The sequence below is a fragment of the Drosophila virilis genome, chromosome X, assembly GCF_030788295.1.
Source record: "Drosophila virilis strain 15010-1051.87 chromosome X, Dvir_AGI_RSII-ME, whole genome shotgun sequence".
Taxonomy (NCBI): Eukaryota; Metazoa; Arthropoda; class Insecta; order Diptera; family Drosophilidae; genus Drosophila; species Drosophila virilis.
In genome coordinates, this window is record NC_091543.1 from 22,335,480 (window position 1) to 22,621,197 (window position 285,718).

Genomic DNA, 285,718 nt, shown 5'->3' on the forward strand with positions numbered 1-285,718 from the left:
AGGAACTATTGTGTGAAGTTTATCGCGTGGAATGCCAAGATTATCTTACATCTTTTAAAATTGTTGTGAACTAAAACTGTAATGGATTATTGCATAGATCTTGATCTAAATTCATTTAAGGTATTTTCTCTAAGTTACCCATGTCCACCATGAGTCGAATTTATGGGGGTTTTGGAAAACGTCTCCAATTTACTGAAAAATTCAACTTCGTTTGGGCTATAGTTTGGTCATCAATCAGTCTATGAGGCAGTCAGGCAATGAATTGATCAATCAATCAGAGTGGCAGTCAGTCAGTCAATCAGTCGGTAAATCGATCAGTCAATCAGGTAGTCGAGCTGATTGGTCACTCTGTAATTTAGTTAATCAGTCGGGTAGTCAGTTAGGCATCAGTCATTAGATCAGTCAGTCAATCGAGGCAATCAATCAGTCAAACAGTCAGTCAGTCAATTAGTCCGTCAGTCAGTCCGTCAATCTTAAATATATGTATATGTAAATAGCCAGAATGTTAGTTTATATATATATGTCTAACAGTTTGTAAGCTCCATCCGATCATACAGCTATATATATTATATAGTTATTCATTCGCACAACCATCCTCTCAACAAGACTTGTGTTTACAGGGTATTATAAAGGCCGCATATAAAATTTAATAGCAACGAAAACTACAAAAAAACACAAGCAAAACAATGCCCATGAGAGTATGATTAAAATTAAATATGTTGCACATGTTGAACTTGAAAATTGTGGTGATGGCAACAGCTTTTGAATGAACAGAGTGTAAATTGGAGAGCGAAGGAGAAGGACAGAGCGACAGAGATAGGGAGAAAGGGAGAGACGGAGGGAGAGGGAGATAGAAAGAGAGAGAGAGAGTGTGGGAGAGGGAGAGGGAGAGAGAGAGAGAGAGAGGGAGGGAGAGAGAGAGGAAGGGAGAGAGAGAAAGGGAGAGAGAGAAAGGGAGAGAGATAAAGAGAGAGACAGAGAGAGAGAGAGAGAGAGAGAGCGAGAGAAAGGGAGAGATATAAAGAGAGAAAGAGAGAGAGAAAGAGATAAAGAGAGAGAGAGAGAAAGAGAGATAGAGAGAGAGACAAAGGGAGAGAGATAATGAAGGAATGGGAGCATATATTCAGACTTAACAAGAATTAAATCTTTAACCATTGAAGATGGAGAAATATTGGTGAAAATATGTGCAGGATAAGGATAAATGTGTGATAAGGATTAGGATAAGGTCGATGTCTCTCCTCACTTTTTCTGGTTCCAGGGTATTAATAAAAAAATAAATATGAAAAAATATAATATAATAAATGAAAAAATTGTCAACAAAAAGTTGAAAGTTGAAATAATTTTGTAATATGAAAAACTCATATAGCCCCTGAGATCTGATATCTGATTCGACTTGGTTTTATGCTGATCAAGCATTTTTGTTAGGGTTTCTGTTATTCTGATATATTTCAGACTTTTGACCAAAATTTATGCAAAATTCTTATCTTCGCTTTACCTATAAATCCACCAATGTTATCGAATCCTTTTATACTTTTGTAGATCAACTAGAAAGTATCTCTTGAGCACTTTGTGCATTTCCCTATGTTAGAAAGTAAAAGAAAAAATTTGTTATGCTTTTCATAAAAATGGTTTTTATAAGTTGAATACGTAACGTTCAGCCAATCCTGATATTTCTGGAATACTCTAACATGGCTGGATTAAGGCTTTTATGACTTCGCTCTGCCTTCTGTTTTTATTCTAAATTGTTTGTCATATTTATAAATATTTTATTTGCGCCCTTTTGTGGCTGCAACTTAGTTGCTCTTGACATCACATTTTCCTTTCTAGTTTTGGTGTCTAAAGGGGCAGTAAATGTGAATATAGCAGACAGGGCTGGCAAAGAGTATTAGTAAATGGACCCATTTGAAAAATAAATAATAAAAAGCGTAAAATGAAATGGTCGATTGATTCACCAAAACATACCCAAAACTGAGCAAAGCCACATGCGAGTCCTACGTCCTTATGAGTGTATGCAGAACAGGAGCTCACTTCATTGGGATTGCTTGAATGAAGCGCGCCGAGCCGGTTGTGTGTAGGTGATGCATGTGATAATGGCTATATTAGTTTTGACGGCAGGCTTGTAATTGTGCAGAAAAGTATTCATATTGCGCTATTAATTTGTCTAAAATTTCGTAAATCACATGCATCTGTAGTTTATTTCTTTTTTTCTAAGAGAATTTAAAACTATAATGAGACGATTTTTTCAAATAATAAGCATAAGCATATGCACATGTAACAGGAAATTGGCAAGTGTCACGAATATAATATAATGGAGAGAGCTATTCATACATATACTAAAAATACGATTCTATATGCCCATCTAAATCCAGTTACCGTGCTTGTTTTTCTAATCATATCAGCGCACTACGCATTCGGCTATACTAACGGGCTATATGTACAGTAGGGGACAAAAGAATCCGCACAGGAAAACACCTTATTATGTTAAAATTCTCAACAACCTAAAAGTTCACCCTTTTCTAATATAATATGTCGATCACTCTCCGTTTCAGAATGTGCAAAAGTGGTTGTCCGGGTTTTTGGTACGCTGCTATAACGTGCATATGTATATGCGTATACATATGTACATATATAGAGTAGCACATGTTGGAGTGTGTATTTGTATGTGTGGGGAGAGAATGAGCTTATCTTATAATTACCGTGCATCTTTGGCGAACAGATAAGAAAGCTAGCAAAACTATGCCAAGTACAAAACGAGTCTGAAATATTTGAGTTATTTTAAAGTACATTGAAAGTATTGAAAGTCCAGCTGTAGGGCAGCAGCGGTTCAGGTGCAAGACCGTTAGTTGCTGCGCCTGCTGTTGGCGTTGCTGCTGCTGCTGCAAAAAAAAAAAAAAAAAAACAAAAAAAAAACAATCAAACAAACACTGAACAGCTGCTTGCTTGGCATTGAAAACGTCACCGAGCGACAGAGCGCGTTAGAGAGCAAGAAGGAGAGCAAGAGATTGGCGGAGCGAACGAGGGAGGCGGAAGATTGTTGGGGCAGGCTGTCATTGCGGCATTCGTGTTTCCAGTACACGAGCAGCGCACGAAGCACGACAAGGCGCACACGAGCAAAACGAGCGCCGAAGACGATGGCGACCGGTTTTTGGGGCCGCTGGCATTCAGTGGCTCTGTCTGGCGCCTCAGTGCGAAGCGAAGCATCGAAAGTGTCAGGTGTCTAGCGGAATTTACGTTCGTTTTTGTCTCTCGTATATTTGGCGCATATTTTGACGTACGTTGCGAACTGCGGTGATTTCTTTAAAAACAAAATAATAGAAAAACAAAACAATAATAATAGTAAAAGACAATAAATAAAGAAAGTACGAATTTAGACGCGATTGTCGGCAAGATTTTTTGTTTAACGAAGTTTTTTGTGCATTTTTTTTCATCACACTTTTTTTTAATTGTGTGTTATTAATCATCTTCCAGCTAAAGTGCCAACAAAGTTTCCGCAAATAGAAAATAAATAGCAAAAAAAAAAAAATTATTAAAATACAAAAGTATACATTGTTATTGTTGTTGTTGTTGTTTTCTCGCTGAATTTATAAATTTAAGTATTTACATATTTCTATCTAGTAAATTTTCCCATTTGATTTGACTTTGAACTTGAGCGTGCGTTAGACAAGGACGGCGACGCGAGAGACACGAGCAGCATCCGATCGGCATTGATAATAATCTTTTTGGGTTTTTTTTTTTCATATTTTCGACAACCGCCTAATTAGCAATTTATTAATTGCACTTTTGTTGTTTAGCTGATTTCATTGACTGATTTCAACTTGCAATAACAAAAAGCTCAAAACCAAACGAATAATTGACAAATAGTTGTAATTGAGAAAGAACTGCGAACTTTGCTGACGCATGCAAAAGTCTCGTAATTTGCGCCAAGTATAATATGTATTGAAAACAATTTGTTGTGAATCGTCGCATGATAACCTTCTGAGATCATTGTTCCGATCAGAATTTTATTTATTTTTTTTTTTTAAATCAGCTTGCTGCTCAGCTCGAGAGGTGTTAAATATGTATGTGTGCATGTGAGCGCATGATGCGCACATTAATTAACAGACGCACACTAAAATCAAGTGTGCTGACAGTTAAATGTTCTTGTCAAATTATATGTTCGATATTCGAATTCGAAAATTCGAGTGCAGCTGTCCGCGTTGCGCTTCAACTGATTTCGTTTGCCGTTCCCGTTCAAAGCTCAGTCAAGCTTGGAGCGCTCTCTTTGGCTCTCTCTCTCGTTCAGTTGCGATCAGGCAGTAGTAAGCCGTTTATTGCGCTTCTCTCTCACTTCGCTCTCGTACGGTAATTTGAGTAACACCACATTGTTAATAATGCTTTGTCTTACGCCTCAAGTGGAGAAGTGTCTAGTTCGACGAACTATAAACATTAAATAACAATAATAAACAATAACAACAACAACAATAATAATATCAGTAAGTTGAAGCTGTTGTCTAAGTGTCTGTGCTTTGTCAAGCCACATCAAATATAATACAATAGAAAACATATACAAGCAATAACAGCAACAACAGCAACAACAACAACAGCAACAATCACATCAAAATTGTTGGCTCCAAAACACGCAACAGTCCGTCAGCCTAGACGCTGTCTTCATCGCGTGCGCCCTTACCCGCTTCACCGCTCACTCATATCACTGCCGCGCCGCTACTCAGCCAGCGGCTAGCAGTTCCGGCCGGTTCCAGTTCCAGTTCCTATCCACAGCAGGACCCAGCCCAGACTTCAAACAGTGCGCGCCGTGCGGTCGGTCGACTTTGCCTCAATAGACATACTTACTTCTGGCATACTCTGCAAACATATTGCACTCACATAGTTGTATATCTATAACCAAATTTGTTGTTGCTGTTGTTGTTTTTAGTACATTACATATATATATTTTTTTGTTTTTTTTTTTTTCTGTTTTCCATTTTATTATATATATTTTTTAACCGCCACCGCTGTGCGCCGCTGCTCCCGATCCCGTGCCACAACGTCGCGACCGTGCTGTTTTGCTTGCAACCGGAGAGTAGGTCAGGTCAGTGTGTATTACTTTACCAACTATTTAGCTATACCATGGTGGCATTATTCGCATTATTATATTATGGTCTAGCCGTGCTTCTCATACTCTTTTTCGACATACTATTGCCGTTACATGCAGAACATATTGGCTTAACAACTGTTGTTTTGCATTCGTTGTGAAAGTTCACATTGTTTTGGTTCATATTTATGGACACTTGGGTTACAGTTGTTCTGTTCGGCTGTTCGTGTGGTTCAGTGAGTGCCGTTATGAATAATGTACTCCCAAATAGATCATCAAGAGATATACAGCTGTATTTCTTTGCTAGTTGAGCTCTTGACGTTGCTTTGTTTCACATTTCTTCTGGCTTTACAAATTCGTCACACATTGGTTTTACGACTACTTGACTCACACACATATATATATATATATATATATATATATATGCATACACACACACACACACACAGCATTTTTCTCTTTTTGACAATTCTTTCGGTAGTTTTTCATATTTCGATGCCGTTTGTCATTTTTTTTCATTTGCAAATTTCACATGGGCATCATCTTTTTCATATGCCCACCTGATATAGGTAAAAACGGGTATATTCGTTTTGTGCAAATGTATGTAACAGTCAGAAAGTGGCTTCTCGGACTCGCACTTTTTTCCATGGATCTTTAAGAACATTCATTTGAAGCGAGTTTCACACATTTCGCAAATCCACCCAGGAGAAGGGGATTCGGCTAAAAGCTATTTTGGGGCATACTTTTAAGCTTTTTCCCGAACAGCTTCAAACTTATTTTTTGGCTTTCAAAGTAAGTTCGAAGCCGATCGAAAAAAAGCTTTAAACAGGGTTGAAATGTCAAAAAAGAGTATATTTGGTTCAGTTCACGCTTGGAAGCAATAAATTTCCGGCTCGAAGCCAGAGATTTCTATGAAACATTTCAATATAATTGTGCATTTATAAAAACATTAGGAATTGTCGTTAATACTCGCTTGAAGCAGTAGATTTTTATGATATTTTAGGACCGAAGAGTAAGAGTATTTAATATTCGTTTAGTTTAATCGCTGCCTAATATTAGGCTCCCTGTCTGTCCGTTTACATATATGTATATAATTGTTTTCTCTAACTGTCTGATTGATCCACGCACAGCCCGGCTAATGATGACTGGGTCGTATACTTAGGATTGGGTCTTAGACAACAATAGACAACAGACAACTGCACCAAAACCTTATTTCCATCGGGCGCATCTAGGTTCGAGCTGAAACTCAAAGATGCCAGTGCTGTTTATGTCATGTCAAATACGTTTCGTGGTTAGTTTGTAACCTAATCCTGCTAGTAGAATAATCAAGTAGAGTGCTCTAGTCGGCATTGCCTGATTAGGCGATAGTCTAAGCCCAGCGTCGAGCTGTCATTACAAATATACCAGCTACTTTATGTAGACAGATAGACATACATTTAAATATATAGACGAGCACGCGCACACGCCGCAAGCTGCGCAGTTTATGGAGCGGATGTGATTCTTCCTCTTCTACCCTCTGATACGTCCCATGTATTTATGAAAAATATATTCTTTCTTAACTTTGCTGTTTAAAGTCGAATTCTTTTAAAAATTTTGACGCTTAAATATGTCATTCAAAGGCGTCCAAATATGAGTCTTTTTCCAATTTCGGGAGGAATGGTATGATATAGTATCCAGAGAGTGAAATACTCGTTTCTTAATTTTTGAGTCATGTCTAAAAAGCAATATTATGCTTATCTTGAGGATATATGAACAATGATAAACAGCGTATCCAGAGTATATATTATTCAGATTCCGGAGCCCAAGACGAACATATATAAGAGCATCTCGCGTGGTAATCAACTGGTTTCTAGCCCATTTACTTTCGTTGGTTGAAGTCAAGCGATCAATAATCCATCTGAGGCTCACCCAGACCAAATATGGAACTAATTTATATGCCATTAAGTGCCATGAGTAGTTTGCTAGATTGGAGAATCGTCGTTCGTATTGAAATTCATGGATTACAGAACACGCCCACTTTATGTCCCTGGTAAGACAGAGTCTGGAGGATGAGGAGGGTGAGAGGGGGGGATGAGCACGCAAATAATTTGCAAGTTGCTTGGGTAAAAGTTGATTTGGTTTATGGGTTTTCAATGATGGAAGGGGGGAAGGAGGATTGGGGGCTGTTAACTGTTCTGTTGTGGAGGCGCCACAAAACAAAGAAACTATGCAAAAGTTTGTGACTCAAACAATTAACTCCGATTGAAAGTTATGCGCAACAAGATAATTGTGGCCGATAATTTATTGTGGCCCCAGCAACGCCTCCAGCCATCCATGCGACCACTCGAGTGGCGCCCAAGTGGCTCGACGGGATTTCGCCACGCCGTATTTTAATATAGCCAGTCTAGAAAAATGCTTCAAAGTGCTCCCAAGGCACGGGCCAAGGCTGAGCGACTGACTGACAGAATTGCGGAGGGGGGGGGGGGGGGGGGGGGGGGGATAACTACTGAGATACAGATAGAAATCAGCAGAGCGCAACAAAAACAAAGGTACAAAGCGAACTTTTGGTAACTGCGACTGCGACTGCGACTGCGACTGTCAAGCCAAATGCATTCAGACAAAAGGGGGGCGAAAGGAGGCGCAAGGACGCAGGACAAATGTTTCCAGGCCATGTTGCACGTTTGTTGTCCAGCAGCAGCTTGCAACTAGCCCATCTCGACTTGCCGGATACCCTACAATTTGTGGCATACAAATATCCTTTATCCTTTATTCAAGGATAAATCAAACTGGCCTTGAAGTAGAAAATATGCAATATAATTTAATATAATCTCTATTTTGATTGTCTTATTTGGAGTAATTGTTTATTAGCTGAAAATGAATCTATTCTCTGAGTTTTGAAAGCCTCCAAGTTGAGCTCTGCGCAGAGCAATACGCCCTGCTGCCAGCGCAGGGTATATCAAAATGCTCCACATCTTCAGCCGGACGCCTCTGTGGCGCATTTGCGTTGCGGTTTATGCAACAAAAAATACAAAATAAAAAACATCAAACAATAGTTATATTAGGCAGGCCGACCATTGAATACCCTATAACTTGGACGTAATTAGAAGAAACAACTTTATATTCTTCTATAAACTAAAGAATGTTGAAATCTGACTTCAAAACCCAATGACTTCTTGATGTGCGTTACGTTTTCTGTGACAAATTTTGAATACCCTCTGGCAGAGTATGAGCAAAAGATGAAACAAAAAACTGGCGGCAAACAATGCGCTGCAATATTTTCAAGGATCCCAAACTGCGGCAGAGCTAAATCATAAGCACACACAAAGACAGAGATGGAGACAACGAGAGAGAGAGCGAGAGAGCGAGAGAGAGAGAGAGAGGGAGAGCGAGAGAGAGACACTGTGTTGAGTGCAAAAGTAAAGGAAAATCTTGAGGTCTACTTGGCTTTTAGCCTCCGGACAGCTGTCCAAGTAAATTTGAAGCTAAGCCGACTAACTAAATCAAAGAAAAAGTCTGGCAAATTAAATAATCAAAAACAATCCTTTGGCCCTCGAAACCCCAAATTCAACCCCAATCCCCCTCCCCCTGCAGCATGCTGTGGCGCAAAATGATGACAAAGCTGGCGATAAAAGCAAATTGGATTACGTGTAGATTGGTTAACCTCATCAACAGGCGCACACGTACATCTACGTATATATATATATATATATGTACTTATGTATAAACTCGTTTAGTATATGTACTCAAATACTCATGTACTCATTTATATAGAATGTTCTCTTCGACTTGACCCCGTAGCTTTGGCAGTGAAAGGTTATCAATGGTCGCGGGCATAATCTCAAAATGTTTTGATATGAATTCAGAAATTAACGACAAATATGTGTTTCAATTTTAAATTTCAAAACAATTTAATTTGAATTCGTATTTTTCGCTCCTCTCGGCCGAGAGGCCCTCAGATTGTGTGTGTGTGTTTGAATTGTATAACAATTCTATTAGAAGTCTCGTCGCATTTGTGTGTGAAAACACGATTCGGGCTGAGAGTACATTGTATGGTAATATGCACTGGCAATTGAGTTGGGTTTGTTGAGAAACAATTCAATTGTAAATATAATCCTTGAGGCATTTGCAATTTTGTATAATTTATTGGGCATTGCGATGCTCGATATGCATTTTGTTTATAATTATTATCATTGATTTGTTTAATTCAATTCAATTTATTACTCATACGCACATTGGGCCAATCACTTAGCTCTCTCACTCTCAATTGATTCGATGTCGAATTCAATTTGCATTTGGCTTCATTTATGCACACATTTATGTGTATCTGGATCCTTTTCCTAATGCTTTGCATGTACATTTCTCCCCTTTTTGTTTTTGTTTTTTATTTTTTTTTTTGCTTTTATTTTCATTCAGCCCCCTGCTTGCCATTGTCACGCCTCGTTGCATACGTCGGCGTCGTCGCCAGTCTCAAGGGCGCCACAAAAACCGCGACATACGAGACATTTTTAAGTTGCGACTGGGGGCCGGTACGGTGGGCGGGGCCCAGCACTGACATGAGCATTGCAATGAGAATTGAATTGAAGCTAAAGTCAAAATATTTACAAAAGCGTTTCAACAATTTCTCTGAGGTATCGCGCAGTCGATTTATTTTCGGGTATCAAACAAATTTTCAATTGAATGCGCACCTTTATTATTATTATTATACATATACATATATATATATAGCTGGTAATATCTGGAAAAACAGAAAACACATTACTTAGCCGATTCTTTTTATAGAACAAATTAGAATAATATGTCGATGTAGATGAGATGGATGTTTTAAGGCGAAAGTGCCCTGCACGGTCGAAATATCGTGCGAATGCTAGAAATGTTTGATAATCCACACAGCTGGATGTAAGTTGAATCTAGAGGGAGAATAGGTTGTATTACATTTTCTATGGGCTGCACGACAAAGCCGGGCAATATCCACTAGTCAAACTATGAAAGTAATATGTACTAGGTGTATAAAAAAGCATTCGACTGGTTTAGCTTGTGAATACGAGCGTGTAGTATATATACATATAGTACTCACAGCTGTATGTATACCTACATTAACCTGTATCATTACGAAAGGCGGGAAATTTTCGCGCTTACGAGTGAATTTCATTTAAGTGAAGTCATCAATTGTTTGATAAGAGTTTTAAAAGTTTTTCGTTTTTGCATTATTTTGATTCGATTCAAATTGCTTCGATTCCATTCGATTGTTTTGATAATTCGCTGCGGTCAGGCAAAAAAGTAAAAACTGAGAACATTTTGAATTGAAAGCAAATACCTTTTGCATTGCTTTTCAATTTTGACTGGCCTCAACTTCTGTGAAATTGTCACTGAGCTTAAATTAAAAAGGGGGAGGGGAGGGAAGCTGTAACTGCTGCCAGCGCGCTTCTCTGCTCGCTTCTCTCTACGCCGTCAGCTTGCTGCAACCATTAAGTGGCATGGCTTGGCGACTGGCTTGAAGCTGATGGCCGCGTCTGTGGCGCCACAGATGTAGATGGCTAAAGCTAACCTTGAAATGCAGCCATGTCTGCCAACTTTATAAACGGATGTGACAATTCAATTGTCGTCGTTGCCACTGCAACTGTGACTGTGACTGTGACTGTGACTGCGACTGCAAATGTAACTGCAACCATGCAACGCCTTGCAGCAGCGAAATTTGTCATGTCATGGCACGAGTGTGCATCCAGTTCTGCTCCGGATTGCCGCTTAAAGACCGACCACGAACCAACCACCGAACCATCCCGAGGCTACGCAAGCCCAGTCGCATTGCTTTTCAATTTGATGCGCTTGCAGATACGAATGTGAATAGTCGAAAATGCAATGACTTTAGGCTACTTACAGATCCCCCTCTAACTCTACACCCATGTGTGTGTGTGTGTGTAAGCCTTCAGATAACATGCGATTTGTGTGTGGCACAACTAAAAGGAACAGGAGCTGCCGCTGTAGCTGCCACACGGCAAGTGGCTGCTGGAACAAACAAATTGTGCTCCACACAATGAGCATACATTTATAATACACTTAAGGAAATGAATTCAACTCTATATAAAAAGTCCTGTTACAATAATTTACAATAGTCGTAATATCATAATTGCAATGGGGATTACGTGATGCGACTTTTATATTTGAAGTTAGAATCTGAAAAGTCATTTGCTTTTGGGGTTTTTAAATTTCCTACTGGGGTCTCCTTGTTAACACACTTGTGATTTTAACATCCCTCTGTTACTACAACAGCTGTGTACAAATGTTACGCTGTTAATAACATTATGTTATGGTTCAAGATCTGTAAAACCTGTTGGTATGTTTAGAAAAACTGAACTGTTTGTCCTGATTGATTGTCTGACCGATTGCCCGTCTGTTTGTCTGACTGCCTCAGTTATAGAACTTTTGACTGATTGACTAACTGAATAATTGACTGACCAACTGCCCTTCTGCTTGGCTGATTGATTGTCTGTCTCACAGATTATCTAACTGACTGATTGACGAAACGACTGCCTATCTATCTGACTTTAACAGTGATAGGCTGTTTAACTGACTGATAGATTGCCTGACCTCCTTAATGATTGAGGCCCGATTGACGATTTGCTGATTGATTGCTTGATTGACTGAATGATTGCCTTACTATTTCACTAACTGATTGGTTGATTGATTGACTGGCTGATTTACTGAAAGATTGCCTGACTTTCTCGCTGATTGATTTTCTGACAGATGGATGGATTGACTGATTGACTGTCTGTCTCTTTAATTCATTAATTGACTGCCCGAGAAGAAACTTTATAAAGTTTAGAATATTAACATTCCAGCTTATGTTAACGACCGTGATCAAACGGTAATACTGTATACAGTCTGTAAGAGAAGAACAAATAAATTATTCTGAACAGCTGTAGATTAAAATCGTGTCTGGTTATCGGATTTAATACTTTCATGTGCGAAAAAAAACTTACCACGGAGATAATATTTTAGGCAGTCTTTTAAAAAAATATATATATATATATCTTTGTTAACAACATCCCTATTGTGTATGAGAATGTGTATATTATATTTGTAATAAATTGGTTTCATAAATTTATGAGGATAATATATGTATGCAAGCATTTTGCTGATCAAGCAAAACGTTTGGCTGCCCCCCATTAAATCGCTTGAGTAATTTTTGCTTGAATTCAATCGATTTAATACAATTTGAAATAAAAGTGCCCATAATTCAGCGCTACCTCGTGGTATATATGTATGTATGCATATATACTTGGGATAGATTCAAGGCTGGGCGACTTTCTATGCTTATTCAATCTTGGCTTTTTATACTCAAAATTCCATGGCTGTCCGGTGGAAAGTCGAGTCGATGAAATTCTATTGAGCCGCGTTCCATGTGCGGCCATAATTTATGATTTAATTATAAAAATGTGCGCCGTGCGGCCCAAGGAATCCAATTGAAAAGCCCATGTTGATTTATGAAAATTACGAGCTAAGTTTACCCTACCCTACTCTCAATTGCCAGAGTCACGAGCTGTAGGTGATTGGATGGGTCTGGTTGGCTCACACCTTTTGGTCCCAAATGGTTGAATGGGATTCGAATATTTTGTGCTTTCTTATTTTTTGTTCTTTCCTTTTTTTTTATATTTTTTATAGAACTTTTTAAGTGGCCCTCCTCTCGTGCTCCCCTTCAACGCGCTCTCCAGTTATTGTTAATCGTCATCATAAATAAATCTATACAAAAAAATATTTTTCATGCACAATTTGTCGAGTTTTACTCGCGGACGGACGCCCTCTGCCCTCGGGCCACAGGGCAAATGTTCAGTTGAAACGATATATAAATTATATTTATATACATATACAACACATATTTTTATGTTTTGTCGCCTTGGAAATGATGGTGGGCGATGGAAGGGGATGAGGGGATGAGGGTTGGTTGCCTTCGGCTTCTCAGTTCCATTTGGCCCCATTTTCACGTCATTTACACTTAAACAGCTTAGCGCCTATGGATACAGAGCATTTATGGGTGGAGGTATGTTTGGGCTGGTGTTGGGGCAGTGCTGGTGGAAGGGTAGGCGGGAGGGGGGGTGGAAGAGAGGCAGTGAGTTGGGAAAACAGGCAAAGGCAAATTATGTACACGATGATGCCGCTGATGATGCTGATTAAACGCGTTCCGTTCCTTAAGGTTATTAAACTTTATTGCCGTTTGGCATTATGCTCCGTTGCGACTAATATTCAGCATTAAACATCAAAAGCACTTAAGCCCATTTATTTAGGGCCGTTCCGCTCATGTTACTGTCAACGCTGACAATCACTTTAACATGCTGTCGAACATTTGCTTTATACTGCCTTCTTCTTTTATCTCGATATTCAAATTCAAGTTAAATATTAAATAATTGCAACAATCGCTTGTCGAATTCTTGTCACTTTTTACTGGGAACTGCTCATGGTTAAGTTGGGTTTTTGGTTTCCTGTATCTTTATAAACATTTTAATACAACTTTCTACGTACTTTTGCGTGTTTCAATAACATAAATATGCGTAAACAGCATGTTAAAGTTGTGCATATTCTACCATGAATATGGAATAGCAAGCATATTATAAATGTACTGATGTATTTAACAATTTTACTAAAATAACATGAGATTGATAACATAAATATAAAACGAAGCATGTTAAAAGTCATGTCAAATTTACAATGCACATGAATTCAATTACAATTTTTTTTAGTTACAATTTGAAGGGGAGTTTGTTGCCTGGCTCATTTGCTAATTTGATTGTCGGTTGTTTTTTTTTTATTTAACATAATATGAGACAGATAACATAAATTTACGAAAAAAAAAACCGCTTGTTAAAAGCCATGACAAATTTACAATGCACATGCATTAGCTGCAGAAATAAACGTGTAAACGTATCGCTTTATTTGTGAATATGTTTTGACATTCATAGAATATATGTTTAACCGAGTATTGCAATATTTTTAAATGCTTTCAATTAAAATTCTTTATTTACTGCGACTGTCTAATTACCCAGTGCAAGGGGAATTTGTTGCCTGGCTCATTTGCGGGGTTTTTATTTAATTTGTATTTAAGTTTATTTTTGTTTTGTTTTGTAACTTCTGCCAAATTGAATACAACATTTATGTGGCGTAATTGCTTTGTATTTTTGTATGGCTAAAAATTATATCAAAAACCGGCTTAGCAATTAAAATAAAATTAAAGTTTATTTGATGTGCAATTAAATGGTGCCTGTGTCGGGAATGGCCAAATGTCCAAATACGCAAAAGCTTAATATCAATGCTGAGTCAGTTAGTGACCCCCCCAGACCCCCCTCTGAACCAATACAGCCGCCACCCATGCAGATCCGCTGCCCCGCGGCGTCTGAGCCAACTGTTTATTGTTTGTGCGGCATCATAAATAAATTTTGCAGTGCATTTAACGAATTGTGAATTGTCCGGGCCAAAAGTCTGCCTGACCAAAGCCTGACTTCCCCGTAACTATGTATGTGTGTGTGCGTGTGTGTATGTGTGTGTGTGTGTGTGTGTGTGTGTGCGTGTATTTCGTTTATCTGTTGATTTACAGCACGCGTGCGGCGTTGACTATTATTATTGTTGTTGTTGTTGTTGTTGCTGTTGCTCTTGATGAGTTGAAAATATGAAATTTAATGCGCTTGCAAAATTTATTCATAATTAAATATAAATTTATGCTCAGTTGTGGCTTAACACTGCATACACACACACACACACACACACACACACACACACACACAGCTGTGACTGCAATTTCTTGCTGCAGCAGCAAAAATCATTTGTCAACCAAATTTCCCACACACACACACACATCCATCCACCCATACCCACACACACACACACACACACACATCCATCCATCCACCCATACCCACACACACACACACACACACACACACACACACACACACACACACACACACACACACACACACACACACACACACACACACACACACACACACACACACACACACACACACACACACACACGCACTCACATTTATAGAATTTTATACAATTCAATTCCATTAAAATCTTCATCATTAGCCGAAATCGTTTTCCATCATTTCGACTTGACTTTACGTAGCATAAATATTTATACACTATATTTAAACGGAGCACATTTACTCGTAATTTGAATTTAATTACCCAACAAATAATGCATTTTTAATGGAGTTATGTATGTGAATAAATGTATAGATGCTGAAAGAAATTACCCGGGCAATGCCCAGATCCAACCTGCCGCTTGACACCTGACACCTGAGCCTAAGACAATGCTCACATACATGACTCAGAAGTGAAGCCTGAACACAGTTCTGTAAGCCTTTCAGCTTGGTAGCTCTCAACTACTCAGCATACATTCAATTTTGTAGATCTTATGCTTATATTTAACTTGTCATGGATATGAACAAATTGGGTGCACAAAACGTTTCGAATTATGAATCGAACCAGCGAACATTTGTGTTGCGTTTCGTTTATAACAAATTAAACGTTTGTTGCTAATGCGAGCATGCTCTAGTATTTTATTGAATTTATAATAGATGGCCTTCATTTAACATGAACATTTGATGGCAATCAACGGAAACGCTGCATAATACTATTCACACGTTTCATAGATTAAATCATTGCAAATTTTCGCGCCGAATAGCAATCCCAGATCCATACCGCAGGCTGGCCAGTTAGCCAGTTGGCCAGTTAGCTCCGGCAAACTGCCCATTGCAATTACGTATGCAAAAAATGAAATGCTCCAATTCCAAATAAAAAGGAAGTGGTTAAGCTAGTGAGAGACAGAGAGACAGCGAGAGAGAGAGAGAGAGAGAGAGAGAGAGAGAGAGTGTGCGAAACATATTTGCATTGCAATGTTGTTGTCAGTGCTTTTAAACAATTTTGGAGGCCGCTTTCGGGCTGCCTGGCTGGCTGGGCGACTAGCCGGCCGGCTGTTTGCTCTGGCCACATGACACATGGCGGGCATAAATCTTGCATGCGGCGTATGGCAAATGAATGCGCCAATAACTCAATAAAAAACAACAAAAATCAAGAAAAAAAAAACCACAATCGTTGCTGTCTGTGTGTGTGTGTGTGTGTGTGTGTGCGTGTGTGACGTCGTTATGACCAAAATGGCGTCCAATGGCAGCGCCGCAGCTGCTGCTTCCGGCTCGACAGCGGCGTCGTCCATTGCGCTGGCTGTCTGACAATTGACTTCCGTTTTAAATTTTGCACAAGTTCCGGTTGCGTCAACATCAACGTCATCAGCCGCAGCCGCCACGATTTCGATTCGACCGCAAAACGCAAGCAGCAAACGGCAAAAGTGTCAAATTAGTTGCCAACATTTTGGCCTCGCGTCCTTGACAGAGGTGCCAGCTGACATAAATATATATACGCCAGCCAGTTCGACAGCAATCAAGTAAGCGCTTACCAACACTGCCAACTGACAGTTATCTTTGTGCTGTTAATTATTCAATACCCTTTCCGAGCTAGCTAATTATCTGCTCTAATAGTTTAGTTTTAATGAATCTTCTTTATTATTAGAGAATTTCTTTTATTTGTTTACGATTGCGATGCGAATTGAAACGGAGTCAAGCAAGCGCTTACCAACACTGCCAAGTGTTTGTTGGTTTTAGAGTCTTGTCAAAAGGTAATTTGTTTTCCAAAGTACTGACTCAGTACTCGAGTCGAACCTTGAAAGACTGAGCATCATGATAGTCCTTACGCCCTATGGTAAATTGATGAGGCATATTCAAAGTGCATATTAAAAATGGCGATTATCAGGTGAACAAGTGAGTGTTTGTGTTCAATGTGTCTGTTTTGTTCTTTGTGCTGTTGAAGCAGTTCGCGTTGGCCAACAGCCTGCTTCATTTAAGATGACAGGCGTCTGAGCTGTTTAGATGTGCTTCACCTGACTTCTGGCTGCTGGGCAACTCGTAGTCCATCTTTTTTGACTGCAGCATTTTCAGCTTGATTCAGATTGCCCGCTGTTTTTGTTGGTGGGCATAAAACAAAAGCGCGCACCGAATGCAAACAATGACAAAATGGCAACGCCAGCAGCAGAGGTCGCCAAGTGTTGGCAGCGGCAGACAGACATCGTCCAAAAGTGGAAAAACAAGTCGCGCCATTTGGAACTTTCGCCGTCCCTCGGCTCGTTTACCCATCCATTGTGGCCAGACCGAAACGAGGTCGGCGCCGCAGCGTTGCCATATTTTTGTTTTGCGCGTCTTGTTTTTAATTTTATTTGCGCTCGCTCCACTTGAAATACATTGTGCTGCAGCCGCTGCAGCCGCCGCCCCCCCCTCTGTGACCTGGCCAAAACCAAAACCAAAGCCAGCACCAAAACCAAAACCCAATGCCCAAACCAACTCCAACAACAACCCATGCCGACGCGGCCAGGCTGCGAAATTGTGTCACACGGCAGCGCTCGGCCTGGACCCAGGCCAGGGCCAGTCAAAGACAGTGGCAGCGTTGACTAATATGCGCTTAGATCTAGTTTGCCGGCGCACCGCACAGCCTCCCGCTACCATCACACTCGCACACACACACACACACACACACACACACACACACAAAAATGCTGCTAAAGAATAAATAAATAAATAAATAAAAACAACAACAACAGCAAATTTATTGTGGCACACTCCGTGGCATGCCTTAATAGCAAGCCACGCCACCCGCTACCCACAGTTGCAGTTCGCCTTTGCGAGCGCGTCATGATTTACGCTTTGACCTTTTCCGCAGGCAGCACTTTTTCTATTTATAAGCTTAATTAGCGCTCTTAACTGGAAATGACATTAGCGGAATTGTAGAGTTCCACGAATTAGAATGCTTAATATCGAAACAAAAAGTCACCCAGCTAAGAGCAACAATTATATAAAATATATATTTATACTATTTTCGCTGAAGCGGTTGAGTGGGTCCTTCCAGAGAAGAGTTATGACAGCGCAGTTGACAAATCAAGCAAAACAATTTAACAATTCTAATTATAGTCGTTAGCTTCCATTAGTCTCGATGTCTTTGGTTGAATTTAATAATATGATTTTCTTCAACAATCGAAAAATGCTGCTTGATTTGAGCCGGCGACCTCTCGCTAGTTGGTCCAACGCTTAAACATCGATCCTACGATGATGTTTGTTAAGCACAACAATACGATTTAATTGCTTGTAATATCTTTTATACAAACCTTAACCACAATTTTCTTCTACTTGGCGTTCGAGTTTTACAAAAGCCCGATTTAGAGCTCGACCAAAGTGACAGGGCGGTCAGTCAGAACAATCTATTATATATTAAGACAACATATATAAAGATGGCAAAAGTACACACCCACATTCACCCACATGCGCAGATACGCCCAGCTATCAATGTGTGTCAATGTGCATCGCTGCCATTTCGACTAATGAGCCAAGGGCTCTGCCTTTTTGCTAATGTGACTCATCCCGCCACTTCTATTCCAAGTGTTTGTCCATCACGTTAATTGGATATGGTTCCAATTAATTAATTCTCGTCTCATGCAATTTGATATCAAAGCTGTATTTGAGAGCAGGTGGCAGGGCCAACAGTACGTATGAGTAATAATGTGCAATAAATGCTGAGCATTGCATACTTATTGGGGCATACGCTCAGCTGAAATTCTGAAAAACTTAAGGTTGAGGTAAATAAATAAAAAATTAGATTTCTTGACGCACTTGCAGGGTACAGTCGAGTGGTATCAGATATCCGACAACCCTCTGCTTGGTAACCGCAATCGTTCGAGATTTATTTCTGTAATCATAATTAATATGCTGTATGTGTCGGAATGCTGTCAAGATTTATAAATATTCAGTGTGCTCTTTTGTTGTTTTTTATTTAATCAATTAATATTTCAAGATATAAATATCAACAAGGCTAACTTAATAGATTGTAATTAAGGATAAATCATTTGTAAAAATACTTAAAGAGCAATCTTTACTTAAGATATCTAATTACTGAGAAATAACTATTTAGTGGATTTTCGTGTATATATATTAATATATATGTTATTATTAGCTTACATTAAAGCACACTAACATAGCACAGCGATTTCAAAAGGAGAGAAAAAGTTGTAGTAGGTGCAGAAAAGAGAAGCTTCAAAAAAAATGAGACAGAGAGAAAGCGTAAAATACTGCCAGAAAGAAAGTTTATAGATAAACTCTCTTGTTTGCCTATGTCCTATTTGAATTAATGAGAATCGCAAAGTAAGGCGATATTTAAGTGGAAGCAGTTCAAAAAGAGCTGCTCTGCGTTTGTTAAAATATAACTTAGTGTATATTACGAGGTCATGTGCCGCCTGATATCTTTTTGTTATAAGCAATCGGGGTTCGATTTAATGAGAATCGCAAAGAAAGGCGATATATAATCAATGGTATTTTAAGCTTGCTGTGCAGTGGAAAGACGTTTGCTAAAACCTCAAGGCCAAGTGTATACCTTCAAGTTTTAAACATATCGATTTCAACCGTCCCAAATGTAAACACGTCTTCATGAAGAGCTTCAGACTTTTCGAATTGTAAGCAAACCCGCTTATTATAGCCGCATTCCACCAACTTTCCACAGTTGCGGGTGGAACTCTTCTTCGAGTCTGTCGGGTTTCAGTCCTCCTTCTCTTAAGCTCGTTTCCAATGTACTTCTCTACTGCCAAAATATGATATTATTTATGTGCGTAGCAATTTCGGCTATGGTTTTAATTTATTTATTGGGTTTTCTGTAACAAGTAAGTAAGTGAGTAATGAAAGAGGCTTAGGTCGCAACCCCAATGTATATATTAGCAGGACGCTCGCTTGATCTGTGCTGGAAATTCACTTTGACCACAGAAATGCTTATTTGGTGCTTAGTTCTGTGATAACATAAACTGTTGGGAGTGGCATTGGCAAATGCAAATTACGAGACTGACGCAAATATTTGCCAAAAAGTCAGCTCAGGCTGTCGTTTGTGCTGAAAAAGGCTGCTGAAATTTTCCAAAAATACAGCAAGAGAGATTTTTCCAATAATGCAGCAGCAGCCAGGTGCATATAGGCAAACAGAGCTGGCCCGTTTGGGATGGCAAATATTTGTTTGGGCTTTGCTCTTGCTGTTGTTGGCCCTGGCCCACCTGGCAATTGCCGGGGCCCTTCAAATGCATTGGCAATAAAATGAAAATAAGCACTTTGGACATAAATCAAACTTGAAACTGGGCCAAGCGAAACCAAATGAGTTGACAATACTTGCACCAATGCCAAGCATTTCACATATTTGCCTACCCGCTCGCTCTTCCTCCACGCTGACTTGTTGTGCAGGAAAAGCACACACACACACACACAATAAAAACAATAAAAACAAATGTATAAAGGTCAAATTTCATTGTTTCGACATGTTGATTTGACTATTGTCCAATACCCTCCATACCCTGTCTCATTCCCCCTGAATCTGGCACTTGACAGGCGCCGGGTTCAATGCTGGCGATTGGAAATTGATATGGTAACGCTCTGGCCTCTTTGTGTTAGCCCTTATCGCGGCGTCTGTGTCGCGTGTCTCAAAAACATTACCCTGCACTTACGGCTGAAGCACTAAACGAGCGCAAATAATAATGACAATGCCAGCTGCCAGCTCTGCCAGCTGCGGCACAGTGGTAGCAGGTCCATCAAAACCATGTGCATTTAAATGCGCCAATCATATGATCGGCATTCAACTAGACATTAGATCGTCAACTAGTTTTCAAGTGCAAGTGCATCGACAGACATCATATTTTCCTCTTAGTTGCGCTCATCTTCGAAACTCCCGAAGTAACTGAACCTGAGTAAACGGGGTTTTTGTGAATGTGCATGTAACAGGCAGACGAGCTGAGTTGTTGATCTAGCTAGGTGTCTGTCTATACGTCGCTTAGGCTGTCTATATGTCTGGAATATCTTGTCGGTCTCGTGTTTTACAAAAAATATTTGAGTTTTGGATGCCTTCTAGCTTTTAGTCAATAGTTTAAAGGGTAAACAAACTACATCCTTCGGCAAGTAGTGCAGCCTTTTAGGCTTCTTGTGTCTAAGAAAGCGTTTTACACGAGAGCAAAAATAAATCGGATGACATTTTTAAGATATCAGCAGGAAAGCAACCATATTGTGTTCTTAGTAGCTCGTTATCAGGGCTGGAAAACTGAAATAATGTTGTCGTTTGTTCGGCTTTGCGAACCTCGTTCCACACCATGAACGTAGGTTCTAAACTTGATAGCTATACAAAATTGGGTTTTTTTCTTGCGGCTGCTTTTAGGAAACTGGTAAGGATTACGTTTCGGTAGATGGTAAATAAAAGCACTGGCATTTCGGGCTTGAACCGGTTCGACAAGAAACCAATTTGCAGCCTGAATATATCTGGAGATCATCAGGTACTTTGGTCCCACTGTGCAGTCTCCGTCTGATGTCGGCGGCAGTGTTGTACAACTCTTTTCGTTTCCTTTCAACATGTGATTGTTCGCGTTGCTGTTGCCCATTGCTCGTTGCTCGTTGCCGCCCATTGTGCCGCTTCGTTTATTTATTTATTTTTTTTTTTGTTTCATCAGCCCCATCTGCATTCTCAGCTGCATGTGTGTGTCTGCGTGTGTGTGTGTGTGTGTGTGTGCGTTGCCATTTATTCGCGCTCTCTGGTTTGCCTATAACAGCCGTGGTGCTCTTTTTTTTGTTTTCCCTACCCTGTATCCATTTGGAAAGGGGGTTATCAGGTTGTTTAAAGCGACGGCTTGTATAGGAATGTGTTCGTCCTTAAACTTTAGTTTGTACAGTCACGGCTACCTGTTTGTTTATCAGCCTCTTTCGTTGCAAGTCTTTCAGCATGAAGTTTATTTTCAGGATGAAAATAAGGGATTCTGGAAGCCATAAATCAATATATCGTTAAAATCTACCAACAGTTCATTAACATAAACACAAGTCAGGGTGCTCTAGTCTAGAGTGGAGATACCCTGTTTTCTTGCGTGTGAAAAGCTCTATGAAACGCGAATTCCAAGCGCTTTTAAAGTCGATTAGCAGCTGCAATAGTTAAGGAGTATCTGCTAGTCGTGCAGTCAGATTGCCCACAACGATTTAGCAGTTGGAATGTCAGAAAGCATCATGGCTTATATTTGTTCACAGGGTATCTGCTAGTCGTGCCACAGCTGGGCTATGTTTTTTCTGTGACCAAAGCCGTGCCGCTGCTGCTGCTGCTGCTGCTTCATCTGACATGATTTCCGCATGTCGTTTGAGCCTTATTCTGGTTTTTTGTTCTGCTTGGTTTTTCTAGCTTTTGGCTTATTTTTGCCATTCGTGTGCTCAATTTTGTACCAAAAGGAAAAATAAAAGTAAACTTGTAGAAGAAGCAAAAAATGTCAGTTTATTTTGATGTCTCTGCATGGTTTTCCTGTGGCGTGAGCAGACAGCGCGGGCTCCGACTATGACTCCTGCTCCTGCGACAGCTACTGCTACTGCGCCTGCTACTGCGCCTGCTACTGCGCCTGCTACTGCCATTGATATCGCTGACAAAATTGAGAATTATTATGTTTAAACGTGTGCCGTCAACGGCATTTTGTTTGGCTTCTTAAAACGTATGCCATATGCCCCATCGCAACACCGCACTACCCCACCACCCGCTGGGCCATGTGAGCGACACATGCCAGCTGACAGCGGCAACAACAAGCAATTTTGAATGCCTGAATCCAGTTGCCTGGGTCCTATTGCCGGAATCCTGATGCCTGCCATCCGCAGTTGCCGCCACGCAGCCAGCAGATGCACCAAAATTAGATTGCCCGCTGTTGTTGCTGCAGCTGCAGCTGCAGTTCTCTCACTTTAATATGAAAGCCTCAGGCATGTCTACGCATCTATATATATGTATATATAAATATATAAGTGAATGTCCCGACTGACTGAATGACTGACTGGCTGATTGATGATTAACGCACAGTCTTTAGAACTAGAAGCTAACATTGTTACTGTAGGCAGCTTATGGGATCTGAGTGTAAAAACGTGCCATACGATTAGCTTGAAAATCTTTCGAACATTTCACGCTTTTCGTAAAAACCACGCGGCGCAAGTGGAAATCGAATGTAAACGATTATTAAGTACGCGACGCGGGCAAAATATCAAATAACTATGTTAAATAAATTAATTTTCACGCTGACACGAAATGGTTAGCAAATGGTCCGACAAAGACGGGTAATATGTGTTAATATACATAAAGATAAAGATAGACATATGTGGATACACAAGCTACATGTGGCAAGTGACAGTTATTAAAATAATGCGCTGTCTGGAGCTGCATTTGCTATTTGGGACAATCAATACGAGAACGAGTACGGGCAGTAGAGACTGCCAGGAAGGGGGCTGTGCTGCATGCAGAGAGGCTAAAGTCAATGCCATATGGCCTGCTGGTGCTGTTTCTTCTTCTGCTTCTTCTTTGCGCTACATAAGTGCACACATATAAAAGGCTCTTTGTTTGGCACACACAACACACAACACACAGCACACACGCACACACAGGCTCAGTGACTCTGACATACTGCCAAAGGCTAATGAAGGCAAATCAAGGGCTGGGCACAGTACCAGGCTCTGGCTAAGGCCCAGGCTCAGATTCAGGCATGCTGCATGAAGGAGGGTCGGAAAGGGAGGGGGGGGGGCTAGCGTCTCACATTTGGTTGCACTTCAGTCAGCTGCTCATATGCCTAGCATGTTGACATTTAACAAACAGACTAACAAACAAATATACAAAGCAGCCGGCAAAAGTGCACAGTGCAATAACAACAACAACAACAACAACAACAACAACAACAACAACAACAACAACAACAACAACAACAACAACAACAACAACAACAACAACAAAACAACAACAACAACAACAACAACAACAACAACAACAACAACAACAACAACAACAACAACAACAACAACAACAACAACAACAACAACAACAACAAATGCAATTGCAACTGCAACAACAACAACCCAAAACTTTACAAACAGGCAGCAGAGACGCTGCGCTGTTTGGGCCAAATGCAAAACTCATGAACTCGAATGTCCAAATTTGAGTACATTTTGCTTTAATCTTGTTTTGTCCACAATTTTATTTTGTCTTTCTTAAATTTAGCATATTTAAACATTCACAACAAATGCTACAAAAGTCCGCTACTGAAAATTGTTTACTTAAGCTCTTGTTCAGCTTGGTCAATACTCATATCTATAATATAATTTTATTTTAATTAAAAAGTTAATTGTTTAAAATTAATATTAAAATGTTAATTGATATTTATTGACAAGGAATTAAATAATTATATTGTTTTAATTTTAATCAACGATAAATTAAATAATTCCGATAAACTTCGGTGCTTATTGTCCGATCTATATAAATATTTGATGTCATTGGAAAGTGTCTTAATATCATGGGCCAAGATGAGGGATCCCATATTAAAGGGATGCAGTAGAGGCATTCAAAAGGCAAATATTCAGGATCTATATGTATACTATATGAGATCTAAGCCCATTTGGCGTCTCTCTTATACGCTTCAGGATATCCTCAAAAAGTTGACTTTGATATCGATTCTTAGCGATTTGGGAAATAAACTATTTCAGCACTCGCTGAACTTAAACTCATAGCTTTTTTTTTAATAGACTAGGAGATCGTTTTCGCATACAGACAGATGCGTAGACAATCAGACGAGATGGACTCGTATTCGGACTCATGCTGAGCAGGAATATGTGTACTCTACGGGGTAGGAGATGCTTTCCTCTCCTTTAGAACATAACTTCTTACAAAATAAGAATATCTTCTCCACGCATTTGAAATGTGTGCAGGGTGCGATCAAGGCGTGTTTTGATATAGCTTCCTGAGCTGTACGACTCCGAAACATATACGCAGCAAAAAGAGGGTATTTTTTGTGATATACGCATAATCTGCATCGATATATTTAATTTAAGCCGGCATTTATACTGAAAATATTCGCATTAAAGAAACGAGGGAATTTCATTTAGACTGTTTTTCCGGGGGTTCCTTTCCTGAACATTTGCATTGAAATAAAAAAGTTGTGAATAAACTTTTTTGCTATGTGCATTAATTGTCAACTCACGTTTTATTGCGTATTTCTCTTTAAATAAAAATCCTCTGCATTTTTAAAATGTTGTAAATCCAAATATTTGGACAAGAATTGCAATGTCGAATACTAAGAGTATGTAACGACAATAAACATGCGTACATATATATATATATTCAACTACGACCCTCCCTCGATACTGTCTTACTCGCGAGTACAAATGTATGCTGACGATGTAAGGTTGTGCCTTGCATCATGTAATCTTGTACAAGCCGAAAATAGTTGGTCTCCAGTTAACCGGTCGTAGATCGTAACTGTAATGAGTTTCTATGGCAGCCCTCCTCAAATGGTTTCTTACGCCCATTTGAAGCTATTTAGGTTAATGCATCAAGCTATTATTCTTGATCGTAAACTTAAATTCGGCTCACATGAGACGATCGTGGTCAATTAGGCCTGAAATGCTTTGGATGCCATTAAGCGATGGTCAAAGGACAAAGGACTCAACTATGTTAGAGTATGCCTCATGTCGCCAGAAGAGTCCATTCTCCAAGGCAAGGCTTGGCCTTTGGGCTTAAACTGGAATCCTCGTGCGCGGTTACCTTTAGTGGACTTGAGATGATTAATCTTCCTTCTTGAATTAATCTTGATAGAACTATGCTTGGTGTAATATTTATTCATTCTCTTCTAGCTTAGGCAAATATTTTAAATATTATTTGTCATTTAATGCAAGGTTATAAGAACTCATATGTTCAGTTTCAGTTCAGTTAGGAAAAGGTAAAATATGGAAATATATATTTAAACAATTTGATGAATATGTTTTGACTCTGTCCAAAATTGTGGCCACAAATTGTATGCAGAACTCATGCATTATTTAGAAGTATTTGCTTTTACTTGCAGCATTCGAAAGCTATTTGGACTTATTTCTCCGTGATAGTCACAGCGTATTACAAAAATACACTTATTCTATTTCCAGAAAATATAAATCTGTACAATAATAATGTATATTATGTTACTTGTTTATGAATTGCATTAATATATTTGTGCATGTGAGAAAAATTGTGTATTGCATTACGTATACGACATGTCAAACAGCAGGAACTTTTAATTCTTCTTAGCTGTATGTGTGTGCGTGTGTGTGTGTATGTATGCACACACTAAACAACACAATCGAATTTATTTTGCCATATGATGCGATATGATTTATTTATTTATAATACTGTTTGAGCAACAGAAGCAGGATTTCAATTTAAACGCAATGCAGGCAGATTTAATAAAGTGCAGCCGACGCCGCGGGGCACACAAACTGAGAGATGCGGGCGATAGACTAAAAGGTTTGGGTTGGGTGGAGGGAGGGGAGTGTTGGTTGACGAGGACGTCAAGCAAAATAACTTTAAATTAATTAAAAAGCGCATGCAAAAATGTTTTTAAGCGCGCTCGTGGGATGAGTGGGACTTGCTGTGTACACGTACATATATACAGAAGGAGAGAGATAGATAGCGGGAGACGGTGGGGGGGGGGGAGAGAGGGGTCTTTGCCTGTCTGTAGAAGCTGAAGACGGCAACGACAACGACAACGACAACGACGACAGGACGCATCAATGTCGCGGAAATTAATTGAAATGAAGGCAGAAATGTTGCCAGACTTACGCTGTAAAGTCTTATTTGAGCCTGGGTTTTGGTTGCCAAAGGATGAAATAATATTGCATAGATGAAAAAGTAAGCTCCTTAATATGTTATATGCTATAAGTATGCTGTGGCTGGCGTGGCGCAGTCGAAAGCAAGGGCCAAGCTGGGAATTGTAATGAATGCGATTTATGATTTGCCGATTGTGTCCAGTCGCAGTTGCAGTTGCAATTGCAGTTGCAGTTGCAGCAATTGCCAAAGGATGTGGAAAATGTCGAGAGCTTATTGCAAGCATTATCGCACGCCCACAAAACCCTACGAGTTTTGGAAGTACTCAACTCCCTTTCAGCGCTGTCCCTTTCGTCTGGTAGCCAACAAATGAAATTAAGCAAATAAATTTTCAAGTCGGATTAGTTGGCCCCAGCGACGAGCGAGTGTGCGAGTGTGGAACGCTTTTTGCAGCTTAGCAAGGCTATCTGGCAACTTCTTTGTGTGTGAGTGTCTGTTTGTGTGTATGTGTCTGTGGCTCCAACTGTGGCTGTGGCTGTGGCTGGCTTAGTGGCTGCACGGCCCGCCTCCGTGTGGCCTGTATAGAAATACGAGTCCAAGCAACTGGCAGACGAGCCCAAAGAACAGCAGTTCAGTTCGGAGTTCGAGCTGGAGTTGGATATCAAGGCTAGGGCAATTAAATGGTGGCGCCACCTCAATCTACCGCTATGTTGCACTCGGTGCTTGCCGCCGCAACACATGCAAAAAGCCGCAGACAAGCAAACAATATACAGATATATTCAAGCAACAAAAAAAAATAAAAACATAAATATATAAATGTATAAAAGCAAAAACAATAAAAAAAGGCAGGGGGCGGGAGAAAAGAAAACAAAGAAATGCAATTGCAGGCTTTTGAAAAATTAAATTTTAAATGACATTTTGCGAATGGATTTGGCGCAAAAAGGAATTTCGCCAGATGAGATTTATAAATATTTACAGCCAGGCTGGCAAAAACGGAACCCAAAGGTGTCCATGCCTGACATAAATAAACATGCCCACGCCAAACCAAATGTTCATACATTTATTAAATTAAATTTTGATGTGCATCGAGCCGAGAGTGAAGCTGGCCCAGGCCAAGAGAACTGATTTTTGATTGATTTTAATCAAAAGCAATAAACAAAATTGCACTTTACTCATTAAATGTGATTTACCAGAAGCATTATATTGATTGATTTATGTACATTGCATTTCGTTCTTTCCATTATTTTGCCCTGCATTACGGCCAAAGCAACTAGTCGAGCCTCAATCCTCAAGACTTTGAAGACTCACCTTGGCACGGACTGCCCACAGCTGGGGCTCAGACTGTGGTGCACTTATTCTATGGTTACGCTAAAAGTTACACGTTCATGGCGCGCAGCTTTCCTCTTTGGCAAATTTCAAACAAAATCACATTGCCAAAGTTCATGTCAAAGTTGAAGTTTATTAACAGACTTTATCTGAAAGAGCTTGTTTTAAATTATTTAAATATTAAGACAGCAAACGCTGAAAACAGAGATCAGAACTTATCCCAAGGGTTTTTCTTACGGTTTTCACATTTATTTCAGATCTAAATCATTTGAAAATCAGCAACAAAAAAAAGTCAATTGAAGACTTTTCTGCAAATCAGCTGCATTTAACAGCTGTTATCTTAACAGCATTGTATTCTGTTAACAATTTCCGCATGTTAAATTGAGAGTTGACGTGCTTCCTGTGCGCTTAAGCGAAACGTTTCTTATCTTAAGCACTTTTTGGATAATGAGTTTTGGCCTCAAAAGGATTAAATTTCCCTTAGTGCAATGCGACATCAGTAGAGGCACATGTTCCGGGTCACTCAGGAGTGTGTTAACTCTGCGCTTTAAGCAGTTGAGAATTATAAGCACAAACATACAAACATCTTCTTTGTGAATGTGTGGTTGCACAAAATAAGCAGTGATGACCCTGTTGGAAAAGCTATTAATGTGTTCAAGGCATAAAATTATCCGAATGGACTACGAATTGGTTTTGGATATTGTTATATCTGAATACAGTAAAAATAATCACTTCTTTGAGAAGATCTCAAGAAATATACAGTCTAAATAGTGGGAAATAAATAAGCTGTCTTAAGTATAAGCTGTAAATGAATTCGTGAAAGTGTGTGTGGCTTAGTGTGCGTGTATGAGTGTGTGTGTGTGTGTGTGTGTGTGTTAGTGTTAATGTGTTCGTGTGCCTGCAAGGCTTTTGCCAAACTCAAAGGCTTAGCCCTTGTTTTTCCGTTGTGCTGCAAAGAAGTCGAACAGCCCAACTGAGAACGAACAAAAACCGTAATACGTCGCAAGCAAGAGTGCTCTGGTCGGGAGTGACCGACTAGTAGATACCCTGTACTCAGCTAGGCAATATATATACAGTGTATAGCCATGGCAAATAGAAAAAGAAACACACGCACCATAGGGCACATTTTTTTTTAGTTAACTTTTAGATTTATAGTCCAGTTGTCAATCCACTTTTTGGGCTCAAAGTGGTCTTTCCGTGGCTTTTATGTGTATTTGAAGAAGTCCATTAGGTACATTTTTCGGACTTCTGTGCAATGGACTAGTTTTTTGAACTAGTTTTAATTTTATAAGCATTTCGTTTCCATCTGTAAAATGTGTGTTTTTCATTTTTCCATTCTGTTTCTATTTTCATTGCAGGTGAGTGCTGTCCTCCCGGCTTGTTGACTAAGAAAAAGTTTTGAAGTTCGTTTTATTTGTTTTTTTTTCCTGGTAAGAGCGAATTTTGATGCGTTTTCCCCCGCAGCAACAGAAACAACAACAAATATGTCAATGATAAATGGGATCATCTTGAGAGTGTACTTTTTCTGGGGCTTCCTTTATGTGTCTGTCTGTGTGTGTGTGTGTGTGTGTGTGTGTGTGTAGAAATTGTGTGTGTGTAGAAATTGTGTTTTGCTGCTCGTTGTCGTAATGATAATGCACAAAAATTATGCTAATAGCTTAATGCCGGCCCATTTAAACGTTAAGACAGCGGCGGCTACCAACAAGAAGAAGAAAAGTAGAAGGGGATCAGAGAAGGGGGATAAGGGGAACTGGCCAAACGATGCCTGTGATTATACTTTAGTTCTTTTTTTGCTGTCGTTGAGCTGCTGTTGAAGTTGGCTGCCATTTGGTGGCCGTTGACAGGCGCCACTGGGCACTTGGACTAAGATAGAGACTTGGACTTGGACTTTTCTCGCACTCTTGGCAGCTGTGGCCAACAGCAGCAACACAAACAACAACAGCGAGCACAACAAGGACAACAATATAACGCAGTGGGCGCAAGTGTTTTGCTTTTAACTTGGCCAAGATTAATATTCCGACACAGGGACACTGGTCAAACGCGAGAGAGAGAGAGAGAGGGAGAGCGAGCAAGAGAGCAAGCCGGAAAGAGCCTCCTCAAACTTGGCATTATGTTAGCAGCTGGGCGGTAGGCGTGGCTCAAACTTATGGCTTTAAGTTTTTTGCCAGCCATGTACTCGCATTGTACTTGAAAACGCTCGAGGACAATTGCAGTGGAATATGTGATGCTAGACAAGAAGAAGAAGAAGAACAGAACACAGCTAAAGGAGGCAACAATATAGAAAAACTTGCTGAATACAAAATTTTGGAATTCTTAAAAGAGGAAATCAATTTGAGCAAAGTCTTGTCAGTTTGAAAGAAGTTCGTCTACGAAGCAGACAAGATAAATGCAAGGATATGCTAAATGAATTATAAAAGTAGAACAGAGTAAAAAGCCAGCGAGAGAGAGAGAGAGAGAAAAGATTCAGTATTATTATAATAAAGGTCATAGACATATTTCGATCGAGTCAAAGTAAAAAACTAAACATATACTAACAGAAAATACTAAAAAAGATGAGGTATTTTTACAAATACTTGGAAAATATCATATTGAGCAGTGGGTATTTCAGATGTTTAAGTAAACCTAGAATATGTATCTGGGGTAGATTGAGGACTTAGAAATAAATATTCTATATGTGGAGCCTGGTAGCATCGAGGATAAGCAAAGGGCTGTAAAAAGAAATAAAACAAAGACGGAAAGAAAGTGGCAAAATAAAGATAAGTTTCAAAATGAAATGAGTATGATAATAAAAGGCATCCGTGAACTCCTAAGTATTCCTTACGGAATGAAAAAAAAAAGAAGATGCGCCAGAATAAAGATAAAGATGGGGAGGGCAAACAACGATAATCAGTTGGATTGGATATGATAACAGAAAATTACAGTAAAGCATAATGAATGACAATAAAAAAATTACTAAAACAAACTAAAGGAAAGTGGAATAATAAAAGAGAGGGTCGGAGAGAGGAGCGTTGAAGTGGAAAAATTATATAAATGAAAAGAAAGTCAAAGGAAATCACAAATATTTCACGCAATTCCTTAAAAAGTTAAACAATAAAAGAGACGAACGCAACAGCAACAATAGGGAGAAACCATTTAAGCGCTATGTCAGCGTAAGAAATGATATTTTAAGTACAGCGTCAAGAAAAGCAACAACTGCAGCAGCAGCAGCAGCAGCAGCAGCAGCAGCAGCAGCAGCAGCAATAGGGGGTTGATTGTGGGCGGGGCAGGGCGGGTTGGGTGGCTGACGGGGTATAGTCACAATAACGACCAAATATCCATCAGCAATAACGACAGGCGCGCCCCCTATTCTGGCAGTGGGAGTGGCGCTGGGAGTGGCCGTTGACGGCAGCACCCAAAAATGCATTAGCCAAAAAAAAAAAAGGAGGAAGAAGCGAAGAAAAAAGATGAACGGAAAAGCGGGCAAAAACTTGCGCTTGAAATGCAACAAGACGATGACGCGAACGATAAAGGAGAGCCAGAGACAGACCCAGAGCCAGAGCAAGAAACGCAGCAAGAAAGCGGATGCCAAAGCCAAAGGCAAAGGCAAAGAAAGGGTTCACGCAAGGAGAGAGAATATGTTGAAGTAAATGATTTTGAAAATCACTCGCAATGCCAAATGAAAAGTGCAAAATCAGCAAAAGACGAAATATTAAATGATTTGCAGTCAGATGCATATGTGAGTGTGAGTGTTTCTGTGTGTGTGTGTGTGCGGTAGGGTCGAAGCTACAACCATAGAGAAAAGTGCAGCCAAAGTGCAAGTCAAGAACAAACAAACTGCTGTCGCACAGTGGGACAAAAGTGACGAACATTTTTAAAAGTAGACTTCACTTTGCAAGAGAAGGCGCGAATTAGGTTAAAAGAGCTATTAGCGAAACTCTAAATCCAATAGAGTTTATTTTGATTTATATTAATTATGAGAATTCTGTGTAGGTTCCAAGAAGCCGAGTTTCAGTACAGTTCTGAAACATACGCAACTGCTATCGAAAAGCAAAATAAATTGCAGTTGATCTTCAATTGATTTTGTAGAAAGACTTTAAGAAATAGTTAGTTTTATCACCTAGAAAGTTACCACGAATCTTGTGATAGTTAGCCTCGTATTGGGTTCGTTTCAAATGCATTGCAATGGCTAATTGAGAAGCAAATTTATAACAAGTATTTAAATGGAGATTATTCAAATTTCAAGGATATATGAAATATTTAAAAAAAAAATAAAACATGTAAAGGTTACGAATTTCGATTCTGATATTGAAAAATTCGCTTATTAGCAGATCGTTGGCATAGGACTTGCCATTATATGTTAAATTGGTATCTAAGCAAATGTTAAAATTTTAAGCAGTAGCTTACACAGTTAGTCGGAACTAATATCAAATGCAACCAGCAGTCAGGATAGTAAGTAGGGTCTGTTCATTTGATAGCCAGCTTTTGAGATTTTATTACTCGCTGAGAATTTGTGCGCAGTGTTAAACACACATGCACTTAAGTCACAGAAATATCGTGTTTATTGGTGCGGGGGCCATTCGAATGGGCGGGCCAACTGAATGCATACGAAACGGAATCAGGGCCGGAGAAGGTTCATTTCATTGGCATTATGATGGTAGCGTCAGCGTCGACAAGTGTATTCAAAAGGTGCTGCAGCTTTCAGTTCATCCGATGCAGCTAACGTGGATAGCCCAAATTTTGCAACGGAAATGACCAAAAAAAGGGGGCTGGGGGAGGGGGGTGGGGGGCGGCGAATGGCAGCAGATGCCCAATCCTCAACGCACACACACGCTTCAAGCTCGAATGCTGTTGACCACATGGCTACGAGGATATTCACATCTTTTTTGGTTCGGTTTTACAGCCGGCGATGAAATGAAGTGAATTTGAGTTCTATTACGAGGTGCACACATACGCGCAAACACACACACACACACACACACACGCGCGCGCGCGTCTCGCACACATTTGCCACATCAGCAAATGATGTGAAAATGTCATTTCCAGGCAACGGTCCGGGACACAGAAGGTACGATTCGTGCCGCACTTGGAGTTAAAATTGGAGCCCAACTGAGCTGTCGATGGGCGGCTGCTTTTGGTTATCAACTCGCTTACACACACACACACACACACACACACACACATGTATATACTCTCACACACATTCTTGGACAACTATGGCCGTGCAGTAAATTTGCGGCCAGCGACGAGCAAAAAGCGCACAAAGTACGAAACTAATGATGGGGAAAGGCCAGAGGGAAGAGGGACCTGAATGACGAGAAACGGCGATTGAGCTTATCAAATTGCCCATGCATGTCACAGTAGTGTAAGTGTGAGTGTGTGTGTGTGTGTGTATGTGTGTGTGTTAGGTGGGTGTGTTTGAGTGTGTGTGCGGTGAGGAACAAATCAAATTTAATTGAAGCATTTGCCAATTCGCAAAACACGTAGAAAACAAGTGGTATATGCCATGAGACATTTACAGCGCTGCTAAATAATTAGATACCCTACATTTGCCATATACCAGATATATCCTATATCCATTTGAGAATCCAAATCTGCCCATATTCCTTAAGCTGGCGTGAAAAACAAATAATAATAATAGCATCGATAATTGATCGATAATTATCAAAGCTATCGATTTACTGAATAAAAGATATCTAAATGAGCTTGAAAACTCGAAGAAGAAGAAAACGAATTAGGTTTTGCACAAAAAAGTCTCAAACTAGCTCAAATAATTGTTAAAGTACAATAATATTAATTGTCACTTGTGAAATGTACACATATCATCCTAACAGCCCGTGTCTCCAGGGTATTTAACAACTATTGCTATTGCTTATTTGGGGGCAACGGATTTTAGGCCAAAGTTCTGTAAATGCTGCCACTTAAGCACATAAAAACTACAATTTATGGTTAAGTACAAGCTGTGAGCTTGGCCAATGTGCGGAGGAGGGCGAGCACATCAATTGAGTTAACAAGTCACCGAAATGCGGCTAATTCCCAAACAAAACAAGCTCGACAAGAGAAAAAGAAAAAAGCATTTCCAACACTTAAATTTCGACGACTTTGTTTAGTCTGGCAACGCTGGGCAAATGTTTGATTGAATGGGGGCTTAAAACTGGGCTGAGACGTAGACGTGCTGGCTGTGAAGGCAACGAATCGGAAGTGAACACGAAGGCAAAGGCAGTTAGTTGTCATTGAGTTTTATGCCTTCATTTGTGGCCCAGAGGCTGACTATGTGTGTGTAGAGTGTGATTATGTGTGTGTTTTCTAATACAGCTTATTGACTTCTGTTTCTTTTCATTTGACATTGCTTTGCTGTGATTTTTCCGTACATTGCATTCTCCTTTACTTGCCGCTTGCTGCCCCTTGTTGTTTTCTACTTCTCACTCGCCACTCGCCACTCGCTACTCGCAACTCGCAACTCGTTACTCGCTTTCCAGTCTTTTATTCCTGCCACATTCACGTTCTGCTCTGTGCTGTCCATTGACCTGCAATTGTGTGCTCGATTGCTGCTGTTGTTTGGTTGAACAATTAATTTGGTGATTTACTTAATTTCTTTTCGTTTTGTAAAGATTTTGCGGCCAACTGAGAACCAACAAGGCAAAAAAACGAAAAGAAAAGCACACAGAAAAACAAATCCGCACATGCTGGCAATTAAATATGGGGCGTTTGGCTGCCTGTGTGTATCGTTTAGGTGCCCTGATCGATGCCCCCGATTGTTGCTCAAGTTACACAGATTCCCTCTAAATGCGTTACGTGCACGGACTGCAGTCAGTTGCCCAGTGCGGGAGCTGCTCGTTCTCTGACCAACACGTGCTCGTAGCCCCATGTCAATGCAGCTATAGAAAAATAATTGAACTTTGAATACTACAACTTTTAGTAATTACTACGTTAGACATACGACTTTGCTGGCTAGTATATAGCTGGTATTTACTTTGTGTACCTTGATGCCTAAAACAACAAAAATGTTTGTCCAAATCATGTAACCTCCCTGTTGCCAAAACACACACCATTAAAATGGTATCCAAGTGTCAGTTCTTATACCCAGTATATTGCATCCTGTTTAAGGACTAGAACTGAGTGAAAATTCTGATAACCGGAGCCAGTACACACATTCAGACACACACTAACAGGACCTCACACACGCACACACACACCCACACTCAAATCTCTTGCAACTGTATTACTCATACGTCATGTTAGCCCAGAAATGTGCTTTGGACAGCATTCGCCTCGGCATCAGCAGCCAGCCAAAGACTAATTGCTACTCCTATTTGGAGAATCATTGGCCACTTGACCGTCTTGAGCCAAAGTGCATCTTTTAAGCTGTTTGAAAGTTAGTCTTGCTTTTAAGCTCTTTGCTAACAAATTTCCAAAGAAAAAAAAAAAAACAAGTGTATTTAGTTTTTATATGCTAAGAAAAACATAAGACATTTTTTGTTTTAGTAAATATTGCGCGTGTTTACATTTAAAAGAAGGCAAGTCGGTATTTTGTAGTATATCTATTCATTTTTCTAGCTATCTATTTATCTATCTATCTATCTATCTATCTATATATCATCTATCTATATATCTCTCCATATCTCTCTATATCTATTTATATAACTAGCTTAGATATATATGTGCACTTATTCATCTTTCTATACATCTATTTGTATATCTATGCATGTACTAATATATCTATTTTTTTACGAGTATCTAAATATGTTCGCTTTTATATCGATGTGCCTAGACTCAGCCAATCAAATGACAATACTGTTATTGGTCACATTGCGATCAACACTATTTCAGTTATTTTTCTCACATTGAGATGTTTTTTTTTTCATTATTATTTTATAATGTAGAGCTATAAAAATGCACAGTTAACCGTTCTCCCACATATTCCACCTAGGAATGTGGAACGTTCGGAATATGCGAAAGCTGGCATACAATTTATCGCACGAAATACAAACTTGGACTCACATTTTCTATGGAATGCGTAGGTTTTCCAAAAATTGGAAATACGCCCCCCGTGAAAACGTTCTGTTAATAAACAGATGAGTTTCATAGAGTTGACTTCCATCAATTTTCCACAGTTGATGGTGGAATTCTCCAAAACTCCGTTTACATTACATAAGGTAAGGTTTCGTAAATATTTCAGCTTTTAAGCTCTTTGCACTCAGAATTGTGGCATGAAATGCTTTATAACTTTTGTGAGAGTACCAAATTGTCGGTTCGCCGAAAACAATGAAGCTTTTTCTGTTGCCTTCAATTTGCCAACTTGTAATTTGGAACTCTATTGCAAGTGGAATGCAAAAAGGAGACTGGCAACTGGCAACTGGCAACTGGAAATGGGCAACTGAAATTTGGAAATGGAAAACAGACAACTTTCATTTGCGTCCAAGTTGTGGCTGCGTTTTCATTATGTTTGGCTCAAAGCGGGCCCAAAGCGAAGCGACTTGGTTCAACTTGATTTGCATTCGTTTCTTGCATCCCTGTGTCCTGTTTGCCACGCTGCTCTTTTCTATTTTTTTTTTGCTAGTTGAGATTGCGGACTGGGACTCGAACGCGGATCGGCAGAGCAACAAATGATGCGTAAGAAATGCTTTAATAAACATGGGCGCCTTTTTTATGAAGAGATGGGAGCGAGGGGACTATGCGTCATTTTCATTTCCGGACCATTTGGTTTGGGCCCAGACCGAATAAATCGGATCAGCTTAAGTCTTTAACTTGCAGTTGGTGAAAAAGTATTTTGGTTTTAAGGCTAATAAATATTTTAGGCTGCAACAGGAAGAGCAACTCAGCAGCATGGAGAAGAAAAAAAAAAAAATATCGTGGAATAGCAACTGCAGCAAAATATGTGCAGTCGGAAATAAACGAGCGAGCAAACGAGTTGAGTAAATCAAGCCGCACTTCCGCTTCAAGCTTCACTTGAACACACACACACACACACACACACACACACACACACGCATGCAGACAGAGAAATGCTCGTACATATACTCACACATGTGCAGCTGCTGCCACTGTAATATTTTCTATTGCCTGCTTTTTGGCGCTTGGCTCGCTGCACAAATGAAGCCACAGCCAGGGCACCCATCAGCCCCGCATACCCCACCCCTGAACCCGGCTGCCTGATGCCCTTGCCCATCGTTTTTGGCTCCTTTCTGTTGTTGTTGCTGTTGTCTACTGTCTGGCGGGCCTTCTAACTGAATGAAAGCCTTGGCGCGTTGACTGATTTCGAATGGATTTTCATGTTTTGCATGTACGAGGGACACAAAATCCCCATAGGTGCAAAATAGCGCACTTCAAGCAGCGAAGCATGTGCACATTTCTGTTCTCTTCTTTGGTTTTTGTTGTGTTTGTTGCCTTTGCTTTTGTTTTTGCTTTTGTTTATGTTTTTGTTGTTACTTCTGTTCCCTTTGGCTCTTTAGCCGCTTGGCTTTGGTGAGTCGCTGTTGTACTCTCGACAATGCAGCCTCAACTGAGGTTTGTTTTACATACCCTATTAATTGCAAAGCGTATACATATTTCTTCACCTTCAAACTATTTGGTATATATTTTTGTTTGATCTTAAAACTGGAACAACAACTCGAAACTGTATTTAAATGTGGGCACTTCGCTTTTCTATATTATTAAGTGGAAATTATTATACAGCCGATCTCTATCTCGGTGTGGTTCGGGCATTGTAATATTTACATGCTGCATGTCCAGGGTATATAAAAGTTGTGCATTTCCTGCACATGTCTCATTCCCACTCGTGTTGCTTTGTGCCTGTTGTTATTTCAGGAAAAATTGTGTGCGGCAAATACAACACAAACTAACATAGTGAAACGTAGCTTTGCCCGGCTGCCGGCTGCCGGCTGCTGGCTGCCTTGGCCCCATGAGTCGCCTGACTGGGGAGTCGGAAGTTGGGCGGGTGGTCGCGAGTCGCGAGTAGATGGAAGTCGGAGTCGTCGCAATCTTAACGATGCGCTTAAGCGGAAAACAACGTTTTGTTGTTGGTATTGTTGCCATTGCCACTGCAGCCGCTGTTGCCGCTGCTGTCTCTGTTGATGTTGTTGCTTCTAGTTGGCGTTGGAATTGTTTGCCGATTCTTGAAAAAATATTTTCACAGTTATTGTAGCCGCAGCGCGTGCAGACACTCGCCCCATATGCTTGTGTGTGTTGCCTTTGTCTCTGGCTGTGTGGTTTCTATTTGGCTTAGACGGACAGCGTGCCAGAAGCGAGCAAGTGCAGCAGCAGCTCAGACGGCCGCACAAATCGTGGTTAGCTTAATGCCAGCCGATTGGCCAACGTCTTGGCAGCCGTTGCAGTTGCATGTGTATGCCGTGTGTATGCAACCCATTACCTTTCCCAAGCCCGATACCGAGCCGGGCAATGATTGCGTTCACCTGCCTGTCTAGTCGTAGATTGTGGCTGTCTTCAGGCTTACAACTTATTGAGGTGTTGAGCCGGCTGGCCACTGGGCCGGTTTATGTTTTGGCCAATGCACCAAATACAACATTTACGTACTTATGTGATATATGTGTATGCACCCGTATTCATGGACTGCACAGGGGGAGGATATTAATCGTTCGACTTGGCTCAACAAGTACTAAAGCTGCTTGTCACGACACTCATGCCAAGGCTGAGCAGTTGTCGGTCGCAAAAGCTGCCTGCTGTGTCCATTTTTATTGGACACGAGTATGCATGACTCTCTTGACGACCTGTCTTCCAAGTCGTCTTGGAGAGCCAGCTTTTTTCCAGTCTGTTAGCTTTATACAGTTATCAAACTGTTTATAATCCTTGGTGTTCTATTATGTACACATAGAGAAACAAGTAAGGGGCTTTAGTTGGGAGTTCCCGACAGGGGATACCCAGAACCCTCTTCTACCAGCATCAAATTTGAATGATATAAAATTAAAGAAAAGTTACATGTGACAAATTCGGTGACTCTAGCTCTTATAACCTACGAGATTTGCTTAAATTATCGTTATCGAATTCGATTTTTATCGATTGCTTGGAAACGGGGCAAGTTTCGATTATCGATGCTCTTAAAATAGCAACAATGCAAGGACCAATGGGCTAATCAGCTATAACTTATATTATTATCGGCTTAGAAAGTAAATATGTATTAAAAATGTGAATGACATTTAATTAATATAAAAGCAGTTCTCCAATGAATCAACATATATGCATGTAATATAAGTGGTGTATCCAAATACCTGTGTGTATATGTAGTATGTGAGTATTTGGCGTGACAAAATAAATTCCCAATTAGACCGCAACTGGAATGCAATTATTTTACATTCATGAATTGTTCAGTAACAATGTCAACATAATTAAACATGCTTTTGACTTGTGGCACTCGCACACACACACACATACACACACTCGAATGCATATGAATAGACCTATAGGCATTTACATAAACATCTGCACACTCAACGACTCATTCAGACACTCGTGCAGTGCCCTTGACTGAGGGCAGTATGGAAATTGTTTTTGGCAAAGTGCACAATGCACTTGACGACTGTCACATTGGACAAGGGACACGGAACATGGGACATGAAGGGGTTTCTACTTGTTCTTTTTTTTTTCCATTTTTTTTTTTTTTTTTACATTTATGGGTTGGAAAACAAAAAGAAGGACTGCTGGGGCGGTAGCTGGCCACTGTTGCCCATGGCCCGGCAATGTGAAAACAACAACAATAAAAATTGTTCTTAAATGAAAGAAAATGAGGACAATTGCAACAACTTTCCGGCAATTTTATGTGTACGTATATATTTGTATATATAAACATAGTATTTGGCATGCATGTGTGCGTATATTAAAACAATGCCATATTGTTGTTGCTGCCGCTGTTGCTTGGGTCAGTGCAGGCGGCAATAAAAATTTGTCCTGCGGTAAATGAAATGGATACCAATTGCGATAGCGATAACCGACGAGTTTCAGCTCGCAACTCTGCACACACTGACACACACCCACATGATACGAAAACAACAACAGAAAATACATATACAAGAAAGTTATAGCCGTTTCACACTGGGTCGAGGTTAGCTTTGGGGCAGTTGCGAACCCATTGGACATGGATAAAGAGCATATCGCAGCCTCTTCGATGCGACAAAGTGGATATATTGTTGATCAGAAAGAAGAGCCGGTGTTTTTTTGGGGCATGTATTTAAGCTGGGCGCCTTTTACTTTGTGGACACCTGCCCCAAAGAGCTTTCCGTTTGTATGCCTCATCTAAGGATCAGACTTTTAAATGGCTTAGGGCATCTGCTAGTCAGTCATTCCCGGCTAGAGCACTCTTATTTGTTTTCTTTCACTTGGCTTGATTATGTGTGGCTTTTATTTCTTGCTCTCTTTTTTTTTTTTTTTTTTTGTTGTGTTTGATTTTTCTCCGCTGGCATTGCTTTTCGATTTTGTACTTGTGCGGCAAGTGGTCCATTAATTTTTTTAATATCATAGTTTTTTGGGACCAAAGTTGATCTGGGCGCATTATGTGGGTCAATTGGTCGGATATGCAGCATCGTATACAGCTGTGCCTAATTAACAAAAGTCCTGCGATTGCCTGAAAAAGAAGAAGAGAAGCCAGAGCCAGAGCCAGAGCCAGAGAAGGGAAAGTTGTTCCCGTGAACTTTGACACGATTTTGCGTTACGTTACGTTGGCATCGTTTTTGCGTGCATTAAACTGTGTCAGGTAATTGCGTTCAATAAGCAGGTCAAATTGCGACACACACACACACACACACACACACACACACACAAATGCACGCACACACGCACGAGTGTCACTTGTGGTGCATAATTGGTATATCAATTGGCTGTGGCTCCTTCAGCTATCTGTTGGTGGTGCATTCGTGCATATAGCTCCAACTTTCTCCCCTTGGTCTAAGCATGCCCCAGCCATTTGCCATTGCATGCATAATTAAGTTTCCTCTACCACTGGCCACTCACAAATCCTGGCGGCCAAGTCTTATGCATCGTAGTATAAACGGATTCATCGCTTCGGCGTTGCCAATTGGTTTCAGCCGGCGACGGCAACGACGCAAACGACGCCAACGACCGCAAATTTTGAGAATCGGCCAATGCTTAATTTATGCAAGACTCGAAATGAAATCGTGCGAAAACCAAATTTGCACACCACGTAGTTTAAATGTGCAGACGGCAGACGGCAGCCGGCTGCCGGTTGCCGGCAGGGCCCAATGGATGGGCCCAATGGTAGCCGGCAACGGTCATCGTCGGCATTGCTCAACCAGGCGGAAGGTGGCACCCACCGACAACCACCCTTCACCCACCATCCACCATCCACCACCCGGTGCCTAGTTCTGCTTAAAAATGACAACCAAAGCTAAATAAAATAAAAAGTTATTCAACTCTTGCACAACCGACGAAGTTTGTATGCTCTTTAGTCACAGTGCCATGGGGCGTATACGTAATATGAATTTCTCAGCCCTTCCAGCTTAAATATTTGATTGCTGATTGAGAAGTTATGAATAATACCTAACGCGATGCATAAGACTCAACTGAGCTCAACTAGCTTTCCTGGAAAAATTGATATTTCTGCTGCCGGAAATATTGATTGGGCTTTCGATTTTTTAGCTTTGGTTCCTAGGCATGTCACGAAGATTATAAGAGATGGTTTCTGGACTGTAGCCCCTTAACGATCGAACCATAAACACAAAAATTATTGGAGAATAAAATTACCACTGAGCAGGTCGCATGTGTGTATGCCCTTTGCCTATATGTATGCATATGTATCTGTATATATGTATATATATCGTACTTATATTTTTCGTACTTGGGCAATTCCCAGAGCGATGCTCTTTCGCAAACCCATTGCATGTCGCAGAGGTAAACGCACAAGAGTAGGCTTTGGTTTTGCCAACTTTGTCGCCCTTTTCGTTGCTGAGAATTCCCATGTGGTTATTTCTTCGGACTGAGGACAAGGCCTTTTGATAGAACCGGCAGCTTTTTGAAATAGCTAGCCTTTAGGCCGGCCAGCTTTAAATTTCGTTTTTGAATTTAAATACAGGAATCTGTCTTCAGATTGAGTTGAGGTGCTCGTCTTTAAGGAAACAAGCTAATTTTTCAAAGATTATTTGCAGTTTAATGACAATTTCCTATTTTTCTTTGCTCTTTTATTTTCTTTCATTTTTAAAAAAACAATTGTTGTCAATGGAGGTCAGCTATTTTATATATATCGTAGCCTAGATGAATTTTTCATGGCCTTAGTAGACGCCTTGTAAGAGACTTGAAGTGGGCTTATTATAATAATCTAAATACACTCCACGTGCACATTGTGCGATCTGTATAAACAGAACCTAACCTAATTTGAGCCATCTGAGTCTGACCTCACTTGACCTTACCTAAACTAAACTCACCCAACCGCACAGATATAATCCACTTGCCCTGGGAGTCGTCAGTATACCATATTAGGGTAACTTTACTGGATATAATGGGTAATGAGATTGGATAGCACCCAATATCATCCTACCCACTGATGAGGGCTTTTACATCCACTCAACTTTATTGCTGAACTTTGCAATCCAATGCTATTTCAGACAGACTTCGACTGCTCTTAAACTGTGCGCTCCGCATTCGCCCACTGGCCTCCTCTCTCTGTCGCTCTGTTGCTCTCTTTTGGCCAACTTTAAGGCAATCAAAGTATTTCTGGGCAAGAAGTGCACTTGGTCGTTCCACTGGCTGTCGCCGGGGTCCGCCATTGCGACTGCCACCGTCACAGCCACAGCCACTCGATTATAAGGCTTGGAGCATAAATATTAGCAAGGCGTTGCCGTTGACGGAGTCGCAGTCATTTAAATGTTGCTGACGCTCCAATGTTGTTGGTTGGTTCTGCTCCTGCTTCTGATTCAGCTGCAGCTTCTGCTCCTTCTTCTGCTCGTTGACTGGTCCTGCTGCTGCGGCTGATTATGCCATGGCCCAAATGCTGTCAACGAAGCGTCGTCGGCAAGCGCATAACCCTTTGCCCCTCGTCTGGCGCACAATGAATTAAATGAATCTCAATTTCCGTTTGGTTTGTGGTTAAAAGCCGCAATCGTCGTCGCCGTCGCCGTCGCCGTCGTCATCGTTGCTGACTAACCCCCAAATGCAAATTCTCCGACAGCAGCGAAAATGAAAACAAGCCGAAAAAGTCTCTCGAGCAAAAAACAACAAATTCATGCCGCATTCCTTGGCGCGTTGCTTCAATTGCCAGCGTCTCCATCGCCGTCTCCATCTCTGTCTCCGTCTCCAACTCCATCTGCATTTGAAGTTGTTAGCCAGGCCGAACGAAAAGCCGTAAATTGCTGCAAGATGCCCGTGCGCCAAGCTGCGATTCTGCAGCCAAACTTTTCTCCCGGCAAAGCGGCAAAAGTTTTAAACACACCACATAGCATTAGGGCAGGGTAGGCCAGGGTAGGCCAGGCCAGGCGAGGCCAGGGCCAGGGCCATGTCACGGCAGTCGTCGGGGCCAGTACCAGATCAGGCAAGAGCCATTCCGTTCCGTTAAGTTCTGTTCCAGTGCAAGTCAAGTCGTTGGGTCGACGGCTCGACGGCTCTACGTCTGCGAAACTTTTGCGATTTGTTTGCGCGAAATAAACGCGACGCAGATAATTTGCGCAAAAGTTTTTTTGCTTCGGTTTGCCTTCATATTACCACATTTTCTAAAGGCTTTCGGCGCTCTCACTCTCTCTTCCTCTATTCTGCGCTCACTCTCTCTCTCTCTCCCTTTCTCCCTCTCTCTGTTTCGTGCACTCAGCTGGCTAATTTGTTTTTTTCAAATAAGATCAGAAAATAATAATCAAGACAATTGTAGTGGCTGCCGCCTATTCGTTATTGGCTACTCGTTATATTCTACTGGTTACTTTCCAACTATCACTCGCTAATGTGATTCGTTTTTATTTTGTAGCATCCATTTGCTTTCTAACTTTCTATTCGTTTGTTCTTCTTCTCTTGGCTACTTGTCACTCGCACCTAGTTATGGCTACTCGCTATTTGATCTTGACCAATCGTTACTTCCTATTTACAGTTTTGATCTCACTGCTGGGTTTTCTTTGCTTCGCTATTAGTTGCTGTTGTCATATTCTATTGATTAATGGCTGATTATCATTTGCCATTGGCACTCGTTGTTTTCTTTTGCTGTTTGCGAGCTTAAAGCACTTGCTACTCGTTACTAATCGACTAATCGTTGTTTCCAATCGCGAGTGCATGCTTAACGCCGAGTTGTCTTTGTAGAAAAAGGACCATTGACAGCTTGTTACCATTCGCTTTTGACTATTTATTACTGTCTACTCGTTACTCGTCACACTCCTTGGACTGAGCGTTGTTTGCATTTCTTTTCGACTTCTACAAATTTGATCTAATAAGAAAGAATATGGTAGCCCGAGCTTGCTATTCGAAGCTGGTGGTGTATTTAAAAGGGTTACCCAAAAATTTTGGTACAGAACATAAAATGTACGTAAAGTAGCACAAAAAAAAAAAAAAAAAAAAAAAAACATGAGCGTGCATTAAAAGCCGCATCCGTTTGCTCCCTATCGTTAAAAGTTTTTCGCCGTTTGCCTATCGCCGAACCTGCCCTCCGTGGTAAATCGTTTTTTTTTCTTCAACCTGGAGGCACGCAGGCGCTCAAATTCATCCGTCGAAATGAAGTCAATGATGGGCAGCCGGTTGGTCAGCGGCACATCAAGCTCTGCGTTCTTGTGGGTTGGCCTTAATGGTGCGGCACCCTTGTAGGCAAAGTTGCCATATGCCTCCTTCTGGATGCCACCACCCACATGTGGGAGCAGGCTTTGAGCTGGCAGCACGGCCATCTGCCGCCTCGGCACGCTCTGCTGCCCCTTTTTGTAGAAGGCACCAATGTCGGGCGGCGTGCGCACTGGCACCTGCTTTCGCATATGGATATTGGCTGGCGGCGTCGTCTCTTGCTGCTGCGCCAATTTGAGCAGTTTCTTGGCGCGCTGGAATCGTTGCACCGAGCCCTTGATTATTAGTAGCGTTGTGTTCGCCGCGGATATGGCCTTTGCCTGCCTGTGCCTGGCCACGCCCATTTTGCCTTTGGTCTGTTTTGATTTAGCCTTCGGCGGCAGTTGTGGCTGTAACGCCTTACGCACTAGCAGAGACCGGCGCTTTGGCTGCTGATGGGGCTTCTTCAATCTTGGCATCGGCTTCGGCTTAGGCGCATTTGTGGCGGATCTCCGAAATGGGCACTTTGGCTTTGGCGGCTTCGACTTGAAACTCTTGGCGAGTTGGGTGCGTTGCTTAATTCGAATCGGTCGTAGCTTTGCATTTGCCATGTTACTGTCTTATTTGTACTCCAAAATTTTGCCTATCTATCTGGCTGAATCAAATATGTTGACTGACGTTCAATGCTTCGTATGGCTTCACAGGCGGCCTACTTTAATCATCTGGATGGGGCTCCTGCAGCTCTCGGCGCCAACTGACTGACTGACTGACTGTCTTGGCATATGAACTTGAACACGTTTTAGCATTCGCCGCTGTCGCTGTCGCTGTCGCTGTCACTGTCCCTGTCACCATTGCTGCCAGTCCGCCCGTCCGCCCGATGGCCCAACAGCCCTTCAAGGTTTGCTTCCTTTCACCTTTTGACTTGCTGAGGTTACAAGTTCAAATGTTACAGCAACTGCACGTCCGTCGCAGGCCATCTCTTCCGCCTCGGAAAACATATATCTATATATATATATTTTTTATGCCTAGTGCCTGCTGCTTGATTTTGTCTTCCTGTTGTTTGTCAGGGCCTTTGCCTTATGCGCTTGTTTGTTTTACTTTTGCCTTTGCTGCCATCTTCTGATGTTGCCTGGTTGCACTTGACTGCCACTTCACTTCCTATGCTCAATCCTGCGCCCATTCCCATTCCCATTTCAAATCCCGTTCCCGTGCTTGTTCCCATGCCCATGCCCATTCCCCGCTATCCAACTTCAAATAAACTTCCGTTTGGTTTCTTAGATTTTTCGTTGCGGACTAGCATATTTGCATATGCTTCGTCATCCATCTGTGTGTGTGTGTGTGTGTGTTTGGAACTACCCCTTACATTTTGTACACACTCGCTAAACGAACCAGCCCACATCCACGCCTTGCTTCTATTGCTTTGCTTTTCGCAGTTGACTGAGTCGCCCTCTCCCTAAAGCTCTCTCTCTCTCTCTCTTTCTCTTTCTATCACATTGCGTATACGCAACGCGTGGCGGCATCATTTAAATTCATTTGCCCAATTTCATTGCATACTTTGCGGCAACAGCTGCCTTTCTATTGATTTTTCTTGTGACCCCTCAGCGCCAATCCCAACCCCATCGCTGCTAAATGCAACTTCAACATCAACTTAGACAACAACAACAACAACAACAACAACAACAACAACAACATATATAGCTAACGACTCATTAATAAGGCACATACATTTATTTCTAAAGAAATTTTGTTGCCTACTTTAGTGCGTTGCTTGAGTTCTTCCTCCTTTCCACTTCTCCCTTTTGCTGATATTGTTCTGTGCGTGTATGTGTGTGTGTGTGAGTGTGTGTGTATTGGGCTGCCACAACTTTTGGTTTGGTTTCAGCTTTCTTATGTCGTTGCCGTTGCCCCATTTTAGTGTCAAGTGTTGCGTATCATTTAATGTGACACACTCCCCACATACACATACACACACACACACACACACACGCACACACACACACCGAACACCGACACAACACATGCACACCGGGAGACGTTCGAGTGACAGCAACACATGTTTGTGCCTGCATGCTAATTTGCTGCTCTCAGCAGTTGGACATAATGACGCAATCTGATAGTCGCAGCAGAGAAGAAAAAAACAACAAAGGCAAATAAAACCAAAACCCAAAACAGAGTTAGGGACGAGAAGCTTTCTCTAAGGATGCCAACGTTCTAATGCTCTTGCAAGCAACGCTGACTTTATGATATATCTTGAAATTAATCCAATAGCTGCTTCACGAAGTTTCTCCATAGTCTCGCTAGGACTCTAAGTTTTCTACATGCTCATAGTCAGCCATGGCTGTTTATGGGCTGAAGCTGTCTATGATATGTATCTAAGATTTGCGTAGCTCCCTAGGACGAGATGTTGCTTAGTTTTTAGGTTTCTAGGTCGCGAATTGCGTCTATCGTGATCTTGGCTCCTTTTTCCTATAACTTTTCCAGACTCAAATGAACTCTTGAGGTTCCTGGTAATCTATATTGTCTTTTTGTATTTCCTCAATCAAAGAAAACCCCTAAGTCCTTACGCAAATCACGGAACTGAGTTGGCCATACTGAATAAAACGTATAAAATAATATTATGATATAAGAATGCCCTATGGACGAGTATTAAATGCTTCGGGGTGAGAAAATGAAGGCATTCATTGCATGGAGAGCTAAATATATTTAGAGAGCGTCTGCCGGGCATTACTCAACAGTAACGGGAATAGACAAACAAGCACGCACACAGTGACACAGGGATATCAGCATATTTATGTTTAACATGTGCATACACACACACGCACACACACACACACACACACACATTCACTCCATACAAATAAGTTGCGGCTTGCCTAGAGTCTGTCTAATATATTGCCTGGTTGGCGCACATAAACTTAAACGTATTTCGGGAATGTGAGCTCCCAAAATCGTGACCACTGAAGTGATGAAGCGATCAGCGCAAACTTCTAATAAAAATGACAAATATTTAACATCAGTATTAGCTCTAGTAAATGTAATTATATTAAAACACAATTTGCTGATGCATTCAATAATTTGCCAGTATTACTTGAATGCTAAAAGAAAACTGAACTCCAATTAATTGACTGATGAAAGAATGGGAATTCTTGGTCGAATCCCCGCAAATTTTTCTTGTGCGAAAAAATGTTATCCGAAGGTTTCTGCCAAAGGAAAGGTTTTGCTAACTATAATTGTCAGAGCTTTAATACAGAAAATAATAATAATATTAAAACATTAATGATTAATGCTCATCACAATTATTAACAATATTTTATATGCTTTATTAGTTATGCAAAGAATCGGCCATCAATAACACGGCAGGTAGGGTAAATATAGAAGCCACGCCTTGTCGAATGGGCAAAGATTAAGTCAAAGATTAATTATAATAATTACAAAAAGTATTAATAATAACTAATCGAATGATCATTGAAAAAGAAATAGTTATGGCTATAATTAAGGTATTAAAAAATAAAAAAGCACGACACAAACGCCATCTCTAGCATCTGGTCTGCAGTCGAATGCGAGTGTGCGTGGGTTCAAGAGTTAAGTTTGGGGCTTATTGCTTGAGCCAAAACATATAGCCATAGATAAACATTAAGCAGTTGAGCTGCTCCCCACTTATCAAGTGCCCGAACCGGGGGCACCCAATAGGAGCTGTTGGTGACCCGCGTGAGCACGTAATACAATTCATTGCAATTTGAGCCCGTTGGCTGATTTCAATTGTTTCACAGACAATGAATGTCATGTGAGGCGATTAGCATTTGCACTGCATTCGGAGTGGACGTACGCCACGTACTGCAAATTGTTCAAGTAGCTGACAGTGTGGCATACGGCATACGGCATACGGCATGCGGCATGCGGCATGCAGCATGTGGCATGAGTTTGTCGCTGACAATTTGCTGGTTTTGGGCGTAATTTGAATGCAGACTTGAGATTGTCAGTGCCAACGAACGTTTGTGACTCGGCTGGCGCTTGACTTTATTGTTGTCACATCAAATGTTGAGTGAAATTTATGCTGACATTGCGAAACAACAACACACACTCCCATTTCTACTCCCATGTGTGTACGTGGGCGTGCGCACTTAATTTGATAACATAATATTTAACTCATTTATTTGATTTAGTATATACTCCTGATAAATTACTTTGAATAGTTTCTGCTGTCTGCGTGCCTGCGAGTGTGCCTATCTGTGCGTGTGTGTGCGTGTGTGTGTTAGTGCGAAATGCATTTAAATGCAAATGCAGCTGCATTGCAATTTATGTCAAAAGGCATTTCGGGCCATGTCAGACATGTGCCAAATGAAATTGTTGCAAATTGAATGCATTCCGAACAGGCAAATTGACCAATCGACCAATCGGTCAATTAAATTGTGCCAAATCTCACGCGAACGCCATATATTTGCGAATAATAATATTAAGAAATTACCAAAGATCAAATTTTACCAATCAAAATAATGATATATATAATCAAAAATTATTTACATATAAATAAAGCAATTAAATTCGATTTGATGTTTATATATTACAAGAATAAAACATTTGTTAAAATAAACTTCATAGCATCATTGACAGATCGATTCAGAGAGCTGGAATCCAAGTTTGATAAATCCGAAATATAACTATTAAATATATCTACTTATTTCTATGTGGGACGGACCTGGCCTAAAGCCAAGAAATTCTTTAACTTTTAAGCGCATTTAGACAATAAAAATGGTTTTATTTACAAACCTGTTTAGACTGTTCTGCGGCTTCAGTCTTTAGGACATACCCAATAAAATATAACATTTGATTTTTAGTTTAAAGATACAATTACAGAAAACAAACATCGCGGAATAATAATAGTTGAATTTTAGAGTAACTGGCTTGTCGGTAGGTGTCTAATATATAGTTTAGACTCTAGCCCGTTCGATTGGTCTCGTAAATACGATGCTAGGTTCACCTTAGCCTCAGACCCTACAATTTAGACGTTTTAGACTTAGTCGGCATGTACTGCTGCTCAGCTCAGAGGCAAAAGAATTTGTCTGTTGTTATAGGAACAGGAATTCCCCATTGATGTGGCACAGACTGGCGATCCATCCACATGCAAGGGAGCACACATTGAAACGACTGAAGCCGTTGGAGAGTGGCGCGCGCCTCAGAATGCGATACTCCAAGTCTAAGCTGGCATCAATATAGCTTTAAATATTAATATATTGCATTCTGGGGAAAAAGCACTGTGTTCTCTAGGAGCCAGCGAACCTTGCGTGCCTCTGCTCCTGATATAGCGGCGGCACTTGACAAGGCAAACCAAATATAAATAGAAAATGAAATAATTTAAAGCAAACTCTTGTGTATTTCGTTAACAAATTTATCAACTGGATAATGTGCAATCTTTTGTAGTATAACAACTAATAGGTCATATTGAGGGCACCGTTTGAGAATTTGTGGTTGTTATGGATATATAGCTAAAGCGACTCCACAGCGCAATTCATTAGCCGAAGGCTTCGAACTCATTTGCTGTGCACACTGAATTCATAATGAATTGAATGGGCTACACACACCTATATATATTTACATGTGTATGTGTGAGTGTGCGAGTGTGTGTGAATTCATATACTCAAATCCAAATTATGATTGATATATTGGCCAATGTGCGTGGGTGGCTTAATTCAGGAGCCGGCGAATTGTTAAGAGAGCCGGTTGAAGCAAAATTGTGTGACTGGCCGTAAACCCAACGTTTAATAATAGTCGGTTAGCTAAGCTGCTAATCAGTTAAGCAGTTAAGCAGCTAGGCAGCTAGGCAGCTAGGCATCTAAGCAGTTAAGCAGCAATGAGCCAGACCTCAATTACTTGGACGATGAAACTCGTTCAGAGCCTCATCAAAGTCAAATGCTGTTGCGGCTAATTGGAAAATCAGCTGCACTACTTGGCCAAGAGAGTGCCCGCAACGGAATGTCTTCGTTAGGCCAATGTGTCAATTAATGAGTCCCATGGAGTGGGTGAAGCCAAAATGGGTCACGGGGCAGACAGACGAACGGAGAGACGGTTTGCCTTTAACTCTGGCAATTTATGCGCAACGCCCTGTCTCATTAGCAGCAACAGCTATACGATTGTGCCAGCGCCTGTGTCAATATAGGGTATATATAGTCTCTATATAGACTATCATTCTGACCATGTAACCGTGTGACAGCAAACACAATAAACAGCAGCTCAATTCATTCAATTTGTTTGTTTTGATGCACGTTTAAGTGTCGTAAGTGGCTCGTTGAACTCACTCGCAATTGCCGCAATTGATTTGAATAAGTGCCAGCGTATGTATGAGTACCCGAACTGTATCTATTCGGGTGCGGGGTGTGGCTGGCATCTAAAACAGTTCTCTAGATTGTCTCAAGTGAATAATTGCACTGCATTTCACTGATCGGCGCAATAATGAACTGAGGTAAGCTCTCTTAAGTAAATGCTTTAAACGGGAAAAGAATATGGCGTGCTTGGCAAACATTGTATATGTAATCCGAAAGAATATTCGGAATCTCTTTATTCTCATATAAATGGTCTTGAAGTCATCATATTGAGTAAACCTTTATCGCACTATATATGATATAGATTCATAAGACAGAGAAAATCTTTTTGGCATTTTTCTCACATCGCAAAGTTGTCTATCTGATAGACTGAATAAAAATGTTGTATTTTAAATGTAATAGTGTTGGAAAATATAAGCCACAAATGCTTTAATTCACACGCGTGCACATTGTCGGTATAATTAAGACAGAATATACCAAAATACTTATGTATATGCAGAGCAGTTGCCTTAAATAATAATGTTTATTCGTTTATCAATCCGATTATTCACAATTACAGGGATATTCATTCATTTGTAATGCACAAAGCCGCTAAACTGTGTTTGAGTGCTTCCATTCGCGGTGTTAATTAATTGCTTGAGCTCTGTTCAATGCGTTGAGGCGCTTAAGCAATTTAACTGGCCAAAGCGCACAAAAGCAACAATCGCATTAACGACAAATCCGCTAAATCGCCACCCACCGCCCTTCAGCACCACTTTTCACACCCAAACGCCCATCACTCATCTACTGTTACCCAACACACAGTCAATTGAAGCACCTCGACAAGCAGTGCAAAGCGTATCCAGTGCTGAACAATGGCAGCGGCCATGAAATTGCTATGACTGATACTCAGACAGATTGATGGACTGACTGACTCACTGACTGTCTGTCTGAATGCTAGAATAACAGAGGATTGTAGCGTGCACAGTTACATGGATTGAAAGAGAAAATCGCATTACAACAATTAAAGGCACAGAAAGTGGGCGAGCAACACTTTAAATACCCAGTTAAACAGGACGTGACAGATATTCACTTTCGGATCTGATCCGACTTTCAATTATTTTATTTTACCTATATTTATATTTATATTTATGTTTATGTTTATGTTTAGAATATTGTTTAGTTGTGGCTAGGGTATAAAAGAGTCATTCAAAAAGTTATTCGTTATTTATTCTGCGGGCCATTTGGCTGCAAATTGTCTAACAAAGACTTAAAGGCTTAAAGCACAAAAATCTCCCTCGTCAATTGTGTGGATGGCGGCGCATCTGCCGCCTTGTCCATGCAACCTCTTTGAAAGCCCCTGCCATAAAATACCCCAGCCCCTCCTAGCTGCGGCTTTGGAACGTAACAGCTCGCACATTCAATCAACGAAAATGAAAACGAGATGAGCGGTTGTGCTGCCAGTTGGATGGTTCTTGGTCTGTCTATGTGTGTGTGTGTGTGTGTGTGTGTGCTTTGGCGCGTGTTTGGGTGGTGTGTGTGCGCACTTATTCATTCATTTGTATACTAATAGGCGCACAATCAGACAAAATGACAGACAATCAGTCAAACAAACAAACAAACAAACACACAGAAAACACACGCGGCATGCAGCAAGCGGCAGTGGCAACGGCAACGGCAACGGCAACGGCAACGGCAACAAACGACATTATCCAAAGTCAACAGCACACGCACACACGCGCACGCACACATGAGTCGACTGGCTTGGCTGCGGGCACTCCCACCCACACACACACACGCACAGCCACACGCACATACACGCATTAGGTGCGCTTTATGTTTATCTCAAAATGCGATGCTTGGCTGCTGATGAGTTCTCTGTGCCACACAGTACGGCAGCTTTTACCCATTTCTTCTTCTTCTTCTTGCAACATAAGATGATGGCAATTCGTTGGCTCCCAACTTTGTTGTTGTTGTTGTTGCTGCTGTTGTTGCATAAACCGCTTAGCGGCGTAATTTAAATCCCTTTTGTGTTCAAAAACTCGTGAAAAGCCTTTCAAAATAATTATCATAATAGCAAATGGCTGTTGTTGTTGTTATTGTTGCTTTTAATTGTTGTTATTGCTCATTGTTCTTGTTGTTGTTGATAGGACATAATAGGGCGGCACTTGGGCATGTTGTTACTTGGCCAACTTGTTGGCCACATGCTCATCTTGTTAACGTCCTTCTGCCAGCGGCAATTCGAGAATTTTCGTTTTGATTTATTTGATTGAATTGCAAGCAATTAATTAATATGCTTCAATTAGTATATGTAATTAGCAATTTAAATAAGTACTCGGGCATTAGGTAACGGATCTGTCAATTTACCAATTTGTGACCACTTGCATATCCCGGATTCTATGCTCTATCCAAAACTAAGAATGTATCTGTGTATATATAGTATAAAACACATCTCTTATATGTATAGTATAAAAGAGTTTATACTGATTGACTGACTGATTGAAAATGATTGGAAAAATATAGAAGCTAGAAGTACAAGAAGTACTACCACAGCTTCCTTTCGATTCAAGGTTTCTATGAAAAAAACATTTGCTTTGTGCTTTGTTTCAATATGGTTCTCCCAAGAGGACGGTAGACATGTGACACTGTGCTATTGAAGTGTCCTTTTTATTAAAACACTTATAACAGCTGCAATTCCTTAAATTAATAGCTGCTAATTTCATTTGAATTACTTAATTTAAGCAAAAGGCATTCACGCTTTTTTGCGGTATTCAGACAACAACTAAAATGTTCCCTTGCCTTGCTTTAAGATGGCGCTTAATTACACTTGATTGCAAATGATTCCATTGTGAAACAGAGAGCACTTGTGCGCACCTTTAGCTTCATTGTGCTGCTGTTCTGTAATGCCTCACATTGTTCACGATGTTGATGGCTTTGATGGGTTAATTAGCATTCAGATTCATTTGACGGCATTCCTGACACTTCTATAGTTTGGCAAACTAAGAGCGCAACTTTTGAGGCCGTCATGACAACGTCACCCGCCCAGAGCCACCAGCTGCCTGCCTATATGCTTATCTCTATTGGTCTCTTTCTCTTCCCTCTCTCTCGCTCTCCGCCTGTCTCTATCTTGCTGTCAAATGAAGGCGCCAAGCGAACAAATCACAATTAAAATGTCTGCTGGCGTTTTCATAAAGTTGCAATGCCAATTCTCAGATTGCCTTAAACATATTCCCACTTCGAATAGGAGCTGGGAAATGCTAAGAAAATGCTGCGCCTGTTACGTGTATCGTCTGGTCCGAGCATGGGAGAAAGGGGCCACGTGCAAGGAGCGAGTTCCGCTGAACCCTAACAACCATAGCACCATGCCCACCGCCCGCAGCTCATAGACATGTCAGTTGATTTTTATATATGGCTTGCTTGTAGTTTCTTGTTTGCCTCAGTTGCGACAGGGGCGAAGGGGGCAGAGGTAGTGGTTGGGGGTTGGTGGTGGGGGGAGAGGTGTTTCTGGTACCCCGACAAGAAGTCTCTGCGCCAATTTCATGTGCAGCGCAATTTTGCCTGTCTGTGACTTTTTTCCTCGCCCAGAAACAGCCAAAACACGACTTTCTGCTGTGGCAGCGGGTGTGGCGGGACATGGGGCGTGGCTACGCCCAATGTCTGCCTGGCAGGGCTGTCTGCACGCGATGTTTAACGTCTGGCGGCTGCTACTTAGGAGCCGCAGGCTCAGAGGACCTCAGCACATGCCACACGACCAGAGCACCAGACGGGTCCGCCGGATGGACGCTCAGACGGCATCCACTGCCAGACGATAGACGATAGGCAAATGCAAACATGAAACTTTTTCGGCTAAAGCCAACGGACCAAGCCCCATCGACGGACTTGGGGAATTCCCGCCACTCCCCTTTCACTTCCATGCTGTATATACCTAAGCAGCAAAACCCGCCAACCGGCACCGCCAATCATCGGCGTAAATTGAGCTCATTGTGGCCTAACACCATTACACGCTCTTATAAAAGTATGTGTGTATGTCTGTGTGGGTGTGTGTGTGTGTGTGTGAGGCTGGAGCCAATGCAAGCAGCGCCTGCCAATTGCAGCAGCTCCTGTTGCAGCTCCTCCAGCGCCTGTGTGAAGTCGTTAAATGCGGCAAAGTAAAATAAATTGACCCAAGTCGTGTTTCGAGCATGAAATGCATTTTTATTGCACTTGCTGCTCCAGAATTTCGTCATGAACTATTGAAATGCACAAAGATATTGACTGCGGCCGACTCTCAATGTGTTTCGCTGCCGATACTTGCTGCCCGGTCCTCGTTTCTCGTCCTCACTAGCCGGTCCTTGATTGCCGGCTATCTGTGGGAGCCACGTAACCTAAACAATTTAAAGTATACCGCTGAAATCTACAAATCTACCTCAGAGTTCTTTTTGCCACCGTTTGTCGAAATATAGTTTAAGGACGAGCGTGCTTGGAACGAGTTGCTTATAAGGTGAAGGTGCGGCATAGGTTTCAATGGACCTCAATAAATTAAAGATCTACACGAAGATGAGAGAATACTCCTAGCATCACGATGCATGATCTTTTCAACGATTTATTTCTTTAGTTAGGTTATTTTGACAGGGGCTTGCTTGTCTTTAAATATATCAAGTGAATAAACCAATACATATTGGTTTGAGCCAATTTTAGCCGCAAATTTAATGCAATTGACTTTTTGAGAATATACAAATATTCTATAGTAAAATAAGTCATCAAGAACGGTTAAGAAACACAAAAGTTGTTGGCTTAAGAATTCCTGCACAATTTTATCAACATTATTACAATTGCGATTTTAATGTTTTCTGTGCTAATATTTTAATTCGTTTTTTTCTTCATAAAGACTCCGGACCAGAGCTAGTTACTTGTGTCTAGTAAAAATTGAAGCGAAAAAATGCATGTGATGGAAAATTAATTTGAGCAACGAGAGTTGTAATTAGTTGCTTAGCTAGCGTAGTTTACTTAGTTTGTTTAATGGGCTGCAACAAAGGCAATGAATGAGGCTGTTGAATGTGTTTGGACCGAACGATGTGAAGAGCAGCGGTAACAACTTACATATATAATATATATGCATATATGCAAATATATATAACACATTATATAATTATATGTCTCGCGAATTGTTACTATACAATATGTAAAATTCTTTACTTTCTCAAGTGTGATATTTGTTGAATCTCCTAATCAACAATCCATATGAAAACAAACTTGCACTTATTCAATCTGTTTATTCTATTCTAATTTCTTAGTCTGCATAAAGATGTCTCATGACAATGTAGTATAATTGTTTGATGATTTGTTGTGGTGTGAAATATTTTATGTTAAGTTTATGTACTGTGAAATAGATATGCTGTCTTATATTCTGTGGGAAAAAAACTTAAAAGTAAAGTACAATTTTTCTTTTACATTGTTTGTGGTAAATTGTATATGTATATTTTAAGTAAATATATTCTAATTATTATTCTAAAATTTATTCTTGACTAATATCTGTATTTAATGCTTTAATCTACTTGCAGGTAGGCTCAATGAAATCTTGAAAAATCACATCAAAAACTGGACGCTAATTGCCCCTGCCATAATCCTGGCGCTGTCGTCTTCCTAGACCAACTGCGGCGCGAGTGCGCAATGTTTTGTTGTTTTGTTGTTTTGTTGTTTTGTTGTTTTGTGTTTGTTGCCGACACGCGGCTTCATAAATTTTAATGTAATATTTTCGTGTTGTACATTTTGATGGCGCCAAAACGCTTACAACGCCGAAAATTATGCCATAAAAATGCACAGTACTAATTAAGCCAACAAACATGGCCAACTAACTGGCCGGCCAAACAACCCACCAGCAGACAGCTAGCGAAATTCTTTTTTAGAAATGTTTTGCTGCTTCTCTTTCTCCCCTTCTCTCCCTCTCTATCTCTTAGTATGTCTCTCTCTCTCTCTCTCTCTGTCTGTCTCGTTTACTCTTTCTAGTTCTTTCAGTCCATGTTGTTGCTTTCTCCGTTCCGGGACTTCAATCGCCGCCTTCTTAACGGCCGTTTTTTGCCTTCTCTTTCTTATATACCCTTACTGAGCAGGGTATTCTAGTTAACATCATGACGCTAAGCCAAAAAAAAAGTTATTAGAGTTCGGCTTACGGTTCAATCCAATGTCTCGACTTACAAATTTCCACATTCGGTTCCAGGCTCGATTCAACTTATACAAAAATTGGAATTCCGGGTGTAGTTAATATGAGTTTATCAATGATATATATTTCATAATTTCAAAATAATAATACATAACAATAATATCTAATATTACAATCATACATTTCATATTAATGTTATAATCATATACTCAGAACAATATATATATTCCTTTGCATGGACCTGAGGGTCTGTTTCTATTTGAAGTAACTTTTGAAGATTTCTGCATAAAATAATGCTCGTATCAATCAATCAATCGAGCTTCTTATGGTTATTCAATTTCTTATGGAGCGGAAAAAGTAACTTTCTTAATTTCAAATGAAAGTATATATATGTATATAGTATATATAAATGTTTGTGGAGAGACTTTGGGCTCTTGAAAAAGATATTTCAATCACATTTATATTGCATTGATTGCGCATCTCTGTTAGTAATGCAAGTGTAGTACAATTTCGGCATTCCGAAAGATTCTCAGCTCAGCTGGTGTTTTTTTTTTTGTTAGCTTTTTTCAAAATGTTTTCTGGACACAGACCCATCCTCCTCTTGTCGTGCGCCATTTCAGCTGTAAGTGTAATCATCGCACGATGAAAGCCGCTTACAATAATTGCCCCGCGTTGTCCGACATTGCGTCCGGCTGCTGCGCCCTTCGTCGCCCGCCTTCCGCCTTGTGTCGCCCAGCCGCCAGCCGCCAGTCGTGGCAGCCATTGAGAGCATCCATTTTGCCTTGGCACTACGTTCGCTACGGTCGCTGCAAATGTAACCGGATCAGGATACGGGGAGCAGGAGCCCTGAACTTTTTTTTTTGATACCGCTTTTGGTTAATTCATTAAAGGCGCTGCACAAAGCGCAACGTTTTGTGTCGATTTCCGAACAACGAGCACAGGTTGCAACCTGCGGCCTGCGGGCTGCGGGCTGCGGACAACACAAAAATCGTAAACGAAATCGCAATCATAAGTAGGTTGTGGGTTAGCACAAAACCCAGTCCATATGCTGCCCGGAATGCAAAAGCAAGAGAAAGCAGCGCCTGGCTGTACGTAAATACGAGGCAGTCATTAGAGAGTTTCCACGTGATTTAATCTCAGCCAGCTACTTGGCATACCTGGCTGAAAGGCGAAAAATGCATAGCAGAACAGCCAATAGAAAGCTAAATAAAGTGTACTTAAGAATGCTTAATCAGCTGCACATTGGCTAACAATAGCTCTAATTAAGTCCAGTTGTGCCTTGCGAAATGCCGCTTAAGTGGACATTTATTTGAAATATCCAATTCCATATCATATTCCTCATTTATTTAACTAGCTTACGCTTCTGCCTCAGCAGAGGCGTTTTCCATAAACGATTAATTATCCATTTTTTTTTTCTGTCTGTCGAGGTAAATTTTTCATAGATGCTTTCAATTAATTTTGCTAATAAGTGAATAAGAAACCAAAATATAAATTACATTTTACGCACAGTGAAAAAACTCTCGAAAATTATTATAGACCTCGTTCTATTGATATAAATGTATATGTTACATCCGCTTCCTTAAGTTAATTCTAGTACGAATGAAATCCGAATGCTTTGTTTTTAAGCCAAGAAATAACTTAAGCGTAAACTTCCTATAAGTTATAAGTACGTAGCAGAGCTAATCGTAGAGCCCCGAACCTAGCCTGGACTAGCTTATGGTCTCTTCATGTCTCCAGATGACTCCCAGCTTGTGAAGCTGTAGCTTCTCATTGTTTCATTTACTCTCCCAATACAGGTCATATGAGTACACGAAATGAAGAATATATTTCTGAATTTTGTATATTTTGCGTGTCACGAGGCATTGTAAGTCACGCGCCCATCTCTCCTGGGAGAAACTTAGAGAAATTTCATCATGCTTTCCTGATTAATTTGATTTTGTGTTGCTTCGCTGGTTGCCAAACTAAAACGTTAATAAATAATTTAATTTATGTAAGTATTTTAAGGGAGGTCCATAAATGTTATTCATGTAGGCAGCACAGCCTGTACCGCTCCACCGCCCACCCCCTTGTTCATCTCATCTCTTCTCCCTGTCCCTGTCGCTTTGCATGAGTTGTTGGTCAGTTGGTGAAGCGAATTCTGGCAACAGGAATCGTGGACAACAATATTTATGCCTTTTGCTTTGTTGGCCTGTCAATGTTGTTGTTTTTGTTGTTGCTCCTGTTGTTGTTCTTGTTGTTATTGTTGCCTAGACGAGGGTCGACATTGCGGCTACGCATTCGGCTTTTATTCATATTGTGTCCCTCGTTTCCAGCAAAAAAAAAAAAAAAAAAAAACAACCAGAATGCTAAAAAAGTAAGTGCAGCTAAATGGTATCGACTAAGAGTTGCCCTCTTTAAGCCATTTCTCTATCCTAGCGACCTTTAGCAAAACGAAATCCTACGGAAACCCCGACTGTTACATACTCACCCATTGGCCGGGCGGGCCCTGCTGTTGTCCGCAGGGTATAAGAAACTTTTGGTCATTTATGTCATTTCATATTTATTAAGCGGTCTCCGCATAATTGGCAACTCTGCCTCTAGCTGACAACATGGAAACCTTCTGCGCCTGACCAGCTCTCTCCTATCGCCCCTCTCGCCCCAAGGCCGCTCTCTGCTTGGCCCAAGTGCAGCGCTTAAAGCCACCGCCAGGGCGCGCTTGGCTGGCACTTAAAAGCCATTGGGCGCACCACACGGTGGCTCCGATGGAGCCACATCGGACATGTTGAGGCTGCAGCATGCAGATCGTAATAAAATTTAAAAGGGGCGTGTTAAGTGGCACATAAAATGATTGCACTTTAAAATAGCCCCCCCCCCCCCCCGCCCCTTAACCACAGCTCTCCTGTAGCTGTTGTTGCTGCTTAAATAAATAAACGCATTAAAACCCGCCGCCAAGCAGCGAAAATGCTATTAATTGAGTTGCCAGCGGTTAATACACTGAGCAAATATTCCTAGCAAGTAGACAAATTCAAGTCAGACTTTTTTATTTAAAGGAAAAAGGGTTCGCTTTCGCTTTTCGCTTTACAAATCGATATTGCATTCGATACCCGATATTATCGATAACGTTCAAGTGCCACCACTAAATCAAAGCAAAGCAAGTTGCTGCAACAATTGATTTCATGACCTCTGCCGCAGAATATTTTTGAATGAACCTTGTGAATGTATATTATTATAAAATGGAAAAACAGTCTGATTAAGGAGAGAAGAACATACGAACGGTAATATATCAATGATATTTATTTAGTCGTATCGATTAATATTGCTTAGCACTGAATTCAAGTGACAATTGTGAATGAATATCAGCTTGTACTAAGATATTATTGAGTACAATTTTGGAAAGTAATAAATAGAATTTAAATATATTCCTCGCGGATATGCAGACGCATACACATACGCATATATACACATATTCACATGCGGTTATTTAATGTCTGCGTATTAAATGTTGAGTCACAGTTTGTTATACAACACTGTTAAATACGTAAAACGTATGCATGTATATGCAGGCATTTTTAATTGACTGATTTATGTTTTGGCTGGCATTTGATATAGCAAAATTAGAGATATGTTTCCTGGCATTAACGATTATTTGGCTGTTTTTCTCAGTGCTGCCGTTGCCTGTCAGCTGCCAAGCAGGCGGTTTATTTGGTTGGATCGGGACAGCTCGGTCTGGGCTGGGTTGGTTCAGTGGTGCTTTGGTGGACACGCATAATGCATATTGCATGGGCATGGCACTTACAAAATATCACGTCATGTGGCAACGGGCGGAAAGGCTCTTATGTGCTTACCCCCCACCTTATGTGCGCCACCTGCTCGTTGCCCCAGCCAGCGCACTTGTGGCAGCTGTCTGGTCTGGTTGCATCATTTTTGGCACACTTGACTTTGACTTTGGCACATCAAAGCCCATTTGGCAAACTGCAGCTGCAACGAGCTGGGGCACAGCTCCAGCACACACTTGTGCCCTGTTTGCGGTTGCCAGTCCCCACCCGTCCCTCTTCCTATCACCCGCCATTGTACTGCCAGCAACTCCGAATGGTGTCTGGCTGCGGTTGCCTCAAAGCACTCGTAGCATTTGCATATTTTATTGTGTTTTAATTAACTAAAATTCTACATTGATTTTGTTTGGCCAGCCAATCGTAGCGAAGTCGAGCCAAGACTTTCACTGCGACCCGTTTGTTGCCCTGCCTGCGGCTAACCAGAGCCACGCATATTGAACGCATTGGGGTCTCCGATTATACACTCTACTCTGTGGCCACTTGTGTCACAGCTGTGTGCGGCAAGTGTTGGCCCATTAGGTTTATGGTCGATATGCTGCTGCCAGCTCGAGCCAGCCAAGCATAACGCATTTTCTGCAGTCAGCTCAAAGAGTCCCTCTCCTTGACCATAGACTAAAGATTTCGTTCCACAAATTCACCGCAATTAAAGTTTGAATGATATGAATATGATTCACTTAATGCCAAACCATGAATCTTAAAGCTTTGAACCAGTCAAGTGAATTTATTTACAACTTACACATACTCCTGGTGCCCACTCGAACTTCTTATGCCTCGGCTTCTCATAGTTCCACACGACGGGAAATGGAAAAGCTTGAATAACTTCGTTATTTATTCTACGGATATTCCTATTCCAACGAATATATGGCCTTAAAAGCGAGCTTTTGTCAATATATATGGGAAGCTATTCATCGGTCGAGATATTCTTAAAGTGTCTTTTAGAGAAACTATCGCAAATTCAAATAAACTTGTTCCGCGTATATTGTGTGAAAATATATTTGTCAATTGTCCGAATTCGCTGCGTTCAGACGAGCAGACTTGCTAGCTGGGCTCGATACACTTGGATCATCTGTCTGATCATGAATATTTATGCATACATATATCTTATAAGGTCGTAAAAGATGCCTGGTGACTGTTGCGTACTGAAATACTACTACAAGGCCATATAATTGTGCCTTGTAAAGCGACATCAAAAGCCCGCTCGAACGTCAGGCTTAAATTTCAGCAATAAATGTTAATTTTTTTAAGAGGGCAGTAGAATGTGTTAGAGCCCGATGCAAGGCAACGAAGTAAGATCTCAGCAGACTTGATTTTAAAAAGTTTTTATTGTTTTTACACTTATCAGAGTGAGGATCGGGCGGTTTAAAGTTTAATAATAGCTTTTGGCTTTAGGTAGCTTAGTTTATATTAATATGTTCATATGGCTTAGACAAGACTAGAATCCATTTCGTTTGGTTGAGCATCTGCATGCGTTCACTAGAGGCATCGATCGACTTGATCTGTTGGTTAGGTCCTTTTCAGCCTAGTTCTTCTTCGCTTCCAAAGGAAGTGACATTTTTTTATTTGAATTTGCAGCTTAGAGATTTCTTGTAGAGCTTTATGGCGAATGCGTAGACGTGCGGTGGCCATAAAAGCGTTTTTTTCTATATTTATTTTAAATGGCAAAAACAATTTCGGTGCTCTTTTAATATTATTAATTTGAGCCAGGAAACGACGGGTAATTTCTTGTATATGCTTCGGTTTTTATATATCCTTTATTAAATTAAAAATGAAAATGAAATGAAAGAGTACAGGCGGAAACGCTTAACAGGTTTTGCCTGTGCCAATTGTTTTTCTTTGAATTTCATTTTAATTTAATTTTATAAGTTATAAATCTCAGTAACTTGCATCTCCAATTCCACTCACATATGATATTTTATAAAGCGGATGAAAGCTAATTAAATGAACGATTTTCCGTTTTTTTCGCATTTTCTGTAAAGAAGAATGTCACCATTTGAATGTTAATAAAAAAAACGTCAAATTGAATTTGACGAAGAGAAAACAACGTTATTCACCAATTTTCCACGCTTGCGAGTGGAATCCCGTGGAATCCAGTGGAAGCATAACGTAGCTACTGTGGAAAAATGTGTATCTATAGAGCGTGGCTCTGTACAGGGTATTTTCTAGTCAACTGCGTGCGACTTAATTATAAATTATAGATTCGTAATTAAATGCATTTTTTTTATTATTATGCCGCGGATTAAAATCATTTTACAAACATTACAAATTGGTTAAAACGCTCTTAAATTCGAATCGCTCGACTGCAGCGAAAAAAGGTTTATTGCAATTAGCGATAATTGTTATTAAATATTATAATTTGTGCGTTGAATTCAAAGCAAGCAATTTTCAGTTTAGTTTAGTTTAGTTTAGTTTATCGGACTGTCATGTTTGATGATCAAATATTTTGTTAGCTTGGCAAAGATACGGCCCAATTGTTGCCACTGTCTGAGGCTATAAATCTGCATTAAAACTTCATTTGCATATTTGCCGAGTGTCTACAAAAGGAGTTGTTGGCCAGGTTGCGGAGAGCGCGTTAGCTTTTTAAACGGGCCTGGTCAGAGACAATAACAATAACAACAACAACAACAACAACAACAGCAACAGCTACATTTGGCCAAGTGAAGGAGATTTTGTGTGTGCTGAAAAATGAAATGTCATTGCTAAGGCCATGGCTAAAAAGTTGTTAGCCACGCTAAGAGCCCTGTCAGTTGCCACTTGTTTCACTTGGCAGCGGGCGGCGGGTATAGCTACATTTCTAGCCGTAGCTGGGGCCAGTTAATTTATCAGCAAATTGTTAAATGCAGCTGACTGCAGCTTTTTGGGCTAGGCCAACAGGCAAACAAACATGGCCAAGAGTTGCGCTTTCATTCTCCGTCGGCCCCGTTCCCGCCGCCGCCGTCCCGGTCTCTGTTCTGCTTGAGCCACAGCTACAGCTGCCGACATTTTGACAAATTAAATATTGACTACGGAGCCAGCCACTTGACTTGAAGTCCGTCCAGCTGGCCGGCTGTTAGCAGTGAGCCAGCTTCTGACAGCAGTCCATCCAATTGGCCCAATCCGAGCAGCTGATAAATGCATTTTGATGGCTTTGGCATAACTTTTGTTTGCTGCCAGCGAACATCTGGGCTTTATAATTCTCAAATGGTTAAAGTGCCACATAAAAGCCGAAGCATCGTTTTACAGCCCGTTCAAGCTGCCCACAAATATCTGCCGCACGTTTTATGTGCTTTGAAAAACCGCAAAATTGTTTTTTTATTTTTTATTTTGTTTGTGTTTTTTTTTTTTTTTTTTTTTGCCCAGTCGCTTGTCATAAATTTAACAGCAAGTAAATATTTGATTTGATTCAGATTCGATATGGTTTTGAATTTGAATACCCTGAGGCCAGCTCCCAGTGGGCATCATCAGTTGATTAAATGCCGCTTTTCCGCATTTTGGCTTGCTGCATTTTTCCATTGGGTCCTTTCATCACTTGAGGGCCAACGCTGCGGGGTGAGGGTAGCAAATTTGATCACATTCAATCACAATTGAATCATTCAAGATGTCAGTTAAATAAATGTGCCACAAGCTCGCAAGAGAACGTTCGCTGTTGAACGCTGTTGTTGAATATTTTCAAATGTTCCTGTCAGAGATCTTGTTAGTTGTTAACACTTGCATTCAGCTTCTCAGCTAAATGTCGCTAACTGACAAGTTGACGGTTCGATTTGACAGAAGGCTTGCCGCCCAACACACTTAACTCTAATGAACAAACTTTTCTATACTTTACAAACAATGTGGAAGCAATACCAATATTTGTTTGAAATGAATCTGTTTACCATCTGCGACAATTTCAAACCCAGTTCGGGCGCATATTCAAAGTCGTTTCTAGCCCTGATAAGAAATTGAGCAAACAGCCAGAGAAATAACACAAAAAAAAAAAAACACTAGAAAGTGCAATGGCAAACAAAAAAAGAAGTGGAAATCAAACAGGTATATCTTTGACTTCTTTCTAACTACAGTGAACAAAAATAGTTCACATAACAAGCACAACTGCAGTAGTACAAGAATTTAAGCATTTCTGTATACCCTGTACCCAATGAAGTTGACTAAAAAGGCAACTTAACGCCCAGCTTGATAGGTATTTAGCGCACACAGATCAATGGGATTACATCAAATCCTCAAATTACAATAGGTCGGGAGTGTTCGACTGGGAGATACCCTGAACGATCTTCTACCAAATGCGTGGGGTAGTGCTAAAGATACTCGAATGTGTAATTACAATTTTAGAAGTTACATCACAAATCGCATGACTCTGGCTTTTAAAACCCAGGAAATTTTCTCAATAAACAGGATATCAATAACGATTCATATCGAGAATAAATGTTCAACATTTTCTCTAGATCCTTGAGGACAGACACTCAAACGAACGGACGGACGGTCAGAGAGACGGACATATCTAGATCGACTCGACTATATATTTGTTATGGGGTCAGACATGCCTCTTTCTGTCTGTTACGTACATTCGCACAAAAACCACGATTCTCTTTTCGGTGCAGTAAGAGATTTCGGTATCGTACACAATTCAGTAAAATGCGGAAAATAAACACAAAAGTTATTTCTGAAACACCTTTTCCATAGAGTAACATGTTCATAGAGACAGAAATTCGATATTTATGCACGTGTATCGATTGAATCGACTTCAATTCCAATTAGAAAAACTTAATTTAATGTGGCTTGGGCGCAATTTAAGACTGCGTTCCTTTAATTATCACAACTTCTCACGCGTTCAACCAGCCGCTTTCCCCTCGCCTTTGCCCCTGCTGTGCTCCCATCGAGTGCTCAGCTATATTCTGGGGCTGGGGGGGAGCGGTGAGCTTAGGCATGTGGCATATGATTATAATTTTGGGATCTCGTGTGCACATGGCTGGCATATTAACATGAGTGTCGCCTAATTCCTTAGCAACCTGCGCCTCTCGTCACAGCGCACTAATGTGTGTGTGTGTGTGTGTGTGTGTGTGTGTGTGTGTGTGTGTGTGTGTGTGCAGGCAAATGAGCATAAAACAAAGTTTATGTGCAACTTTTTGATTACAAATGCAAATTACAACGTCGACGCTGACGCTGACGTTGACGCCGACAGCAGCAGCTCATGCCGCAAGTGCTGCTTGAGAACTAAGCAGAAATTAAAGGGAGAGACAGAGCTTGCATGACTAGCAGTTACTCTGTACACAATAAAACGAACTAACTAATTTGTAGAGCCCGAAGAGCCTTCCACTCCAGAGTCTGATGGGGACTCTGAAGCAGGCAGGGGCAGCTCCAAGTGTTCGAGCCTAAATCAAATGCTAGAGTATCTAGAAGTCGTTTATGAATATTTGTATGCAGTTCGATTTAATATTCGCTTAACATTTGCACACATTTGCTTGACATTATGACACCCTTTTTTTTGAGACGCACTTAATGGGTACAGGGTATAAGAAAACTTTTTGAAATTGCAGCAAAATTGCGCCAATGTTTGTTTGTTTGTTTGTTTGCTACTTACTAGTGTGTGTGCGTGTGTGTTTGTGTGTGTGTGTGTGTGTGTGTTTGTGTGTGTGTGTGTGTGTGTTTCGTATTTTCGTCTTTGTCGTCGGCCATTAAGTTGTGCGCTGTTTTGGCAGCAAGTTGACAAAACATTTCATTTGCAGCCAAAAAATGCGTAATCATGATAGAAAGCGAAAGAGAGAGCGAGAGAGAGAGAGAGAGAGCGAGAGAGAGACTGGAAGAGAGAGAGCAAAAGTCAGCCATGTTTAACCTCGTGAGAGGGCTGCAATATCGAGGCCTTAGGCTCAATTTAAACTCACAGAGACGTAGTCAAGGGGGGGTCAAAAGAAGGTGACAAGCTGCACCCGAGTAAGTTTTCCGCTACAATTGAGCTCCTTAATTAACGCTCATTTGCATTAATTCTGGAAATTTGCACAATTTAAATTGAAATTCGTCACGCGAAATACTTGTGTGTACTCGTAAAATCCGCTTAGAAAATAAATATATTTAAACAAGGCCGATCCGTATCCGTATCGTTGTTTCCCATTTATTGACAATTCTTTTTGACAAATTATTTTCTGTGTGTGTAAATATTAGGCAACAAGCTATAAATACTAAAAATTACTCAGCTCACTTCGTGACTTCGCCTTGTCAGTTCTATGAAACTTAAACTGTTTGGGAATTACAAACGTCAGGCATGGAAATTAGTAAAGCTTGTCAAGAACTTTTTAAGTCAGGTCGCTTTGGCAGCTAACTTTAACTAATTTAATATTCAACTAGGCCTGAGCTTAAAGCGTAAACTTAATTATTATTTTACATTTAAATGGACAATTTGAAACTCATTTATTTAAACTGCTGCTAATAGGATCTGATGGGACCGGTGCACAATTTTCATTTTGTTATTTTATTTTTTATTACTGTCGCTCATAAATTGGCGACAACAGCAGCAACAGACAGACAGCGACATTTACAAAAAACAACAACATTGAACGCATAATCAGCCCTGACATTTAACATCCGGTTGAAATTGTTCAACGCATTTCCCGTTTTGGGAAAACGCAAAACGTGCAGTCAGTGTCAGAGTCGGAGTCGGAGGCGGAGACTGCTCGACCTGCAATTAAACGCTTATCGAAAAGTTTGGACACTGACAAACAGAGGGACACAAAAAGACTAAGACAGGTAAAAGACCGAGGCGAAGTAAGGCAGAGGTAAATGTAAAAGGGGCCGACAATGGAGGCCAAACAATGAGCTGGCGCTGGCTGCCTGCAATTAATTGGGGTTATGGCCGCACACCTCCTGGCCAAGCTGCGTGGCAAAAGTTTTTTGCCAGGCAAAAAGTTGAAATAATGTGTTCACCCAGCCAGTTCAGACAGCTGCACCCGCCCCCCTTTACCCATTGGCTGCATTCGGGGACTAGCTGCACAGACAGCTTAAGGAATTAATTAGGCTCCCATCAAGGGTGCAGCTAGAAAACAAAAAAAAAAAAAGAATAGCAGCGCAAACAGGTGCAAAAAACAAAAAAAAAAAAAAAACATGAAACGGCGACGCAAACAAATCGAGTCGTTCGCATTAAAATTAATTGCTGTTATCTGGCGTATGGGAAAAAGCCGAGAGAGCGGGAAAAAAAATACAGAAAAAATGTGACATCGTTAAAATTGAGTAATGATGTTGATTCGTCGATGACAATTAAAAGTGCGCAAATAAGGAAAGAAAAAAAAAGACATATTCACACAACATTTCATACAATGCTCCATTGTCGACCGACCGTGACAGGACTCGAACCTGCAATCTTCGGATCCGAAGTCCGACGCCTTATCCATTAGGCCACACGGTCACATGTGAGGCACTGCGCCAAAAGCTCTAAACGAGCTACGCCGAGGTACGATGACGCAACGCCGTTGACGTGGCCGGGGCCAATGGCACAAGTATAAATAGCAGCGGGAATGAGAATGAGAATGCGAATGAGCATGGGGAGCGGTAACTGGAGATTGGGGAATAGGAAGTGGAAGTGTGTGCAAAACAAAGCGCTGCGCTAATTAAGCGACGCTCTAATGAACAGACATACCCCTCGCCACAGCGCGCAAAACGACCGCCGCTCCTAAAAAAAAATATGGGCAGGTACACATGTGTGCGTGTAAGTATATTAACACACACACACACATTTGTGCTGGCCCAACACAATGGAAAGACACGTCGCATATGCAGGCTCTCTGCGGACACAATGAAACATAAAAGCAAAAAAAAAAAAAATACCTGCTGCTGCTCAAATGAGAATGTCAAGGAAATGTGCAAAATGAATTGTAAACTCGTATGCCCGCTCCCACCCGCCGCCAACGCCCCGACTTAAGCATTCATTGTGCTTCCTATTGTTCCTGCCGGCACAGCTCCAACAACAGCCACAAGAACATTTTGCGACAAACACACTTTCGTTATAGTTCTTCCGGTGCCCGTTGTTATCTTAAGACTGTGTTAATTAGTAAAAAGCTAACAAAGCTTTCGTATTTCGGTTCGCCCTGTGACAAGAGCTTTGCTTTCGTTTCGATCACGTCGCTTGTTCAGTGCTTGTCAAACTGTTTATAGATTGAACGTTTGTCACTGCTGCTGCCGGCTAGAGTATCTATGCTTTTACGCCAGCCCCTCCCAAGGCGGCCCATTAGCTCAGCTGGTTAGAGCGTCGTGCTAATAACGCGAAGGTCGCGGGTTCGATCCCCCCATGGGCCATTAGTTTTTTTCATTTTTAAAAATTATATATATTACGGCATTGAGTTGCTTTTCATTACTGTACACTCATATTTGAGGCATATGTACATATATATATTTTCATATTATTTCTTTAAGTAAAGCAGCGATTTATGAGCATACATATGTATTTATGTTAAAATGCCATTTAGCTGAAAGTCGCAAGCCATTTATGGCCGTCTCTTTATGCCTTTTTGGCGGCAGTTTTGCCAGCTCCCACTCCCCGATGGAGCGGAGCGGGGCGGGTGGCTCAACAACCAGACCAAATGACGTTGATAAGTTGCGCAATTATTGCGCTTCGCTGGCAATGCTGCCTTGGCATTCGATTTTCCACAATTGAATTCAATTTCATTCACAATAAAATTCGTCTGCAGCATCATTATTACCTTCATTATCATTGGCAGCATCATCATCATCATCGTCATCATCATCATGGAACGGTTGGCAAAGAGCCGTAGTCGTAGTTCGGCGGGCTCTTCGTACATTTGACTCAATCTTCATCTCGATTCAATTCATTCGATTCATAGCTAACAATTTGCAGGGCGCCAACGCCGCAGCTGAAAACAACATGAGCATATGCACATACATACACATATGCACATATATATTTATATTTGTATTTTCTATGCCTCCCGTAGCAGGGGAGCTGGAAAGGTATAAGCATTTTTTTTTCGGGAGGTCATAGGTCGCTGTCTGTGCCTTGTAAATGTTTTCATTCTCGAAGATATTTCAAGCCACTTTTTGGCAGACATTCAAAAAAAAACAAGAAAAAAAAGAGGAAAAACAGACGAAAAACACGATAATGTGCATCAAATGAGCTGTGCGCACATTTCGCAGGCGTCGCATTGGCTATTGAACTATATTAGCCTTGTACGAGCTGAATGTGGGCCCGTTAAACGTGGCCAGAACTTGGGCTCAATTGTGGCCAGTTTTACCAGCAGCAAACCAGTCACGGGCTAAGTTTCGACTTGAGCAAAGCAGTTTATCAAAAGCTAAACTAGGCACGCACATGCAGACCCAACGACCTCAACAACAACAACAACAACAGTCCTAATAAAAAAGGAATACCAAATGAGTCGCTGACTGTGCAGATACCCTGCATATTAACATTAACTCAACTGGAGGTGCTCAATCTTGAACTATTTGGGAATTTTATTGCGTATACGCTTATTTTATGGGTAAATTATATATTTTGTTTCAATTCAAAAGCGCCTTCGTGCTCGCATCTCAGTTTTGTTTCTTGATCAAAGAAACAAAGAAATGCTTATAATTATACAAAAATACATCAGAATATGAGAACGCGCTGGGGACTCATTGCAGCAGTCGCTAATTCGAACTAAGAAGTTTTATTATTTTAAATTAAAGTTGGAAAATGTAACACACTTTCTTACTTGGATGAGTGCGAGACGTGAAAGAAGTGTTTCCCCGCGCGAACTGTTCGAGCTCCATCATGTTCGCATTCCCGCATGGAACCCAAAGAACCCAAACTTCAAGCTTCAAACTTGAGCAACAAGTCTCTGCTGTACGAAACTACTTGAATGCTAGATTATATAGAAACATAGTTAATGTCCTTATTTCGTGGAGAGTGGGTTTTCGGCTTCCCATTGCGGCGACCTACAACGACAGCAGCTGTGAGGCGCGTCTCTCTGCTCAGGCTTCACCCTGTCGATCTGCCCAACTAAATAAGCACAAACTGGGCCAACTTCTTGACGATTGGCTGGCCAAATCTTGGAATCTTGTTTGCAGTTTTTTCACTTCATCTCTGATTTGCGATCTGTGGCATGTGCTGCCTTCGCTGACATATGCCCCAACATTTGCAGGGCATTAAACTAGTTACAAGGCACACACACACACACACACATCTTTCTGGATGGTCGTGCATGTTTCATGTCCACTTAACTTGGAAAAATCCTATTGCCCAGGGTCCGGCAACCGCTGTACGCCGCCCTTTCCACGTTACACTTCAGCCTTTGTCAACGTGGCCGTACTTGTGAGTTTTTGCTGCTGCTGCTGTTGCTGTTGCTGTTGCTGGCTGAATTACCCCTAAATTATGGTAATTTATTTTGCCCCAAAGAGCGATCCAGCAAGACGACATCCAATGTCCAATGTCCAATGGCAACCGGCGTCATTGTTGTTATCGCAATGCCAGCCACAGTCGCTGCCCACCGCCCACCGCCCACTTTCAATCCCCATCCCGCTCCATTCGCATGTGTCTTGGCATTTAAAATGTATGCGATTTGGGGTAGAGAGTCCAGTTATGAAGTGGTTCCGCTTCTCCTGGGAACGAGGCGTCCGATTGTCTGCCTGCCTTTGACGCCTCGTCAGCGCCTTGATTTATGTGTGGCCGCACTCGATGAATGGCCGCAAAATAGACCAAAAAAAAAAAACATGCAGAGCTTGCCACAACCCCCCCACCCCCCACCCGGGCCGTTGGCGCTGGGAGTCAAAATGCCGCGGGGCCAATTAAAAAACACAAAAAATTACGTGGCTCACGAATCAAATGCAAATTGTCCCATCGGCTCCGAGGTGGCAGACAAATGCACTTACTAACTGGGATTAACATGTTAGAGCCTCGCGGGGCTCATTAGCGAACTGCTTGCCCCGCTCTAGGCCCCTCTGACTCTGACTCTAACGACTGACTGAACTGTGGCCCCATATGAACCTCTCTCTTTCTAACTCTGAGAGCGTGTGTGTGTGTGTGTGTGTGTGTGTGTGTGTGTGTGGAGGCGCTTAGTGTGCCATCAAACAACAAATTAACAAACGCACTGAAGCCATTAGCAAAGCTGCATTAGGGCGCCCGCTTTGGGCCAACAAGTATGAGAGCTGGCCAAATGGGTCTTCAGCTATAAGGATTATAAAGTTAATATAAAGCGCGGGGGAAGAGCTATCTTCAGCATGTCGAAGATGTATGAGAATAGTGAAGCTCGTAAATGCCTCGTAAAATAACCTAATAAACGAAAAAGTTATTCATGCAAGAACCCACTTTTGGACCAATTATTCCCGCACAGACTCGCCTCTTAATGCTGATCTAGAGTATATGGGATTCTTAACGTACGAGAGAGAGAGAAAGAGAGATAGCTTGTTTGCCAGCCCTGGTATTTATCTCGTTCTGTTTGAGTAGATTTCCAGGTTTTAAGCAATTATTGCTGAAATCTTGATTTATGTCAAAGCTTGAAAATATGCAACACACCAAAACCAAAATCCGTGAAAATGGAACTGGGCTTACGAGTTGCTTCAAACTGTGAACTGTGCACACAATCAAATCAATTTTCTTAGTTTGCAGCCCTGATTAAATACGCAATTTGTGTTCAAATCAATTTTCAACGATTAAGTTGAAAAACAAAAAAAAAAAGAAAGAAAGAAACGAGTCGCCAGCAAATTAATTCGATTAACACATTATGCTTGGTTCAAAAGCAACTAGTTTGTGGCTTGTCTTTGTTGGCGGCTAACAGAAAACCAGCATAGAAATCAACTACAGTGGACACCCGACCTCAAAGCCACACACTCACACACACCCACACACACTCACACACACACACACACCCATCTGTGCAAACATACACTTATGGAATGCATTCGCTGTGCCCCTGACAAGAGTGATCCTTAACCTGCATCCAGCATCCCTTAGCAGTTACCGACTCTGGGTAACGGGTAACGGGTAACGGGTACCGGGTAGCAGCTACCCGCTTACGACTCATTTGCGCTTGGTGTCCGTAAAGCAATTATGACCCAATTGGTTTGGCTTTGGTTTGGATGAAAATCTCATCCAGTTCCACTCCGCCGACCACACTGGGCTCCACGTTTATCGTGTGCTCATCGTAGTTCGCCGCTTGTGTGTTTAACCTCATTTGCTTGCTACACAACAAATCATATGTACACTGAGCGAAAATTCAAGTCAGTTGGGTACATTAGATAAATGCTAAAAAGCATAATAAAAAAATCACAGTGCAAAAGTATTTGCGAGGAAGTAAATTATTTCAATATTTATTTTAATTAAGATTATACTTTGAATTAATTTTTCAGTTATTTTTGTAACTTGAATACGACTTCTGATATTAAAGGTAGGATAAACGAAGAGGTTTTCATATAACAACTCTTCAACTTTTCATTTTGGTTTACAGAAACTTCGAATCATATACTGTTTGATAAGTGAAAACGGGTATATTGGTTACTCCAAATGTAAACTGACTTAGATAACTTCTTCGAATTAGAGTTTTCTTGTGACAACGCCCTGAAGTAGTCCAAGCACAAGCCCGGGTAGGGTATTCAATTTCGGCTCTCCAAAGTTAGGCCTGTATACAGAGTATTGCACAGTCGAACGCATACGACATTAATTGATTTATTTTAACTTTGAATTGCAAATACAATAATTTGCCTCTTAGTTTAGGGAGTTTTCCTTATGGAATTTGCATTGCTTGCAGTGAACATTTACACATGCATTTGCATGCATGTGCATGTCGTATAAACATGTATGTGTGCATGTATGCATGTTTGTGCATGCATGTATATGAAAGTGCATCAAATTGTCTATGTCCATGTCTGTGTGTGTGTGAGTGTGTATGTGTGTGTGTGTGTGTGTGTGTGTGTGTGTGTGTGTGTGTGTGTGTGTGTGTGTGTGTGTGTGTGTGTGTGTGTGTGTGTTGGCCAAGCTCGTGCCCAGTTATCAAGGCACATACAGACGCACATGCACACCAAATTATCACTTGCAAATGCAATTGCAGCTGGCAATTGGCGCAGACAAAGCACACACAAGCCAGGTAAACGGGCACAACAAACACACACTCACACACACACACTGACTTCAAGATGCACGCACAGGTGGGTGCAAGAATCGCATATGCTGCAACTTTGACTCGTGCCACACATGCTTACAACTTTTCCTCCAAAACATGTCATATGCGCTCTCTCTCTCTCTCTCCCTCCCACTCGCTGCTCTACTGTTTTGTGTGCTTAATTTTTGCACGTCTCGACGTCTCGCCGTACGCCATTTTGTTTACAGCATTTGGCATTTGCCATTTGCACTGCATACTTTTTGTGCGTTCATTTAATTGCAACGGTAACGACGCAGGCAAATGAATGAATGGGGGCCACAGATGCAGAAGAAGAGGCGCAAGAATCGAGCGAAGAAGCGACCGACACCAAATACTGAGAGTAAGCTTGCGCGCTCTCTCTCTCTCTCTCTCTCTCGCTCTCTCGCTTTTGGATGTATGAATGCAAATTTTAAACCAAATTTTGTTGCTCTTTGCTTGTCTGTCTGTCTCTTTCGCTCTGCTCCTGTTGTCTTGTGCGTGTGCATTTCAATTTGTTTGCCTTTACTGTTGCCTCATCATTATCATCATTTCACTTTTGCACAAATTTAATTTCGCTTTTGATCTGCGACTTGCCGCATTTTGTTGCCCTTTAAATAAGTTCTTAATCAGCGACAGGCTGTCAGCAGCAGCAGCAGCAGCAGCAGCAACAGGAGCAGCGACTGCTGCCTCACAAAGCGATTTCCCGCTGTGCGCCTGGCCTATAAAAACCACAAGCTATTCGTATGTGGAACCCCTGGCTAAATGGAGCACGCGTTTCAATTATAAATGCATTTCCATTGTGCATTATGCAATTGCCAGCTGGCCAACTGAGTTAACTGCCGTGCTACTGAAAAAGTGCATCCCAATGCGGTGTCCCAAAGAGAACTTGCATTTTATTGTGCTCACTTCTCTTATTGCACACTGGGAAAAAATATGTTTGCTATAAATAAAATAAAAATTAACTAGAATAAATATAAATGTAAAATTGAGATATCTATTACAATATATCTATATATATACCCTGTCCAAATCAAGGTCTCTATGTATACCCTACTTGTCATGTTGTAGTCACAATCGCTAGATTGTCAGATACTTGGGAAAAGATACTTAAGAAAAACTAGCAAAATTAATTGATTTATTATTGGTTCGATGACATCAAGAACTAATTTCCCGGAAAACACAAACAACAAAACTAAACAATAGATTTATTGTAAATAAAATAAAATGAATGAAGAAAATCGGAAGAGAGACCCAATCTGAAAGGGGAACATTAAACTTGCGAATTCCTATTGAGAGAATTGATTTCAGATCTTCCTTTTGTCTTTAGATATGTTCAGACATGGGTATATATATATATATATATATATATGAATATGCATATTCGAACGTCAGCTCTTTCTCTCTCTCTCTCTTGCTTTAGTTCTCTCCACGTTTTCTCTTTCCTTTGGCCAACTAATACTAATGCCAATTGTTTTGCGGCTCACTTTCCATTCCTGCGTAGCCTACTTTCAGGCTGTTGTTTGTTGCTGCTGCTTTTGCATGTTGCAAGTTGCATTCGCTTTGCGTTTTTAATGAGCGAAGCCTTTTTTATTTTTGAATTTTTTTTTTCGCCATTGTTTACTGCTTGGCCTTGTGCCTATTGAGACCCTCGCACACTGGTTCACATACCGACAAAACATGCTGAATTAGGAAGCTTGAAATGGTGAAGGTGCTCTTATAAATGATAGGGCAGAATAAAATACAAAAAAAGACAAATTGCAACTGAGCAAAAAGTTTAATTGAATTAAAAAGAATTTATTAAAAATAAATTATTTATAAAGTATATTAATAAGCAGTGGCAAATTCTGAAACCGAAATGTTCGCGTCACTTAATTAAATAGTTTCGTACAGCCATGACCAGTGTTGCATAGCGCATTTCAGTTCCCTCTGCTCGTGTGCTCATTAGCAGGTCAAGCCCCAAGGCGTTTATTTTCGTTGCAAGCTCCCCTGGCAGACTGTCGTCCCTGCCCCTGCCCCTGCCCCTGCCCCGTCTTTGCGCCCCTTTGCAGCCCATTCGCCGCAGCGCGAATCGCTTTAAAATTCACCAGTCATATTTTTGGGGAAATCTGTTGGCAAACCCGGCACAGGACGTTGACAAAAGCAAAAGTGTCGAGCTGGCGAGTGCGGGAGCTTCGTCTTCTACATCTTGCCATATACATTTCCATGGTCATGCCCCTCCCATTTGGGCTAACCCTTAGCGGCAGCCCCTAGCACCACCAGCCCCAGCCCCATTCTCATCCTCATCCTCATCTTTGGCACGCTTCAGTAGCTCCTTTTGCGCCTGGGCCATTGTGTGCGTGTGTGTCGCTGATAGCGCAAAACTGCCAGATGATTATCGTCGGCCCAAACGTTTTTTGTCAACTTTATAAACGAGCTTGCAGCACGCAGCATGCAGCATGAGGCACGAGTCACGTTCGCACACACTGAATGCTTAACCCTTGCCTGGGCCTGCTCAGCTGGTTGGTCATTGTGTACACCCGACTGTGTGTGTGTGTGTGTGTGCACTTTGCCTCGTTTTGTTTGACTTGTGCTTTTCTTAACAGCTGCCCCATGCCCCGCAGGGTCTGTTGCCTCGGTCGCTGTTAATTGGCTGCCACAATTTGACTTTTTGCGCCTATCAGCACACAAAATCAAATGCAAAGGCAAACGCAAAGGCAAAGGCAGAGGCAAAGGCAAAGGCAAAGATAGCGGCAGACGGCTCTTCCGCTCTTTTGGTGAACATCATCATTGCCACGCCCATTGAACGCCCCATTCAGTGGTGCGTGACTATCGGGCTGTGCCACAGTTTTGCATACGAAATTGAAAATTTTTACTTATTGTTTGTCTAGCCACGGCCACACACTCCGGACCACCACACCTCTACAGCTCTACAGCTACTCAACCAAATTTTCAAGTTTTTCTTCACCTTTCTTTTTTCATTTTCTATGAGTGGCTGCGGCAGGGCAGACACCATCTTCAAGTTGAACCCTCTTGATTGCCGCCATCGAAATTGCCCTCCGCCCAGTGGGAGTTGAGCCTTGGCTTTAGTTTTAGCTCCAGCTGCAGCTCCATTGGCAGCAAGCATATGTTGCAGCTGCTGGAATGGGCACTCCGGGCGGCAACTGCATCCGTGTGCGCCACTTTAACGCTTTTATGCACTCATTCAACGTTCATACTTCCCGTGAGAGCACCGGCAAAAGCGACTACTAATATAATTTCCGTTCGCACGTCGCATTCAGCGACAAATCCCGCGCTGGGTCGGGCGGCTGCTTCTGCAGTTTAGTGTAATTTTAATAAATTTTAGAGCCGTCAAAGTTAACAAACAAACACACACACACACACTCAAACACTTGCACACATACTCGAAACAGTAAAAAAACAAATGGCCAAAAAGAAGAAGCACTTCATTTTTATTTTTTCGGTTTAGTTTAATTTTTCGCTTTTCCGCACTTTTCTCAAATCGCAGAGGGCGCTCATAAAATGTGTGTGTGTGTGTATGGCTGTGTATGGGTGTGTGTGTGTGTGTGTGGGTGTGTGTGTTGGTGCTGTGTGGGTGGCATTATAAACTTATCATAACATAACGCTAGCCGCCGTTCAAGCCGCTAACTATGAAGTGTCGCGCAGTGGGGCTGGGATAGCAAAAATAATTAGGTACATAAAAAGAAAAAAAAAAAAGAAAATAAAAAATATCTTGTTTATCCTCTAGGACAGCCTGCATGTCCATTTTTATAGAGACTATACAGAGACACACAAGCGAATGGATGGAGAGGCGCAAATGGTTGGATCTAGGTCTAGGTTTTTTTTTGCATATCAAGAGGTTTTATCGTAATGTTTTTTTCAAGTCCCTTCAAGTTTTTACAATATTTAATGCTTCCACTTGAAATTTGTCTCGAGTCGCGGTCTATTCGATTGCACTAGCATATTCTTGATTAGATATACTGTGACTTGAAGGAAGTATGCTGACTATTTTTCAATTTTCTTTAAAATTCATATGACGGCTGTCGGCTAGTCCGGGATTTTAGCGTAGTCGAGGCTGCAAGTCTAACAAACGATTTTAGGAGATCGGCTCAGGGCTCGAATCAATGCGTCGGGCAAAAGTAAACCAGGATTTAAACTAAACCATATTTATATTTTTTGAGGCATATGGTTCGCTACAGATGAAATGTCGTTTCGATTAGGGTTCGATTCGATTTGGAGCTGGCTTGTTCTTAAACCAACTCATACGGCTTCAAGTTTAGTTTTTGATAAACAAAAATCGAAACTCTGGGCACAAACATAAATGAATTTTAAATAATCTGCAATAACAAAACATCATCAATTAAAAATGCATATATGTATATATGTGTATTAATACAATTAGAAGCTTATCAAAACTTTAAATTTAGTTTGGAAAAAAAAAAAACAGGAAAAAATGAGATAATAGATTTCGTTACGCAAAAACATAAAATTTTGTTGAACTAATACCTGATTTGGTCCCATTGTGTGTTGCAATATTAAATCAGCAGCAAACGATGCAGGTGTGCAATATGTGTGTGTGTGTATGTGTGTGATATTTGTGTGCAGTGTGTGTGTAACCGTCAAACTTAATAAAAGTCAGAAAGTCAAAAGGTGACACACGATGCAAGAATACCCTGGACACCCTGCTTTACTCTAGAATCCGTTTGAATTGTTCTGCAGACTAAATCAGAATTAATTTGTTTCATGGATTTTCCTGAATGCGTATGAATTATTTTACCATTTGGTATTTGGCTTCGTTCCTGCATACGCTAGGAATTTACAATGTATGATATGCAAAATACCCCATTTGTGGCCAGGTGACAGGGTGTGCCAAGTGACGCAGCATACATGTGCGCACACAGCAACTTACCAACATTGGCGACCGGCGACCGGCGACTGCATAAAGTGGTTGACGGCAAACGAAACGGAACGAAACGAAATGAAACGAATGGCAGGTAACAATATCGGGCGACACGACGCGACGGCGGGGCGAAAGCAGCAGCAGCGTTGACATTTTCTCAACTTAATTAATTTTCAGCTACCCGAACTAATATAAGCATGCACCCACACACACACACGTACTGTACACACACACACACTTGAGGGGCTGCTGCCATTTTGTTTAGATTTTGCTTTACACTCGGCGCTTGATTAAATTTGAAAGTCAGCGCCGCCGCCGGCGTCTCTGTGCTTCAGCCGCTTCGGTTGCAAGTGGCAGCATAAATATTTCAATTTCAATTAAAATTAAAATTCGAAATGCCTCTTTGTTGTCGAGTGTTTGCCAGGCACAACACTACACATCACAGCGCAGCAAAGCGCAAAATCATAGAAAATTCAAGTCAGACACGATAGAAAGCAGTGTGTGTGTGTGCCTGTGTGTGTGTGTGTGTACACACATATATATACACATGTACATATATCGCACAAGATTCTTCAATTGCTGCAAAAGTGACATTCAGCCCTAATACCCATCCAATTTCGCAGTGATACAACTTGAGAGCAGAGAAGCATCTAAAGAGGCGAGGCATCTAAAACTCTGGGCAACCATTCCAGCTATTGATATATGCCTATTAGATGAGTTGTAAACGTAAAGAGTGGGGTTTAATATATTAATCGGCTTTGCTTCAGATATTTGTTTTCATAAGAATGTTGACATTAGTTTTCCATCCATTTCCCGCACGTCAGAAAGTTAATAAGTCCGACGCAGTAAAAGTGTTATCAAACTTTTTCCATGAATTTATTCATTTAAAATTATCGAAACTACGGAGTAAATGTTTCATGCAGAAATGAATGTTTTTATACCCATTAAAAATGGGTAAAAAGGGTATATTGTATTTGTGCCAAATGCAAATGTAACAGGCAGAAGAAAGCATCTCCGACTCCATAAAGTATATATATTCCTGATCGGCATCAATAGGTGAGTCGATCTAGCCATATCTGTCTGTCCGTCTGTCCGTATATATGAACGCAAGGATCTCAGAACCTATAAGAGCTAGAGACATGAAATTTTTGATGTAGGTGCTCCTAGTTCCCGCGCAGATCGAGTTTGTTTCCGATAATCGATAACTATATCGATATCCTGTTTTTTGGGCAATTTTGTTAAATAATAAGAGCTTGAGTCACCAAACTTGACATATAGCTTCTAAAATAGAATATATATGTGTATGCATTTGATGTTGGAAGCAGAGGATTCAGGGTATCCCCTAGTCGGGAGCTCCCGACTAGAACCTTTTACTTGTTTTATTTTGATTTTGGTTGATTAATTTCAATATTTAGTTTACGATCAGAATAGTACTCCAAGTAAAAACACTAAATGTTTTATTTGCTTAAGTTAATAGTTAAATTTGCTCAGTTGTTGTTGTTGTTTTTTTATTCTTTAAATTTTGTTGAGGGCTTCGGTTGATTTATTCGCGTTTTTCGATCAACTTGAACAAAAGTTGAAGCCGCACTTCACCGGTTGCGCTTCAACGGCTCGGAATGAGTGGATAAACTATGAATGGGTGCGTGGGCGTGGCTTTTGGGGCGGATTGGCTTTGGATTCAAAGGATGGTTTTGCTTATCCAGTTGCTTGTTTTACTCATAACCGACACACACACACACACACTCACACATACAAAAAGGAAAAAATTGCCGATAGTTTTTGTTATTATTGGCCGTAGATATTGGCTAGTGCGAGGGTCGCTTGCAAAAGTTGTTGGAAATAGAAATTTGTGTATTTTCAATGGAAAATATATTATTAAATATATTATACAGTCAGTGTACTGTTTGAATATACAACTGCTTATGCTGGTTGACTGACTGACTTATTGGTGATCTATGCACAGCCCAAGCCGAAGGAGCTGGGAAGCTTGACTTGTTTCTATACGTAACTCGCGATATAGGTAATTCCACCCACAACTGTGGAAAATCAGTGAAATATAGCTTGAGGCGTTTTTTGTTACCCTACAAATGGATTCAAGCCAGTTGTCTCTGTTAAAATTCATTTGAGTTGTTTTTCACACTTATCGGATTATCCACCAACCTCAGTGGAAATTGAGAAGCCAATTAAAGAGGGTTAAATTGAAGTAAGCAAACTTCTTCTGGTTAAAGTCGCTTTAAAATCATTTACTACAGATATTATATAACTGATATCATCGTAGGAAACTTAATAGTAGAAAAAGAATTTGAATGTTGAAGAAGTTTATTTATCGCAAGAATCGAGTACCTGACTTAAAGACTACAGTGGTAACCGGATACTCCCTCTAAACTCTTAGTTGCTTCTCCTTCTTAAACGAGTAAACTTATGATCGTAGACAAAGATGTGAACAAGTAGAAAACATTTAATGAACGCCTTTGGTTGCCAAGAACTGCTTGGCTAACCCTAGTCTGGCTGGATGCATGTGCTTCGGCTGGGCCACACTAAATGCCTGCTCGCGGCGGCTGCTGCTGCTGCTGCTGGATTCAAGTCATAAAGTTCGTTTTGGCGAATTTTCTTCTTACAAGTATAATAAAGTTTGCCTCAGTGCGAAACGAATTTTCTTTTTAGCGCTTGAAGCAACAAAACGATGATAACTCACCGACTGGTGTGGCGAGGGAGCGCTGTGTAGAGCTGTAAGGCGGGGCTGTCTGGCTGGCAGTGCAACTCTTGTTTCGTAATCATTTCAATGCTTAGTCAAAGCAGCAGGCAAGCGGAAGTTATTATTTGCTATGCAACTAACTAAAAGGCGGAATTTACAAAGTGCGCCCAGACGAAATTAGTTATAGAGAGCGACAACAAAACGCAGAGCAACAGAGACAGTGAGAAAGTGTGTGTGAAAGAGTCGCAGAAAAAACAAAATTGGAAAAAAGAGAAAACAATTTTTCTGCCGGACAGCGAGCAAAGTTTAAATTGCAGTCGAGGCGAGAGTTTTGAACCAAGCCTAGCAAAATGCAATGCCCGACTAATTGATGAGCTGCCGTCCGTTTCCCAGAGGCCGGGTGGGGCTTAGCAGGCATTACGCATACGCCGCGTTGGCAGTTGCTTTTTTCATTTGTTTTTTAATGTGAAAGCAGAGCGAACGGCTATCTGCGGCAGGCCGAAGATTAAATAACCTTGCAGATATATGCCTCACGATGAAACTCATTTTCAGCTTGTGCTTCCTATGGCAAAATATTTAGTTATCCGATCAGGACGCCTCTGACATATGCTATATGCTGCAGCAGCAGAAGTACCTATGGGGTATTTCCTGACGATAGCTTTTAGAGGCGAAGGCGAAATGCCAGACATGGCTATATCGACTCGGAAATCGTCATATAAAATGGCACACATACAACTCGATTGGCTGCTTTGGCCGTGCAGTTGGTTCGCAGCGCTGCATTACGCATTCGACGCATTGACAATCGCCTAGAAATTCTTAAGATGCCGCATGCGCCTAATAGAAAATCCATAAATTGCCCGTGTTAGGCAACGGCGGCAACAGCACTCGAGCAGACAACGAACCCGCAATAAGGCACAGTGCTTCGTACTGCCCGACACCGACAACGACGACACCCTCACCGCAGTCGCAGCCACAGTCGCAGTCGCAGTCGCAGCCGTGTCCGCATCCACGTCTACGTCTACGTCTACGTCCTTCTGCTCAGCCGCGCCGTCATATCGAAAATCAAACAACTATTGAACTTTGCTGTTGGGCTCCTTACCTCAGCCCGCTGGCAGCTAACAAGTTGCCATTGCCGTGGCGGTTGTTGCATGTCGCTGTTGCTGTTGCTGTTGCTGTTGCATATTGCTGCCGTTGTAATCCACTTAAAGTCTTTGCCAGGGTGCATCCGTATCGGCATTCTGGCTGCCTTGTATCCAGTGGCAGCAGCTGCCAAGCGATTTGCATAATGTCATATAGAAAAGTACAGAGAAAGAGAGAGAGAGAGAGAGAGAGAGAGAGGGAGAGAGAGGAGAGAAAGCAGGCATAGCTCAGCTACAGTTTAGCTATGCAACTGAAAACTGTGAACAATGAACGAGGGATCTGTGCTCTGTGCTGTGTGCTGTGTGCTGTGCCTCTTTAGCTTTGACTACGGCTCTGCATTTGACTCCAGGGTCTCGAGTCGGGTTTTGCTTCCTATGCAGCAGCACTTTTTCAGCCCTGCAGCTTATTTATAAATATTTTATGGCATTTTATTTACTAATAGAGTCTTTACGAAGTTAAACGAGAGTTCGACATATATGTATGTATATTTATATATATTTTATGCGTCCCTCCGTGCCCATTGACCCTGCCTGTCCGTCGCTTAAGCTTTTGGCATAAATCATGCAAAATTTGTTTGGCATTTGGCAGCAAAAACCCCAATTAAAGTGCTAGCCAGCCATAAATTCATAAATATTATTTAAGCCGCGTCAAATTTAATGTCAGCCAGCAAAATGAACAGCATTTGAAAACTGCAACAGAGTTCCTTGGGGAGAACTGGCAACTTTCAACTGTCAACTGGTAACTGGTAACTGGTAAGTGGTAACTGGTAACTGGTTACTGGTTATTGCCCGCACTTACCACAGACACAGTGCACAAAAATGTGTGCACACTGCCCCTCTCTCGCCCTCTCTGTCTCTCTCTCTCTCTCTCACAACTAGAACAACACACAACAAGTGTCAATATAGTTTTAATACCCTTACCCTTTAGGCTTTGTGACATTGACGCTTCCAACTATTTCGAAAATGCTTAACTGCACCCGCAAAGGAATGTGAAAAAGGAAACATTGGAAGTTTTGACTGATTTGCTATGATATTTTGCTATATTTTCATGAGCTTTCATTGCAGTCGGAAATTGATTGATTTTAAGAACAACAAATTTTACAATGTTTCCGACATATGACATCGCACAGAGTACGTATATATAATGCAAGCTGCGATCAATCAGCATCAATCCGCACTCAAAGAGTATTTCGCAAATATGCATTAATATTCAGTGGGCTTAGATTGTTGAAATGAGAGAAAGGGTATTAGAGGTACGCCTGCTCTCATACCGTATTAATTCCGTTGCATGCAACAGCCAACATTTTGCGGCTGCTGGCCAAAAATATGTGTTTATTAGAGCGACACGCGCACAACAAATATGAAAATGCATAATTTATTTACAACATTCCATTTCGCTGCCAGTCAGCGCCAAACTCAAGCGGGCTTTGTTGCGGTTGCATGTGGAATGAATATCTTGACAGTCAATCACAGCGAATGAACAGTTGCGACTAATACAGTCAGCGCTAAAACAGTTTGAGAATTATAATGCAAAACTTGTTCTCAACATTCGAGCATCGTTATTGTGTTGTGAGAAAGTCAAATGTGGACATATTTCTTGCTCAGAGAATCAAAAGCATCAATTAATGCATGCTGAACCTATTTTCATTTCGCTTAATTAGAAACGAGAAAAGATGCTTTAACAAGAGCTGAGCATTTCGGAAGCCAATTAATATTCCTATGTATATTTTTCAAGCTTCACGTCTGCCCTGTGACAGCTTATGTAATTTCTCACCGATCGCCTTGTTGGCAGTGTTGAACAGCTGGCGCTGCTTGATGAGCCGCCATTAGATTAGCCCAAGATGCTCGGGTATTCAATGTCTCGAACAATAACTGGCAAGTGTCCAACACTTTCCATCAGCAGCTTGTCATAATCAAGAATATTCCTGGCAACATTTTTCATGCGTTTTTCAATTTAGCAGCAGCTCAGCCCCTGCCCAGCTCCAGCTCCGGCGCCAACTACAACTTAATTAAGGAGATCCATCATTGTGCCGCAAAAGGCTTAGCTGCTGCTGGGTTGGCCACAGAAGCTGGCAGGACACAGGGAACGGGGAACAGGTGCCATGTCCACATCCTGGACGCACATGCTGGCGCTCCCACGCATAAAGCTGGAGGCCATTGTTGCCGCTTCATCTGCCAAGTGGGCGACAATTCATCATTCAATTGTTTAGCCCCGCCTCGTGCCTGGCCCCCCTGCATGCATGGCCCTGCCTCGCATTTGTGCATCTGTCCCTTTGTACACTGTTCCGTCGTTTCCTGGTGCGAACGGAAAGCTCCTAATGCGGATTTGGGCTCCGGATCAGATGATTTAAGGCGGCATTTCCATGTGCCCCGCTCCATACAACGAATTAAACGCCATTTGACAATTTATTTACTAATTGAACAAAACTCAAATATTTCAAAAAGAGTTTTTCATTACAAAGAATTTGTTTTAGTATATCCGTTGTAAGAAATTGGCAAATATATATTTTAAATAATAGGAAAGAGTGCTCTATTAAGAAGATACGTAGGTCCCAGATATCAAAACTGCCTTCTATACACACACAAGCTATGGGAATTGCGTTCGGTGTTTATTGTCCGATCATTTTGCAATTTCAGATCAGCGCATAAATATGACATACAAAAGTGTGTAAAGGCCGATGCCCATATAGACTATACCTCTAAAAATGTGTAGGGGTAGGGTTTCCAAAAAAGTTACTCCAAGGTACTCTACATCCTCTATAAGCCGCTAAAGGCTACAGGGTATATCGATTTCTCAGAAACGAAACAGAATATCGCTGATCACCCTTCTGCCTGTTGCAGAAGGACAGACTATATTAAGAGGCTGATAACATGCATTAAGTATTTGTCTTCTTTAATTCGTCGGATAATTGGCTAGTTACAGCTCGTAACTAGGGCAGCAATGCTTGAATTTGATTGCTCCGCTTCTTTTAGCAAGCAGCAAAGTATGCAACGAGGAGGCTTAGAGCAACGCTTCTGTGGAGCGCAGTCATTTAATTCAGCATTTAATATTATTGGGTGATTTTCTTTTCAAGCATGTTGAATTGTTTGCTCGATTTTGTCTGATTGAAATCTCGTATACGAGCAGCTGGCAAATTAAGTATTCGAATTGATTGATTTTGATTTTGAATTATTGTGCAGTTTTATTAGGTTGAGAATTTCTTTGTTTTGTGTGCCCCATAGAATACGTACTTTGAGTCGAGTTTAGTTCATTTCAATTAGTGTGGAAACTAACTGCACTTTCAATTATGGGTCTTCTTTTGCCAGCTGCTGATTTTGCTCTTTGTTTTGGGCCTTGGGGGCTGCCTTTTGTCACACACACACACACACACACACACACAGAGATGGAGCCCACCCCAACCTATTGCACATCTGCTGCCCTGCACATTCAAGTTTTTAATTAACTGCCTTACAAAGATTTTCGGGAATTTGTCCGGGGGTTTTTCGTCTTTTTTCTTTTATTTTTGTTTTTTTTTTTTCTTGTTGGGGTAGTCAACTAAATTGTGTGCCCGGGGCGCCTTGCCACGAATTGAAATTCCCTTGTTTGCTGTCTGGAATTTAATATGCCAGAATTGCAGGGTCATATCCGGGGCATGCCCAACCAGGCCCTACCCCGACCCTGACTCCGACACCGACTCGAACTGCCCTCGCGACATTCGCTAATTAAACTTTTTTTTGTTAAACGCTTTAAACATATGGCGCCTGCCAATACCCTACAAAAAGGAGCCGAACCGCTCCCGCCTCCGCCCCCGCCGCGACTCCGCCGGTAATGACAAATGGTTGTCAGTTTGTGAGCTGCCGCCAGCATTGCAGCTGCTGCGCCAGTTGCCATTTCACAATTGGAGGCAGCGCAAAGGACGCCTCGCCCCGACCCGACCCGACCCGACCCCGAGCCCAAACCCGAGCCTGTCCCTCCAAAAACAGGGGGAGAAAAAAACTAGAAAATTAAATCGAGTAGCGTCAGGAAAAACTAAAGCCAAACTTTATTTTTTGCCCACCTATATAGAGCATTGCAAAAAGTCATGTTGGCGCACGGCATGGATGAGGATGAGGTTGAGGGGTGTGCTGGTAGAGGGGCGGGGGCTTGGTGGAAAGTAATAAATGAAGTTGGCAGCTGTTTGAGGGATTTGAGTGCAACGGCGGGGGGGTGCTCGTTGTGCAATTAACTGTAAAAATGCTGTCACAATATTTAAAACTTTTAATTGTTTGCTCAATTGCAACGGCAACTGCAACAATGTGGCGCCACTTGGCGTTGTGCAACACTTACGCTTTAAGCAACAAACTTAAAGGGCAAGCGCTTCGCCCGATGCCCGATGCCCGACGCCTGTCCGCATCCATATCCGCATCCGCATCCGCATTCGTATGCACATTCGCACATTCTCGTTCACATTCGCATTCGTGTTCTCTTTGTCATCAACAGTCGCAGTTGTCGTTTCATGTTGTTTCGTTTCGTCCCGTCCCGTCTCGTCTCGTCTCGTCTCGTTTCCTAACGGTTCGCGTTTCGATTTCGTTTCGTTGTTGTTTTTTTTTAATTTTTTTTATTTTTGCAAAAATAATTTAACATGAATATATCGCATTTCATGGAGTCATACATCACACGACGGCAGGCAACATGCGGCTGCCGCTGTGGGCGTCGGGGCGTGCCTGCTGCAGGGGACGCAGCCGACGCCGGGGACGAGGGCAGCAGCACGCGGCAAGTGACAGCACTAACATAAACCACAATAATATCCAAAGTCATGAAGAAAGTAACCAAGTGTGAATTTTCGGTTTATGCCTCGCGAAACAGAGCGGCCGGCAGCCCGCGTCGCTGTGCACCCTACAGCATTTAGGCACAGTCAATTGCATTCTGTAATGCAATAACAGCAACAGCAGACAAGTTCTTCAGCTTGAACACGACTATTTTAATTTACAGCGCGAAAGCTCAGCTCTGATTCGCTTTCTCCCATTGAGTTTGCCTAAGCTGCTGTAACGCAAGGTCTCCAGCAAGCGCAGCCTTGATGTAAGCTTTTAAAGCTTTTTTGCCTAGGTCAGAGATTTGCGAACTGTTGACGCTCCTCTCTTTTTCATTGAGCTGCTATAGTTCGGAGCGCAGCTTTATTGTAAGTCTTCAAAGCTCTCTCCCGCTTAGCCCATCAAATCGCGTCTCTTCTTTTCGGTGGAAATGCAGCGAAATATTTGTGCATGTAAGGCCGAAGATCAACACATTGCGATTCTTCTCGCAGAGCTTCGCTCGCAAACTATATTTACGTTCAAATTGTATTTGGCTTTGCAATGCTTTTCTCAATTGTAGCGCATTACCCGATTCCTACTAGCCGGTCCGCAGCTGTACCCTGTACCCTGCCTCTGTGCTGTTGTGTTGTGGCCTGTGTCCGGACTCGCTGGCGCTGGGCGCCCCTAGCAGTTGTTTTAGTTTGAGCTTCCGTTTCGCGGACAGTTTGCTTTGCTGCTTTTTATTCTTGTGTGATTCTTTGACTGCACACACAGACACACACAGAGAGACACAGACGCAGAGTGTGCAGCAGAAAAAATTGTTGCAACAAAACATTTACGACGTCATCGTTTCACAATTTTCGTCCAGTTTTGTTTTGTATCTTAAAATAAAAATTTGTTGTTGTTGCCGCCCCTGTGCTCGCACTCCCCCAGCGTTGCAAATATGTGAGAGCGGCACGAACAAAAGGAAAACCCGGCAGCACAGAGCGAGGGAGAGAAAAAGTGTAAAAAGTAAGGAAGGACCTCGTGTCATTTATCATGCATTTCCACTTTTGGCTTCCGTCGGCCGGGACATGGCCCAACACAGACGAATGCACGATTCGGACGCAGAGACAAGCGGATGGACAACTGAGAGTCGAGTGCGAGTGGCAGGCAGCAGGAACAGCAGGAGCGGGACGCTGGCTGCTGAGCCGAAGCATGACCAGGAGCAGCTCAAATGATGTGTGCGCTGCTTTTGCCGCAAGCCAAAAAAAAAAAAAAAACACACACAAGAATACAAAAGCACAAAATAAACGAAAACATACAAAACACATTGCAGTCTCAGTTGTGTGTGTGTGTGTGTGTGTGTGTGTGTGTGTGTCGGTGTCCTTTTTTTTTGGCCAGTTTAATGCCTCCAAATTCCAGCTGCAACTCTGGCGGTGCGGCTCGTCAGAGTTGCGGCTCTCAAACTCTGGAATTCGTGTACATTTTATGGAGCCGCATCGGCGCCGCATTCTCTGGGACAAATGAAGCGGACCACAAATCATCGGCAGATGCCCAATTTATGCGTTTTCATTTGGCTAACAATTCGCTTTTCATTTTCATATCCTGTGCAATTTCCATACCTCCCCACCCCCCCCCCCCCCCCCCCCCCCCCATAATCCAACAAAATTGAACGAAAAACCCAAAGGAATTCTGTACAAAAAATTTCCTTTAAAGTCGGCAAAAGATGTATCTGTAGTTGGACTTGCGAGAATTGCAGTTATATTCATCAATCAGCTTTTCCCCGTGACCAAGAAAACGTCGCAGATTTCGATTAATTGATACGAATTTCATCTTCACAAAACATTTGCTCATGCTTCTCCGTTTTTAAGAACTTTCCATTCAACCATCTTGTAGATATTTCCTCTGGAAGTGAAACGAAATCATGAAAAGTTTTTCAAGTTATTTGCATTTTTGTTTTTAATTTTTATTGCCAATCAATTTGTTTAGGTGACTCAACCAGAAACTCTGTTCTATCCAAATAATAACAGCAAAAGGTGCTCTGGTCGGGAGTGCTCGATAAGCAGATACCCTCAATCCAGTGCTGAGCTCTTCTATACACAGTCCTTAAACTCTTTGCACTCTGTGGAAAGTGCATCCTTGATTAACTCCTAACTCCTAGTTCCAGAATAGCCTGACCAGAATATGCATAATGCTCTTAACCCGTTAAGGCAAGTCTTATGAGCTCTATGCCGAAGTCGTCAGAGGTAATCATTGGCTTGATATGTATCTTGGTTTGCTTACCAATGTATTTTTTAAACATCGAATATTTGTGTGAGTCGTGGCCCCTGGACACCTAAAACAACAAATGTGGTTGGCGCAGATGCTGCTACATTGACTGCAGTCAGGGGCGGAGGCGGAAGCGGTGGCGGGACGGGTGTGGGCGTGTCATATGCGGCAAGCAGAGTTATTTAAAGTAAAGTCAAGTCGGGGCAAAACTGCGCCAAACAAATGCGACGCCACTTGGTCTGCGTCTGCTGCCTGTTGTCTGTGTCTGCCCCGGCCCCTGCCCCTTCCCCTGCCCCTGCCCCTCCGTCTACCCCAACGTCCAACTGTGCGCCTGTAACTGCGTTGTGACGCAAACAACCGCAATGAACCTGAGCCCAGCTGTCAATGTGATAAATAAAGTTGGCCTGGCACTGGGCTCTGCGGCTACCTAAGTGTGTATGTACATAGGTTCGGGCTATCCTGCTTGGATAAATGGGATGAAGACGTGTTTATGAATCTGCCGCCAACTAGCTAACAATCAGTTTCCTCTCTTTGCAGCAACAAGATCCGAGCAGCTGAAGCAAATCCAAGGATCTGGGAGAGATCATACATAGAAGCACGCTTGCAATAATACCGAAAATGGGCGTGGCACGCCTTACCCTAATGCTGCTGGTAGCAGCAATGCTGCAGCTGAACCATGTGGATGGCTATTCCAGTACGTATACGTAATATTGAGTTGAAAACCTTTGTTTTTTGTTGTCCTCGTTGCTATCTGTGTCACTCCTCGATCATCTTTCTACTCCCTCATCTCCTGCTGTTACTCCTTCCACGATCTTTGACCTACTAACCCTACTTCTCCCCCTTCATTTTTCGAAGTGTCTTTCTTTATTCCAAACCCTCTCTTATAACCGTCTTTTCGTAATGTACAAATTAACATGCATTCATTGTCATCATCATCGTCATCTTCATTATCATCACGATCAACATGATTTCCATCGTTGCGCGACCACGTTTTATCTTATAATTTGTATTATTTTAACTTTTTTCCCCTCTCGAAACCAAACACTCAACAAACTGCTCCCAACACCAACACCAATACGACCCCGACTCCGACTCCGACTCCGGTTCCGACTCCGGTTCCGTCTCCGTTTCTGTCTTCGGTTCCGTTTTCGTTTAACTACGTATCCACACTGTGAAGAGTATGGACGCGGCTGTGCCGACATTGGTTGCCTACCCACTGAGGAGTGCGTCATCACCAGCGATTCGTGCAGCTATAATCAGCGCGATGGCAAGGACTGCGGCAATTATCCGACCTGCAAGCGCAAGAGCGGCTCGAGCACCAACCAGGCAAATCCCTCCTCCTCGTCGTCGTCAGTTAATCCGTCAGGTATTTATTTTATTTGTTTTGCTTCTATTATGTTTATTCTTTGTTTCTTTGAGATATTATTTTTGTATGCATTATTCACTTGAAATTTTGGGTTCGGGCGGGCTGAAGCTTGGCGAGCTTTTACCAAATTGACGGCGGCAACATCGTCGTAGATGCACAGATCGACAGACGTACAGACGGATAGAGAAACGTACGAATGCATATTTGTATATAAGAGGTGCCCATTGATAAATGTTACTTATCATTTGCTTTATTTTCAATGTTTCTTTTGTATATAACCACCTACTTACAAGTACTACATACATATATACATATAAATGAAGAGATTTACCCAATACTCTCTCACACACGCACACACGCACACACACACACACACAAATGCTACGCTCTCTCTTTTGTCTTACCCATATAAATGGAGTTTTGTGTTTTTTGTTTCATTCCACTTGCACTTTCGCCCGCTCATTCATTGCCTCATTTTACAACACTGAGCTTTGGCTGGTGCACATCACAAATACATACATACATACACACAAGCATATGCATCGCAGTTACGCTCATTTGCTTCTGCCTGCTGCTCTCTTTCGCAAACACATACACACACACACACACGCTCACATGTACATCCACTGCTGCTGCTAAAGCTCAAGCTCCAAGCTCTGGCAAGAGTACACATCATATGGAGTGAGAGCGAAAGCGAGAGAGCTTGAGCCTGATCGCTCGCTTACTCGCATGCAGCAGCAGCAGCAGCAGCAGCAGCTTGTGGATCGTTCAGCGCTGATTAACCAATTGTATCGCATTTTCTCTCTCATTCTTTTACACTGCTCTCGCTCGTCGTGGCACTGGCAACGGCTTACTAACAGGAACCAGCCTAAATACGGGGCCGGAGAATAACATATTTGCGCCGGCCTCATCGAATCCCACACTTAACACATACACCTATTTTAATCACAATAACAATAATAACAACCAGAATGGTGGGCATCAAAATGGCAACCAGCAGCCGTTGGGCGGCCAGGGCGGCGCACAAAATGGCGGCCAGGGTGGCAACCAAAATGCCGCCAGTGCTCAGGGTTCGAATGGGGCTGCGGGTGCCTCGTCCACCGGAATCGATCAGCATTATGTGTTCGGGGCCAAGCATCATATGCCCATAATACCCAATATGCCAATCTTTCCCTACAATTCGCCAACGCAAGCGCCATCATTTCAACAGTTTCCCCAACCCAATCATCCAGGTAGCGTGCTCAATCCTGGCTATCCCATGCATGGCCTGCAGCCGGTGAACCCCTACAATCCACCGTTCGTATTTGGCCAGCTGCCGTTCTATTCGGGACCGGCCGGCACTGGCGGACCGCCCGGCGGCGGCGCCGGCGTCGGCATGCCCAGCTCCAGCATAGGCATCCTCGGAGGCGGCGGCGGCGGTCTGGCGCCATATGGAAGCAATTATCAGGGCTATCAAACACATCATCAGAATGCGAACATGTACAACAAGCCGCCGCCACAGTATCAGAACCAGAACCAACAGAATCCCTACAATCGCCAGACCCAAGCACATCCTTCGGCAGCGGAGCGACGCGTCAATTCCAGCGCTCCGCTCATCGGTCTACTCGCAGTCCTGTTGTTGCTGCTGGCTTACGTAGGCAGCGACAGTGCCAGCACGTAATAAGATGCAGCAGTTGCTCTCCCTCCACTGATACCCTTCACTCTTGATCCTGCAACCCGACGACGACGACGATTACGATTAACCATGTGCAAATCCTTTGCTTGCTTCGTTTCTTTCAATTTCCCCCCAATTTTCGTTTATTATTTTCACTGGTTTTTGGGCCCTAGATTAAGACACTTAAAGCGGGCTTCTACGAAAGCCACACCAACAGCAAAAGCAACAGCAACAGCAACAACAACATTTCTGACAGGCAACACCTATGGAAACAACAACAAAGCGTTAAATAATTGGTTACAAGTCATATTTAAGTAAAACCCACAAGCAGGATAATCTTTTGCATATAGACAAAGCATAAGACACGCCCACAATATTATTGAAGCTATTTCTTTTCTATACATTCTCAGATTACAGCATGCAGCACGCCCCCGAGCGTATACGTAATATTCAAATAATATTGTGCGTGCGTGTGTGTGCGTGTGTGTGTGTGTGTGTTTGTGAGCTGATTTGTGTGTTGGTCTAACTTTCAGTTAGTAGCCGGTCTATGCGTAGTCCTGGCCCTGAAGGCACGTTGCACTACTCTCTGTTTTTTGCAGCTCAATTAAATTGGAATTTAATTTGGGGCTTAGAGCCAGTGCTTGCCACAGCCACAGACTTAGCTGCACGTCGGACACACACACACACACACACACACACAGACGCACACACGCACAGTTAATTTAATTTTTGTTGCTGCTGCGAATTTTGTGGCAACCATTTCCGGCTTTTATTTAGCTGTTGCAGCTGCAGTTGCAATTGTTGCTGTTGCAATTGCTGCTGATTGAAATAGTTGCAGCCCAGGCACAGTTGTTGTAGACACAAATACGCGTGTCAATCAAATTGCAAAATAAGCTGGTTTTGGGGCTGCAAGCAAATAATTACAATTAAAATAAAAAAAAAAAAAATCGAAATATAAATAAATAACGAATTCCGCTCTAGAAATCAAGAAATTTAGTAACAAACGCGGTTTACTTAAAGCAGCTAAAAAGTGCACAAAGTACACAGTTTAATGTAATTTTAAAACAATTTTTTTTTTGCAATTTCAAATAATAAGAGTAAGAAAAAATGCAAACCTTAAATCAAACGACAAGCGACACTTGAAAACTCGTACGGAGAGAGATACCAATCAAATTTGCAAGTAATTACAAATTAAGAAAAATATGAAAAGATAAAATAACTGCCAGGAAAATAACAATTACGAAGAAAATAGCTATACACATATACTTGAGAATCAATTAAATGCCAAAAGTCTCAATGAAATCCCGCAACAAGCTGACGAACTTGCAACAAATCGGACATCTTGAACAGATCAAACAGCTGCCGGGATTATAAAGTTTAAAAACTGAATCTCTTTGAATCAGACAGCAATCACTTTTAATTTCGAATCACAACAATATCAAAACGAATATTCATTTTAATGGATAAGCGAAACTAAACAGAAATTGTTTTCAAAAAATATTTCAATATTCTAATTTAAGGTTTTTGTATATCATTTATTCCGAACCACTTCTTATTAAAATTATGATTATTCAGTTTAATTTTTACGTATTTTATTATTTTTGTGAAACGAATTTATTTGCAAATAAATCAACTTAAAATAGAGCAAATCAAAAGTATATACGTATAAATATAATTACTCCGTCCGAACACGCATTCTGCGCATTGTTGATTTGATTTCTCATTTATTTATTTTAGCACACATCCACACACACACACGCACATTTATTTGAATGAAACTCTACTAAAAATGTCATGTAAACAGTATTAAAGAACTAACTAAAGCATTTGATGAAATATACTTAAACTTAAACCTGGCAAAAAAAAAAAAAAAAAAAAAAAACAGATACAAAAAACTTATAAAAATAACCATGTGAATGTGCATGCAAATATTAATTAAATATTGAAGATAAAGGTCTTGATATCTATTAGACATAGGGCATTATGTTAACGAAAGGGTTCTCAAGCTATTCAACTATTCCCATTTAAAAAGAGGCGTGAAAGGCATTTCTTACATACATATTGAGCCTCTCGAATAGTTGATAACTTGGCGTTGTACATAGCATTCCCATACTAACGCATAATATAAATATATTTAAAATATACACATAAATAATTAACTTAACCATACGGCAGAGAAGACTTATAAGAACTAAGCAACAAAAAAACAAAAAAGAAAAACAAATCAAACTCAAAGTTGTGTAGGATTTAAATGTTGCAATAACGACAACGATAACGATAACGTTTACGATTACGATAATTTTATCGATTGTAGGCATATGCATAATACGCTAATCAAAATGAAACGAGCAACTGTAATGAAACTAAGCTAAGCTAAGTTATTCAAAATGAGCCCATACCAAAAACCCTTTAACCACCACCCTGCCACCCTTCCCCTTCCACTCCACCACCACCACCACAAAGCCCACTCATAGGCTTGTTGTGCTTATATTTCATTTATGTTAAGTTTCCTGTTTATGCCATGTTTTTGCCCCGTTTCCCTAATGCTTTTTATGTTTCTGTTTCTTTGATTTTTTGTTTTTCATTTTTGTTGTCAATCGCTTTTGTGGCTAACACTTATTGTTTACTGCTGACGCGCTCTACTGCTGTGCTGCTACTGCGCTGCCTGCCTCGTGAAAAGTGAGCAGCGGCAACACCCACAACTCGTATGCACCGAATGCACCTAGCGCTCCGCTGCCGGAGGCAGATGGCAACCAGGGTGGCGCTGGAGGCGCAGCTGGTGGCTACAGTGGCGGCGGCGCCGGTGGATATGGTAATGGCTTCTCGGCTGGCGGTCATGGTCTCTATCCCTCGCTTCCTAACAACAACAACAACAACAATAACAATGGTGGTGCTGGCTACAATCCGTACGGCGGCTACAATCCCCAAGGTGGCTACAATCCGCAGGGCGGCTATCAGCCCGCTCCTGGTGGCTATCAACCAGCACCAGGTGGCTACCAGCCAGCTCCAGGTGGCTATCAGCCTGTGCCCGGCTATACTCCGCCCGCGCCTGGCTATGACAATGGCGGCGGCGGCGCCGCCCAGAAGCCCAAGGACAAGCAAGGCGGTGGCTTCTTCTCCAACTTCTTCTCCAACCCGGCGGTGAGTCAAGCGGTTTCCGGTATCATTGCAGGCCAAATAGCCAAGCAGCTGCAGGGAGGCGGCGCCAATGGCGGCGGTGGTGCCAACGGCGGAGGCAACAACGCTTATCAACCAAGCGGAGGCTATTCATCCGGAGGCGGCGGCGGCGGCGGTGGATCATCCGGCGGCTCATCTACTGGCAGCAATCTGCTCGGCGGCCTGCTTGGCTCCGTTCTCTCTGGAGGCGGTGCCAACAACAACAATGGCGGCGGTGGCGGCGCCAGCAGCTTCCTTGGCAGCCTACTTAGCGGCGGCGGCAGCAGCAACGGCGCTGCCAGCCATGGCGGCGGCAGCGGCCTTGGCGAGATCTTCAACTCGAAGAACTTTGGCGGTCTCTTCAGCGAGAACCCCTCTTCCCGTGGGGGCGGCGGCAGCAGTGATGGCTACTCCTCCGGCGGCGCCAAGAGCTACCCCACCCAGCCGCCCGGCAGCTACTATGGCAAATGAGGAGCGGGACAAAGGCATCAATTAACTCGGAGTAGAACAATCTTGTAATAGTTTCCACCAATTTCCCACTTTATAACTATGCTAAACATACTCGTGCATACCACACACATATATAATCAAATGGAGGGTTTTCAATGAACTAATAAGAGAACAATACTTACATGCAAAAACTAAAGCAAATACAAAAAAAAACAAATACATGCAGAAATGCAAATACAAATTCAAATACAAATACATATACATGTACTCATGCGTTGATACTGAATTACATAATACTAATAATACGGAAATCAAATACAGTTCATATTAAACATAAACTAAATATTATAAACCAAAATCAAAATTCAAACAAATTCTGGAAAACAGAAACAGAAACAGAAACAGAAACAAACAACCCGCAACAAAACAGAAAATCGATTTATTTGTAAATAGAAAGTCGTAAGAATTGAAAGCCAGACCACAAAATGCTTTTTCTCTTTTTGCATGGGATTAATTAAGATGTCGGCGGTAAGTAACGGCATTATAAATGAAAAAACACTCTACAATAAAAAAACAATCCTAATGGCTAAGCCTTATGCGGGTCGAAAGACAGCTCTAATACGCCCAAATGGGAAAAAATTTGAAAAATTGGTCAAAGTTTGTAAAAAAAAAACAAAAGAAAAACAAGCAATTTCAGCTGTAATTGTCAATTCTTCAAATTTGTTTATTTTTTTTTTATTATTCCCCGAGAAATTCACGGCTATTTTCGGCACGCAAAATATTAAATACCCTTGTAAAATTAACGTTAATCCCGATTTTGCTAAGACTTGAAATAATGTGATTTAAACAAGAACTTGTAGTTCACCGATTATTTTCCTGGCAGCTATATGATATACTTATATGTTGTTGTCCAATCCGGCGAGTTTCGACATAGCAGGACGACTCTATGCAAACGATGTGACAATAGCATTAAAATAACCGACTGTTTCTCTGCTTGTTGCATATTTCATATTTTGAGGGCATCCGATCAATTTTGCTGGGTATTAAGGGATGCATTCAAAGGCAGAGATATTTTTAATATGTGCATACTCTACTGTTACAGAATACATATCATTTGTGATTTATTCCATGGAAATGTGGCAAGATATTGACAAACTAGATAGGGCAGGCTCTCACAGGTTTCTTAGCTCGTTATGTTCGACATGCGGCAGACGAATATATGCTATCTAGATCGACTCGGACTGAACAAGAATATAAACGGCAAAAAGGTTCGGGGAAGTCTCCTTCTGCCGGATACGTACATTTGCACAGAACCAGCATACCCTGTTTGCAGCCGTTTTCAACGTATCCAGGCCACAAAATCAAATAAATATAAAATGGCTGAATGGCTGTTTACAATAGCTACATTCGTATGCCCACTATTTGCAGATAAAAATTGTCTGCAAATATAAACGAATCGCTCTTTTTACGTTGTATTTCAATCGACAAATTCAGTTCAGACAACTAAACAAAGTTGTGAATCGTTTCAGACTGTTTACAAAATTTGTCACTATTTATTGGTTGTTGACGAAACATAAGTATTTGTAAATAAATTGTTAGCTTTCAAGTGTTCGAATATCAAATCCCAAATATGTTTTTGCAAGTGTAACGAAAATTTAATTGCAGTACATAATAGCAAGGATTTTTCTTGTCTTGTCTTGATTGTCTTGTCAACTATCTGCCCATATTCATCCCAACTTCTATATAAAAATATGTTTTAAGTGCATCGAGTAAGGAGTAATCAACGGTTTGCACCCTGGTTAGACTTGCGATGAGAATCTTGAAGCTGAAGAATTATCGTTCGTTTATTAAACCTTTGACCCGCACTTGCCACCCAAGAACGTATCAAATATATTCTCACAAAGTTCTTCGAAAATGAAATGAAAATGAAATGTTTCGCGATTTATACACACATGCAGGTGGAATTTCCCGAAACTCCATCTAAACGTGCACCTTTATCACATAGACATTGAAAACCAATCAGTCAGTCAGTGAGTCACTCAGGACAACAATATATAGAGATAAATGATTACTTTGCTTTAAGACTTACACAAAATGTGAGACAAGCTAAAGCGTGAACAGAAATGAGGACTCATGAACGTGGAAAAAACATAATCCAGCTCGGATCCTAAAGCCTGTGAACAATTTGTTTATGGGCTTACAGTCATGACTGGCTTTATTGAATGTCTATATATGTATTTTTGCCAATGAATGTCTCATTGAGATGAGGTTTCTTATGTCGTGCCAGTCGTCAGAGTTCGTCAGTCGGCAAATAGGTATTAACAAGCGAAAATTCCACTAACAACTCGTATCGAGTGACAGATTAAATTGTTTGTGCTGTTCCCAGTCGGCATACGTGTGTGGCAAGCGAGATCCTCTTGAGTGCATCCGATCTGAGGCAACTACAGCGAACTGCATAGAGAATCAAGCAAGTGGATGTAGGCAACATTGTTGCTCCCTGCAGCATCCCCCGCCAACGCTTTTGAGGTCATACAATATATTATACGCACGCTAAGATCCTTTCTTCTCAGGAGCTGTGCAGCGGCAACGAGATGGCCATTTGGCTTTGGTTAACCGACAACCATTTTGTAATTTATTTAAGTAATAAAATAAATATACGAGTATGTACATTGCGCCGGCAGGAGCACCTGCTCGGAGTGCCCCAGGAGCTGCAGCTACCAGGAGAGCGGGCTGATGCTGTAGCTGAGGCTGAGGCTGAGGCTGAAGCGGGGAGGCGACACATACACACATATGTATGCGGTTGTGCCAGAGCCAACGACTGCACATTAAGTGCGAGGACTGCCGTTGCCAGTGTTGGGTAATGCAACAACGTTGTTGTAGCTTCTGCTGGTGCTGCTGCTGTTGTTGCTGTTGTTGTCGGCAGCGAAAGTGCGCTTGAAGTGCACGGAGCACCTACTTGGCCAAAGTGAATTTAGTGTCAAGTGCAGGAAAATGTGAAAAGCAGCTACGAGTTAGTTTTTCATATTTAAGCAGCACTCGAGCGACAACGAAAAAAACAACAACAAAGCTGACGTTGACGGTGGCGGCGGTTGCCACCAACCTTTCACCTTCGAACTTTCCATTGCCGCCAGAGCCACATCTACATAGACACCACGCAGCCACATGAATGTTGTTGTTGGTGATGGTGTTGCTGTTGGCACTCGGGCGCGTGGTGCGGGTAGCGTCAGGGGTAGGGTTTGCCTTCTCGATGGAAAAACAATGACGTGCCACATTTAGAAGCTAGAGCTGAGGCGAAAGCTACAGCTGAAGCCGTGGCTGAGGCCGAGGCGCATGTTCCTCCTCCTGCCCAGCGCCGAATGTCGTTGACTTTTCAAGTCGCATTAGGCAAATGGGCGTCGTACAGTTGGGTGTGGACGGGGGGTTAGACTTTAAGAGGCAGCTTGGAATGATTGGAACGAGGTGCGCATATAAATACATGTAAGAGGCTTTCAGCTTATTGTTTGGCACAGTCGCTGTCGCGTTTTATGATTGCACACACCCGAGCCCACACCTGAGCCCCAACCCGAAGTCCAGGCGCTCGCCTAAGCAACCAGCCACTGGCTGTTGCAGAGCCCATCGGCTTAATTTTATTGGTATTACGCGTACTTGTCGTTGTCCCAGGTCGACAACAGACTCGTTCTCCGCCTCCATTTCCGTTGTCGCTCCCGTTTCCGCCGCTTGTGGCAGCCTATTAATTTTTATGAGCGCGGCGATTTTTACAAACAGCTGGAGGCAAAGCAGCAGCACCAGCAACAGCCTGGAGCAAGTTGATCAGCTTTCATGCACATTTCTGACTGCTCCAATCCAATTACAGACCATAATCAAGCAGACACGTGCTTGTCTTTTACGAGTCCAATGTCCAAAAACGCGAAGAGGATCAGAGACAGGTTCAACAACTGCCAACGGGCATCCGACTGGGAGGCATTTGGACACTTTTGATTGCAATTTGTTTTTTTTTTTTTAGAATTTGAATCATTCAACAAATAAGTTTACACTATATTTGCGAGGGGAGGAACACAAAATCCCAGTTGGGGTGGTGGGAGGAGGAAGCAGTAAAAGTTGAAGAAGCAGTATTAGAAGTACCAATAAGTCGTGGAAGTATTGGTAGCAGCATTAGAAATTGCATTATGAACACAGAAGTGTAGTAGTAGTACTGTTGGGTGTAGTATATGAAATGGTAGCGGTATTATTAATAGTATACGTATTAGTATGAATGGTGTGATGATAGTAATATGATTAGCAGTAATAGTAATAGTACTAATAGATATAGTTGTGGCTTTGGTGGCAGCTGTAATTATTAGTAGAAATATCATTAGTATAATTAGTAATAGTTGTAGCTTTAGTGATAGCATAATTAGAAGCATTATTAATAGTAATACTAGAGGTTACATGTGTTAGTAGGTATTAAAGTATTAGTGTGTTATAAAGAGTTATAGTAGTAGTAATAGTGTTAGGAATAGAAAGGGAAGCAGTATTGTTAGTAGCCTTATTATTATTGTAAATAGTAGAAGTCGCATTAGTAGTAGTATTAGTAGTGCTAATGCACATTATTCTTTTGTTGCTTGCTTTGATTTGCATTTAAAATATCTGGATGTTTTTTTGGACTAAGCTTCACATATTTGCTTCGACTATCGGAGAGTCGGCGAATGGAGCTTGGCTTTACGTGTCAAACAATTCCATTTTGGAGAACAGCAACAGCAAGAAGAAGAAGAAGGAGAACAACCACGCCAACATGAGTACATAAGTATGTGTGCTGCTTTTGTTGTTGTTATTGCTGCTGGGCAATAAAAGCGTTACAACTTAATTAATTAAGTGCAAATGATAAAAATGACCAAGCGGCACGAACTATTCGGACCAACAGTCACAACTACAGTAATAACGAGAACAGCAAAACAACAAAACCAATAACAACAAGTTAAACAACAACAAAAGAAAAAACTAATTAAGTTTTATGTGCAATTTTCGTGGCTGAAAAGTTTCGCCCCTGCATTTGCGGTGTTTGCGGCGCCCGTGTGTATCTATGTGTGTGTGTGTGTGTGTGTGAGTGTGTGTGTGCAAATCTGGGCTCTGACATTTGCGGCGATTAATGAACGCTGGCAACGCAGAATATCTTTAATGTGCGCCCATTAAGTAGCACCAGGCGATATACAACAAGGCAACTAAGCCAGACGGGGTTCGAAAAAAAAACTATTGCCTACTTCTGTGGGCCGAATGCCAAAATTAGTTGCCATGGCCAAAAGGCCAGTGGCCAGCGGTTGGTGGCCAGCAACAAGCGCATATGTCGCTGTCGCTTGTTAACATGCGTTTGGCGCGTGAGCCAAATAAATCAAGGCCAATAGACAAAGCTTCCCCCTTTCAAACAACCCATCCTGCTGCACCCGCAGCGCCATTAGAACGGCAGCAACAACTACAACTGCGACTAGAGCTCGAATTGCGGCAACAGCAATAGCGACCACTAGTGTATTTCGGTCGGAATAAAGAGATGCCGCATAACATTTTCGAAATTTGCACAACAAACTGCATTTCTTTCCCCCCTGCCAGCCAGTGCACTTGCTGCCTTTGCACAGATTTCAGCTACCGCTGCAAGTAAATTTATTTGAACGACACCGATACGTGGAAAGGGCAACAGCAACAGCAACTGCAACGGCAACGGCAACGGCAGCATCCACACCGCGGGCATCGCATTTGACTCCCAGTTGTCGCTGATGCTGCAGCTGAGAAGTTGCTGCGAATTCTTTTTGCCCCACGCAATTCATCCAGGCGACAAAATAAGCGCAGCAATTCGCCTTCATTTCTTTCTACATAGGTTATTATCAGCTTTTCGGTAATAACAATAAAAAGGGTTAGGATAAATACTTTTGATATTATTCCGTGAAAAAAATGAAGCAGCGAAAGCGGAAAATCCAAAAAACTAAAGCAGAGTTTATTGGCTTTGATTAATTTCCATCGTGTATATAAGAGACAGCTAAAATATTAGAAAGTTGAGGCACTTAGGGCATTAACTGCTTCGGACGCACTCGGAATAGAGCATTGCGCAGACAATTTCGTCATGTAATACGTAGCATATAGAAGGAAACATCTTCGACCCCGTCAAGTAAATATATAATCAGTAAAGCAGCTGAATTGATATTGCAAAAGTCCTTCTGTCTATTGTTCGTCTGTCCGCTTCTGTGAAAACTAGTCTCTAAGTCTTAAGGCTATTGTCATGAAACTTTCTGTTGCGGCAGTATAAACTTATATTGGTACCATCTGGGTCGAGTGCATTTATCATGCATCTATATCATATAATTAATATATTACTAGCTTTGTTGTAAGGATAAAATATCGCTACCCGTCCTCTTCCAAAATATGAGCAAACGAAACGGCCGACTTGAAGAGAAATCGTGCGGCGAATCAATGGTAATTTTGTTTTATATTAATCGCTTGTAATTTGAGTTGGAAAGTGTAACAAAAGTCTTTGGATGCATTTGGAGCATTGAAGCCCAAAATTGAAGAATTTCACAGCTCAAGCTGAAAGTTCGGAACAGTTAAAACGAGAAATTCCAACAAGTTCGCATTGTGGCGTTTTGTAAGGTGTGCGGCGTGCGTAAGACCGTGTGTGTGTGTGTGTGTGTGTGAGTAAATGATTATGTGTGTGTTGGTGCACTAGTTCACTGTGTGCGCATCTTGAGGAGCAAAACTTTTAACTTTAGTACACAACTTACCTCAACTTCTGCTGTTGTAAAAATTTGTCAAGTTTTGGGCTCGTTGCTTGTGACTTCGTCCTGCGTCCTGCGTCCTGCGTTAGGGGAACTGCAACCTGCGCCCCTCTGTCTCGAGTGGTTCAATTTCAGAGTCGGCTATGCTGAAAGTTTCTGTTGCAGTTGCAACAAAGTTCGTTGCCGTAATTGATGCATTCAAAGGCGGCGGCATGCGAAAGGATCAAGGCGACAGCCGAAACTTTGTGTCCAGTCGGAGACGCACGTTTTGCAGGTGATAAATTTCGAAAAGACATTTTAATTGATTTCAGGTTTAGTTTTAATATTAAATGCCACACACACACGAACGGACATCGCCCGCACCTAACCCAACATTCGAATCGTGACAAAATTGCAATATGTGAGGTTTCAATTAAAAATTTAGGTTTTCCACGAGGGCGGGAACGAACACTTGATGTCATTGTTGCTGTTTGCCAAAATGGAGCAGCAGCAGCAGCAGGCTCAAGGAGCGTGTTGTGGTATTGCCACAGCACACAGAAAAGACAGAAAGTGGGCAGCAGGAGAACTAGTACATGACATGGCAGTGTGTGGAACGGAGGCTGCAACTCAAATACCCAAATTCGAAAAGACAAACGCCAGACGACAAATGGACAAGCGGAGGACACCAGGCAGGAGTAGGGTCTGGTGGGGATGGCGCATGAATAAATTTCCAAGCAGTTGAAATGTTGAACCGAGCGGCTTTTGCTTTGTTTTGGCGCCTCAGCTTATGCAACATAAAATGATCAGGACATGAGAAGCAGGCAGCAGGCAGCAGGCAGCAGGCAGCTGGCAGCAGGCCTCGGCAGCAGTTGCAACAGTCGTTGCTGCATGCGGTTTGCGGTGGCATTTTACTTGCTGCATAGTTTGCCGGCAAGCGGACGACTTGCGCTTGAGTTCGAGTTCGAGTTTGGTTTCAGCGTACGCTCAACTTGCGCTACAAAACCCACAAAAATAAAGCAAAGACGACAACGACGACGACAAAGTATGCCAACAATGCATAACTTTTTGCAGCTCCCAACTCTCTCTGTCAGTATGTATGTCTTTGAGTGTGTGTGTGCGAAAAATTAGAACCGCAAATCATTTTGAAAACAATGCATATGCCATGTCATATATGAGGCAGCCAAATGGCTAAAGACTTGCGTTACGCCCACTCCCAGCCCCTAGCGCTATGCTATCGCCAACTCAGTCTCAGTTCTAAAGCGCTCAAAATACATTTTGAAACTGCAATTTAAAGTGCAAGCCGAGACTGCAAACTGAGCACACGTTTCCCAATAGCTCGTCTTAAGTCTTGGCCCGTCAGCCTGGTTTTCCACATCCGTGCACGCAGGCTTGGCTTCTCACCTCCTACTTTCTCTACTACTTATTTGTTTATTAATTGAGCCTCATTATTTATTCAAAGTAAGATACTGAAAATCAGCACATCTTTCAATATATAGTTCTCCAATTACAATCAATTCCTTGAACCCTTTCTTGACAAGAGGCTAAGATGCATGCTTAATAAAATTTGGAGTTCAAAATGAAAGCTTCGATTTCTCGCTTTTTCTATCTGTTTTTTTCGCCAGTGTCCAAAACCCTGTCCTTATTCCTCTATTGACCTACTGTTTGAAATACACATATGTGTTTCCTTTGGGGCCAGATAAAATTGCACTGTTCAAATACACTACTTGGTAGTCGGATGACACCTACATCATTAGGTAAAAACTCGAATGGAAAAGAAAATGTCTGCGCATTGCACAGTCCAAAAATATAACTACACGTTATTTAAATAAATTTCCATATGCTTATATGCTCAGAATGCCTGAATTCGTTTCGATTTAAATAATTTATACAACTGTGATGGTAACATAATAAAGCTTACACAGCCACTCTTTATTTGAGCCCTATTAAAGGCCTTTCCATTAAGAAAAAAAGTGTTATCTAGGAATAAGTTTTAAACTAGCTTCATTCTATGTCGTTCCATATCACCCGACAAAGCCATTGGCTCCACATAATCTTACCTCCTTGGTTGGGCTCTTTAATGCCAACTTCATCTACTTTAGTCGCTTACCAAAAGCTCTTGAAATTACATTGACCTATAAGGATGGTTCCAAGACTCGACATCCATAGCATTCGGTATCAATTTGGAGAGTTTCTGTTGGGAAACTCCCATTCTATTATTAGTATATTATGGGCACTCGGACACTGTGTCAGACGCAGCAGCCAAGGACGCAAAAATTCCGACGTTAAAGATTCCAAATTAGTCTAAGATCTACTCTAATTTACCCGGCTCTACTCGGTTTTACGTGTAATGCAAAGAAACACCTTTTTAACAGCTATTCATCTACGCAATGCCAACCTTATAACTTTATAATATTGAGCTTATTTCCAAACTCCCCAGACGACAATTAAAACAGGAGAGCTTAAGGCCAAGTTGTCATAGCCCAAATAAATTTCAGCCCATGCTATAGTTGGTATAGATAAATAAAATATATATACACGCTGTTTGGATATTAAGTGAGACATATTCAACATTAAAGGCTAAGAAGGCGAGCCCAAAGCAAGCCTTTTACTTTTTACCGCGATTGCAGCTGTTGTTAATTAAATTGAACGACTTCTGTGAAATTTATATGCGCTCAATTTCAAGTTTTCGTTCGTTTAATATGGCTTAATTGCATATCCTGTTGATGGGCTCGTCTCTTGTGTCGCTGTACTATTAATTAAGACATTTACATTTCGAAATTTCTATCTTAATCAATACTGGTATCGATGTCGCCCACCCACTGTGCCCACTACGTGTCACTGACTTCTGAATTCGGGGTGTTCATAATCCGTATTTACTCGCTGTGTATAACGAGCAGCCTTTCACCCCTGCATTATGTATATGTACAAATATGGCACATTCAAGCATGCATATGTATGTAAATAATAGCTCAGTAACAGGGCCCGGCCCGCCCATGCCACACGACACATTCAGCATTCAGCATTCAGCATGCCCCATTCCCCGAGCCGTCTCGTTGCCTTGTTTGCAATTTAATATTCATTTTGAAAAGCCCATTTACATTTGCGCTTTTGTGGCACCTTTGCGTGTGCTTCACCCTTTTTTTCTGCACTCGCAGTGAGTGCTACGACCGGCAATGGCTATGGCAGCAGCAACGTCACCGAGCCTCGGACGCGCAACACGGCGTATGCGTAATCTAAGCAAAGCCTCTTGCTTTTGTTCAACTTAATTCAACCGCAAGGCAACCGACGACCGACAACCGACAACCGACAACCGGCAAACGGCAATCGGCAAACGGCTAACGGCTACCAGCTGCAGTTCATTCTATAAGTCCAAGCCGAAGCACGGGAATGTCAGTGTCCAACACAACCCACTTTCCACCTCCTGCATGGTGGCCAAAATGTGCAGCTGTTGATTTATAGACATAATATAGACGTCCATGCCTCAATTCGAGTGAAAGCCATCATCAAAGCTGTTCAGACTGTGCCGACTGGCAAATGGCGACCGTCGTCTGATGCGCCACGAACAGCTGCTGATTGCTGCTGCTGTTGCAACACAACTCCAGCCAACCTTATCCGAGTCCCTTTCGTTTGCACTTGGCTGACATTCGTCGTCAATGAAGCTGCAAGCGCCGGTGGTGTAGTGGCGAGCATGGTTGTATCCCAAGCAGCAGATCCGGGTTCGATTCCCGGCCGGCGCACGGCATGTGTGTCTATCAAGGACACGCATTTTTTTAAATAAAAATCTTTCGCAGTCTAAGGCAAAGACAAAGCCAATGTCACTCTGGTGGTAACTGGAAGCTCGTGATTGTGTATTTGGAGTGGAAATTCTGACGTTTCCTTTCTGCAACAAGTACTTTTCCACACCTAAATTGTTTTCGTGACAAAGAAAAGGTTAATATATAGATTAAATATAAAGAATATAGACAACTAGCTAAGTTGCCTGGTTAAACCAAAGTTAATATGAAGCAAATTAATTATGTATTTTGCCTGAGTAGAACTTTCAATTGAAATGTAATGTCATGTGTGAAATTGCTTTTAATTAACTAAATTTAGCTCACGTTAGGAGCCTCTCCTTAAGTTAAAAGTTTTACTTTCTCAGTCATAGTATTCTAACGATAGTCCAAGCATAAATCTAATCGTTATTCTATATTCAATCAATCGAAGCTATTACTCATGCCAATTACCTAGAAGTTCTGGTGAAGGCAAGTGGCTCTCGAGCAGTTTATATATGGTTTTATTGGTTTTCACTTGTTTTTTGTTTGGCTTGATTCTAACAGCGCGGAGTATAAATAATGTTACTATGCTTTCGTAAATGTCTTTCGCAGCCTGCAGTCTGATTCGGGCAAAGGGAGTTTGTTGTTTCAGTCACGACATCATCACGACAAGGTCAAAGGTTGGTCGCGTCAGTTTTATTTAGCTTTTTAAAGTGCATATGCTCTCCTATTAAGACTGACGGTTCTTAGACCCGAGTAGGTAACAGTATATGAGCAGATTGTAAGAAGTTGTTGCATTGCTTACAATAAAAAAGTGGCACGTGCAAATCAAGACACGAGTAAAGTGCAATTGACTGATTGGTTATCAATGCACACTCCAAAACTTAAGAGCTAGGAAGGTTAATATTTAGACGGGGTTTTGAAAAAAACCCAAAAAAAAATAACATTTTCCGAGATCTTAGATTTAATTCATTTAAAGGGTATTTCACATTGTTCAAAGTCACATGAACCCCTCCTTGGTTGAAATGGGGTCAAGCATTTGGTGGCTGAAATTTCGTGTTGCAACGGTTGCAACTGTTTTTTTTTTTTTACACTTTTAGCCAGTTTTGCAAATGTCAACCATCTTAAATGGAAGATGTGGATGAACGGTCCCTGACTCCAATTTTTGGCCCCCCATGGACTTCGAACTCATTTTCAAAATGCTCAAAATAAATGGAACGGGAAACAGATGGAGAATAGATGTAGAAAATGTAAAGAAGTTAGCTAGCTGCGCTTTATTTTGGGATTTTATTATTCAAGCCCGAGTTAAATGGTTTGTTATTGTCAATATTGTCAAATTTCCCAAATGGAAGTGTTAGGAAAAATTTCAGCTTCGTTCGGCTAGTCAGGACAAACACATTTATAGATATAGATGGTCAGCTAATAAAATTGAGCAATGTTAGGGCTGAAAGCTCATTAACTAAATGTGCTTACTTATTTCCCCCATAAAGGGCGATTCCCCTCGCTGGTTTGGAGAATGTTGAGATGTACTTTATAGGTACGCCTCATCATAAAACGTATGAAGCCCTCGATAAGCATATGGCAGCCCTCGAATGCAATTTGCCAGCGGAGCTGCGGAGCAGAATGGGCCAAAAGGTTAGCAGTCCGTGCGGCCACAACCGCCGACATTTCAACGAGGCTAACAAAGCGTCGACTAGCGGAAACTGGTAAAGTCGCGTTTCTGCTGCCAGTCCAGAACAGGAAACCACGCGTTCTCCACTGAATGCAAAGTCCTGGCACAAATGCGAACGAACTCAATTCAAAGGCGACCATTCAGATAGTAAAAAAAAAAAAAAAACAGGAAAAAGAAAATATGAACTGAACTTTGCTTTTGAGTGTGCGCGTGCGTGTAAGTCAGACTATGTATTTGGGCTAAACTAATGAAATGATTCGTGGAAGCCGGTGGCTAACAATCCCATCCATGCCAGCATCCAGATTCATTGGCAGCAGCCAACGATCCAAGGCCCAATCTGAAAGCCCACCTCAGCTGCGCTGACGGCTATACTCGCGCCGGAGTCGATGGCCGTAGGTGTGCGCGCAGAGGCGAAAGGAGTCTAGGTATCGATCCATGCACAGATGGATGCAGCTCTGCTCCGGTCCGCTCAAGTGGTCGCGCGGCTTTGTCACGCATTTCTCGAAACACTTGCAGGTGACAGTGGCTAACAGCTCCTGGACATTGGCCAGCGCAATTTGTTGCTTCAGCTGGCTCATTAGCTCCTTTGGTTCTATATTGGATCCACGTTCCATTTTCCCTTTTTCTACTCTCTCGGTCTCGGTCTCGGTCTCGGACTCGCTCCGCTAACTCTCATTTAACTAAAATTTATTTCTTTGGTTCTGCGCTCGAACCGATTTTGAATATGTCCTGAGTAAAATTACATACCATTTAGACATAGCTAGCTTTGTCATATCGAAACCATTTACTCAGCCTGAAACTACACTCAAAGGCTGCTCCTTGTGAAGATTGACCCTGTTTCGGCTGCTGGGGAAGGTGTTTCTTTAGCTCCGTTTGCAATCGGTTCGCGTAGCTAGGAGTCATCTATCTACATGTGTCCATATGGCAAACAATACTTACCATGATGGAACTCGAGCGATTGGCTGAGAGCCGCACGCACGACAGCCATTCACTGGGCTCATGCTTACAGATGGTAAACTAAGCACACAGCCAGAGTGTTCCACATCTTGATGGTCTGCTCCTAAATGCCTGACATGATCTGACGGCAATCAGCCGAGAAGGCAACCGAGAGTACGTATTTGGTGTGTCGCCCGACGAGTGGCCTTGCCGGCAGCCAAATCCCACTGGCGTAGAGTCTGATCCCTACAGCCGGACAGAGCGTAGTTGTTATCGGACAAAAGCACAGCATTGCTGATGACGGATGAATGACAGTACAAACGCTTCTGGGAATAGCCGTCAATTAACAGACAACCAAAGTCTTCTCACGCGATGCCGAATGATGGTATCAGGAACCTTGGGGTTGCTGGCTGACCCAGCCATTCGTCGCATGTAGTTGAACCAATTTACCAATAACTTTTCTCCTTTTCGTTCAGAAAAGTGTGCATTGAATTTAAGTTTGTTTTCAAATATCATTTGTTCAAGTATTTTTCGCAGCAAGGGCTTCTAAAAACTTCGTCAATCAAGCTGTGACTCACAACTGAGATTCGCTTCTAAATTAAAAGCTCCAGAATGTACTGAAACTTCTGCATAAAACGACATTCATACTCAAATTGGGACATTCATAGTCAAAACTGCAGTCATCATCAATGCACATTTCTAGATAAACCATTTTTTCGTAGACCTTGCATTGTTTAGAACTCACTTCAAAGAGCTCTCTTGCTCTACGGTCAACCCTACCGGATAAACTTTTTATGTAAGCAAAACTAAAACCTTTCTCCAGAGAATGAAGGGCTTTCTTCGGCACGCCCTAGATTTAATACCCTGGCAAATCGAACCTTTTGATAATGCCCCCATTTTCGACCGATTGTTCCTATGGTAGCTATATTATGTAGTTATCCGATCCAGCTGATTTCGACAGACATACATGGCTATATCGACTCAGCTGTTGATACTAAAAGAAACGTGTACCCTAGAATAAGAATTGCAAAAATTGGTGACCTGAGTACCCTGACTTAAAATAGATATTTGCCGAAAGAACACAATTATATATTAATTGTTAAAGTTATTAGTTTTAACATTTAACATTCATAATTTGTTTTGCATATATGACCTGTGTCTGAATACCACAGTAGTCTCTGAGATTGGTTCTCCTTTAGATGCCGTATATTGAATCTAATAAGCTGTAAGCTCGGTTCCACTTTGACTAGCTCTCGTAGTGGGCAGCATAAATAGGCTTTGGTCGATCTGATAAGCACTGACCCTTCTTTATCCGTTATCAGTTTGGCAGTAAGTTCAGCAAGTTCTGCATTTAATGTACGCACGTCCTTATAGCCCCCCTCTAAGAAGAGCAACTGCAATTAAGAAAAAGTAATTAAGAATGTTACGAGCTGTGTGAATAAACTTTTACCGAACTCTTGCGCTTGAAAAATGTCTTGGCAAATCTAATCCAAGCAGATCTAATCAAAGCAACCCAGTTACGTCCAGAAATACGTATATTGTCGCTCGAACATTCAGTTCACAGAAGTATGTTTCGCACTTTCTTCTTCGGGACTTCGTTGCTTACTTGGTGCAAGGGCTCGCCAGAGGATATCAGCTTTGCTAATGGTCGAATACCCGTAGTTGAAAGGGTACGAAGCCCAAGATAGAAGGTACAGATAGTTGACATGCTGGCGTTTACAATTCTCAACCAGTTAACGTTTCGTAAGGGGGACAATGCGTAGCTATATAGACAAACGACCCGTTTTTTTTTTGGTGTTAATTCCTTGTTATTTGTTGGTTGGTTAGTATTCATATAAAAAAAGTAACCAACATTGACCGGTAAAGTATAGTGTTTTAGCTTTCTAGGGAAGTTCTACTTAGGTCCATGAAGAACAATTGCATCCCATGGGTGCATTTTGCTTCATATGCTTGTCAGCTCACAGATGAGCCATTTCGTCCACTGTCAGTATCTGCTACGGCGTGTAATTAGAAAGCAGGAGCAGTAACTGAAGATGGAACTGGCCCTGAAGCCGGTTGCACACAAAACCTGATATATGCACTCACAAAGTCATATGTACTTAGCTCTGAAATCGCAGCTGTTGACAGCAGCTGCACACAGGACTCTCAGGGCTGTCTGGATTGTAATGCGTATACAGTTTAAGCCTCCTTCCCTAGCTGCCAAAATACTTGCGCCTGGGCAACTGCTGGTAACATGTTTGTCGGGCCAGCTTTAAGCCGCCCACGAAATTGTGGCGATTTCAGGCCCTCAATTGAGATTTGTTTAGTGCTTTAATGCAGGAAATTCAGATGGTAAAAAGCACCTACTGTCACGTTTTATATTGATATTTAAAAAACAACCAACAACTAACAACCAACAACCAACTACCAACAACTAACAACAAATGGCTGAACAAATTTCTGCGCATTTCCCATTTGCCAGCGCCGCTCGCGCTGTACGTGCCACAACGAGAGTCGAGTGAGAAGCGAGCAGCGAAAGGCAGGGAGGCAGGGAGGCAGGGAGGCAGGGAGGCGGAGAGGCGGGCGGCCCCTAACCCATTGGCAGGCGGATGCAGGCGGCCACGTACCAATGGAAATGGCATTGGCAACGCCAAAGCCAGCGATACGGCACGGAAATTGCAATTGAGTGCAAATTGCTGGATTCGGGAGCTGGCGGTGCGACGGGCAGGCTCGGTCCGAGGCGGGGGCTATAACATCAAAGAGCAGCGAAGAAGTTTTCAGCCTGAGTGGGTCAACAGATTGAAGTAGCTTTGTTTTTACCTTTGCCTTCAACTCGACATCGAAGCTTAAGGAACGGCCAATGCCTACATATTTCATAAGTTGCAGCTCGTAACTCGAGCGGCGAATAAATAAATCTGCCTGAGATTTCCGTGCTTGGGACAGGCTGGGCCGTTACGTATGAATGGCTCCTAGTGGGCCCAGAGGAGGCGTTTTTAATCCGTCGGTGGGCAGCTTTAAGAAGCATTCCCGCTTCTGGTAAATGGTAAACAATTGGCTGCCTACCACGCCCACGCACAGCGGCAGGCAGACCTCAATTAATGCCACGTCTTATCCTGGACCCGGCCTGCTGGCTGCTCCTTCTGCCCTGGTCATTGGCTGCGCTTTGCTTGCTCTCATTTTTAACGTTTCTGAGACGGTGCGAGACGACGTTTCGATTGTCACGTTCGGTCAGTCAACTTCAAATTAACTTGCTCAAAAATACGCGAACAATCTTGCTCTCATATTTAGGCAATCAATGAAAAGTTACAATTGCAAGAAGAATTCTCATTGACGAAAAAAAGTGTTTCTTTAACGACTTGCTAACATTTTAGCCCGGCACGGGGTATTTTCTATTTTATCTTATCTATTTGAGTAAGAGGTATCTGATCGTCTAGGTCTCCCCGCTAGAACACTCACTTGGCTTTTTAAATATCGCTTGAATAGTGAAAAGAGCATATTGGTCAAAGATTAACAAAGAGTTCCTACAAAGATCGATCCAAAAATGCCTCCAAAATAAGTTTTGGCCTCTTTTGGCTTTAATTGGACTTTGATCCACAATTACTCAGTCAGTTGCAGCCAACTGCAACATTTTTATTTAGTTTTTGATTAATTTTAAGAAATATACATTTATCTTACCTAATTGTTTTGGACTTTACTATTAAAATATTTATGCTACTAAAAGTCAAGGATGTCGACTGTGTCAAGTGCTTCTGCAACCCGATTAAAAATAAATTGCATATCAAACTGCACAAGGCGTTTTTTCTCGAATGGCTTTGAGCATTTTAATTGGAATTTAAGACGAAGTCACACAAATTAAATGAAAATTCAACAATATTAAATCCTCAAATACTCACACGACTGACTACATACATATTTATTTATACACAAATTTACGTGGATTGTGAATTGCAATTTGTTTTCCTTGTCATAATTTCGATGTCAGTTGATTTATAATTCTATAACATTTAAATGAAAAGAGACTTTGTTGCAGGCAACATGATTATATGGAAAGAGACCTTAATTAATATGTACTTCAAAGGCTGCGAAAAATATTCCGAACTTGTCATTGCTGGACGAGCGATTATCTTCCATGTGGATTTTTTGTGACAACAATTAACAATAACAGCAAATTGTAAGACAAATTATTATGATTCACAAGGAGTCTACGCTAAACGTTTTTCAATTTATTATAGGCTCTACAACAGTATTATATATTTTGGAAGATTCATTCATTTAAGAAAACTCATACGCACGAGTACTCATTCAAGGAATAATATTATTGGTAAGTAGTCTGCCAAAATAAATGTCTGTCTGTCAGCTGTCTGGCTCATGATGATGCAATTCACACTTATTGGAAAAGCCACTTCCATAAGTGGAAACAAGTTGTCAAACATAGAATGAGAAAAGGTTTAATTCTCATTTGATCGGCTCAACGCATATTTTCAATGATTAACATTATAAAATTTAGGGCACGTACTTTGCCGACTTTGGAAAATCCATCCCGTAGTTCGAAAATGGGCGCATTATTTTGTTTTATGTAGCTGAATTTTCTAAAATGTGTGAAAAATGTCTATGCGAGGATTGTATACAAAATAGAGCAGATGCATACACTCATTCAGGAGAAATTGGCCACAGTACGGTGTTTCCTTGTGTGTGTGCCTATGTTAATGCAGCAATACCTGTAAATGACAAGCAAAGGCTTTAAATCCGTTAATTAAAATCAGCTCAAAAACCACATAAGAGGCTTCGAATGCGGAATTGAACTGAACTAAACTGAGCCAAATGAATGCGTAGAGTAGCAATCGGAGACTCAAAGCAAACAGTCCCAGCACAGCATGCTTGGGCCCAGGGCATTAATATTGTCGGACTGACTCGGACACATGCAGCGCGTCAATTATGCGGGCTCACAAACACAAGGCATACGCACACACACACACATGCACACATATACATATACACAGAAGCGAATGCTCAGGTAAACAGGCTGCACTTTAAAGCAAACACAGAACAACACTGCCCAATCTTGCTGTGTAATGGGCACTCCTCCACACGATACCAAACCGGAAATCCAAACTCCAAGTGTGCCCAAATTTCATCAGGCATAGGCATTTGCTACAAACCTACAAATGTCCCGTACATCTCATCAGTTTAAGCTGTATCTGTGCATATGTGCGTATGTGTGTGTATGTGTATGTGTGAATGTGCGTGTGTGTGTGTGTGTGTGGGTGTGTAATGGCTGCTTGTCGAAGTGCCTGTAAATGTCATGGACAGGCACACATGGAAAAATATTTTAATAACTACTCGCACTCCATTTGCCGACCAAACGTTTTCATTAGCCAACAAAAAGAGCAGCGCCAGAGCGAGAGGGAAAACGGGAGATATAGGGAAAGAGAAAGAGAGCAGTTAGGGGGAATAATAACAATCGATTGTGTGCAGAAAGTGTTTGTTGTATCCTATACCCTGTACCCTGTAAGCCACATGGGTCATATCAATTTTATACATTTTACTTTTATCTAAATGTCAAAAGCGCTGCAATGACAGCTGCGGTTTATCCTGCAGCTAAGGCACATGACAACTTTAAATTTAATTGAATGCATAGTGAACAAGCAAGTTTTGTCCATCCGCAGCTGGATGCTGAATCGAAAGTCGTACCCATTTTCAGTCACAAAATGTTGATTGACTTAATGAAAAAATGCAGTCCAATTTGCAATGAGGAATACATTAATATTGCTAAAATCTGTATTCCTATATTGGCTTCCAATTTATTTTTGAAAATTGAGAATGAACACTTTTCAAATGTTAAGTAAAGTTGTATTTAAATTACATTTATTTTCGAGGCTTTTTATTGGAAAAAACAAAACGAAAGCAAATTAAGCTAAATAAGTTCAGAGCCTATCAAACTGTTTGTGTGAAACATAAGATTAAACTTTCCTACTTAGAGTTACTTAGTTGCTTAGTCTAGTATACATAAAGTCTAAAATATGGTCTAGCACAGAGTAAAAGTGTTTTAAAGGAATTAGCTGCATTTTAAACTGTCCTATCGTTATCCACAGCGTTGTAGTCATTGTCATCGACAACATTATCATCATCCTCTTCATTATGGTCATCATCATTGTAATCGTCAGGCGGGAGACAGTGCAAAGTCCAAACAACATTGTTATTATTTTTAAAAGCGATTTTCGCGTGCTATACGCAGCTGTGCTCGTTAAAAGCACAAACAAATGCCAGGTCCAACAGCATCCCCCAGCTGGATGTTTCATTGGATTGGAAAAGCACAGGCCCCTCCCATCCCCGTTGCCCTGTTGCCGGTCACACACATGAACATGGACAGCAGTTAGGTCGCGATGTAAGTCATTTATTGAAAATCCACCGCAGTGGGCAGACGGGTTATCGATAAGGATGAGGAGAATATTCGGGCGAAATGGGATCGGCGGTAGGCGGGGGACGGGCAAGTATGACAAACAATAGCCAAATGGCTTTTTCCTACAACAACAATTTTTCAATATGCTCCCAACCAAAAATGACCAAAAGAGTTGGCAGGCCAGAATGATGCGGAAAATGTGTTGCTCATGCGAGGTGGCGGAAAAGCGGCTGACGGAAATCGAAGGTTCAGCCATATGTGGCTGTTGTTGTTTTCATGTTGTTCCTCTTGTTGTAGTTGTTGTTGTTGTTGTTATTGTTATTATCGTTGTTGTTGTACTCGTTATTGTTTTTATTATTCCGCATTGTGTGCGTTGCCGAAGCCGAGGCCGAGACCGAGACCGAGACCGAGGCCAGGGCCAACACGCTGCCGGCCAAGGCTAAGGAACATTCGTTGGTCGATTGTCGCTGCCATTAAGTGAGCATAAATGTGACAACAACAACTGGAACAACACCAGCAACTCCAACAGCAACAACAACAACAATAACCAAAAGCAGTGGAAGGCACAAACAAGGCTGCGCCTGGCCCCGATCCTGTCCAGCTCGCTGAATGTTTGTTTATCCATATTCCGCTTCTCTGTCCCACCCAGTACTCTGTCCCTCTTTTCAACCTCGCCCCTCTACAGTCCGTCTGTGTTTGCCGGATTCTGTTTCAGCTGCTGCTCGCTGCGAGAGACCTTTAAATAAAAATTGTCTGAAAATAAACTTTAATTTGTGACATTGGCCAGTAGAGATGGGTGCAACGGCCAAAAGGAATACAAATGGGTGTGGGAATGGAATGTGAATCGGAATCGGAATGGAAATGGAAATGAAAATGGGATTGATGTCAATTGTATGCATGCACATACATACACACATACGTCCGATAACGATAACGATATTGTGACACATTTGAATATTGGATCTCATCTGAAATGGATGACATTTGTTATTCGATTTCGATTCGATTCGATTCTATTCGATTTAATGGCTTCAGCAGCCACAACGCAATTGTCAGAACGAGAATGCGTTAAGAGTTCTGAATGCATTTTCATTTCGTCACGTAATGCGTATTTAATTTACTCTTACGTTATACGTTACGTTGCATAGACAACTGAAATACACTGATATTTTGACATATTTTACTGCACTTTTGAAAGAGTCAGGTGGGAGTACTCTTCTAATCTTGTCAGCAACTTGGCATACATGCCAATAAGCCCAGGACCAAGTGTTATGGAATCTCTAGAGGAGCTCAATCAAGTGTCTGTATGTGCATATGAATGTGCCCATTACAGAACATACGTAATAAGAAATTTGACTTAAGACAAATAATATGTCGTTGTGAATAATGTGCTGTTTAATAGAGTGGATGAGGCATGACTGGAATTGCTTGGGATAACACAGCACATTATATTTTAACATGGGAGTGAGAATTAAAAAAACATCAAGTTGTGTCGGATAGTGACATATTTAGCTTACTCGGAGAATGTCCAGCCTATCGACAAATATATTCTATATTTTGATGCTATTATTGCTCAATTTGTTAAAGTTTACTCTGAGACAGAGCTAGAGAAAGAGAGAGTGAGAGAGCGCGCGAGTGCGAAAGAGAGGGTGAGAAACTTAAACACATTGCATGCATAAGTGCAGTTTGCATTTATGATGCACATTCATTCGTATGTAAATCAAATAAATTCACTATTATATTCCATTATATGCAGCCCTCGGATGTTCCACTGGCAGGGGGTAGGGGGTAGCTCCAGGGGCAGGCGCACAATTGCGCTTTGCATTTTGCGTGCCACACACAATGGCAAAAGTTAAAGCCACCAAAGACGAAAAGTTGCCTGCACACGAACGTGCAGGAATTGAAGAAAAAGCACATTAAACATAATCATGGACACATAAATATCCTAGCAGCTCGTCCTGGCTCGGAAGCGTTATTGATATTTGATTAAAGGCAACAGCAGCAGAGCCAGCAACAGCCAAAGTTTGCATAGCAAGCAACGTGCACTTCTGCCCAGCAAACGTGCAAACGTGCATACTCGCACACACCCGCACACACACACACACCCGCACACACCCAAACACCAACAAACTGGCTAGAGCCATGCACATTTCGTTGCACTGATGAATCAATAAAATGCCTGGCACCCAATGAAATCAATAAGTGCGTAAAAACAGCGCATGGCATAGGTATGAAGCATTCAAAGTAAATAATCATACTGTTAAAGCTCCCCAGCTTTAATAACCAACTAAGATTGCTCTAGTCAGGAGTGCGCTGAGCTGACGTCACAAAAATATTCTAGCTTCCTCCAATACTCAGTTTACGCTGCGGCTGCGCTGCATCTTCTTTTAGGAAATTCTATCGTGATTTAACTCGATGTTTGTTGTCCGATCTTAATGAAATTTAGGCAAAGCTAAGGGCAAGTACTTTAGCAAAGCCAAGGACTATATATCTAAAACAAGGTATCCGAAAAGTTTAGCATTGAATATAGCGAAGTTTGTGTTTCCCGGTCTTATCAATTGAGCGATTTGCTCAAAATGCAGGACTTTGTTTTCATTTCTAGCAATTTCATGGAAACGGGCTAGCGACAACTTAAGATCGAAACATATGAACTGAGCAAGAATATATGTATATACATACTTCGTTCCTCTGATTTTTGTATACATTTACACATAACAATTATACTTGTTTTAATTTGGCATACTAAAGATCTGATTTTTCTATGTCAGCTAAAACTAAGAAAACAACAAGTTAGATTGGCCCAGTCGGAGTTGACCAACTCTGAGTTTCCTTTTATAAATGCAAAATGAATTTATTCCAATCTCTATACGACTGATATTTCGAAGAAGATATCGCAACTCTAATAAACTCTTTCAGCATATGGTGTTCGAGAAACTATGGAGCCGGAGATGCTTCATGATTATAGAAAATTAGCATCATTTGCAAATGGCTTGGGGTATACTTTCACCTGGGTATTTTCGTTTTCAAGGCAGGTAGAAAAACTAAAAATTATAATTTAATTGAATTTATCTCCTATGCGATTGTTTGAAATCCAATTCGAATTAACCAGCGACCCTTAAGTATGGGTCAAATCAAAGATGAATGTTCAATTTTAATTGGGTTATTGCTTCCGTTTGCTTTTCTAGATTAAAATGCGTGCACGTTGAAATTTTAAAATGTTATGAATTTGATTGAAACGCCAAATTTAAAAACTGCATTTTTATAATTTCCCAAATTATTAACAGCATGCGTGGGCTATCGCAATCGTGTATTGAGAGAAATGTGAATTTTAAAATTTGCTTCCTCGTTTTAAGATACGCTTAATTTGCTTAGACTAGATAAATTGCCAATTGCTTGATTTTGTAATTCATGAGCTTTTTTTTAATGTTCTTTATTATGATTTACCTGTATGCGACACTCTTTATCCTGCCTCAAAAATTCGCAACATATTTTTAAATAACGCAACGCAATAAATTGTAATTCCCACATACTTAATAATTATATTCGAATTGGCAGTGAAATATTTTAAGGTATCGAAAAGGAGCCGATTTTTGGCGAGAATTAAACCTTATGTTCCCACATATATACGAGTAGATATGCACGTACATATTTGCAATATGCGAGTATGTATTCCCGTGTGAAACACCCACATTTGCAACTACATTTGTATCTGACAATACCGCTGCATATGTATCTGTGTGTGCATATGTATCTGTGTGTGCACAGCCCGCAGGCATTTAAATACATATGCGCGTCCATTGCAAGCGAATCCTTTGCATAGTAGTCGTAAATAAAATTTGCCTCTGTCAAGCGCAAACGATGACGAGCTGACGATGTCCTTATAAATACCATAAAGAAATTGTTGTCCTTGTCCTTGTGCCGGCAACAAGCTGCAGTCGGCAGTCGGCAGTCAGCAATCGTCGTCAGCAGCCGCAGTAATGCCAGTGGCCAGGCAGTGACAGGAAGCCCTACGAAATGTTATTTATTGGAATTGTGTAATAAATATAACCAAAAGTGCACAAGACATGCACGAGATGCAGCAGGCAGTCGACAGTAGACAGCAGGACAACAAACTTCCGTTTTGCCCCTCGCCACAGTTCTAAGTTCGACATTGTCAGAGAGTCGGGCAAATGTTGCCCCCAATAATTGTATCTCTATTCAGGTACCTTTACCTATATCGATAAAGGTTTGTTTCTATGCAAATCTTTCGATAATACCCGTGTTTATTTCCAGCAAGAACCGTTTCGAGCTGGGGATTCCAATATTTTGCTTACCAGTAGCAAAATCCATTTTAAAATAGCTTTAAAGCTTTGGCTTTTGCGTTGAATAAAAATAATAATGATTGAATAGTTCTACTGTAAACGAATGAAATTTGATAAACATTCGCCGATGTGAAACACCTTCGATTCGATTCAAAAAAGTTTTTTGGATTAATACGCATGATTTCTGGAAGTTTGTTCTTAGAGACTCGGCTATTTATAACTTGTCATCTACATTCGAGCTATATAATCTAGATTCTCGAGCTGATCGCTTATTTGGCCCAGTGCTACACCAAGTGCTCAAGCCCTCACAATTTATGTCAGCCAACCGACATGGACTCTTGCACTCACGAGCAACTGAAACAACCAAGAAAACACTTAGCTAAACCGACCAAGTGCCCTTTCACTTAGTCCTCCGCCTCCCAGCTGTAAGCTCTATTCGAGATTCTCAGGTTGACAAAACGGAAACGGGTCCTTTCAGCACCGACGCTTTGACTTTGGCTCGCACGGCAAGTGGCAAGTGGCAAGTCGCAAGTGGCAAGTGACAGGCGCACGTATGCAGCAGGACACATCCAGTCCACACTTGGCTATCGGTAGTCACAACTGCAGACTTCTACTGTAGCGGGTGTGTATATGTGTGTGTGCGTGTGTGTGTGCGTGTGTGTGTATGTATGTGTAGTGCATGATACCGCTGGGACGCTTGGGTACGATTCGTGCGGGCTTTGGGCTCTTGGCTTTGTACCGAAATTTCCCATCGATTTGATTTATATGCAAAATATTTAAATTTTATTGCCAGTTTGCATATGGGCCATGTGCCTGGGCTTAAGTGAGATCGATAGTTGAAGGTCTGCTCAATGCAACACACACACGCACACACAGTGTGTGTAAGAGGTCGTTTAAAGACAACTATCAAAGCAGCTGAGCCAAAGTGTTGGCCATGCCCATAAATTAGGCAGTTTTTGCCATTCGAAATCGAAATTTAAGCATAGACCATGGCCAGGGAAAGTGTTGTCCAGCCCCGTGTACACCTGTGTGTTACGGTTGTTTATGTACCCCATGTGGCTTATTTTGTTTATGGTGTCATTGGCGGGCATCAGTCTGCAGTCTCTTATAAGTTTGCCAAAATAAATTTTCTATATTCATATACTCAAGAGCAATTGGAAAATGCGATGTGGATTAGGACGAAGCAAAGTGAGAACATAACTTGGCGACCCGACTTCGAATACAAGGAATCTGTGTTATACAAAATTATGAAAATGATATTTTTATGACTAGATGGCATGGTGGGAATGTCTACTGCTTCTCACGCCGCGTGGGCTTATTACGCCCACGTGAAAAACTGAACTTTATAATTTGTAATCCAATCTAATGCGACTGCATTCGTTGACTTTTAAAAGAGAAAGCTTGAAGCCACGCCTAAATTAAAAGCGGCAAATAAGCATATATGCAAGACACGATATTTTCATTCGCAACGGCGTCATTTTTAACACAGCTCTTGCTCATTCTGGCTATGTCATTAAGCTGATCAAATGTAATTGCATATCCGGGCCCATATCCGCAGATAGCTTTGTGATCTTGCCTCTGGAATTCAAGTAATGGCAAACATATTCATGTCCTTTGATATTGGATACAAGTCTTGCCGTCCCTTGTCCAATGCTCTCGTTCGTCCACCGTTCTTGCCACTTGCATTGTGACCGTTCCGTCAAGCAAAAGTTGATTTTCGTTACAAGCACTTTCATCAGCCTCTTCTCTTCAATTAGTTTAGCCAGCACAGCACAGCATCTGTGCGAGTTCGCAATAACTATTTTTTCAGGCTCGCTTTTTGCGTTGTAGTTAGTTTTAGTCACCTTTTCTCTTGTTGGTGCTGCCTTCCTGCGGCAGACAGAAGCTCTCAAAGGAGCTGTATTCTACGGCCTCTGTGCACTTCACCCTTTCTATTTGTTGATCTGGTAAATTCATTCCGCTATCTCGTCGCATGTATTCACTTTTTCATAATTTACTCATGGGCCTCTCTTGCTGGTGTGATTCGCGCCAACTGCAGACAGATGTACTACGCACGCGAGCATGTACTAAATAGCAAAAAAATATTAAATTCTTATTAAACTGTAGTTTTCTAATTTGAATTAAACCAAATGGACTGCTTGGGGCCTGTCAAACAATATAGTACTATGTACTAAGAGCATTGTAGTTGACGAAACAAAAGAACAATATTATTATTATTGTTGGCCCGCATTCATTTTGGTTTTCTTTGTTGTATTTTAACATATTATTTTGGCTACTTCATTGTGAATAAAAACAAATTAGTTAAACAAGCATTTGAGCTGGAATATGTTACCTTAGCCACGCAGTTTGCAAAGCCCACTCACAGAGCTGCATTGTTTCTGCTGTTTTTCATTCAAAAGTGCTGGTCGAATATTCCAAAAACTCATCGTCAAACAGAACTTCTGTTTATAAGATCTTACGGCTGTGTGATGCTCTCTGTTCAGCCAGTATACAGATATATGGACTTTATTCTGTCAGATATCTGGCACATGTGACATTGTGAGGCAATTTGGCTGCTAGCTGCCATTTAATGGATTAAGTGGAGCATTGATGATGTCAAGCCATGAACAAGGATCAGCTGCAACGCCTGCTCATCCGCCGCCCACAAATGGAAATAAGATGGCGATGGCGGCTGCGCCTGCTCGGGCGCATTGCCAAGACTGTTAGCTGAGTTCCTCCTTGAACTTTTTGGATGCGAAATCGCTGACTGAAACTTTGCTCATTTTTCATTACCCAGACGCCCCCAAGTGGGCGTGTCAGAATTATGCTGATTGTTGATTGCCGGCCAAGGAAATAATTAAGCGCAGCAGCGACAACAGCAGCATCAACAAGCCCGCGACCTGCGTCTCGCAGCAGGACGACAATCTTGCCACTTGGCGCCCAGTCAAAAATATGCATGCGGCAACAAAAAGCTTCAGCCAAATTGTCAACAGCAATGCATCCTTGTGTTGCACTGTGTTACACTGAGCTTGCTCTGCTTTTTGCTGCTCCGGCTACAGTTGGTTTTTGGTCCTGGCTCTGGTCTTTCGCTTGCTCTTACTCTTGGTCCTGGTCTTAATCTAATTAGCAAGCTACTCGGCCAAGTTTTGATTTACATTTCTCGGCTCGATTGCAGCGAGTTTGTTGCACAAATTAGTCCTTGTTTTTGTCAGTGCCACTTCGCCCACTTGGCTCCGATCCGGAAGACACCGAACCCCATAAGTCACACAGTGACAACAATTTTACATATTTTTCTTTTTTTTCACATATGTTTGTCTTTCGAGTTTAAGTGGGAGTTCACACACAAGCATCCTTCCACCTGCCTATTGCTTCTTCTGACTTTAGGCCCCACTGCGGGAAATGCATTTTTGAATTACTTCGGTGTATAGAATTTTCTGCCAGTAAATGTTGTAAATATCGTACATGCATTGACAGTTTCTCCATTTCCTATATTGAATTATATTAAATCTGTTTAGACAGACTTTCAACTGCAATTTAGCATTCAATTCGAATACTATTTTGTTTTTTTTTTAAAGCCAAAGGGGCTCACTGAATTATTAATTTTAGTTTGAATTTAGTTCCCTTTGAATTCGTTTTATGTAAATTCCAATATGGATTTTAAAATTAACCGTAGGTGTACAAAAAAAAAAAAATGGCTCAAAGCTGAAATTGACACTGTTCACAGAAAGCTGAAAATGTAATTTATTTTCATGTTCTGATTTTGCAAAGAGATCCATAAAAGATAGTAATCCAATAGCAACCTATTGCTTTAAACGTAACTCAATCAAATATCATAAACCAATAGCTTCAATTATTTTCCAGTATCGGATGTAACAGATGGGAGCTTCGTGTTGGGTTTGACTACAATGTTGCTAGCTGTGAGTGTTGGAGTGTCCCGCGGCGTCATGAAAACGCAATTGGAATCGCAGTTTGATTTCAGTTTGGTAAACGTCAACTAATTTCCGCACAATCGACGCCAAATCCGAGCGAACATCAAATCGAAACGACAAAACAGCACTTGAAATTAAATCGATCAATGGCTGGGATGCATGGCATGGAATTGAATGGGTAGTCCCATCCAGCAAGCTCAACGGTTACCCAACGGCAACCACGTTCTCTGTGCGGGGGCAGCGGCTGTCAGCATTATTACGGCTGGATGACATTTTATCGCATTTCATTAGCAGTCAGAGGCTACGAATCCAATTCCATTTTACATTTCGTCGCACTTCATTTGCAAATTTGCGAGTGCGACGCGACTTGCGTCCGTCCACTTCAATAAAACGTTGAATTTTCTTTTGTGCCCGCCTCCTTTTGTTACCTATTTTTGCCAATCGCAAAGTTCATCAGGTCAGACCATACCCAGCCGACCCAACCAGGCCAGCAGCACCGCCAGCCACGTCCTATGGCATGTTGACAGCAATTTAATGCTCCGGGCTTGACCTAAGTACACCTTCGCCACCAGCTCTGAGCGCCGTGTTAGGCTCTGCTCCCCACAGACCAATGTCATCGCATACCTCTTAAATCCTAATAGCTTTTTATTTATTTATAACAAATTTCGTCGACTCAAAGGTGCTTGTCATTTGTTTGCAATTCGCAAATAGCGCAAATTTCAAAAGTTATAGAATATATCGCTCCTGTCCGCCGCCAACCCACAAGACGTAGAAGCTTTTTATCCTGCATAAATTGAATTGCTAAACTGAATGTTTGTGCGTGTATTTTCTTGTATGTATATGTGTGTGTGTGTGTGTGCGTAAAGCCACTTTTAGAGCTTGGTGATGTAAGAAAACCTCCTGTGAGTTTGGTATGCTTACATAACACATCAAATGTTATCAATAAATGCCTAAGAAATAGCACCTGTTCCGTCAGAAGAACAATACATGCAGATTGATAAACAATTGAAGCTTAGGTAAACAATACAGTATTCAGCGACTTTTTAACAATGCGAGTGCCCTACATATATATATATATGCTTAAAAGATAAAATATCTGTTGGAAAAAAACTATGTTTCGAATATTTCAATATATTGAGCTATTGAATTGTTCTTTGCTGATTTTATTTTCAATGCTCATTTTGGTCTTACATCCTGACTGCAGCTAGTTGTTGAAACACTTCAGTCTGGAATGAATAAAAAAACGTTAAATGATAAGAAATATGCAAGAAGAACAAAAACAATCAGCTTGCAACCTGCCAAAGGCAGCAACAGCAGTTACATGAGAAAGAGAGGCAAGAGAAAAACAAATAGAGACAGAGAGAGAGAGAGAGCTGTCTACCAACTGGCAAGCTAATAAATTACCACAAATAGAGCGAAGGGCTTTTACCTTATTAAAGATAAATACTGCCAAGTTGGGTGTGCAAAGCTGTACTTGAGTCTGTTAAATTACGTTGGGCTTAAAATTTACATATATGAGTTTATGAACGCATATAGGTAGAAAAGACAATAACAGAAGACTGTAACAGAGCAATATAAAAATATTGCACATTAACTTGGCTAGGCAAACATAAACTCTACCTTTGACACTACTGAATTAGAGTAAAGAGCAGAAGAGAAGTCTACAATTCAATTAACAATTCCGTAACTGTTAATGCTTTATTGAAAATATTAAGCCGCTGTCTCTCCTAGTATTATATTTTAATTTTTAGTCACAATATTTAGTTTTATTCAAGAATCAGATAGAAATTTTGGCTATACCTTGAAAGGAAGGGTATATATAGAGGCCACGCTTTGTCAAATAATCAAAGCTTAATGCAGAGGGATGAGCTGTTACATTTAAAAGCTAGAACATAAACGTGAAATGGTTTCTTACTGAATTTAATTTAGATTAAACTAATGTAATTGTCAAAACGTTATAAAACCAGATAGAGAGAGAGATAGAGAGAGAGAGAGAGAGAGAGAGAGAGGGCAAAGGGGCAACTGAACAACGAGGACCCGAGCTAGAATGCCAGGACAGAATACATATATGGTATCATGATATCTGGTAATAATACGTATAATACCAATAAATAATAAACAATAATAATGATTAATTCATGATTATTATTGAAATAATAATGATATAGATAATTTGAATAAAATTTAATAAGATTAACTTTACTGTAGAAATTGTAGCATAATAAAGTTTAAAGATTTCAAATTTTTAAATTTTAAGTAACGCCAGAAAAGAATCACAAAAACCAATCCGTTGGCGCAAGTAAATCAATGGAATGTCATTAATATGCGTGGCATTCCACAATAAAAAAAGGAAGACGGACACAAGCTGTGGACTCACAGACCCAAAGCAGGTTGAGTTCAGTTGCGCCATTGCAGGGAATGGGGCGGCAGACGTGGGGGTGGTTCGAAAACAGCTGCTACCATGCATAGCCCACGCAGAATATGTAACACCCATCAATACACAGACATAAACACACACAGCATATACACATGCATAGGTGTGAGTCAATCTTGCGGGCTGCCAAAGCCAAAAAAAAAAAAAAACTGCTGTGGGGCAAGCTGCACCAGCGGCTGAGCTTTCAGCGACGGAGCTATCCTGGAACCAGGATGCTGGCTGTGGAACGCGGTACAGGTTCTGGTGTGGGCCCTGGTTCTGGTCTGAACGTAAGTTGGGTAGCGGCATTTTATGCGTAAATGCAAATTAAATTTTCACTGAAGAAAAACAAAACGAAACGAAATGAAACGAGGCACAAATCAAGCCCTTGGAAAATTGTTAAGCTGGGGAATGAGTGTTGGGTTAAGGAAAAACTGAGTTGTTTTTACTTATGTTTTGGGATGGGTTTGAGGTTGACTCACGTTCAGCTTCTTCGTCATCCTCTTCAGCTCTCAACTTCTTATTCGCATTTCAGTTGTTGTTGCGCCTCTTCATACTGAATCCATCGAAACTGGAATCAACGGGTATATTAGTTTTGTGCAATTGTATGAAACAGGCAAAAGTATGCATCTCCTTCCACATAAGGCCACTTAAGGCCAGGTCGATTGAGTCATATTTTTTTCAAGTTTTTCCATGAAATCGATAAGGATCGATATTAAAATCTTTTTTTGTGAGACACTAAAATCGTTATGTGGACTGTCGTTGGTAATTACCCCTCCAGAACATTTCCCCAAATTTAAAATATGCCTAGATATGAACATGCTATGGACAGGCTAGGTAAGCCCTGAAAAATGCATTAAGTTCGGACCATATATACCGAAGCTAATCAAGCCCGCATTTCTAATAAAATGGGGCTGTAGAATGTTTGGCGCGGTCAGGGTATCTGGTAGTCAGGCACTCCCTGTGAGAGCACTGTTATTTGTTTTATTTTATTGTTGCTTAAATTTACGCCAAGAGCAATAAAATATTTTAATGGCCACATAAAATGCTGCAGCATTTGAAAATAAAATCATGAACACAGGACTAAACCGTCCGAGCAGGGGGCTGGCGACTTGAGATGGGGCGCTGAAGCCGGGTAGGTCAAACGGGGAACGGGGGGGTCGTACAAATCTGAAACGTGTTTCGGTTTGCTTTGTAGTCCTTGCCGCTATTGTTGTTGTTTTTGTGTGTGTGTGTGTGTGTTTTTTATGGCTTTGATAGCCAAGCGAAAACAATTTGCGAAATGAAAACGCGAAAGCTGCGCGCGATTTACACGCGTTTTGCGCGCGTTTATGTACAAGGCATCGCAGAAAAATCCAACTGCCCGGCCAAACATGAACACATAAACAACAACAATTTGCCAGCGGAACAATGTAACAATTTACTTCTTTTTTTTTAACAATTTACCATTTGAACAATTTAACAATTTAAGTGCAACAAACATTTATTTAGCCGATCACAACAATGGGATGCAATTAAAAAGTTTTACAAGAAATTCAATCAACTCGAACTGGCGACCGAATTGCGGCAAAACCCACCTCACAAGCCCCATAGACCCCACAAGCCCCACAGACCCCACAGACCCTACAGACCCTACAGACCTGGCATTCTGGCATTTCCATCGCCCCATCCACCCCCCTGTCAAGGCACCTTGTAAACACTGAGCCAATTAAACGCTCATTAAGTGCGCATTCAGCGTGCGGAAAGGGCAGCAGCAGCAGCAGCAGCAGCTGAATGGGCCAACGGCGGCGGGGCGGGCAGAAGGTCGAGCCGCTTCACTGTCTCGAGTTAATTTTAAAGCAGCGCTTTCGGCGCGCCCAAATGAAAAGCCGCTGGGTAAATAAAAGCAGCAGCAACAACAAAAACAACAACAGGTAAACTTGTAAAATAAAAAGTTGTAAGTTTTCATTTTTTTTTTTATGCTGCGCCAAATTCTTTGTTTCATACGCGAGTCTTCGTTGCGGAGCCGTCTTTATTACGCGCATGCCTCTTTACCTGCCTCCAGCCTGGGCATGGCCTCTGTCATGCAGGGCAGGGCAGCCAGGCGCGCCCGATTCTTCCTCTTATCGGGGGCAACTGCAAGCATATGAGCCGGAAATGGAAATCGATGGGACAACAAGGCCAATCCCTGGGTACTCCCGACGCCCCAAAGCAACTGTCCTGATTCGCTTGACCGGACCTGACATCTAACCCACAAACAATGTTGCATGTTATTTGAGCTTAAATTCTGTTTAAAGTAGCTTTTCACCCTGAAAGTAGGTAAACATTTGATGTCCCTAGTCAGAATGATCATCGAGAGTTGCTTAAACAGCCCTGTTTCAAAATCAATATTTACTGATACTTATGGATATACGAAAAAATCTCGAAATAAAATAGTAGCTCATTGATATGATATATGTGAATATATCTTTTCTTATCGTTTCCAATATCGCGTTCAATCAATTGTCTGATCTGATACACATATACCCGTTTATCCCATATACAAAGGTACTGGGTATACAAATAATAAATTAGAGCTGGACAAAGCAAATCAAAGCGCAAGTGTGTTCGACTTGGAGACACGCTGTACTATACATCCTGTACATGTACATCATATTCCCAAAGCTGTATACTTAGGACAAGGGATAGGACTGACGTCAGTCAGTCTCTCTATTCAACAAATAAAATATTTAAGATCTGTGCAGGATACAAGAAAACATAATGTATATGAAGATTCTTTGTGAAAATCTAATAAGAGGCTCTACTCGGAAGTTTCCGACTTGGGGATACCCTGAATCCTCTTCCAAAAACAACAACAATACAATCGCAGTTATATTTACTTTATGGGGATATATATTTACTTTATGCATTAGCACAAATACATTACACTCCTTTTACCCATTTTGAATGGGTTCAGGGTAACTGAACGGAAACTCCCGACTAGAGCCTTTCACTTGTTTACTCTATTTTACTTACTTAAAGAAAACATTGCGCGCACGTCCGGAAATTTATTTAAAATATGAATTTGTGATAAAACGGTGTGAGAGAAAATTAAGGCAGTCGATTTTCGGTCGCGTTGCTTTAAAGCTTTAACAACAGTTGCATTTTATTGAATTAATCTGTAGGGCTGGGGCATAATTGGATATTTGATCCGAATCGGCAGGCACCTTACCACACTTGCTTGGTATCACTTACAGTTGCCCAGCAGACACCAGTTAAGTAAAGCAGGCCTTAATGAGATGTTATCAATGAGTTTTTATAGACAGTCGTACATAGAGAGAATTATAATCCTTTGAGCTTTAAACATATGCGCTGATGTACACGCAACGTGCTTAAACCTTTAAGTCTTAATCAAAATTAAATAGTTAGAGGCACAACTTAAATACATTTAATGAACTAAATTGATGTCCTTTTATTAATTTAGGAATCAAAAGAGTTCTTCAAGAAAACTTTGTTGGCTTATCAAGCAGAAAGACCTCCCAGACGAATCCCAAGACAAGTGCTTAACAGAGTCAAGCAAGAGGAGACTTGTATCAAATTTTGATATGAGACGATGCCAGCAATGTCGCAAGAGACTTCTTCCACTACTTTTCAACGGGGTGCTCACGTTGATATACTATGTATGCAACGCTCTCTTCCTGCTCAGTTGAATTCCTGGGCTGGCTTACATGTTCCACTGGATAGACATGCGTGTGCATCCGAGGCACAGTAACACAGTTGAGTTTAAGTAGCTACACACTTCGACTGCTTTGACTGCGATTTTGTCAATTTTCACTGAAATAAAAAGGCTGCTGCTGTCCCGCCCGCTGGCTGCTGGCTGCGCATTGATGCCAGAAATTCGAGCGATGTCTCTGTCAAATGTGTCTGCAACGTGAGCATATTTGCTTGGCACACCCTCTCGGCCCACTTAGACAATCCTCCATCTGCGCTCTAAAATATCAACGCCTTTTTGCTATTTCCCAACTTGAAACACGGCAACTGCTGCCAGGAGACACACACACACACATACAGAGACTCCAGACGGCTAAGGGACAAAAAAATGGGCAAAGATGCGACTTCGTTTTCAATTGCAAGAAATGCAACGCGACGTTGACGACGCCTTGTACCCTGTCCTTGTCAGAATTTTCATCGCTTACTCCAGCTCCAGCTCTAGCTGCAGACAGCCGCTGGGCTACATCAAAGTCAAGTGACGCCCAAAGGTAGTACAGGGACAGGAGCTGGAAAAGAAGGGCTGCTTGCCTTAACTGGCTACAAGCAAACAGGGCGTTGTTGTTGACAAGCCTATCCATCGGCTGATAGATGCCGTCTTCCAAGTGAGCAGTGCGCTAATTAAGGCGGCTGCCATAAAGGTACAGGACACGGGAGGAGCACGCAACGGGCCGGGAATAAAGCAATCAACAAGTAAAGCTGATAGCTCAGGTGTTAAGGGAATGACATCTTTGGAACACAAAGAGCGTCTTGAACTTTTATTATCCAGCAGGAGCAAATAGAAAGTGAATGCCCGTAAGTATTACCCTTATTGCTATCGTATTGAATTACCTTGCACTAGCGAATATTACCCGGCTTTCGCCGCTTTAAGTTAAATTAAGGCGCCCTACCTGTTCCAAACGACATTTTTCATAGGTCTTTAAGGAACTGAAAAAAAGTGGAAAATAAGTTTAAGTAAATGAGAATCCGATTAAAAATAGTTTTCATAGTTAAAGGTAGAATCTCAGCTCCTTCTTAGCGTGCACTTCTATCTGTATCTTTGAATAGTTTTTCCTACTAAACAATTTAATGGGAACTTTAATGCTATTTCTAAATCTTAAAAATACATTTTCTCTCCTTGGAATTTCACTAGACAACAGCTAAAATGCGATAAGGCTAAATGAAGAATATATATTTTCTGTTTGTTCTATAATAAAATTGAGTTTATTTTATTTAGAATTTAATTTTTGAGAGGTGAGCTCAATAGTTTATAGTTTGTTCAAGTAAAGTTAAAACTAGCTGTTTTGTTAATAAGAATAATTATAAATTTGCATAAAAGGTATATTCCTTTATGGAATCAGACTATTTACTTGACATCTCTTTGAATGTTTGTAATTATTATTATTATTATATTCAGTTTCAAGAGATCTTTCAATTTTTAATCCGTTCTCCGTGCACGCCTGGGAGAATGGTACAAGTTTTAGTTAACATGGCCAAGTTCCGGTCTGAGGCTGTTCCTGGGTTAATATATTAGAAAATACTGGAATTAATCGGCTTAAGCTGTTGCGCTTCAATATATGTTAAGAGTTATAAACAAATTAGCTCCAATCCAAGCACTTTTCCAAGGTTATTGGGCGGGAGCGTAGATTTAGTCAGCTAGTCTTGTGTATTAAAGAAAGGACAGCACACAATGGGCGTGATGATTAATAGGCAGAGCGAAGGCCGCAAATTGATGTTGATTACAATTCATCATTAAAATGCAAATAGGCCCAAGCTAAATTGAGCGTAAGAAAAACAATGGGGCTAGGGTTCAGCCGGATAAGCGGTGCGGGGTTATCAGCTGAAGCCTAAACAAACAACTTGCCACAAGTTTCAGTTGATGCCACGCAGAATCAATGCCTCGGGCATGGCCCCCCCGACAATGGCGACCCGTCAACGGGCCTTCAACGCCAATTTGTTTACATGTCCCCGGTGGTCCAATGATCGTATGGTTGCCCGGCCGCCTGGTCTCCTGTCCGTCGGGTTTCGCTGATGGTGTTATTTATTGTTATCAGACACTCGAGCACATAAAACATTTTATCACTTGCCAAAGCGCCGCTTCGTACGATTCAGCTGAAAAAAGCAAAAAAAAAAAATATTATGCCTTATGTCAGAAGCCGGCGACACGACCGGAGACGCTGGCGGGAACAGTAACAATGCGAGGATGGGCAAGGGGTGAGGGCGAGGGCTAGCGCGAGGGCAAGACCTGGTCAGGAACCGGGCAAAACTTCATCACTCAATGCTCAAAGTGTTGAATGCGGCGAGGCGAAAGTTGAAGTTGAACGGAAACGGATATAACGCGTGGTTGCCATCAGCCCGTTCCTGCTTCTGATCCTTCTCCCTCTCCAGCTCCAGCTCCAGCTCCATCGCCAGCTCTTTAGCCATTGCCTCGCTTCAGCTCTTCTATCTTTAAGTAATTTGTGTGCCCTGCGCCGAGCAGCCGGAAACGAGCATTGTGCCAAGGCAAACGGACGATGGCGAACCGGGCAGGATAAAAAAAAGAATCACATTTATGTCTAACAGTTTTCTGTTTTTTTTTTTTTATCCTATTTTTTGTGGCTCGCTTTGCAATGATTAATTAAGCCCGAAGTGAACGCCTAATGGCCAGACCATCCAATGCCCAATATCAGCCACAGTCCGTTGACCTTGGCGGGCCATTGTGCTTGAGTTTGGTCTAATTGGTAATGGGCCACTGATGGCCCGGCTTATGAGAATGAAAAATTAAATTTTCTGCATATACTGCGAATGGAGCAGGACTTCAGTGAAAGTTTACTATGAGAGCTTTGTCCAAAGTCAGTTAAATGAGAATCTTTATTATTTTCAAATACACTTATTAACAGCACTAAGCAGGACAACCAACATCGAGCAATTGTTTTAAGTACACACACGCATCTTTAAGGATTTTGGAAAGTTTTAACAACTCCTTTGCGATTATGAACTGAATCCATCTAGTCGTGTCCTTCTATGTGAGCGCGTAAATCTCGGAAAATAAATAAGCTACATAAACAACATAGGATCGTTGAATTTCCTTCCATTTTTGGTCGATAGGTATCGATTTTGAGACTTGGCTTAATATGTCATAAAGCTCGTACGATAAACATTGAAGTTAACCTAAGGAAAGAAGTGCAGGAAGCGTGTGTGTGTGTGTATAGAAGGGTATCCCCAGTCGGGCACTACAACAAGACAATTCCCAGCCGATTAATGCCATGGCAGTTTTTGGGAATTACTCGCTCAGGAAGTTATTAAAGACCACTTTGAAGCTGCTTCGCTTAAAGGCAACTATCTGAAATAAGCGCTGCGACTATGATTACTATTTAGTAGCTTTTTGGCTCAGCTATGTACATATGCAATTGGGGAACTTGCTGCGCTTGAGACAGGATCGCAGGACATGCTTATGTAACTGTGTGCAGAAGTGTGTCTTGGATTGCCGGTGTGCGGCCAACAATTAACTTTGTTTTCGCTTACATTTTCACGCCATTTTGAAATTTACTTTACAGTTGCAGCGTCGACTGTTGCCTTGGCCGTTGTTGCTTTTATTTATTTGCCATTTGCTGTGGCGCCCTCAAGCGTCGAGCGTTGGTTTTTGTTTGTTTCCGGCTTTGCCCTTGGAGATGGGCGCGGGCCTTCTTTTGAGGTGAGGCACGGCACGGGCCATGAACTCCATTAAAACTATTCACCAACGCGTTGTCGGACTCAATTTATTATAACTTTTTCCAAACACAACAATTACATTGCTCTTTCCGAATAAATTAATTTTCACAACTGCTGCGAATAGCTACTAAGATAATATACATATCGGTGTCAAACGAAAAGATCCTGAATATAAATTTGCGTCAGGAAGCTCGCACGCCAAGTAGCTCGGCCCGAGTCCATCTCTAATTGCCAACGCCGTGCAGCCAAGCAATCTGTGGGAGTGAGAAACGGAGAGAGAGAGAAATAGAGGGGAAGAGAGAGAGGGTAGAGCATGGCAAAGAGCTGAGATGAGCAGTGAATGAAGAGATGCGAAGTGAGGGGCGGCCGCTGGGCTTCGCACCTTTATAGACTTCTTCATCAACGCGCTTCGAAACTTTGCTGCAAGGTGTAACGAAGTTAGCGCCAAGCGAAATGCCCCTCACCGAACCCCGACACGCCCCGAGGCCGACAAACTGCTTTAGCAGCGAGCTGCGATGTTTATACTTAATAGCCGAAGGGGGTGGGCGTCAGACCAAATGGGCGTGGCAGTGCAAAGACTAATTGAGTTATTTGCGCAGCTTAGCTACAAATTACAGCTTCGCGTACATACCACCCCCTACCTCTTCCAAATAAGAAAAGTTCATTTTAGTTACACTAAACTACAAATCAATAGTCTTATGATCCTTAACAACACTAAATTTCCAACAAGCAGAGCTGGGTCTCCGAGCAGAATATGCTTTCAACAAATTTCCCAGATAACAATATCATTAAGATTCGTAAAAGTAAAATCGATTTTTGGCTTTTCTAACACCAAAGCGAAAATCGTTCGAAAATCGAATGTCTAGCGAAACGTCGAGTAAAAATTGTTAACAATGACTATCTGAACTTCGATAAAACGACGTTTTTATTCTTAGCTTGTTCATAATGAAGAAACAGTGGAAATTCCCAAGAACGATAAGGTCAACCAAATACATACAACAAACGTAGCAGAGGAGGCTGTCTGATTGCCTGCATTCCGCTCCGATTACCAGGTGGCCTCCGTCCACTGCATTTATTGTTAGGCGATACACGGTAGATGATTAATGGGAACAAAAACTAAACATAACTTATGATTCAGAGGTCGAGGTCGAGGTCGAGGTCGAGGTCGAGGACTTTGAGCTAGACATTGGCAAAATGCCGCCGAGTGTCCGAATCAGTTGAAGCAGCGATTCGCGCTTGCCTCGCACCTCTTGTATGGAGACGAGCAGCGTGCTGGTGGCATAGCCGCAGCGAGTGACATAGTCGGTCATGTTGTCCACCATGCACATGAGATGGACGCCGGATTCGTAGCCCTTATCAATGCCCTGCTGCAGGCAGCGGCCGCGAGTGAATGTGTAATCATTGGCGGCTAGCGTACGGCGCAGACGCTCCTCGAGCAGACGCGCAAAGCCCAGGTGGCGATCGTCCTCCGAATCGAAATAATAGAACTTGCGATCTGGTCGGGAGACCAGCAACAGCGACCAGTGCGAACCCTCCGCCAGCGGCACGAACACAAACCGTTTGCTACCTAGGTCCAAGCTGCGTGCCAGGCGCCGACGCTCGCGCCCCTCCAGATGCCGTATGCTGTATGCCAGTGCAGGCGTCAGGAAATGTAACTCGGGCTGCATCTTGTATCGGCGGCTCTGCAAATATGCGAAATAGAAGGCGATCAGGCGCTCGTTCAACGCGTGCGGTCCCTGCAGCAGCTGCACATCCGAGTGGCGCAGGGACATCTCCTGGAAGCGCAACGAGACAATCGCGTTATTTGGGTTCTCTCCATCCACTTGACAGGCGCGCAGGTAATCGTCATTGATGCTAGCCTTTGCCACCAGCAGGCGGCACGGCGGTGCCGGTTTCTTCAATTTCTTCTTAGCCTTCGACATCTCGGCCTTATAAAATCCAAGCTCAGAGGGTGCCCAGTGTGGGGTATATTGATGTATTTGTATGTAAGTATGTTTAGGCACTTTAATAACAGTTAAACAACAGCTTTGCGTTATCAAACCTACTTGATTCCTTTTTTTTTGTGGTGTACTCAACCAAAGCCGACTGTGTTTCTTTTACCATAGAATGCAAATATAATAATATAAATAAAGCTAGTCAGAAGTACCCAATTAGAAGATACCCTGAACCCATCGCCAAGATGCTTTGAGAAGCTCCCCCTGTCCCCCTACACATGCATACACAAAACACACTTACACATTTTTAAAATCGAGTTTTAAGGCCAATTATCCACAGTTGCTAGTGGAATTTCCAAAATCGCTGAAATAAATATGTACTCATTAGATCTTTATGTGGCAAACATGAAGCTTGGCTCTCACCCAGCAAGGTTTGATTTGCAACAAGTTTGATATGCTTCTGAAATGAATTTTCAAAAAGATTATCGGAAATGAGTTATAGCCCGAAATTGTACTAGCAAAGCTGGCGACCACCATTTCCAAGAAGTTAGTTGGCCGTCTTCGGCCAACTGCGTTTATTATAACTTGCATACTTATTTTAATTAGCCTAACTCGTATAAAATCGCATGTTGTGTAGTTTTGGCAGACAGATAAAATAATTGAGGGACGGGTGGTTCTTTAAGGTCTTAGGGATTCTACAAATTCTTAAAACATAAATCATGAGATTCCTCTTTTTTTTTGCAGAACAATCTGCTGCTGCTGGGTATATAGGGATCTAGAAGACTTTTAGACAGTTCCTAGTGAAAATATCAATAATCTGCAACTTTTAAGAATTAAATTTAAAACTAGTTTAATTAACAACATAATCATTTTTTGAACAATTTTCAATCCGATTGCTCTGGCTCGAATATGACAATATTCTCACAGTATTCTATGACCATTAGGGGAAAGTTGTGACCCAAAAGAATCGCTGGCACCGCCTCCAGCATTTCGTAGCCCTCCCAAAGGACCAGAAACCACAGTTCCTCCTTGAATGTGAAAGCATCGCAGATTTTTATCAAATCACGTCCGCGCTCCCAGCCATATATAACATCGCCCTTGCTATTCAAACGTACAGCCACTTGAGGTCCGTCCATTATATCTTTTCGGATATTTTGAAAATAGCCTGATTCGTGTGATCAAGGAACTATTTACCTAGACTTCGCAAATCATATGCTCAGTTATTCTTACTTACTTTGTTTACTTTTTTTTCGCTTTTCTAATTCTCAGAGAGCTCTGCTATGCGCTACCGACAATTGTCGACTACTGAAAATATTCTGCTAAACTAACTTTCGCGAGAGCACGCAAAAAAACAAGTTTTTCTCAGAGCCTACTAAATCTAGGATATTTACCCAAACATTTTGTTATCGCACCTATAACGTATACCGATATACCAAACTATATTTCTATATATCCATGTCAATTACCATTCGATATGTAAGCTCAGATAAGCTGAATCAGAACTCCAACCGTTATAAACTGTAGGGCTACATATGTCTCCATCTCCCGATCTTAATGTTTTACTCATATTAGCCGCTAGCTTTGCAACGCGTTGGTAACAAAAATATTGTGGGGCTTGTGCATAGGTTAATAAACGTAAGCGTATTTAATACTAATGGGTAGATAATAAATTTATTTATTCCCCTGCTATCTGACAGCTATTATTTTAACTACAAAACTATTTGTTTATTATATTAGGTAATTACATTAACATATCGATATGTGTAATTTAAAATATCATTATTGTGGTTTTGCATAATTCGAGCGGAAGTACAAACAAATAATTGCATAATAAATAAAATATTTTATTAGAAAATATTGCATATTAATATTGCTTAACAGTAAAAGAAAACAACATGTTTCCAACAAAATAATAGTTTTTTTTCCACATACAAATGCAGTCAGGGGGCGTTTCCAACCCATTTACATATACATATCCATGTATATCCATGCGAACTGCACCGAATTGGACTTTTAATAATCTCCAAGCTATAGACTTAAATTATAAATTATTTAAATGGGGCTAATGTTTTCAAAATTTACTTCTAGCAAGTGGTTTTGCAAAATAATAATAAGATATAAATGAAATTACCCGCTGTTCCCAGAAATTTTTTGTGTAATTCGTGTCAACTTCGGACAGAGACAAAATGGCATAATTTCTCTTGTTACCCTTGCTAACTTTTCTTTTTACAAATTTTAGCCCTAATTGCGCAAAAGAGTATTATGTTTTAATTTAAAATAAGCAGATGATTTTCAAATTAAATTTTAAAAAATTGGTTTTGTCTCCGCATTCACTTACTTCGTGCTCAGTGTGCGGATATATGATAGCATTGTGGTTGACAGAACACACACAACAAAAGAAACATTAAATTAATTTTGTTAACTGCCAATAGTTTTCCCTTTGTTTTGTTTTCAATTTTTCAACATTGCTTTTATCTTTGTGAATAAGTAAAATGTAACAAACAAAAACGACAATGACGTTTGAACCTACGACCTCTTGCTCGCGAGTTCAACGCTCTAACGTCTAAGCCACACATGATTCCCGTCCTAGCTATGTTGTTCTTAATATTTCTCATGCCAAATCTGGCCACAGATTTCTCCCACTTACGACCAAATATATATAGAAATGTTAATACCAAATAACAAAAAACTGTTTTCTAGAAATATTAATTTGTTTATCTGAGCGAATAAGGCAAAATATACTCGCCTTTTCAGAAATTGTTGATTAAATGGACAATGCACAATGCACATATAAGAACAAGAAAGAGGTTCTAGTCGGGAGTTCCCGTGATGACTTGGAAGGTCATATCTCCGCGCGAGCTATTACCCGAGATATTAAAAAAATATTATCGAAAAAGTTTCGATTTTCGCACCGACCCCGATTTAAAAAAAAATCGTGATGATTTGGAAGGTCATATATCCGCGCGGAGTTATGTCGTTTTGGAACGTCATATCTCCGCGAGGAGTTATGTCGTTTTGGAACGTCATATCTTCGCGGGGAGTTATGTCGTTTTGGAACGTCATATCACCGCGCGGGGTTCTGTCCTTTTGGAACGTCATATCTCCGCGCGAGCTATTACCCGAGATATTAAAAAAAAAAAAAACAAGTAAGAGGTTCTGGTCGGGAGCTCCCGACTAGGGGATACCCTGAACCCTCTACTTCCAACATCAAATGCATATATATTCCTTTTTAGAAGCTATATGTAGAAGCTATATGTATAGTCAAAAAACAGGATATTATGGGGTCGGAGATGCTTCCTTCTGCCTGTTACATACATTTGGATTTTGCACAAATACAATATACCCTTATACCCATTTTTAATGGGTTCAGGGTATAAAAAGCAGACACCCTATTTCCGGAGATGCCTTTTCCTTCATGATTTACTATGGAGACATCCCGCACCTAGAATAGTGTGTGAAACTTATGTCAATTACCAAAAAAGAAAACAAATAGTATGTAAGACATGTAAGAGAACTCCAGTCGGAAATGCCCGACACAAAATACAATGCAATACGAGTCCAGAACATATCAATGAGATTCTTGTGATATTTATCGCAAGCTGAAATTTCTAGTTCTAGAGCTGAAGTTCGTATATAAAAAATGTTTGATATTTAATAAATGTGTACATTTTATATGATTGGAAATTAGTAAGCCCCTTTGTGGACAAATAAAATGTACAGGGTATCAGAACAGCATCGCCAGAGAACAGCGCCCCGCCTCAGCGCTGTATGCAGCCCCACAGATAGGCACTCACACATATACACTCACGCACACGCTCACACACACACACACACACACACAGACACTGCGCATGTTAATTACGTTACGAGTCCAGTTCCAGGGGGAAAAAATTGTACGAACATTTTTAATTATGTTGATTTTTCGCTGATTTAATTTCAGGCGCTTGTTTTACCTGGGCATATTCCGTTTTTTCGAAACCAAATAGAATTTAATTTAATCCTTTGAAAAAATAATTTAGGTGTTATCACGCCACACCATCCCGCCCCCAGTCCACAGACTCCAAACCAAATACAAAATACCATATATAAAGCACTTTGGCGAAGAGTTCGTTTCGTGCCATTGCCCAGCGCCTATCCCGTCGCCCGATCCTTGCCCCGTTGTCATTACCGTTTTGGACCTACAATGGAATAGCAAAACTTAAAAAGCTTCCATTCAAATGCCAAAAAAACACACACACACACAGACACACACCACACTCTCTACAACTCAGCCACAAAGACACAGCTTAGAAATGAGCCTGGGTTCCAGTGCCCAATACGCCTTTCATGGCACGTTTTCGTTAATGTTACACCATTTGGTATAATTACATTTTTCTATAGACCAGAGCTCGGATTTCTGGCGCTTTAAACTGCTTAATTAAATTCAAAAAGCTCGGTACGATTATGTTCACTTCAACGGTTGATTTTGCTCTCTTTTTTTTTTTTTTTTAAAAAGTCTAAACTGATTGGAAAAATTGTGGAAATAGACATAAAAGTCATGTTCATGAGATTATAAGAACTATAGATATAGGCTAGGTCTAGGTTTACTGCAGATATTTGAGGATAATTGTGAAGCTAGTAGCTGCTAAGCTTGGTGAAGATATTTCGTTAAGCTGAAAGTCATTTTTCAACCGAGAGCTATGTTATATTTGGCTCATATATAGTGTGTGGAGCATGGTAGAGCTTACACATGGCAAGTCTTGAAAAACGAAAAAGCGGTTATAAAAGAATGCACCCGATAACAGCTACAGAATACAATGGTTAGCTGTTGATAAGATTCAGCTTATGTTTGGGAACCATAAAGAAACTGATAAATTGCGGATCGAATTTTCGACTGATCATTTCTGTGGCAGCCATATGATAAAGTAATCTGATCAGGACAGACGCTATATGGCTCTTATGGGACCGGAGATGTGCCCTTCCCTTATAATAAAGGCTTCTTCAAGTTGATAAATACACATAGATTGGTCAGTTTATTGGTTTACAGATTATTGTTATACATAATTGTTATACATAATTCAGTTATAATAAATACAAACATATATTATTTCCAGCATTATCGTGTAACATTCAAATATATAAAAAGCTGACATCGGGGACTAAAACGCTTGCATTGCACTCGCCGGCGCTTGATTATAATGTTTGTACTTGAGATTAGATAAGTAGCTAGCCTAACTGTGAAATCATTTACACACATTGATTAAAGCTCTAGATTGTCCTAAATTTAAAGACACCCTGACTGGGTAGCCCGAACCCAAACCCAAAAAAACCTGCAAGCCTATCGAACAAATCATTTACCGTAAACTTATCACTGGAACGGAGCGTCCTAACTTATCACAAATGAATTGTCTATAGAGTAAAAATAGAAGCATAAACATAAAACATAAACATACAATTCTACAATAACATATGTTATATTAATAATTATATTAAAAAAAAAAAAAATGTTTACGTTGTGCTCTAGTTTTAGGTCGTGGTCTCCTCGTAGCCACAATGCATATAGCCCGTTGCAAGCGAACCGCGAAATGCGAAAAAGTTTCGATTTTCGCACAGACCTCGATTTTGAAAACAAATCGTGATGATTTGGAAGGTCATATCTCCGCGTGGAGTTATGTCGTTTTGGAACGTCATATCTCCGCGCGGAGTTATGTCGTTTTGGAACGTCATATTTCCGCGGGGAGTTATGTCGTTTTGGAACGTCATATCTCCGCGGGGAGTTATGTCGTTTTGGAGCGTCATATCTCCGCGGGGAGTTATGTCGTTTTGGAACGTCATATCTCCGCGGGGAGTTATGTCGTTTTGGAACGTCATATCTCCGCGGGGAGTTATGTCGTTTTGGAACGTCATAACTCCGCGCGGAGTTATGTAGTTTTGGAACATCATATCTCCCCGCGAGCTATTACCCGAGATATTAAAAAAATATTATCGAAAAAGTTTCGCTTTTCGCACCGACCTCGATTTTGAAAACAAATCCTGATGATTTGGAAGGTCATATCTCCGCGCGGAGTTATGTCGTTTTGAAACGTCATATCTCCGCGCGGAGTTATGTCGTTTTGGAACGTCATATCTCCGCGCGGAGTTATGTCGTGTTGGAACGTCATATCTCCGCGTGGAGTTATGTCGTTTTGGAACGTCATAACTCCGCGCGGAGTTATGTCGTTTTGGAACGTCATAACTCCGCGCGGAGTTATGTCGTTTTGGAACATCATATCTCCCCGCGAGCTATTACCCGAGATATTAAAAAAATATTACCGAAAAAGTTTCGCTTTTCGCACCGACCTCTATTTCGAAAAAAGGCGTAATGTAACCCCTTGCCATTTTGTCGATTTGGGTCAAAATTTTAAATTTCCTATTTTTGATGCCAATCGATAGAACTGATCCTTACGAGCTAAAAATGGTATAAAATTCCAAACTCTGACATTATTTGACGGATATATTCCGAAAAATCATCAAAAAGGTTGAATTTACGAACGAATCGATTTTTTGTCAACCACATTTTTCAACCCATCGATGATTAATTTGCTTGAATGCCAATTGATGGTAGTGATCCGTACGCATTCGAAAGGTATAACATTTTAAAATCAGACATTATTTATGACGTTCCAAAACAAAATAGCTCCGCGCGGAGATATAACGTTCCAAAAGGACATAACTCCGCGCGGTGATATGACGTTCCAAAACGACATAACTCCGCGCGGAGATATGACGTTCCAAAACAACATAACTCCGCGCGGAGATATGACGTTCCAACACGACATAATTCCGCGCGGAGATATGACGTTCCAAAACGACAAAGCTCCGCGCGGAGATATGACCTTCCAAATAATCAAGATTTTTTTTTTCAAAATCGAGGTCGGTGCGAAATCGAAACTTTTTCGATGATTTTATTTAATATCTCGGGTAAATAATGTCTGATTTTAAAATGTTATACCTTTTTGAATGCGTACGGACCACTACCATCAATTGGCATTCAAACAAATTAATCATCGATGGGTTGAAAAATGTTGTTGACAAAAAACCGATTCGTTCGTAAATTCAACCTTTTTGATTATTTTTCGGAATATTTCCGTCAAATAATGTCCGATTTTGCAATTTCATACAATTTTTGACTCGTAAGGATCAGTTCTATCGATTGGCATCAAAAATAGGAAATTCAAAATGTTGACCCAAATCGACAAAATGGCAAGGGGTTACATTACGCCTTTTTTCGAAATAGAGGTCGGTGCGATAGTCGAAACTTTTTCGATAATTTTTTTTTAATATCTCGGGTAATAGCTCGCGGGGAGATATGACGTTCCAAAACGACATAACTCCCCGCGGAGATATGACGTTCCAAAACGACATAACTCCGCGCGGATATATGACATTCCAAATTATCACGATTTTTTTTTTAAATCGATGATTTTATTTTAATATCTCGGGTAAATAATTTCTGATTTTAAAAAGTTATACCTCTTTAAATGCGTACGGATCCCTACCATCAATTGGCATACAAGCAAATTAATCGTCGCTTTGTTAAAAAAAATGTTCTTGACAAGAAACCGATTCGTTCGTAATTCAAACTTTTTTATGATTTTTTGGAATATTTCCGTCAAATAATGTCCGATTTTGCAATTTCATACAATTTTTGACTCGTAAGGATCAGTTCTATCGATTGGCATCAAAAATAGGAAATTCAAAATTTTGACCAAAATCGACAAAATGGCAAGGGGTTACATCACGCCTTTTTTCGAAATAGAGGTCGGTGCGAAATCGAAACTTTTTCGATTATTTTTTTTTTAATATCTCGGGTAAATATTCAATAATTACACGAAACTTCGGATTGCAAATTAGAATTTAAGTTAATTAAAAATGCATTTTTCGACCACTTTTGAACTTTTGAAAATGTTTAATTCAATTTTGGCTTGATTAATAACATGCTTCATTCTATCTCGATCACGCAGCCCGGCATTTCGTATTGCCCGCAGACCAATCCACTGGATCCATTGCTGACGGTAAAGGAATGCATCCTGCTATATGGCCAGCTGCGTGGCATCAAGCAGCTGGATCGCCTGCTGGAGCGCATACTGGACACTTACGAGCTGCGCAGCTATCGGGACGTGCAGGTGAAAAAGCTTAGTGGCGGCAATCGGCGCAAGCTAACGGTGGCCATCAGCTGCTGCGGATACACGCCGATTGTATTGATGGATGAGCCGACGAGCGATATGGATCCGGTGACCCGCTCCTTTGTCTATCTCACCATTGAGCAGCTGCTGTCGGCGCGTCGTGCCGTGCTGCTAACTTCGCACTCCATTTCGGAGATTGAGCACCTGTGTCAGCGCGTCGCTGTGCTCAAGGACGGCCAAATCGTGGCCAACAATAGTCCGGCAGAGCTGAAGGCCCAGCATGGTGGCTATTATGCCATCAACTGCTTCTGTGCGCCTATTCAACAGGCAGCGCTGGCCAAGATGCTAATCCAACGGCTGCCCGGCGCATCTGAGCTGCAACATTATGCGCATAGTCTGCGTTTTCTGGTCAAGGTGCGACAGGCCAGCAGCTCGGAAGCGATTGCCAAGCAGCCGACGCTTGCCGAGCTCTTTGAGGCGGTGCGTGTAATGTCCGCCAGTCTGGAGTTGCCGGCGCACTTTGCGATCAGCCGTTGCCGCTTCGAGGCGGTCTTTGAGCGCATCCTGGACAACTGCGAGGCAACCTCAAATGGGGGCTCCGATCTGCCCACCAAGTCAGCGGCGGTCAGCGGTTCGCTTGCAACGGGCTATGTGCATTGTGGCTACGAGGAGACCACGACCTAAAACTAGAGCACAACGTAAACATTTTTTTTTTTTTTTAATATAATTATTAATATAACATATGTTATTGTAGAATTGTATGTTTATGTTTTATGTTTATGCTTCTATTTTTACTCTATAGACAATTCATTTGTGATAAGTTAGGACGCTCCGTTCCAGTGATAAGTTTACGGTAAATGATTTGTTCGATAGGCTTGCAGGTTTTTTTGGGTTTGGGTTCGGGCTACCCAGTCAGGGTGTCTTTAAATTTAGGACAATCTAGAGCTTTAATCAATGTGTGTAAATGATTTCACAGTTAGGCTAGCTACTTATCTAATCTCAAGTACAAACATTATAATCAAGCGCCGGCGAGTGCAATGCAAGCGTTTTAGTCCCCGATGTCAGCTTTTTATATATTTGAATGTTACACGATAATGCTGGAAATAATATATGTTTGTATTTATTATAACTGAATTATGTATAACAATTATGTATAACAATTATGTATAACAATAATCTGTAAACCAATAAACTGACCAATCTATGTGTATTTATCAACTTGAAGAAGCCTTTATTATAAGGGAAGGGCACATCTCCGGTCCCATAAGAGCTATATAGCGTCTGTTCATAAGTCAGTTTTACAGCATCGTCATGGTAATATGTCGCGGGGAGATATGACGTTAAAAAACGACATAACTCCGCGCGGAGATATGACGTTCCAAAACGACATAACTCCGCGCGGAGATATGACGTTTCAAAACGACATAACTCCGCGCGGAGATATGACGTTCCAAAACGACATAACTCCCCGCGGAGATATGACGTTCCAAAACGACATAACTCCGCGCGGAGATATGACGTTCCAAAACGACATAACTCCCCGCGGAGATATGACGTTCCAAAACGACATAACTCCCCGCGGAGATATGACGTTCCAAAACGACATAACTCCCCGCGGAGATATGACGTTCCAAAACGACATAACTCCCCGCGGAGATATGACCTTCCAAATCATCACGATTTGTTTTCAAAATCGAGGTCGGTGCGAAAATCGAAACTTTTTCGATAATATTTTTTTAATATCTCGGGTAATAGCTCGCGGGGAGATATGACGTTCCAAAACGACATAACTCAACGCGGAGATATGACGTTCCAAAACGACATAACTCCCCGCGGAGATATGACGTTCCAAAACGACATAACTCCCCGCGGAGATATGACGTTCCAAAACGACATAACTCCCCGCGGAGATATGACGTTCCAAAACGACATAACTCCCCGCGGAGATGTGACGTTCCAAAACGACATAACTCCCCGCGGAGATATGACGTTCCAAAACGGCATAGCTCCCCGCGGAGATATGACGTTCCAAAACGACATAACTCCCCGCGGAGATATGACGTTCCAAAACGACATAACTCCCCGCGGAGATATGACGTTCCAAAACGACATAACTCCCCGCGGAGATATTACGTTCCAAAACGACATAGCTCGGCGCGGAGATATGACGTTCCAAAACGACATAACTCCGCGCGGAGATATGACGTTTCAAAACGACATAACTCCCCGCGGAGATATGACGTTCCAAAACGACATAACTCCCCGCGGAGATATGACGTTCCAAAACGACATAACTCCCCGCGGAGATATTACGTTCCAAAACGACATAGCTCGGCGCGGAGATATGACGTTCCAAAACGACATAACTCCGCGCGGAGATATGACGTTTCAAAACGACATTACTCCCCGCGGAGATATGACGTTCCAAAACGACATAACTCCGCGCGGAGATATGACGTTTCAAAACGACATAACTCCCCGCGGAGATATGACGTTCCAAAACGACATAACTCCCCGCGGAGATATGACGTTCCAAAACGACATAACTCCCCGCGGAGATATTACGTTCCAAAACGACATAGCTCGGCGCGGAGATATGACGTTCCAAAACGACATAACTCCGCGCGGAGATATGACGTTCCAAAACGACATAACTCCCCGCGGAGATATGACGTTCCAAAACGACATAACTCCCCGCGGAGATATGACGTTCCAAAACGACATAACTCCCCGCGGAGATATGACGTTCCAAAACGACATAACTCCCCGCGGAGATATGACGTTCCAAAACGACATAACTCCCCGCGGAGATATGACGTTCCAAAACGACATAACTCCGCGCGGAGATATGACGTTCCAAAACGACATAACTCCACGCGGAGATATGACGATTTAAAAGGACATAACTCCGCGCGGAGATATGACCTTCCAAATCATCACGATTTGTTTTCAAAATCGAGGTCGTTGCGAAAAGCGAAACTTTTTCGATAATATTTTTTTAATATCTCGGGTAATAGCTCGCGGGGAGATATGACGTTCCAAAACGACATAACTCCGCGCGGAGATATGACGTTCCGAAACGACATAGCTCCGCGCGGAGATATGACCTTCCAAATAATCAAGATTTTTTTTTCAAAATCGAGGTCGGTGCGAAATCGAAACTTTTTCGATGATTTTATTTAATATCTCGGGTAAATAATGTCTGATTTTAAAATGTTATACCTTTCGAATGCGTACGGATCACTACCATCAATTGGCATTCAAGCAAATTAATCATCGATGGGTTGAAAAATGTGGTTGACAAAAAATCGATTCGTTCGTAAATTCAACCTTTTTGATGATTTTTCGGAATATATCCGTCAAATAATGTCAGAGTTTGGAATTTTATACCATTTTTAGCTCGTAAGGATCAGTTCTATCGATTGGCATCAAAAATAGGAAATTTAAAATTTTGACCCAAATCGACAAAATGGCAAGGGGTTACATTACGCCTTTTTTCGAAATAGAGGTCGGTGCGAAAAGCGAAACTTTTTCGATAATATTTTTTTAATATCTCGGGTAATAGCTCGCGGGGAGATATGAGGTTCCAAAACGACATAACTCCGCGCGGAGATATGACGTTCCAAAACGACATAACTCCCCGCGGAGATATGACGTTCCAAAACGACATAACTCCGCGCGGAGATATGACGTTCCAAAACGACATAACTCCCCGCGGAGATATGACGTTCCAAAACGACATAACTCCCCGCGGAGATATGACGTTCCAAAACGACATAACTCCCCGCGGAGATATGACGTTCCAAAACGACATAACTCCCCGCGGAGATATGACGTTCCAAAACGACATAACTCCCCGCGGAGATATGAAGTTCCAAAACGACATAACTCCCCGCGGAGATATGACGTTCCAAAACGACATAACTCCCCGCGGAGATATGACGTTCCAAAACGACATAACTCCCCGCGGATATATGACGTTCCAAAACGACATAACTCCCCGCGGATATATGACGTTCCAAAACGACATAACTCCCCGCGGAGATATGACCTTCCAAATCATCACGATTTGTTTTCAAAATCGAGGTCGGTGCGAAAATCGAAACTTTTTCGATAATATTTTTTTAATATCTCGGGTAATAGCTCGCGGGGAGATACGAGGTTCCAAAACGACATAACTCCGCGCGGAGATATGACGTTCCAAAACGACATAACTCCCCGCGGAGATATGACGTTCCAAAACGACATAACTCCCCGCGGAGATATGACCTTCCAAATCATCACGATTTGTTTTCAAAATCGAGGTCGGTGCGAAAATCGAAACTTTTTCGATAATATTTTTTTAATATCTCGGGTAATAGCTCGCGCGGAGATATGACGTTTCAAAACGACATAACTCCCCACGGAGATATGACGTTCCAAAACGACATAACTCCACGCGGAGATATGACGTTCCAAAACGACATAACTTTGCGCGGAGATGTCGTTTTGAAACGTCATATCTCCGCGTGGAGTTATGTCGTTTTGGAACGTCATATCTCCGCGGGGAGTTATGTCGTTTTGAAACGTCATATCTCCGCGCGGAGTTATGTCGTTTTGGAACGTCATATCTCCGCGCAGAGCTATGTCGTTTTGGAACGTAATATCTCCGCGGGGAGTTATGTCGTTTTGGAACGTCATATCTCCGCGGGGAGTTATGTCGTTTTGGAACGTCATATCTCCGCGGGGAGTTATGTCGTTTTGAAACGTCATATCTCCGCGCGGAGTTATGTCGTTTTGGAACGTCATATCTCCGCGCCGAGCTATGTCGTTTTGGAACGTAATATCTCCGCGGGGAGTTATGTCGTTTTGGAACGTCATATCTCCGCGGGGAGTTATGTCGTTTTGGAACGTCATATCTCCGCGGGGAGTTATGTCGTTTTGGAACGTCATATCTCCGCGGGGAGCTATGCTGTTTTGGAACGTCATATCTCCGCGGGGAGTTATGTCGTTTTGGAACGTCACATCTCCGCGGGGAGTTATGTCGTTTTGGAACGTCATATCTCCGCGGGGAGTTATGTCGTTTTGGAACGTCATATCTCCGCGCGGAGTTATGTCGTTTTTTAACGTCATATCTCCCCGCGACATATTACCATGACGATGCTGTAAAACTGACTTATGAACAGACGCTATATAGCTCTTATGGGACCGGTTTTTTTTTTTTTTTTTTTTTTTTTTTAATTATATTTAGTTTATTAAGAAATCTGGTATCCTGTTACTCTATGTTAGCAACTTTTATCAGAGTGACATAATTACTTAGCTTAGCGATGATTGTGGTTTTACAATTAGTTATACAATTAGGTTAACAGATTATAGAAACATATTTTGGTGTAATTAACGAAGCTTGTCACCTATACATAACGATCGATTAGGTCGGTTGGGTAGGTCCTCTTCAGTCGCCTTCTTCTTCGCCTCCTTAGCAGGCTCCTCGCCAGGATGTTTGGATGGTTGTGGAGCTTTGTTGAGTAGCTCGCTGCTTGCCTGTTGACTACGTCGCCCACCATTGGAACCTTGAGGTCCTTGGCGATGTCGCGTGTGCGAATATACCATTCGGCTCCAGTTATTTTGCGCAGGGTTTTGGCCTGAATGATGCGAATTTTGTTCAGGTGTGTTTTTGCAGCTATACCGTAAACTTGAAGCCCGTAACGCCACACTGGGGCAAGGATTACCTTGTAGATTAGGACCTTGTTTCGGAGCGAGAGTTTGTTTTTGGAGTTGAGGAGCCAGCTCATTCGCCTTATCTTAGATTTGATGTTGCTCGTTACTGCAGAGACGTGCTTACTAAATGTAAGTCGTCTGTCGAGAGTGACACCTAGGTACTTGTGTTGACGATATTGCTCTAGAAGCTCACCATGAAGAAAAAGTCCGGGGCATGAGTCCTTGCGTAGAGTGTGGGTAACCGTGGCGCACTTTCCAGGGTTCACTGCGATGTTCCATCTACAAGCCCAGTTTTCAAATCGCTTGAGGTATTCCTGCAAGAGGTCAGTTGCCACGTACACACATTTGTTTTTTGCAAGGATTGCCGTGTCGTCAGCAAACGTGGCCACCAGAAGGTCCTGCCGATCATTCCGTCTGCTTGCATTTGCTGTGGGCATGTCATGTGTAAACAGGCTATATAGCGTGGGACCCAAGACGCTGCCTTGTGGAACGCCCGCTTTTATGCGTTTGGTTTGAGAGGCTACTCCATCCTGCACCACTTGAAAGGTTCTCTCAGTTAGGAAGCTCGCAATGGTGCTAAATAGCTGCGGATTCAATTTGTCCTTTATCTTGGAGAGGAGTCCTGCGTGCCACACCCGGTCGAAGGCTTCTTGGATGTCGAGGTATGCTGCCACCACATACTCTTTCCTTATGGGACCGGAGATGTGCCCTTCCCTTATAATAAAGGCTTCTTCAAGTTGATAAATACACATAGATTGGTCAGTTTATTGGTTTACAGATTATTGTTATACATAATTGTTATACATAATTCAGTTATAATAAATACAAACATATATTATTTCCAGCATTATCGTGTAACATTCAAATATATAAAAAGCTGACATCGGGGACTAAAACGCTTGCATTGCACTCGCCGGCGCTTGATTATAATGTTTGTACTTGAGATTAGATAAGTAGCTAGCCTAACTGTGAAATCATTTACACACATTGATTAAAGCTCTAGATTGTCCTAAATTTAAAGACACCCTGACTGGGTAGCCCGAACCCAAACCCAAAAAAACCTGCAAGCCTATCGAACAAATCATTTACCGTAAACTTATCACTGGAACGGAGCGTCCTAACTTATCACAAATGAATTGTCTATAGAGTAAAAATAGAAGCATAAACATAAAACATAAACATACAATTCTACAATAACATATGTTATATTAATAATTATATTAAAAAAAAAAAAAAAAAGTTTACGTTGTGCTCTAGTTTTAGGTCGTGGTCTCCTCGTAGCCACAATGCACATAGCCCGTTGCAAGCGAACCGCTGACCGCCGCTGACTTGGTGGGCAGATCGGAGCCCCCATTTGAGGTTGCCTCGCAGTTGTCCAGGATGCGCTCAAAGACCGCCTCGAAGCGGCAACGGCTGATCGCAAAGTGCGCCGGCAACTCCAGACTGGCGGACATTACACGCACCGCCTCAAAGAGCTCGGCAAGCGTCGGCTGCTTGGCAATCGCTTCCGAGCTGCTGGCCTGTCGCACCTTGACCAGAAAACGCAGACTATGCGCATAATGTTGCAGCTCAGATGCGCCGGGCAGCCGTTGGATTAGCATCTTGGCCAGCGCTGCCTGTTGAATAGGCGCACAGAAGCAGTTGATGGCATAATAGCCACCATGCTGGGCCTTCAGCTCTGCCGGACTATTGTTGGCCACGATTTGGCCGTCCTTGAGCACAGCGACGCGCTGACACAGGTGCTCAATCTCCGAAATGGAGTGCGAAGTTAGCAGCACGGCACGACGCGCCGACAGCAGCTGCTCAATGGTGAGATAGACAAAGGAGCGGGTCACCGGATCCATATCGCTCGTCGGCTCATCCATCAATACAATCGGCGTGTATCCGCAGCAGCTGATGGCCACCGTTAGCTTGCGCCGATTGCCGCCACTAAGCTTTTTCACCTGCACGTCCCGATAGCTGCGCAGCTCGTAAGTGTCCAGTATGCGCTCCAGCAGGCGATCCAGCTGCTTGATGCCACGCAGCTGGCCATATAGCAGGATGCATTCCTTTACCGTCAGCAATGGATCCAGTGGATTGGTCTGCGGGCAATACGAAATGCCGGGCTGCGTGATCGAGATAGAATGAAGCATGTTATTAATCAAGCCAAAATTGAATTAAACATTTTCAAAAGTTCAAAAGTGGTCGAAAAATGCATTTTTAATTAACTTAAATTCTAATTTGCAATCCGAAGTTTCGTGTAATTATTGAATATTTACCCGAGATATTAAAAAAAAAAATAATCGAAAAAGTTTCGATTTCGCACCGACCTCTATTTCGAAAAAAGGCGTGATGTAACCCCTTGCCATTTTGTCGATTTTGGTCAAAATTTTGAATTTCCTATTTTTGATGCCAATCGATAGAACTGATCCTTACGAGTCAAAAATTGTATGAAATTGCAAAATCGGACATTATTTGACGGAAATATTCCAAAAAATCATAAAAAAGTTTGAATTACGAACGAATCGGTTTCTTGTCAAGAACATTTTTTTTAACAAAGCGACGATTAATTTGCTTGTATGCCAATTGATGGTAGGGATCCGTACGCATTTAAAGAGGTATAACTTTTTAAAATCAGAAATTATTTACCCGAGATATTAAAATAAAATCATCGATTTAAAAAAAAAATCGTGATAATTTGGAATGTCATATATCCGCGCGGAGTTATGTCGTTTTGGAACGTCATATCTCCGCGGGGAGTTATGTCGTTTTGGAACGTCATATCTCCGCGCGGAGTTATGTCGTTTTGGAACGTCATATCTCCGCGCGGAGTTATGTCGTTTTGGAACGTCATATCTCCGCGCGGAGTTATGTCGTTTTGGAACGTCATATCTCCGCGCGGAGTTATGTTGTTTTGGAACGTCATATCTCCGCGCGGAGTTATGTTGTTTTGGAACGTCATATCTCCGCGCGGAGTTATGTTGTTTTGGAACGTCATATCTCCGCGCGGAGTTATGTTGTTTTGGAACGTTATATCTCCGCGCGGAGTTATGTCATTTTGGAACGTTATATCTCCGCGCGGAGCTATGTTGTTTTGGAACGTCATATCTCCGCGCGGAGTTATGTCGTTTTGGAACGTCATATCACCGCGCGGAGTTATGTCCTTTTGGAACGTTATATCTCCGCGCGGAGCTATGTTGTTTTGGAACGTCATATCTCCGCGCGGAGCTAAGTCGTTTTGGAACGTCATATCACCGCGCGGAGTTATGTCGTTTTGGAACGTTATATCTCCGCGCGGAGCTATGTTGTTTTGGAACGTCATATCTCCGCGCGGAGTTATGTCGTTTTGGAACGTCATATCTCCGCGCGGAGTTATGTCGTTTTGGAACGTTATATCTCCGCACGGAGCTATGTTGTTTTGGAACGTCATATCTCCGCGCGGAGTTATGTCGTTTTGGAACGTCATATCTCCGCGCGGAGTTATGTCGTTTTGGAACGTTATATCTCCGCGCGGAGCTATGTTGTTTTGGAACGTCATATCTCCGCGCGGAGCTATGTCGTTTTGGAACGTTATATCTCCGCGCGGAGCTATGTTGTTTTGGAACGTCATATCTCCGCGCGGAGTTATGTTGTTTTGGAACGTTATATCTCCGCGCGGAGTTATGTCATTTTGGAACGTTATATCTCCGCGCGGAGCTATGTTGTTTTGGAACGTCATATCTCCGCGCGGAGTTATGTCGTTTTGGAACGTCATATCACCGCGCGGAGTTATGTCCTTTTGGAACGTTATATCTCCGCGCGGAGCTATGTTGTTTTGGAACGTCATATCTCCGCGCGGAGCTAAGTCGTTTTGGAACGTCATATCTCCGCGCGGAGTTATGTCGTTTTGGAACGTTATATCTCCGCACGGAGCTATGTTGTTTTGGAACGTCATATCTCCGCGCGGAGTTATGTCGTTTTGGAACGTCATATCTCCGCGCGGAGTTATGTCGTTTTGGAACGTTATATCTCCGCGCGGAGCTATGTTGTTTTGGAACGTCATATCTCCGCGCGGAGCTATGTCGTTTTGGAACGTTATATCTCCGCGCGGAGCTATGTTGTTTTGGAACGTCATATCTCCGCGCGGAGTTATGTCGTTTTGGAACGTCATAACTCCACGCGAGCTATTACCCGAGATATTAAAAAAAAAAAAACAAGTAAGAGGTTCTGGTCGGGAGCTCCCGACTAGGGGATACCCTGAACCCTCTACTTCCAACATCAAATGCATATATATTCTTTTTTAGAAGCTATATGTCAAGTCAAAAAACAGGATATCGATATCGATTTTTATCAATTGCTTGGAAACGGAGTAAGTTATCGATTATCGGAAACAAACTCGTTTTGCGCAGGCACTAGGAGCACCTACAAGTCTATAGCTCTTATATGTACTGAGATCCTTGCGTTCATACATACGGATGGACGGACGGACAGACAGACGGACATGGCTAGATCGACTCGGCTATTGGTGCTGATCAAGAATATATATACTTTATGGGGTCGGAGATGCTTCCTTCTGCCTGTTACATACATTTGGATTTTGCACAAATACAATAAAACCTTTTACCCATTTTTAATGGGTTCAGGGTATAAAAAGCATCTAACTTACATGCTCCAAATAGACGTGCCCCACATTTGGCAGTAATTGACGCGTGAGTATTTTGAAAATGGTCGACTTTCCGGCTCCGTTCTTTCCAAGAAGTCCGAAGCATTCGCCGCGCTGTACGCCAAAGTGGACCTGACGCACCGCATAGCGTCCACGTCGGTAGGCGAGCCATAGATTCTCGACTCGCAGTGCCTCGCCGGCACTAACGCAGCTCTTGAAGATGCTCTGAATGTTGACTAGCTTCAGCTGCCCCAGCTTGCGTAGTTCGCGTCGGTACTGGCAGTCCAAGAGGCTAGTCACCTGCTGCCACATGCGGCTCAGCAAATGGCACTCAATTAGCAGGTTCAGCAATAGACAGACAATGCCCACAACGGCCAAAGCTGTGAAGTGACGCTGCAGGAGATTGCTGGCCAGCGGCTGCTTGTAGGAATCAATGTCATAGCGCTTGAAGACCACAGCTGCCATGTAGTTCTTGCACAGCTCCAGCAGGCCGTCGCCCAGTGCGTGCTGGGGAAAGACGAGGAAGGCATTGTTCAAGCCATGACGCCAGACGTCCCAGATGGGGCTGTCGCCCACAACTCCCAGGATTAGCACGATGCCCATGGTGACCAGCGGAATGATGATGCTGGCGCAAAAGATGGATACAATGGCTATGCTTGAGTCGCTGAAGATCTTTTCCGCAACGTGCACGGCCGGCACGCATGCAAAGCTGTAGAGTAAATAATAGGTGAACTCAAAGTGTAATAAAAGGGAAATTACAGTAAAAGGGAAAAAGTCATTTTAGAAGTGAAAAGATAGTTGAAATAAAAGAGGAATTGTGGTGAAAGCGAAAAGAGGATCATCTTCTCAATTGTCACGGATAAGTGAACACTTCCTTGACAGTATGGAATCATACCTGAACATCAGGGATAGGACCACAATGCCCCCCAGCTGCTGACGATCGACAAAGACGGGCATGTTGAAGATCAGCACAATGGCCAGGCAAACGAGCAGAGCAAGCACCATGATCAGGTAGTCCCAAAGGAAGGCCACCAGCCAATAAGTGATAGCGCTGACGCCGCTCAGACGTTGCTGCAGCTTCTCGCCGTTGACTCGCTCGTTGACCAGATAAACGGAGCCGGCGGCGACCACCAGTCCAAATGCGATCAGCAGTATGAAGACCATGCAGGAGTCACCAGCCTGGCGCAGCACCGAGCTAGTGCTCAGCTCAGCATAGCCCAGCTTCCAGGGCTCATTCAGAACGCGTATGTCGTAGTCTGTCCTGTTGAGGGACGTGCGCAGCAGCTGAGTGTTGAGGTCATTCAACCAGGACACCATCGCATGGTAGCCTTTGTTGTTGTACCAGACGGTGGCACCGGTGCCATTAAGACCATAGCCCCCATATCGGCGGCCACGGTACTCGTCCAGGCTGGTCAGCACCCAGTGGAATGCTTGCCGGGAATTGCTGAACTCGCTGCACTCGAAGTCCGTGTCGCAGCCCTCCTTTAGATTGTCGTAGAGAGGTTCTGTAAAGCGTGTCAATCGCTCCCGACTCAAGACCTGCGCAGTGTGCGGATAGAGATTGCGAGTCAAGGGCAGAACCGTGTCAAAGTCATCTTCCAGACGATAGCTGACAAACCACATGGCGCACAGCTCAAAGATTGCTGGCAGCAGCAGCACGTAGAGCAGCAGGCGGTAGTTGCGCATCAGATGACGTCGCCGTTTGCCCAGCAGCAGGCGGAATTGTGTCCAGCAGCCAGGCGGCTGCTCCGTTACATCGGCAGCTCCGGTGACAATACTTGAGGTGGTCAACGTCAACTGCTGATTAAGCGACTCGTCTCTACGATTTAATTGCTCGAACTCCTGCTCCAGGCTGCCGCTGCTGTTGAGCCTCAGATCGGTAATGATACCCGCTGCCTCCTGCGCCTGCAACTGCTCCAGAAGCTGCACTGCAGCCGGCGTTAGATTCTGCGCATAGCTGGCACTGATAATCAGTTGCTGTGGCTCTCGTCCTGGCAACACATGGCTTTGGCTTAGCAGCTGCTGAGCCAGCTGCACAATGGCGGCCGATGCATTTGGATCTAGGCAGCGCATCTCCACGCTGTAATCCGAGGTGCAGAGACGTTGCAGCGAGTCCCGACTGTGCTGGGCAACAATACGGCCCTGAAAGAGACACGGGATATGATGAGCCAAGGATAAAGTGTAATTTAAAGGACGACTCACATTGCGCATGGTGTAGAGCGCATCACTGAGGTATTTAGCCTCGTCCAGGAAGTGTGTGGCAAAGATGACAGCGCGTCCTTGTCGCAGCTGCTCAATCAGCTGCCAGATGTCCTTGCGCGCCTTGGCATCCACCCCATTGCAGGGCTCGTCCAGGATAACCACACTGGGCGAGGCAATGAAGGCAATGGCCACGCACAGACGCCGCTTGTAGCCGCCGGAGAGCTGATAGGCAAAGTAATTCTCGTACTTGCCAAAGTTGAGGCTCTCCAAAGTGCGACGCACCTCCTGCTCAGCATTCGCATGCTCACTGTCCGTCGCATCCAGCTTGAGCTGTGCGTACAGCTCCAGATGCTCGCGTGCCGTCAGCTTGGGTATGAGTATATTATCCTGCCAACAGACGCCAACATTGTGCTCGCCGGCTAACAGCACCTGGCCCGTCGTCTGCACCGTCTGGCCCGTGAGCAACTTGATGAGCGTGCTCTTTCCGGCGCCATTGCGTCCTAGCAGGCAGGTCACTTGGTTACGGGCAAAGTCCAAGCTGAGGTTCGATATGGCATACTTGTTGCCGTACATCTTGGTCACGCTGCTAAGTGAAGCTCCCAACTTGGCGTCCAGCTGAGCGCGAGCTACCCGCACGAAGCTATAGTTATCTAAAAGGAAGCCAGATTGGATTTAACTACTTGAAAGATCGAAGGTTGGACTCACTTTTCTTATAGCGCTGATAGCCATAGCCAATGGCCGCATACAACAGAAGATCTAGAATGAACATGAGGAATGCCAGCGCACAGTCGCTACCTATGGGTCCCAGCTTGAGCAGGTGACCCAAGCCCAGACCTTGCTCTTGCAGCTCCATGCGCATCAGTTCGCTCCAGCCCTTGGCAAAGGCTGTCGTGAAGGATAGATTCACCAGAAAGTTCTCCAGCAAATTTAGCTTCGCATCGAAAAGAAGCACAATGATAAATGGACAGAGGGTTATAAAGAAAATCAGCGCCGCGGCAACGGCACCAATGTTGGCAGATATGAAGAAGTTAGAACACATATAGCTGCAGATATTGAAAAGGTGTCACTTAGTCAAATGCCTCAGTCAGTTTGTTGTTTGGGGTACACACCAGAATGAGATCAGGCACGCGCCAAAGACGAGACAATAAAACATCATGAAGAACCAGTTGGTATAGACCAGAATGCCACCGGCATAGAGGACAATGCTGATCAGCACAAAGATGACGCACAGCTCCACGAAACTAATAAGAATCCAGGCGACCAGTTCTGAGTGTGCGTGCAGGCCCATGGAGCGCATTAGCTGAAAGATCCGTAAAGTCATCATCAGAATTGGGATGCCTCTGACTTTTACCCACCATGCTGTTGCGGCTCTCACGCATCCAGATACGCTCCCGAACGCATATAGCCACGGCTACAACCAGACCCAAACAGAAGGATACTTGGACGGCTTGAGCCAAGTAGATGCCACGCTTAAAACTGAAAGGATTGGAAATCAGGCACTTTGATGGGTAAGCCTCTTGCATAATGGATCACTTACTCATCACTGACATAGGCCGGATAGGGAAATTGTTTGGTATAGAATTGCATATCGTCCACGGCAAATTTCATATCCTTCGATTCGCTGTCGCTGCCGAAGCTGCTAAGCAGATCCAAGAGACCCTGACGCTTGACGCGATGTGCATTGAGCGCTGGCCCATTTAACTCCTCCTCCTGTTGGTCACTTAAGCTAGTTAGGTCGGACAATTGCTGGCGTCGTACGCGCTCGCTGCGTTCCTTTACATCGCCATTGCTTAGGAACACAAAATCTGGGTTATTAGTGGATAATGTGGCTCTATCTTCCTCTTGCGTAGTTTTCTGTTCCGTGGTAGTCTCTTGCTGTTGCTCCCCAACGGTGGTTGTCTCTACTTCTGGTGTCTGCGGCAAGATAGTCGTGTGCGAATCTTCCGGCTTGTCGGAGCTAGCCATGTTGGGGTCCAAGTCATCCTCATCATTGAAGAGGTCTTCGTCATCATCCACGCGTTGCAGGCTGATGACGGGGCGTGTTGGCCGATCTGATTCAGGCTCCTCGACGGGACCCAACTCTTGGCGCTTATGTTTGATAATGCCCAGGTCAACTATCTGCTTAAGCTGCACGAAACCCCTGTGATACTTGAGATCCACCAGCATGCTGGCGGCCGGCCCCGGAAACCAAAACCGATTCTTGTTCTCGAACGTGGGCTGCGTATTGTCCGTGTCCATGTGCAGTCTATACGTTATATGCTCACCCCCCACGTTCTCGAAGTTAAGAGCGGCCAGAAAAATGCGCTGCTGGTTTAGCTCGTAGGCGCGCCGCCTCAGCTGGTCTACATCGGACACCGGCTCAAAGCGGTCCACCGAAAGGCACTCCAGCAATTCGCTGACCGTCGTCAGTATCTCGTAGATAAGATTATTGTTGCGCACATAGTTCATGACGCGCTCGATCTCCTCAATGTCAAAGTCATTGCCCAACAGGCTCTTGACCAGCGGCGAACGCGCCAGCTTTAGCAGATTATCGAAGGCCTCCTGGAAGGTCGCGTTCGTATGCAGCTTGTTGAGTATGGCGGCAGCGGCGCTCGAAAGATTCTTTAGTCGACCAAGTTCTTCGAATGTGGCATTAGTCTACAAAAGCAAATAGTTAGCATAGATACAACAGATCGGTTAATAAGCTTGGAGTGCTTACAAACTTGACAATGCTCTCCGTATCCGCATTGGCTGGCGTATATAGAATTTTACCCTGTATAATCGGCTTAATGAAGTTCCAGGTGAGTTTGCCCTGGTTCGTTGAAGTAACATCTAAATACAAACGCTTACAATACTTAGCTATAAGAGAGAGAGAAAGAGAGGGAGAGAATGAAAAGAAGGTTTGAATGAGAGCTGATAGCGGAGGTGAATGGGACATACTTGGCATGGCCTTTAGCTCATCGTCGTTGACCTCGCTAAAGTCTTCGGAGTATAGTATGTCGTTGACGAGAGGTATGCTCTCTGTGCTGGGAAACGGATGACCACATAGCAAAACGCCCAGCTTAACGAATGTCTCCCGATCTAGGAAAGAGATCAAAGTTCTTGCTCTGAGTACAAATAGCATAAGAGCTAGCTGCGGGGCTACCAACTTACTTGAAAACAGTTTCGTGATATCAAAGCTGTAATTCATCAGGCGCTCAATTTCGGGCACCAGTGAAATAATTTCGCTTATGTTGCCTGCAAAGGCTCGATTAGGATTAACAATTTCGCGAGGATATCCGCAAACAACTCACTTCGAATAAGATCCAGGTGATTGCTAGTGACCAGCGTAGTCACCGCATTCACAAAGTTCGCCTTCTCCGGTAGCTCAATGACCGCATTGTACAGACGATCATCGGTGACGAATACATTAACAATGTCAATCACGGAATGCAAGCTGCAAACAGAGGATCAGCAAAAATAGTTCACAAGATGCCAGCCAAGACCCACACTTACGGTGCTCCCTGCCATTTGGAGTACTCCTCATACGGATCGGTTTTCAAGCACTTGTTCTCTATGCTGCAAATATAGGAGAATGCACTAGGCACTACCTGATTCTTGGTGGGCAGCAGGCGTGTGGGAAATTGGCAAGCATCCACCTGTTCCGAGCCATATTTGAGCCGTATGAGATAAAGCAATATGAAGGTCACCAATGGCCAGAGGAACAGCGTCAACGTCAAGCCCTTCTGGCGCCAGCGCACAAGCACGTCCTTGCGCAGCAGGGCTCTAACCTCGCTCGTCCTGAAGGACATTGCGATCGTATCCACTTGCAGCTGCCTACTCCAATTCCACGGTCTGCAGTTGGGGGTTTCGTCAGTAAATCTCTGTTGACTTCACTTTCTTTCAGATCATTGACACATTTTAGAGCTGTAATTTGTCGATGCTGTTAGATTCGGTTAAGGAAAATCTATATATTTATAAGAGCTTATCCTGACTGCTTGGCTGATTGGTGATCAACGCCAGCAAAAGCCGTAGGGGCTACGAAACTGAAGTGTTTACTGAAGCACTTAGACGAGCATTCGAACACTTGCACCTCCAAATGGGGGGAAATCGTAATCAAAGTATGTATGAAAAACATCAACACCAACAACAACACAACCAAATAAGTGTGATAAGCAAACGTGGCGTCGTGTGCCTGCGAGGCTTAGGTGTCTGAGCGTCGAACTAACATGCGAGAGGTCGCCGGTTGTTCGCTTAATTTGTTGTTATTCACAAAGAGGAAAGTAATGAGCATAAACAAAAAACAAGAAATGGGAAACTCACGAGTGTCAATAATATTTTTAATCAAATTATTTTTTGTTTTTCATATACTTATATTCATTGTATTCTTTGGAAGTCCTCAGCTAATCGTTTTTAGACATAATCTGTTTGTCAATCTGCATGTTAGCTATTTGACAAGAAGAAAGCCATGTTCAAACGCAGTTTGACATTAACTTTATACGAGCACATTGTTCCAAAGGACAGTAGATGCGACCTTACAGTCTTTGTAGTGCTAGAGATTCCTTTATATTTTTAATAAATGTCCCTGTTTCCGCAAGACTTAAACTTCAAACTAATCTGCATAGAATGATTGTAGACTTACGACTTGAGTGGCTTACAAAAGCTTTACACCCAGCTGATAGAAGAGCTGGTAGAGCTGGTAAAGACTTATTGAAAATCAATCTCAATATGAATTGGAAAATATAAAGGGGGCAGTTAAATGTCTTAAATGCCAAGCATGTGACACTACAGGTGCAAAGTTTATTGACGATAGTTTAAAAAATAGTAGTCGGAATTACGGATATGGCTATTTGAGCTCGGCTGTCAATACTTTTTCAAGAAAATATACGCCTTAGTAGATTTTTCCGACAAAACTTTGTGCGTGCATCGCAGTTCAACCCCCCAACAATCAATTCATAATTTAATAAAGTAATTATAAAACACAAACAAAGGAACGGAAACTTGGACTTTCGCTGTGTTATATATTACGTGTACAGAATAAATTACACGTCGTCGCCGGACTCAAATGAATAATCTTGAAAATGCAAGTGAAATTGTTCGTGTTATTCATGAAACTCCTCTATGAACTACCAATAGATTATAAATGAAGTTGCGAACTTGCGAACCATTATATCCATTGAGATCCTACACTGGTTCTTCACATTGGGCGGTCATAACACATTCAATTGCCCTAGTGTCCCTGTTATGGCATAATTAACAAGCTCAGCAAACGCTGCCTTAAAACTCATTACTGCTCCCATTGCTCATATAATTTTTCCCTATATAAATACTAGCGGGTATTTTCCGGCATTGCCCGTGACACGTTTTGTACTTAGAAGTTTCAGTTTAAAACTTGAAGACAGATGAAGATGGAGATGGGCTCGGAGCTGTCTTCTTCTATGCGTTACACATTTCGCAAGGGTATACAAATAATCTGTGCTCCGTGTTCTTGGGGGCTCGAACGCCAAACTTGTTGTCTTGGCTAATATGCCGAAGCTGTATGGACGATTGGGTGCTTGCCCAAAAAGAGAATAATTCTTAAACGCTTGGCTCGCATTCTGTCAACATATATTTGTTGTATTTCATTGAGTGTTATTATTAATTATTTTTTGGTGTGAGCAAACAAATTAAATCTAAAACACCGTATTAGTGCTCACATTTGAGGCTGAGTCGATGCGAACAAACGAACTAATTGTAAATTGAATAACACGCGTAACATTATCACTTCTCGTTTTGCTACCAGACGCAACAAAACACTATCAAGTCGTCTTGGGCCGGTTTGGGTGACAACAGCGCCCCTGTAGCTATTGCCAGAAGCGGGTGCTAATGGATTCCCAAGTGTTTGCGATAATTGGGCGGGATTTGGATTTTGGATCTGAGCCGCCGGCGAGTGTGAGACTTTCCACATTGTCTGGCATCTGTCAACTTGGGACAGACGCGTTAACTTTCTCGCAATACCTAATTAGCCATATGTTTGATTGTATCATTAATTCATATCCGCCAGTTCCGCCTTTGGCCAACTTGCAGTTGTTCACCTTGAATTTGAAATGCTTCCACGTTTGATGGACGCAACGCGCATTAAAGACTTTAATCGACCCCATGTATCGCACCCGACAGTTTGCTGGACCGCTCCTGGCATTTAGTTGCAGTTGCAATTAAATCTATTGCCCGGATTATTGTTATTTAATTTAAATAATTAACATTGTATTTTTATGTGATTATCGCAACAATTGAGTCACCAAAGATTACACACGCAATTATAGAACAACGCCAGCTAATCAATCGCCATCGACGCAAATCTATATGATCTCGCTGGTTCAACTCCATTGACATTTACTACACTTAGCAGCAGTCAGGTGAAGTGGAGAAAAAAACAAAAATCTTTGGATTATCAATGGTAACTAAAACCATTGACATTTAGCACACTTCATCTTGGGTTTATCAAAGGTAACCTTTTAACGAACGCTTGTGGCTGATAGACGGCAAAATATTGTTAAGAACAATCTTAAGATCCTAAGACAGCAATTTAGTTAATGAATTGCTTCAGCTTAGAAAAAGCATTTGTATATCCAATCCATATATCATTACTTAGTGTGACGGCTATGTGATAAACAGATATACAAAGAAATTCCGGTTTTAATCACTTTCGAATAGATTGTCAGCCAAGAGGGCTGCCAACCGGCTCGGCTAATCAAGGAATTTCCGTTCATCTTATTAAAATGAACTGAACCTTTAACCGAACCAATTGCATGAAAAAAGCAGCCGAATCGGAGCTCTAATCAAATCATACCAAAAATTACATTCTGGCAGATTTTAAACTTGGCTGGATCTCTCTTGTACATGAAAATATTTGCTTTCAATATTTTTAGTAGTATTATTGAATCGATCCATTAAGTTTTCCAAAATCGATGACAAAATACGGAACATACGTTCACGAACACTAGACTTTTGCTTTTCGCACAGGGTAATCAAAAACTTCCATAAAAATCTTTAACTTCCATAATTAATCATATTGAAATATATGTATAACTAGTTTGACATTTAACAATTGGATTCGATTAATGAGTAAAGAAGTGTGCGACTTACCAAGCCACTGCAATACGCTTCCCATTTGCAGGGTATTCTAGGTTCAACCTCAGCAGGGTATTCGAAGTCAATATATTATGCGGCTAGAATTTAAATGCCAAAGTTCACAGACGTTTGCACGTTTGAGCAACTCTGAATCAGAATTAAGTAATTCCTGAACAACACTAGACTGTTTTAATTTGAGGCTCTCGTAGGTTTCGATGGGAACGAAAATCCAAGACCCAAAAACCAGTTAGGGCTTCTCGTTATATTTGCATGCAAAGCTTGGCTTGCGACTTTTTGACTCAAATGTCTGGGGTTTTTTATTTTGTTTATTTTTAGAAGTTTCAATTAATTTGCCATCCTAAAAGGGGTTTGACAGCCGCTGAACGCCGGGTCCAAGGTTCACTCAAGCGTTCTACGCCTTCATTGATGTAACAGCCAAATTTATGAGCCGGATAAATCATGGATACTCGTCCGACTCGTCTGTCTAGACTGATGTTGGCTGCAATAATATGCAATATTCTCGCAAATCCAAACAAAAGAAATAAATTTTCGTCTTTCGTCTGTGAAATCTTGTACTCGTGCATTCAGTTTCTGTGTCAATGCTATTTCCTTGACTTATTCTCGGTAGTTATCACAGTCTCGCGTTGTGGCATTCGATCTATAGAGTCTTATGCATAGCTATTGACCTTTTAATTGCAGGCTAGAGAACTGGTTAACTGATTGCTCATCTACTGTTGCGTTTGCTCAAAACGCTAATAAAGGCAACACCCTAACTATCTGTCAAATCCAGAGTTATCTGAGTCTCAAATAAGAATTCATACATATATTAGCATAAACATTTCCACAAGCGCCCAGCAACAACAGCATGTTAGGGTGCTCTAGTCGGGAATACACGATTATCAAATATCCTCTATCCAGCGCCAAGCTGCCGTTATAAACACATATACCCACACCCAGGGGCTCTACTTATTATTTTAGTATGGGAAACGTATTCTTGATTAACTTAGAAGAAGATATTGAGAAAATGACAATATATAATTTACAATATCTGGCGTACAGAATACTTTATGGGCTCAAAGATGCTTTCAACCGCCTGACACTTCAATTCAAACAAAACCCTTCTCACCCGATTCCAATGTATTCAGGTTATAGAAACACACACTCCTATTGAACATCCGATTATCTGGTTACACAGAAATATAACTTGCCTAAGGAACAACTTCGCAAACAGTTTGAAGAAAAAGTAGGATCTCTTTGACTAAGACTATTCAGCATTCAACACAAGCCAATCCTTGTTAGTCAGTTGCATTTATAACTCGATCAAGAAAGTGGTATTCATATTTGTTTTTGCATATTTTTTTTTTTACCAAATAGAGGTTTGGGTCTTGTGTACGCCAGCAAAGAGCTAAGATGTATTGCACATATTATAAACGGCAACTATTTTCTGTGGTCGTTTTCACGTTTTCACAATTTTCCAACTTGAATGGATTACGAAATTGCGTCCATCTGATGCCAGTTAAATCTCTTCTCGGCGACTTGTTCGCAATCTCTGAACCAGTTATTCGCACACTTATTGCTCAGTGCATTGGGTGTGCGTGTGTCAGTATCTGTATATATATATATATATAGAAATCAAGCTGTTGCTCTCATTCGAACGCGTGAGTAGCTAATGACATTAAGACACTATTATTATGCATTTCATTGATCTATTAATGATGTGGCGATCAAGCGATCGACCTAGTTGCGATCATTCAAATGCTGAGCATTAGCCCAATACGCAAATACACATGAGTTCAATAAAATAACAAATTTTTTCTTTAGAACTATGTCATTCATTGATTTATTGTGCAACTCGGCCCCACTATCAGTTGGGAATTGGCTGAACTGATCCATAAGCGAGAATCGCCACTGATAATTCCAAGGCAAATACACAAAAATACAAATACAATACAACAAATAATTCTCTAGTCTACAATATGACGGTCTCTACAAAATCGATTAGGCGGCAAATATCTGTGTATTTAAATGTGCAACACATATTGTTTGTTATTTGCCGATTATACTCATAAGTTTTGTGGTAAGGTCTGTCTCAGGCACAATTTTTCTTAATTTAAGCACAATTTCAACGGGGGGACTATGACATGTTAAGGATAGACATACATCGATGTGTATATGCGAACATAATGATTCTAATTGGCGAATTAGAAATACATTTATCTTATAATGTATTGTTAAGTAAATTCGATCAGACAACGTAGACTTCTTTTTGACTGGGTCTTAAGTTTGAGATATAATTGAAATTCCAATTTACTAATGATTTCTACATATTTTCTCTATCAGCATAAGCGTTCAAGTCCGATTTGGGTCGACTGAGATGCAAGTGCTAATCCATCTGATTACACATTATAGATCTCGACTTTATCGATTGTGCAAGCTCCAAATACAAAGATCCTTGGTTGACTTAAGGTTCGAAGCAACTGTCTGCCTTAAGGTTCAGTTCGTGAAGAAGGTTTCCAATCCCAGCAAACAGCATCCTTAAATGGGTTCAACTTGAAACTACACTTTTATTTACTATATTAAAATATATTTCATGATCTTGGCGATGAGCAATTGCAGTGAAATGCTAGTTGGCTTTTTATTGAGCGCAACGTATATTTTATATAACATTGTAGAATTTTATCAATCTAAAAATGAATTGAAATTTGCAATGAAATTGCTGTTTCTGTCAAAATATTTGTAAATTTGCATAGCTACGCTCTGGTTGTCACGTTCTTTGTGAAAACAGCTCACTTTCAAAACACGTTCACACTTTTTGGGCTCTCAGTGTATACCGAATCGACAAGCTATGTAAAGAGTACATGATTTTGCCAATACATTACAAACGAATTCAAAAGAAAAACAGCGCCAACAATAACAATGGAAATATAAGACAATAGCTAGTTATAATTAACACATATGTGAGATTATTATTTGCTTGCATGGTCCACCCGCGCACGCCCCAGCCCCAGCACCAGCCCCAGTCCCAGCCCCAACTTGCCTCAGCCGACAGCACGCAGACGATTCACTTTGCATGCGGAAGAAACGCGACTCGAAATCCCCATATACAAACATTGGTTATATCTGTGCGAAAGATCGCACTTGCAATTAGCCAGTCCAGGCACGTAGGGCCCAGACAGCGAGTCGTAGAGTTGCCGGCTCAAACCTTGCGCTAGGTCCGGGCAGCCAGTTGAGTTCTTGGTATGCTCAACCAAGCCACACTAGTCTACAAAATAAACGATATACTTATATCCCTAAGGAGTGTAACTGATTCGCTTCTTGTTCAAGTGAATGTTAGCTTTGTGGTCCAATTCCTCCGTTTCCAAAAAAAAGGAGACAGACAGACAGACCAACATGGTCTGTCGATACGGATCAGGAATGTATATACTTTAAGCGGAATGTATATACTTTAAGCGGTCGAAGATGTTCTATTCTATGCGTTATATGAAGGCATATTCATGTCAATTTTATAAGTATATAAAAGAAGAATTCGCTACAGCAGCCAAATCGACCAAGCCAAGAAAACAGAGTTTCTGAGAAAAAGTTTCAATTATATCATATAGACAGTAGTAAAAAACGTGGATAAGTTAAGCAGTCGCTAATTAGATCTTCTAATTTAAAAAAACAGTGTGTACATGATTATTTCTTCTATGAAGCGTTAAGCCAACACTGACTGACTGGAATAATCAAATACAGTCCACTCGAAACAGTTGCCATGTAAGCTTAGAATTTCCACAGTTTTACGCTTGACTGACCGCATCACACTTGAAGCAATGCCAAGTTGTTTTTTCTTACTCTGTCCGTCTCTGATCATTTCCAATGATCGGCAGAGTTAGCCGCTTACACATGGAGAATAACAAGCTGGGTACACTGAAAAAAAATCGATGCTTAACTTTGACATGTTGTCAAACGTGAAATTTGCCATGACACAAAGATAAGAGAATAAAACACTAAATAAAAAAAAAACAGAAAAAGTACCCGAAGCATGTATGACATGCCGACTCTGTCTGTCTGTCAAACCTGTTCGCACACCTGACTGACGATTAGGGTTCTTCACGATTTTCAGCAGTTGGCAATTTTAATTAATTCAAATTAATTTTTAGACAACTTAAAAGCTTAGTTGCCTCGAGGCTCTTGTCATCCGCAGCCATCACATCAATTGAAAGTGTTAGAAAGCGTTAGAGAAGCATTAACTTAGCTAAATGTTTATCTGGAGTCCCGTAATTGCTGACACTTCTTCCACAATTATCAGGAAATTGTATAAATACACTAGCACAATACAATTTCAAAGCCAAGCCTTTTCGTTTGTAAATACATTTGGTAACAACTTTAAGGAGAACTACAATGTATGCGTAACCAAATACAATTATTCAATAAACCATACGCCAAGTGAATGAGAACCATTTAACACGTCTCGGCAATGCTCTCAAAGTCTTAAACTATAGAAGAACAATGGCTGACATTAATGTACTCTTGTCTAATTTCAGTGGGTGCAAGCTTGTGTCATGGAAGAACAATGAATTTATGACACCATCTTAGAGACGAGTTGAAAGACGCCATTACGTGACGATTAGCATTTAGCCAATGCCAATTATAATTCCAATTATGCCCATATAGCTAAATGATAAAGTATTCAGATGCCGATAAGATTTTGCTAATTTTTTTCTCTCTCTCTCTCTCTTTCTTGCTAGCTCTCTCGCTCAAATTTATTTATGTCTTGAAAAATAAAAAAGTTCAAAAAAGTCTTCCTTTTTGCCACGTTAATATGCCTTATTGTATGAGAAGGCATGGGAAAATCTGAAACGCTTTTAAGTAATTAGCTCCAAAGTTTGTAGAGAAATCTTAAAGAAAATACATTTTGATAATAGCATGTACCAGTTGTTAAATACTCGAAAAGTACAAAATAGATAAACCTATTTGTAGGACATTTTATAGGCTTTACTAAAGGTATTCATCCGAATATTTGAAAGCGATTTGTTTATAGTTTCCAAACGAAAAGAGTTTTTTACGAACTGTAATCAGAACGAATAGCAGAGTTGCCTATACGTCTATGTGTTTCTGTCAAAACTAGTCTCTCAGTTGCAAAGATATATTGAAGCTTGAACTTGATAACTTCTCAAAAACCTTTCCCTAACGAACTCAAGATCCACTGCTCCGGCTGGTAAAGTTAGCAATCACTTTAACATGTCGTCAAATTTAACGCCGCTTATTCACCTAGTAAATATTTGACATGAATGTTGCCAGTTAAAAGTCAAGCTTATACATTTCTTGACTCGTGCTGGCATTTAATGAAGGATGAGAAAGCAAAGTGCAATTTAACTGCACATTAACTTTAACTGAATGTCAACGAGCTAGAACTTTGATGTAAAGCTGAGTAATTGGTCATGCAAATTATGAATGCAACACTAACATCATAATTGTTTGGGAGCTATAATTTCTGAAACACATGAAAAAGTCAGAAGGCCTCACAGTGTGACATATCTCTGAGAGATGCTCAACAACGGCCGCCAGATGTGATAATTGCCCCAAATGGCTGACAACTGCACTAATTATGATAAGAACAGGCTGAACACCTTGACGCTGACAGCTTAAACATACTATTGCAACATGCCGCCCACATGCTTCGGCCTAGGAACAACAACTCAGTTTAAGAGCAACAACTCGTAAGCACACAAAAAGCCCAGCTACACCTGTAAGTAGCAATAACTATGCGACTGCATGTTTAAAAACTATGTGTAATAAAAATAAACCCAACCAATTTTAAATAGAAAATATATATATATATATATGTATATCATTTGTCGGCGAGGCACTTTTAGCACAACTTATGGTAATTAGAAATGTGTATTAAGTACCCGACCTTGGCCATGAGTCTTCAAGACCAGTTACTAAAAAAAAAAAAAGAAAAAAAATCACACATTTAAGTCGGGACAGAGGCAACAGAGACGCGAGGAAACATGGTCGTAGTTTGTGCGATGCGATAAATGAATATCAAAAATAAATAAAAGTTAATAAATAGAAAACTCGTTTGCTTCGTGTATTCATTGTCAATTTGCAAGCCAAACCCGCCAACCCCAACACCCGCCAACATCCGCCCAGCTTTATTATTATAATAATGCGTTTTTATTTTTTGATTATTATCCCCACTTAAATTTACATGGCTGTTGCTCTCGTTATAAGCATACATAATACTCTGAACTCCCGGCCAACGACTGCTGTCGGACTGATCTACGAACTAATTTTGATATTTCAACAGTCTGATTCTGGTTCTGGCATGTTTTTTTGCGATCTTGCAGCCAACTTGTAGCCCCATCATCAGCATGATTCGGCAATAACCGTGGCCTCATCGATCCGAGACGCATTGTTGTCTATATATACCTATAATGGCTAAAATATTATAAATCTTTTGCGCTTAAGTATAACGTATATCGCATATGTATTTATTTATAAGCTCTTGGCTGAGTGCATAGGAAATGCTGCTGAGCTTTTAATTTTCATTTTTAATCTACCCTGCGCTCATTGGGAATGGGTATATTGGTTCTGTTCCATTTAGCCCAACAGCCAGTGGGCGGCATTTCTTCCATTTAACTAAAGTCCGTTTGTTTTTCCGTCAAAAGCTCAAGTCTTAAGAGTCTAAGAGTATATCAATTTTTCCATGTCTCTTTCCAATTCCATGTTTTTCTATCATAACTCCATTCAACTTTCTATGTAGTATGTCGTATACTATCTAAGAACTTCAAATATTTTAGTTTATGTATTTGCCCCGTTCCCTTAGTGTAGGGCAAAGAGTAGAAGCTGAATATGTTTGTAACGGCAGCTTTGCGCTCAGTTCTGGGTATTTCATAGTCGGGTAAGCCCGACCAACGCAGTCTTGCTTGTATTTTACTCTTTTTTTGCTTTTAACCTGCTCAGCAACTTGCAAGGTCAACATGCAACAGTCTCAATGCAATTAAGCCCGGCTACCTCCATATGTAAACGAGTATCTGTCGGATACCAAGGGGAGCGGGGGGCTACTGCATGCTATAAGTAGCCTCAAGGGCCAACTAACCGGGGAATCTGCAGAGAGTAGCTAAAGTGTGCCAAAGATAAGAAAGTCAATAAACAACATTCGCACACCGAACCCATGATACCCTCGCAAAAATATAGAATTTTGAGAACAAATGGTTTAAAGATTGCGCAAGTATAAAAGAGCATATGTATGCCATATAATAAAGAAACAAAGGAGCCGAGAATAGTACTTAATGGAATATATCTAAAACATAAAGGCATCGATGCTCAAGTACTTAAATGGATACCTGTACTGTAGAACTGATTATTTTAAGATTTTCTAATAATATATTACCATTAATACTTATATGTTATATGCACAAGCTCTAAGCGCAGCTGGGGAGTCGAACCAGAATTTTCCGATGCTGCAGAATAATATTCATTAAGCTAAACAAATAACTTGACAATTTCTTTATGATCTGAAATACGGCTGAAATGACTCAAATTCTGGTCTGGTTTTTGGAATAGCTCAAAACAAGTCAAGTAACCGGCAAAATATGTGTATATATACATATATGTATATACGAATATCGGCAGAGTATTTTCAAATGTTATGCTGAAATTACAGGCCCAGCTGAAACCGGTTAAAGATAGTTAAAGACCAGAATAAAGAGCATCTGCAGATTGTGTAAATATTCGGGAAATTAACATTGACAATATAAAACTGGGCTTTCCTATTCAGTCAACAGCTTGAATGCTTGAGATACGTTTAGAGAAGATTCAGATACCGTATCCAATAGTTTTGAACGAATTACGAATATATATATCTATATACATTATGCAGAATGTATTGCGTTTTTTATGGAAATCAGGAGTCTAAGGCCCCGACTAGTCACCTTCGAAGTAGAATGATTCAAAACACTAGCACTTGCGGAATTCGAAACAAATATATACACCGATTTTATTACGGATATTGAGTGTGATATTCACATAAATATTTATGCGCACAGTCGTCTATCAATTATAGCAATATTTATGAAATGGCTTGTTTCTTTGGCTAACAAATTTGCAGTGTAAACAAATGCAATGTAGTCAAATAAACAACTCAAAGAAATCGTAGACTTAGAAAAAAGACACTGACTAAAGTCAAATTGTAACTGTTCTAATTTGGATATCAAGCTCTTGGAATATCGAATAGCTTTCAATCGGTGCAACTAAACCGATTTGTTAGTGGACCAAGTCCTATTATATTTAACGTTCAGATGTTGTCGTTGAGTAAAACAATTCTTTTGTTGCCAACTCTGAGCGCGGCCCTTCACGGATGAAACAATAAGCCAGCTACACAATTGCCGAACAATAACAGCAACAACAACAACAACAACAACAAGAACAGCCGCAACCAGTGCAACGTGTCAAGAAAGAAACAATAACAACAATAGCAATAGCAACAACAACAGCAACGGCAAAAGAAAGGAAAAAGTAAGCTGAAAGCGATAGCGATTAAAAACAGCTGTCGACTTGAGGACGCATGAACGGACGGGCGAGAGCCCTGAAGCTTTTAATCAAAGCTTCGTTTACGTCTGCGCCCTCCTCTACATTTTCGTGCACTTCTTCACGTTCCTTCACAACTTCGTTTAGTTATTGCTTATTTCTGTTATTTTCTTCTCTTTTTTTTTTTTTTGGTAGAGTTATTGCCACACTTTGTGTTGGTTAGGAAGTTAAACTGGTATTAGATGCAATTGAATTGACTTACTAACCCCCGCTGCACTTGCTCCAAAATGATTTCTCGTCTCTCGTCGCTGTGCACACGCAATGCACGCACACACGCACACGCACACACACACACACACAGGCAAATGAAACAAAAACAAAAAATATATAAAAACTAAGACACGACTTGGGCTTGTTTTTCGCTTGACTCTTTTTTTTTTTCTTTGCTTTTTGGTTTGTTTGTTTTTTTTTTTTTGTTTTGTTTTTAATGGTATTTCGGGTATTGGTTTTCGCTTTTGGGCGTGAGAGAGCGACGCCAAGTTTTACTTTCAATACGTTGCGTTTTGTTGTGATGTACGTTGTTGTTGCTTCACTTACACACACACACACACACACACACGCACAATGGGCTTTTTAGCTGTTAGTTGTTGCTATTTTCTTGTTCTTCGTTCACTTTGCTGCATTTGCATCTGATCACTGACTGCTTATTGTTCGTCTTCTTCAACTACCACTTCTACCACTTCTACCACTTCTTCTACTTCTTGTTGTTGTTGTTGTTGTGTGTCGGCCTGTTGCGCTTGCGTCGTTTAACTTGCCGTTGAAAAGCTGTGCTATGGTTGTGAAAAGACGTCCGTTGACAACGCTTGCCGCAATTGAACTGAGCTTCGCAAAGCGCGCTTACGGAAAATTATTTAATTCCGCAGCTGCGGCGCCGCAGCGATTTAATGTGCCAACGATTCAAGCGACGATCGGCTAGGCTGGGCTAGCGCGGCCGCTTCTCACCTGGCCGATCGGCTTTGGAGTCGTATAACAGCCCGGCAACAACCCCTTTTACGAGCACCTACCTACCCTCTCTGTACAACCCACGCCCCATTCCTGCTGGCGCTTAACTTTTCCATGATCTGTTCTAACTGTAAACAGATGGCGTGCAGCTGCTTTACACGGCCAGAACTTTGGGCCAAAGCAATCAAAAACAACAACAACAACAACAAAAAGAGAACGCAGAACGCAGGAAATTGAGATGTCGCATAGCATGGCTTTAATTGCTGCACCGTTTCCCATAAGTTAATTCCATATATTAAGGCCGTTTCCCTGTCGCTTTAATGCATGACATTACAGTTCTTCGCCCAGATTCAATGCGAACACACACAACCATATCCACATACACCTATCTACCGTATTATTTGATATAACGCCCGGAAAACTGAAAGTCATCGTTATTGGGGAGCGCAAGTCAGGCGTGCACAGCACAGGCTCCATATCCGCACTTTGTACGTTCAATTCTGGCCAAAACGTAAATGAGTTGGAACTTCGATTTGCCTGAAGCGATCTTTATCAATTTGCCATTGGTTCTAGCTGAAGCTAGCTGGCCAATCCTTGAGCATTGGGATTAGCCAATCGGTGGAAAGGAGTCAGAATTAACCAAAAAGTGTTTCACTTAGCGAAATTCACAAAAGTTTATTATCGCCGAGCTAACATTGATTTCAAAACAGCTGCAAGACAGAAAAAACAAATATATTACTTTTTCAGGCCGATTAAAATGGCCAATTTTGGCTCTAAGCAGTCCGGTTACCGTCATTTTCAATACAAAACAGTTGTAACGCCAATTGCATATCAATATCAGTCAGTATCTACACTTTCCATATAGACAGATATACATATACACACATATACACACACATATATATATATATATATATATATATAGATTACAGTCGGCATGAGCAATATGGGTTCAAGTGTACTTCCAATACGGTTAATACTAGAACCCGCCAAACGAATTCGTATAACTCAAATTTCCACAGAATGAATGGAAAGCTAATATACCAAAATGTTGTACATTATTAGAGATACAAAATTGAACAAGCTCAAAGATAGAATAGACAGACTAGAAGATTATAAAAGATAGTTTGTTCAAGACTGAGCAACGCATTCTCGATCTTCCACTAATTTCGCCAAACAACAAGCCAAAGTTTGTAATCTAAGCCAACAATGTGCCCGTTCAACTGGAAACTTTTGGTTTGCTACCAAAATTTATGAAATTTCAAAACTAGTTTTGGGCCAAAGTCAAAAAGAAGAATTTAGTTTGCGTATTTAAATCAAACAACTATTAAATGGAACGGTTGCAACCGAAAATTGAATACAATTTTGGGTGGACGCGGACCAGTAAAGCGCCTTTGGACCCAAAATCAAAAGCAGAACCATTCTGGCCAAAACAACAAGATATCCGTTTGTATCAAATGGCCAAAAGTTTCGCTTCGTTGCGTATCAGTTGCGCATAATTGCCAAAGTCATTAAAAACGTTAAATACTAAGTGGTGGAAAAAAGGTGGAATTAAAGCCAAAACAAAAACCACAAGAAAGACCAACAACAATAGTAAACCAATTAAGACAGCTCGACTAGCAGATACCTTCTACCCGAGTGTATCATTAATAAATGCTATATATTTATGCATTCTGTTGCCAAAATTCCCCTTAATTCTTTTGACAAACATATGTATCTCGTTTTGCAATCCGACACATAAAAGCAAACGGATTGAATGTACAATTATGACTACAGGGTATTAATATGGCTAGTTATGTAATTGTTAAATTAAACAACAACTAAAAGCGCAGTAAGCGATGCCAATCAGCAATTTTAATCATGCGACAGACAAAACCTAAACCATTAATGCAACTATTAAAGTCTAGAATAAGAATTCCATTGTAGAACTAAGAGCCAGGTTTTTGTTATTGCCGGTTGAAGGTTTATGGCAGTAAAGAAGGCAGCAGACAATGTTAAAAGAATCTTATTTGTATACCCTGTACTCGGAACTAATACGTTAATCCTAAAAGCCCTAAAGCACACTAGTCGGGAGTGCCCAACTGGAAGTTATCCTGCAATTAGCGTTAAGAGCGCGTCAACAACAATCAAGCACAACACACACAGACACACACAATCTCTATTGTGTCTTCAGCTCCCAAAGGCTAGGAAGTGGAAATACTTAATAATCAAATCCATAACTATTCAATTCAAATATAAGCTATGGGTATGCACCCATTTACCCATTTTTAATGGGTTCAAGGTCTTATCATCGAAAAGGTTTCGATTATTACACCGACCTCTATTTTGAAAAAAAGCGTGCCATTTTGTCGATTTGGGTAAAAATGTTGGATTTCCTTTTTTGATGCCAATCGTTAGAGCTGCTCCTTCCAAATCATCAAAATTTTCTTTAAAAATCGAGGTCGGTGCGAAAATCGAAACTTTTTCGATAATTTTTTTTTAATATCTCGGGTAATAGCTCGCGCGGAGATATGACGTTCCAAAACGACATAACTCCGCGCGGAGATATGACGTTCCAAAACGGCATAGCTCCGCGCGGAGATATTACCTTCCAAATCATTAAGATTTTTTTTTCAAAATCGAGGTCGGTGCTAAAATCGAAACTTTTTCGATGATTTTTTTTTAATATCTCGGGTAAATAATGTCTGATCTTAAAATGTTATACCTTTTTGAATGCGTACGGATCCCTACCATCAACTGGCATTCAAACAAATTAATCATCGATGGGTTGAAAAATGTTGTTGACAAAAAACCGATTCGTTCGTAAATTCAACCTTTTTGATGATTTTTCGGAATATATCCGTCAAATAATGTCAGAGTTTGGAATTTTATACCATTTTTAGCTCGTAAGGATCAGCTCTATCGATTGGCATCAAAAATAGGAAATTCAAAATTTTGACCCAAATCGACAAAATGGCAAGGGTTACATCACGTTTTATTTCAAAATCGAGGTCGGTGCGAAAATCGAAACTTTTTCGATAAAATTTTTAATATCTCGGGTAATAGCTCGCGGGGAGATATGACGTTCCAACACGACATAATTCCGCGCGGAGATATGACGTTCCAAAACAACATAACTCCGCGCGGAGATATGACGTTCCAACACGACATAATTCCGCGCGGAGATATGACGTTCCAAAACGACATAGCTCCGCGCGGAGATATGACCTTCCAAATCATTAAGATTTTTTTTTCAAAATCGAGGTCGATGCTAAAATCGAAACTTTTTCGATGATTTTTTTTTAATATCTCGGGTAAATAATGTCTGATCTTAAAATGTTATACCTCTTTGAATGCGTACGGATCCCTACCATCAATTGGCATTCAAACAAATTAGTCATCGATAGGTTGAAAAATGTTGTTGACAAAAAACCGATTCGTTCGTAAATTCAACCTTTTTGATGATTTTTCGGAATATATCCGTCAAATAATGTCAGAGTTTGGAATTTTATACCATTTTTAGCTCGTAAGGATCAGTTCTATCGATTGGCATCAAAAATAGGAAATTCAAAATTTTGACCCAAATCGACAAAATGGCAAGGGGTTACATCACGTTTTATTTCAAAATCGAGGTCGGTGCGAAAATCGAAACTTTTTGGATGATTATACCCTGAACCCATTAAAAATGGGTATACGGGTATATTGTATTTGTGCAAAATCCAAATGTATGTAACAGGCAGAAGGAGGCATCTCCGACCCCATAAAGTATATATATTATTGATCAGCATTAATAGCTGAGTCGATCTAGCCATGTCCATCTGTCCGTCCGTCCGTATGTATGAACGCCTGTTACAAACATATGCACAAATACATTATACCCTTTTTAAGCTTTTTTAATGGGTTGCGGGTATAAAAAGAAGGTATATTATTTAATCATAGTTGAAGATAAATGGAGGCCATTTTAAAAATGAGTACTTTGTCAAGCCCCTCTTTGATAGAACATTTGTACATATATAATAATCACTGTTTAATAAAACGATTTAATTACAGCATTCGAAATTGTTAAAAACTGTTGACTGCCAATAACAATGGTTATTTGGAAAACAACAAAAAATATTCCAAAATCAACAGCAGCATACAGAATCCCTTGGCCACAATGAGATTTCAGGGCTGCGCTTCGTTGACCGTTAACTTATGTCGGCTCATCTGCTACGATAATTGTCCGTAGTTGATGTCATTTAGTCACTAACACACAACAACAGCAAAACAGGAAGAGCGTTTACGGAAATTGGCATGTCAGCCACAATTTATCCAGTGTTTATGCTTAATATTTAGAATTCCCAATACCAAATGCTTTAGGAAATTCAAGATCGTTACACAGCATATGGCTTTTGCCTGCCAGAATAATGAAGTCTTTACAAAATGTACCCCAACCTTTGGCCTGGCACAAGGTCAAACGGGCGCAGCAGCAGCAGCAGCAGCAGATTGACAATGATATGTTCAGTTGGGTAAATAAAATGAATTAGCATGAGACGCTAATAGGCTGTGTGACACACAAACACAAACACAGACTATTCGATTGGCGATTCGATTGCATAGACATTATAATATATACATTAATATATATATACAAACATATATATGAATATGTATATTAGTAGCGACTATTTGCCAAGACGCAATGCGCACTACGCTTACAGTTGACAGATCACCAGAAGCTGGGTTAGGGGTCTGGGATACTGGCATCGGTAATGCGGGGATTAGGAGCAACGGGAGGAAACCCACTTAAGTGCCATTATAAGTCACCGATTTGCAATACACAAGTCATGATTACAGTTATCCACATGTGATAAACCTGTTTTTATATAGCGTGCCGTAGCCGCCGTAACGAACGTAATTAAATTTAATGGCTTAAATGCTAAAAACAAACAGCTAACGCAGCTAGCGACTCCCGTTTACTGCTCGAGCAAGTTGCGGTACTCGGCTAGGAGCTGTTCCTCCTGCAGCAGCGGCAAATCCAAATAGTCCTGATCACTGTGCGTGAGGTCGGCGTGCAAACGCTTATACGCCTGATATGCCTCCATCTCGGCTTTGGCCTTTTGCAGCACGGCATCTATGAGGGAGCCGGTAGGTGACATGGCCGCTTGTGACGTGGACGCTGCATCATTGCCAATGCCATTGGTGGCCAGCTGTGTCACACGCTCAACGGTCTGCAACAGCTCCTCCTCGCTCTGGATAGCCTTAAGCAGAAAATCCGTTGCCTGCTCCAAATTGTTTTGTGCGCTCTCAAGGGCTGCGCGTGCAGCCGGCTCTGTGAAGCCCAGCTGCAACAGGGCAGCCAGCTGTACGGCGTCAGCGCTTTGCGACTCAAGCAAAGTTGCACGCAACTCAGCGGAATTGGTCTGCAGCAGTTCCACCTAAAAGGATTCACAGATATTCACATATAAGGTCAAGCGCTTGCACAGAGGGACTCGCTAACTCACTGCGCGTGGCACATCGTTTTGGGTGCGGCGCAGCGCCGCCGCCGCCAGGCGACGATCGAACCCCATTTCGGTAAGGGTGCAAACGCTACGCGGATTAACCCAGTCGCTGTCCTTGGTCGCCTGCTTGGCATAGCGTCGGTGCATGGCGCGCTCTCCCTTTGACTGTTTCCGGGCATCGGATAGCTGTTGTTTCCGTTGCTGTATGTACTGAACCGCACGTTCCACGTTGCCCGAACTGGAGCGCAGGGCGAGACGCGCCTCGCTGACCTCGAAGCCCATTTCGACCAGCAGCAGCAGCTGCTCATCGTTGACTTTCAGCTCGCTGAGCACCGCGGCAGCCGCCTCGAAGCGCTCATAGGCGGCATCCCGCTGGTTTTGATGGTACAGCACGACACCTTGGAGCAGATGCAAGCGCATAATAAGCGCACGCTCCGGACAGCCGCGACCCTTAAGCGCGTAAAGACGCGAATAGTTCTCGCCATAGCTGCGCTGAAAGCTGCGCTCGCAGATGCTCAGACGGCGGTCTGCATCCGGCAGTTGGGAGACATTCTTAAGGCACAGATAGCACCACACAATATCTAAATTGAGCAGAGCATAGTTATCCACTGTTTCCAGAAACTTGGAATCGCATGCGTTAAACTGTTCATCCGCCTCGAGCAGCAGTAGCAGCGCCTCCTCATAATCCTCACGGTGCATTGCCACGCGCGCCTTCTCGCAGTAGCCCATACCCGTTAAAAGTGCGCGATTCTCGTTTGGCGGCAGAAACACCGGATTGCCATCCTGATCCTCCATCTATATGGGTAACAAGTATACTATTAAATTCTAATTAAACACGTATATCCTTCTCGAAGCTATGACACTGGCTGATCCCAATTATGCCAGGAACTAACGCTAGAAAGAAACTAAGAAACTAAGCATACCATGGTTCGCCTTCTATATTTGCCAGGTCAAGGTCGCTTTCAAGTAAGAAGAGTTCGTTTAAATATCTGAACGGTATAAAGGTGCGAACAAAGTATATGCTAGTGATACGCTCTTAAATTGAGAGCTCTTACTACATTAATTTTATAGACTGATTGTCCTGACTGACTAGCTGGCCCTGAGTTTCTTACAGCACTTCAAATTGTCCACAATTGTGGGGAAATGGTGAAAGAGTAATATCAAAAATGTTAGCTATCATCGTACACATCTTCATTAGGTGCAACCGCCCTCTCCCTCAAATTGGTGACTTAACCCTAAAACGTCTCAAATGGCTCTTAGTAATGTTGCGAATCGCAATCGATCAAACGATCAATCATTTAAGATTTTTATAAATAATCTTTGGCACTTCATAGATGCCTATTTCGCTGTTGCTATGATTCCTAGAATACCCACCTCCATTAGCTGGCTCTGGGATGCGACCACCGCATCGACATCCGCCTTGATCTTGCCGATTCGCTCGTGCAGTGCCGCGTTCTGGTCGTCGCCCTGTCCAACGATCACAATGAGCTGCTGATTGTTTTTGAGCTGCTGTGCAGCCAGCGTTGCATTTGGAGAGATAATGCGTCCCGCCGAGATGCACTTGACGTGATTGGCATCGCTGAGCTGCAGCTTGGCCGCAATCGTCTGCTGTAGTTTGGAGCCCAGTTCGTTCAAGTCACACTTGATGTCCAGTATGCTGGTGGTGCCATTGCGATTATCTACCCGTCGCACCTTGAACGTGGCCAATCCCGTTTCACTGAACTCCCGACGAGCTGCGAGCTTCCGCAGCGCGTTATCCTGCAGCTCTATAAGTACGCACTTGCAGCGTGATGCGTCGATACCCAGCTGGGTGCCGTAGTCATCAGCCAGATGCTGTTTAGAGGGCAAACAAAATGCTTACAGTTTGCACATGGTCTGACCGGGTTGCACTTACTTCAATGGAGGCCTCAATGCTGCCCACGCCTTCGGAATAGTAAGGCTCCTCCCACAGCTTGATGCTTTGGGCCTGCAGGCGGGCACGCACCTGATTAAAAATATTGTCAATCTGCGACATGGGAGCTGTGCGTGACTGCTGCTCCAAGTGCTACTCAAAATGATGACTGCGCGTTTTTCGTTTCACTGCTGATGAAATTGTTTTGGGTTAGCATAATAACCAAATAGAGCACCACGTCACATAGCCTCAGTGCAAAATGTGCCTTTGTGTGCGCATTATGCATATATTTACCTGCAAGTCGTCTTTGTTCCCTTTGTTGAACGTGTGCTGTTGAAATAAATGCGTGGTGTTTGTTTCGATTCCTTGCCGATAGTTGTGCCGATAGCCGATAGCACGTGTAATCGATGTATCGATTGGCAACGAAAGCAGCTTTTGTCTGTGTGTCGGACGTTGCTGCGCAATTTATGGCGTTTGTATTTCAAAATGCTTTTTTTTTCTACAATTCCTGTCAACTATTTATGCAGAAGAAAAAACAATACTTAATGACAGGATTTGTTGAACAATTTGTAAACCGAATGTGTTAGTAAAATTTTTTGATTGAATGTGCACAAAATGTTGTGTGTATTTCATCGAAGCATATTTACATATGTATTCTAACAAGTCTTGCAATGAGCAACTGGAAAACCGCTAGACTGATTATCGACTGCGACTGCTCCTGCTCCTGCTGTTGCTGCTGCACCTGCAACGTTCCGGTTGACCGCCGGCAGTTGAACATTTCGCGTCCTGCGACGCAGGCAGCGCTGCCGCTGCTGTCAAAGTTGGCCACCTGACGGTGGTGGCTGCAGCTTGGTGCAGCGCCTAAAACTATTTACCAAGCGCTGGCTGTGCCGGCAACATCGCAGTGTAGAACAATAACATTTACAAAGAGAGCGAGAACAGCAGCAACACAGAAACAAGTAAAACACATAAAATGTGCACAAATAAATAAGAAAATTATTGTAATTGAAGCTATAGCGAAAATCTAAAGCTGAAACTGAAACTTCTACCGATGCGCACCAAATTGCAAGTGTTCAAATTCGAAACGGAATGAAAACAAAGCAAAAGCCAACTGCTGCTGCTGCGACGAGCGCTGCGACGAGCGCTGCCGGAAGCACTCGACTGACAACCGTCAGGCAGCGCAGCAAAGAAGAAGATTTAATCAGACTGAGACAGCGCCAGCCACAGCCACAGCCACAGCAATGCGAACGCGAGCGCAAGCACGAGGCGGCCAGAAAGGAGAGAGAAGCGCAGGCGCAGCTGAAGAGAGCTGCTGTACTCAGGAGACGAACGCCGTCTCCGGCGCTGGCGTCGGCGCCGTCAACAGCGCGTCCGTTCTCAAAGCCCATCAATGACAGAGCAAAGCCGCAGCCGGCAAAAGCTGTCAAGCAGCCGGAGAAGATCCACATAAAACCAGACGCTGCCTCTACTGCTGTTACCTATTGCGCTGGCCCTGCCCCTGCTGCAGCCACAGGCAATGGCACAGCTGCCGCCACCACTCCTGGCTCCGGCTCCAGCTCCGGCACCACTGACGAGGAGACCGCGAAACTTCGACTGCAGCTAGAGCATTTGGCGCAATTGTCGCAGCAGGACTTCGAGCGTGAGTTCCGCCACTGGATGACGCAGGAGGGCATCGAGGGCAAAATGCATGCACATCTGCGCATGGATCTCATCAACACCTTCAACAGCACCTCGCTGGGTAAGTGGCATCCGTTTTGCGGTAGAGCAGCAGCAGCGCATTAATCCCCCCCCCCAATTTTACTGTCAGGCCAGCTGCTAAGCAAGGCGTCAGCGACCGCTGCACAGGTGAGCCAGCAACAGAATTGCCTGCTCCTGTCGCCCATAGCGCTGGCGCTGCACACGCTCGTCGCGGAGTTTCTCTATGAGCAGAACTTCCATTACACGCTCTCCGTTTTCTGCAGCGAGATGCCGCATCGCCATACGCTGCCCGATTTCGAGGGGCGGGCCGAGTTTCGATTTAACCAGGAAGAGCTGCAGCAGGTGCTCACTGCAGTGTTGGGCGAGCACAGGGAAACGCCGGCTCAGTTCGGGCAGACGTTAGTTCAGACTTATAGCAAACCGAAGCAGTCGCTGCTGCTGGCGCTGCTCAAAACTCTGGTGGGTTTGCGTCGCACGGATTTGACACAGATCAGCGAAAGCACAATGACACATAGGACATGGGAGACCAGGACAGAGGCCACGCAAACAGAGCCGGATGTGGACAAGAGCCGGCTGTACCAGACCGAGGAGCTAGTTGCGGCCGCCGACGGACGCACTGTGTTCATTGGACCACGCGTCTCACAGTCGCTGAACGGCGTCGAGCAGCAGCTATCCCAGCTGATGCACTACATGAACGCACTCTGTAAATCCTGTGCGCCACCTGTCGAAATAATCCCGTACCAAGCGTTTGAGAAGCTGCTGCAGCAGGAGATACTTGAACGCGAGCGTCTGCTAGTTACTGGACAAACGCTGGGACCTGGACAGACGGCCATACAGCTGCCAGAGCTGACGCAGGTGCAGGAGACGCAGGTGGCGAGACAGGATGGCAACACAGTGTTGTCCCCGGTGGGGCCCATACAATTGCCGGCGGATTCGCCATCAGTGCCAAAGCTGCCGCACTTGCATGCGGAGCAGGTGGCCAGCCTGGCCATGGTGCAGCAAGCTCTGCAGAAATTCCAGCAGCAGACGCATCAGCCCCAGGATTGCATGTACATAACGCTGGACCGGCTGGAAGCGCTGGTGGGCGAGCTCGCCGGCTGTGTACAAACGCTGAGCAATGTGCTCAATCTGGCCATGGAGCAAGAGTACGCCGTGGGCAGGCACAAAGGCTTTAAGTTGGGCTATCGCGAGGGCTTCTCCCATGGCCACTATATGGGCGTGCAGGAGGGCATGCAGTGCCAGAAGAAACAGCAGCACCGGGACACCTCCAGCCAAACCCAAACACTGTCAGCACCAAGCGCAATGCAGACGGTCGCCACCCAAACGAGGCGACTGCGCCAGCGGCACATTACCACCAACACGGATCCCTTGCAGCAATGCTTGAAAGATGCCGCCAGCCAGACGACTCCAGCTCCAGTCCCAGTTGCGGCTGCAGCGCCCGTACCCGCTCCGGCACCCGCTACCAAAGCAGCACCGTCACGTAGCTATGAGCAATGGATCTATGAGATGCTGCACAGCCATAGTGGTCACATCTTTTTGGAGCGTGTTGAACTGTCGCTGAACAAAGCACTGGAACAGCAAAAGCAACGCCTGGATGAGCTCTTTGATGTAAAACTGCGTCATCACGCTGAACTGATGCGCCTAAGTCGCAGGCAGAGCTCCTGGCGCGTGAGTATTGCCCACCAGCTCGACCCCAATTTGCCCTTAGTCCCTAATTAATCTCCATTGTAGACTCTGTGCCGGCATGTAGAGCGCGACTCGCACTCCTCGGAGGCCCGTGAACTAGTGCACAAGATATTTCGGCTGCTGGAGCACTACGAGGCCCATCACCAGCTGCTAGCCGAGAAGATACAGCAAACGGAATTGGCTGCCGAGCAGACAGCACGCATCCAGCCGGTATGGACCGACGCGGAGATCAACAATGATGTCAGCCGTCTACCGTCCGCATTAAGTAGACCCAAATCGAAATCGCCACCAGTACCGCCTGCATCAACAGCAAGGACAATATCCGCATCGTTTCCACACAGTGTGCTGGGCTTAGATGCGTCCTCAACTGGTGCTGGCCCGACTGCTCCGCCCGCTCCCGCAGCTGCTGTTGAACCACCAAGACCGCAGCTAAACAGTGTTGCTACCAACACCAATGGCCAGATTAAGCACACCATTGCGGATGCACGTGCACAAGTCGTGCCCAGCTTCAATGAAGCGCTGCTTAGCGCCAAGTAGGTACAACCCATCGAATGCTTCACATGCACTCGACTAATTGATCCATCAATATCCACAGAAACCGCATGCTGCAGCTGGAGCAGGAGAGCGATCTGCTGGAACAGAGCTTCCTGGGCTATCTGGAGCGTGCGCGCGCCCAAAAACAGAAGCTCAATATCCGCGCTAGTTGTGCCCGCGAGCGCCAGCAGATTCATCGCACATTGGACAGCTTTCGGGAGTGGCAGCGACGCATACGGCGTGAGGATGTGCAGCTAAACACGGCGATTCCGCCAGTGGCATCACCCATTTACAGTGGCTCCGAGCTGGATCAGGAAAGTTATCAGTTCACCAATGCCATTGCCGTTGCCAGACGCAAACTCTTCTCAGAGCTACAGGCTACCTCACACCCAGTGCTGCCAGCAGCTGCAGCGACGTCTCCGCAGTTGGAACTGGAGCTGGAGCTCCCAGCAATGGCAAACAAAATGCTGGCCGATCAGGTGCAGCATGAGACACAACATCTGCTGAGCCGCGTGGAGGCGACTTTGGCGCGCGTCTCCCAGCCCGCCAGCCTGCAACTGATGACCGCCGAATCGCAGCTCGGCGCTGAGCTGGAAGCTGACCTGCTAAGCAGCGGCACGCTTTCCTCGCTGCCAGACATGGACAGAGTGAGCAGTGGTGGGGATGGCGGCGATGAGGCGATAACGCCGCCCGCCAGTCGCAAATTGCAGCGTTCGATGGCCAGAATGCATCAGCTTTTTGGCACCCATGCCGAAGCACAGCCTCCGACGCGAACAGATGCTTTGCCAAAGCCTAACACGAAGCCACCATCGCGTCCTTGGAGTGCACCCACAAGTATACTGAATTCCACCTGCCCAGCCACTCAACTGGCCCAGCGGCCGCACACAGCGCCAAGCAGCCGCACTGAGGTGACTTCACCTCAAGCCGGGGGACCAAATCTTCTGGGCCTGCTGGACGCGCTAAGCGATGTTGGCAACACAACGGCTAATTCAAGCAGCCTGGGCAGCAACCTGGGAAGCAATCTGGGAAGTAATCTGGGCAGCAGCCTGGATAATCGTCCCACTGCCATGCGTGAGGTGTACGCGCAGCTGGTAAGCAATGCCTCATCCGCATCACATGCATCCTCAAGTCCGGCGCTTTCACATAGTCTGGAGTTCTGGAAACGCATGAATCTGTGATGAAACGGCGACGTGACGATTGTTTTGCTGGACGCGCTCGCAGAAGTGTTGCTGCGATCCTGACTAGCAAAGCCATCGCCTCCAGGCCAGCCCAGCCCCTTCAATACAATAAAGCTTAATACACTCGTGCATACACATAGTCTATAGTTTATATTCTTGATAAGTTAGTAGCTCTTTTTAGCGCGGCTCCTCCGAAATTATGTCAGTATGTTCAAAGCTCTTAATATTTATATTCATATCATATTAAATACAGTATGTCGAAGTAGTTAGCTTACAAACAATTAGCTATAAACGAAAAAATTAAGTATCCTTCGGGTGGAGGAAATTCAATATAAAATAAGAGGTGGACCAAGTTAAGTTAGATTTAGTTATATTTTTTTTTAGGCTAAGGAAACCAGCTTTAAGGCGAGGCATTGGTTCGAGCGGAATCCCCAAAAATGATTCCTTGCCGCCTGCAGCCTTGATTTAAGTGTAATTCTCGTTGACCATGCATACACTCAGAAGAACAGGCTAGATTCTCAATAAATTGTAAAAATTCGTTTTTAAATAGAATTTGCCTTTTCTTTGAATAAAAATATCTAAAACCCATTTGTAAAATTTGAAATATGTAGAAGAAAATATCTAAGTCAAAAGTTTTTCCAAAAAAAAAAGAAAAGTTCTTTCTAAAATGTAGGAATATTTTGTAAACAGAGATATTTCTTTAGAAGCAGAAAATGTTTGTTTTTAATATGAAAAACAAGACTTTTTTTCTGAATCTTTTCAATTTATGGGGATCCTCTAAAGCTTAGGGCAACATTTATTTGAGTGGAGTGAACGATTGTTAATTGTCAAGCAGTCATAACAGATAGATGCTCTCCAATCGTCTTCAATCTGCAATCTACAATCTACATATGCCAGTTGTCCTGAACTCATTCTGGCTCTAAACTGCGGTGCCATTGATGAGATCATACTGCTCCCTCGTCTGCGGCACGCCAGGACCACCGAAGAGACTCGCATGGGAGCGTCTGCGTTCGCGCTCAATTTCGTCCAGATCATAACCCTCGTTGACGGCAAAGCTGGCACGGCGTTGAGCGTCGTCGAAGGCGTAGGCGCGCTGGAATTTGGGCGGATGAGGTGCAGCGACACTACTCGATACCGGCACAGCAAGAGCGGGTGCGTATACCGGCTGCGGAAGTGGGTAGCCGGTGGCGTAATTGGATGGCGAGGAAGGTATGGCCGTTGGCCAGTGCACCGCCGGCTGCGGCTTGAGCTGTGACTCGTCGCATGGTCGTGGCAGGGTCAGCGTGGATAGATAGCGGTTCTGCTGATGCAGCTGCTGCTGGTGCTGGTGCATCAGCTGCGAGAAGCGCTGTTGGCTGGCGCTGTAGCTGCTCTGCAGTGAGCCCAGGCTATCCTGGCTGCCTGCCGGCTGACGCAGGAAGCAGCGCGGCAGCGTCCGGCTCTGGCCATGCTCTGACGCCAGGCGCTGCTGCATCGGCCAGGGCCAAGCATCCGATTGTGGTGTGTGCAGCGACAGATTTGAATTGAGTTTGCGCAATTGCTGCGTTTGCATCAACGGTGGCAGCATTGGATCAACACACATGGACACGCGGCGGGGAAGCACAAGCTGCGCTTGATCTGTTGAGCAAATGAAAATGTCTATTAATTACTTTGAAATATATTTTAAATATCTACTTTCTTAATAGAAAGAAACGCACTTGAGAAGCCCAGCTAACTAAAAATATCTCTCATTCTTCTTTGACCCTGCTGGTATTCCGAGCTCTTATTTGTAAAAATTGTATAACAAAACTAAATCGAGCTAATAAGCGGCAGGTCAGTGGTTCAACCACAGCTTAAATAAGTCAGAGGTTCTAGTCGGGAGCTCCCGACTAGGGGATACCCTGAACCCTCTTCTTCCAACATCAAATGCATATATACATATATTCTATTTTAGAAGCTATATGTCAAGTTTCGTGACTCGCTCTTATTATTTACCAAAATTGCCAAAAAAAAAAAACAGGATATCGATATCGATTTTTATCGATTGCTTGGAAACGGAGTAAATTATCGATTATCGGAAGCAAACTCGATCTGCGCAGGGACTAGGAGCACCTACATCTAAATTTCAAGTCTATATCTCTTATATGTTCTAAGATCCTTGCATTCATACAAACGGACGGACGGATGACAAGACCGACGGAAATGGCTAGATCGACTCGGCTATTGATGCTAATCAAGAATAAATATACTTTATGGGGTCGGAGATGCTTCCTTCTGCCTGTTACATACATTTGGATTTTGCACAAATCCAATATACCCTAATACCCATTTTTAATGGGTTCAGGGTATAATCATCGAAAAAGTTTCATATCTCCGCGCGGAGTTATGTCGTTTTGGAACGTCATATCTCCGCGCGGAGTTATGTCGTTTTGGAACGTCATATCTCCGCGCGGAGTTATGTCGTTTTGGAACGTCATATCTCCACGCGAAGCTATGTCGTTTTGGAACGTCATATCTCCACGCGGAGTTATGTCGTTTTGGAACGTCATATCTTCGCGCGAGGTTATGTCGTTTTGGAACGTCATATCTCCGCGCGGAGTTATGTCGTTTTGGAACGTCATATCTCCACGCGGAGTTATGTCGTTTCGGAACGTCATATCTTCGCGCGAAGTTATGTCGTTTTGGAACGTCAGATCTTCGTTATGTTATGTCGTTTTGGAGCGTCATATCTCCACGCGGAGTTATTTCGTTTTGGAACGTCATATCTCCACGCGGAGTAATGTCGTTTTGGAACGTCATATCTCCGCGCGGAGTTATGTCGTTTTGGAACGTCATATCTCCACGCGAAGCTATGTCGTTTTGGAACGTCATATCTCCACGCGGAGTTATGTCGTTTTGGAACGTCATATCTTCGCGCGAGGTTATGTCGTTTTGGAACGTCATATCTTCGCGCGGAGTTATGTCGTTTTGGAACGTCATATCTCCACGCGGAGTTATGTCGTTTTGGAACGTCATATCTCCACGCGGAGTTATGTCGTTTTGGAACGTCATATCTCCACGCGGAGTAATGTCGTTTTGGAACGTCATATCTCCGCGCGGAGTTATGTCGTTTTGGAACGTCATATCTCCACGCGAAGCTATGTCGTTTTGGAACGTCATATCTCCACGCGGAGTTATGTCGTTTTGGAACGTCATATCTCCGCGCGGAGCTATGTCGTTCTGGAACGTCATATCTTCGCGCGAAGTTATGTCGTTTTGGAACGTCATATCTCCACGCGGAGTTATTTCGTTTTGGAACGTCATATCTTCGCGCGGAGTTATTTCGTTTTGGAACGTCATATCTCCACGCGGAGTTATGTCGTTTTGGAACGTCATATCTCCGCGCCGAGTTATGTCGTTTTGGAACGTCATATCTCCACGCGGAGTTATGTCGTTTTGGAACGTCTTATCTTCGCGCGGAGTTATGTCGTTTTGGAACTTCATATCTCCACGCGGAGTTATGTCGTTTTGGAACGTCATATCTCTGCGCGGAGTTATGTCGTTTTGGAACGTCATATCTCCGCGCGGAGTTATGTCGTTTTGGAACGTCATATCTCCACGCGGAGTAATGTCGTTTCGGAACGTCATATCTCCACGCGGAGTTATGTCGTTTCGGAACGTCATATCTCCACGCGGAGTTATGTCGTTTTGGAACGTCATATCTTCGCGCGAGGTTATGTCGTTTTCGAACGTCATATCTCCGCGCCGAGTTATGTCGTTTTGGAACGTCATATCTCTGCGCGGAGTTATGTCGTTTTGGAACGTCATATCTTCGCGCGGAGTTATGTCGTTTTGGAACGTCATTTCTTTGCGCGAGGTTATGTCGTTTTGGAACGTCATATCTCCACGCGGTGTTATGTCGTTTTGGAACGTCATATCTCCACGCGGAGTTATGTCGTTTTGGAACGTCATATCTCCACGCGGAGTTATGTCGTTTTGGAACGTCATATCTCCACGCGGAGTTATGTCGTTTTGGAACGTCATATCTCCACGCGGAGTAATGTCGTTTTGGAACGTCATATCTCCACGTGGAGCTATGTCGTTTTGGAACGTCATATCTTTGCGCGAGGTTATGTCGTTTTGGAACGTCATATCTCCGCGCGGAGTTATGTCGTTTCGGAACGTCATATCTCCACGCGGAGTTATGTCGTTTTGGAACGTCATATCTTCGCGCGAAGTTATGTCGTTTTGGAACGTCAGATCTTCGTTATGTTATGTCGTTTTGGAACGTCATATCTCCACGCGGAGTTATTTCGTTTTGGAACGTCATATCTCTGCGCGGAGTTATGTCGTTTTGGAACGTCATATCTCCGCGCGGAGTTATGTCGTTCTGGAACGTCATATCTTCGCGCGAAGTTATGTCGTTTTGGAACGTCAGATCTTCGTTATGTTATGTCGTTTTGGAACGTCATATCTCCACGCGAAGTTATTTCGTTTTGGAACGTCATATCTTCGCGCGGAGTTATGTCGTTTTGGAACGTCATATCTCCGCGCCGAGTTATGTCGTTTTGGAACGTCATATCTCCACGCGGAGTTATGTCGTTTTGGAACGTCTTATCTTCGCGCGGAGTTATGTCGTTTTGGAACGTCATATCTCCACGCGGAGTTATGTCGTTTTGGAACGTCATATCTCTGCGCGGAGTTATGTCGTTTTGGAACGTCATATCTCCGCGCGGAGTTATGTCGTTTTGGAACGTCATATCTCCACGCGGAGTAATGTCGTTTCGGAACGTCATATCCCCACGCGGAGTTATGTCGTTTCGGAACGTCATATCTCCACGCGGAGTTATGTCGTTTTGGAACGTCCTATCTTCGCGCGAGGTTATGTCGTTTTGGAACGTCATATCTCCGCGCCGAGTTATGTCGTTTTGGAACGTCATATCTCTGCGCGGAGTTATGTCGTTTAGTAACGTCATATCTCCACGCGGAGTTATGTCGTTTTGGAACGTCATATCTCCGCGCGGAGTTATGTCGATTTGGAACGTCATATCTTCGCGCGGAGTTATGTCGTTTTGGAACGTCATATTTCCACGCGGAGTTATGTCGTTTTGGAACGTCATATCTCCGCGCGGAGTTATGTCGTTTTGGAACGTCATATCTCCACGCGGAGTTATGTCGTTTTGGAACGTCATATCTTCGCGCGGAGTTATGTCGTTTTGGAACGTCATATCTCCACGCGGAGTTATGTCGTTTTGGAACGTCATATCTCCACGCGGAGTTATGTCGTTTCGGAACGTCATATCTCCACGCGGAGTTATGTCGTTTCGGAACGTCATATCTCCACGCGGAGTTATGTCGTTTTGGAACGTCATATCTCCGCGCGGAGTTATGTCGTTTTGGAACGTCATATCTTCGCGCGGAGTTATGTCGTTTTGGAACGTCATATCTTCGCGCGGAGTTATGTCGTTTTGGAACGTCATATTTCCACGCGGAGTTATGTCGTTTTGGAACGTCATATCTCCGCGCGGAGTTATGTCGTTTTGGAACGTCATATCTCCACGCGGAGTTATGTCGTTTCGGAACGTCATATCTCCACGCGGAGTTATGTCGTTTCGGAACGTCAAATCTCCACGCGGAGTTATGTCGTTTTGGAACGTCCTATCTTCGCGCGAGGTTATGTCGTTTTGGAACGTCATATCTCCGCGCCGAGTTATGTCGTTTTGGAACGTCATATCTCTGCGCGGAGCTATGTCGTTTAGTAACGTCATATCTCCACGCGGAGTTATGTCGTTTTGGAACTTCATATCTCCGCGCGGAGTTATGTCGTTTTGGAACGTCATATCTTCGCGCGGAGTTATGTCGTTTTGGAACGTCATATCTTCGCGCGGAGTTATGTCGTTTTGGAACGTCATATTTCCACGCGGAGTTATGTCGTTTTGGAACGTCATATCTCCGCGCGGAGTTATGTCGTTTTGGAACGTCATATCTTCGCGCGGAGTTATGTCGTTTTGGAACGTCATATCTTCGCGCGGAGTTATGTCGTTTTGGAACGTCATATCTCCGCGCCGAGTTATGTCGTTTTGGAACGTCATATCTCTGCGCGGAGTTATATCGTTTAGTAACGTCATATCTCCACGCGGAGTTATGTCGTTTTGGAACGTCATATCTCCGCGCGGAGTTATGTCGTTTTGGAACGTCATATCTCCGCGCGGAGTTATGTCGTTTTGGAACGTCATATCTTCGCGCGGAGTTATGTCGTTTTGGAACGTCATATCTTCGCGCGGAGTTATGTCGTTTTGGAACGTCATATTTCCACGCGGAGTTATGTCGTTTTGGAACGTCATATCTCCGCGCGGAGTTATGTCGTTTTGGAACGTCATATCTCCACGCGGAGTTATGTCGTTTTGGAACGTCATATCTTCGCGCGGAGTTATGTCGTTTTGGAACGTCATATCTTCGCGCGGAGTTATGTCGTTTTGGAACGTCATATCTTCGCGCGAGGTTATGTCGTTTTGGAACGTCTTATCTTCGCGCGGAGTTATGCGGAGTTACGTCGATTTGGAACGTCATATCTCCCCGCGAGCTATTACCCGAGATATTATAAAAAAAATTATCGAAAAAGTTTCGATTTTCACAACGACCTCGATTTTGAAATAAAGCGTGATGTATTGCCTTGCCATTTTGTCGATTTGTGTTAAAATTTTTTATTGAGCAAACTCTAGCTCTTATTATTTTCCAAAATTGTCGAAAAAACAAGATATTTTTATCAATTGCTTGGAAACGGAGTAAGTTATCGAGTTTCGGAAACAAACTCGATCTGCACAGGCACTAGGAGCACCTACATCTAAGATTTCAAGTCTCTAGCTCTTATAGACCGACAGACAGATAGACGGACATGGCTAGATCGACTCGGCTATTGATGCTAATCAAGAATAAATATACTTTATGGGGTCGGAGTTGCTTCTTTCTGCCTGTTACATACATTTGGATTTTGCACAAATACAATATACCCGTATACCCATTTTTAATGGGTTCAGGCTATAAAAATATGATAATTTTGAAAAATTAACTTTACAAAAATAGTGAAAATTGGTCTTTTGTTTTTTTTTTTATGTGTGAACGTAGCCACCAACTTTGGGCAGGTTAAGGTTGGTTAATATGGCAACAGAAATTTGCCGATTTGAAGACTTTACCTATTGCATGCTTAGTGGTAAAACATAATATAATAGTTACATTTCTTTGGCACTTACCCCCGACGACATATAGATGATCTTCGTCCATGGTAGGACCGGAGCGAAACTGTCGAAATCCATGATCGTCGCCATCGTCATCGTCGTCATCATCGTTGTAGTTACTCTTATGGCTCTCCTCGTGGCTGCGCCGCAGCAGCTGTGGCTCCTGGGGCGGCGGCGCATCATCGGCATCCTCGCTGGGAATGTAGTAAATGTTCTTGGGCTTGCTGCGCATGCCGGCGCGCTTGCAGAACTCCTGGAACAGTTCGTCTTTGGTCTTGCGCAGGCCGCGCTTCAGGCCGCATAAGCGTGCTGTTTGCTCCTCCTCGTCATCATATGGAGTCTGGGTGTTGGTGGCCATGTTGCGTCGCTGCTTGCGCTGCGGCTGCGCCGAGGGTGGCGCAGCTGTCGTGTAAATGTCCGTCGTGGTCGAAACGGAGCGCGTCAGCGGAAACTCCTGCGGCAGATCGGCAAACGTTGCTGCTGGCGGCGGTGGTGCCGTTGCCGGCAAAGCTGGCTCCATGCACAGCTCATTTAGGGATTTGGCAAAACTGCGGGAATGCACATTGCACTTTGAAACCGCCGGCTTCTCGAAGTAGAAGCTGTAAGGCATGGTGGATCAATGGCATTAGCTGTTCTCCCCGTGGCAAATGAATCTGTCTGGCTGCCTACTTACCGACGCTCCAGATCGTTGTGAAGATAGAGATTCGAATTGGAGCCGTCACCATTTGGATGTTTGCGGCACGCGTAGCCGGCAGGAAGCGTTTGCGTCTGGCTGGGACCACGTCCCGCATCGTGCACCTGATGCAATCGTCCATTGCTCGACCGCAGCGCCATTTGGCGCGGCTGCTGCTGGAGGCCAGATCTCTGCTGTTGCTCCCGTTGGCCATGCAATGGCATCGCAGGTGTCTCCTGGGATGCAGCAGCTGCAGTGCCCGGCTGCTTATAGCGCTTATACGAATGGCTGAGGACATGCTCCGCTTGCCCCTCCTTGAACCTGGCTTGTATGTTGGCCACACTGAAGCACGGCAGACGCTGTTGAAAATCGACCAGTGTGAGTTACACAAAAATCTGAATAATGAATTAAGTATTACGAGAAGACAAATCGACTAATCTCTTTTCGATGACTCGCAGTAGTGATCAGGACGATGAGCTGATTCGACTGCGCTATGTACGTCTGCCTTTCTATCCGATCGTCATATACATATTCTTTTTATTAAACACAGAACGAATTCATCATTCGGCGTATTCAAATCGATTACAATTTTGAGCACAACCCAAACTAACAGAGAGCTTCCCCTATTTCTCCTAAAGTGAGATTCCAGGCCTTGAACCTTTGTGCAAGCATATTTGTATATTCCATAGTTAGGCCCTGAAAATTTCACATAGATCGGATACTAAACAGCGGCTTCGGGGCATCTTCTATTGCAACCTAACTTGCTACGATTTACTTCGAGCTATCTGTTAGCAATCGGCCGAAAATATAGTTTTTGCATCAACTAAATCAAAGAGCAAGAAGTTCTAAGGATTTTAAAACTATTCCAACTTCGGATACAATTTTTTTTTAAATATGTTAACTATTGCATTTACCTACTGCTAATCATTAGTATGACCTGTATTTTGGGTTCATAATGAAATAATTATGAAAAGATTGACAGGCGCCATAACTGCTGACCGAGCCAGTCAATCCTGGCACCCAACTATAGACTGCATCCAAGAAGTGCATGCAATTAATTTCGTTGCGGCTTTTGCCGCGCCGCTGTCAACCGGAAGTGGAGGTCGAAAGGAAATGTAATAGCCCATTTCCAAGTTCCGCCGCCAAGGAATACTTACGCTGTAATAGCTGAACTCTTGCAGATTAATGAAGAGGAAAATGTTGAGCACTCCGACAAACTCAGTGGCAATGAACCCAAAGACGAACAGGAAAAAACTCTGGCCGTAGGTCACCTTGATAAGCGCCGGCTGCAGCGTAGAACGTGGCCGCAGCTTGGAGCCGATCTCGGCCTTCAGTATGGATATATAGGCTATCAGTCCAATCAGCATGACCAAACCTTTGGGATAATAAAACAAAAGAATATTAATATATATTAAAAGTATAACCAGAGACAATTACCCGGCGTCGCTCGGGGCAAATGAATAATGCTAAACATGCAAGTGGCAACGAAAACATTTTTATCGAATATTTCTGCTGTAATTTGTAATGTAATTTGTTCTAAGTAAAGCTGAAGAAGAAAGCAACAATAGCTTTGCAATGTTAACTTACCGCTTACGATGAATAGTATTCCGGCACTGAAGTAGTACAGACTGTTCTGATGCGAGCACGTGGGTATCATGAAGATAATAAAGCTGATGAACAGCAGAATGCCGGCGGACAGAAAGATGGGGCAGGACTTAGTAACCGTGTCTAAGGAAGGTAAAAAGGACAAAAGTAATGAAAGACATAAGAATCAGCAAGAAGTGTGCTTCATAGGCACGAATTATATATACTTATATCAAGTTATGCATAAACATAAATATTAACAATTTAACATTCAAAAGTCATGTACTAGTGTATATATTAAAGAATCTATGTACTACTTATATATAACTTTGATATTTAGGTAGTCTGTAGTTCCTAAATGCTCTGAGATCAACGCGAATAACTGGTTAGATGGCTTTAATGCATATAAGAATAATATTAAAAATGCTGACTGCTGCCTGTTGCATGCCACAACAATAACTTTTGCCGCGCCCCTTTCAAACAAGCCCAATCAACGTGAACAGCATGAAAAAAGTCAAAGCTTTGGCAGGGCCGTTTGTGTTTTGCCCGCGGCACAGCTTTAAAATATAATATAAAAAGTAATAAGAAATAAATGTGAAAATGTCGAACGGTGTGAGAGAAAAGCATTTTGCTGTCTAATAGTTTTTTACACAGCAAAAAATTGTCACCCGCAGCGATTTTCAAATTAGTTCAAAGTTTGCTGTTCGCTGCGAATTGCTGTCGCGAATCAATGAAATATTTCAGATTGTTTTATTGAGCACAATATAATTGCAATCTCAAGGTAAAATAGAAAAGAAAAAAAAAAATACCTGAAATAATAATGAAAGCCAATTGAAAGTGAAAATTTCTCAAAATGTAATCAAATAATACAAATAAAAGCTATGCTGCTGCTGAACCGAAAGGCTTTGATATCGGAATGTACAACAAATCAATTGGTAACAACAATTTTATTGCTTCAACAATATTAAAATTAAATATTTATTTTATAAGCCCACAGTTAAAATGAATTTGTATGCCTGCCCATGTCAATAAAATATTTATTACACGAAATGTAAATTTTTACTTTACGCTTTAACTGTTTGCGAATCACAGCGTATTATTTTGCCATTTCCAACACTTTCCGATTTCTATACTCTAAGCCGGAAAACGGATAAAATGTGCGTAATGGGCCAGTGCATATGTGCATATACAGGCAGGATCAAAACTCTCTTTAGACTAGGCGAATTACTTATTTACATAATAATAATATTTTATTTTTATTCTCAGTCACTTTGTCAATGCTTTATTCAATAATAATTTAATATGATTATCGTTTTTGGAATACAAATTAAATGTCATTTTCATTAGCGTCACCAATGAACTGACAAATGCATTACAAAATCATTTAATTGCTTACTAATATAGAATATTATAGAATAGTTGATACCCATTACAAAGCGTTGTGTAATGAAGTTATGTAACAGATAGAAGCATGTATAAGAACTGAAGGAAGGCAAATATATCTAGCATGAAAAAAATTGTGTTTCAAGTGCTTTAGTCAATCTTGAAAATCTTAGCAGAGTACCCTTAGGATAAGGCCAATCTGATGCTAATTGTATCTCAAGTGTTTTTACCTCTTGTGATAAAATTGGTCACATTGACAACCAGCACGACATCTCTATATTCTAACATATATTTCGATAGTCGAGCTAATACCAACTAAAGCCATATAAAAGAAAAAATAATGTTATGAAACTTATCAAAGATGAACAAATGACTAATGAGAAGTTCTGTTCCTGTTTGTTATAGATAGATTATAATTTAAAAACGTCAGATATGATTGAGAATTATCTTGAGTACTTACAGGGTATGGCTGCCGTTGAGTCGTGCGGATCAGGTTGATAGCCTTCATTTGGGAAGTAATCAATTTTGACGCAGTTGAATGTCTCCACATCTAGACCTGCAAGCATACAAATACGCTTAGTTGCTCTCTTTCCAGACGGATCTAAGCAATACTTAAATTACCAGTAATAATAATTATAATAATGATAATAATAACAGTAATGATAATGATAATAATAAAAATAATACTAAACCTTGTTATAAACACATGTAGTTATTTGTATCATTCGCTATTCGATGAATATGCATAAGCGAAATATTTTTGCCAAGCTGCTTTTTGTGAGACGCGATACGCGAGCATATTTTGCAAATTTGAAATTGATATGAACTGACGAACGGACACAAAACTAATATTCACTTTGTTAACAGAAACAAAAACATAAATAATAAAAACATATATTTATACATAATTACATAGAGAAGTACACGGCATGCCATGGCAGCTATTGGATAAGTTTCGGATGGCAGCGCTGTCAACCAAATAAATCAGTTCAGTTGCCAGCGACTGGCGCTAATTGGGGGCAGATGTTCGGTTTATTTGTGTGCTTGATTGATTGACTGACTGACTAACTGACGGGATGATAGACTGCAGTGTTGCGGTATCTCTTTCTCTATATGTGTGTGGCTATGTGTGTGTGTGTGCGTGTGTGTGTTTGCATTTGTGTTTGTATTCATTTAGTTATTCCTTGTCACCTGATTAACGCGCAATGACAGTTAAAATCTTGCCTGGACCACAACTCGTATGCGCAATGTCATTGCGGCACGCGTTTGCTCTCATTTAAACCACGCACTTTCACTCACCTGGCAGCGTTGTGCACAGTATCCAGAGGCTAGATTTGGTATATTTTGTTACATAGGCGCCATCGTCCAGTGCATTAAAGTTGGCGGTGCCATTATAGTTGGCATTGGGCAGCTTCTCCTCGGTGAAAAGCCACTGGGGACCCGCCAGGGCGGCGATAACAATTGCCACCGAAATGCTGTAAAAGATGCCAAGTCTAAGTTGCAGTCTGTGCATGTTCCAAATGAAGGCGACACGCCTACCCCACACACACGCGCACACACACGCACACACAGCCATGACGTCCTGTAATATTAAATAGAAGAGCCAGCATGTGTGTGGGCGCGCGTGTGTGTGTGTGTGTGTGTGTGTGTGCGTGTGAGTTTTCATGTCTGAATGCTGATTAAAAATATCTGATATCTGTGTCGTTAGCAGCAACGAATGAAATGAACAAATGGGCATGCTAAATATGCCATACATGGCATAGCGTTCGAATACCGAAAATACTAATTCCCATTTTAACTTTTGCGCAAGTCTCGCTGAAATAATTAAAGCATACTTTTTAGGGCTGTTTTTACAGTCGAATAATTTAACAGCTAACCCAATCAGTTAAGTGTATTTTATCAATTCGGAATGAGTACGTTTATTCTAGTTTTATATAAAAATTTACAAAAACACAAGTTAATATTCAGGTGTAATTCTGAATTTCTAACTTCCAGTACTTGCACTTAACAATCTCATCGTTATTGACTTAAAGACGGAGAACCTTGAGGACTTTTAATTCCTCAAACAGAGCTTTTAGCCCGTAGTTGCTGGAACTGTTGCAATTAAACTGGTTACTAAAACTTCATAAATTTGCTTTGAAGGTCTTTATCTATTAACGGGCGGTAATTGCATTGGCTGGCGTGGATTGGGGTGGCAGGGACTTAAAATGCTTCCTTTTATCTTTTTGAGCACACAGAGCTGGCTTAAACGTGCGGTCGCTACTGTTTCATCGGAAATTTGCATGTCTTTACGTCTCTACGGCAAATTCTGTGTTCAGTCGATGCTAAAATTTCAAAAATTGCCAGCGAACAACATATGGTATATACGCGCAATTAATTTTACTTTTCATCGATATTGTCATTCTGAATATTTGATAGAACAATTAAGTGTGCTCTAGTCGGGAGAGTGTGACCGACTAGAAGATACCCTAAGCTGTCGCTACAAACATTCTAGCTGCCTGCTATATTTTGATATATTTTCTGACCAATCTCAAACTCCTTTGAGCATAATAACAAATTTATGTCACCTGTGTATCAATCCAGTTCGATCACCACGCCCTAACAGCTAATAGCCCCGTTTTACCGGACATAACTGAAATACCCCATGCATGCTGGGTATAAAGAAACCGCGACGCGAAGCACAAATGCCAAAGGAAGGTGAGCACAAAAAGTGAATGGGCTTTCAGCGACATCCCGGCTGATATGCAAATAAATGTCTCGCAAATTGTTGGCTTAAAAAAATGCGCACAAATATCATATTAAAAGGGGCGGGGGGGGAGGGGCTGGATCAGGGCTTGCCAGCAGAAAAAAATGTGTGACTAATAGAGCAATGCGAGCCAAAGAGCACTCATAAATGCATTTAAACGATACGAATGTGCGCGAATTGAACATATTTAATTTAATTAAATGAGAATTAACAAATAATTCTCAGTCAAGATATGTAAAATAATGACATACCATAATATTTGGCCTTCGAAACACATTTCCCTTTTCACACATTCAATAAAAACGTGTATTTATCATGTGATATTAAATCGTGACGCTTCAATCAGTCCAGCTTGAAGCCTTAGAAGTCTCTCGAGGAAAGTCGATGCCAGGCATTACTTATTCAGTAATACTCATATATATATATATATATATTTATGTATATATTGTATGTAAATATGTGTATATATATGCTTGGTCACATGCACGTAAGTATTGCCTTTTGACATTTGTCAACCAACTGGAGCATCGGCTCTTCACCTCACCTCACACACTCGCTGATGGCGGCAAGGAACGCGACGTGTATTTTGCACGTGCTCGACACAGCAACAACAACAGCAACAATAAACAGCAACAAGATTGAGGGACTAAACAGTATAGTAGACGGAAACAGGAGAGGCCAGGACACCGACAGACTGAGGGGGACAGCATCGAACAGAGCCAAAGCCGAAGCCGAAGCTGAAGCTGAAGCTGAAGCTGGAGCTGGAGCTGAAGGCGTCAGCTGCACTGTCAGTGGCGCAAAAGGAAAAGAGTCAGCCACAGGCATAGACATCGTAACATCTTGGGGCCCGGACTGCGTTCCTGCTCGTCGTCCTTGCCGCTGACAAATAATTGTGTTAGCGACACAAATCACTGCAAAGTGGGCTTAATTTGTTCGCAAACTATTTGCAGCGACTGTGGGCGCACTCGCCTTCATCATTTGCTTGAGCAGCGTCTACTCTTTGTACCCGAAACCTACCCTCATCTACCGTCGCTACATTTTACATTTCACATTTAGGAGCACAAATTTTTGTGCTTTAATTTCGAAAAGTTTGCAACTCAGCTCGGCTACACTCCTTCAACGCAATGACAATCTCAATTTGGATTTCGGTTTCTTCAGTTTGCACTCAAACAATTCTTGTCATATTTGCCATACTTTGGCAACCGCTTTATATGTATTCCAGTCCTATGTCTTTACGCTTGACAAAGCAAGGAATTTCGAGTTTACAAATCGAAAAATTTGTTTTTGAATTAAATAAGTGTTAAGCCAGAAATTAAACAGCCCTCAGAACAACTTTATTTCAATGTACTTCACAATGGAACAAAGCACAAATTCGCAGATTTTTTTTTACAAATGTGTGTAACTGTTTTTATACCCTGCTAGAGACTTGAAATTTTTGATGTAGGTGCTCCTAATGCCTGCGCAGATCGAGTTTGCTTTCGATAAAAAAAAAAAAAAACTTAAAACTCAACTCGGACTCCAAAAATCAGATGCCAATAGTATATATACACTTGACGTACAAGTGTTCGATTTGCATAAATTAGTCTAACTTCTGGCAATAATTTTAATAAGTTTTACAAAATCTGAAGTCTAAGCGAACAATTTATGAAATGAAAACATTACGAAGAGCTAAACTAAATTCATTTATTAGACAGGCGAGCTGGGATCTTTAATATATTAACATTATAAATTAAAAACAGTTTTGTTTCAGCTTATATTTTTTCCACATAATTAATTTACTCTTTGACTTGACGCTTTCAACAACAAAATTGTATTTAATTTATGATTTTACCAAATTAAATCTCCAACCTCGAGCCAGCTAAATAATGTTCAAAAATGGAAAGGTCGCCAAAATCAAATAAAAAAAAAAAAAATTGATATTTATAAATGTTTACATTAAGAATTAAAGACAAGTAATAAACTCTAGGCTGGGTCTGCCGTGCAATTAAATGGAATATGTTTTTTATTTATATTTCTGCTGATTTATGCCATCTGCGGGCCACAACTTTAATATAGCCTCTGTTTGAGACCATTTGCAATAGGTATATTATTATTTAGTTAATTTTGGAAGTTATCCGCATTATTGTACGCATTGTTGAAATTTCTACGCACTTCGGGAAGGTGTTAAGTCGGGTAGTAATTAGTGAGGCACAACAAAATATGTGTGCATGCCATTTGTTACTTCATTATTATTTTTTTTTATGCAGTTGTCAGAGCAATAAAAGTCAAATTCCGTGGCACTTACCTAGCCGCAACAGGTGTCAATAGCCATAGAAAAGTGCCACTGGCGTTGGCATTAACCATGTTCCCGAGTCCGCTCTGGACATCCAAGTTGGCGCCGCCAGCGCCAGTTGTCGGTCTCCGCTGCTGCTGTTGCTCGGCAGCTTTGTAGGTGCTCAGCGAAGACACCTGTCGCTGTCGCTGCTGTTGCTGCTGTTGCTGTCGTCTCTCATTATTGTTGCTGCCGTAGCTGATGTTGTTGGGGTTCAGATTGTTTAGCTGCAAGTCGCTAAAGCTGCCCGCCAGCGATGTAAAGCCAGTTGCTGGAATGCTGCCGGAAATGGTGTTGATGACGCCAGTCTGCAGATGTTGCTGCTGTTTTTGTTGCTGCTGCTGCTGCTGCTGTGTACGTCGCTGCTGTCCGCCGCGTGGCAGCGTTGCGTATGGCGATTGCTGTGGCTGCACGGATTGATGGGTCTGCTCAATGGATGCGCTGGTGGTTAACTGATGCTTAGCCAGATGCTGTTGTGGTTGTGGTTCCATCTGTGCTGTTTGCTGCTGTTGCAGTTGCTGTTGCTCGTAGCTGTTGCTCTTGCCCAAATGAATGTTGTTGCTGCCACCCTGTAGTTGTTGTTGTTGCTGCTGCTGCTGCTGCTGGGATCTTTAATATATTAACATTATAAATTAAAAACAGTTTTGTTTCAGCTTATATTTTTTCCACATAATTAATTTACTCTTTGACTTGACGCTTTCAACAACAAAATTGTATTTAATTTATGATTTTACCAAATTAAATCTCCAACCTCGAGCCAGCTAAATAATGTTCAAAAATGGAAAGGTCGCCAAAATCAAATAAAAAAAAAAAAAATTGATATTTATAAATGTTTACATTAAGAATTAAAGACAAGTAATAAACTCTAGGCTGGGTCTGCCGTGCAATTAAATGGAATATGTTTTTTATTTATATTTCTGCTGATTTATGCCATCTGCGGGCCACAACTTTAATATAGCCTCTGTTTGAGACCATTTGCAATAGGTATATTATTATTTAGTTAATTTTGGAAGTTATCCGCATTATTGTACGCATTGTTGAAATTTCTACGCACTTCGGGAAGGTGTTAAGTCGGGTAGTAATTAGTGAGGCACAACAAAATATGTGTGCATGCCATTTGTTACTTCATTATTATTTTTTTTTATGCAGTTGTCAGAGCAATAAAAGTCAAATTCCGTGGCACTTACCTAGCCGCAACAGGTGTCAATAGCCATAGAAAAGTGCCACTGGCGTTGGCATTAACCATGTTCCCGAGTCCGCTCTGGACATCCAAGTTGGCGCCGCCAGCGCCAGTTGTCGGTCTCCGCTGCTGCTGTTGCTCGGCAGCTTTGTAGGTGCTCAGCGAAGACACCTGTCGCTGTCGCTGCTGTTGCTGCTGTTGCTGTCGTCTCTCATTATTGTTGCTGCCGTAGCTGATGTTGTTGGGGTTCAGATTGTTTAGCTGCAAGTCGCTAAAGCTGCCCGCCAGCGATGTAAAGCCAGTTGCTGGAATGCTGCCGGAAATGGTGTTGATGACGCCAGTCTGCAGATGTTGCTGCTGTTTTTGTTGCTGCTGCTGCTGCTGCTGTGTACGTCGCTGCTGTCCGCCGCGTGGCAGCGTTGCGTATGGCGATTGCTGTGGCTGCACGGATTGATGGGTCTGCTCAATGGATGCGCTGGTGGTTAACTGATGCTTAGCCAGATGCTGTTGTGGTTGTGGTTCCATCTGTGCTGTTTGCTGCTGTTGCAGTTGCTGTTGCTCGTAGCTGTTGCTCTTGCCCAAATGAATGTTGTTGCTGCCACCCTGTAGTTGTTGTTGTTGCTGCTGCTGCTGCTGCTTGCTATTGTTGCGAGGCGTGGCAGTTACGCCCATGCTGTTTATACTGTGCGAGGAGGCCACTCGGAACACATTGGGCACTGCTGGATGATCACGCATTTTGTGCAGCTTTCCGGACCCTGTTGCAGCTGCGTTTTATTTCAGTTCTGAATTAAATTTGAGCACTCAAAAAAAAGGAAAAAAACTTATATGCAGCAAAAACGAGCACAAGAACAAAAATGTAGCTACTTTAATTGTGAATTAAAAATGCGCGCCAAAAACAAAAGCACTAACTTTCAAGCGAACTGCTGTCGGTCTGTTGCCGTCAACGTGCGACGCGCTCAAGAACTTCTCAATGACTAAACATGGAGCCAAACAGCATGCCACTAACTGTGGCAGCAGCAGCACCAGCATCAGCCAGGACTCGGTTAAGGGCACACGAATAACAGCCGAGCCTTGTTGGCTGGCCAGACGAGACGGCAAACGGCGCTGGCGCTGGCGACGGGCTCATGTTGCTGCCGTCGCTTGTACGCAACTCAAAAGCGATTATAAAACACACCAGCAGCAGCAGCAGCAGCAATAACAACAACCAGCAGACGTTTGCAACTTCCGTTGTTAGCTGAAAGTGACTTCCGGACGCTTTGGGATCTATTTATAAACACATATATATGCCCTTCTCTCTGTATATGTGTATATGTGTGTGGGCCTGCAAGTGCAACAAAAGTGCTACGCACAACAATCGTTGTTGTTGTTGTTACACTTTGCTGCAAATCTATGCATTTACAGCTGCCTCTTTTGCACTTGCTGCGGCCCGTTCATTTAATTGAATTCCCAAATGTGATTGAGAGAGTCTATGCGATGATTGTGCCACATTTTAAGGCACTGCGAATGCCCAAAAACTCCGAAACCCACACACACACACAGAGAGTGAGAGAGAGAGAGATATATGCATGTGCATGTACATGCCACATAGGTGCACAGTTAAGTGCACTAAGGTTGGGCGCCGCTTCCCTTGCTGACCCCGCCATTAAGTGAAAGTGTGGAATTGTTGAGCAACTGCTGGCAGCAGTTTATAGTAGCAGCCGTTAGAATAGCACAGCAATTTGACATGGCTCCTACAGCCGGAAAGGAAAGAAAGCCAACTCTCTCCACAGACGGATTGATTAGTCTGTGTGCGTGTTCTTGTTCTTGTGCGTGTTTCTGTAAAGTTGGCCAAAGTGGATTTGATGACAATGGGAATTTCGACCAAAAGTGCTTTTAAAAATCCACTTTGCCCTCTTGAGCATACAAAGTCAGCAATACGCAAACTAATTGAGTGCCAAGCCAATTGCCAGCCAGTAAGAACCACAGAAAGTTTCAATACATACTCTTGGCCCATTAATCTGCAATAACCGATAGCACGTGACTGGAACATGCCCAACGCCCAGGTCTCAAGAGCTCCAACGTCCGTCAAAACTGAGCTTGTTAAGGACTCTTGATGCATTCTATGATATCAAAAGTGTAGAGCTAGCAGATACACTATGTACCCTACCAAAACACTCTATAAAAAAATAAAAATTGTTGGAATTATATTTTCATAGGCAAGGAGACGAGCTCCTAATGCAGACTTGCATGTATGAAAAAACCTTAAGAAGAAATGGTCTGATGGAGTATTTCTCAACTCGTACAGGATCAAAGGTCGCTGTGCTTGTTGCTGCAAGAAATGGAATGTTGCCGGTCGTCCCAAGTTGAAGTCCGATAAGGTTGCTCAAACGCAGTGGAGAATGAATCAAAATTGGTATTCACAATAACTTTGTTTTTAGTTGTTTCTGCTGATTTTCAATCAACATTTGCTTCATCTACCCAGGCAAACTTCAATCTTTCCCACACTATGATGCGTTCTTGACTAACTTCGGAGTGTATTGTCCGATCTTTGGGATATTTTCAATGCATGCATATGGTAAGGTGCTTGGCTGGAGCGGCCACGCAATAAGTAAAATACTTTGGACAATGGTTAATTTATTTAGCTTAAACTAGCTGCGAAATAAACTTGAGGCTGGACAAGAATATGTGTACCTAAGGGCTTTGGAGTTGACTCCTTCTGCCTGCTGCACACGTTTCCAGAAATTCATGCAGCGGGCAGCAGAAAAAAAGTATTGGTTTTCAGTGTATTTAGCCAGCTTTACAGTGACCTTTGCAATTTTCATAGAAAAATATACAACGCACATTAATCGGTTATCTTCTGCGAATTTATGACCGGCGTCAAAGTCACTTGTAAACAAGTTCGCAGTAAACAAGCTTCCGTTAAAAAGAAAATAAATAAGCAGAGGGAAACGTGAAATTTACAACATGATAAGTTCAGCTATATGGCCAGAGTTCTTTGACAAGGTTTGCAGCTTGCTGTCAGCTGCCAGAGACGAGTTCTAAGTACCCAACTATGCAACTACATCAGAGTATTAGATTAAATGGGCCAACCGGGCCTCAAAACTAAGCCCACACACAAACGGCTTCACAGTTTTGAGCAAGTGCACAAAACTGACGACATGACAGACGACAGCAGCAGCAGCAGCAGCAGACAGTCTCGGCGAATGTTAAACAGTTGCAAGGCTCAAAAATAAAGTAAGTAAGCGTGGTCTAGTCGGGCGTGCACGACCAGCAGATATCCTGCACGAGGCGCCTTTTAATCTAAGCCAAATATAATTTTATAGAGAATGGAATTATTTTGTGTTCCTAACCTTATTGGAAAATCGATTTTAAAGCAAACAATATAGATCTTTTAGCATCTGCGATTGATTAGCTTATATACATGCTATTGGATTAACTGGGCTGTTGAGGTTGAGCCGGGATATATATATTTTATGTACTCGGGTTAGTCTCATTCCGCCTGTTACATACAGCCCCTCCCTCCCTTACCCACTTTCAGTGGAACAGGGTATAAACAGAAACAAATAAAAATGTTAACGAAAGCAGGTAAGGGAATATTAAATGAGAAAAGTCTGCACAGATACCCTGTAAGCCACCAGTTACTGTGGTGTGTTCTTATGTCCGACGCATTTTCATTAAAATTATAATTATTATTATTATTAACATAAGTATTGTTATTGCATTGAATTGGATTATTGCATTCAAGAGGAAGCTTACAGCAATACACAACGAAAGGCTGCTCTAGTCAAGAGTGCCCGACTAGCAGTTACCCTGCACTGGGACTACGCTTCTTCTTCGTTTTTCAGAGCATGTGTAAAACAGTTTAAATGATGTAAAAATTATCCGAAAACACTTTAAGGTAATTTTGAAAAATGTCATGTAAATTCAAACGGAAAAACAAAGAATGTTATTTTCGACATTATCAAGCAGGACTGCATCGTGCTTTAGCAAATCTTTCTGATGCATTTTTGTGCGTGTTTGAAAGAGTTAATTTCATCGTCGAGCGTACACAAATAACCAAAAAGTGGGCGGACTGCTGAAAAGAAATATTCGAAAATGGGTTAGTCTCAGTAAGTTCTATAAATTTAGAATTTCAAGAATAGTTGTGCATAAATGAAAATGAGTTATTTTCATGCTTGTACGCTGCAGAGAATTTTCTTAAAATAGCTGATTTAGTTGCTTGAAGCTGTACAGAAACTAATATCTTAGAATATTGGGCATGTTTTTACCATAAAACTGCACACAACGTACGCACATACATGCTCACATGCTATTGGCTTTGAATAATTGCATATTCTGGGCTTTACCAGAAAACGATGGCGGCCTCTTCATACGAAATGCATACTCACATTATGAATGCTGATACTTAATATGCTGCTTGCCAAATTTCCAATTAAATTAACAACCGCTTCTCCTGGTAAACTATATTTACCCGACTTGCGTGGCTTGGATGTAGTTGTGTTTTAGCCGAAGGCTAACTCAGCTGCACGTATGTATATGCACTTGTATAGGGTTTCCTTTGTTGTGTTTTGTCTGAATTTTGGCTCTTGACTAAACATTATGATTTTCTCAATATTGCCTTTATGGAGAGCAATAGCTCAGCATGTCTGCTGAACATCATACAAATTCCACACTTATTTATGATGTGTTCTTAGAGATAATTGAAGCATGATTTAATAATTAATATATAAAATGACACATGGCTACAAATCGGTTTTTAAATGCAACACTTGCAACAGCAGCATGTGTGTTGTCATGCAAATCTCGCTCTATGTGTGCGTGTGTGTGTGTGTGTGTGTGTGTGTGTGTGTGTGTGCTAGGTGTGCAATCAATTCTGTAAAATGTACTTTTGACACTTTGGCAACTTCAATTAAAATGTTTTGTTGAAGTACATTAATATTGATTAAATGCGACTGGCCAAAGCCAATGAACGCTGCTGCAGATAGCACGCTGACACACATACCAAAACACACACACACACACACACACACACACACGCACATGCACATACACGAGCGGGATTTGCATGACAACACACATGTTGCTTGATTAGCGCCTTTGTCGTATCTGTGCATGTGTGTGTGTGTGTGAGTGTGTGTGTGTGAGAGTGTAAATTGATGAGCAATTAAGGTTATTGACCAAAGCGTTGTTTGGAGCAGGCAGCAGGCAGCAGGCAGCTGGCAGCTGGCAGTAGGCGGTAAGCGATAGGCGGGGCAATACACCCGTTACACACGTTCAATGGGTTCACGTGGCACGCTTCAATGCCTCCTCGACTGACCCACTCAGGGCGCGAGGCAGCGAAGCGATAACATTACGACGTCCAGACACATCAGAATCCACAACTACAGCCACACACTCAACAGTACACTGTTAATCCACAAGCCCGTCAACAACAACAGCATACCCCGTCAGCCTCGACCATAAAACGGACTACATCAGCGATATTAAATTCGTGGTGCACCTGCGCAACTGCAGCGGCAAAGCCGAAGCGGAAACGGAAGCAATTGATTGGTTGACTGCATGACAGACTGTCTGACTGACTGACTGACTGACTGACTGTCTGTCGTACCCAACCGCAGTGGGTTTATTAACGTTAACTGATTTAAGGCTCTGCTAACCGACGACTAACCCAAATTCCAAAGCTGACATTCCATGGCCAATTTGCATGTTGCAGCGCGCGCTTCTCTTTTAAGTGGAGCGGAAGCCAAATCGTAGCAAATTTATACAACAACAACAACAACAACAACCATGCGACAAGTTTATTGCAATTCATTTACATTGGCCACATTTGAGTTCTGCTTAGCAAATGAACAAATTAAAGCAAAATAATTGCAAGCAAATTGAATTAAAGCAAAACCACACACACACACTCTACCACCCAATTAGAGAACCACTTAGAACTGCACTAATTATGTATTGAAAATAATTATTATTTGAAGTTTGCACTCATGTATTTGCCAAGTAAATTATAATTATATATGCCGTACATTTTAACATTCACACCGTCAGCCGTCAGGGCTATAACATTCGAATCTTGACCACAAAATGAGCCGAAAGGAAAAATCAAAAAAATTCTACATCCGGACCATGTCGCAGCTGTTACAGCTGCATTTTGTGCTCTACCCATTGAAACTGGACAAGGGGCATATTTGTTTTGTTACAGACTAATTAAGGAGCAGCTACAATTTCAAGTCTCTAGAGCTTTTAGGCTCTACGACAGAGGGACTTGGCTCCGTCTTCAAAACACTAATTCAGAAAGTATAGTATACTTAATGGGGCGCCAGATGTCTTCTCTGTTGCGTGACTAAGGTAAAAATGAAATAAGTAAGTCTGCTCTAGACGGCAGTAGATGACGTTATAAACTCTGCGCTCTTCTCCTTTTATAATAATTATGTATTGACACGAAACATCTTCGATCCAAAAAGTATCGTTGGGATATTAAAATGCCTATTAACAGGCTTTCTTCTTAACCCAACCCGAGCTTCTCATCTCATATAACTTCGGTGTTTAATGCTCGATATTAATGAAATTTTTACAAAATACATATGGCATCGAAATTTGAATAAATACGAATGCCCAAGAAAAACTTCTGGAAATGTACTCATCAACTTTGCGTAGAACTGGAGAGGATCTTAGAAAAGTGAAAGAACCTTATATGAAAATCGATTTTCGATGATTTGGCTCAAACTTGAATTAGCTACTTTTGGAAAACCCAGCGAAAAATCATCTCTTATTGTCTCTGAGCCAGATGGCTCGATCGACGACTCATGAAGTTCATTCATTTCAGGTTAAAAGCAGATTTTACAAAAAGTGTTCGCTTTCAAAATGTACGCTAGCAAATAGAGTATGCTCGAACATGACTTACCCTGTAGTTAGGTTTATGGCGCCCTCGCGTCCTAACCTTGTCAAATTTAAATATTGGGTTGTAATCTGCTTAATTTGCAGCTCTTTCGTGTCTTAATGGTTTTTAAAAATGTATGATAGCAGCGCACACGAATTGAATAGTAGCTATCGTGTGGCTTTAAGCTGTGTTCTCTTTTGCGATTGGACTTATTATTGGCGCTAAAAAAGGAACGAAAAGCATCTGTATTAATCCAGCAAAGTCGTTTCTGACCAATCAAGAAGCTGGAGCTACGAGCTGTGACTCATATTTTGTGGCATACAACTGAAACAAATGAGGTTGATTTATTGGCATTTCGCTTTTCCACAACCCTATCAATCGGACTTGATTTCTTTTGTTTTTGTCCTTTTTATGCTTGGCCACAACAATATGCATAACCACAATGCACTGCAGATTGGGACAGGGTGGTGCGGCAAGGGGAATAGGAGGCAGAGCAACCAACAGCAAAACAACCAGTGCCACCAGGCGATTTAAGAGATTTAAGAGAAAAGTCATAAGCACAAAAAGAATCATAATAATACTTATATTCCTACTCATACTCATACTCATACTCATACTCATACTCATACTCATACTAATACTAATACTAATACTAATACTAATACTAATACTAATACTAATACTAATACTAATACTAATACTAATACTAATACTCATACTCATACTCATACTCATACTCATACTCATACTCATACTCATCCTCATCCTCATACTCATACTCATACTCATGCTCATGCTCATGCTCATGCTCATACTCATCCTCATCCTCATACTCATACTCATACTCATACTCATACTCATACTCATACTCATCCTCATCCTCATACTCATACTCATACTCATACTCATACTCATACTCATACTCATACTCATACTCATACTCATACTCATACTCATAGTCATAGTCATACTCATACTCATACTCATACTCATACTCATACTCATACTCATACTCATACTCATACTCATACTCATACTCATACTCATTTTTGCGCTGTGTTGCATCTGCTTATCCACATGCGCCTCCGCCTCTTTAAGGTATTTATATATTCAAATTGTGTTTGCGCCAATTTTATTATTGCATTTCTTTTTTTTTTTTTTCGTACTGTTTTCGCAACTTTGTGCTGGGAAAGTTTTCGCTCGACTTTTTCTCATTTGGTTTTTTGTCATTTTTGTTTATTGTCTTGGCCGCTTTTTGCATGGCATTTGCATTCGGGGCAGCAACTTTTGACCAGCAGCTGAAACTTTAATTACTTGTACTAGCAGCAGACAGCCCGTCAACCAGACAACCAGCCAGTCAGTGGGTCAGGGGGACGCGGTGCCATTAGAGGTACAATTGTGTCAGTCGTCGGCGAAAAACTATAGCATACTTAGGAGCGCTCGCCCAATTTCCCCCTTGAGCCGTTGTCGCTGCCAACTTCAAAGCACTCCGTTGGTGATGCTGCTGCGATTACTTGTTGTGGTGGTTGGACTCTGCACCATGGGGAGCATGCACAACTTTTCTGTCAAAAACACACTCTCCAAAAGTGGCTAAGATAAAAAACTTTTGGCATAAAACATTCACAAGCCTGCCATGTTACATACTCTTAACATTTAGCAATCCTGTTAAGCTAACAGCTGTTAGACACACACAAGCTACACACAAGCGCCCGTGTTTGAATTGAATGCTTTTATATACCCTTGTCGAGGCTATTCCAATTCTATAATGAAATGTGTAACACATAGCAGCAGACATCTCTGACTCCATTGAGTATATAGATATATTCCAGATCAGTCTCCACAGTCGGGTCGATATAGTCCTCCCGTCTGTCTGTTTCTCTGCGAACTAGTCGCTTAGTTTTAAGGCTGTCGTCCCAAAACCTTGCATCTTTCTCGTTTTTTACTCATTTACAGGCCCTTATCTTTGAGTTGTCATCATTTTTCCCCCGAAAACCGGGTTGAATTCTCCATAGTCCTGTTGTTGGGCCTGTGTTCAATGGTCTGTCTATCTGCTCAAAGACCAAACACATCACACACACACATACACACACACGCGCGCGCACACTAACACACCAACGTTAAGCCGTTTATTTTTGTATTTTTTTCATTTTGTATTTTATTTTTAGCTGTCCAGTGGTCGCGTGTCCTCATCCTGAAGGATTAAAAACAGGTGTAAATTGTGCATGGAGCAACTAAATTTGAAGCTCTACCCCCAGACAACATCACTACAAAGCACTGCAGCTGGAAATGTGACCTAATTTGGCTGATGAGCAAAATAAAAGTTGAAATTGTGAAGCGGGCACTCATTGCCGATAAATTGACACAATATTAAATCCTGTACTCATTAGGAAGGACCAATCATGTTTTGAAAAAGGAAGCACGTGCAAGCAAAACATAAAGCAACTAATTTCATAATCTTCAATTGATGTCAATTCAGCAACGAGTATTCCAGCAGAACACATGTACGCTTTATACAGCGGCTCTGCTTCCTCTTCCCTTTATATACTTTGGTAACTTCGGTGCTTGTAGTCCGATTTTTATTAGATTTCCAGGGCTTGTACCAAAACGTAAGGCTGCTTCGTTTTTGTTGTAGGGATAAGCAGCAAGTGTTCATAATGTGATATATACACCATGGTTGTTGTAACTAACTAGACTCTATGAACGATATCTTCAAATCGATATTTATCGTAATTATGCAATGAGATATCGAAGGAATAGCACATATAAGGTACCACTATATATACTTCAATTTCAATCTTTGGACTGACAGACGAACTTGTCGAAATGGACTGAGCTCATCGTCTTCAAAATCGGACTATATCTTAGACTATAGTTTGAATATATATCGTATATCTGAGGCAAGAGTAATTTATTCAAAAGGTGAACACATTTTCTTAATTATTTATAAAAGTAAAACATAAAATCGGAATATTGCGAAGAGCTCTTTGCTTTAATTCGAACCTCTTTGGAATCTTAGAATCAAAGCAAATTTTTGTAGGATCTTTTAGTCTGAAATGCACTTTCCAAATGAATTTGCGAAAGATTATAAAGGACGTGCTTTGTCATAGTTCTGGCTTGAGTTGAATATTTGCCCTTGCGTTGATTCTGTTCCGAAATCATGCTGGAAAAAAGGTGGAAAAATAAAAATGTAAACGCTTGAATGAAAAATAATTTGAATAAATTATAAGAAAAATATTAATTTTTTCTATAGCTTTATGCCACGCTCTAAAGTAGAGCGAAATAGTTTATAGGGAGATGATTTTGCAGGATGGATGAATGCGAAAATAAATTGAGACACTCGTATTTATGTACATTAAAAACGAAATATGTATATTTTGCTTCGTCTATAAACTGAATACAGGCATTTAGCTGAAAACTTTATTATGCTCATATCTATATTTATTTGTTGTTCTTCATTTGTTAACTTACATCATATTGTATCTTTAATAGAGCTCTCGCCTTTCGCAACTCCAGCAGCAGTTCGATTATTGTGTTCATTTCAATTTCAACTTCAATTTCAATTTCCATTTCAATTTGAATTTGAACGCATTAACACACTTATGTAAATTATATATTTGCTTAATTGTTTAAATATTTCATAGTTTTATTTCCTGCATTAAATAAACATTTAGTTGTTATCCTTTGTATTTCATATGTCTAGCTAAATACACAATTAAACAACATTGCTTCAGTATTATTCGTATTATAGTTATTATAATTTTGCTTTACTCAATTGTCTTTGTTTTTTGTTTTTCTGTTTAGAATTTGCTAGGCTTACACGTCTAAAGTTAAATTTTGATTGACAAAAATTCATTCACGCCAACAACAATAAATATAGATAAATATTTATTATAATACTTTAAATCAATTATAACAATATATAATACTTAAATTTCAGACAATCTTTTTGTATGGGGTGCGTTTTTTATTCGTTTGGGTGGGCTGGGGGATGGCTTTTTGTTTGGTTTTGGGCGAAAGTTGGGGGCGTGTCGAACAAACACATTGTCATCAAAATTATGCATCATATTCTTCAACATTCTCTCTACTACTCTGAGCATTTACATGCAGCACCAAGAAGTATGCAATGGACTCTTAGCATGGCGTTTTCTACAGTGGCGTCCGAAATGTTATGGCCGCTTCAACTGTTTTTGTATATATCTGTTTTTTTATTTTTTCTTCTTTTTTTTTGTGGCCTAGCATATCGAGGCTTGTCTAGATTGTTATTCAGCTACACTCACGACTTTGATTCCTAAGGTTGTATTAACAATTCGTTGGAAATATTTCAAATATTTGTAGCATACTTTAAGGTTAACTATTAAAATAAACAAACTTGTTCCCGTGTAAACCAAATAGTTGGCAATGCGTTCAAATTTTGAATTCTGAAATTGAATAATACCCTACAGCTCTGATTCAGATCTAAGAAATTTATCAACATAATCAACGGGTATCTGAATGCCGCAATTCGGCCAGATCAACAATTTGTATTGCTGTTTTATGTCTAATGTTATCAAAATTACAAATTTAAGCAACTCTCTCCCTATCTTCGAAATGTATACTCAAACCAATTCGTATGAATATGAATAGCCTTACTAACAAACCCTAACAAACCCAATTGCGAATGATCTTAAATTTGTACAGAAAACTAGCAGACCTTAAAGGAAAACATGTAGGTCCTTCAGTTCAGCTCGAAAATATATAGAAATATATAGAAATCGATTCTAAAGAGAGTTCATTTAATGTGATTTACCCTATATGTATATATAAAAAAAAAATATATATAGATATTTATATTAATATACTTGTAACTCAATGCGAATGTGGGAAATCGTATCGAATAAGTCACTAAATGGGGCTGCCGATTGCCGAATTCAAACTCTGAATAGTTTAGGCATCCAATGGCCGATCATACAAAGTTACATACTTATTTTTAGCATACCATACACATACAAACTAATACTATATTTAATTGTGTGTAGTGTACTCTTAGGTTTCTATATTAAAAAAATACATTTGCTCAATCATCATGCACTTGATGACCCTTCTTCTAAGCGCATCTGTGAAATAGCTGTCAATGCGTATACCCAACTATATATATATATATATATAGCATGAATACCTTCATGTATGCTGCGCTCTCTGTCTGCTGTCTGCTATTCGAATGCGTATATGTTCATATGTTGCCTAAGATATACCTCTAATAATACTCAAAAACGCAAGTCTAAACATTGTCCTGTCCCACATTGATGCGAACTGTTTTCGCTTCCTATATATACACGCATTGGGTATACATACAATATATATATATATGTTAATATCTATATGGTGATGCGCTTTCACACGGCCGTCTCATGATCAGTCTCGTCGATCCGCCCCAGACGCCAGGAATTGGGATCGCCGGCTGCAATGAGAAGTATACAAGATGTGTTCGTTTTTGTTTTCGTTTCGAGATCGCGATCGAGTTTCAAGTTTAACAATAGCGTTTACATGAGTAACAAAGGGCGGTTATTAATAAAACATTGAACCGGCCGCACACCACAACACAACCGAACACACACCCACGGCACAGACGCAGGCGGTGTGTGTATGAATTGTGGGTGTGCCAGCGTATTTGGGTGGAGTGGGTGGATGGGAGGTGCGGGTTAATATTTATGAATTAATTCATTCTTTCAAAACCAAACCGAGCATGCAAGCTACGAGAAAGTATATTCAATAACTACGCACGCACACAGCCAAACGTTTCGCTCACACAGACAGGGCACACGTACAGTAGCGTCAAGCACAAGGAGCATACGACTCTGCAGAGAGGCACGCACACAGACGCAGACAGACAAACAGACGGCCGGACAAACAGACAAACAGTTTCACTTAGATAGTTGGTTAAACAGCTAGATTATTATACAGATAATAAATATATAATTTATTACTTAGTTAGTAGTTAGTTAGTTAGTTAGACTACAGCTACTGTTGCATTCGATCGCCGGCTGGGTTTACTCTCTCTGGGGTTGGGACGAGGTGTTTTGTTGGTGTTCTTGGGGGGGGGGAAATCTTGGAAATGCAACTTACCACAATCATAATACTTCGATATCCTGGGCAGAGCTGTTGCCATTGGTTGTTGTTGTTGTTGTTGTTCGTGGTTGGGTGGTTGTTGTGGTTGTAGTGGTGTTGTTGTTGTTGTTGTTGTTGTAGTTGATTAACGTTTATGAACGATATATATATATATATACAGTTATATATATACAAGCATATATATATAAATATACATATATAGTATACGACGTTTTACGAGTACATACGACAAAATTATAGGCACCCAAAAAATATAGAAAATCATTGGAAAAATTCATAAATTCGTTGGACGATATTGAAAACAAAATCTAAATTAAATACAATTATGTTCAAAATGTTAAGGATTGTGCGAGCCATACACACACCCGCACACACACGCATTTTGATCAGCAGCAAAAACTAGATAGTATTCAAAATCGAACATCAGGATATTGACAGAGCTTTTACGATCAATCTCGACTGAAGTCAACACTAAAAGTGGGCGGTGGGCGTTGGGCTTTGGCGTAAACAATTTCAAGATTGTGTCTAAACGAAATTTGCCACTAGCAAATCATTTGCGCAAATACTCGTGTTGGCAGCTCGTTGATTAAGTGTGTCATGGGAGCAGTACTTAATATACTTGTGTACATACATGCACACATGCATGCATGCACACATGCACACATGCACACATGCACACATGCACGCATGCATACAGGTGCACAGAAATAGATCGCCTGGCTATGTGATGCAATTGAACGCTATTTATAAACGTGCTAATTTTGTTTATGACAATTTGTCAATACGCGAAAATAATTTATAGCTCTTTTTACAGCTACCAAATGGGGCAATGCATGTTTACTTTGTATAATTATATGCATGTATCACTTACTAAATTTACTTAAGTACTGAAACAATCGAAGCTGTGATTTGAAATGAGAAAAACAACCGACTCTCATTTTGATGGCAAATACTTTATTATTGTGCAAATATGTCAAATTGTACACATTTCGATTCGGACTGTAAAACAATAAGCACTTCAATTTTATTTCAATCAATTTTGCACAATTGAAAGGCAAAGCTTAACAGCGAAAATCGATATGCACAAAAATCCATAATAAACAAATAATAGTTATTTATTTATGATTCGATATCATGAGTGCGAAACTCACGACTTAATTTTTGCTTGCAGGTGAGAAAATAAATCAATTTCAATTCAAATCAAGGCTGCAAACTGGTTTGCCACTACACAAGTTTGAACCCGAAACTAAAATCGATTCTTCAACCTGAAGCCCGAACCTAAGCCTAAACTATATTTGCCACACAACTGCTTGGATCAAACACAATGATTTGAATTGATTGATCGATTTTAAGTTAATCAACTTATTTCGATGAATAAGAATATATTTAGATGCAGCAAATAAAATCAATATAAAACAAATAAGAAGTTCTAGTCGGGAGCTCCCGACTAGGGGATACCCTGAACCCTCCTCTTACAACATCAAATGCATGTATATATATATTCTATTTTAGAAGCTATATGTCAAGTTTGATGACTCTAGCTCTTATTATTTACCAAAATTGCCCAAAAAACAGAATATCGATATCGATTTTTATCGATTGCTTGGCAACGGAGTAAGTTATCGATTATCCTACATCTACATTTTCAAATCTCTAGCTTTTATAGGTTCAGAGATCCTTGCGTTCATACATATGGACAGACGGACAGACAGAGGGACATGGCTGGGTCGACTCAGCTATTGGTGCTGATCAAGAATATATATACTTTATAGGTTCAGGGTATAAAAAAATAGCAAACAAGCTATGAACCAAAGCCTCCAAGAACCTGAAATCGGATTAAAAGTACAACGTTAGCTAGATCTCATTGTGTCTGGAATTAGGCTCTGGACAACTAATCTGCATTTTCAGATTTCTCTAGATATTGATCAGATTCTAGCATTTTCGGCTCTTTACGGTGCATTTCTCTAATGGTATTGCTGGTGACACCTGGAACTTGGAAGATACGTGCGCATACGATGAGTATTGCTAGTCCGGCACAGAGCGCGAGCGCGAGTGCGAGTTAAGGTGAGCACGATGCACTGCGTCAGATGGCCATGCGGCGAAAAAAAAAACACAAAACGGAAGCTCGTCAACAAAAACAAAAATAATAAATTGGCACAGTTGTTTGCATACTTTATTTCTCTAACAATGGCACGTGGCCCAAGTGTAGACAGTCGCCGCAGTGCGCATTGGGGCCCAGATATCTGGGGAGGGGCAGGCGGATGGCCGTCGGCTGCACTTTGTGTGTAGATATATGGGCATGCCCAAAGTGTTGACAGATAGGATCTAGCTGGTTATCAGCTATGGTCGTTTGGCCGTAGCGGCGGCTGGTGGGGAATGGGTAGCGAGCAGGCGGCGGTATATAATTTGTAAATTAAATAACAAATATTTTGCTACGATATGATTATTTTTATCATTATTATTATTATTATTATTATTCATTTAATTGTGATTTTAAATAAAAACAAAAACAAAAACAATAACAGAAACAAATCAATGCCAATTGCGCAAATTTAATGTTAATGATACGCAAACAGCCGCCGGGCAAAAGGTTCGATGCGATCGGTTTGTATTTTTATTTTTTTTTTTCTTGGCTTGCCTTTTCGTTTGGGTTCGTGCACGTGCTTAGCATGCGCGCGCCGCTCAATTAGCCGAGACGCGAACCCAGTGGAAACGCCGCCGAAATGTGGCCAAATGTAAAACTTAATCAATTAAACAAGTCAATTCAAATCAATTTTTATGTCTGGCTTTAGTTATTATTATCATTATTATTACTATTACTATTATTATTGTTTTGTTATGTTTTGTTTTGTTTTTTTTTTTTTTGGCTTGTTTACATTCACATTGATTACGCATTTAATGTTCTACAAAAGTATGTTAGGTGTATGATACAGTTTAATATATACATACATATATATATATATATATGTATTTGTATATGTATATGTATATGTATGTACAACGACTAAATATGTATATGCATATCGCTTAGTATATTACGTGTGTATATGTATGCGTGTAGATATAGATATAGATATAGATATTAATTACAATTAATTTACGCTTTTATTTACTCTTCATATCTTCTCTTTCTGTCAATTTTTTTTTTTTTGCAATTCAAATCGTATTAATATGCAAATCAATCAGCGATTCAAAAACAAACTCATTAACAACAAAAAAAAAAAAAACACAATGTGCAAAATCCAAAAAGAAATTATTAATAATAATAATAAAACAAATGTGATAATGATAGGCAAACGTATATATTTATAACTAAAATTGGCTATGTGCCTGCACAGTAAAAATTTTCCATTTTATGTGGAACGGAAGTCGAAACTTTTTAGAAATTGCTTATTGATTGTATTGATTATTTTGTAATATTATTATTATAATTATATATGGTATTGTGGTCTATGAACATACTCAGCTATGCTAAGTGGGGAATCATCAATTGGTGATCAATGATCACTAGACTATGGCCAAGCAGATGGCGCCGAACTTTGATCTTTAACTATATCCAAAAAAAAAAAAAAAAAAAAAAAAACAACTGAGTACCTTGTAAAGCAGTTGCGTAATGCCAAACATTTGATCTTTGAATACAGTGTCGATCACTTGACGATCATGACTTAGTTGTCGGCTGTAAATCACGATCACATGCCGCGAGGAGCTAACAATTCTCAAATATAATCGAGCCGAACGATCGCTGAATATGTGCCAAATGTGACGCACGATCAGTGAGTAGGTACATAATTGACTTGAATGATCTGAATGGATCTTGAATGGAAATACCTATTTAGCGCCTGTCGCAACTGTTGGCTCTCATAAGCAAACATTTTGCAATGAGTGTAAACAAATTCAAGAATTTTACAAAGCTGCCTGGCAACAGTTTAAATCGAATATACATTAAATATACTTTGTGTTATGTCTTGATATTTATGCTTAGAGTTAGACGAGCATTCAAGTGCGAGTGCGTGCGATGAGTTGAGGATCAACGATGACGATGACGATGTCGATGATAGATGCATAGATGCATAGATGCAAAGATGAATAGATGATAGATGACTTGTATGTAGATGCAGATGCTGCTAAGATCGCTGCGCTTTACTTCAAATGTGGCTTCTCGAGCTGTGCTGGCAGTTATCGTTGTTGTTCTTGTTCTTGTTGTTGTTGTTGTTGTTGTTGTTGTTGTTGTTGTTGCCGCTGGTGTCGCTGACTGAAGCTGCCACAAAGGGCATGCATACACACAACACATTGATGCTGTGTAAGTGTGGGTGTGTGTGTGTGTGTAAGAAGTGTGTGCAGTTGCTTATATCAGGATTCAGTTACAGTTTCTTTGAGTGCTGCCAGTGGCACCTGCACCTGCAGCGGCATTGCAGTGGTTATCAACATTGGTGTCCGCCAAAGGGGCGGCACCTGGCGGCGTCAACAGTGGCAGCGGCTGCTTAGTGTGTTTGTACGTGCGACCAAGTAAAGGAACATGCTCTTCTAAAATTAGATAGCGAATCGTAAAAAACGAACATAAACATCAACATTTGTACAGTTAATGGCAAACAAAACGAAACAAAACGAAACAAAAACCAAATGCAACAGATGCAAAAATAAATATATAATTATATGTGAAAAATATCAGCAATTGAATTAAATTAAATTAATTAAAATTAAAGCATCAACTTGTTTATGTTAGTTTTAATTCAATGTGGCATGCAACAAGCGCGCGCCCCAAACCCAGTGGCGTCCAGCGCAAGCGTGCAACAAAGCATTGATAGGCATAAGGCACGATTGGATAATGATGGTTAGGGTATCAAAGAGTCGCAGCTCTTACACAAAAACATTGTTTCAGCGCGAGAGAGAGAGCGGAAGGGCACGCACGCGGGCCAGTTAGCGAGTCAGAGAGTTTGAGATAAAGAGTGGAAGTGGGAGCAAGTGGAGTATTCTACACGTTTGACTATGGACTCACCCTGCAGCTGGCGATTGATGAGCGCCGTCAGTCCGTGGCCAACATCGACGCTCTTCTTCAGTATGAGCATGGGCTTGTCCTCAGCATCCTCCGCATAGCCGCCCGAGGGCAGGAAACCGTTGCTGGCTATCGATTCGCTCACCTATTTCAGAGGACATCAATGTTCAGTCAAGCGAGCTTCAATTGGAAAAGTTGCTAATAAATTGATCGATTGTCACCTGTGTCACCTGCATCAGCTTTTTGACCACATCACGGCCCAGTATGTGATCGAATACAGTTTGCAGGAATGGCTCGGCCATTATCGACAGCTTGAGCTTGTCCCGATGCCAGATGAGCACACGCGACTCCTCCATGGCCATAATGGACACCTACACACACACACACACACACACACACAAGAAGCTTAGTTAAAGCTGACTCTGGAAAATCGAATGCTCACCTGAAAATAGTCATCGGTCGAGACGCCAAACCACTCTGGCGAGTCTAGGAACTGATGGGGAAACACAATGTGCAGCGCCCGCTGATGCTGCGAGACGACCAATCTGGGAAAGAGATCGCATATCAATATCAAAGATTACCATCGATACGCATGGTTCAGTTGTTGTTGATCTCGTCTCACTCACTTGCCGCTCAGCACCAGCGACAGGCTGTCCACTTTGGTGACCTTCTCCTGAGCATAGACCTCCTGGTATTTTAGCGCCCTGATGACCTTCATGCAATTGAGCACCTTTCTGAACTGATGCCGTGTCACGCACAGCGGCTGAAAAAGCGCCACGTACACCTGCCAATGACAGAGAGAGACAGAGAGACAGAGAGAGAGAGAGAGAGAGAGAGAGAGAGAGAGAGCAACATATAAATGCCATGTTGTTATTGAGGCTATAAAACGCCAACTGATATTTATCCACATGGATAAACATTTGCCATGCTGGCCATTAACATGCAGTTCTGCTGGCTAACCCATCCATCAGGTTCTTAATTACGCGCACAGCTCATGAATTTGATCACGCGATCTGTTGGACCCGGTTGAAGTGCATTTCCGCTTCGTAGCCAATTCCATGCTTATCACCCGGCAAATTATTTACCCCCAAGATAATAGTTAACCGCAGCAGGTGCCCGGCATTCGCGCACATTGAGAGTCAAGTCCAAATTGCTTCAGCAATTTAATAAAAGTAAGTATATTAAAAATATCAAGAGACTATAAATTATTTACTTATCAATGACACGGACGCGACTTTGATAATCGAACGTCTTCAATGTTAACGAAACTAAAGCAAAAGTAAAACCTTTGCTTGATTATTCGTTTGTTTTTTTTTTTTTTTTTTGGATTCGAAAACTAGAGGCAGAAATCTTCCAAGTTTTTCTTTTTTTTTTGTTTATGACATGAAAATTTTTAAGATATTCCTTCTAAGGGCAAGGCGAAGCCCAACATATCAAGTTTAATGCATCTAGTTCTGATCATTTTTGAGCTTTGCATAAGAAAAATAATTTATGGCCAGACAAGCCTAGATCAAGTCAACTATTAAGTTTGAACGAGCTTAAGGCGGATTTTTCTTCAGTTCCTTCAATTTCAATTTCTTTTGAGCTGCGGAATAATAATTTTTGCCGGTTCCAACAGGAAATCTTTCAAATGAACTGCAATTCGGCTTAAACAATTTCTTTGAGTTTCAATTTTCCAGTTAAACTATTTAATAAAATATTATTTGATTTAAGATAAACTGCATTAGAGGAATATATGTGCTTTGCCGTTAGTTAAGGATCCTCAATCCTTGAGCCAGTTCCATATGATAAACATGCCAGGCTTGAGGTCAGGATGGGTCATCTGCTTTTGAATGCTGATCGCTGCTGAACTTGTTTGTATTTACTTTAGGTTTTTTTTTTTGTTTTGTTATTTTGGCAAATATTTAGCCAGGTGAGAGTGTGAACAGTCGCAGTCGACTCGACCAGGTGAGCTGACGTATCAGCTACGTTCGGAACAGTAATATCATGTGTCTAACGTTCGCCGTTGGCAAGACGGCGGGCGGTCTTAAATGGGCCAAAAGCATGGTCGCATGGCCAACATGGCCAATTGTCAGACGGTGTTCGGTTAGCGGCATTTTCGGCTGTACGTTGCTATGCAAAAAGTTTATTCAATTTGATTTTGCTGACGCCGACAAACATATATATATCCAATACGAGTTGGTGGGGTGTGTTGTTGTTGTTGGGCGGGGGGTTTAGGGGTTGCGCGGGGCAGGCAACACGCCGCAACATGAAACTCCAGCAGTTTTGTCAATGCTCTGCCCAAAATTGGGCATCATTGCTTTAATGCCATTCGAATTTTGAATTGTTGCCACCTTATTATACAATGCTCATATGGCAACTCCGTGCAGTTTTGTACTCAACAGAATGGAAATGAAGTTTAAGAGAGTGAATTTCTCACATGAACAGAACTATCCAAGCTATACCAAGCTGTTTAACATTCCACTCTTGAGTGGATTTAGCTGGGATTTAGAGTATTCACAAGTCAACGTTCAAAAATGCGGCTTTCGTTTCGTCTGTTGCTGCTCTTGTTGCTTTTCCTCTTTTTCTCTCTCTCTCTCTCTCTCATACAAACACACATACGCACATGCATATATAAATAAATAAATAAAATAATCAAGAGCTTAGCTCAACGGCGGACAAATTGTAATCCGGGCAGGTTTATTTGCAGCCGTTGTTGTTGCCGCTGTTGCCGCTGTTGCTGTGCCTGACCGGCTTGGCTGCCGCCGCATGTGGCGCGAGATTTGCAACAGCAGCGCCTGCAGCAACGGCGTCGGCGGACATCGCCGCTGATGCTAAAGTCACGTACGCCAGGCACCAGACAGTGGGAGCCACGAGGGGCTGCCACGACTCAAGCCGCGACGCCGACGCCGACGTCGACGTCGACGCTCTTCGAGTGTAAAGAGTAAAGCGCTCGCGCGCAGAGCAAAAGGTAACAAGCAAAAGAGATCAAACTACAAAAACAAAATGAACCGAACCGTAACGGAACGGAACAGTAAAACCAAAGCGCATCTGTTTCCCTCTCCCTTCCACACACACACACACTCTCTTACGCCTGCCCATGCGTACGTGTGTGTGTCCAATGAGATTAGCTTTGGCTCTGGCTGATGCTGATGAAGATGAACTGCTGAGCGGCTGAGCGGCTGTTGCTGCGTGGGATTATCTACGCAATTGGCAGATAAGCAAAAACAAATCCGTTGCGCCGCTCAATTTGCAATTTAATTCAATGAAAGCCAAACATTGAAACAAAAAAAAAGCAAAGCAAAAGAATAAAAGCGCGCAGGCCCCACAGCTTGACACAAAACAAAAAGCGGCCATTTGGCAATTGCTTAAAAATCAAACAAGCCCGATACAGCCGACTGACAGATACTCTATACATGTAGCTCACATATTTCTTCTCTTTTTTTTTTTTGCAACAATGCATCACACAATGTAAGGGGTATAGCAATGACAGAGATAGAGCACATGAGCACAAAGCCAGATCAGTGCAGGGTCCAAATAGTGTCAACAGTTTATTGATTTTGCTTATTACATGCCGATCATCAGTTGAGCACGCTCCTCAGCGATTATATTCGTTCTATTTTGGTACCTGGAAGCACATGCATATAACTTATTTACATATGTATGTTTGTGAACAGCTTATTTGGATTGATCAATTGCGCCCGCCTGGCAGCGGCAATTTGATTTAGTTTAAATAATTGATTTCCCTAAAAAAAAGAAACTATTTCTGTTTCCCATAACGTCACACTTTCCACAGTTTATGGTTGCAGACTAAAAGCAAAATGTCGCATTTAGCATTTCCATTCAATTGCCTAGGTCACATTTCATCTGTGCCGATCTATCGTGATCGTGGCACAGTTACTTGTTTTTTTTCTTCTCTTTTTCTTTACAACACTCGCGAGCGCTTTAGAACTGACCTGCCTGAATTGTATAGCCCCCACACCCACACTCGCACACAGACACACAGACACACAGACATGCATAGATATGCCCATATTGGTGATCGTGGCATGGAAGCAACAACAGCAGCAGACCAGCGAAGAGCCATTGAACCGAACCTGTTGCCTGGCTGTATTGATAAGCTGTTAGCGCGCAAAGAGAATTGTGCTTTGCTCTCTTTGCATTAAGAGCGACTGTCGCATTGCATTGCCAGCAACAGGCGACGCAGCAGCAGCTGCGCTGGCAGCGCAGTCGTAATTGAATATTGCCACGAGCTTTGCACACCGTACACCGTACACCGAACACCACTGAAAGACGCCATTGCCCAGCAACCGAATGGCAGCACTTCCTGTTGGTCTCTTGGCCTGTTGACTGCTTCGTATACCCTGTAATCATTTAACAAGCCAACAAATAATGTTACAGCTTACCCTGCTGTACGAGAGATCTTCTTGACTGCCTCGATCAATTTAGACAAGTGGGTATATTTGCCCCCCCCCCCCCTCCCCCTCTCTCTCTCTCTCTCAGCTCCCCGCGCTCTCACATAACATGGAAATCTGAAATTATTTATATACTCAGTTCACGTATTACGCAAGAGTATATTGGTTAAATCACAGATCTTGAAACTTGAGCTTTATATTCGTACATAGCCGCTGCAAATTGTTTGGCCACGCCCATATTCCACAGTTTCACCCATTTTGCAATTACATATATCATTGTTGACCTTTACGCAAGAATAGAGCCAACAGTGTCGCGGCCACGCCCACTCGATACCAACAAAATGACAAGCATCGATACTTCCAAAGGTCACAGTTTTAAAGTCACTGGCAATCATCGATAAGACACTGCGACTGATTCAATTGGTAAACACGCTATTTAGAGAGTATTGCGCAGTCGTTCATAGCCGACCAGCTAGTCTTTATTTTTGTTGTTTTCCTTTCCTTTCTTATTTATTTTTTTTTTTTTTGCAAGTTGCTAGCTGTAAACAAAAATGTCGATCGATTTCGTAAACAAGGTGGCCATACAATCAGCTGTTTACAGGCTAAATCAAACGCTGATAAAGGCAAGCAAGGGGGGGGGGGGGGGGGGAGATGGGTAGATGGCGGCAGACGTGCATTGTTGAGCCCTCGAAGGCGGCTTATCGGCAAAACAGCAGCAACAACAACAGCAGCAAGAAGAAGAAGAAGAACAGTTGCATTATAATGCTGAGACGCGCAAAATGCAGATAAACACGCACGAGCCGAATGATGGCAAAAGGAAGAGCGTGAAGGCGGGTAGCGCAAGTGAGAGAGAGAGAGAGAGAGTGTAGAGAGAGTGGAGAGTGGGAGAGACAGCATTTAACAAAGGAAGAGAACATTTCTTTATTTTTATTTTTTTCTTTTTTACCGCTAATCAATTTGGCTAACAATTGTGGCAAATTTTTCCATGTGATTCACGTTGCGCGGCACGTCCACAGCTCACGTGGGCTGTGTTAGCCACACCCCACCCCCCACACTCTACCGCTCCGCTTCAAGCAATGATGATTGAGCGAAAGCGCGCGACAACGAACAACAAACGAGCCCCAAAAAGCTGATCGAAACCAAAAGAAACATGTGAAACAATTTGAACGAATGCCATGGCCAGAGAGACAGCTGATGTGCCAGACAAAGATGCTGCTGCTGCTGCTGCTGCTGCTGCTGACGCAAACAGCAAAAACCTTATGACTGGCTAGACGAGGTCTGTGTGCGTCAGGTGTGTATTTTTTTTTGGGGGGGGGGGGACAAATTCAAGAAAAGTCCCTGCAAGAAGAACGCAACGCCCGGCCGGGAAATGTGACGCAAACGCTGCACGTCCGCATTTTCAAATTCACAGAACCAGACCAGACCGGAGCTTTACGTAGGCGAATTTTGACTGTAAAAAAAAAAAGCACACGTATGACCCTAAAATACGACAGCAAATAATCAAAATAAATGCATAACGGTTTCTGGACTGATTCATAAGTCAAAGCATTGTAAGACGTTCCGATTGAATTCGATCGATTTTGTTATCGAATATCGATAGATAGCATCATGTTATAGTAAAGGCACGCCATTCGGTTGGCAACAATGTCACAATCAGCACGTAATTATATTGTTAATGAATTTTTCGCTGTGATCGATATCAATATAAATGATTAGAAATTTCCATTAAATTGTGCGAAACACCCGAAAAGAAAAAAAAAAAAAAACCTACCTAACCTAGGCGTAGGCGTGAGTCACAGACCCTGAACCAAGTGCAACATTCGGCAATAGAAGGTTAAACGTTCGAAATCGCAATCGAAATCGAAAGCGAAATATATATATATATATATATATCTGGTTGAGTCGTTCGAAACTGACTAGGCTGAATCATATTTAATGTTTGATTCTAATAGTTAATATATTGACAAACGATGTGAGCCAAGCAACTAATTCAAGTTTTTAGCCGGCGTTGCCAGACTATTTCTTTGAATAGTTCATTTGAATCAGCTCAACTGGCTCAATTGAGCTTTGGCAGACAAATTAAACGTAGAATAGATAGGTTTATGGATTTATTTAGACAATTTGTTATCAGCCGAAACACTTATTAAGCATTCATTTGTTTACCCTATAACATGCACACATGCATACATTGTTCATGGTTCCCTTGCAATGAGATCAACAATGCGATCAAAACAAACATTTGGTCCATTTCCTCAGCCTTACGTGACATTCGGCACTCGGCAATGCAAATAATATGAATAATATTATGCAAAAACCGCCCGCCACCAAATATTTTGTTGATTAAAGGTCAGACTCTGAAAAAAAAAAAAAAACGATCAAAAAAAAAAAAAACTTGACAAACGTTTGATTAAATTTATTAATCATGGTCAATTGTGGCTCTGTTCTCTTGTTTGGCTCTGCTTCTGCTTCGGCTCTGGCTTTGCGCTTTGCCTCTGCAGAGACGTTTTTGTACCCTGAACCCATTGAAAATGGGTAAAAAGGGTATATTGTATTTGTGCTAAATCCAAATGTGTGTAACAGGCAGAAGGAAGCAACTCCCAATAAAGTATATATATTCTTGATCAGCAGCAATAGCCGAGTCGATCTAGCCATCCGTCCGTCTGTCTGTCTGTCCGTACATTTTAGCTGTAGGTGCTCCTAGTTCCCGTGCAGATCGAGTTTGTTTCCGATAATCGATAACTTACTGCGTTGCCAAGCAATCGATAAGAATCGATATCGATATCCTCTTTTTTTGGGCAATTTTGTTAAATAATTAGAGCTAGAGTCACCTAATTTGACATATAGCTTCTAAAATGGAATATATATATATATGCATTTGATGTTGGAAGAGGGGGAGGGTTCAGGGTATCCGCTAGTCGGGGACACCCTGAACCCTCAGTTCTGCGAGGAAAGTTGACCAAAAATTGGCGAGCTCTCAAATTCGCCTGGCTAACGATGAATAGGCAAAAAAAAAGCGAAATTTTAAGCATGCAATGAATAAAACAACAACAACCGCATCCCCAAATCGTACAAGAATCGGCAAATCAATATGTAATAGATATATATATACATAGAATCCAAAACAGTTCACTAATGACAAGTTTGTATGCGAAATGACGCTTCTCGAGGGCTATAAACGCCAGGCTAATCGACAGACATTTTGCTGCTCACATTTTGGATCTTCGACTGGGTGTTGTTCGTGGTTGTTGTTGTTGTTCGTGGATCGAGCTGAGCAGGTTGGTTGGTTGGTGAATCGACTGGAACGGAACTTGCCGCAAATAGATAATTAGCCGTTTGTTAGCCATTCATGAAAGCGTCGATGATCCTCCCCAAAATGCCGCCGTCACCCTGCCCATTGCCAGCAGCCCCCTAACCCCCCCCTGGCGGCAACAATCCTTCATGGCGTTAGCACCAAATGCGGCACAAATTTGTTTTCGCTATGTCTATGTATATGTGATATATCCGTTAACGTATCTACTATGTATATAGAAAGCGATCGATGATCAATAATATGTCGGCTCGGCATCTCCTTGGCATGGGGCACACGTTCACGGACTATCACGTGGTTGCTGTGTGCCAGCAAAATAATGAATGAAGTCAAGAGCGGAAAATCACACAGCAAGTCCCTCGATCAATTTGTCAAATGAACTGCGTCTGACCTGTGACCCGTGTCTAGTGATTGGTGTAACAGAATGATTGCGTCTATTCCGAATAACGTTCAATTTAACATAGAGCAAGAGTTTAATGCCCGTGATTAACTGTTTTACTTACGGGCTACAAATGCACCTTGGCGTTTGCCAAAACCGATCACCTGCTCAGCGCGGTGAATTACAGATTCCAAATAATCGGCGGATATTTGATTTTTAGCCCAATGACGTCAAAGGAAGAGCGCGAAAGGAATTTCGATCGGCAGCAAGGGCAAGCAGCTGGCAGGCAACAATGTAAACAGTGGGAACAACAGGCCAGGCCCAGCTGCACAACTGCACAACTGCACACATACACAGAGAGAGAGAGAGAGAGAACCGCCCATTCACTCCGCCCGCTGGCTGTAACTATGCACATGTGGCGCGCATTAGCAATAGAAAACCGAGAACGTCGCCCATTTGGCAGTCATTTAGGTATGGTTAAGTGTATGGCACGTCCGCATCCCCACAGCACGGATCTTGGGCTTTTGGCCCGGGTACAGGTTGGCCATAAAAGCGCACAGAATAGAGCGCAGCGTGACAGGCAGCATTTCATCATGTTGGTTAACATTTAAGAGCGCATGTGCAACAGGTGCTCACTCTCTTAAGCTTGCTCTCTCCCTCTCTCTCCCTCTCTCTCTCGCTTGTTCGCTGTCTGGCCCGTTGAGTGCCAAGGGTGCACATTTTTGCATTACGGACTGGCACGATCAACAGCTGTCTGCCAGGCACTGCCCCTAGCCCTGCCCCGCCCACCAGCTAAGCATTACAGCTAGCTATGTGGATCAAGTGCACGTTGCGTGCGTGGGAGCGTCGACGTCGACGTCGCTGCCGCCGTCGTTGGTATTCAACGAAGCTGAAGCTGAAGCTAAAAAGAGAGCGCGCCGCTCGTCGCGACGTCCAAGAACTGAAGCTCACACACACATGTACAGGCGCTATATAAAAGCGGATTCCGTTGCTGGCTGGCCATTCAATCGCACATATTAACTCGTCGCGTAGACTTCGCAGCAGCAGCAGCAGCAGCAGCAGCTAACAGTACCAGCCCCACACCCTACCCGCCCCATTGCAAGCCGCGCGCGCACTAAATCAAATAATTTGAAATACACAAAACAGCAAGCAGAAATTTACTAATTAACTAACCCAACAACAACAACAACTACTACAACAACGAAACCAAAAGAAAAATCCCCCAAAACTCATCAAAATTTGAAGATAAAATATTGTAATTTTTTTTTTTTCAAGTGCAAGCAAAATCGAGCAAAAAGCAAATACAATCGAAACAATAACAGAAACCTAAACAGTAACAGTAACAGTAACAGTAACAATAACAGTGAAACAGAAGTGCAAAGAACCGTTAAGCAGAACATACAAATGCAAACATGTGCCACAATTCGGGCATTGAAAGTGAACAGATCGAAAGGTACATGGCCTTCGGTCTGCCCCAGAAAGCCGTCAGGAGCGTAAAATACACGATGCGCAAGCGCGAAAAACAACAGCGCAAAGAGAAGCAAGAACAGCAGGACCAATCACAAAATAACAGCGATGTCGAGGACAACGTCAGCGCCAGCAGCAGCAGCAGCAGCAGTAACAGCGACAGCGGCACCGACGTTGACATCAAGCCCAAACGCGCAGTGCAGCAGAAGCTGATTGAAACAGAAATGAATATTGAGAAAATTGCAATTGCAGAAGTGACAGCAGCTCAAACTGAAGAAGCCGCTTCCGTAACAGTCTTAGAAAACAGTAAAAGCGATATTTTTAGAATTCCAAAATTCTGTGGACGTTTTCGTAAAATGCAAGAACAGCAGCAAGAGGAGCAGCAGCAGCAGCAACAGCCGAATGCTGTAAACTCTCTGCACAGCAGCCGCATAACAACAGTACCAGCAACAGCAACAACAACAGCAACACCAGCTGCATTAACAGCCCAACAACAGCGCAAACTCAGCTCCATGGAGCCATCGATGGATGATGCTCTGGCAATTGGCACTCAAATGACACGCAAATTCGCTGAACGTTGCCATTGCCTGATCGCCCAGCTGCATGGCACCCGCCTGTACACGTGAGTCTCATTTAAATCTGTCTTATGCTCATTTCATCATGTGACAAAATATAAATATGTACATATGTATGTATGTATGTATACTGAAGAGATACAGACGACAAATGGGCTCCTTATCAATGACATTATCACGGCGCTCGATCATGTCAATCACGCCAATGAAGATTACGCCCATTCGACTATTTCACACACACACACACACACACGCACACACACAGGCCTCTTTTGCTGTACTTTGTCGCCGTTCTCGGGTGTTTTCAGTTTCATTTCGCGTTTACATTTTTTCCACTGTCTGCTGTCGTCTATTATGCAAACAGTCAATGGGCGTGACAACAGGAGCGAAGGGCACTGCATAAGAGCCACTAGAAATTAGCTTGTAGCTTTTTAAAAGCTCACACTGTGCGCAGCACGTGCTTGGATCGTTGGCCAGAAAGCTTATTTATAGGTTAACAGTGGGAGGGGGCGATTGGGGCACTTGGGCACGTCATGTGTTATCATAATTTCTGATGAAATCTTTATCACGGCGCATGAAAACTGCTTTAAAATTAACAGCTTTTTGTTTATTTATTTCTTGCTTTTTAAATGAAACGTTAGCACAGTCTCAGAATGCTACGCAGCTTTGCCAAATGATTCATCCTGCGTGTAACGCCCCCTGATACACATGTATGTATGCATATACACATACATATGTACATACATATATAGATGCACATGCAGATACAGGTAGCCAAGAAAGCTGACGATATTTTCTTATCACACTTGATTTATCAATAATAACCAAGGCCTTGACCATAACTGTGACTCAATGATAAATTCTGTGGGTGACCCATTCGCAGGGGACTATTATGCCGTTATCGTGAAAAAAAAAAAAAGCCGAATGACGTCGTATCTCTGCCAAGTCAACAGAATTCCAGCCCACAGGGTGCAAAGTGCGAGCCGTTATGTCAACGTCACAGGCGACGTCGACGTCGACGTCGACGCTACAGTCAGTGCCTGGCGGTTGGCAACGTTGGCGACACTGTTCATTTACTGAGTCAGCCTCTCTGGGTTTGACGGGCTTATCGTAAACGACGGCATCGCATTGTCAGCTTGGAGAGCAGCTGTTCAATTGAACAGCTGATTTACGATTTCGCTCTCAGCTTCGATTGAACCTGTGCGCAGCAGCAATGTGCCGCCAAGCAGCGACAAGTGTTAAATTATCTGGCCGAGCTGCTCCCACAGTCGTTTAACATATGCAAGTGCAAGTTGCACACACACGCACGTATCTACGTATGCGCGTGTGTTTGTAGTTTGCAAATTTGTTGTATTAAATTTAGTGACCATTGTCGCTCCAATTATTGTTGTGCAAATGGCAAAATACGAAAATATACATATATATGTATATATACAATATTTGGTTGCATGCTTTTTTGCACGTACGCCACTTTCGACTCTATTCGCCGCAATGTCTACCGATCGTCAAAGCAGCACCAGAAGCAGCGACGTCGTTAAACCTCACATACATACATACATACATACTACATATGATCTATGCCAATGCGACAAACCAAATCACAAAGCGTATGCAAAAAAAAAAAAAAAAAAACTCGTAAAACAGACGAAACGCAACAGCAGCGCAGCGCAGCCCAGCAGACGCAACGCAACGCAGCAAATGCGTAAGCAGCAAGCGCAAGTACAATGTTCGAGCGACGCGTCGAACGTCGCGCCTCTCAGTGCAAACCACTCGATGTTAGATAAGCGCTCATTATTGCTGCTTCTGCTGCTACTGCTGGTGCTGCTGTTGCTGCTGTTGCTATTGCTGTCGTCTACGCTGCCTATCTAAGGGGGCAGCGTGAGGGCCGTGCTATTATAAATATTGGCAAGTGCAAAAGTTCGAAGCAAATCTAATCGCGTCTAAAAAAAAAACACAGGGAAGTGGGGCGGCACGTGTAGGCGTTAATATATGCATTTGTATTACAAAATTCAAAGATTCAATGCAAAGAGTAAATATCTATGACTTTAACATTATAAAATGCACACCCTAACATTCAGCTTAACATTACAGCAAAATCCTAGTTAACAGCTTTCTAACTCTGTTTCCTCGCTCTCTCTCTCTATGTCTATTTTACAGTATCCTGACGCGTACCACGCAGCCAGCGCATTTGATGGCCATTTTAATATTATCCTTTGTGCTACTGACCGTTGGACCCGATCTCAGAACGACCACAACAACGACAATGCACAGCAGCCAGTTGGCAACAGCAGCGATACATACAACAACAACAACAACAACGACGCAGGCTGCCGCCGCTGCTGCTGCCGCCCCAATGGTTGGCAGCACACTGGCAACGCTGGCATATCTGGGCGCATTCGCCACACACTTTGGCTCACAAATCTGGATGACCTTTGTCTCGGGTAAGTTTGCAATGCATATTCAGCGTCGCTGCCGCTGCCGCTGCTGCTGCTGCTGCTGCTGCTGTTGCTGCTGCTGCTACTGCTGCAACATCTTCATCCATCATCAAATGTGTCCATGTCAATGTCAAACTGAATGTTAACCACCAAATCGTAGGCATTATCCATAAAGCCCGCTCACACACGCACACCCTTCGTTACTTATCTTTCTTCTTCTTTGCATCATGTCTATTGCAGGCCTTTCGCTGTATTTCTCGCTGCCGCGTCACACCTTCGGCCAATGCCAGCAGATTCTGTTCCCCAAGTACTTTGCGCTAAACGCCATGCTGAGCATCAGCATGCTGATCATCTATGTGAAATACTTTCTGAGCGGGTGGACAACGGCGGCGGGTGTACAAATGGGCACACTGGCACTGACCGCTGCCATCGAGGTGGTGGTGCGTCTATATCTGGCACCGCCCATGCTGCGACTGATGCACGAGAAGTATAGGATCGAGGGCGCCATCGGCAGTGGCCAGGAGGTGGGCAGTCTGGTCCAGGGTGATCTGGTCGAGTGTCCGCACTATCAGCGCATACATAAGGCATTCCGGCGCATACACATGACCATTGCCATTGGCAATATGATTGTGCTGATGGCCACATGTCTGCAGTTGTATTTTCTGGCATTGAAAATACGAATTAGCTAAGACGCGAACCACGGGGAGGCCCAGCCAAAAGCCGCAGCCGCAGCAGCAGCGCTCAAATTTTCGGGCAGCGCCTGAAAGGCTGCCACGGTTTTTTGTTTTCTCCCATATGCAAAAAGAATTTATAAATTTAACATTTGTAGCGCAATTAAGTCACCATGACATCACACACACACACACACACACACACACACACACACACACACACACACACACACGCACACACACGCACATGCACACATATAAAAGTTGATATTGTATTTTACTGTCAACGATTGTCTCAAATTAAATTATTAACTATATACGCGTAGTTTATTAGACAATGTATTTATAATAACCACCAGCACATCAATAACAATTATCCCATGCATATAACAACAATAAACTAGCTAAACGAAATGTCGAGCTCGGAAATAGCATTAAATCGTTTGTGCAACATTTTCAAATTGTTTTGAAAAACCTGTGATAAGACTCACCCCGCCTATAATTCAAGACCCCAGCCCATTTCCCACTCACAACACACACACACACCCGCACACACACACACACACACACACGCACACACACACACACACACACACACACTTGAACGCACACACATTTTGTAGTTTAGCCGCGTAGCCAATAATTTACACACAATTGTTAATTAATAGCATTTAGTAATGAAACATTTTTTTTTTGCAACCCAATTTTTTTTTTTCTAATCATAAATTATCGAAATTATTTATTTGTTAAGGTTATGTGCATTTGTTTACGCAACTGAAACTGAGAATATAAAACAATTCAAAGCAAACAACAAATATGAAATAAAACAAAAAAATGAAAATAAAAAAAAAAACAAAACAATAATAAATACAATGTATTATTACAAAAAAAAAAACAAAACACTTCTTTTAATTTAAGCAAAAAAAAAAATTTGATTTTAGAGCACATTCAACATTTGCTTAAATCGGTTGCGAATTAGAACACAGAATTTGAGCAACTGGATCGTTACCCTGTAAATATATCACACTATGAACGAAAATGAATATCACGCTTGGCTTCGACCACGCCCACATTCGTCACCCACATATGTTAACAATTCAATTAGCCTAGGCGCACAGTTTGAAAGTCACTGCTGTGTAATCACAGTCTTAGAGTCACAACGAGCTCTATAAATAAGATAAAACTCTCTTCGACCGATCTAATCGATAATTGCACTGTGCGAAGAGTATGGCACAGTCGGTTACTCCCAACTCAAATGTTCTGACACTATATCAAACCAAAATTGATATCTAACGAATCAAACAAATCCGAATGAATCACAGAAGAAATCACCGCATATATGCCGGGGATATATATATAGTTTAATACTCGATTATCTGCAGGTCGTTGAATAATTTTTTATAAATATTTTTTTGAAACTTGTCAAACATAATACCATTTGGCTGTGACTTCTGTTGCACGAGACTTTCGATTATCAGCAATGATAATCACAGATAATCGAGATTCAACTGTATATGGTATCGATAATTCGATTATTAATTTTCCAGTGTTGGTAAGCAGTATGTAAGTGTTCACTTACCGCTTCAATTTCCTGATCGAAACGCACTGGACGCAGCCGACAGAGCACCACAATGAGATAGATAAAGTTGATGCCAATGCCAAGCCCGGACCAGAGCACCACATCCGGTGTGCACTCAATCAGGTAACCGTACATGCCCATCATGATGCACCCAATGAGCAGGGTGGCGCGCATCCAAAGCGAACCAAATGGACCGTGCGGCGCCAAAAAGGCCAGAAAAAGAAAGGCCCAGCCCAGCTGAAAGTACAGATGATGCGGCTGCTGCCAAATGAGGCACTGTTCAATCGACCAATCTCCTGGATTAATGGAGCGCAGGGTGCCATTGTTATCCCAGGTGATGGTGCCACTGGCGGCACTGGTGCCCGCCGTGCTCTGGGCTATCAATGTGCCAGCGCTGGCTGCAGCCACAGCGCTGCTGCCAGCACTCGCTGCACCGCTGCCGCCGCCGCCCACGCCAATTCCCATGCTGGCGCTGCTCCCGGCACTGTTGATCAGTGCGCCAACTCCGACGCCGGCCGCACTGCCTGCCGTGCTGGGCATGCCGTTAATCCTTGTTCTCTCGCTCTCGCTCTCGCTCTCGCTTTTCTTCTCGCTCTCGCTCTTGTACTCGTTCTCGTTCTTGTTTCGTATTCGTGCTCGTTGTTCTCTTTGCCCACTCGTTGCTCAGTCTACTCGCTCTCGGCGTTTTGTATTGTTTGTTTGGTTCAGCAATTTGTTGTACAGTTGGTTGTTGTCTCCGCTAATGCGTATGTTGTCTTCACGATGAGCTCTCGCTGCTTTCTGCTACTGCTGTCCGCTACTGCTACTGCTGCTACTGCTGCTGCTGTCGGCTTCTTCCGGTTTGGGTCACATCGTTGCATATTTCACCCAAGGCACTTTAGCTGCAATTAAAGTGCACAAAAAGCCATCGAAAGGCCATAATTAAAAATCGATTGAAATCAATTAAGCTCGTTAAACGTTAATCCTAAATGTTGGGAGAAAACTCAGCTGACAGCAATTGAACAGCGCCCATTAGAACAAACAGCTGCATTTCTGTCTTCTGTCTTCTAATTAATTGAAATTCACTAACGAAATGCTCAAAGTGTACATAACTTTTTCGTATGACACATTCGTTCACCTTGAATTAATGACAAAATATTAACATACTAGCACGCCTTCATGCCCTCCCAGAGAGTTTTCATACTCTATACAAGCCATATGAAAAACTACAAACATTTTCCATACTCTGAACTCCATTTAAATGGGTTATAAGAAAACCAAATCTAATTTTCGAAACTACAATAATCAAAAACAGAAACCCATTTCTATTAATATCTCCAACAATTTCCATAATATCGATAAATATCGCTATCGATATCTCGAAGATTATAGGAGCTACAGACGCCAAACTTGGTATTTGGGTTCTCTTAAAGAATACACAGATTGAAATATTTAACTTTTTGGATCCATTCCATTAATCTTGTTATTTCAACAGTTTTTAATTATCAACATCTACCATTTGGTTGTTGCACAGAATTGTTAATTATAATATAATTCATTTAATTTGAGAAGCTTAAGGATTATGACATTATATAAACTTAAACCCAAGTCACTTTATCAACTGTTCAAGAATTTGACCCAATAATTTATTTGATAAGAGAACTGAGCCGGCAAAACTTGAAAAGATAAGTTTATCGGTGACACTGAAAATAGACATTTATTTATATTCTTTACTAATACATATACTCTATGATAGGAGCCATATATATAGTCAACTCAGAAACTTATCGGTCAAATTTCTTCATTTGCGTTTCAATATGTGCGCATGCTGAGATTGTCAAATTGATTTTAAAACAAGTAAACGGTTCTAGTCGGGAGCTTCTTCCAACATCAAATGCATATATATACAATCAATTTTAGAAGCTATATGTCAAGTTTGGTGACTCTAGCTCTTATTATTTACCAAAATTGCCCAAAAAACTGGATATCGATATCGATTCTTATCGATTGCTTGGAAACGGAGTAAGTTATCGATAATCGGAAACAAGCTCGATCTGCGCGGGCACTAGGAGCACCTACAGCTAAAATCATCAAGTCTCTAGCTCTTCGTGCATACGGACGGACGGACAGACGGACATGGCTAGATCGACTCGGCTGATCAAGAATATATATACTTTATGGGGTCGGAGATGCTTCCTTCTGCCTGTTAGATACATTTGGATTTAGCACAAATACAATATACCCTTATACCCATTTTTAATGGGTTCAGGGTAAAAAAACCAGAGTCACCTAATTTGACACATAGCTTCTAAAATAGAATATATATATATGCATTTGATGTTGGAAGAAGCGGGTTCAGGGTATCCCCTAGTCGGGAGCCATCGACTAGAACCTCTTACTTGTTTTTTAGTTTGCGTGTGTTTCTTTTTAACTTTATAATTTGTTACACTTGCTTGTAATTGATTTGTTTCTGCAGAGCAGAAATTTTGCACAGATGGTTCCTTAGCGCTCGCATTTGAAAAGCTAACGAACAGCAGTTTTTTTTAGAAAGGTCGAAAAGCTGCTTTAATGGCTTAACATCTTAACGGCCATAAATCATTTATGATGCGCTGTCTGGAGTGTATCTGTGTGAATCGCATTTGATGAAATTACGTCACGCAGTGCCAAACTGGTTGCCAACAGCTCATGCAAGACCCAGCTCTGGGCGACCATCTTCTGCGCCAATTGAACGTGATCGGAAACATAGTCAAATGAATTGTGGAAACTCTCTCATCTGGCCCACTAATAAGCTACTTAGTTGGCAGCACCCCTAGAGGCAGCCAAAAAACAAACAGGTTGTGCGTTTGACCCAAAAGAGAAAAAAAAAAACAAATATAAAATAGGGTCAATCCATAAATGAGGAAGAAGATAGCAGCTGCAGGGGCGTCCATAAGAGTTGGCCAAAAAGCCAAATAAACATTTCCGGCATTAACATACAACCCACTGGCTGAAACGCAATGGCCATAAAAGACACCAGTGAAAGCCAATAGACAGAGAGCGAGATAGAGAAAGGAGAGAGAGAGAGCGTGAGAGAGAGAGGCGGTCGGTCGTGTTTGAGGAAGCTTCGAATAATCAATTTATGACAAAGTTCGTGGCCATATTCCGGCCTTTATTAAAAGCGGTCAGACCGAAGGCGCACCACAAAGAACAACAACAACAACAAAGAACAACAACAACAAAGAACAACAACAACAAAGAACAACAACAATTGTTGATTACTCAACACTTTGCATATTGTGGTTGTCGTTGTTGCGGTTGGCCTGGTTGATTGAACCTAGCACCAAGTGACACAGATGACAAAAGCCAAAGCCAACACCAACGCTTCCTGCGGCATGGGGGTGTGCAGCACACACACACACACACACACACACAGATATATATATATATGTTGTATATGCACATGTATGTGGACTGAAAACAAGAAAATGGTCAAAGCAGATGAAGTCATCGCATTTGGTTGCCTTGAAAAGCAAGCAACAATCATTTTGCGATGGCTCAGTTCCCACTTCGTGGGTTGGTTGTCTGGCCAAAATACACACACACACACACACACACGCACACACACACATACACCGATAAGTGTGTACATAATTGTTCATTTGTCTTATACAAAGCAGGTTAAATGGCTGCCAACAATCAAACATCGAACCAAGACGCGCTTCATAATCACAACTCTAACTCAAAAACAAGCAAGAATGTTCTAGTTGAAAGTCACCGACAGGGAGATACCCTGTACCCAATGCCAAGCTGTCTTTATAAGTGATACTTCCTTCTACGTTCCTTCTTCTTTTTTCTGTCCGGCGTCGTTTTTAGTCGCATTCTTATGAGGGGCTTAAATATGCCATACAAGAGGGTCCCAGGTATAAAAGCGTATCCGCAATTCGTTCATCCACGAAATATTTCAAATTTTAGTTAAGGCAAATAACATCGTTAAAATATAAAAAATTGTAAGGCTAGCAAATCAAACCTGATAAAATGGCCAACACGCTACGGAAAAAGACAAACCGATAAATTCAGTAATTTATCGATCAGATGAAACAAAGTTATTAAAAGCAAGAATTTATTAAATTTATTTAATTTAAGTGCAATTTGGCTGGTGATCAAATTTCAAGTTAACCAAAAACCGATTTCGATAACAATTTGTATCGATTTTACATAAACAGAGCAACTTATCGATAATCGGACATTTTATCGGGCTGTGCGGGCACTAGAAAAAGCTAGTCTCTAGCTCGTTTAATGTTTAATAAAAAACTTGTCAACTAAACTTACTTTAAGACAAACGATTTTCGATTGTTTCGTTCCAAGCTGTGTATGTCATCGGTCTGATGCGGAAGTAGTTCCAATTTTCAACTCATGATATAAACCAGTTACGAATCATACGAACTTTCCAAGTCCCGACGAATAGATCTAGATTAAGTTTAAGCCTTTACACTGCCTGAGAATCTACACGTCCGGGATGGAAATTCCACGCGCAACTGTGGAAAATTGGCGGAAAAAGGTTGCATGCAAGTTTTTTTTGCTAACAACTGCCTCACACAAAATCTGCCTGTTTGGCTAAGGTTTATATTTCGACTTGAAGTTTCACACAAATGAGAAGAACACGTTAATTCAAATTTTTGATTCTTCACTCAATAGACTCATCCATGTGAAATACACTTTGGAACGCACAGTTCCAGATAGTACGGGCACATTAAAGTTTTCCAAATTGTATGTCCACAAATTGAAAGTAAAAAATCATTAAAGGGCAAGGCCGGGAAATATGTCTGGCATATTTTTATATGTGCACGTAAAAATGAAGCAAGGAGGTCATTTATATTCCATAAACGTTTAATTATATGGATATTTGAAAGCCGCCGCTGGCATTTTTGATGGCAGCTCATGTGTTTCTTGCGGCTATGTTGACATGAAACACTGGAGCTGGAGCTGGCGAAGATGTGGCTAATGCCTTTGGCTCTCAGTTCCCCAGGCAGCAAACAGAAAGTGAAACGACACGACGACGGATTTCTTACAATTTCCGTTTCCCACGAGTAAACAAAAGAGACAGCACCGATATTGCTGTTGTTGTAATAATAATAATAATATTTTCAGCAGCAACTGCTACAGACGAACACAATGTTTTACAGCTGCGAAATGCAAGTTTTTTTTTTCTTCTTTTTTTTTTTTTTTTATTGGAGCGAAAGCAAAATGCAGCAGACCAATAAAATTACTCTTAGCGTACCCAAAGGCCCCGTAGAGCAGGCCAACTTCCATATGTCTATTTATTTTTATGGAAGCAAGGTGCAGAATATACTCAGTTTACAACCAGAACTCTTCGCACTCAAAGTCGGATCAAAGGAATTTGTGGTTTATGGTCAAATTTGCGGCTATCAAGAGTTTTAGCTGGAATTGCGCAAAAACTAATAAACTAACAGTGTTAAGTTCCAAAACATACATGTGTATACAATTTTAACATTTGTATGCATAACATAACTGTTAAATGTTTATTACATAGAAATGTTAACTTGAAATATTATATTGCTGCTACTTTACTGAGCAACGGCTATTCAGCTAATACTGTTAAGTTCTAAACAGAACTTACTGAACTGTTAAATGTTAATTACATAGAAATGTTAACTTTAAATATTGTATTGCTGGCACTATACTGAGCATTGGTTATTCAGCTAATACTGTTAAGTTCTAAACAGAACTTACTGAACTGTTAAATGTTAATTACATAGAAATGTTAACTTTAAATATTGTATTGCTGGCACTTTACTGAGAATTGGCTATTCAGCTAATACTGTTAAACAGAACTTAAAGAGCTGTTAAATATTTATTACATAGAAATGTTAACTTGAAATATTATATTGCTGCTACTTTACTGAGCAATGGCTATTCAGCTAATACTGTTAAGTTCTAAACAGAACTTACTGAACTGTTAAATGTTAATTACATAGAAATGTTAACTTTAAATATTGTATTGCTGGCACTTTACTGAGAATTGGCTATTCAGCTAATACTGTTAAACAGAACTTAAAGAGCTGTTAAATATTTATTACATAGAAATGTTAACTTGAAATATTATATTGCTGCTACTTTACTGAGCAATGGCTTTTCAGCTAATACTGTTAAGTTCTAAACAGAACTTACTGAACTGTTATATGTTAATTACATAGAAATGTTAACTTTAAATATTGTATTGCTCAGTAAAGTAGTTAAAACAAAAACCGTTGAAAAATTTGCGAAAGGTGACGCTGCCAATAAACAAAAACAATACTTAAAATAAAAAATTTCAACTTGAAATTTATGACAGCGTTTGCTATCTCATTTTCGGACTAAAATCAGTCAGCGCTGGCAATATCATTAACAGTGAGAGGCAAATATTTCCCATCATTATAGGTAATTAGATGTAAGCGTTATCTAATCGTTATCTATCTCGAGCCCATCTCAGATGTTTTCTGCCTTACACAAATATACGATCTATGGAAATGGCGTAAGCTATTGATGAGGTGGAACTACGATGGGTTCTGGAATCGACACGTTTATATACACGGACCAGATGTTACATACATGTGCACAAAGCGAATATACCCCTTTCTATCCATTTTCAATAGGTACAAAAACTACAGGGGCCGAGTATATGTATGTAAATACCCATCACACGTTCATTTCAGTTGTCAGCTGTGTTAGTGATAACGAACTAGACAAAAACAACATGCAAAACTTATAAGTAGAAAAACAGGGTACCCAAAAAATTAATACAATTCCCGACATTTGAAGAACTTGCGTTCGATATAATATTCTAATCCTACTCACTTTCGATCGAGTGCTCCAACTGGAAAATTCATAGCTTGTAAGTTCAAGATATCTGTAAATGAGTCAATTTTCTATCGATCGTGCTTTGATATAAATATGGGATTCGGTCTGGATTTAATATCTGGATACATGCGTTTTTGCACTCTTTGATAAGCTTGGTTACTCTTTGGTAAAATGATACATTTCCGATTTTATAGTCAACGCACGTCTGTCCACTTCGGGAGTTCGAATCGAACCCTGCTGAATATTTTAATATGCTCCTGTTACGATCCCGTTCTGTTAAACAACAGGCGTTTAACATTGTATCGGCCGCTACATCGACAACCCTATCCGGCAGAGTTGCCAGCCCGTCTTTGAGCTAAACAAAAAGGTCAGTCTCTTGTATGGAGTAAAAAAAAAATAAATAGAGTATAATGAATCAAGGTTGTCAAGTTGTTGATGACGCTGAAGATGCTGATCCAGAATTTCTAAGATCTTCCAACGCGATTAAAATAGGAAGGATGTAAGAATCATGTGTGTCTAGCACATGAGCTGTATCTTATCATTAAAGCAATGATAACCGGGTTTATTAAAACGTCAGTACAGTAAGTAATTATTGAGTAAGAATGTCTTACTTTTTAGATGCCTTGCACAATGTTGCTTAAAAATTGAAAAATAGGAAAAACAATTTTCCAAAGTAGAACTTTTTGTCTTTGCCCTAGCAGAAGATCATAAAAATCGGACAATAAGCACCGAAGCTGCTCAGGAATGCAACTGCCACAGTGTGGGGTGTCTTCGAGTCGGGCACGCCCGATTATAGTAAACTTGTTCAACTTACACAATTAGCGATTTTGTATATTTTACATTCATGACAATTCTAGCGACAAATATGAAGCCAGAAGCGATCTTGCAAAGGTTTCAAGTGGCGCTGGTCCATTAAATTAATCGGTTAACCGATTCAGAAGTTAAACATATCTGATGAAATGTGCTTTATATGTATGTACATATGCATATAAGAGACTACGCCTTAAGGCGTTTACACAATGAAACTTGTTGTGGCTGTTGGCTTGCATCGAGCTCAGTTCAGATTAAAAATCTCGCTTAATATTCCATGCAAATTTTCCAATCAGCAAGCTGCACACATGGCACCAACAAAGCCGGTCTTTGCTTTGGTAGACATCCCCAGCCACACACACACACACATATATATATACAATATATATGCATACTTTTGCAGTTACAAGCCAGCAATGCGAACACCCACCCACACAGTAGCTCAGCTTATGCTCGAGGGCCTCATGATATACAGTGTACATGCACAAATGCTGATAATAGTAAAACAGATTTTATGGATCATTGTACGAGAATTTAATATGTATTTTAAAATGGAACTCTATTCATTAATTGAAAGCGAGAGGGAGCGAGAGAGAGAGAGAGAGAGAGTAATAGGTATAGGAATACAAATTCCATATGAAAATGTTCTCACTTTACGTGACGGAAACCAGAAATGCGTTCAATAAAAATACTCGAAGTTTGAATGAAACCTTTTCATATTTTACCTTCTTAATGCCTTGATCTTTGTAATTCTCTAGCTGATATACTTTTAGAAAGAGATCTTAAGGATTTTATGAGTGTCAGGCGAAAAATAAAAAAAATAAATAAAATAAAAGCTCAATAAAAACTGATAAAACTGATAAAAACTAGCTAATTAAATTGCTGATTTTTGTGAGAACAAACAAAAGGAAATCAATTGTTTGCGCTCATGTATGTCCATAAACATATATAGTAGCTTTGTTCAAGGGAAAAGTAAGCAAATAGAGCGATCATATTTACCAAGTGGTAAGAATTTTCGTGAACTAAGCTTCTAATCCTTTTGAATCCCTGTGACTTATGACCATTGCGATAACCAACCGCTAGGGATGGCTAACAATATGCTGCTGCTGCATTCACACAACAGACGCGTCTGTGTGTGAGGCTTGCAGCCCTGGTATGTTACTATGCACACATACGCACACATACGCACACACGCGTACCGAAAAGTTAAAGAAGAGAAAGAAGAAGAAGAAGAACAACAACAACAACGTCACATCAATTGGCTGCACAACAAATGCAATTGGCTCGCGTGGGGCACATGCGAGGCGTGGTGCAGTGTGGCATGTGGAGCAAGTGACGACAAGCGGGGAGTGCGTTGAGCGATGAAGTTGCTGCTGCTTCTTCTTTGGCACATATTATAGCACTTTGTGTGTGTGTGTTTTTTTTTTATTTTTTCTATTCGCGTGTGCGTGTGCATGCAACTGCCACCGCCACCACCACCACCGCCGTTGCCGTTGCCGCCACCCGCTTGGCCACGCGTTGATGTTCGATTTTTCACCATTCTTGAAAATTGTATGAGCTGCATGTGCATGCCTCAGCCTGTCTGCATTTGTGTGTGTGTGTGTGTGTTTTTGTGTATATCGTAATCAATTTGATTTTGGCCATGCACTGCTGTGTGGACTACCCCCGTTCCCACACCCATACATACACATATACTTACCACATTGAGTCGTTGTTGCACTTCGTGTTGCTGCTGCTGCTGCTTCAATTGTAGGCGGTGTCCCTGCGCTGCATAACAGTTGACATATTTGAGCGATATTTATTAATTTTTAATTTACTTTTAGCACGACCAAGTTTCAATTGGCAGCACTCACACACACACACACACACACACACACGCATACACGCGCGCGCACACCCATACACTGACTCAGACGCATTTGCGTTTATCAAAAAACAACAACAAAAACATTAAAAAAAAATAAATAAAGTAACAACAAAAGATTAAACATATCAGAAGCACAACATTGCTGTTAACTGCTGATGATGCTGCTGCTTCGGCGGCGGCTGCCCTTCGCTTAGGTTATGTACACACACAGTTTGACATTTTAACTAGTTTATGCATATGTGTGTGTTGTGTGAATTTTCTAGCTAGTTTGTGGCTGGGCAATAGCCAATAGCAATTTATGCTGTTTATCACATAAACGCGCGCTTTGTTGTCAATTGCAATTATTATTATTCAATTTACCAGTTGGAGCGAATGCGTGTCTTCAGCTGCCAAATAAAAAAAAACACTAGCACTTTAAAGTAAAAACAATAACAATAAGTCGGCAGAGCAGCGACGACGTCCGCGCGAGAGCAACGACAGCGACGACCAGACGACTGCGGTTTAATGAACAAGAGGTATGCATTGCGCAGGCCCCTTGTCGGCGTTGAAGCGAGAGAGTAAAATTGAGAATCTGTGACGTCACAGCTTTATAGTTTTGAGTGCAAGCGAAGCGCGTAACAAACTAGGTGGTTATATTTGGATAGAAAGAATACATTTTAAGCATTATTTGCCACCAGCATTGCTTAAACAACTTATATATATCACAAGCTACCAAAATCGTGTACAGCTTTGCATACATAGAGTACGTTTTGAGATCAATCAAAGCCAAACATAAATGATCGATTTTACCAAACAAAATCGTAAATTAAATGATTGATTAAAATTGTGACGACATGTGCAGGCAGAATTAAAAGCGACCGTACATCTTTACTTAACTGCGAGCGACGACTTTGTTATCGCAGCAACAAAATGTTATCGAAACTGAACTGCGCACATCACAAACAGCTGATCGTTTACAATGCTGCCAAAACTGTATGTTAGCGCAATGGAGCCGCGAACTTTTTAAATTGTTCATATATATGCACTTATGTCCATAATGAAAAATTGGAGAAACATAAAATTGCAGAATGTTATATACGTGTTTATATTGTTATTTTTAAAGTTAAATCAGGAGTTCAAAGCTGATTCTCGCTTGATTGGCGAATTCAAATGTCGTGTCAGTCGTGTGGCTTCGAACAACAATATACTTATCGATAACAGCTCACATACACTAATCGACTCATCGATAACATTGCACAAATCTCGGGCGTCTAGCGAATTTTCATTAGGCTGCCACGAAGCTTCGCCGCGTTTAGTTTAATACATTTTGTTTGTTTTTAAACTCGTTCTGCGCAGCAAAAATAGCGCAGGTAATGTGCAGAATTGTTGTGCGGTTAATGTGCAAACCCGTGTGTGGAATTGCATGTAGTTTTACCCAGACAACCCAGTAATCAGCATCGAGCAAAAGCCGCACCGGCATTTCTTGGTAGCATCAGAAAGCCGTGACAGAAACCAATACACCGGCCATGACCGTGGATACTAGCAATGGAAGCAACGGAGGAGCGACGAAAGCACGGGGTTTCCTAACCTGGGAAAAACAAGAGCATCTCGTTAAGCTAGCGATACTTATTTTAGCCGCCGTTTTATGTGAGTATTTTGCGTGGGTTGCACACCAATATGTATAAATTCAATTTGCGGGGGCGGGGACATCAGTAAATGTATTAGTAGATGTACATGTATGTGTGTGTGGGCGTGAATTCACAAATATCGATAGAAACTCAATTCGAGCTGGTGAAGAAATTCGTTATCGAAATATCGGAGCGAAGTTTTGTAGATACGATAACAGTTGTGTGCAACCAACTTAATGCCTTCACTTTTCTGCGTGTTGCAGCGTTCGCTACACGTTTGTTTTCTGTGCTGCGCTTTGAAAGTGTGATCCATGAGTTCGATCCATATTTTAATTACCGCACCACGCGGTTCCTGGCCGAGCAGGGCTTTTACAAATTCCACAATTGGTTTGATGATCGCGCCTGGTATCCACTTGGTCGCATCATCGGCGGCACCATCTACCCAGGATTGATGGTTACATCGGCGGCCCTGTACAGGCTAATGTGGATGCTGAACATAACCATCGATATACGTAATGTGTGCGTGTTTCTAGCACCATTCTTTTCCTCACTGACCACGCTCGTCACATATGCATTGACCAAGGAAATACACGTGAGTGACATTTAGGTTAAAAACGAACACGTGCACGTGGGTCTGACATAAAATATTGTTGTCATTTGCAGAGCACTGGCGCCGGCTTGGTGGCTGCAGCGCTGATATCAATCGTGCCGGGATATATATCACGCTCGGTGGCTGGTTCCTATGACAATGAAGGCATCGCCATATTTTGCATGCTCTTTACCTACTATCTATGGATCAAGGCAGTCAAAACGGGCACCATATTCTGGTCGGCAATGTCGGCGCTTGCCTATTTCTACATGGTGTCCTCATGGGGAGGTTATGTCTTTCTCATCAATCTGATACCGCTGCACGTGCTGGCACTGATGTTTACTGGCCGCTTTTCGCATCGTATTTATATAGCATATAGCACATTATATTGCGTTGGCACCATTCTCTCGATGCAGATATCGTTTGTGGGCTTCCAGCCCATCCAGAGCTCCGAGCACATGCTGGTATGTCACAAACATTTTTTGTTTATTATTATTTCTATTGCCAAATGATGATTACTTTTGTAATTCTTGATAGGAAGAGTATGAAACATAATGAGTACTATAAAAAAATACTGATGCAGCATATTTTGTGAACTTTTTATAAATTATTTAAAATGTCTATATTAATGGATCATCTCTTCTCTTTGTTTTACAGGCACTGGGAGTTTTTGGTCTCTGCCAGATACACGCCTTTGTAGACTATCTGCGTTCGCGTATGCCAAAGGATCACTTCGACCTGCTCTTCAAGACGCTGGTGTCGAGTGTAATTAGCCTGGTGTTGATTGTGGGAACGCTGCTGACACTAACTGGCAAGGTATCCCCGTGGACGGGCCGCTTCTACTCGCTGCTGGATCCATCATATGCCAAGAATCACATTCCAATCATTGCCTCTGTGTCGGAGCATCAGCCCACATCTTGGTCATCATTCTACTTTGATCTACAGGTAAGCCGTTTTATCAAAAATTGTCAGGCATCTGATTTGATGATGACGCCAAATACGATGTGAATGACTTGCGCCTTAAAGCAAGCATTGATTACAAGCACTTTGATCGCTGATCCAAGTCGATTTCAAATGTTTGGAATTTCAAAGCATTCGCTAATTTTTGTATGCTTGCCATTTCAGATACTCGTTTTTCTGTTTCCCGCTGGCCTCTACTTCTGTTTCTCGCGCCTGACAGATGCCAACATATTCATCATATTGTATGGCGTCACTAGCATTTATTTTGCTGGCGTTATGGTGCGTCTAATGCTTGTCCTGGCGCCAGTGATGTGTGTTCTTTCCGGCATTGCCATTTCGCATCTGCTGGCCAAGTATATCAAGTGTGTGGACACGGGCACCTCCAAGCCCGCAACGGAGAGCAAACGGCAGCACAAGAAACTGGAACAGCAAAGTGGTGGGGTCAAGAGTGAGGTGGCCATTGGTTTTGTAGCCATCATAACACTGATGCTTATCGTTTATACGCTTCACTGTACCTGGGTCACTTCTGAGGCCTACTCCTCGCCGAGCATTGTGCTCAGCGCCCGCTCCCACGATGGTGGCCGCATCATCTTTGATGACTTTCGCGAGGCCTATTACTGGCTGCAAATGAATACGCCTGAGGTGAGTGGACAAAAGAGAAGGAGAGCTGAATAAATCGTTGTGTCTCCATTTCGCACTGGTGATGAATACAATTTGTAAATTCTTGATAGGAAGAGTATGAAACATAATGAGTACTAACAAAATGTTGCTGACAATGTGCATCTGCATATCAGTTGCTGGATATTAAAACTATTTTCAAATGAATTTAAATTGCTTTCTGTTTTCAGAATGCGCGCATCATGTCCTGGTGGGATTACGGCTATCAAATAACAGCCATGGCCAATCGCACGATACTTGTCGACAACAATACCTGGAACAATACGCATATTTCTCGCGTGGGCCAGGCAATGGCCTCGTCTGAGGAGAAGGCATATGAAATAATGCGTGAACTGGACGTTGACTATGTACTAGTCATTTTTGGTGGTTTGACGGGTTATTCGTCAGACGATATTAACAAGTTCCTGTGGATGGTGCGCATCGGCGGCAGCACCGATCGCGGTGCGCACATCAAAGAGAAGGACTATTATGCGGCAAATGGAGAGTTTCGTGTAGACAAAGAGGGCTCCCCCACACTGCTCAATTGCCTCATGTACAAGATGTGCTATTATCGATTTGGGCAAATGTATACGGAGGGCGGCAAAGCGCAGGGCTATGATCGCGTGCGTGCTGCCGAAATTGGCAACAAGGACTTTGAGCTCGATGTGCTTGAGGAGGCATATACAACCGAGCACTGGCTGGTACGCATCTACAAAGTGAAGGACTTGCCAAATAGAGGCGTCTAAATGTGTCGTGGGCCCTCTCTCTCTCTCTCTATCTCTATTTCTATCTCTGTTTCTATGTCTCTAACATATACGTATGCATGCATTCTTTGATAGAGCTCTATTTTAAAACATTCTGTAATTTGTACATTCATTAAGCTTAGCTTTAATTTTAAGCTCACTGCTCTTTTTTTTTTTTTTTTAATATAAAATCTTACTTGAGTATTATTGTTATTCCCTGTGTCTGTCTCTCTCGCGCTCTCTGCCTGTCATAGTTGAGAGAGATTGTAATTTATAAAGTTTCGTTTGATGAATCAAATACGAAGCAAGAGCATATTCTTAGGGTGTAAGCCAGCAAACTGATCGAAAATATACATATGTGAAAAGAAATCTCATTCAAATTATAAAACATGCATTTTTATTTGTTGTTACGGAAACTAAAAAAGTACGCGATGAAACAAGAGACAGTTGAGATTATTTATTTGTGGCTCATAATTCAACTTTTCCTGCATATACGACAAATGCTGAGAATATGTGAGTTGATAGTTTAGAGAACTTGCTTTTAATTGATGTGCTTATCATCTTGGTGTGCATCGATTTCGCCGCCAAAGACGACATCGGCCACATCATCATCGTTAGATTCGTTGCTGTGCTCATCGGCCAACTCCAGTCGGGCTATGAACTCATCCAGGCCGTCCAAAGATTCATAGACTTCTTGGGGCACTTCATCCAGTGTATTCCAAGCAACAGGCTGTAATTCCGCTGGGCGCGAGTCGGACTCCAGTTGTGTCTGGCCTGCGGGTCGATTCGAGCTGTATAGCTCGCGTAGCGTGGTACGTGTCAGATTTAGCTCCCGGACGCCGAAACCCATGCGCTGATTCGCATCCTCAGCAGCATGACGACGCGCCGCCTTGCGTGCATCGTGCAACTGCTGTTCGGCTGAGGTGCGCAGCACGGCCGAATTGTGCCTGGATGACCAGGTGCTGGAGGCAGACTTGCGCGTACGATTTATGATCTGACGGCACTTGTTTGTGATGCCGCCAACAATCTCAGAGACTAGCGCAACGGCGCCCATAAAATAGCCAATGCCCATGAGCAGGAACATGCCCTCCGTGTCGGCGGTGGTCAACTGGCGCTCCTCCTGTATGATTTCGCGCAGCGCTGAGCTGGCGCTGGCCTGCAGCAAACGGCCCGTCGACGAGCGCTGCATATCCCAGCTGACCTCGTGGCCCAGCTTGATCATCAGTCCGCTCTCCTGTGCGGTCATGATCATCGCGTCAATCTTGCGTTTATACACAGAATTAAGCGGAAAGAGGAAGCCAATTTGAAAGAGCGCAAAGCACTCCTCGCTCAGATGCAATGCCGAACGTCGGGATAGATTCCTGGTTGGCCGCAAAAAGTGAAGAAATTACAATTTATGCATAGTTTCTGTTCCTTCCCCCGGCCATGCCCAGCAAAGTGATGTTCATTTGAATGGCACAAAATGTTATCGGACGGAAATCGGACTCATAAAATCATAAAATATATGGTATATATTCTGGTCGAGTCCAAGACTCGATCGTGTTTCAATCAAGAAAAAACTAGATGTCCTGCATTCCAAAATTTTCAGCTCTACCTCTTATTGCCTTGGAGATCGACTGGCAGGCCTGGCTAGATCAATTAGCCGGATCCTGATTAGGTATCTATGTCCTATATATAAATACATTATGACAAATTCTATTCTACCAGCCTACGCAATCTCAGGGGGTTTTGGAGTATGTGGAGTCCGCTTACTCATTAGAATAGTTGGATTGGACGAGGTATTCCAGACGTGACCGTGAACCGAGAAAAGCATAATTCCAGAAAAAACTCTGCGTAACATTGCCAATGCCTTCCTCCAGGGAGCCAACAAATTCCATTTTCTTGTACAGCTTCGACGTGGGCTCGTGTGTGGAATTCTGGAACCAGTTCTCCCAGCCGCCATTATCTAAGATTTGGTTTGACGATTGTTTACAGTTGACAAAAGGACCAGCAGATGCCAGCCGGATGAATACGTACCCAGCGTGCACACGCGAAAGAAGAGGCCAAGCAAGTCCAATACGGAGTCAACGGTGTCCGGAAAGGCTGGCAATGTGACAAATGCTATAATGGAGCCAGTGTAACAGGATGTTATAATGATGGTAAAGAGCCAATAGGAGCCGATCAGAAGGCGCGTTGAGGTCTTCTCCGTATTGCCCCATGAATATTTGCCGGTAAATGTGAAGGCATTCGTGAACATGCCAAAAACGTACCAGAACATATTCTCAATTTCGCCCCAGTTACCCAACAGATGCCTCAGTGTCAGGCGATCTGTAAATACAATCGGAAATATGCCACCGAGATAAACACAGATCAGTGCCACCCATACGGGCCACTGAAAGGGTCCCATTATGGCACGATACTTGGGCAAGGCCTTGGATGCCAGAGTTATGAATGCTGCACAGTCTCGCGAATGCCCCACCGACATGTCTGTGGCACGCATTCGGTCCACGGTTATATAAATGCCGGACATGCCAATATCAACACCGCCCTCGGCAATCTGATATTGTATGTTCTCGACGATGCTGCGCGAATTCAGTAGATTGGGCGTCTCTGTTATCTCCACGGTGAAATTTAAACGCTTCGCTATTATATTCAACAGACGCATCTCAATGCCATCCCAACGCAGTGTGCCCATGCCCGAGGAGTCCAGCGACTTGATGCGAAATATGTACGGCGGCTGATTGGCGGCCGATACCTGAAAACGGTGTCCGGCAAAACCATTTTGAAATTTAGCCGGAAACAGATCGATGTGCGGACGCGACAAAGCGCCTCTGATCCAGCTGGTCAATACGATTCCAGTATTCGAGCCCAGGCCATCCGCATACAGTTTATGCGTGTATAGCACAAAGGGCCGCTCCTGTAAAATCATTTCTTAAGTTAAGTGGGTTTTATTATTATTATTTTTTTTTTTTTGAAATAAAATAAATGTATATCTTAAATAATAATAGATTTAAAGCCTATCGCAATCGTTAACCAAGTCACATTCTGCTCAGGCGGATCGGATTTTACGAAAAGTGTGAAAGTTGAGACAGTTCAGAAACTGAATTCACGCAATCGCCAAGAACGGGTGAATTTGGCGAACAGTGTGAAAACTCGCCCTCTATGAAAAGGAGTTTGAGTTTGAGTTTTCTAGACAGGTTTTTTCACAATTTTATTGTTGCGATTTAAGAGAAAAAAAAAACAAAAATTATATTAAACTAACTTCAGCAAGCAATTCTTTTGGTTTTCTGAGAATTCCCTTTTAAAGTATTTAACTAAATGGAAATTTCTATTTAATCTTTAGAGATCAAATCCAAACTATAAACTCGACCAGCTTTTGCTCTGTTAAATTTTTGCTACTGAATAAATTCGGTTATTCCCGTGAACAACTAAACGGACACCCTGTATTTATGCTAGCTGTGCACAGTCATACTCACGCGCTCTGAAATTTCCATCAAAGATTCACCAATGACCAACAGATTGACAATATTCGACGATAGATCGGAGCTGAGAAAATCGCGCAACTTCCACTGTGATGAGCTGGAGACCAAGACGACGCGACTCTCCGTTTGGGGACCCAAAATCTTGCGTGTCATTAATGGTTCGGACAGGAACAGTATATAGCTCTTGCAGTTGTTATCAATATGCCTGGTGAAGTTGGGATTCTGTGGCTCGTAGCGCTCATTGATCTCGCCATGATAAAATGTAACTGGCATGGTCTGCTTGGGTGTGAAACACGAAAAAAAAAAAAGAAGAAGAAGAAATTAAGACTCTAGAGCTGCCACTTGCCATCCCAGTACTCGCCTTAAGGAGCGTCTCCAACAGTTGGCCCTTTGATTTGGCCACCTGCCTGTCGTAGTAGATGACCGGCGGGCATTTGGCCAAATACTCCTTGGCTATTTTGTGGACCAGCGTTACCAGTGAGTGGGTCTGATCGAAATTGTGCGATGCTAGAAATTTGCTGGCCAAAAGTTCGGCGCGTGGCTTCGGATTGCCATGGAACGTGGCATCCACACGCCGCTTGAAGCGTCTCTCATGGCAGTTGCCATAAAGCTGTTCGTTCAGGCGATGTCGCTCAATCAAACGGCGACTCACACAGTTTCCAGGCCAAGTTCCAGCGTTGTTCGCAGCCAAAGCAAACCCTTGGCTGGCAACTAACACCAGACACATCCACCACGGCCACATGCTGCAAATGCTCGACCTGCCACATGTGGCGCCGCATTTATATATACGGAAATCCGTGCATGTGCTGACCCGCACGCGAGAGGTTGCCGCCTAATCGAATTTTATGCATTTGTGATTTGATTATTGTTTCCAAAGTTCCGTTCTAACACCTGGCTGCAGGAGCGCCAATAACAAGCAGGTGCGCTCTCATTAGGGCTGTGACCGGCTAGTACATACCCTCAGACCACATCCTGCATGGGAAATGCCGCCTTGATTAACTTCGGTGTTTATGGTCCGATCTTTGTGAAATATTCAAAGCTTTAACATGCCATGCATAAGTATGTATATATCGAGACATCTATAAGTGAAATAGGCTATATCCATATAAGGCGAGCTAATCGTAAGCTCGCTCTGAATATATATACTAAGTCTCTATCTATCGAATCGTCTGTTCGTCGTGCTCAAGAACACATGTAAATACTTTGTGGGTTCGCAGATGCTTTCATCATTTGCACAAAAAACATAATACCCTGTTTAGCCATTGTCAGCGAATACAGGGTATACGAATTAGTTGTGTTATCCCCATAAACAAGGTAGTTATTATTAATATAAAATATGATTGTTTGCTCCGTTTATTGTTTTCACTTTCAACGTTTTATTATTGAAGCATTTGCCCCATTTGGTTTTGTATATGCCCGAACTATTTGCAGATAGCCAAAGACTGATTAAGCTTATTTGTCTGATTGTGTTTTTATCAGCAATTTTTCTGTTTTATTTGAGAATGTCGAAGAGTGCGCACTTCAACTAGAAATGCCTCTAATTAGCAGAATCTTTGAGCCCAAAGAAAACCCTTATCTATCTATATATACACATCCTACGCATACTTTATATCTTATATACCCATATCTCTCTATTGCTGCGCTTAATATGATGAGCCAAGTCCATCGAATTGAGACTCAAAACTTGACATCCGCCATTTTCGCACATTTCAGTCGCGTTAGTCTCTTTTGTTCATACAACCCTTGCTCCATTCAAGAGCATTGGACTTCAACTTCTCACAAAAGTCTTTGAAAATGAGCTTGAAGCCGTTCGAAAGGTAAATAAAAATGTTTTTGCAAGCCGTTTTCCGCCATTTTTCCACACTTGCGCGTGGAATTTCTGAAGACCTCAAGACCATTTTACCGTGCACTTACCAGATCAGGTCAGTTACTCTTACTGGAGACAAATAGCCAGCATGGTCAGCCATTGAAGTCGATAGAAGAAAACACGAGCTTCTAGTCGGGAGCTCCCGACTAGCGGAAACCCTGAATCCTCCTCTTCCTACATCAAATATATATATACATATTCTATTTTAAAAGCTATATGTCAAGTTTGGTGACTCTAGCTCTTAATATTTACCAAAATTGCCCAAAAAACTGGATATCGATATCGATTCTTATCGATTGCTTGGAAACGGAGTAAGTTATCGATTATCGGAAACAAACTCGATCTGCGCGGGCACTAGGAGCACCTACAGCTAAATTTCAAGTCTCTAGCTCTTCATACATACGGACGGACGGACAGACGGACAGATGGACATGGCTAGATCGCCTCGGCTGATCAAGAATATATATACCTTATGGGGTCGGAGATGCTTTCTTCTGCCTGTTAGATACATTTGGATTTTGCACAAATACAATATACCCATTTTTAATGGGTTCAGGGTATAAAAATATAGTTCCCTCAGAAATTCTTGCATTTTCCGCTAGCTGCCGCAGACATATACACATTTTCTTTAATAACTTCTTTGTTTCTTGGGCGATCTTGATGAAAATTTTAACAGCAGAATTTATTGTATATTCCCAAAAACTTAATTGCATGAAATTGTGGCTTAAACTGGTGGGCAATTCAAATTGCTTGAATAACTTGATCGATTTGTATCGATTACTTGGAAACGGCGCAAGTTATCGATTATCAGAAAAAAAAAACTAGACAGACAGTCTACTACCAGGACAGACAGTCGAGCATGGCTAGATCGACTCGGCTTTTGATGCCAATCAAGAAAATATGTACTTTAAGGGTTCAAAGATGCTTTCTTCAGCCTGTCACACTTAAATGTATGCATACGAATTTTTAATAGGTTCAGGGTATGAAAAACTTAATCGAACTCATCGTCGCTTATTTGCTTCACGCTTCGGTGCGTCTAAATGTTGAATGGGTCGGATGAAAATGTTAAATGAGTAAGGGATACAACCAGCTTAATTAAAATGATTTTCGTAAAGTGAATCCCACAACAAAGTTCGAACCCGCCACAAACAACTAAACAAACTGTCAGGGCTTAATATTACACTAACATTTTGATTTGCAGGGGAAACTGAGATTCCATCAATAGAATTTCAAAAAGAACGCTTATGTCTTGAGGAAAAAAAAATTCTTAATTATGTGAAGACCGTATCCAAAAAATAAAAAGGACTTGATCAGTTTTAACTAAAACTAGTTCTGTTTTCGGGGAATCGACATTGAGTTTCTGCCTTTAGGCATAGGTGTTAAGAGCTTGTGGTCCCCACATTGGTATATAGAATCTCGTTAAGTACACACAAGTCCAAAGTTTTTTGAATACTTCCAACCATTCCCTCAAAGGAATAAAAAAAAAAACAGTACATATGCTACATTGATACTCAGAGAGTTCAGGGTATCTACCAGTCGGACACTCCCAACTGGAGAACTCTTACGAGTTAAATATAATTATGATGTTAAATAACCCGAATGCTGACTTTAACTTCAAAACTCATGGAAAAAAAACCAGCGTTATTCACAGCTGGGCAAACAGATAATCTATTACTAATTGTGTTACTGGGCAAAATAAGTGTGTATTATACAATTCATATATAGACATATTTGAGCTGCATGCAGATATATGAATACAGATAGTATAGCTATAGATAATTGTGTGGATAGCTTAGAGGATTGTTTGAGGATACGAGGCTTGTTGTTCCTTTGACAGATCTGACGGCAGCTGCGGCGGAGGCAGCTGCATATACTTGGCCAGATACGGGGTGAGCAGCTCCATGGGCAAGGGGAATACAATCGTTGAGTTCTTCTCCGCCGAAATGCTGCTCAGCGTTTGCAGATAGCGTAGCTGTTGGTTAATACACACAGGAAAATGCTATTGGCAATCGCATTCGAATGAAAATGTAGATGCGACTCACCTGTAAGGCGGATGGACTGGAGGAGATCACATCGGAGGCCTCTTTGAGGGCAGTGGCTGACTTCTTTTCGCCCTCGGCTGCAATCACCTTGGCGCGGGCATCGCGTGAGGCTTCCGCTTCGGCGGCCATTGCACGCTGCATGGACGTGGGCAGCGAGACATCCTTGCTGCAACGGATCAGCAACATTGATCAGCTGTATGCCTATGGCATTAATTCATATCTTACATTTCGACACGCTCAACCATTACGCCCCAGGGTTCGGTGGCATCGTCCAGAGTTAACTGCATGTTGTGGGCAAGTGTCTCGCGCTCGGTTAGCAGCTCGGTGAGATTACGTGTGCCCACAATGTTGCGCAACGTGGTGGCTGCCAGGAGGCGTGTCGATGTGCTGTAGTCCTCCACGCGCACGATCGCATACAATGGATCACAAATGCGATAGTAGACAACCGCGTCCACGGTCACCGTCACCGAGTCCTTCGTTAGCATCTCCTGCTGCGGCACATTGAATGTCACCGTGCGCAGATCCACCTTCCGATACTGATCGATGCAGGGCAATATGAAGAACATGCCCGGACCACGAGGACCGCCGCTCAAGCGTCCCAACCGAAAGATAATGGCACGCTCGTACTCGGCCACGACCTTAATGCATATGAACACGGAAATGGGGCACGTGATAATAAACACCAGCAATGAGAGCAGAGTGACAATCCATTCCATGCAGCCGAGCGGCTCGTTTTCCGCTGCAATCACAAATCAAAGGCATCCGCCATGCAAACCCCTTCATGACTAAGTTCCTGATAAGCGAATTTCAGTTGTTTTTTCTTGTCTTTTATGATGCGGGTCCACGCAATTAATCCGTTAAGAAGCTGACTCATAACCCCTTAGTCGACTAGATGATACTCTGCAAATCAGGCCTGAACTTTTCTGGGTACCCTAAACGCGACTTTGTCTATTATTAAAGAGTTTAGTTCGAAATAAGACACATGCCCGGCCCCAAACAATGCATTTAACGATCTGATTTCAGTAGAAAATTAAATTAATTAAAATTAATTTCACCAATACTCAGAAAATATATGAGAAAGCAGGGTTTGAACGAATATTGTGCGACTCCAGCTGCAGGAACCCAGCCCAAAAGCCCAAATAAACAATTTCGGTTGGGCTGTTGAACATAAACAATTTCATTGTTCTTTTGAAAATTGAAAGAATTGTGAAGAAACGAGCTTTAAAGCCGAACCTCGAAGCGAAACGCACGTTCGTAAAGGCTTTCCTGGGAACCGCACAGTCAGAGGCAATAAAAATGATTATTCTATTTGCACTTCACTTGAAATATGATTGAAGTAGAAGCTTGAGCCACAATCGATTGACGAGAGCCTCAGAGAATATTTTTCAAACTGTTTCCTACTCAAATTTCCTCAAATTGAAGCCCATATACCCCATAGGGTATTCGGATAGGCTTAACTGTTAGTTAAAAGTTGAAAAAGTTGATAGCTTCCAGTGTTATCTTCATCCTAATCAATAGAGCGAATCTTATACTTGTCCAGTCTGCCTAATATGGATATTGGACCATATCGAAGAATTTACAACATCAAATAGAATGTGAATTGCACCAAAATCAGTTCGCTTATCTAATCTTGTTTACTTTTCACAAATGGTATGCCAAATGCCAAACTACTTGTCGCTTACATGTCTTGAATCCGCGATACTCCGGCACGGGATTACGCTTGAAATTCGTGTGCACACTTTCCGGCTCCGGTGGCTGTTGAGCCGACGCTATGTTCACCATATGGGCGCTGGAGCTAGTGGGTAGCTCCGAAGCGCGCAAGTCCTCGTAATTAGAATAGAGCGGTGAATTGCGCTGCTGTTCCATGATGTTGCTGTTCGCTCCACAATGCACCCAATGCGTCGGCCAACCGCTCGTTACTGACGTCCGTGATACCAACTGTGCTATGCCAGTCTGCGGGGTATTTAGCAAAAAGCTCTCGCTCACAAGACCGATAAGCGCGAACTGCTCGAAACTTCCCACACAGGCTGCCCATTGCTCATCAATCGCACTGCCCGCTGTTCATTGCTCAGCTGACTCTCATTATAGAGGCTTATCATTCATCGATGAGCCAACGCTTGCCATTCGCAGTCAGTGCGAAAAGCTCAAGTCGAGCACTCCATGAAAGTTGGACATGTCAACAAATCTAAGGCACATGGAGTCCAACCTAACGCCATTTCACCGTCTATGGGCTAATGGGTGGGCGAGCTCGAAACTCCCGCGTCGAGCGGTCCGCATAACCTAATCCAAACCAAGAAAAAGCGCGTAGCAACTTTCCGGCTGTCTATCGAGAGAAGAGAGAAGTTGTTTAAGCTAGTTCTGTGCAATAGGGTGGCAAATTGTAGGACAAACTTTTTTTGAAAGATCGTTAGGAGCATGTGCAGCCGATTTATGTTTCCGATCTTAAATGTCTGAAGTACGCATGGCCAGAAACTAGGATGAATTGATGGCCTGAATTGGGAAACAAATTTGATCCATTTTAGTGCCAATTAATATGAAGTAGCTTAGAATTAGAGCAAGTCGTTAATTCGTAATATCTACAATAGAGGAATTTTATTTAAGCTTTGATAACAATATTCTAAAGCTCAGAGCTTTGTCGTTTTGTTCATTGATAAAAGAAAACAACAAACTGCGCAATACTCGATTCGCAGTGTGAAACCCGATTAAATGAGTTGGACTCCTCCTGCTGTTGACAAAATGGTAGCTCACACAAGACAGGCGGACGGACAGCCAGTCGGACGAAACCCATATACTTACTTTGCAAACAGAGTATAATTGGACATATACAAACTGGATGCTACGAGCCAAGCTGGATGCCACTCAATGCATATCATAAAGTTAAACAAATAGTTTACAATAAAAATACATTTTCCTCTGGCAAGCCGAAGGCGCTTACTGCTTGCTCGCGCATAGCCCGCTGGAAAGTTGGATGGCCAGCTATAATGGCAATGGAAACGGCCTCGTTGCCGGGCACTACATGTGACGCCAGTTGGTCAACATCCAGGCGCACCCTGCGCGCCTTCTCCTTGTAGCGCAGCCTTTTTTGTAGATGCTCACATAGCTCGTTGCAGTCGGCGGAGCCGCAGCTGCACTGTTGGTGCGCCAGATAGAGGCAGCTGCGGTAATTCCAGTATTGGTTGAACTCGAGCAGGCGATCCCGAAAGTAAACATGCTGCAGATTTTGTGCACATATTAGATGCCGTATGCGACTCATGTCATCCTCGTTGTCCAGCACCTGCGCGACCAGCGGCAAAGTGGGCGCAATGGCCACGCCCTGTGCTATAATGTATATGCATTTGGCAGCGCTTACATCATGCACATAATTGCCAATGGGGCCGCGAAACTCTAACACTTGCAAAGGCATCAGTGCTGCCAAATATTCGGACATGGGTCCGCCCGGTTGCAGCTTGACCAGAATTTTGAACTCTTTGGCTACAAAGTCTGTCCAATAGGGCGAGTAGGGACGCAGCAGCGGCACAGGATGTCCAGTAAGCACAGCGCGTAACATAACATGATGCCCCGGTGGAATGTCCAGTATACTATCGTCATACTCCTTGTCATTTACTGCGTAACCAAAGTGCAGCATTCGAACTTGTGCATCTCCGTTGTGCGCCTCGTTACTAAGCAGCTTGAATCTGGCATAGCTAAGGATGACATTCCGCTTGCCCGCCAGCAGTGCACGCCTACTGGGCTTAGGCTTATTGTCAAGAATGCAATTGGTGCAGCCATTGCCGCAGCAGTCGCTTTCGTCCACTTCGTGCTCAGGCATGAGCATCAACTAGAGGTGAGCGATATTTGAGTACCCTGCGACTTATCACAATTCGTCTGGAGTCACGTAATACATATTTGCCAGCATAAGCTCACTGAAATTTTACAATAACTAACTTTATTTGTAATTGTCAACTTTAAGATAATATAGCCAGATTTACCTATATTAATAGCTCTCATTTCGATCTGAGCACAGGTATAGAGCACTTTAGAGTTGTCTATATAGTTGCTTGTTATTAGTTGGTTGATATATGTTTTAATTACAAAAGCGTTTAAGCTTATTCATGGTTATTAGCCGGAATAAGTGACATTTTGACGAATAGGTCGCACAAATGTCATACGTACGAGCTGCTTGAAAATATCGTATGTTTTGTCACAGCTTTGACAACACTTGACTACTCGAATTGACAAATTATTACCCATCTCTATCGTATCGATAGCTCGTCATCGGGATTAATCGTTGCTGTTCGATACCTTTCTGATAGGCAGATAAACAACAAAAATACTCAGTATGCCTTTTTCTAACAGTATCGCAGTGTGTAAATAAAACATTTAAAGACATCTAACAAAATTGAACAAAGAATTCTTCGTTATTCTCCCCTCGGAGTGCCAGCAAGATAGAAAGCATCAGACAGCTGCAAAGGGCAACGTCGGCAACAATAATGTGCAACTAGTGGCGGACGTTTGCATCAGGATCTGGATCTTAGGAGAAATCAAGCACAGATTAGCAGTTGCCAGCGTTTGTTTTCTGGCTAAGGGAACATGAATCTGGAATCGTTATTTCGTGATTTTAACCCCTGGTAAGCAATGCAAACTATCAGCCGCCCACTTTGTACTCAATCCCCAACATCTACAGTAAATTCATAGTGCACTGCAGCCTATTCACGTTCGTTACGCTATTTGCGCTGCGCCTTGATGGATACATAGGTAAGGAAATCGCTTTGAAACCAAAACGAAACTATAAATTACGAATTACAGATTGGCCGTATTGGGCTATTTTTACGCCGTTGTGGATTTGGAAATGCACTGCCATACTAGGCGCTATAGTGGGTGCCATTGTCTGGTGCCGTTATCCCCACTATCGGCTCGAAGGCGACTCCTATACGCAGTTCAAGGCGATGCTCATCTCCTTGTCGCTGCACCTAATATTGTTAATGTTTGAGTTGTTAGCCTGCGACAAGCTCACCTCGGAGCGTCATCTCTGGGTGCTGGTCTTTATACCGCTCATCTTCGGCTCTGTTGTCAGTGTCGGCGCCTGTGTGTGGGCCGTTAAACATGATCGCTCCTTTGAGCTAGAGCTGTTTTTGGCTGTTAATGCGCTGCAGTTTGTATCGCTACCGCTCAAATTGGACAAGTTTGTTTACTGGAACTGGGATGTGGTGTTTGTGCCCATGTGGATTGTCATTTGCCTGAGCTTGGTCAGCGTACTCTACAATATAATATTCTGTGGCATTATGATGCGCACACCTGAAGTGTCGTTGCAACAGAAGAAGGCCGCACTAAATGCAGCTGTTGGTAACATTTGCACCGTCCTGCCGCTGCTCTGCTTTCAGGTAAATTGCAATCTTATCAACTTGCATTGTCGTATGTATTCACAATCACAATCTTATGCAGGTGGTTATCTGCGACAAACTGGATGGAGAGATTAAGTTTCCGTACATTGTGGTCTTCGCCCCACTGCTCGTCTCTATACTTGCACTTATTATCTTAAGCTTTACTGCGAAGGGCGGCAACATGTGGTGGTTCGGCATACGTAAATCGTTTAGCCAGTTTCTGCTCTCGGCCATGCCGTTTCTACAAGAGTATGGGAACATTAGCTATCACGCGGAAACTCAAAGCAATGGGGGTCAATCAGTGCCGCTGGATGCATCCTCATCAACAAGCAACATGGCTGTCACGGAGCCGCTGCACGAGTTTAGCAAGCACGACAAGAAGAGCAAGAAATCCGCCAAGAATGATATAATGAAGCCGGTGGTGCCATTTATTAGCATTGATTTGCCTGATTAGAGAGAGAAAAAGAGAGAGAGAAAGGGAGATATGCGATGCAACGCCGCACATATACAATAACTAAAAACAATAATAAGCATTGCTTGCAATGTTATCACACTAAACACACACACATACATATATATATATATATATTTATATATGTACACCTATTCTTAGGTGATTAGCTTTAGGCACTAGCATACATGCATACAAACTTTGGCCGTAACTAATTCGTACTGAATTTCATCTGTAAGCCTCCTCGCTCTCAGCCGATCGTCCGCGTTACACACACACACACAGACACACGCACACACACACACAAACACCCGCGCAATCTAGCCCAGGTAGTGTGCTCTTTAATATACAAGCATGCATATAATATCTGTACATATATTCGGCCTGTATTTTTTAAGCAGTTTTCTCTTAACTTAAAATCACAAAAACTTGAATATATACTATATACATATTTATATATAAATACGCATATATATTTTTAGCTTTTCGAACAAATTGTAACTCATACCGAGTGAATTGTGAATTCTTTTAGCAATATTTTATAATGCATCATTCGTTGGGGTTCAGATTCGTTTACCTTATATATGTGCAAGTATTATATTGGTGTATGCATATTTTTATGTTTTTAAGGGTTTGTACATTTTAAAAGAAATTGTAAATAATTAACAATACAAAATTAAAAATCTCTTAAGTGCTTCCAACTTATGTCCATTATTTGGGTGTTGTTGTTATAAAAGGGTTTAGAAACAAGAATCGTGAGAATCGTCATACCAAAGTCCTGTTTTAGATCAATAGACAGGTAAATCGAATTGATATTTATATGTATTAATCTTTATTCAAATTAGGAAGCTACAAAGTTTTACAATTTTTGTTGAAATATATTCGGACTTAAATTACTTACGTTGTGTTGCCTAAAAAGTTATGCAAAGGTAAAAAGTTGCACTCTAAAAAGTATCAAGTACATATTATCGTTTGTTTCGTAATATCATAAAACATATCTATATAGCAGTTGGAACAGATGAGAGGCACTCGAATGACAAGTTGATAAGGTACAACAAAATGGAAAACATATATTAATTGATGGCAAGTTTTCAACATTTATAAAAATGTCGCATGGAGAAATATATATGTATATATATATATATGTTCGTTCGTTCGCAAGTTGACAACAATACTACCAATATATAGGCTTTCAAATTAGAGTTAATTACAGGATGCTGATTTTTTAATTTTCATTGTATTTCTTCATTTTTCTTTTGTGTCGTTTCTGTTGTGTTGCATAATAACAATTGTTTGCTTACTTTAACAATAGGAAATACATAAACAAGATTTATATTTTCTGAATGCCTTACTTGCATTTTTCACCTCTCCCGGTGAAAACGCACATTTCTACATTAATTTCAATAAAAATATTCCTTGCTGTGTATAGTACAAAGTTATTACGTTATATTCAATTTGAACTTTCGATTCAATATTCAGCTAAATATTTGAAGAAAAAAAAAAAATGCACCTATAAAATATACATTGTATAACCCTAATCGTTAATAATTTGGTTAGATATTGTTATTCAAAAATACAGAAGTCAAAATCAAATCAATTGCTAACAACACAAATATTTGAAAATTCCCAAAGCATCATCTCATATATGTATCTTTAATTTCAACGCTATTGTTGTTGTTGTGCTTGTTAAGTGTCATTTTCTAAATACAATTGTTCAATGTTTTCTATTTGTTTACCAGATTTCGTTAGTTGTTGACACGGTTTATATGCAGCAGCAGCTAATTGTGGCTTATGCAATTAATATTAGTTTTTTTTTGTTTTCGTAATTTCTTTAATGATGTTCGTTGTTGCTTGTCTCAGCTTAAATGGCTATTGTCTGAATTGTTTTTTGTTTTTCTTCTGGTTTTAGAATAATTGTGTAATACTCCAGTGTTAACACTGCTGAGTCGGAGAGCGCTACATAAACCATAGGCTCGCCAATACAACATTGTTTATTTTTTTTTTTAATATTTCGAATGTATAAACGATATGTACCGCTAACGTGTTATGTATTGATGTACATGTGTGTATATATATACTTATATAGATATAGACTGTAGTTCCAAATATTGTTTTTAAACCTATGCTTGAGAAAACGAGTTACGCTTTCCATGACAATTGACATGAGATCATCAAAGAACAGCAACGGCCAAAATTGATGCGTTATATGGAAACTACTAGTTAATTTCGAATAAAATACCTTAGTTAACTGACGTACATATACATATATCCGTAGGCATACAGAAGTATATACACCACAAAGGTACACATTATTTTGACTAAAAATGGGAACATACACTTTATATTTCTGTATTGAGCACAATTAAAACATGAAAATAAAATAAAACAAATTAAAAATAAATAACATTTTGACTTGAATTTTCATCTAGACCAATATAAATTTATCTATTAGGGCAAAACGGTTTGAATACCTGTGTTCAAAGGGTTGCAAAAGAACTCTATTCAGCATTTAGCTATACATTTTAATTTCGTCAAATCGGTTTGCTCGTTAACCCTTTAATATTAAAGCTAAAGACACCAAATTTGGTATGTGTTAATAAGTAGATCAAACTTGTTTCAATTTTAAGAATTATATATATTTCGTTATCGTATACTATCTTAGAATTTACGTATTGAAACAAATATGATGGACAATATATATTTATATAAAATGAAACTTGTTCAAAAGATGAACAGCATAACTTGTTTACGAAATTGATCTATAATTAGTTGATACATATGTCCCTAAGCTGCACATCTATGCATGTATTAGACTTATGCAAAAACTATTTAATAACAGATATAGACTTTTTGTATGAAAGATCTTTAAACAGATGAGCAGCCTACAGGTTCACATGCTTTGTTTGGATGACGTTTTTTGTGGAATTCGATAAAGTATTTCTTAAAGAAGTCGGTTGATTTATGCCGCACAATACTGTTCAATACAACATGTTAATTAATTTACTTATGGTGAAAAGTGGAACTTTTGGATTTTGTACGTATAGTTAACATAATGCCGTATTAATCGTTAATCGGGTTTAATTAACTGACAAATTGGAACTTTTAGAAACAATATAAAATATTACATTTTCATATTGATTTCATTTGGTTATGGAAGCGCTAGTTTTGAATTAATGACACAAGAAATGAAGTTCAATTGGGTTGTACGTTTCGTCAGAGTGGCATTCTATATAGGTGCAATACATTCTATATATGTATGGAATTATTAATTATGTGCCTGTGTTAGTGTGTGTGTAAATTAAAAAGGTATGGGCCTAGTTGATTTTAGGCTTAGCGGCCAAATACTGCGTCAGATTCTCACGCGGTCCCTGCACAATCAGCATGAACTGTGATGGAAAGTCCCAGATAATGGTAAAATGGAACAGCATATTGGCAATGGCAATTAAATATTCAAAGAATGCAAACCAACTGAATGCTGTAAAACACAAAGATACATTACTATGACTGTTATAAGAGTAGCTAAAACTTACAAGTTGGGCGCGTGATATTTAAAAAAAGAAAGCTAATCTGAATAGATCTACCGCGACAGAGCGAAAGACGAATACAGTTGATAATTGCCATTTAAATTACACAGGAGTTTATTGGCTTCGTGTAAGTTCCATTATAAAGACTGAGCTATCACAACAACAATCACGTGCCCAACTTATAGCATAGCTTTGTAAGTGGCTCACCCAAATCATGGCAATAGAAACGATGTTTGGCAAAGAAGACCAAGAGACCAATGGTGCTCAGTATGGAGACAACAAAGAGTATTTTCTTCCATTTGATGGACTGAATCTGTTGTGCGTTTAGAGTTTTGCGTGCATTCAATATACCATTCAGGTGAATGGTAGCCAGCATATAGCACAGCGAGCAAACCATAAATGTGATAAAGATCTTCTCATGAACGGCTGTAAATTTAATAGTGGTCATTAATAGGTTAACGACGAGCTGAAATGGCTGAAAAATAATAATGTTTAGCTTACGATAATTCTCGCGATTCGATATATAGGTCACTCCACCCAACGCCGCAATCTCAATGCAGTTAAGCACCAAAATGAATGAGATTAACCAGCTTGTCTTTGGCACCAGCGACGGGGCAAGCCGCGCCAGCTGGGCGCGATAATAGTTCTTGTAGACAAAGGCAATGGGTATGCGCGGCCCGATGTGCAGCGCAATGCTGGCCCGCCAGAAATAACGCTGCGGACTAACACCAGTAATTGCACTTATCGAGGGTACTATATTGTAAACCTGCACAGACACAAATTTGGAATATTAGCAAATATGATTGCATAAATATTTTCAACTCCAGCTGCACATACCCGGCAATGTGTCTCGTGTACATCGTCGTACTGGAATATGTAGGCGGTCACAAAGCATGTAAAGAGCGTTACTAATGGCAACAGGGCCGTCACCACGCAGATCTCATGGAAGCTGGCCAGATAATGTATGGCAATCGGTTGCTCATGCTGCAGTTCCTGTTGCTTGCAGCTCGATGTTGTTTCTTCCTGTTGTTGCTGTTGCTGCTGCTGCTGCTTTGAGGCGGCGTACTGCGAATGCGAGAATCAAGCGAAGTTTTAGAACAGAAAGATACAAAAGATATTCGGGTATTGGAAATATGAGGTAAACACTCTTTGATGAATTGGCGCTTACCTAGCTAAAACCCTGGAATACATTTTCATGATGAGTTTGTGGTTAGGTGCACAACAACAAAAAGCTCTATAATAAAATAATAAAAGAAAAATAAATCTATGTTTATATGAAAATCATAAATAAATATTGTTTTAAATGCATTTTCATATATAATTAAACGATAATTAAAATATAAATTTAAATGTATTAATATGTGTTTTTAGAAATAACAAATCCTTGACCATAAAGTCAGGCAGAAGACATTCCCAACTGCGTAAAGTATATATTCTCGATTAGTCCGCTTTCCAATACAGGCAAAGCCAGTTGGCATCGACCGAACCGGATATCTCCGTAAGCCATATGTTTACAAGCGTATCTGAGCGTCGGATGCCCGCGCCTGCTTGTTATTTCTCAACTCAATGATAAGTGAACATTAATTCCAGAAGTCTATTCTAATTTGCCTTAAAAATAAACGTGAATAGTCGTTTGTCTTGAAGTATCTTGCCATTTTATTTTGCAATCAAATTTTCGTATTGTCAAGAAAAGCGCCCGCTTCCGGTCAGAAAAGCGTTCGCCCAACGAAGGGAAATTTGTTTGTTTACAAGCCAAAAACAATATATTTTGTACGTGTCTGTAAACATTACAGCTAAATAGTTGCAATTGTTTAAACAAAAATGTATTTTTGGAGAATGTAATGCCATGAGATTTTGGAAAAACTATAGTCTAAATATAGAAGAATGATCTGATATAGGTTGCGCAAAAAAAATTCAAACAGGAAAAGCAGTTGAGATTTTATAGGTTTAATAACAAAATTAGGAATTTAATTAAAAATGAAACTCAATTTGAATGAGGAAAAAAACGTTTGATAAAAACTTAGATAAAGATGGAAAGCAGAATACAAACTTAAACAAACGACAAACTTGCGGACAATTAATTTGTTATAAGCTTGAAAATTGATTAAATTAAGTCAAGTGAAATGAAATGCAATTTTTTTTTTTTGAGTAATAAAACGCACACAGAAGGCAAAAATGCCAACTACAACATTCTACCCCAATATCATGATGTTTTCCTTTGAGCCCAAAGCAAGCTAATATTGAATTAAGTATTATTTATACCTAATTGCAGATTAGACCTAAGAACTCTTGAAGGGAATTCAATTTAACTTAATTGAATTGAATAAAATGCAAGTGAAAAGCTTTAGTTAAAGCGACAGCAAAAATGACAAAAATTCTCTAATGGCATTTTGTCAGCCTTGAGCGTCACCAAAAAGGATTAATGCCAGAAATAGTCAACCATCAGACCTGTGTCTGCGTGTGTGTGTGTGTGTGAAACGTAAGATAGCCCTGACGTAATCAGCACGGAACTGGCATTGCCTCAGGCTCTGACCAAATTACGTATTTAGCGCGAAGCACAAGTTTGCGAGACATGAATTGAATTTTTTCGATTTTCGATTAAATCAGAACAACAACAACAAAATAGTTGTTGTAACTAACTGTAATAGAAATAATGAATATAATATAAGCAGCAATTAACAAACGACAGGCAGAGGCACTCAAGTCACAATGTGGGGCAAAGGGGGCGCGCGACGCATGCAAGCACATTTTGCTGCACAGCTGGTTAGCGAAAAACGTGATGCAGCAGATGAGGAAGAAGAAGAAGAGGAAGCAGCTACAGCAGCAGCTTTATGAGAAATGTTTAAAAGCAAATGGTAAACAAAATGAATATTGACAAATGCCGCAACAGAGTCATAAGGTTTTTATGTGCAAAACAAGGGAAAGCAGGAAGACGCAACACGCACGTGAAGCGGGCGGCGGAAGGAGGTCAATGTGGGCCCAAGTGGGTGGCATGCGCAGCAGCGCTTAAGTCGCGGGAACGGGCGGGCGGTGGTATTGGCACGTTTACCGAACAACCTGACAGCGGAAAATTACAATAGCGAAAACAAAATGAACAAAACAGAACTGGGCTAGCAATAACAATTGCCCAGCTCGTGACGTCTGCGGTGTGTGTGTGGGTGTGTGTGTGTGTGTGTGTGTGTGTGTGGGCGTAAGCGGGCTGCAGGGGTAAGGTCAATAAGCGTGCGCTGTCATTGAGTTATATAATGGCTAAGGCCTAAATTGATGTCCAAAAGAAAAATTAAAGCCAAACCTGCGATCTGCAATTGGAAAAAAATACTAAAAGCATGGCACACATTCACACACACACGCACACAAGCGCGCGCTTGGAGGTCTGTACACAGAGCAACACACACACTTGCACTCACCGCTGGACCACTGGAGTTGCCACGCTCGCCGCTCTTGCTCCTTAGATTGGATCCGGATGCTGTAGCTGGCGTCGCACTTGAAATTGTCGCGACGCTATCTAGTGCTGTTGTCGCTAGCGATGCTCCTGCTGGCGCTGGCGTTGTTGGATTCATTTTCTGCATATTTGAAGGCAGCGTTGATGCTGTTTAGCATAATTTGTACGCCACGCTGCTAGCGACGAATGTATGGCCCCGCGCGCGCTTGTCTCACTTATTTTTTTTTTAATAAAAATGCCAATGGATTTTCACTTTTTCATCTTTTGAAGCGCGTGAAGCAGTTTTTATGTCAGCCCCCTGTTACACTTGAATGTACTATTAATGAGTAACATTGAGAGAGCACTGTGTACGAGCATTTCACTGCTATGTTAAATATAGGAAACATTCTATTAACAGTTCTGTTAGCTCGCTACTCATTTTTTCGCACTCACCAGTGCTGTCAACTATCGATTTCTAAAGAATACAGATCGACGTAAAAAAGCCAAATTAGATTTAGATGAATTGCAAATTCCCTTTTTTGTCGAAATAATTAAAATTCTGCATAATTATTTGCATATATTTTTAAATACACACATTCATTAAAATGTTACCATATGGAGACATTGTCTTTCAATGTAACGTTCAGTCTGCACAACTTTGTTTAAAAATTGCTAACCAAAACAATATATAATAATAATTTGTAGAAGACTTAAAAAAAATAAAACTAATAAAAAACAGCAAAATATATTCCGGCCAACACATTTAAAAAAAGGCTAACAGGCAAAATATGTTACTGTTATGTACACGCAATGTAAACGTAGTGCACCTGCAAGCCATGTTGCTTACGTTATTAACATCGATAACGATATTATCGATACTTTTCCTGTACAAGCAATAATTCTTTTAAAGAGTCCAACATTCAACAAGTGCAATTGTAATCAATAACAAAATAAATTTCCATTAACTAATTAGCTGCCAAATCGAATTAATAAAACGTCAATGAATCATAGCACAATACGTTGAATGCTCGGCAAGCCTCAAAGAGCCAACGCAAAAATACCTTAACATACATACATCCAACATATTGTAGAAGAGATTCCGACTTATGCATGTTTTCATAATTTGTTAATAAAAATAAAAATATCAATTAATAATTAAAAAACGATGAGTTGCTTTAGTGCAATGAATACACCCCTATTGGGGGAAATGGAGCAGACAATTTGCATGCTAGAACGCGGAACAATTGTAACGAAACTATATGGAAAACAACGACGCCCCGATCGGCGACACCTCATGCTTATCAGAGAAACCCGTCAGCTGTTATGGTCCACTGTCGCTGCACAGACACGCACCGAGTACGAGGGAACGATCCAGTTGCGGGAGATACGCGAGATACGCGTCGGCAAGAACTCAAAGGAGTTCCGACTCCATGCCGATGACTGCCAGCGCTTCGAGAGCAGCAAATGTTTTGTCATTATGTACGGCAACAGTTTCAAGCTGAAGAGCTTCTCTGTGGTGGCGCTCTCGGAGATCGAAGCGGATAACTGGGTACGGGGATTAAGGTATATGGTTAAGGACACCATCCATTCACCGTATCCACTGCAAATCGATCGTTGGCTGCGGCGTGAATACTATTCGTTCGAGAATGTTAACTCGCACCTGACCAAATCCGACCAGAGCTCCCAAGTGACCATCAAGGATTTCAAAACATTCTTGAGCAACGTTAGCTGCAAAATGAGCACCAGTAAATTTATGGAATGCTTTACAGATGATATAAAACGCAAGCATGATCTGAAATTCGACGATTTCTCGCGTCTGTATCAGAAACTCTTGCTGCCCGTTAATTTCATCAGTGTCCTTGGTAGTGCGGAGTTCGCTTATTCGGAGGACAAGAAAATAGTAAGGCCCATTGAGTTTAAACGTTTCCTGGAAACTGAACAGCACGATTTGAATGCCTTGGATCTGAATAGCATATCTAGTTTTATGCGCGACTTTGTGCAGGACGTTGAACGCGATGTGCAGGAGCCATATTTAACCATCTCCGAGTTTGTCGATTATCTCTTTTCCAAGCAAAATGATCTGTGGGACACAAGATTCGATGCCGTGTTCATGGACATGAACCAGCCGTTGTCCTCCTACTGGATAGCCTCATCCCATAACACATATCTAACGGGTGACCAGTTCTCGAGCGAATCCTCTTGCGAGGCTTATGCACGTGCTCTCCGCATGGGGTGTCGCTGCATCGAGCTAGACTGCTGGAATGGTCCTGACAATTTGCCATACATATTCCATGGTCACACCATGACATCAAAGATTAAGTTCATGGACGTCATCAAGACTATTAAAGATCATGCATTCACAACGTCAGAGTATCCAGTAATTCTATCCATCGAACAGAACTGCTCCTTGGAGCAACAGCGAAATATGGCACATGCGCTGATTGAGGTGGGCTTAACAGATATTCATATACGAATCGTAAATGACATGTTTATATCTTCTGTTCCAGGTCTTTGGAGATATGCTGCTCACACAGCCCTGCGATCGAAATGAGCTGCATTTGCCGTCGCCCAATCAGCTGCGTCGCAAGATAATTCTAAAGCACAAAAAGTTGCCGCAATTCGATGAAAATGTTAGTGCAATTAATTTACCTGCGGTTGGTGTTAATAATGGAACGATCGCTTCATTTAGTCATCGATCTTCTCTGGGTGGCGCAACGGATGATAACGAGAATTTGCAGAAAATCTTAAAGAAAGGCTTGCTGTACTTTAAGGACCCAGTCGATAAATCGTGGAACCTCTATCAGTTTGTGCTCACCCAACAGGAGCTTATCTACACATCCGAAATCAGCGAATGCCGCAACGGCAATTCAGAAGATGATGATTTCGGACTGTCGTCCTGTACGCTGAATAGCAATATGCAGCAGAAGCAGAAGGATACATCGGCCAATGATGAGCTGCATTTTGGTGAAAATTGGTTTCACGGCAAGTTAGAGGGTAAGTGTTTCGATTTGTCAATTATTTAATCTTTTTAATCTTCGTATTTCTTATTCACTGCCACGAAAACAATTTGTCCCTTTTGCCCATTTGCAAGAGGTTGGGGGGTATAAATATGCTCCCCCCAAGATAAAAGCTTATACGCATCGAACTACATTATAATTGATATTATTATAAGATAAATGTTTTCGTCTTAGATTAGTATTTCTTTTGGCATCTTTTTGTTAGGTGGAAGACAAGAGGCGGATCAGTTGTTGGAAACGTACAAACACCTGGGCGATGGCACATTCTTGGTGCGCGAGTCGGCCACGTTTGTGGGTGATTATAGCTTGTCCTTCTGGCGGCGCAATCGGCCCAATCATTGCCGTATTAAGCTGAAACACGAGAATGGCTCGATTAAGTATTATCTGGTTGAGAACTTTGTATTTGATTCGTTGTACTCGTTGATTGTGTACTACCGCAAGAATATGCTGCGTAGCTCAGAGTTTTCCATTATCCTCAAGGAGCCAGTACCACAACCAAAGAAGCACGAAAGTCAGGATTGGTTTCATCCAAACACCACAAAGGAGCAGGCCGAGCAGGGTCTGTTAAAGCTGGACATTGGATCGTTTCTGGTGCGGCCATCGGTGCAGAGCGTCAATGCGTTTGTCATATCCTTTACGATAAATCGCAAAATCAAACACTGTCGGATCATGCAGGAGGGTCGCCTATATGCCATTGACACAATGCAATTTGAGTCTTTAGTATCGCTAATACACTATTATATGAGGAATCCGTTATATCGCAACGTCAAGCTCGTCCATCCGGTTTCCCAGGAGCTCCTGCGACAGAGCCTAATAGAGAATGCCCAATTGCACGGTGAGCATAGCAATAACGATAGCTCTGGTGCTTCCAATTATATGGGCTCCAATCTGGAGGAATATGTCACATGCAAGGCCCTATACAGCTATAAGGCCGACAAGCCAGACGAGCTCTCCTTTCCAAAGCACGCGATCATAACGAATGTGCAGAGGAACAACTCCATGTGGTGGAAAGGTGATTACGGTGGCATGATACAACAACATCTGCCGGCTAACTATGTCAAGGTAACCAATTCTTATTCTTAATGATATATAATTTCTATACTAAACAAATGAATCTTCTCTTTCTATATTTTAAAGGTCATTGATTCCGCAACTGAGGATTATAATTCGGTCACTGAGGAGGGCAACGATGGGCGCACCGATTCAATTGAGATCTATGGCGCAGTGGCGTCTCTTTTCGAGTCAAACGAGCCTGGAATTATAATAAAGCTGCAGATTCAAACGCCAACAATGCAAAATCCATTTATAATCGGATTTGACAACCAGGAGACGGCGTACGAGTGGATCAAGTCCATACAGGACGCAGCACTAATTGCTAGTCAATTGGCGACAGAACGACGTAAAAAGGAGCGCACGGCACGCGTAGCCAAGGAGATGTCCGATTTGATCATCTATTTTCGCAGTGTACCGTTTCGGGATCACTCTTGGATATTCCAAGAAATGTCTAGCTTTCCCGAAACAAAGGCCGAAAAGCAGTTTATACAACAAAATATGCCGCTCTTTCTGTCGTATCATCGCAATCAAATAAGCCGTGTATACCCGAAGGGTCAACGCTTGGACTCATCCAACTTTAATCCGGTGCCATTTTGGAACATTGGCTCCCAAATGATTGCACTGAATTATCAAACTGGCGACAAGGCCATGCAGCTAAATCAGGCCAAATTTCGAAATAATGGCCAATGTGGCTACATACTGAAGCCAGCGTTTATGATGTCCGAGAATTTTAATCCCAACAATCCCTTGTCTGACGGCCTCATCGAAACGAAGGTTAGCGTACGCATCATTGCAGCTCGTCATCTATTCCGCGGTGGCAAATCGAATAATCCGCAAATTGTTGTGGAAATCGTTGGCGCCAGCTTTGACAGCGGCATCAAATATCGCAGCAAGGTCAATGAGAATGGATTCAATCCCATTTGGAACGAATCCTTTGAGTTCACAGTGCACAATCCGCAGTTTGCGCTGCTGCGCTTCGAGGTCCAGGACGAGGATATGTTTGCCGAAACGCATTTCATAGCCCAGGCCTGCTATCCATTGACCTGTGTGCGCCAAGGCTATCGCAGCGTGATCCTGCGCAACAAGTTCAGCGAGGAGCTGGAGCTGTCCTCGCTTTTAGTCAATATAGAGATTTCAAATCGGGAATCTACTTAGTGCAATAACACAGCCCGAATTCAAGTATTTTTAAACACAATGCATACATATCACAAAACACCACGTACATACATATCTTACCCAACCACATATTAACTATATCATATACATACATACATATATCGCAGCTAGCATTACTTAACAAAACTACATTCTGCATGTGTAAGATTTTTACAATCTGCACTTGCGACAAATGATTTTCGCATTCCCTTACGAAGCGTATGTGTGTTTATGCCATGGACACTTCGCGAAATCAGTTTTTTTTAAGAGTGTGCATTTCATGAATTTGCGTACACACGCGATATGCTGCGTTTAAATTATATTTATGCTAGCCAATTTCATGGAACGTAGCTAACGCCAATTCACGAATTCGATTTACACACGAAAGTTGACTATGTTTACGTTTATACGCCAAAATATTAGAATGTGCTGCTTTATATTCTTAATATATATTTATATTATATATACATGTCATGCTATTCCAGCAAGAATTGCTAAAAATGTATTACTTTCTAAGTGCAAAAGATGTAAACGGTCGGGAAAGTAGGACCAAAGGGATTAGGACTAGGACTAATTGTGACTGATACGCCGCAAGCCGGTTCGAATCAATGCCTCGGCCAGGTTTTGGTTCGAATATTGCTTCGCTACATTTTTAACAATTTTAAAGAGAGCAATTCAATTCAACACAATTCTCTTTATCCGGTATTAGTTAATTGTTCATATTCAAAGTACTTAAACAAGTCTTAGGGCAATGTCAAAAACCAACAAATTTTCAATAATACAAATAAATAGTTTTCTGGGTCAAAGGTAATCCAATTTAAGGCTCGGTTCATGATACAGACGAAATCAAAATTTCAGGTTTTAGAATTACTTATATATAATTTATAAGTGTAATGTGTTCATTTTAAAAATTGTTTTACTAATCAGTATTATGATTTTTCTTGACTTAGGTCACGATTACGTGCACGGAGCATTATTTTCACAGTGCAAGTCGGGCGTATATACGTATTAATTAAGATATCAAGTCATTTCATGAATTGGGTGAAACGCAACCTAGTTCATTTCTATTAAAACAATTCTAACAATGCACTTGATATGTTTATGCCACAGTTTTCACGAACGCTTAATCTAAAATCATAAAAGTGTGTTTCTATATTCGCAAAATGAATGTGAAGTTAAGCAATTCACCCTTTCACAATCCCAATGCCAACTTTCGTGTGCAAATCAAAGCAATTTTGGACTGGATTCATGAAATTCAACTTATTTTGGGGTCATCATAAGATCCATATTATAAACGCAGTAATCGCATGTAACATGAGCCGCGGCCAACCTAATGACATTTATTTATTGTGACGTCCAAAAAAAAAAAAAAAACAAAAAAAAAATAGTGGCGTGGTGGTAATGAAATCGTCAATTTCATAGTACAAACTAAGCAGCACTATCAAGCGAATTCCATAATGAGATTTAAGCACACAGCATTTATTAATGTAGTCATCATAACGCGATTTGCACATAACTGAACTAATTTTGCTTCATTTTCTGTTATTTTAAGTTATTTTTTCGCATATATATTTATATATTATACAAATTAGAAATTGTATGTTAATACTGTTATGAATGTTTTACCCATATGTGTATATATACATAAATTATACTGTTTTATTCGTCAATGCCAAATAAAGTTTTTACGGCGTAAGTGATATTTAATATTGTTGTTAATCTTCAATTTGTAGAGATACTTGTAAATTGGCTTGCAACTTTATAAATATTGGGCATCAAGTATCTTAAATATGTTTGCAGTTTTTAATAGATCGTAGTTCGATGGGTTTGTGCAGGAAGAAAATAATTGTATGTTGGATAAAAGTCATGAATTGTTATTTTATTATGTGATTTTTGTTGTTGTTTGATTTTTCTTTTTATTGGACAAATTGGTGAATGTGTGAAATACGTAGAAACTTTATCTAAAATTCGCGTCTATGATATTTGTCAGGATCAAAGTATGATGTAACAACAACGCGATCGCTGAACTTTCGGCCAGTCAATGCCTGTTGAGCCTTTTGACAATCGAGAACCGAGTTAAATTCGACAAACACTTTGCCGCAACCAGGAACTTCCACGCCCTCAATCGGACGCGGTATCTCAACGCTGCGAACGACGCCATATTTCGTGCACTCCTCCTTAATATCCTCCAATATATCCTCATATTCCTCCTCATCGCGCAGCTCATCGGGAGTGACCATGTTCAATAAGCAAAGCACCTCAGTGGGCGGACCAGATGTCACCACTGTCGATAAGCCCGGCACTTGCAACATAACCGACTGGCTGGTATTAGCGGCATTCTGAGCATTTTTGGCACCCACACTGGCACGCTGAACGATCAGTTTCTTGTCTCCCAACTGCATGCCATTCAATCCAGCAATTGACTTTTGGCACAGAAAAGAACAGTTATCATATTAACATCTGATTCATGACTAAGTTATATAACTTACCTGATCAGTAATGCTCAGATCAACGTATTCACAAAAGGCATATCCTTTACTCAAGCCGGTTGCTGCGTCCTTAACAAGGTTGAACGCTCTTAGCTTACCAAATGATAGCAACAATTCTTTCACCTGCAATGCAAAAAATCGTTGATATGTTATTATTGTTTAAGAGCATAGTCACATATTATTTGGCAAGACTAATTTAGAAGAGATAGATAACTTTGTGTGCTGTTCACAAACTGCAAAACTGTAAATTGGTTTTGCTGTCCGTGTACATTTCTATATTTTATCGCTAGAATATAACTAAAGGAGAGCTTATGTCCCACAGTCTTAGAGGTACGAAACGGATAGAAAAATCATGAGATCATCTAGGCTAAGTTGGATTAACGCGGCAGCCCTCGTCTCACATGGACACTTAGTGGTCCCTTCTGATGCAGTTAGTGGCCCAAGGGAGCCTAAATGATTTTATAATGTAGCACTTCCAATCCGAGGCGTCAATGCCATTTGGGTCTTTACTGACCGAAATAGATTCCAAGATAACGAAATGTAGTTTTTCAATGTGTTCAATATGTGTCCTTCTATTTTCTCAATGAGCTTCTGCGGAAGGTTATAGTCAGATGCAGAAGAGTGCTTCTTTGATTGTCTGCGCACCTGCGCTTGGAAGACACTTCAGTCATCCGAAAATCTAAATAATTTTGTACTGCTTAATTCATGGCAGTACACCCTGACAAATTTCTTGGGCCCCGAGCGGCAAAAATTGCACTCCATTCTATCGAGATTAAAAAAGGGTACGAGTTGCCAATGCATGCGACAGTAGCCTTTAGCTGAGGGAGTAACAAGAAATATGCGAGTCCATTTGGCGGAGGTGCATGCGAAACGTAGAGTGTTGATGCTGAATGAAGGAGGCCATCTGTCATGTTTGTACACTGAGTTTGTGGATATTTTTCCGAGAGTGCGACAGCAACATCGTCCGCATTCCATTGAGCGCAGCAGTAAGTTGACCGCTACGATCCTAAGAGAGGAGAGAGGATGCCACTTGGTGGAGTGCCTCGACTCACAAACCTGGAAGTAGCCGACGATCCCAGTGAAGCCTTGACGGTCCTGCGTATCAGCAACTCATCGATAAGGTTCACGATCCGGGGGTCGACCTCCAGGCTCGCAATTGCGCCTGTGTTTGTATGGGGGGTGACCTTCTTGCAGGCTCCTATGTCAAGAAAGGCGTTTAGGGTGAATTCCTTCTGCAGAAAAGATTTATCTATTATTGAAATGACAGCATGTAACGCTGATTCGGTGGGCCCGGCTTTCCTATAGGCGTGCTGTGAGTTTCAGAAGTAAGAAGGCGGAATGGTACTTTTTGAATGGAGCCCATCATCTTCAGAATGAAAGACAATCTTTGAGGGTATTGTGAAAGGATTTACCTGCTTAAAAACCACATAAGCCACAAACCACGTTTCTGGGATTGCTCCAGTTGAACAGACTTTATGGATGATATCTTTCAGCTATCTGATTGCATGCAGTATTTGCCTGGGATTATTTTTTCTGCACCCGGTATATGCAGGGCTTGAAGCTGTTTTGGCCCCACCTGATGTTGCTTTCAAACAGGTCGATAAAAGGCACTCTATCTGTATAGGGCGTATGGTCACCTGAAAGTCATTTAAAATGGATGCTTATATGCAACTCAAGTGTTTTCTTTGCGTTCGCTGCAATATGTCCTTGAGTTTTCGGGTTGTGCTCGGGTATCCAAGGACAGGAAGTCGTTGATTCTCTCAATGCAGGAGCCCCACGATTGGTAATCGCTTTGGATCTTTGCAGTGTCGAGCTTGTTGCGGAACTCCTTATCAATTGGAATTTCTTGTTCAGTAGGTCTGCAGGGATGGTATGTTTGTCTGAGAGCTAGTAACATGCCAAGGCATCTTTCTTTTACTGATTTTATGGTGCATATTTGCTTTATATAATACGACGAATTCAATGGGATATTTATAATTTTAAATATATATGAACATTTTCTATAAATTCAATATGAAATAATCATTCTACCGTATTCGTTTTTGTTTTTTCTTTCTAATATGTTGTCTATTAACCGAGGACTGCGCTTTTGGAAATTTATAATATTTTGGGTAGTAAATTTGATATTTCGATAGTATTTATAAATATTTACGTCTACTGTGTATATCTAAAATCAGTGCAAAATAACGCGTACGACACACGTTTAGAGAGAGGAGCTGAATTCTCAAGAGTTGAAACTTTTTATTATAAATGAATTTAATTAGTTACTATAACTATTTTTCTGCTGAATGTTTTAATTATTTGGACCGGTCAAGGCGGTTAATATGAGCTGAAATTTGATCGACAAACTCTGAATATTCTTGTTTAGTATATCATATGCAAATCAAATGAGTTTTACATTTAAGATATTTCCATTTATGTATTACATCATATAAGTCTATATACATATATTCGAATGCATTTATAAATGTCATTGATACTTCATTGAGTTCTCTTATATTTCTTGCTCCAATTTCTTTATAATCCGCTTTTAAGCTTTCTTCGCTTACCTGTTCGTCGTTTAAATAATTGGGCAGACCTCCTATAAATATTTTGTGTGGTGAATCGGGCACCACTGTTGAGATAACTCCACTTGACACTATTAAATAGAGGGAGAGATGGAGAGAGAGAGAGAGATAGAGAGATTGTGTTAGTATTTCTGTGCTCTGAGACGACAACTAACTGATTTTGCTGAACAACTTACCAACAGCGGGCTTGACTGCCGGCGTATCCGTGATGCCGGGCATAGGCTGGTAATCATGTGGGCGCCTTATTTTGAGGTCTTGTCCTTTTAAATTGATACCATCAAACGCCATGGCCTGAGTGGTCTCATCTATAGATCTGAACTCGAGGAAAGCAAAGTTCTTGTCCAAATTAATTTGACATGCCAGCACTGGACTACCGGCGGCTTGTGCTAAACCAACTAAATGCATTTGTTGATTGAAAAACTCCATCATTTCCTCCTCAGTGACACCGAACGGAATGTTGCCCACATACAAGCGACGCGCCTGACGCGTTATAGTTGACCCCACCACGGGCACAGCTGTTTGCGGTGTATCTGGCACTACGCTGGCCGGGATTTGCCCTGACGCTTGCATCGCTTTGTACTGCATTGGTGTTATGTGCTCAAATCCTGGCGGCGGCACATCCCAATACAATGACGGCTTGCGGCGCGAGTTCCGGTGATGGCGACGATCCCTAGAGCGGTCACGATGCCGATCACGAGATCGGGATCGATGACGGCGCCTGTCGCGGTCACGGTCACGATCTGTTAATGCAAAACATACATTTATACATTACACACTACGTAATCATATTATGTATGTATATTAAATGCCACATATATGTTTGTACCCACGCATAAAGTCTGAGCAAATGCCTTCAAGTACGAAGTGTTAATTAACGTGTATATAAACTAGATATATAAAGCTAGCTGATCGGCGCTACCCGGCCAAGTTTTGTATTAGAAACAGCAGACAGGATTTATCGTTTTATCTATCTGGGATCCTGGATCTTTTGTGCATTGCTGTTTTGAATGGAGGTTAAGGCTCAGACCATTAAAAAGTTAGAAAATGTCTAATTGTCGTACCTAAAATACGCTCGGGTTTAACTTCTATAGTTTATAGTTCAAAACTGATATATAGCAACAAATTTACTCAGTTAATTTCCGTGAAAAGGTTAATTTCAATTTTAACTTAGCAAGCTTTTATAACAAAATCTCATTAGCCGATAAAAGTAAAATTAGGAAATATTAACACTTGTCGACACTCATTATTTGCATTGTTTTTGTTTTTCGTAGTGGGAACCTAATTCTTGTAGGTACTGTACACGCTCCTACAACTATTTACAGACACTCATAAGCATATTGATGTTCCTATCACCGGCTTTAATTCCATGTACTATAGCTTCACATGCGTATGAAAAACATAAGCTAATTTAAATAGTTGTTGTATACTCACGGGGCTTGCACACGTACACGCATACATATATACATCTGCACACACATGCACACACACATATTCATACATAGTGAAAACTGCCTCATTGTCATACGCAATGCGTTTATTTTGGTGGGAAAAAAGTATGCAATATGTCGCATTTATTACGCACACACATATATGCGCATACCTGAGTGTTACACGGGCATATTGAAGGGATAGAATATATGAAAATTCAACAAATACACATATATACGTATGTACATCCATGCATGCGTATGTATGTATGTAGCGCCCAATATGTCTGCCGGTGAGTATGCAAAATAACGATAAATAGTTAAATGAATTGAAAACATTCAAATAAACAGCATTGATCATGTTTTACCAAGTATACATGTGCAGTCTAAATTTGCAAGCATTAGTACATTCGCCTATTCTATTTATGTAAACTTATGTACGTACATGCATGTGTAAATTAGCCGATGCCCGAACTTAAGCACATTGAAACACATATGTATTCATTTTGAAGGCATGGGTAAGAGGCTTAAATATTGCAACTTACCATCATATCCCATTATAATATTTGCACAAATATATTTTGACACGAAAAAAAAATTTTAACTATAAAACAAAAGCCGATGAAATATGTATCCCTTTAAAATGCGAATGTGTATGTCAATAAATATCTGCGAAACGATATAAAACAGAACACGTGAAAAACTATGAAATTGTGAATTGAAACACAAACATGCATCAGGGTTGCACCGCATATTAAAAGATATCGATGGCTTGATGGTAAATTGTTATCGAAATATCTATATCATGTATAAATTTACATATGTTTATATATACATTTTGTTTTGTTTTGTATTATGAAGTCAATTGTTGTCGACTTTATTAAAAACCATGAGCATAAAGATATTTCTACCAACTGAATACTTTTATCTAAAGCGAGCCTGCAATCTATATGGCCAACTACACATTAGCGAGGACAATGTCGTTGTTTATTATGTGGTAGATGCCGACAACAATAAACTAGACTCGGACACAAATAAAATGCGTTTCTTGGGATCAATCTTGTGCAGTGATTCCTATGCGGACAGCAACTATTGCCGTTCACATGATGTGGTCTTATGCTTCACTTACAGCAATGATGCGCCGAACGTCTCGCTTATGTTCACCGGAGTTACGCCCGAAAATCTTAACCAAGTAAAACTAATACTTTACGATAAACAAACAGTACGCAGTTTAGTTATCAAAGATAACAACACTCTCGCCCACTGGACAAGGGAGAATCAAATTAATGATGAGTGCGATTTCTATATGCTGGCCCAGTTGGTTCAGCCAAATCCAGACACGTGCCGCAAATCGAATGATTTGTGGTTCTATGGGAGTCAATCATTGTGTTTGCTTGCAAATATTCCAATGCAAATGTTTCAATATATTGTTGGCAACAAATTTATAAATAGTATAATAACCCACACAGTCATTTATAGACATTATAAGGAATGGCAATCGATCTATACAAAGGGGTAAGATTTGGTTAACATTTTTCATTCATTTTAATTTATTTATTTATTAATATATTTTATTCTCAGTTCCAGATTGTCGAATATTATGATTGATCGTGCATTGGGCATTATTTTGATGCTGGTATTGTTTACGCTTGTTTCTCATCCAGGCGATTTCCTTATTCAGATCTCCCACGTAAGCTCAACGTTTTTATAGACGACAAACTGCTCTGTCACTGAAGAGTCATCTTTTCTTTTCAGATTATTATACATCAGCTATATAGTCTTTTGAAGGTTTTGGAGGGTAGTCCCATCGGCCTCAAGCTTAACATACATTTGAATAATTTTTTTCTTGATTGCTTTAAATATCACATTGAACTGTGGTCCACCTTTTTGGGTATGCAACAATTATAAATGATGACAATTTATTATGCTAAAAATGTTATAATTTTTATTTTTTCAATTCGTTTCAGATTTGATAGAACCAATTGTACGGCAGGTTTTCCTTGCCATCGGGGCATTTGGATGTTTAGGATTTACATATCAAATCGCATTGCTTGCCGATTTAATATCAATAGTTGGCTTACATGCTCATTGTTTTTACGTCTACACCAAAGTGTAAGAGCTAGCCAAAGTATAAATATACGTTATTTAAATATCAATTTAACAAATTACTTTTTTCAGATTGAATAACGTCGAAGTTAAAGGACTGACGGTGTTATGGCAAGTGGTACGAGGCAATCGCTATAATATCTTAAGAAGTAGGACATAAAAACATTCTTATTTTCATAAACATTTATTTTATGTTTTTTGTTTTTAGATAGAATCGAAGCTCATAACTATATGAATCGCCAGCTATACCTTGCAACAATATTCTTTTCTGCAATATTGTTCTTGTTTCCGACCACTCTTGTCTACTACGTTGTGTTTGCAACCGTAAGCAGATTATTATTATTAAGTTTTTAAAATTGCAAGCTAATATCTTTGTTTGATTACAGTTGAAGGCGCTCACTTGCGCTACGTTGGCAACTCTGGAATGTTTTCGCCGCAAGCTGTTAAATTTTCCAATAGAAATGTTTCTTAAATACATTAAAAAGGGATTCTATGAAATTGGTAAGCGAAACTATTATTTAAAGTATACACCTATTACTTAACGCGTTTTTCTTTTAAATATAGATTGCCTAAGAGTGCTGGACATCCCACTTCAAAAACCATTATTTTTTATTCATCGAAATTCAAAATTAATAATTTTTGTATATAAACTCCGAGTTTAAACTAAATTAATGTACCATATTCAACAAGTTAAGCTGCAGTTTATTTAAATTAGTTTTATTTCTCTTTGGGTTGATTTTTTTGGCTTAGTCTTAATTCAATTACGAAACTTTCTGTTTCAGTGTTTAAAGATCTATATAGTTAAAGTTTTTTAAATTTTTATCTAGCTATCGGTTTCATTTCGTAAAGGGAAAATATTTCGAATGCGTTTCACATCACTATTTTATATCGATAGATCGATGCGACAAAATCAACCCTGACAGATATAGAACTGTTTCGTTCCCACAATCATTGTCATTTCATTACGCTTCAGTTTCTGTACGGGGCTGGACGGTTGTGTAATTGATTTTTTTTTAAAACAATTTTACTTCAATCTTGTAATGGAAAATTCTGTTAAAATGGACAATTCTGGCAATTCAACACCGCTGCCACAGCGCCAAGCAAGAGCTAATAATCAACCGAATAAAAATATCGGCAAACACGGCCCACAGAAGCAAAATGAAGGTGCATCCGACGGTGGCCCAGCAGAAAAACGGCAACGTTTTGGCCCGAACAATCAGAATGGTGGCGGAGGTAGCGTCGTCGGTGGTGGTGGCGGCGGCGGAGGCGGTGGAGGTGGCCAAAATCAAAATAAAAATTTCGCGAACAAGGGTGGATTTGGCGGAGGTGGAAATCGCAACCGCAATCGTGGCGGCAATCAAAATAGGTCGAATTTTCAAAATCAGAATCAAAACGTAAGTACATATGAACGCAAATTTACGCATACATGCACAATGTGTTATAAAAGAATAATGAAATTGCATTGAATTCGATTAATAACTGCCGCCGGCAATTTTCTAATACCATTTCATTAAACGGCCTAGACGATCGTGTTTTTGCATTATGTACAAAAACAAAAAACTTCAGGCTGGTGTCAGTATATTTGTGCGAGTGGTGTGTACACTCGAAAAGTACTAGCATATACAATTACAATGGCGGCCGAAAGGCTATGCTGCGATGCTGTGTGAAATTCAATTAAAAATATGACACAAGTCATTGGGAACGAAATGTATTACTTACATATATTCGCTGAAAGCTACATATATGGATGCATATTAACATACATATGCATATTCTTTCAAATTGGGATATTCTACTTTGTTTGTTTTTTTTTTCTGTACAATATTAAGGTATGCATACACGCATACACATATGTACATACATGTATGTACTTGTGTATTTCTGGGTTGCCTAGATGAGATCTTGCATTCACAATTAAAAAGCAATATCTATGTAGTTCTGTATTTCTTCTTTGCGTTCGGCGTACTACAAGAGTGTTCTGCACAATTCACATGGCATACGTATGCCATGCATAATACACAAACCTATGTGCACTAGTGTATGTTTGCGTCGTACAGTATGTTCGTGTTGTATCATTCATCTCGTTCGCACCAATGGCTTTCGAGCTAAAGCAACTTGTGTTGTCTCGCTAGCTTGCCGCGTTATTTGCTTGTCTGTTTTTTTTTTTTTTTTAATACAACCGGCAAATGGATGGTCTCCATATTGAGAATTTTGTTAACGAGTTAAGGGTGGGCGTTTTAATATATATATAAATAAATGCATATGTGTAAATGTATATGTTGCTATGTACATCATACATATGTCATTAACCTTTTTATTATTATCATTGGGCACAGTTTGTTTAGCAAACTGCAACCGTTTCAATGACTTGGTCCCATCCTAATGTTTGATCTAACTGTTCTTTCAAAAATCTATGTTCGTGCGCAATTTGTGCTT

General features: G+C 41.6%; 21 protein-coding genes, 3 long non-coding RNA genes and 5 other non-coding genes across 44 annotated transcripts in view; 14 read left to right on the plus strand and 15 right to left on the minus strand.

The window, feature by feature from the left end:
- The first annotated feature begins 3,165 nt into the window (after positions 1-3,165).
- Mnr (Membrane-bound Notch regulator) lies at positions 3,166-96,845 on the plus strand. 4 transcript variants are annotated; one of them, XM_070206624.1, is made up of 4 exons: positions 3,166-3,273; positions 90,268-90,427; positions 90,911-91,099; positions 91,960-94,973. In XM_070206624.1, exons 2-4 carry the CDS (start codon positions 90,352-90,354, stop codon positions 92,757-92,759), a joined length of 1,065 nt encoding a protein of 354 aa, XP_070062725.1. In that variant the 5' UTR covers positions 3,166-3,273; positions 90,268-90,351; the 3' UTR covers positions 92,760-94,973. The 4 variants fall into 4 exon arrangements, with proteins under 4 accessions (XP_070062725.1, XP_032295451.1, XP_070062724.1 ...); XM_032439560.2 differs by having other exon boundaries at positions 3,170-3,273; positions 92,332-93,772; XM_070206623.1 differs by lacking the exon at positions 91,960-94,973 and adding an exon at positions 95,434-96,845 and having other exon boundaries at positions 3,176-3,271; positions 90,271-90,427.
- On the minus strand, positions 39,776-42,097 carry LOC138910861 (uncharacterized). The gene is made up of 2 exons (XR_011416007.1): positions 41,823-42,097; positions 39,776-40,727 (listed from the first exon to the last, which is right to left on the minus strand). It is a non-coding gene; the product is annotated as an uncharacterized lncRNA (long non-coding RNA).
- LOC138911153 (uncharacterized) lies at positions 44,575-45,330 on the minus strand. The gene has a single exon (XM_070208647.1). The coding sequence runs from the start codon at positions 45,328-45,330 to the stop codon at positions 44,575-44,577; it is 756 nt and encodes a 251-aa protein (XP_070064748.1).
- Positions 68,257-68,329, minus strand: TRNAR-UCG (transfer RNA arginine (anticodon UCG)). Its single transcript has one exon. It is a non-coding gene; the product is annotated as a tRNA-Arg (tRNA).
- On the plus strand, positions 69,143-69,216 carry TRNAI-AAU (transfer RNA isoleucine (anticodon AAU)). The gene has a single exon. It is a non-coding gene; the product is annotated as a tRNA-Ile (tRNA).
- A 9,895-nt stretch (positions 96,846-106,740) lies between the features above and the next one.
- On the plus strand, positions 106,741-106,812 carry TRNAG-CCC (transfer RNA glycine (anticodon CCC)). Its single transcript has one exon. It is a non-coding gene; the product is annotated as a tRNA-Gly (tRNA).
- Positions 106,813-113,380: 6,568 nt separating this feature from the next.
- On the plus strand, positions 113,381-131,061 carry LOC116652124 (uncharacterized). Its single transcript, XR_004305127.2, has 3 exons — positions 113,381-113,585; positions 113,647-113,735; positions 129,879-131,061. It is a non-coding gene; the product is annotated as an uncharacterized lncRNA (long non-coding RNA).
- Positions 131,062-134,743: 3,682 nt separating this feature from the next.
- Positions 134,744-135,849, minus strand: LOC6631676 (sentrin-specific protease 8). The gene has a single exon (XM_002055413.4). It carries the CDS (start codon positions 135,751-135,753, stop codon positions 134,959-134,961), a length of 795 nt encoding a protein of 264 aa, XP_002055449.1. The 5' UTR covers positions 135,754-135,849; the 3' UTR covers positions 134,744-134,958.
- Positions 135,850-136,613: 764 nt separating this feature from the next.
- Positions 136,614-137,096, minus strand: LOC138911531 (chromo domain-containing protein rhino-like). Its single transcript, XM_070210862.1, has 2 exons — positions 137,000-137,096; positions 136,614-136,930 (listed from the first exon to the last, which is right to left on the minus strand). The coding sequence occupies exon 2, from the start codon at positions 136,899-136,901 to the stop codon at positions 136,650-136,652; it is 252 nt and encodes an 83-aa protein (XP_070066963.1). The 5' UTR covers positions 136,902-136,930; positions 137,000-137,096; the 3' UTR covers positions 136,614-136,649.
- Positions 137,097-139,394: 2,298 nt separating this feature from the next.
- On the minus strand, positions 139,395-140,274 carry LOC26530976 (uncharacterized). Of its 2 annotated transcripts, none has more exons than XR_011416724.1 (3): positions 140,006-140,274; positions 139,719-139,943; positions 139,395-139,610 (listed from the first exon to the last, which is right to left on the minus strand). It is a non-coding gene; the product is annotated as an uncharacterized lncRNA (long non-coding RNA). The 2 variants fall into 2 exon arrangements; XR_001450008.3 differs by having other exon boundaries at positions 139,400-139,610; positions 140,018-140,271.
- Positions 140,275-143,720: 3,446 nt separating this feature from the next.
- Positions 143,721-144,593, plus strand: LOC138911155 (uncharacterized). The gene has a single exon (XM_070208649.1). The coding sequence runs from the start codon at positions 143,721-143,723 to the stop codon at positions 144,591-144,593; it is 873 nt and encodes a 290-aa protein (XP_070064750.1).
- A 5,750-nt stretch (positions 144,594-150,343) lies between these two features.
- Positions 150,344-172,920, minus strand: ldd (lipid droplet defective). Of its 2 annotated transcripts, none has more exons than XM_070206616.1 (14): positions 172,827-172,920; positions 159,904-160,314; positions 159,702-159,844; positions 159,562-159,645; positions 159,349-159,489; positions 159,128-159,267; positions 157,967-159,066; positions 157,785-157,905; positions 157,539-157,729; positions 157,135-157,472; positions 156,430-157,079; positions 155,123-156,369; positions 154,231-154,936; positions 150,344-151,711 (listed from the first exon to the last, which is right to left on the minus strand). In XM_070206616.1, the coding sequence occupies exons 2-14, from the start codon at positions 160,197-160,199 to the stop codon at positions 150,866-150,868; spliced, it is 6,003 nt and encodes a 2,000-aa protein (XP_070062717.1). In that variant the 5' UTR covers positions 160,200-160,314; positions 172,827-172,920; the 3' UTR covers positions 150,344-150,865. The 2 variants fall into 2 exon arrangements, with proteins under 2 accessions (XP_070062717.1, XP_002055446.3); XM_002055410.4 differs by lacking the exon at positions 172,827-172,920 and adding an exon at positions 172,278-172,799.
- A 4,902-nt stretch (positions 172,921-177,822) lies between these two features.
- LOC6631593 (NEDD8 ultimate buster 1) lies at positions 177,823-180,798 on the minus strand. Of its 2 annotated transcripts, none has more exons than XM_015171199.3 (5): positions 180,658-180,798; positions 180,367-180,554; positions 179,847-180,305; positions 178,476-179,267; positions 177,823-178,409 (listed from the first exon to the last, which is right to left on the minus strand). In XM_015171199.3, exons 2-5 carry the CDS (start codon positions 180,484-180,486, stop codon positions 177,948-177,950), a joined length of 1,833 nt encoding a protein of 610 aa, XP_015026685.1. In that variant the 5' UTR covers positions 180,487-180,554; positions 180,658-180,798; the 3' UTR covers positions 177,823-177,947. The 2 variants fall into 2 exon arrangements, with proteins under 2 accessions (XP_015026685.1, XP_002055445.1); XM_002055409.4 differs by having other exon boundaries at positions 180,367-180,551; positions 180,658-180,791.
- Positions 180,799-180,868: 70 nt separating this feature from the next.
- Positions 180,869-186,047, plus strand: unc (uncoordinated). Of its 3 annotated transcripts, none has more exons than XM_002055408.4 (4): positions 180,869-182,101; positions 182,171-183,729; positions 183,793-184,280; positions 184,343-186,047. In XM_002055408.4, exons 1-4 carry the CDS (start codon positions 181,453-181,455, stop codon positions 185,457-185,459), a joined length of 3,813 nt encoding a protein of 1,270 aa, XP_002055444.1. In that variant the 5' UTR covers positions 180,869-181,452; the 3' UTR covers positions 185,460-186,047. The 3 variants fall into 3 exon arrangements, with proteins under 3 accessions (XP_002055444.1, XP_015026422.1, XP_032295596.1); XM_015170936.3 differs by having other exon boundaries at positions 180,888-182,101; positions 183,793-184,284; positions 184,343-184,468; XM_032439705.2 differs by having other exon boundaries at positions 181,925-182,101; positions 182,176-183,729.
- Positions 186,048-186,137: 90 nt separating this feature from the next.
- On the minus strand, positions 186,138-203,501 carry stg1 (stargazin-like protein). The gene is made up of 9 exons (XM_032440102.2): positions 202,537-203,501; positions 201,323-201,958; positions 197,592-197,767; positions 196,753-196,848; positions 194,913-195,053; positions 194,483-194,700; positions 193,326-193,684; positions 192,668-193,251; positions 186,138-187,076 (listed from the first exon to the last, which is right to left on the minus strand). The coding sequence occupies exons 1-9, from the start codon at positions 203,262-203,264 to the stop codon at positions 186,379-186,381; spliced, it is 3,636 nt and encodes a 1,211-aa protein (XP_032295993.2). The 5' UTR covers positions 203,265-203,501; the 3' UTR covers positions 186,138-186,378.
- A 9,759-nt stretch (positions 203,502-213,260) lies between these two features.
- On the minus strand, positions 213,261-245,298 carry bves (popeye domain cAMP effector bves). 4 transcript variants are annotated; one of them, XM_015171195.3, is made up of 9 exons: positions 245,147-245,298; positions 244,619-244,686; positions 235,294-236,174; positions 221,113-221,270; positions 220,929-221,031; positions 220,708-220,857; positions 220,490-220,631; positions 215,491-215,523; positions 213,261-214,825 (listed from the first exon to the last, which is right to left on the minus strand). In XM_015171195.3, the coding sequence occupies exons 3-9, from the start codon at positions 235,831-235,833 to the stop codon at positions 214,761-214,763; spliced, it is 1,191 nt and encodes a 396-aa protein (XP_015026681.1). In that variant the 5' UTR covers positions 235,834-236,174; positions 244,619-244,686; positions 245,147-245,298; the 3' UTR covers positions 213,261-214,760. The 4 variants fall into 4 exon arrangements, with proteins under 4 accessions (XP_015026681.1, XP_015026680.1, XP_015026683.1 ...); XM_015171194.3 differs by lacking the exon at positions 215,491-215,523; XM_015171197.3 differs by lacking the exons at positions 213,261-214,825; positions 215,491-215,523 and adding an exon at positions 219,713-220,017.
- Positions 229,570-234,537, plus strand: LOC6631589 (uncharacterized). The gene is made up of 3 exons (XM_002055405.4): positions 229,570-230,655; positions 232,766-233,049; positions 233,284-234,537. The coding sequence occupies exons 1-3, from the start codon at positions 229,979-229,981 to the stop codon at positions 233,730-233,732; spliced, it is 1,410 nt and encodes a 469-aa protein (XP_002055441.1). The 5' UTR covers positions 229,570-229,978; the 3' UTR covers positions 233,733-234,537.
- Positions 245,299-246,026: 728 nt separating the features above from the next.
- Stt3A (catalytic subunit 3A of the oligosaccharyltransferase complex) lies at positions 246,027-249,730 on the plus strand. Its single transcript, XM_002055403.4, has 6 exons — positions 246,027-246,412; positions 246,657-246,985; positions 247,057-247,446; positions 247,640-247,927; positions 248,108-248,584; positions 248,791-249,730. Exons 1-6 carry the CDS (start codon positions 246,292-246,294, stop codon positions 249,343-249,345), a joined length of 2,160 nt encoding a protein of 719 aa, XP_002055439.1. The 5' UTR covers positions 246,027-246,291; the 3' UTR covers positions 249,346-249,730.
- On the plus strand, positions 247,483-247,566 carry LOC6631587 (small nucleolar RNA Me28S-U3344). The gene has a single exon (XR_049171.2). It is a non-coding gene; the product is annotated as a small nucleolar RNA Me28S-U3344 (small nucleolar RNA).
- Positions 248,636-248,722, plus strand: LOC6631563 (small nucleolar RNA Me28S-U3344). The gene has a single exon (XR_049170.2). It is a non-coding gene; the product is annotated as a small nucleolar RNA Me28S-U3344 (small nucleolar RNA).
- A 22-nt stretch (positions 249,731-249,752) lies between the features above and the next one.
- On the minus strand, positions 249,753-253,545 carry Ir21a (Ionotropic receptor 21a). The gene is made up of 5 exons (XM_002055402.4): positions 253,165-253,545; positions 252,798-253,079; positions 251,359-252,238; positions 251,095-251,287; positions 249,753-250,703 (listed from the first exon to the last, which is right to left on the minus strand). Exons 1-5 carry the CDS (start codon positions 253,543-253,545, stop codon positions 249,884-249,886), a joined length of 2,556 nt encoding a protein of 851 aa, XP_002055438.2. The 3' UTR covers positions 249,753-249,883.
- Positions 253,546-256,345: 2,800 nt separating this feature from the next.
- On the minus strand, positions 256,346-259,035 carry Mec2. The gene is made up of 4 exons (XM_002055401.4): positions 258,395-259,035; positions 256,938-257,451; positions 256,713-256,878; positions 256,346-256,642 (listed from the first exon to the last, which is right to left on the minus strand). Exons 1-4 carry the CDS (start codon positions 258,576-258,578, stop codon positions 256,463-256,465), a joined length of 1,044 nt encoding a protein of 347 aa, XP_002055437.1. The 5' UTR covers positions 258,579-259,035; the 3' UTR covers positions 256,346-256,462.
- A 16-nt stretch (positions 259,036-259,051) lies between these two features.
- LOC6631559 (NADH-cytochrome b5 reductase-like) lies at positions 259,052-260,868 on the minus strand. 2 transcript variants are annotated; one of them, XR_011416017.1, is made up of 3 exons: positions 260,681-260,868; positions 259,509-260,614; positions 259,052-259,202 (listed from the first exon to the last, which is right to left on the minus strand). XR_011416017.1 is itself a non-coding variant. In XM_002055400.4 (2 exons), exon 2 carries the CDS (start codon positions 260,524-260,526, stop codon positions 259,603-259,605), a length of 924 nt encoding a protein of 307 aa, XP_002055436.2. In that variant the 5' UTR covers positions 260,527-260,614; positions 260,681-260,868; the 3' UTR covers positions 259,290-259,602. The 2 variants fall into 2 exon arrangements, 1 of the variants encoding a protein (XP_002055436.2); XM_002055400.4 differs by lacking the exon at positions 259,052-259,202 and having other exon boundaries at positions 259,290-260,614.
- A 123-nt stretch (positions 260,869-260,991) lies between these two features.
- LOC6631558 (transmembrane protein 185B) lies at positions 260,992-263,224 on the plus strand. The gene is made up of 4 exons (XM_002055399.4): positions 260,992-261,319; positions 261,376-261,446; positions 261,498-262,072; positions 262,134-263,224. The coding sequence occupies exons 1-4, from the start codon at positions 261,282-261,284 to the stop codon at positions 262,524-262,526; spliced, it is 1,077 nt and encodes a 358-aa protein (XP_002055435.1). The 5' UTR covers positions 260,992-261,281; the 3' UTR covers positions 262,527-263,224.
- Positions 263,225-264,349: 1,125 nt separating this feature from the next.
- On the minus strand, positions 264,350-269,820 carry LOC6631557 (post-GPI attachment to proteins factor 2-like). Its single transcript, XM_002055398.4, has 5 exons — positions 269,455-269,820; positions 266,885-267,112; positions 266,549-266,813; positions 266,255-266,473; positions 264,350-265,998 (listed from the first exon to the last, which is right to left on the minus strand). Exons 1-5 carry the CDS (start codon positions 269,614-269,616, stop codon positions 265,838-265,840), a joined length of 1,035 nt encoding a protein of 344 aa, XP_002055434.2. The 5' UTR covers positions 269,617-269,820; the 3' UTR covers positions 264,350-265,837.
- A 531-nt stretch (positions 269,821-270,351) lies between these two features.
- On the plus strand, positions 270,352-276,658 carry sl (small wing phospholipase C gamma 1). 2 transcript variants are annotated; one of them, XM_002055397.4, is made up of 4 exons: positions 270,352-271,914; positions 271,976-272,462; positions 272,691-273,547; positions 273,623-276,658. In XM_002055397.4, exons 1-4 carry the CDS (start codon positions 270,634-270,636, stop codon positions 274,691-274,693), a joined length of 3,696 nt encoding a protein of 1,231 aa, XP_002055433.1. In that variant the 5' UTR covers positions 270,352-270,633; the 3' UTR covers positions 274,694-276,658. The 2 variants fall into 2 exon arrangements, with proteins under 2 accessions (XP_002055433.1, XP_015026423.1); XM_015170937.3 differs by lacking the exon at positions 270,352-271,914 and having other exon boundaries at positions 271,976-272,098; positions 272,158-272,462.
- U2af50 (U2 small nuclear riboprotein auxiliary factor 50) lies at positions 276,547-281,878 on the minus strand. The gene is made up of 5 exons (XM_002055396.4): positions 281,722-281,878; positions 279,926-280,489; positions 279,732-279,820; positions 277,183-277,305; positions 276,547-277,116 (listed from the first exon to the last, which is right to left on the minus strand). The coding sequence occupies exons 1-5, from the start codon at positions 281,732-281,734 to the stop codon at positions 276,655-276,657; spliced, it is 1,251 nt and encodes a 416-aa protein (XP_002055432.2). The 5' UTR covers positions 281,735-281,878; the 3' UTR covers positions 276,547-276,654.
- Positions 281,879-281,980: 102 nt separating this feature from the next.
- PIG-Q (phosphatidylinositol glycan anchor biosynthesis class Q) lies at positions 281,981-283,987 on the plus strand. Of its 2 annotated transcripts, XM_002055395.4 has the most exons (8): positions 281,982-282,691; positions 282,758-282,866; positions 282,932-283,067; positions 283,144-283,288; positions 283,355-283,431; positions 283,491-283,606; positions 283,669-283,783; positions 283,847-283,987. In XM_002055395.4, the coding sequence occupies exons 1-8, from the start codon at positions 282,066-282,068 to the stop codon at positions 283,942-283,944; spliced, it is 1,422 nt and encodes a 473-aa protein (XP_002055431.2). In that variant the 5' UTR covers positions 281,982-282,065; the 3' UTR covers positions 283,945-283,987. The 2 variants fall into 2 exon arrangements, 1 of the variants encoding a protein (XP_002055431.2); XR_011416781.1 differs by lacking the exon at positions 283,847-283,987 and having other exon boundaries at positions 281,981-282,691; positions 283,355-283,400.
- Positions 283,988-284,233: 246 nt separating this feature from the next.
- nonA (no on or off transient A) overlaps positions 284,234-285,718 on the plus strand; it is an 11,417-nt gene continuing 9,932 nt past the window's right edge. The window contains exon 1 of one of the 2 annotated variants that reach the window (XM_070209414.1): positions 284,234-284,676. In XM_070209414.1, the coding sequence (XP_070065515.1) occupies positions 284,323-284,676 (354 nt within the window). In that variant the 5' untranslated portion in view covers positions 284,234-284,322. The remainder of the gene's footprint in view (positions 284,677-285,718) is intronic. The other variant, XM_002055394.4, reaches the window with a different exon arrangement.

What these genes read in the sequence shown, in the direction of transcription:
- stg1 (XM_032440102.2), bottom strand. Translation starts at nt 203,264, where the DNA reads ATGCGTGATCATCCAGCAGTGCCCAATGTGTTCCGAGTGGCCTCCTCG. An exon ending in AATACTATTCATCGTAAGCG is followed by an intron (nt 194,701 to 194,912) that starts GTAAGTTAACAT and finishes ATTATCCCAAAG; the next exon opens with GTTTGGTCATGCTGATTGGA. An exon ending in AAGAGTTCAGCTATTACAGC is followed by an intron (nt 193,685 to 194,482) that starts GTAAGTATTCCT and finishes GATTTTCAACAG; the next exon opens with CGTCTGCCGTGCTTCAGTGT.
- LOC138911153 (XM_070208647.1), bottom strand. Translation starts at nt 45,330, where the DNA reads ATGGCAAATGCAAAGCTACGACCGATTCGAATTAAGCAACGCACCCAA.
- LOC6631676 (XM_002055413.4), bottom strand. Translation starts at nt 135,753, where the DNA reads ATGTCGAAGGCTAAGAAGAAATTGAAGAAACCGGCACCGCCGTGCCGC.
- Stt3A (XM_002055403.4), top strand. Translation starts at nt 246,292, where the DNA reads ATGACCGTGGATACTAGCAATGGAAGCAACGGAGGAGCGACGAAAGCA. An exon ending in CATTCTACTTTGATCTACAG is followed by an intron (nt 247,928 to 248,107) that starts GTAAGCCGTTTT and finishes TTGCCATTTCAG; the next exon opens with ATACTCGTTTTTCTGTTTCC. An exon ending in TGCAAATGAATACGCCTGAG is followed by an intron (nt 248,585 to 248,790) that starts GTGAGTGGACAA and finishes TTCTGTTTTCAG; the next exon opens with AATGCGCGCATCATGTCCTG.
- Ir21a (XM_002055402.4), bottom strand. Translation starts at nt 253,545, where the DNA reads ATGTGGCCGTGGTGGATGTGTCTGGTGTTAGTTGCCAGCCAAGGGTTT. An exon ending in CTTTCGCGTGTGCACGCTGG is followed by an intron (nt 251,288 to 251,358) that starts GTACGTATTCAT and finishes ACCAAATCTTAG; the next exon opens with ATAATGGCGGCTGGGAGAAC. An exon ending in CAATCCAACTATTCTAATGA is followed by an intron (nt 250,704 to 251,094) that starts GTAAGCGGACTC and finishes GCGGCCAACCAG; the next exon opens with GAATCTATCCCGACGTTCGG.
- ldd (XM_070206616.1), bottom strand. Translation starts at nt 160,199, where the DNA reads ATGTCCTTCAGGACGAGCGAGGTTAGAGCCCTGCTGCGCAAGGACGTG. An exon ending in TCCAAATGGCAGGGAGCACC is followed by an intron (nt 159,845 to 159,903) that starts GTAAGTGTGGGT and finishes CTCTGTTTGCAG; the next exon opens with CTTGCATTCCGTGATTGACA. An exon ending in CGCTCTACACCATGCGCAAT is followed by an intron (nt 156,370 to 156,429) that starts GTGAGTCGTCCT and finishes TGTCTCTTTCAG; the next exon opens with GGCCGTATTGTTGCCCAGCA.
- Mec2 (XM_002055401.4), bottom strand. Translation starts at nt 258,578, where the DNA reads ATGGAACAGCAGCGCAATTCACCGCTCTATTCTAATTACGAGGACTTG. An exon ending in ATGGTTGAGCGTGTCGAAAT is followed by an intron (nt 256,879 to 256,937) that starts GTAAGATATGAA and finishes GATCCGTTGCAG; the next exon opens with CAAGGATGTCTCGCTGCCCA. An exon ending in CCAGTCCATCCGCCTTACAG is followed by an intron (nt 256,643 to 256,712) that starts GTGAGTCGCATC and finishes ATTAACCAACAG; the next exon opens with CTACGCTATCTGCAAACGCT.
- LOC6631558 (XM_002055399.4), top strand. Translation starts at nt 261,282, where the DNA reads ATGAATCTGGAATCGTTATTTCGTGATTTTAACCCCTG. An exon ending in TTTCGTGATTTTAACCCCTG is followed by an intron (nt 261,320 to 261,375) that starts GTAAGCAATGCA and finishes CAACATCTACAG; the next exon opens with TAAATTCATAGTGCACTGCA. An exon ending in TGCCGCTGCTCTGCTTTCAG is followed by an intron (nt 262,073 to 262,133) that starts GTAAATTGCAAT and finishes AATCTTATGCAG; the next exon opens with GTGGTTATCTGCGACAAACT.
- LOC138911155 (XM_070208649.1), top strand. Translation starts at nt 143,721, where the DNA reads ATGCTTCATTCTATCTCGATCACGCAGCCCGGCATTTCGTATTGCCCG.
- U2af50 (XM_002055396.4), bottom strand. An exon ending in GGCAGTCAAGCCCGCTGTTG is followed by an intron (nt 279,821 to 279,925) that starts GTAAGTTGTTCA and finishes TCTATTTAATAG; the next exon opens with TGTCAAGTGGAGTTATCTCA. An exon ending in ATTATTTAAACGACGAACAG is followed by an intron (nt 277,306 to 279,731) that starts GTAAGCGAAGAA and finishes TTTGCATTGCAG; the next exon opens with GTGAAAGAATTGTTGCTATC.
- bves (XM_015171197.3), bottom strand. Translation starts at nt 235,833, where the DNA reads ATGCCCAGCACGGCAGGCAGTGCGGCCGGCGTCGGAGTTGGCGCACTG. An exon ending in TCGATCAGGAAATTGAAGCG is followed by an intron (nt 221,271 to 235,293) that starts GTAAGTGAACAC and finishes TGTCATTGGCAG; the next exon opens with GTGTACGTGGCGCTTTTTCA. An exon ending in CATCAATCGCCAGCTGCAGG is followed by an intron (nt 220,018 to 220,489) that starts GTGAGTCCATAG and finishes ATCTAATTTTAG; the next exon opens with AAGAGCATGTTCCTTTACTT.
- unc (XM_002055408.4), top strand. Translation starts at nt 181,453, where the DNA reads ATGAAAACAAAGCAAAAGCCAACTGCTGCTGCTGCGACGAGCGCTGCG. An exon ending in GCAGGCAGAGCTCCTGGCGC is followed by an intron (nt 183,730 to 183,792) that starts GTGAGTATTGCC and finishes TCTCCATTGTAG; the next exon opens with ACTCTGTGCCGGCATGTAGA. An exon ending in GAAGCGCTGCTTAGCGCCAA is followed by an intron (nt 184,281 to 184,342) that starts GTAGGTACAACC and finishes CAATATCCACAG; the next exon opens with AAACCGCATGCTGCAGCTGG.
- LOC138911531 (XM_070210862.1), bottom strand. Translation starts at nt 136,901, where the DNA reads ATGGACGGACCTCAAGTGGCTGTACGTTTGAATAGCAAGGGCGATGTT.
- sl (XM_002055397.4), top strand. Translation starts at nt 270,634, where the DNA reads ATGAGTTGCTTTAGTGCAATGAATACACCCCTATTGGGGGAAATGGAG. An exon ending in TGGCACATGCGCTGATTGAG is followed by an intron (nt 271,915 to 271,975) that starts GTGGGCTTAACA and finishes CTTCTGTTCCAG; the next exon opens with GTCTTTGGAGATATGCTGCT. An exon ending in TGCCGGCTAACTATGTCAAG is followed by an intron (nt 273,548 to 273,622) that starts GTAACCAATTCT and finishes TATATTTTAAAG; the next exon opens with GTCATTGATTCCGCAACTGA.
- LOC6631557 (XM_002055398.4), bottom strand. Translation starts at nt 269,616, where the DNA reads ATGCAGAAAATGAATCCAACAACGCCAGCGCCAGCAGGAGCATCGCTA. An exon ending in GCAACTCCAGTGGTCCAGCG is followed by an intron (nt 267,113 to 269,454) that starts GTGAGTGCAAGT and finishes TCGCATTCGCAG; the next exon opens with TACGCCGCCTCAAAGCAGCA. An exon ending in TACACGAGACACATTGCCGG is followed by an intron (nt 266,814 to 266,884) that starts GTATGTGCAGCT and finishes GTGTCTGTGCAG; the next exon opens with GTTTACAATATAGTACCCTC.
- LOC6631559 (XM_002055400.4), bottom strand. Translation starts at nt 260,526, where the DNA reads ATGCTCATGCCTGAGCACGAAGTGGACGAAAGCGACTGCTGCGGCAAT.
- LOC6631589 (XM_002055405.4), top strand. Translation starts at nt 229,979, where the DNA reads ATGTGCCACAATTCGGGCATTGAAAGTGAACAGATCGAAAGGTACATG. An exon ending in CATGGCACCCGCCTGTACAC is followed by an intron (nt 230,656 to 232,765) that starts GTGAGTCTCATT and finishes TCTATTTTACAG; the next exon opens with TATCCTGACGCGTACCACGC. An exon ending in CTGGATGACCTTTGTCTCGG is followed by an intron (nt 233,050 to 233,283) that starts GTAAGTTTGCAA and finishes TGTCTATTGCAG; the next exon opens with GCCTTTCGCTGTATTTCTCG.
- LOC6631593 (XM_015171199.3), bottom strand. Translation starts at nt 180,486, where the DNA reads ATGTCGCAGATTGACAATATTTTTAATCAGGTGCGTGCCCGCCTGCAG. An exon ending in GCATTGAGGCCTCCATTGAA is followed by an intron (nt 180,306 to 180,366) that starts GTAAGTGCAACC and finishes CCCTCTAAACAG; the next exon opens with CATCTGGCTGATGACTACGG. An exon ending in AAAACGATGTGCCACGCGCA is followed by an intron (nt 178,410 to 178,475) that starts GTGAGTTAGCGA and finishes GAATCCTTTTAG; the next exon opens with GTGGAACTGCTGCAGACCAA.
- PIG-Q (XM_002055395.4), top strand. Translation starts at nt 282,066, where the DNA reads ATGAGCATAAAGATATTTCTACCAACTGAATACTTTTATCTAAAGCGA. An exon ending in TTTTACGTCTACACCAAAGT is followed by an intron (nt 283,289 to 283,354) that starts GTAAGAGCTAGC and finishes TACTTTTTTCAG; the next exon opens with ATTGAATAACGTCGAAGTTA. An exon ending in TCGCTATAATATCTTAAGAA is followed by an intron (nt 283,432 to 283,490) that starts GTAGGACATAAA and finishes TTTTGTTTTTAG; the next exon opens with ATAGAATCGAAGCTCATAAC.
- Mnr (XM_070206623.1), top strand. Translation starts at nt 90,352, where the DNA reads ATGGGCGTGGCACGCCTTACCCTAATGCTGCTGGTAGCAGCAATGCTG. An exon ending in CCATGTGGATGGCTATTCCA is followed by an intron (nt 90,428 to 90,910) that starts GTACGTATACGT and finishes CACACTGTGAAG; the next exon opens with AGTATGGACGCGGCTGTGCC. An exon ending in GTCGTCAGTTAATCCGTCAG is followed by an intron (nt 91,100 to 95,433) that starts GTATTTATTTTA and finishes CCTCGTGAAAAG; the next exon opens with TGAGCAGCGGCAACACCCAC.